General features: G+C 44.5%; 1 protein-coding gene across 3 annotated transcripts; it reads right to left on the reverse strand.

The window, feature by feature from the left end:
* Positions 1-16,942: 16,942 nt before the first annotated feature.
* GEMIN8 (gem nuclear organelle associated protein 8) lies at positions 16,943-219,874 on the reverse strand. Of its 3 annotated transcripts, none has more exons than XM_069204728.1 (5): positions 219,671-219,874; positions 193,439-193,483; positions 132,077-132,113; positions 104,892-105,351; positions 16,943-18,248 (listed from the first exon to the last, which is right to left on the reverse strand). In XM_069204728.1, exons 3-5 carry the CDS (start codon positions 132,077-132,079, stop codon positions 17,992-17,994), a joined length of 720 nt encoding a protein of 239 aa, XP_069060829.1. In that variant the 5' UTR covers positions 132,080-132,113; positions 193,439-193,483; positions 219,671-219,874; the 3' UTR covers positions 16,943-17,991. The 3 variants fall into 3 exon arrangements, with proteins under 3 accessions (XP_069060829.1, XP_069060828.1, XP_069060830.1); XM_069204727.1 differs by having other exon boundaries at positions 219,703-219,865; XM_069204729.1 differs by lacking the exon at positions 219,671-219,874 and adding an exon at positions 218,627-218,680.
* Positions 219,875-288,358: the final 68,484 nt, after the last annotated feature.

Consider the following 288,358-nt stretch of genomic DNA (forward strand, 5'->3'; position numbering starts at 1 on the left):
GTTTGGTTAGAAAATCTCTTTCTCGCAGTTGAACCGGAGTCATCAACTTGAAGCCCCAGGAAGATGAAGCAGAGGGATAGGCCCTACGGTGATGCAATTTTGACTTTTATGCTTTGCTTTGAAGTTATGCTATATTATAATCACATGTATTTGCTGTGTGTATTGCAACTGAGAAGTACTTTGATATATTTTGCTTTCATTGCTGCGACTACTTTTGAACGTGTGCTTCCAATCTACTAATTTCGTCTCTCAGGAACCTCGTGGTGAAATAATAATAACAATAAATGTCTTCTTTAAACTCAGAAGTGCATTCCAGAGAGGTTCTGTAAGCTCGGTCATAAGATAAAAGAAGGAAAGCAGAACAACTGAGTGCCTTGAGGTTTGGATGTCTGATTTGATCTTTGTTTTGTGTCAACAGGTCTGGTCTGGTTGGGAGTTTGGAGTGTGGCACTACTGACAGATCTAATAATGTTGTGTACCACAGTTGACGTGCCCATGTTGGTGCTATGAGTATCATGTTGAGTGAAGTTTGATGCAACTTGTTGACTAGAAACCGAAGGAGTGGGAGAGGGGGGGAAAGCGTATGCAAATATCCCTGACCAATTGATCCATAAAGCATTGCCCTTGGATAGGGGATGTGGGTGTCTGGATGCAAAGTTTTGGTATTTTGTGTTTTCGCTTGTTGTGAGCAGGTCTATGCTTGGTGTTCCCCACTTTTGAAAGTATTTTTGAAATACTTGAAGATGAATCTCCCATTTGTGAGTTTGTTGGTGATTTCTGCGGAGGATATCTGCCAATTGATTGTCTATCCCTGGAATGCATTGTGCTAATAGATGAATTTGGTTGTGGATTGCCCATTTCCATATTTTCTAGGCTAGAAAGGAGAGTTGGGATGAATGTGTCCCTTCGTTTGTTGAGATAATACATGGTTGTCATGTTGTCTGTTTTGATAAGGACATTCTTCTGTGTGAGAAGACATTGAAAAGCTTTGAGAGCTAGAAAAACAGCTAATAACTCCAAGTGGTTTATGTGTAGCTGTTTGTGTTTGACATCCCATTGCCCTTGAATGTTGTGATTGTTTGGGTGAGCTCCCCAACCAATCATTGATGCATCTGTTGTGATTATGGTCTGAGGCACAGGGTCTTGAAATGGCCGCCCTTTTTTTAGATTTGTGGAATTCTACTACTAAAGGGACATGTACGTTTGGCGGTCTGTCAACACTAGATCTTGAAGTTGACCGTGTGCCTGTGACCATTGTTGTGCAAGGCACTGTTGTAAGGGCTGCATGTTTAATCTTGCGTGTGGCTCGATTGCAGTGCACGATACCATCATTCCTAAAATTTCCATGACAAATCTGACAGTGTATTGTTGATTTGTTTGTATTTGTGTGAATATATTTTGGAAGGCTTGTTTCCTTTGTATGTTTGGATATGCTAGAGCTTGCTGAGTGTCTAATATTGCGCGCAAATATTGTTGTAATTGTGCTGGCTGGAGGTGTGATTTTTGGTCGTTTATTGAGAACCCTAGTGTGTGCAAGGTTTGTATTGCATAATTCGTATGATTTTGGCATTGCGTATGACTGTTTGATTTTATTAGCCAATCGTCTAGATATGGAAAGACATGTATATGTTGTCTTCTTAGGTAGGCTTCTACTACTGCTAAGCACTTTGTGAATACCCTTGGAGCTGTTGTTATTCCAAAGGGCAACACCTTGAACTGGTAGTGTTTTCCCTGAATGATAAACCTGAGATATTTTGTGTGAGCAGAATGGATTGGTATATGAAAATACGCATTTTTGAGGTCTAAGGCTGTCATAAAATCTTGTTTTTGTAGTAGTAGGATGACGTCCTGTAAAGTTACCATGTGAAAATGTTCTGGCAGGATGTAAAGATTGAGGGCCCTGAGGTCTAATATTGGCATGAGGGTGACATCTTTTTGGGGAATTAGAAAATATAGTGAGTAAACTCCTGTCCCTATTTGAGACTGTGGCACCAGTTCTATTGCTTGTTTGAGTAGTAGAGATTGGACCTCTTCTTGCAACAGAATGGTGTGTTCTGTGGATAGTTTGTGTGACCTTGGTGGCATATTTGGAGGAGTGTGTATTAATTCTAGGCAATAGCCATTGCGGAAAATTGATAGCACCCAATTGTCTGTGGTAATATTTTGCCAATTTGTGTGGAACTGTTGTAGTCTTCCCCCCACAGGAGAGGTGTGGAGTGGACGGGAATGAGAGAAGTCACTGTTTTGGGTGCCGTGGAGGCTGCTTAGAGGCCTGAAATTTTCCTCTATTTCTGGGGTACTGTCCTCTATATGTGCCCCTAAAACCACCCCGTTGGTATTGCAGTTGGTAGGTTGGCTTTGCCTGTAAGGTGGACGCCTCAGTGGGCTGTGGTCTGAATCCACCTCAAAACTGAGGTTTTCAAAAGGACCCCCAGTATGGTGCAGAGTAGAGTGCACCCATTGCTTTTGCTGTGTCAGAGTCCTTTCTCAATTTTTCTATGGCTGTGTCTACTTCTGCCCCAAAAAGATGTTTTTTTTTATCGAACAGCATATTTAATACAGCCTGCTGAATTTCTGGCTTGAATCCGAAGATCTGAGTCATGCATGCCTTCATATAGTGATCGCAGTATTGACAGTTCTAGTAGCGGTATCTGCTGCTTCTAGGGCAGATCGTATTTGATTGTTAGTAATGGCTTGCCCTTCCTCAAATACTTGTTGGGCCCTTTTCTGGCGTTCTTTGGGTTGATGCTGGATTATGTCTTGCATCTTGTCCCAATGGGCTCTGTCATAGCAAGCTAATAGTGCTTGCGAGTCGCCTATTCTCCACTGATTTGCTGCCTGGGACGCAACTCTTTTCCCTGCAGCATCGAATTTCCTGCTCTCTTTATCAGGAGGGGGTGCATCTCCTGATGACTGACTATTTGCTGTCTTCCTGGCAGCGCTAACTACCACAGAATCAGGCGGTACCTGATGGGTGATATAATCAGGGTCAAAGGGTGCAGGTTTATATTTTTTCCCTATCCTGGGTGTTATGACGTGTGCTTTAACAGGTTCACTAAATATCCTATCTGCATGTTTTACCATGCCTGGGAGCATCGGGAGGCATTGATATCTGGAATGTGTTGAGGATAGAATGTTAAATAAGAAATCCTCTTCTAGGGGCTCTGAATGCATGGTGACACCATGATATGCTGTAGCCCTAGCTATAACCAGGTTATAGACAGTACTATCCTCAGGTGGTGATGGTTTAGAGGGATAGCTGTCTGGAACGTTACTTGGAATGGGATCTGGGTCATAAAGATCCCACGGATCGACATTGTCTTCTTGTGAATCATAAGAGTAAGTGGGAGACTGCACTGGTGTTGGGCTAGTAGGAGAGGTAGGTAGGTGGGGAGGATGAGGAGGAATAGATTGAGGAGGTGGTGGTTTCTCCTTGTGCTTTGGCACTTTTGCTGGAGGCTGCATAGTGTCCAATTCCTCCTGAAAAGCTAGCTTCCTTTTGGTTTTTAAAGGAGGTGCTGTCTGAATTCTCCCTGTTTCCTTATGGATGTGGATCCTGGATTGCCTTTCATCCATAACTTCTAGTATTGGCTGAACCTCTAGCTCCTCTTCAGACGTTTTGTGGCTTTCTTCAAGTTTCTTTGAAAGTCCATGTTCCTCTGTGTACGTTGGCCTTTTCGGCTCCGAAGCATGCTTTTTCGGGATCGAAAAATCTGGTTTTCCAATTTTATACTCCGAAAAAGGGAGTCTAATGGAGTCGGAAACTGAGCTTTTTGTTGTCTCCGAAGTTTTTGGAGGAGTGGCCTTTTTCGGGGCTGAACTGGTAAGTTGGTCACCACCAGTCTTTTTTCAGGCCGAACCATGGCCTTCTGGCAGTGGCGTACTCAAGGCCTTGTGCTTTTTCTTTTGTGAGGGTACAGGGGCAGACGTACTCACATGTTGACCTGCTGTGACCAGTCTGTCTTCCTCGGATTCTTGCTCGGAATCTCGAACTGAGACTGCGGATTGCATCAGTTCTTGTTCTTCTACGTCGAGATGTTCACACCACTTCTCTACGCCATTTTGAGTCTTCTTGCTCTTCTGTCTCAAAGAATCTTTTTCGATCGGAAGGATCGACGGGCCTCCCAGTTTTCTTCCCGATGATCTGGGGAAAGGCAGACGTTGCAAACCAGATGCTGGTCTGTGTACGGGTACTTCGTGTGGCACCGAGGACAGAAACAGAATGGAGTCCGATCCATGAGGCTTCCATGCGGTCGGCCCAAATAGGCCTGGGTTAGGCGCGCACGCCCCGAAGGGCGAACAAAGTTGAGTTCCCGACGGTACTGCTGTGTCGATGGAAGAATGTTAACCCGATCAATACAATACCAAGGAAGAGTTTTACAGAGTTTTCCCAATCGAAATCTCAGAGCGAGAGGAAACACGTCCGAACCAGACGGCAAAAAGAAAACAATCTAACAATGGAGTCGATGCCCATGCACAATGGAACCGAAGAGGAGGAGTCACTTGATCCCATGACTCGAAAACACTTCTTTGAAGAAAAACAACTTGTAACACTCTGAGCCCAACACTAGATGGCAAGATAATGCACAGCCTGTATATCTGCAGCTGCACATGCCATTGTTTGTGTGTGTGTGTGTGTGTGTATGTGTATATGTATGTGTATATGTATGTATGTATGTATATATATATATATATATATATATATATATATATATATATATATATATATAGCTGTATCCAGGATATGCCATCCGTTAGTTAACGTCTTTGATTTGGGATTCCTCTTCTCTTACCAGACGGTCCTGGCTGGTGAAGGACCCTCGAGCAATAGAAGAGACAAGCAACTGACTTGTGGTCAGTTAAGTGATTTTATGATATTTTTTTTTTTTGTCCTAGAAGTAGGGAATGGATGAACAGGTCTGTGTCAGTTAGGGGGCTAAGTTGTAGTGAACTATAACTCCAGTCCCGTATTTTCCTCTTGTCTTTCATTGTTTGTCTAATTTATAGTGCTCCCTTGCCCTTCAGCCCCACCATCCCTGCCCTTTCATGCTGTTTTTAACCAGCACCAGCCCCAAGCACGTACCTGGCTAAGCCACACCCCTCTTAGGACGTGGCTGGAGCTCTCACAGTGGGTCCTGGATTCAGGGTCTTCCCCTGGGAGATCCGGTACCTCAGGGAAGTCCCTCCTCCTCCTCTGCTCTCCTTTTTCCTTGGGTCTCTTTTCCTCTAGCAGGTCGTCTTTGGTGGTTCTGCCCTCTTCGTCTTCTTTAGGTCATCCGTCTTCCTCCCACTCTCTGCTCTCAGTGTCTCCTTCCAAGGCCTCTCCATCCTCACGTAGTGTCCACCCTCTCTCCAGTCAGCCCGGGTTATGAGAGTATTCCGGATGAAGCCCAGCTCTCCCAAGTGCCCCTGCGGTACTCTGTACTTGGCCCGGGGAATTCAATGGGAGGGGCACTCTCTGTGTCCTCCCTTTCTCAGTTAGTAATTGGTAATATGAACAAGGTAAAATTCTTTTTCTATTAAAGCAGGTGAAACTAGTGAGTTTATCAGTGTGACATACTCAGACAATAGTGTGTGTATATCACGTTAGGACTTCAGTCACCATGTTATGAAGCAGTTTTTGCCATTGTTCTGTGGAGAATTTCCACAACCCATAGTTTTGAAGGTAGTAATTATAATGTTATATGGGCTAATGTCTCAGACACTTTGTGCAAGATGCAGGCACAGGGAGGATAGAAACTCACTTTAAGGTGTGCTGAATACTCTAAGCACAATCAGATCCTCGCTCTCCTTCTTTGTGCCGCAAGGACATACACCTACACTGAGCTCAGAGACTCACAGCTGTACAAATCAGGGACCAGTTCATGCTTCAAGAGGGGTCGAGCTCTTCCTTATGTCATAACTGTAGATTGTGGTGAGGGAAGATCTACAGAATGAGCATAGACAGAGGGCAGCAATTAAAAAGATATGCACGAGAAGAATAAGAATGCTGAAACAATCCTTCCCCAAGACTGCGCTCTGCCACACCACTGCTCAAGATGCGCCCCTCTATAGCCAAAATGGCCAATGAAAAGCTGAACTTAATCTAGGAGAGTGACAGTGAGGGCTGGAAACAGATGCGGTCACCTACATGGCAATACTCTTTGTCGATGAAGTAACAAAAAAAGACACAGGTGAGAAGAAGAGTTGTTTATTCCTGTCTCCAAAGCACTCCTCAGAATCGGAGAGTGAAGGCTTCAGCATTCTAAACTGTCAATATAGAATAAGCCAAGGATAAGTAAGAGGGGAAAAGGGATATACCATTTAAAAGTATGTGTATAGGTGTGTATTGGGGTGGGGGGAAGGTTGTGTGTGTGTATATATATATATATACACATATATATACACATATAAATATACACACATACATACATATATATATATATATATATATATATTGGATTGTTGTGTTGGAAATTGAATTACTGGTTGAGGAGGGTGAAACTCTACTCAAAAAGCAACCACAATCTTTGTCAGGGTGAAAGACAAGCAAACCCCAAATTAACCTGAGCTTAGTCCGCTGGTCGCTTGACACAAAAGCACTCATGCTTAACTTAGAGGCAATGTGTAAAATATGTATGCAGCACTCAAAACAGTAATAAAGTTAAAACACAATACAAGAAAAATGCCATACCAATTTAGAAAAATAGAGTATAATTTCATAAAACTAATTGACACCCAAATTTCAAAATCCCATCAGTAGAAGCGGATATATGCAAATTTATAAATTTCAGTTTGGAAAAGTGCCTGAAAACACAAAGCTCCACTCACAGCTTTCTAGTCGTGCGAGACTGGGTGCAAGTCACAACTTCAGTCCTATTTCCATGGAGCACGGGAAGGCTACAGGAACCAGGTGAGTCCTGCTAAAAGAGTTATCTTCAAAAATCCAGTGTGATGACTTCTGTTTGTGGTGGAAAGAGCTGCGAGGAGCAGGGATGGCATCGCAGATGGTTGTCGAGGTAGTGCAAAGAGCACGCCAGGTGTTACAGATGGTTGCAGACAGTTGTTGCTGGAGCTTTGGTTTTGGGGTCCCCGTGGGCTGTGGATGCTGTAGCACGAAGTGCAGATCTTACACTGCCAGGTGTCAAGGGTGGTCACTGTGGCACAAAGAGTCAGATTCACTGGAGCTTCGTATTGGCGAGCAGCAGGATCCTGGCGTGAACAGGCTCATTTGTGGATGCAAAGAACCCACAACTGCAGGATTTCTCTTTCTTTAAAGAAAGAGCTCAACTGAGGCTACACAAAGGCTCCAGGACTTGAGGGGCAGCTCTTGGGGTCAGTAACACACTCCAGCAGAGTCCAGCTAGCCTCAGGCAGGTGGTCAGCTCGGCAGTACATATGGATCTTGTTATCTCCCGGTAGCTCAGAACAGGATGTCAGACAGCTGACCATTGGAGTCACTTCAACTTAGGACGAAGGGTGCAGATCCAGTCTTCCTTCTCAGCAAACAAGGCAGCAGATTAACAGGGCAGTACAGTAGCAGTCTTTCTGCCAGTAAAACAGTACACCAGTCCTTCTTCTGTAGTATCCACAGGCCTAGAGTTGTACTCAAGAGTTGGGTCTGAGGATCCACTATTTATACCTGGTGGACACTTTGAGGTTTTCTTTAGGAGACGTTTCTAAAGAATTCCCTTTAGAGTTCTTGAAGTGTGCTTCCGCCCCTATCCTGGCTTCAAGCAGGCAGCATGAACAATATGGTATGCAGAGCACAGCACAGCTGCAGTAGGGCTGTGCCCAGCTCCTCTCCCCACCCTAGCAGTTGTTGCCCCCCAGGGCACACCTAATCCTCTATTGTGGGGCTGTCTGGGAGGAATAAACCAAGTCCAACTGCCAAAAACACCCAGTCATGTGCCCAAGGAACATGCTGCAAGCACCAAATAGGGTACGCAAATGCCAACTTCCTAAAAGTGGCATTTTCAAATTGTAACTCAAAAAGCAACCTTACCATTAAAGAAAATTTTACATTAGAGTTCCATAGGCACCAAAGTTGTCATTCCTATCTGCTCCCAATTGAAAGCTACTACTTATTAAGTGTCATAAGGGAACCTGATGCTATCCTATTGGAGAGGTAGGCTTCACAGTAGTGTTAAACAGTTTTAAGGGTTTTTCACTACCAGGACATGTAAAACTTAGAAGTACATGCCCAACATTTCAAATACACTGCACCGTGCAATCTGGGCTGTGTAGGGCCTACCCTAGGGGCCACCTGTATGTATTACAAAGCAACGTTTGAGCCTAGCAAGAGATTTATCTTGCCAGATCAAAATGGCATCTTAAAACCGCGTACACAGACATGTTTAAAAGGCTACCTAACTGGGTGGCATAAGTAGTGCTGCAGGCCCATTAGTAGCATTTAAACTGCAGGTAGTGGGTACATATGGCACACCACTTTACTAGCTATGTATACGAATTAAATGTGCCTATCGGGTGTAAGGCCAATTTCACAATGTTAAAGGAGAGAGCACAAGCAGTGGTTAGCAGTGTTAAAGAGTGCAGGGTTCAGAAAATGGGATGGTGAAGGCAAAATGTTTTGGGATGATCCTGCAGACAGAGCCAAGTCACTCACTCACTCACTCACTCACACACACACACACACACACACACACACACACACACACACCCTCCCCCCCAAAAAAAGGTTACAGGGACATTATAGTTAGGTTCTGAATATACACATACAAAACCATAGAAATTCACCTGATTTCATTATCTAAAGTAATTAGATATGTGATCAATAATTTTACTGCAGATGTTATAGTGACTTTATCAATGATGTTATCAAAGATGTCCTGAGTGCTGTAATTTGTAGGGTAATTAGCAGTGCATGGAGAGATCATGGGTTATAGTTACCTCAAGGCACAAGTTATAGTTACTTTACATATCTAACTGTAACAGATGAATTTTTATGTTTATGTGTAAATTCAGAACCTAACTATAACGTCCGTGTAACATTTGTTTTTTGCAGTGAATTTCTATGTTTTTTAAACTATTTCCTAATTATAACATCCCTGTAACATTTTTTTTTTTAATATAAATTCATTTTCATCACTATATGTTCATCCAACCACCGCTGCACGCGGCCTTTGGCCATGCGCAGCAGTGGTTGGCCTGAAGCCTGGCCCGAGCCCATGTCCCTATAATCACCCAACCTTGCACCGTGCACGGCCTTCGTCCGTGCACAGCAGGGGTTGCCCACAAGACCTGGTTTGCAAGCCAGTCCCTGCGGCCAACCCCCCCTAACCATTCTACTCTGCACATGGCAGTTTGGCTGTACACGGCATGAGTTGGATGCTGCCTATTTCTGTGGGTGTGAGAATAGGTATAAGAGGCTGTATATGGGGATGAGAGTCGCTGTGAGAGTCTGTCTGGGTGTGAGAGTGCATGCATCAGTGTCTTACTGGCTGCGCTAGTGTCTGCGCTGGTCTGTGATTTGGTGCATGAGGATGTCAGTAAGTCTATGAGTGTGGGTGTGAGGGTCTGAGTGGGTGCATGAGGGTCTGTGAGTGGATCCATAAAGGTCTGAATTGGTCTGTGAGTAGGAAAAAGTTTAAAAGAAAGAGAGAGAAAGAGGGAGCTAGAGAGTTTTTTAGGCTTTGATAGATTATATACTTTGAATGAGATATTTCTCCACAAATTGAAAAGAAAAATGTATTTGTAATTTAAAAACAGTGAGATAACCTTTCAATATGAGCCTTAAATATTTCCAGTTGAAGAAATGACCAGGGATAGAGATACACCTGGACCTTTTTAAATATATATATATATATATTCACCCTTCATGGGCTATCTGGCACCATGGGGGGGAGTCTCAAGGCATTCCGTGGTCCCTGAACATTTTTGAAATGTATTTTATTATATGCAGTTTACAGCCTGTCTGGGACCACGGGGAGCCTTATGCCTCCCATGAGGTCCCACTGCTCCAGCAAACAGGCAGCTGCTTTCATCAGTGGCTCCTCGAGGGGATGGGGGGGGCCACGTGGCCTCCCCTCCAACGTGCACAGCCTTAGGGAGGTGGTGCTCCCCTGGGCTAAGGGGGTTGGAAACTGACCCCCTTTCTAATTTTTTCAGGTTGCCACAGGGAGGTGGTGGGCCCCGGGGGCACTTCATGGCCCCCCGCACACAATCAGATGAATGCCCCAGGGAGGTGGTGGCCCCTAGGGCTGTGGGGGAGGCTGTTGGGCCTCCCCACACAATCACAGCATTTTGTCCAGGGAGGTGGTGGTCCCCAGGGCACGAGGGCTACAGGCCCCCCCTATACATCACAGAAATCGCCCGCGGAAGGTAGTGGTCCCTGGGGGTGTGGGGTGAAGGCCCCCCCCACATTCAAAATTATGAATGCCCCAGGACCTGGTCCACCTGGGGGCTTATTAAAAAACAAGCACAGAAGCCTGCGCTTCTTTTTGAAAAAATCTTTTTGCTGCGAATATCGAGACTCTGCAGCAAAACAAATAAAAATAAATACTTTTTTGCTCTGGTGCTGGGGTCCCTCTGGGACCCCACCACCAGAGCTAAGAGGTCAGGGTGACTGACCTGGCCCCTTTTCTTATTTTTTTTGTTGCATTTTGTCTGGTACTTAGCTGAAGCAGAGTCCCAAGATGGCTGCCAATACTTCCTGGTTTCAAGTGTTGGAAGCCAATCAGAAGCTCATCTTTTTTTGTGAATACTTTGCGGCAAGAGACATACAAATTTGGATTTAACTATTTTTTTTCAAAAACTACTGAACAGATTTATACCAAGTAAGAGAAAGCACAATCTGTGTACTGAAAGCTAGCTATTGCCAAATTTGGTGTATTTCATTCCAGTAGTTGGGCAGTAGACGTGTCTAAAGGTCCTATGGTAATTAACATGGGAAACTCAACTTTTTTCACCCTCCTTTTTCTCTGTCCCCGTTAGACAGAGCACCGCCACTAGGTTTTATTTATATATTTATATATTTTATATATATATATATATATATATATATATATATATATATATATATATATAAAACCATACCTCAAGGAATTCAAAGTTACATTAATTATAACCAGATTTAATTCATTAAATGGCCAGTGCCTTTTGGAGCGATTTTCTGATGCTTCATCAGGGTCACTTCTCGTACACCTTTAAATTCATACAAATGAGGTAAGAAAAAGTAAATTCACCTTAATTATTCTATTAACTTTTCAAATATTTTATAAAATAAATATATGTACAATATTGCGCCTTTCCTCATTTCTTTACTCAATACCTTTTCTAGTGATATTCAGCACTATTAATGACCAAACGTCCTCTTATGCCCTTATCATTCTTTTTGTATGGGTCCAGTGACTGGGGTGTATTCAGTTCCATGTTAACAAAGCAAGAGGGTGCTCTGCATAATTGATCTAGGTTGTTTTAATAAAGTGGGCTAATGTCAATGCAGTAGATTCACTTAGATCCCCCCGATGCATATCGAAGTCACCTAGATGCTGTTTTTGTGGCAGAAATAATTCCAGCAGCTAAGTTCATTAGCTGTTAAATGAATAATGCACTTTCACCTTCAGGGAGGTGGAATCATGGGGTTCTTATCTGCCGTTATTACTCTGATGGACAGAGACTGGAAGATGTGGAACGGATGCATTTTCCGAGATTCGCATTGAATGGATTATCTTTATTAAAGCAACGCCCACCTAGCTTTATGATTCTGACGTTTTATAGAGCCCATTGGTAAGAGGGGTGCCAGAACCGGCTGAGAGGAGTCAGTAAGGCAGGTTTCTGCCAGAAACACTAGGTTAAGATTTTCAGCAGTAGTCAGATCAGTGATTTCTAGGCGACTTTTGGCTGCAGATTTCAATTATGAAGGGAGCATTCGAAGGAGGAATGTACCTTTTTTTTTTTTTTTTTTTTTTTTTAATCATAGCGACTGTGTCAATCAGTATTTGTATAATGTTGCAAGTCTTGATTTAGAACGGTTATGATGAGAATTCTTAGTTACCCGCAATTGATGCAATCGCTGGGATAGATAGGTGACAAGATTCAGAGCTGTACGATACGATATGTTTAAGTAGTTTATGTCCTGGGTAAAGTATGCAAGGATCTAATCAGGCGAGGTTCTATGTTATTTCATGGGACTGACTTAAGCTGAATTCTAACAAGGAAGAGACAGGCGAAATAGTGAATATGGGATTTGAACATTCATTTCACGGGATTTATATATATCTGTTGGTGTGAGGGCGAAGGTATCAATTTTACCCACAAGAAATGTTATGTCCTGGTCTGTGTGGGGTGAGGTTCATTTATAGTCATTATAGACAGTGCAGCATATATAGACAATGCTATTTGGAGTTCTTTCGCTCTCAGATTTTGAAATTGGAGTAAGAGATAAAATGTTAATATGGAATTGTATTGTTTTGCTCACTGGGAGATTCTTTTTGAGCTGCGAGGTTATAAGTCTTGGAACAGTGGTCATTAGGCTGAAGACGTAATAGGAGTACTCCATAAATTGTGTTTGAGGTCTGCAAGTCATCACGTGCTAGTTTGACCTGAGATAGGAGAACTTAACCACTAGTCCACAAGTCCCAGCTGCCTTTGAGATTCTGGTGATGACTGTCACAAGTACATTTCAGTATTTGGTGAAAATACAAGAGATCCTCAATCATTTGTAGGTGCTGTTTTGCCCCGACAGATTCCATTCTTCTTTTGTTTTGTGGCAATTGACCTATCAATAGGACAAAGCATCATTTTAAGATAATTACGTTTAATAACGCCATTCAACACTGTTGAACACTTCATTCATTTGCTACACCTTAAACCAATGGGACGTTCAAGGGTACCAAGTGCCTGGATCCAATGTCAGCTTTCTGGTCATTCCACAGTAGTATCCAGCCCACCCTACGTTTGAGCACTTGAAGTATGTTTTTTTTGGAGTCTTCCATCATTCTTTATTGTCACTCATTTTTTTAAACTCCTTTGTAGCTCTGCTCCTTTGCTGAGAGCTTTCAAAGAAATACGCAGATCAATGAGACACAGGTCGTCCTCATGCTTGGGTGGGAGAAAAAGAAGGCCAGGAGGCACTGAGCATGCTTCTCAGGACTTGCTTTTGGAAGTTCATAATTGCACAGGTTGAAATTGGCTAAAAATCAAAGCAGACAAAACTGAGATCTCATTGGTTGGAGGAAATAAGTAACTTTGCCCTGCTTCCTCTAGCCTCTGAAATGGACACGTGACCTTTCCCAGTAACTTGTGATTTGAGTTTCCTCTCACTGATTTCACAGATCAAGCAGCCACTTATTAGTTTTTTAGTTAGCCATCTATTAAAAGTCAAATCTACTGATGATGGCCTTAAAAAGGCTATCAGCAAAGCATTCAACGCTACTGCCTGGAAAACAAATACAGTTGGCATGCAGCAAAAACCCTTCCCTGGTATCAAAAGGGTGAAAAATGGAGTACCTGCCAGCGGTAGCACTCTTTTTGCCAATGCCTTCTTCAATCACCATGTTATTGGTGAAGTAGTAAGATTGGTTATTCCTTTTCTGTAGTGATCCCTCATCTTTATACTGAACCTACAAATTTGAAAACCTTCGTCTTCCCTTGGTGAAAGCAGGCCTCTTGTTTTCTGGTCTCACAGTTCCAATAAACGTATGGGTGAATGTATGCTTCTTTAAGAGAAATAATACATTACAACACTATGGAATGTCGTTTCATTCTCATTCCAATCTGGCAAGAATAGGCCATTAGCATGGATTAAGGGGAACAGCATGTACAAATATGGTAATTATTGATGAGGAATGCTCAAATCTTGGTTACAGTGCATCAAAGCAAAGTTGGGATCCCATCATCAGCTATAATCAATATCACTTTCAGTGTGGATTAGGTCAAATACCGAAATTTTGGTTTGGGACTTACTGGTGCGATATTAACATTATTTGAAGTTTCTCTATATGTAATGTTATGGAGACGTTTAATACCTAGGTTGGGCAACCCGGTCTTAGCTTAGTTCACAGCTTGTGCCTTTGTTTACTTTTATACACATTTTTATTCATATTTCAGTGAGCCTGCTTTTCGCATTTGTTTTTACATATTTTATCAGCTGCGTCTTTTAGGATGGCAAAGTTCACGATGCACATTTAATCAGACTCGTACCACATGTAATCTGTACTCCTTGACCAAGGCTGGTGCATACAGTACATGATATACTAACTTGTGTTGCCAGCTTCTATCTCTGAAACACAGCATTACATCTGAACTGTTGTCCACACAATGTATGGGTCATTATATAAACAACACTTAGGCCCAGGAAGGGTAGAATGCATTCTGGTCATGATCAACTGGGACGCATACTATACGACAGACACCTTTGCTGACATTCACTTATGAGATTCCTGAGAGGATTACCATACACAAAAGGTGGATCCCTTCTATTCGATTCAGGTATAGGAGTAGGGCTAACCCCTTAGGTCGGACCAAGCAGAGGGTTACAACTTTTATGCTGTCAGGTTCAGACACAGGGTTTGGTGAGAACTTCTACACTATCTATATGTATACACAGTATGTTGGGATTGTTCATGAGCTTCACTTTAACTGTAATGTTGGTTTCCTTGCTTTGTTTCATCTGCCTAATTATCGCAGTATGTGCTTTTTATACCCGGAAGTGATTGCTTCAATAAGCGCATTGAAATCCACTTTGCATTTTGTGTCTTGCCTTAGCATGTGTGAGTAACTGAGTGAAAGGGGTACGATCTGTTGACACGACTTCCCTGAGGAGTCAGTGTGTCATGTCGAGGTTGTCGTTATCACCTTTTACCCAGACAGGTTTGGCAGTGTGGTTGAGGCACTGTGAGCTAGCCAGGTGTATGGCCGATAGCTTCCAAATGGTGCGGTTGCACTCAGTCTCCCACGCTCTATGGTGCTGCTGGCCTGGACATGCAGTCCTATCATCAAAGTAGGAACTGCATAACAGTAAAAGCTATTCAACATTTAAGTAACAGACATACATAGATGTTTTTCACAAGTAGAAGAAAGTGTTTTAGATAAAAAAGAACACACATACTCCGTTAGGGACAACAGGGCAAGCAGGGACTCATGGGCCTCAACCTTGGGGTGTAGTGAATCCTAGTTTGTTTTAATAGGAAACAGAAGTTAGCTTAGCCTTTGGCTTGCAGACTTCTGCCCCCGTCACCTAGTGACTTTTACCCTATTTAGCTTGCTCTGTTTTAGCGCATTTAATTAACTCTTAAGATGGCTGCCTTGTTTTTAGTTAGGCCCATGTTGTAGTTTTGCTTTATCAGTGCCACCGCACTAAGGGGTCAATATCAAGCGCCAAAGATAAACAAGCCTTAGGTGTTCATATTACTTTCCCTCTTCATGCCTTTGAGGGAATTGCTTATATAAATTACCGTCCCAAGCATGTCTTGTTATCTATTGTTTGGGAACAGACCTACGTCAGGGGTCGAAGCAGATCTGTATAAATACTCCTCACTAAAACAGATAGCCAGAGGGATTCCGACCAGATGCCATCGCTGCTATCGATGCCGCACGTCGCCTTGACACTGGCACAGTCTTCGTGTCCCTACGGAGTCTGAGCTAGAGACCTCATTCCAAGATAACAAGGGTTGGGAGCGGGGGGGGGAGGGTTCTTCTCATGGACATGGCATTGGCATATTAGGTTTAACACACCTAGATCTCGTTTAGGTTAGAGATTAGGTACATGACATTAGGGTATTAGGACATATTTCATATCATTGCAAGATGGTGTGGGGTCTTTGAATGAATGACTCTTGTGATTACCATTCTGTTTCTTGCACTGTTCATTATCCTAATCATTGCAGCCCATGCAACTTATCGCAGATTTCTGTTTTGTTAAATAAAACCTATTGAAACCTTACTGCACTTTCTTCATTGCCTATATTTGATTGAGACATGTTGTTCATGTTAGAAAGGGGTAATCTCTGTTTAACCATGACACTCCCTGAGATGTCACACTCTTGAGTCAATGCGCAAAGGCTGCCACAAATCACCTTTTGCTGTTTGGGTTTTTGGCGAAGTGCTGCTTGTGAGCTGGGAGGGTTGGGACAACAGTTGTGACTTGTTGTAGGACTGGCATAGTCACCTACAAACATAAGTACGTTCATCCTTGAACCAGCAGTCTTGCCTACAGCAAGAGTTAAACTACGACAGGGGGCTGGGGTCATTTGCATTTGATTGCCCAAGACCCGTCCTGCAACAGCTCTGCAAACTTGGTCAATTACAACCCCTTCAGCATTTGACACTCAGTGGTATAAATAGCAAGGAGTCACATTCAGACTAATAAGGGCACACATGGTGCACCCATTCAGGTCCAGGACAAGGCCCCAACTCATGTCAGGGTACAGGCCTAGGCCCTCACCCACGCACTGGATCAGCGTGAAGCTGGGGACAAAATCAAAAGACAGGATACAAGATACTAACAATATGGTACTCACAGCAGGGGACCACAACTATACACCATCCACCAGACATTAGTGTCCCAATATACATACACACGCACATTTTAGAAATCAAGAGTTCTCTTTAGGATTCTGCATTTGTAATGGAAAGGTCAAGTCTCCAAGGGGCATGCTATCAGTGTTGAAAATAATCCCAAGGCTATTTGCTTTCTTAAATATACATGCGTGCAAACTACCGCTCGATTAAAGCCATATACCCTAGAGCAATGGCCTCCATGGCATGAGAATCAGCTCTGCTGGTCTGAGGATTGGATGGAGTCAAGCTGTTAGAGAAGAGCCAGCAGTAGGGGTCAAGACATGCACAAAATGGAAAAGCGAGAGGAAAACTCAAACATATGAACTATGGTGGGAAAGGGGAAATACGTGCCGCTAAATAACACAAGGTTGTTACCCTGGGGAACTAAAGAAAAGTTCATTTAGCTAAGATATCAAACAAGATACACTGACAAAACTCACTCTGAAAAGCTAACAGGCTAGAAGCGTTTTATTATCAGAGTTAAAAAAAATAAAAAACAGTAACGCTGTCATTTTAAGTGACTGCAGGAATAGCTCAGGCAGACCTACTTGCCATTATTGGAACGCGTCCACAAAACATACAAACAGCAAAACAGATTTCCTTATCGCTGTGACCCACATTCGGCCAGTTAATGCAAAACAAATGTAAAGCTTAAAAAAATATCAAGAGACAGATGTACAAGATACTGAGCTTCCCGTGCTGTACACCAACACTGCGAGAAAAAAAACACAATATTTCACTCAACAGGTGTCTGGTGACGACTCCAAAAGGACACAATCGGTGGAAACGCAATAATAGCATAGCACAGGTATTTCTTTGATTTCAGTTAATAGTTTGCTTTCTCAGATGTGTGGTTTAATAAACTGTTTTCACCTTTCAATGTAGCATAATGGGTGTTGTTGTGACCTGATGATCGACTAAAGGCGAGTTGTGCTTATTATGGTTGAAGACATTCTGCAGGCAGCGAAGTGATCGTAGAAAAGCGCCGGTACAAAAAACAAGAAAAGCTACAATCTCTTAGCCATACCTTTCCTGCTTCATTTGCTAATGAAGAAAAGAATAGTTTGACAATCGCATAAACTGTCGTAGGGAATTTAAAATCAATACTAATGAAAAAATCAATAATATTCCTGCTGGAATATTGTGTACAAAAATGGAGAGGGCGTCCATGCTGAAAAGTGCAAACATCCGACACAGCTGTTGCAACAAATGGTTCATTTTTTGGTAAATAAATACAAACTCAAATTCTTCACGTAAATTAAACAAGAAAAGCCACACCAGTTCAATTCAGTGTATCCGGAAAAAGTTGCATTCAACTCGGACTAAAACAAATGTTATCCCCCTCCACAAAAACCCTGAAAGCGAGCCTAATGTCTCTCGAGTAAACAGTAATGGAAAGCATGCAGCACAGTTAACGTTTCTTTAATGTATAACAGTCCGGGATGTTCCCACAGCTTGCTCAAGTACACAGGGATACGCTCAGAAGATGGATTACAGTTTCAGGGGAATAACAGGCCAGTATTTGGGCTTCTTTTTATCACAGTTCCTGTCAAAATTGAGCTGCATTGCAGTTTCCATGCCTTGAATTTTTGCAGCATCCTCGCCGTAGAGCTTCTTCATTTCGGCCACTCTCCGCTCCCCGGGCCTCTCTGTTGGGGGCTGCACCGACCGCTTTGTGTTAAAGTGAAGATCGTGGTCGGCTGCTACGTACATCTCGTGGTTCTCATCGTCGATCTGCTGCTGTTTACCTGAACATCAAGCAAACGACACACTGTGAGAAAAGGCGGGAAATCCCCACAGGTACAAAAACACCAAAACTCAACAGAAATGAATGCATAATCAGAAGAAAAAAAAATGAAACAACGCAACTTTTAATTGGAGATTCACGATTTAATGCAAGGACACCTCTGAAAGTAATTAACAGTATACAAAACAGTACACTAGGAAACTTGGAGCCAAAGTATGCGGATTAAAGGTACAGAGAACTGTTGTCACGTTTCTAAAATGGAAGCTGACAATATGTCGAGATTGACAAAGCTGTGTTACCACCTCTTAATAAACCTTGCAGTCTCAGCGCTCCTTCATTTCGTTTTCAATATATATATGATTTAAATATGGAACTGCTAATACCAGGTGTACAGGGAGTGCAGAATTATTAGGCAAATGAGTATTTTGACCACATCATCCTCTTTATGCATGTTGTCTTACTCCAAGCTGTATAGGCTCGAAAGCCTACTACCAATTAAGCATATTAGGTGATGTGCATCTCTGTAATGAGAAGGGGTGTGGTCTAATGACATCAACACCCTATATCAGGTGTGCATAATTATTAGGCAACTTCCTTTCCTTTGGCAAAATGGGTCAAAAGAAGGACTTGACAGGCTCAGAAAAGTCAAAAATAGTGAGATATCTTGCAGAGGGATGCAGCACTCTTAAAATTGCAAAGCTTCTGAAGCGTGATCATCGAACAATCAAGCGTTTCATTCAAAATAGTCAACAGGGTCGCAAGAAGCGTGTGGAAAAACCAAGGCGCAAAATAACTGCCCATGAACTGAGAAAAGTCAAGCGTGCAGCTGCCACGATGCCACTTGCCACCAGTTTGGCCATATTTCAGAGCTGCAACATCACTGGAGTGCCCAAAAGCACAAGGTGTGCAATACTCAGAGACATGGCCAAGGTAAAAAAGGCTGAAAGACGACCACCACTGAACAAGACACACAAGCTGAAACGTCAAGACTGGGCCAAGAAATATCTCAAGACTGATTTTTCTAAGGTTTTATGGACTGATGAAATGAGAGTGAGTCTTGATGGGCCAGATGGATGGGCCCGTGGCTGGATTGGTAAAGGGCAGAGAGCTCCAGTCCGACTCAGACGCCAGCAAGGTAGAGGTGGAGTACTGGTTTGGGCTGGTATCATCAAAGATGAGCTTGTGGGGCCTTTTCGGGTTGAGGATGGAGTCAAGCTCAACTCCCAGTCCTACTGCCAGTTCCTGGAAGACACCTTCTTCAAGCAGTGGTACAGGAAGAAGTCTGCATCCTTCAAGAAAAACATGATTTTCATGCAGGACAATGCTCCATCACACGCGTCCAAGTACTCCACAGCGTGGCTGGCAAGAAAGGGTATATAAGAAGGAAATCTAATGACATGGCCTCCTTGTTCACCTGATCTGAACCCCATTGAGAACCTGTGGTCCATCATCAAATGTGAGATTTACAAGGAGGGAAAACAGTACACCTCTCTGAACAGTGTCTGGGAGGCTGTGGTTGCTGCTGCACGCAATGTTGATGGTGAACAGATCAAAACACTGACAGAATCCATGGATGGCAGGCTTTTGAGTGTCCTTGCAAAGAAAGGTGGCTATATTGGTCACTGATTTGTTTTTGTTTTGTTTTTGAATGTCAGAAATGTATATTTGTGAATGTTGAGATGTTATATTGGTTTCACTGGTAATAATAAATAATTGAAATGGGTATATATTTTTTTTTGTTAAGTTGCCTAATAATTATGCACAGTAATAGTCACCTGCACACACAGATATCCCCCTAACATAGCTAAAACTAAAAACAAACTAAAAACTACTTCCAAAAATATTCAGCTTTGATATTAATGAGTTATTTGGGTTCTTTGAGAACATGGTTGTTGTTCAATAATAAAATTAATCCTCAAAAATACAACTTGCCTAATAATTCTGCACTCCCTGTAGAGCCTTGTTTCTCAATTCACTAATACACAGAGTGCAGCAACCAGGTCTACTTATGACGGTTTTTTATGCCTGAAAACCTGTCCCTGATCGAGCAATGGATGTAACCAGCTTTCCCCTAATGCAACTATCAAAAACAAAATTCTTAGTACTTTACACCGAAGACACCCCCTACTTACACGTACATCTCTAAATATATCAAGCAATGCCCTGGTGATGTCCCTTTATGCTGAATTCCTGGACTTACTTCTCGTTGGTCACATGAGGGTACAGAAAGATGCAGCCATACAAAATAAGTCTGCTCTGTGGCATCATCTACTCTGCTTCCACCTAGAAGACCATTGCCCAGTAGTGAAACCCTCCCCCCGTACTTACATTCCCTAGTTAGAGCAAAGCTACTATGGCTGTTCTTCTAAAGTCTATGATCTAAATAAGATCTATGATCCTACAAAACAATCATTACTAAAATAGCTGTTTCAGAGTTCCTAATGGTGTAATTTTACAGTACACTAGCCAAAAACCTAACTAGGGAACAGAAACATACACATGAAGACGGACTATCTGCAAGGCTTCCTGATTACACACCATTTATTACTGACATTCCAACATAATTATTTTTCTGTTAAGAAACAGGACTTAAACATGATTTGGTTTTGCATAAAAAGAACTCAAAGGATGTGGTGAACTGTCATTCGCTGTACCTTATACTGTAAATTGTTGGTAACAATTTCAGTGAAGGAAAATTGGTACTGCCAACAAAGTATAATTTTGTTTTATCCATTATTTTGACGTAAATAACAAAGGACATTCTAGTGCCAAGGTTTGCAGTACTTGATCCAATATACAGTCCACCTAAAGTCCCCGATTGATAAAAGTACTTAAAATATTCTGTCATACAGTTTGTAGACATAAGATTCTGTCTCGGTCAGCATTGTCACTACAATACTGAAGCAGTTCCTATTTTTGGGATTCAATTTTTAGATATTTTATTTCCTTTTAAACACAAAGCAAACATGGTGCTTCATTATTCTCGCAGTTACAATCTCTACAATGTAGATTTGCCAAAAACGCAAATAAACCGGGAAATACCACAAGGAAGTTAAATCCATCAATGTGTTCGTGACAGCTGAGAATTCATTCCAAGGCCCCTTTTACAGTCCATTCACATTCCTCAATTAGTTTGGAGTTTTAACTGGTACACACATGCTTCACACTCCTTCAATTTCAAGTAAAGAATAGTTTATTTTCGTTAAAAAAAAACCTGTAAAATGTATTGGAAATACAAGTATTTTGTTATAAACAAATAAGTATAACAATTAGGTTTACATCATGCATTGATACTATGACACTAGAAAGTATGCTATGCAAACATTTATCTACATCTTTAAGAAACCAGTTTTTTAGCTGGAACAAAAGTTAACTTGCTCAAATCGCTGCACCGAGTGTCCCTCAGATACAGCCCACATCTCTAAACACTGAAATAACTAGAGAGAAATAAAAGATGTTCAACAGTTTCACATTGGTCCTAACAGAATACATACCACGCTGTATCTTCTGTCGATCTATCGATTCAAACGGGGCAATCGATTCACATGACACAAGGTGTATGCTCTTTAATTATGGAAGTATTGGGACCTGCAGAAAGCAGGAGTACAAGCTATTTTGGTTCATAAATGCTGTCTTCCTCTGTGGAGCATTGATATTTGTTTAAAGAATTTGTTTTAAGTGGGCAAGGGTAGAAGGAGGGTTCTCAAAGATACTACATTGTGTCATAGCCCATCCCAATGCCAAATAAAGCCCAGAGAAAACACACTGGTTGAACTGGCAGTTTTTATGTAAAAAAGAAGCCACATTTATTAAAGTAAAGTAAATGAAGTAAAGTAATTGAGCGCTGGCAGAGGGCAGTCCAAGTTCTAGCCAAACAGCTTCAACAGGAATGGATGTTCTCAAGTCTCACTTAAGTCCACCCATGTGCCTTTTCCAAGCGTACAAATCAAACCACCACGAGGTAGGCATGGAACAGTCTACAGAAATGGTAAAGGCTGTGCTTGTCGCCTTTCCATTGTATTGCTAAATTTAACCAGACCTCCCTTGTTTGTTTCGCACATTCCTTTTCAGGGTCGAGCACGGAAGCGCTCTTGCCTGTTGTAATCTCTCAGTGGGCTTTTACCCATTCCCACTCTTGCTAATCATTCCTTGTTGTGCTGGTTTTAAATGCTTTATTTTTACTGGTGCATTTTGTGAAATGTCCCTCCTTTGTGTGCTGAGTTCAGTGCTCTCCCTGGGGATTTCACCAAGTGAACATTTTTGTTGGCCATCACACTACGTCACACTTCCTCCTGTTACAGTGTGTGATGGCCCCTCCTCTGGTTTGGTTTGCCTTTCATCCCAGCCATGACCCTTTCTAGACATTCCCAGAGGGAGCCAATAACTCAGCCAGGCTCTAGCAGGGCCTAGGATTTTACTGTCAGACAGAGGCAGCAGTTTGCCAAGACACTCCATTCGGCCTTTGCATCAATAGTTTTAAAAGAGCACTGACCCAGCAGATATAAAGCTGAAGGCATTATCTCGCTCCGGTCAGTTCTAGCAAAGAATTTAAGGTGGGGCTTGCATATGTCAACTGTTTTACTTTTCGTTTTAAATTTATGTGGGAAGAAAAGTACAGTTAGGAATTTACAATGCTAATAGCTCTAACTCGAGCAAACGCCAGACCCATCGCATTGCAAATGCTTGCTTGAATTTGGGAGAGATTTCCACGACAATCTTTCACCAATGCTGGCATTAAATAATCACTATTTGAAACTTAGTTTCTACATAATACTACGCAAAATCACAATGACACTTCTCAAAGTTCATAATTTTGCTTTTTACACAGTTTACAAAGAGAATTAGTACTGCAATAATCTGCTAACTTTCTCAACAGGCGCTACAAGCCAAGTGGGGTTTGACTGAAAAATACATAGCAAAATCCCAGAAGAGAGCTGGAATGTAAATAGAACCGCTCTCCGAAAATGTTTCATTGAACCCCCAGTATGGCATGGAAAAAGTCAACAACACAACACTTAAATAATAGGGGGCCCACGAGCAAGCATGTTATACACCACAAAAAGTATTTTCCTTTATTGTAACGTAATTCCCAGGGTTGTATTTCGTGTGTGTTTTAGTCATCAGTTTATTACCGTGGACTATGGTTTATGGAAAACATTTTGATTAATGGTGAAAATATAAATTTCTGCAGCCCAATTGTGAGGGCCAAGAGAAGTTCCTAACCAGACATTTTACTAGAAGGACAAAGCACTGCTAGTCCGATGTAGTCAAAAGAAGACAACTTCCCACCTTTTGAAAGACTGGAACCAATGAGGACCATTTTTAATATTTCGGATCACTAGCCAGGACCTAGCTGCTCTAAAAACTCTAATTACTGAAATGTATCATTCAAAGAAACACAATAAGGCAATCAATACCCAATCACCGGGTCACATTGCTTTAGATGACTTGAGAGATTTTAATATATGCAGAAAGACCAAAAGAGGCCCCAAATGGCTGTCAACTGAGAACGTTGAGAAAGCACCCTCACATGGGTCGGACTGGCCAGGTCTGACAGGTTAGTATGTGAGCCGTTTTTGGCTATTTGTGGACCTGTTTTATGGTCTGCTGCGGCCGGATTTCATTATTGAGTTCCTTGACATTTCCACAAGCATCACAAAATAAAATGAGAGGACGGAGTGTTGAAACTTTTCAAACTCTAACCCCCTAGTCACAGATCTGGGTTTAATTCATTGTTACTTTGCTTGCCATGTCACCCAAGTTTGGACCCAGCCATATGCAAATCAGTCTTGACCCTGCTCCAGGAGCATTGCCTGCAGCAAATCCATCAGACCAACAGATGTAAATCTAGTTATAAAGAAGATTTCGTCAAGCAGTAATATAATCATTTAAGAAAGGTACACTTGTCAACAATGTTAAACATAATCAAGTACTATAGAGTCTTTACTAGGGGGTCTAGTTACCTTGCTCGGTATGTCTTACTTAACAGAACCATGTAAATATATTTTTTAACAGCGTACAGTAGTGTAATTTCAATGTTTTATACCAGTCCCTTAAACGTGCACGTCTGTATTCTCTCACAACAACCAAAGAGTCAAGCTCTTTTGATGACAACGATATTGGTATTTGGGATTCAAAAACTATTTTTAGTTGTGACTCAACATGACAACAAAGACTTGAATACAATCCAATCCTCACCCGCTTCTCTATCCCATACAGGTACAGGAAAAATGCTTCTGCCAAAACGCAACAATAATTTCTTAGTCTAGTCCAACTTTCGCTCTTGATTTATCTTTGTGCAGAGTCTCTTGAGTTGACCATCTCCTCCTTCTCGTATTTCTGTTGGACGAGTGAGCTGAAGTGCCCTCAAAATTCTTGGGAAGCGAGCAATCTAAAATCTCTTGCAAAAAAAACCCAACAGCTCTTCATTTTATAAATATTTTTTTCCCAGTACCTAGGATCTTAAGAAAGATCTTCTGATTCCCAAAATATCCAATAACCTATGGCATTAGTCTAACGAACATCAGTACCAGTATACAAATCTATAATTTGGGACTGTTTAGATAGCAAAAAGAGACCACTTACAGTAAAGAGAAGTGAGGAAGTGGTGAGACAGAGCATCCATCAGAAAAAGCATTACAGAAGGGAAGTAACTAGTTCTTCTGATGGATACTTCTAACCACAGAATCTTCACTTTTAGAATAGATACCAAAGCAGCACCTTCAAAGGTGGAGGGGCTGTGGAGTGGATTGAGACCCACAAATCTTGCATGACCGAAAGAGCGAAATGTCCTTCCAGCTGGACCTGACATCAAGGTAGCTGTGCTTCATGCTTGTGTGCACTCATTCTCAAGTTGCAGCCTGGCACAAGTAAAAAACAGAAACTCTAGTGTGCCAACATAGTGGTAGCAACCTTAGCCTAGATAGAATGGGCTCTCAGACCTATTGGAGGCTGCTCTATGGCCAATGTGTAGTAGATTTTAAGGCAGAGTGCTATCCATTTCAAGAGTCCTCTTTTGCATAGCCTTTCCTTACTTTGCTTTGGAGAACCCCATAAAAGCTAAATGTTCACCTGATGGTCCTTGTAAACACTTAAAGCTCTTTGGGGTCCAACCAATGGAGTCTTTTTTTCTCTTTTGAGGCATGAGGTGGGGTAAAGAATGCGGAGAGTGATGGATTGCATAACGTGGAAAGTAGTCATGACCTTTGGCAAGAAGGACGCCCAGGTCCTCAGTACCAGTTGGCCCAGAAAAGAGGTGGTGTATGTCGACTGACACTCACATAATGAGCTGAAGTGATCGCAATGAAGAAGACAGTTATTAAGATCAGAAGCTGGAACAAGCAGCTGTGTATCAGTTTGAAGTCAGTGCACATGAGAAATGTCAAGACCAACTTAAGGTCAAATAGTGGCATCACAAAAGGTTTCGGAGGGAACATGTGTGTTATACCATTAAGAAACCGCAAAAGGTGACATAAAAAGGACGGTTCGTCCAGCAATCGCAAAAATGCCGAACAGGCTGACGAATAACCTTAAATAGTATCCACTTTAATGCCTCTCTGGGCCAAAGACAAAATAAACAATAAAACATCCAACATTTTGGGTTGTCAAGGGTCTGTTTTATGGACTTCACACTAGGACACAAACTTACCACAGAGCCAGGCGTAAACTGACTTTGCAGACTGTCAGAAAGGATGAAGTTCACAACTCAGGTAGTAGATCGAACCCAGTAAATGTCGTTGCTCATTCTCCACACGTGAGGGGGCAGGGCGTAGAACCCTGCCTTGCTGCTGTAACAGATCCTTCCGGCGCCCATACGCTCTGGGTACCACACTCTTCTGCCCAGTAGAACGACTTGGGCTGGGTTGTTTCTGATTATCTTCAGAACTCAGGTCAGTAGGAGCAATGGCAGTAAGACATACAGGAGTCCTGTGTTCCACTTCAACCGAGAGGCATCTCCTGCCACGAGTTTTTGAGTGAACCCCCAACGCGTAAGTCTTTTGACACTACACGTTCAACGGTGGTGAAAGGATCTAGCCAGGGTTCCCTCACCGCCAGAAGATGACCTGTGCCACCTCAGGATGCAGCCGTCATTAATGATCCGCTGCCAGCTGACCTAATTAGCCATTGTGTTCCAGGATACTGCCAGGTGGGTCATGATCAAGAATATAATCTGACGATGCAGTCAGCTCCAGAGGCACAAGGTCTCTTGGCACAGGATCCCACTTCGCCCTGCCTGTTGAAGTACCACAGGTCTGTGGTGTTGTCCGTACGAACCTGTACCAGCCTTGTCTTGATGTAAGGCAGGAAGATTTTCAGCACCAGACGAATAGCTTGCAAGTCCAACAGATTGATATGGAGCCAAGCTTCTGCCGGAGACCAGAGTCGTCTGATCTCTACATCCCAGAAATGCCCTCTCAACCCATCAGGGATGCACCCCTCACCAGAGGCAGCTCTTGCTGGTCAAGGGGGCGGAGCCTGCGGCTGGTCCATTTGCAGTCAAACATCTACCACTGAAGACCACTTGCATTACACTAAAACATGGAGGGAATCTGACAGGTTGCCTTGGTGCTGGGCCCACTGGGACTTCACATTCTACTGCAAAACCTGCATGTACACCCTGGCTAGTCAAAAAGCAGGATGCGTGAGGCTAACAGACCATGAAGCTTCAGAGCTGCTGTCACGAGAGCTAGGACAGAGGCTGAAATATCAAGATCTTAGCCAGAACGTCCTGGACTCACTCCAGCAAAGGGCAAGACTAACTGCCCAATGTCCAAGACAGCTACTGTAAAAGAAAGTATTAGGACTCCGGTGGGACTTAGGTTTGTGGAGTGTGAATCGAAACAATGTCAGGCGGTTCACCGATGCTTGGAGGTGGTCTACGACAGTGTGGTGAGCCCACCTTCAAAGGCCAGTCGTCTAGGTAGGGTAAAAGCGGTATTTTGACCTCTAAAGATGGGTGGTGACTACAGCCACCACTTTCCTGAGCACTGAAGATGCACTGCGGAGGCTGAAGGGAAGCACAGCAAATTATTAATGCTCCTGTCCTACCTTGAAGCTCTGGTAATGACTATGGGACTGCAATATGGGTATAAGAACATATGGGTCCTGCAGGTCTAAGGTCACAATCCAGGATATGAAGCATGCCCTCTTTAAAGATCTTGACCTGTTGCAGCGTTGCTGAAAGCCTGGGAAATTTGGGGCGCATTGGGATTAACTGCCAAATCGGCTCCTCAATTACAGATCAGGAACGAGATTGACCAGCATCTTTATGCCCTCTGGATTTCCTTTGTGATGGAGAGTGGAGGCATGGGGTCAAATCCGGCTGGTCGTCTTATACTTCTGGTGGGACTTCGACTTACATGAGGATTTTGAAAGCAATGACTACTTCTTGCAGGAGTGGCCTCGTGAGTGGGGGCAGGACTTGCACAAGCCCCTTGAGGTCTTCCTGGGTTGTCTGACATACAGCTTCGCTTATGGTCCCGGATTGCGTTTGGGTGCATAAGGGCATACTCATTGCACAGCTTGGAGTCGTGCCCCAAACCAAAGACACACCTTGTGCAGGTCCATGATCAATGTCTGTTTTCTGTAATCATGGCATGGTCTGAAGCCTGTAGTTTGAGGAGGGATCATTTTTCACTTGCACACTGAATTTAATTTTGGGGGTCGTCATAAACGAAAGTGGGAACTAAGCTCTGGATTCAGATTCGAACATACAGAAAGAAAGGAACAGATGTTGGCATGCAGGTGTGGGGCTTATATGTGGTTCCGCTTGGTCACTTCTAGGGGGAACAAAGCAAAGTAGAGCCACCTAGAGGTGTGTGGGACTTTCCTTATTCAGCCTGGCATATGGGAGCATTCTAAAGGTGAGGAGTCTGCAGTTAAAAGCCTTCATCATCTAAGGTGGCTACTCTAATATATGCTTAAACATCTTTTTGGTCAGATGGCTGAGCATAATATAGTGGTTGGTAAAAATTGGTCGAACCTCACCACCTTCTCCACTTATTTTGTCACCATAACACCCTCTTCGTCCCTAACAGCGCGGATGTATAATTAGTCGGTTTTAGCTGTCAGTCTGGTAGCCAAAAGCCTCCCTGCTTTATTTGCCCCACATAGAATCTTTGATCAGTTATAGCCAGGGAGTATTTTGCTCTGGAGTTGACCTCATACGCTCAGGACTTTGCCCACATGCTTTGTGATGTATTGTGGTTTTCTGCCTTTCCTGGTTCTTTTTAAAGTTTAGCCCCATCTTTCCTTATCTTCAGGTGCAGACATTCAGCTGGTGACCTGATGGAATAATCTGCACATCTGAAGCATCAGCATCAAAATGTCTTACTAATGGGTGACTGTGAAGCCTACAGATTGAAAGTTCTCTTGTTTCCTGGCTGCTTCCATAACCCTCTCCTTGTGCTGAAAGTGATAAAAACAAGATACAATAGCCAGGGCACAACTGTCTGTTTGCCCCAGGGTGGCCATTCTGTCAAGCTGTATGTGCTCTGAATTTTCTAACCCCAGTATATTCTTGAACATGCATTAATACATAAGTTTCCGTATCAGAGTCCTCTCCATCCTATGGTACACCTGGGTTGCAGACATTATTGAGCCCTGAGTGGGTTTCTATTTCTTCAAACATTTCTATGAGGATTATGTTTTGTTCCTTCAAACTGACAACCTTTTGACTCAGGTACTCTTGCTATGCTGAGCCATTTTTGGTAGATACTTCGAGGTTTGATATTCTTTCCCCTTTTTCATGGACATCTTTTTGTAACTATTAGAGTTCTTTACTCCAACCAACTCTTAATGCAGTAATGACTTTTTTTTTAGGCCTTGGCACAATGGCTACATTAAGTCTTACATAACTGTGAACTGACCCCCCCCATTGTTTAGCTGTCATCTGCTCCATGAGGGGCATCCCAAGAAGCAAGATTTAATCATCCACAACGCTAGTCCTGTGCTCACTGTGCCACTGAATTCAAGCTAGCCCGGCCGATGAGGGGTGATACCCCAAAACCAGTCCCAAGATGCTTGTTTCCGGTCCAGAGAGGACCTGGCCTGGCAGTTTGGGCTGGACTGTTCCCATGGGGAGCAGGGTCAAGACTATACTGAATATGGCTGGATACAAACTAGGGTGACATTGTGACCAAAACAATGATGGATTAAATCCTGATCTGTGACTGAGGGGTGAAGACTGGTTCAGCATTCCGTCCATCATCTGTTCTTTTTGAGTGAAGTAATGGCCACCAAGAACGCAACTTTCCAAGAGAGAAATTAGAGCAGGCATTTCTGGTTCAAATGGTGGGCCTATCAGTCAGGTAAGTACAATGCTGAGATTTCATGCAGGTGTAGGAAGAGCTCTAGGTGGAATTACTCTTTTAAAGCCTTCCATAAAAGCCTTAATTACTGGTATTTTGAACAAGAACAAATGATGCCTATTTTGTAGCTAGACAGCCACTGCAGCTAAATGTAAGCATATTGAAATGTAAGCTAGGTCAGAGGTCTGCAAATGGAGAAAATAGCAGAAAGTGTTTTGAACAGTTGTATCACGTGGAGCAATGCATTTTACTGTGGCAGTAGAAAACAAACCTTTTACACGTAGCTGCGTAACACGCTCTAGTTGTGGGCCTACTAGCTTCTTTGAGAATGGTCATACATTTGAGCGAGAGATTTAGGTAACCAAATTCTATGACCTCAGGAGCTAAACTGCAGGTTTGAGTTCCTTTGGTGCTTGATTTCTCCTTGGTTCTGAGAAGGTCCAGATTGAGGTGGAAGCTTCTTGTGGGGAACTACAGAGAGCTTGAGTAGTGTGGTGAACCATGTGCCCATGTGGGAGCTACTAGAATGAGGGTGAGAGATGCTTGCCTGAGCTTCCGAACCAGAAACAGAAGAAGAGGGACAGGTGGAAAAGCATAGCCAAATATCCCTGACAAGTTCATCCAGAGAGCTCTGCTTTTGGATAGTGAATACGGGAAACTGGAGTCGAAGTTTGGGCATTTTGCGTTGTCTGTGGTTCCAAACCTGTCTATCTGTGGGAGCCCCCACTTGTGAAAGTATGGGAAGACAACTTAGGGATGGAGTTTCCACTCGTGGACTTGTTGCAACATCCTGCTGAGGAGGTCGGTAAAGTTGTTGTTCATCCCTAGGAGGTGTTCGGCCAATTCGTGGATGTTGTGATGTACTGCTCAATGCCAAATCATTTAAGATAGTTGTGATAACTACAGAGAATGTATCCCCTCTGTTTCTGTAGATAAAACACAGCTATAGTGTTGTCTGTCCGGATCAAGACAACCTTACCTAATAGGCGAGTTAGACTCGATGAATAGCTTGAAGATCACTGTAGTTTATGTAGAGACCCTAGTGTTTGAGATCCTGTAGGTGAGCACCCCATCCTGTGAGGGAGGCATCAACTGTGATAATGATCTGGGGAACAGGGTCGAGGAATGGCCGCACTTTTGATAGTTTGTGTCTTCCATCACTGCAGACAGGGATGAGTGCAGCTGTCTACCAACACTATATCTTGTAACTGACCATGTGACTGAGACCAATGGCGCATAAGACATTCTTGCAGTGGGCACATATTTAGTCTTGCATGTGGTACTATTGCAATGCAAGATGCTATCATGCCTAAGAGGAGTATAACTGCTTTGACTGTTATATGTTGGTTAGGGTGAAACTGTTGTAGTAGCGCTTGGATGTTCTGAATCCTGGCTGCATTTGGGTAGTCTGAACCCTTTTATGTGTTGAGAATAGCCCCTAGACACAGCTGCATCTGTGAAGGTTGAAGGCTTGACTTTTATATGTTGATGGTTAACCATAGTTGATGGAGAAGATATAGAGTGATCTGAGTGTGTTGTTGACACAACTGCAATGTACTGGCTTTGATGAACCAGTCAACCCGATATGGGAAGACATGGATGCTCTATCTGTGTAGAAGTGCTGCGACCACCTCTAGGCATTTGGTGAACATACAAGGCACAGTAGTGACTCCGAATAGGATCACTATGAGCTGGTAATGCCTTCCCGCTATAACAAACCTGAGGTATTTGGGTGACCTGAATGGATTGTAATGTGAAAGTAAACATCCTTTAAGTCTAGTGCTGACAAAGTCGCCCTGTTGTAGCAGTGGGATCACATCTTGAAGAGTTACCATGAGGAAATGCTCTGATAGGATGTAACAATTTAACGGCCTGAGGTCTAAAATAGGCCGTCGTGATCCATCTTTTTTGGGGATTAGAAAGTATAGGGAGTATACTCCTCAGTCTTGCTTTTGAAGAGGGACAGGCTCTATGGCTCCTTTGTGCAAGAGAGCCTGCACTTCTTGTTTGAGCAGGTTTTGATGTTCTATGGAGTTTGTGTTTGTGAGGTGGGATTTTGGGAGGTGTGCTGATGAGACAATAACCATGTTGGATAATGTCTAACACCCACTGATCTGTCGTTATGGTTTTCCAGGCATGGAAGAAGTGTTGTAGTCATCCCACAACAGGTGTTAAATAGTCGGGGGGGAGGGGGGGTTGTACATGAGAAAAGTCACTTTTTTGCAGGTGGAGGGTGCAGCACAATTGGAGGCGACCTTTCCCCAACCCTTATAATTGGTTCCTCTACATGTGCCTCTGTAATATCCTGTTGAAGTGGAGATCTGGTGTTGTTGCAGGTAGTAGGAGGTAGGGGCATCTGACGGTGTAGTTTTGGTGCCTGTTTGTATGTCGGATGCCAAAAGGAACCACGAGGAGTAGGGGTTTGAAGTTCCCCCACGGATTTAGCTGCCTCTGTGTCTTTGTTCCTCTTTTCCATTGTTTGGTCCACCTGGGGACCAAACAGATGTTACTCGTCGAATGGGGCATTTATGAGCATCTGTTGCACCTCTGTGTTAAAGTCAGATATGCATAGCCAAGCTTGTCTATGCAGCAGTACGTTAATATTGATGCCCCTGGCTGCTGTATCCGCTGAGTCAAGGGCACACCTAATTGAATGATTTGATATTAATTTGCCCTCTTGCACAGTTTCATGACCCCCTTTTTCTGTACTCTTCAGGGAGATATTGGAGGAGTTCCTCCATTTCAGCCCAATGGGCCTTGTTGTATCTTGCCAATAAACCTTGGGTGTTAGCAATTCTCCAATGGTTGGCGGCTTATGCTGCCACTCTTTCCTGAAGCGTCAATGAGCTTGGACTCTATCAGGGGAAGGAGCATCCACCGTAGTCTGGGAATTGGGCCTCTTATGGGCATTAGATACCTACAGTGAGCCTGGGGGGATATGGCTCTTGATGTAAGCTGGGTCTGAGGGTGCAGCTTAATACTTCTCATTCACTCACTGTAATGATGTGTGCCAGCACTGGGTCTTTAAACATCTAAACCGAATGGCGGAGCATCCCCTTCAACATAGGCAGGTATTGACATACTCGGGTGGTGGTGGAGAGTGTTTCTAAGAGAAAATCATCTTTGATGAGATCTTTTTGTAAGGGGACCTGATGATATGCTGCTACCCTAACAATCAGTTCTTGAAAAGATGTTGCATCACCAGGGGCTGATGGCTTAGCTGGGTAGAGGTCTGGGTCAGTATCCCGTGGGGGATCAATATCATAACTGCCCAAGGATCTGTTGGCTGTTGATCTGTGTCATCTATTTACCAATCCCCAGTGTAAGACTGTAGGGCGCCCTGTGGTGTACTGTCACCTATATCATCTATGTGAGTCATGTGGTGAAGGGGCTGATGGTGGAGAGGGGGTGAAGGAAGTGTTGGAGGAGGTGGTTGAAGTGGTGGAGAAGCAGGCAGAGGAGGCTTCAGAGGACTGGCTGTAATGTCCTTGTTCTTCCTCTTAGGAGGCACAGGTAAGTCAACAGCCTCTTCGAAAGACAGTTGGCGCTTTGATGCTGTGGGCACCCGCTGCACTGCTTTTGCTAAAGTCCAACCAGTAGGAGGCTGTATATGCATTTTTTCTGTTTGGGATCGAGTCTGCCCCGTGTGGTTTGGAGTATTGGTTCTGGAGCCGATGTCTATGCTGGCACGGAGGGTTTTGGTGCCAAATTAGTTGTTGGTTTTCGCGCTTAGGTGCCTGGACCTGAAGTAGTCAAGGCTGGGGTGATCAGAGCCAATGAGGTAACTGGTCGGCTCAGAGCCGAGGCTGGTCGGCTCGGTGCAGAAGAGAGGTTTCGGCTTCGCTTCTGGTGCTGAGCCTGACCACCAAGATGGTCGGTGTACCTGCCATGGCCTGTTGGCAGTGGTGGTCCGTGAGCCGCAGTTTCAGTCGGAACCGAATATCTCTTGGTTGGTTGGACAGGGGCTTGGGTACTCAATTAATGCTGTCCCGAAGGAAGGTCGTGCATCTGTAGGTCAATCTCGAAATTGGAGTCGGAGCTAGAGTCCTGGATGGAAAGGGTCTCTTCCTCCACTGCCGAGGCCTCGTGCAGTTCTCCCTCTTCCCCCTCAACATTTTGTTGGCCGAAGATGTTGGGTGTCTTCTTGAAATCTTTACGCTGCATTTCTCTGCTATGTACTCAACGGTCCCGCAAAGTTTTCTCCAATCAAAAGGATCGACTGGCCTCACAGTATTCTTTGTTATGTTCAAGAGACATGCACAGGTTGCAAACCTAGTGTAGGTCAGTATGCGGGTTTTTCGCATGGTAGCTGGGACAGCGGTAAAATGGAGTCTGTTCTATTAGCTGCGCATCGTTGATTAAACTGATGAGGTGAGAAAAGGCCAAAACAGGCGACACCCAAAGGCTACGAATGAAACATGTCAAATCGACAGGTGATTGTTTTCTTCTTTTTACGAAGCACGACGATGGAACGCGATCGAAAGCAATACAGACGGGTGCAGAGGTCTACAACAAACCAAAGAGGGCCTGAAATGGTCTCAAACCTGAGTGCTGAAGAATACGTCCGAACCCAATGTTGGAAAGACAACAATCTAACAATGGAGTGGATGCCCATGCACATTATCACCAGTGGAGGAGCCACTTTGTCTCAAGACTCAAAAGACTACTTTAAAGAAAAACAACTTGCACACATGCGGGCCCAACACAAGATGGCAGGAGTATGTACTGCATGTGTATTTACAGCCACACATGCCTCAAACAAACAGATCATGCATGAGGATGAAAAACAGACAGAGTGATATATTGCTTGCTTCGTCTTTTAGATACGAAACTACATCTTGAAAGGCTCCAACTTTACTATTAAAATTTCAGTTTTTGCACATTTCTGTTTGAGAATTGTGGGGAATGATGCATAGTTTGTGTATTTATTCGATGTATACTTGTTTCTGTATTTTTGTATATTGTTTTGAAGGTCAAAACAAAAATTGCTTAAGCAGGGCTAAATGACTTCCAGCAGTGATTCTTAGGGTGTTCACGGAAGTCCAAAGGTTAAGAACCACTGCTCTATGGAAATGTGGTGCAGGTTACTGTTGGATATGGGGTTTCTAGTTGGCAGTGGTTTGCACCCTGTGCAAGTAGTGATCCTCACTTCAGTCAGGGAAAGGGAGCCACACAGCAAAGACAACCCCTGCTCACCCCCTTGGTAGCTTGGCATGAGCAGTCAGGCTTATCTCAGAGGCAATGTGTAAAGTATTTGTAGGTACACACACACACACACACACACACACACACACACAGTACCACAGTGAAAACACCACAAAAGTACTCCACACTAGTTTAGAAAAATAGCCAATATTTACCTGAGTAAAACAAGACCAAGAATGACAAACATCCAAAATACAAAAGTAAGGATACAAATTTTCAACAATTAACTGTAGTATAGACCTTAGAAATACAATAGCTCCAGCTGGGGCTATCACAGCATCTTGATGGAGATGCTTCCAACAGTCCAACGCCACTCACCAGGGAGTGCAGGCGGGTCACAAAGTCACATGGACCCCAGGTACAATACCTTGGAAAACAATGAGAGAACAAAGACGTTGCACGCAGTCGGGGAGGTGAAGCATTGCTAGAGCCGGTGCAGTTTGATTCCTTACTGCTACTGGAGAGGTGAGGCGTGGGTTCCTTACGGTTGCAGGGTAAGTGATGCGGCATCAGTTTAGAGGCATCGGTTCATTACAACAAGGCAGGGTCGATGAATCAGCAGGTCAAGATGCGAGGTGATGACTTTGCGGTGTCGTGATCACACCACTGGGCCACAGGTGCTGCGGCAGAGTCAGCCCACAGATGTTGGTGATATGGCACTCTGGACTCATAATGTAGCAGGACTTCAGAGATGCTGCTGCAGTGTTGGGCCTGTGTTGTAGGTCACAGACATTGCACTCAGCAGGGACCACAGCTCCAGTCCAGGCAGCGATGCAGAATCAGACAGTGGGGAGGGAACAGGAACTTGATGTGGCATCACTTGGCAAGTCAGGACTCTCAGCAAGAGAGCCCAGGTGCTGGCAAGTGAAGTCTTTGGTGTCCCTGAGACGTCTTAACAAGAGGCAAGCTCAGTACAAGCCCCTGGAGAACCTTTGGAAGCAGGATGTAGAAAGCAAAGTTCAGTCCTTTCGCTCCCAGGACGGAAGCAGCAGGTCAGCACAACAAAGCAATAGGCAGACTGGCAGTCCCTCTTACAGCATCCAGCTCTTCTTCCTGGCAGAACTTCCTGAGTCCAGAAAGATACTAACTATGTGGTGTCAGAGGTCCAGTCCTTATACCCATTTCGATCTTCAAAGTAGGCAAATTTCAAAGTGGAGTCTTTGTCTGAGGCCAGGGTCTTGGCACTACAGACTCCAGGGGGTTGGAGACTGCTCTGTGTAAGGACAGGCACAGCCAAATTCAGGTGCAAGTGTCCGCTCCTCCTACTCTAACTCAGGAAGACCCATCAGTCTGGTGAAGGGTCATCAGGATAAGCCAGGCACACCTCAGCTTTGTGTGACTATTTAGCCCAACGGTCATCCTGACCCAGATGTGTATTCAACAGACAGGCAGAGGCACAAATGGTTAATCAAGAAAATGTCCACTTTCTAAAAGTGGCATTTTTAAATCTACAACTCAAATACCAAATTCACCAAAAGATATATTTTTAAATTGTGAGTTCAGAGACCCCAAACTCCAAATTTTTATTGGCTCCCAACGGGAAATTACACTTAAATTATATTTTAAGGCAATCTCCATGTTACCCAATGGGAGAGATATGCCTTGCAGTAGTGAAAAACGAATCTAGCAGAATTTCAGGACATGTAAAATACACCAGTGCATGCCCTACCTTTTAAATACACTGCACCCTGACCATGGGGCTGCCTTGGGTCTACTTTAGGGGTGAGTTACATGTTGAAATGGCAGTTTAAAACTGCTCACATATACACTGCAGTGGCAGGTCTGAGACATGTTTACAGGGCTACCCCCATATGGGTGGTACAATGAGTGCTGAAGGCCCACTAGTAGCATTTGATTTACAGGCCCTGGACCCACATAGTGCGCTTTTCTAGGGACTTACTAGTAAGTAAAATATGCCAATCTTGGAGGAACCAGTCATCAATACAATTTACACATTAGTAAGTCAAATATGCCAATCTTGGAGGAACCAATCATCAATACAATTTACACAAGGAGCACTTGCACTTTAGCACTGGTCAGCAGTGGTAAAGTGCACAGAGTCCTAAAATCAACAAAAATAAACGGAAAAATTAGAAGGAAGACAACAAAACGTTTAGGGATAACCCTGCAGAAAGGGACAGGTCCAACAGGTACATCCTTCAAGCCTGCCGGGAAAGACTCCAGATGCAACAAATTGCATGAAGAGAATCTTGCCACCAGCACTGGTGAATAACAGGGCCTCAGGTTCATCAAGAGAAGAACAAAACATAACATCCAGATGGCTATTTTTCAATATTAATAATGCCTATTTCAAACTTCAGTGCAGTGTGCCTGATGTACATTCATTGGGAGAGGGGCAAAACCTATCCGGCAGCTGTTCTACCCTTGCTTACCATGACACAGATGGGACTGAGGTATCCCCACAGGCTCTTAGAAATGCCAGCCTCCTACTTTTCTGCTTGTTGCTGCTTTTAACCTTTGCAGTGTGCTTCACAGGTGCCTCTGTGTCATTCAGGCTTCAATAAGGCAGCGATATGAAGTGTGGCTAGCAGTGATAGGACTGCACTTAATGAAAGGCCTTGCCTGAAATACCTGTAGTGGAATACCTAGGGTGTCAAACTGAAACAGATATTGCAGGTCAAACATGCAACACATATAGTTGGCAACAGAAGATGCAAATGTGAACCTACAGCGATTTTGTAAATCAGAGCAGATTATTTAGAAGTACCACACTTAATTAAGGCTGAGAAGGATTTCTGTGCTGGAGGCAAAGCAATAAATACTATTGGTGCACTTTTGTTCCAGTTCGGAGGAAGGAGCATAAAGCTAGCTATAGACAGCCAGGAAGAGATCTACAGTGCACAGTTTGGTATGTATGAGTTTCTGAGCCTCAGACGTTTCTTCCATCTGGCAAGGAGGCATGCAGGTAAAACTGCAACCCTATGTAGGTATGTATGCGGTATTTCCTTAGTGGAAACCTAGCCAGAAGGCAGCAGAGGTACTGTACAGTGTCCAAAACAATCATAAAGTCAAGGAGCGATAGGAGACATAACTGGTTTGTGGATGATTTACATATTGTGAAGTAGTGTTCTTTAAATAGGTGAGCCTTTGACTCTTTCCTAAACTGAAGCAGCAAAGGGGCGATCCTGATGGATAACTGGATGCTGTTCCAAGTTCCAGGTGTATAGAAGGAAAAGGATTTTCTTTCTTAGTCTGCAGTTCTGGCTCTGGTTGTGTCAAGAACCATCAGAGACAGTGAGCATTCCCTTAAGAAAAGTAGGGGTGCTGGTCGTAATGGCTTTGTTAATGATGCATCCATTTTTTAAGATGTTTAGAGCAGGCAAGAGGGGCCAAGAGAGTTCGATAAGGATTGGGGAGATGTGAACATATTTCCCCAATGTTAGTGAACTAGAAGCCCTTCTTTAAAGATTTTTGTGTTGAAATTTTGAGAATGCATTTTATGAATGGGGATTTCATAAGTGTAGACAATGTCACCCCACACATCTTTCTAAAATCTCAGGCCTTGAACAAGACCATATCACAACAGAGCTCCACTAACTGCTTTCTATTAAAGCCCAGAAAACATGCCATGCTGCCCCTTCAAAGTAAACCTTATAACAATATTAGTATAAGTACTAATAGTAATTAGTCCTCTCAGTTTCACTGCATTTAATTTTTTTTCCAACCAGTCAAGGTTTCTTTCACTAATTCACTGTACTGCAATCATTCACAATAGTTACAGTTTTGAGACTAGTTTGTCCTGCCATTTCCACATGACATCAGCATAGAACGGCTGAATCACTATTCATTTACTGGGATAGTGCTTAGATCTTGAGGCAATATTATATTTAATAAAACGGTGCTGATTTTTCAAAATTGTAATTCTTTTACTCACATCATGAAGAATTTGCAGTTTTAATTATGTTGCATGAGAAGATTCCTTACACACATCTTTAAATTTTGGGGCAAGACAGATTCTCTTGATGACTTTCTCATGGTACTAGGGATGCTGTCAGATTTCTTACTGATTTTGTTGCTCATTTTCACAAGAATAATTCTTGATTTTGCTCACTATCCTGTATTCCCCTATTGCTGAGAGCCTTCCTCTGCAATGAATTCTTGCATATGCACTTCAAGATTGCTGTATTGTATTATTTTTCGAATTTTATAGTAAACATTTCTAAATGTTACATTCTGCCCTAGACCTCAATTGACAGTATTTTATATGCCTTGTTGTACCTTGTCTCGAGAGACATTGCCTCCTGAAATTTAGGCTTAACCATCCACCATCGAACCATCCACCCAAGGGCCCGCTGTTGTCATTTTGGGTGTAAGATCTCAGGGGTTCCCTGTGCCCAGAATACTATGGTATGGCCTGGCATTGTATAGTGTGGTGTGGTATGGTATGGCATGGCATGGCCAGTCATTATATAGCATGATATAGTATAGTAAGGCATGTCGTTGTATAGTATGGTATGGCCTGTCATTGCATAGTACTGTTTGGCCCAGTATGGTCCATATAAAATGGTAATCCTTTTAGGAATGTACATATTAAACTATGGGAGAAAGTGCAATGGGAGCAGCCAAACAAGCAAAAAAGGGCTTTACAATATTTATTGTGATATGTTTATGCTGGAATTTTCTATCCAGCCAATAATTGTGCATAAACCAGTGTAAAACGCACCTTTTTTTGCATAAAGCATTTTAACTATAAAATAACATCCTAAATCATGAAATACATATCGAAATCATGTCAAGACGTAAATGTTTTTTTAATTAATTTATTAAAAGTGTCACCAACTGAGGCTGTTGGTGGTTTAGCAAAGAGTAGAAGGGTAGATGGTGAAAAATGAAACAGAACCAACACAAACACAGGAAACGCGTGGTAAGAGCAACAGCGCAAAGGAAAACCAGGAGAAAGACAACTTAAAAATGTAAACAGTCATAGGAAATGCAGCAAGTAGAAGGAAAAAAATACTTCAATCCCAGAGCAAACAGCAGAAGGACACTAATCAAAAAGTATAATTCCGTACTTGGTTAATGCTCAGGGAAGAGAGAAACAAATAAAGAGAAAGTGAAACCGTCACGTGCTAATTAATTAGGAGCCAGCAAGTAAGAATGGCAATGAAGCCAAGGAACGGTAAGCAATGGGCAGGGTCCGAGCCCACTTTTAGTCAACAAAATGTCTTGTAAGCGACAGCACATATGCTGTTCCAGGCGAGACCTCAAAAGAGGTAATTTTTCTGCATAATAATAAAGCTAAATTAAATAGAGGACTTAAGACCATTACTATGTTGCTAGGTGCTCAGATTATTCAGGAGAAAATTGTGGTAACAGATGCTGTGCACAAGATTATCTGTATTTACCATTTTTTATTTTATTTTAAACCAAAGCTATTCGCTCTCGGCATAGTCATGGAAACATGAAAAGACGATGCATGATCATTTAGGTTTAAGAGGCGCTTGAAAACTGTCATTGGCATCATGGCCCTGAGGGCAACATGTTTTTTATTTAATCTTGGGAATACATTAAATAGATAATTCTTTAGAGAATGATGATTGCAAGGACATTGTGTGTAAGAGGAACCTGGAGCGACGCAAACCCCAAGGGAGGAGTGGCTGACTTTTGAACTTGCCTTACAGGATATAGGCTTGCCCCGTCAGCCGCTGAGACACCCCAGACCATGTGGATTAAGCAACACTAGTAGTATGTTGCTCGTTGATTAGAGAGAAAACGAGGAGGGATTTAGGCATCTCTCAGTCTCCCAGACTGGCCTGACAGGCATCTATCCACATGGCCTAATTAAGATGGGAAAATGCTAAATCCTAACGGAAGGGGTCAGGGCAGGTCCTAAAAGAGAGATCACAAAGGAGGTGAGGATGGTGTGGAGCATGGAAGGGAAATACCAGTTGCTTCCAAAACAAAAGAAGGGGAGGCATAACATGAGAAAATCTGTAATACCAAGTCTAATGTCAGCAGGAAACAGAGCGAGGCAGGGAAAAGGGTAGAAACAGTGGAACTTTGTCAGCACTGTTGGAGTAGCGGTCATAAACGTCTCTTTGATGTAACTTACTTTTCTTTTTTCAAGAGGATATGTCCTTTGTAGTATTTTCTAAACAACAAACTATCAGTTAAGAACCATGTGAACAAAAATAAAATAACCAGTGCCAAGCGCCAGCTTAGTGTGCTCAGGAAAAAACATTTTTCACACCTCAATATGACTTTTACATTGTTCGCTTGGTTCCCTCATTCAGCACTGGTGACATCTAAAGCTGAATTCAAGCATTCACCCACATTAATAGTAAACTGCCCACATCCTCCCAACTCAAGGTCGCTGCAATGAGCCACTCCCTTCCAGTCCACCTGGAATTTCGTGAGTATTACTATATCTCCAAGGATGCTAAATCCCAGAAAACGGGCTTGCAACAAACCTTTCCATCGCTGGTTGCTTCGATAAGCAAGCATCCATCTGTGGGCCCACACCTCAAGATACACAATCCCATTACCAAATAAAGCACTCCACTTATCACAGCAGGCCTGATCTGGGCTCAATAAATACCCTGTATAACAGAATTAGAATTCATGTGGTGTATCATTAGAATAGGGGGACTGTGGAGTGTGTCTATGCTCCTCTGAATCAAGCCTAACCCCAAAGCTGAATATGCTTTGTTCTTTAGCTGTGGGAATTGTCAAGTTGTTTCCAAATTACTGAACACAGTTTATCCCTTGATGAGAAGAAAGCCTGAATCCGGACAGGGAAACGATTTCTTGGCAGAAAAGACTCTGGAATGCAGCCGCAGCCCGTCCTTTCGGGCTGAGGGGCCACCCCGCCCCACCTTTTGACCCTCATGAAGAGTGTCTGTCAGGCTGAGCAAAGATCAGCCTGACAGACACTCTTCATTTTCAGGTCAGGCAGCCATGAGCTACACATGCACTATTTGTGCAGGCTCCCGGCTGCCTGCGCTGATCTTTGCTGGGCTGATAAAACCAGCCCCTTGGGCCTTCATGACGAGGGGGAACGTCACTGATTGCTTCGGACCTGGGAACTTCAGTTTTTAGCCCTGAAGCACCCAGGGCCAAATGTCAATCAGTGACATCTCGTCACAGAGTGGGGTGGAGCCAGCAGTCTCACTGACCCCATCCTACTCTGTGATGAGGTGGGACTGCTGCCTTCCCTCATTGGCTGACCTTAGGTTAGCCTGCGAGGGAAGGCTGCAGTCCCAACAATCCTGGGATTCGAGGCAGAGCTGAAGGTAAGTGTGTGTTTTTTTTTTTTTTTTTAAATGAATGTTTGGTGCGTTTGTGCATGTATGTTTGAATATTTGATAATAAGTGTTGTGAATGGATATGTGTGTGCACACATGTATGAATGAACGAGTGTGAGTGTGCATGTATGCCCCGCCTGCCCCCTCCCTCCTAAAATTACGGGCCGCCACTGCTAGAACGTTTCCTGCTGCCACAAAATAGTTTAAAGAATATGAACTGCTACAATAATGTGATAAATATTCAGAAGCCGTTTAATTTAGATGGAAGACTTTCTTGTTGGCTTGGGTAGGTGGGGTTCTGTATTTGATAGCCCTATAGGATTATTTGAAATCTATTATATGGGGTATTTATTGAGCCCAGACCTGAAAGCAGACCTTAGTTGGTGGCATAATCTAATGCAGAAAAGGCAGACGCTACACTATAGCACTGCTGAAGAAAAAATGACGTTGTTACAAAGAGTTTTATAGGAACAAATGGAGGTGTTCTTTTGTTAACCTATTGTTTCGCATTTTATTTCTTAACTATAAGGAAGCTCCAGGATGGACCTTACAAGACTTTATCATCCCACCTATCTCCAGCCAAGGTTTGTCATGGACCACCTTCTCATTCACCTGTCAGAGACTTATTAGAGCGGCTTCCCCAACCAAACCTTCAGTTTCTCACCCTCTTGCCATCTGAAAAGGATACAGAGAGTGGAACACAGGCCTTGTGAACTTTGTTGTCTTCCATGCATCTTACCCTTTTGGCATCACCTCCCCGGATGTCTGGATAGGGTTCCCAGGCCCGGGGGGTGGGAGGGACTATCACCGTAATTCCTTCCCTTTAACAGCTATTCCAACACTTATCCTTGACTAATCCTTCACTCCTTCAATTATTCTAAAATACTATTTGTTGTGCCTCGTCCCTTAACCTCTCGCTCTTTCAGTTGAACTGACACACTAATCATATTTGTCCACTAGCATTACTGTACATTGCCTAACAACACTGCATTATACTACAACCAAATCCTGGGCGTGCTAGACACCTACAATATTACTGCCACGGGCTGCTTTGACTTACCTTCATTGTGTACTTAACCATGCTAAGTGAAGTTAGAGCATGACAGGGAGTTGCTCCTATGTCATCTCTTGCCTGACCTTCGGTCTAAGGCATCTGCCCAAGATGACTGCCCCAGGATGTGACTTAGAAATCCTTCTGCTTTTATTGCACAGTAGACTCAAGAAGTCAATCGTCATGGCTTCCTGTAACCAGAGCATGCTGTGGACTGCTCCTTTTCCGCGGTTAGACTGACCACATAGAATACTTACACAGTCTGCAAGCCCTTGGACTGTTCCTTCTTTCACTTGTTTGTTGAACCTATAGAGAATTCCCCCCCCCCCCCCCCCCCCTATGCAACCAGTGCATGGCCTTGGTCTTCTCTATTTTAGCTCTTGGATGAACACTAGAGACCATTTACCCTGGCAGTCTGTACTGACGGCATGTCATGGTTTGATGCTCTGTGGCTCCTGGGTATACTCTACAGTTCATATACCTGGCTTTCAGTTATATGGGAGTGCCGGTGGGCTAGTTCTTGTTAACCCATGCTGGACACCACATACTATTTATTGGGGCTCCCTGTAGTCAGTGTATAGTGGTTGAACATTATAGTGTAGTCAATCTCGTTGCCGGTTATGCAGGCATGACCTTAGGCTATTCCTCTGTCACTCCCGGATGGACCCTACTTACAGTCTGACTGCTCCTCCATCGCTACACCTGAACCCCAGTTAGTAATATCTAATGCCTTCTGGACATAGCAAATTTTCCATGGCAAAGGTCTTGGTATTAGTGTAAAAGCTGTTCATTATCTAACAGTCTCCGAAATTGTTACTTCCTTCTTTGTCTAGTTTGTTTAGTCTTTGATTGCAAAGGTGCTTACCAGATACTGAGACTATGACTGCGTGTAATCAGCAAATGCCGGACATTTACCTGCAATGGGTTCTGGGCAGATCATGAGGAACATCCACTATAGCTGCATTTATCTTGGGTGTATCTATTGATTACGCACTTGATTTAGTTCTTTATTTGCTTATCATGGCTAGCTATATCCATTGCATGCCACTGGGCAATCTTCTGTCTCACATGGTTTGATTGTAACCAGTGCATGCCCTTGAGTCCCTTGCCTCTCGCTCCTTTGAGGACCCTTACAGAGCTGTATGCTGGCTGCCTAAACTTTGTACACTTCTCGAGCTGCTTTTCCAATGCTCATGGGCAGTCTCCCAAAAGCATTTACCGTGGCTGTGTTTCATGTGTGCCTCCCCGGGGGTTATGTCCCCTTTGGAGTTTGTCTACTCTGGTGGGCTGTATATAGTCCACACAATCATGTTGCTCTCATCTTACTCCGGGGAATCATATACATAGTCTTTTTTCCACGACAGACTCTATCCACTGCATGCCTTAGATCGCTCCCATTGCAACTAGGTGGATTCGGTAGCGAACAGCACTATAACGCAGAACAATACTATATTAATGTAAACACACCACAACGCTTCTCATGTAGGCCTATCTGCAATTCAACAGTCTTCCTGCCAGGTACTTCACCGCGGAGCAATGGGCTACCTCCAGGTACTCCACCCTGGAGCAATGGGCTACCTCCAGGTACTCCACCCTGGAGCAATGGGCTACCTCCAGGTACTCCACCCCGGAGCAATGGGCTACCTCCAGGTCCTCCACCCCGGAGCAATGGCTACCTCCAGGTCCTCCACCCCAGAGCAGGTCCTCCACCCCAGAGCAATGGCTACCTCCAGGTCCTCCACCCCAGAGCAATGGCTACCTCCAGGTACTCCACCCAGGTACTCCACCCCAGAGCAATGGCTACCTCCAGGTCCTCCACCCCAGAGCAATGGCTACCTCCAGGTCCTCCACCCCAGAGCAATGGCTACTTCCAGGTCCTCCACCCCAGAGCAATGGCTACTTCCAGGTCCTCCACCCCGGAGCAGCGGCTACCTCCAGGTACTCCGCACCGGAGCAACGGCTACCTCCAGGTACTCCGCACCGGAGCAACGGCTACCTCCAGGTACTCCGCACCGGAGCAACGGCTACCTCCAGGTACTCCGCACCGGAGCAACGGCTACCTCCAGGTACTCCGCACCGGAGCAACGGCTACCTCCAGGTACTCCGCACCGGAGCAACGGCTACCTCCAGGTACTCCGCACCGGAGCAACGGCTACCTCCAGGTACTCCGCACCGGAGCAACGGCTACCTCCAGGTACTCCGCACCGGAGCAACGGCTACCTCCAGGTACTCCACCCCGGAGCAATGGCTACCGCCAGGTACTCCACCCCGGAGCAATGGCTACCTATCCTTTAATGTAGTTCAGTGCTTCATCTGGGTTATTAAGTTGTATACAAATGCAATTACAATGCAGCACCAAAAACAACAAGAACACAAACAGCTTAACAATGTTAACACAAACACACACGCACTAGGACGGCGAGTTATACATTCCACTCAGGCGATTTCTACAAGCTGGATGTGCAGATTTATGTCGCCTAAAACACAAAACATCTGCAGCTCTGAAGCACAGTTGAGAACTTTTCCAGCTGGTTTGTGGCACATCTGCACTTAGTTCTTAAGTAATGTGCTGAAGAGCAAATTGTGTCTCATCGGGCTTGCGAGACCGATTGTACCAGATTCTTGGAAAACACATTTTTTTTTTTAATGTGTTCCAGTGTAGTCTGGCATTTATAGTTTGGCACAAATCTCTCTTCAGGGGAGACAGTAAAGCTTTTTCCCTCAAGTACAGTTTGTTGAAAAACATTTGCTCGTGATTTTCTCTACACAGAGAGCATTACTGAATATGCAGTCTTCGTACACATTCTTCCACATCAGAGAGGGCGTGAAAGGAAGCAGTGTGAAATGGGCCTTAAAGCAGCCGCGCAAAAGCCTTGAGAAGGATATGTACGGTATGGAATTCCATACGGTTTTAAAATAGTCTACCCACAGCCGCTTTCATGAAATGTTTTTGTTCCACTGGTTTAAACAACATTTTTACAAACTGTCAGAGCAGCAACAAAATACAGAAGCACTAAATGATTGGAAATTATATATCAAGCTCCTGTCAAGATGGCTCAGCGAGTTATCATTCGCAGATTACATCTGCAGTGATCTAAAGGTTAGAGGCTTGAATTTCGGCAAAGTAGACTGAGATGACCATCCTTCGATGTCCATAGTTAGTGATTCAGTGAACTGCGTAACAACATCTATTAGTTACAGACCTGAGAAAGAGCAGAAGTGTGATGTAAACTGCCTAATACTGCACAAAAATCATAATTGGCACTATTCATTTCCTCAAGTTAATTGATCAATTTAACGGGATGTATGAAGCTGCGATACGGAACCTGAATGGTTTCTAACACATTTCAACCCCTTCAATGTATTTATTAACATAAGGAAGGGCACAGCTACCTCAAGCCACAATTGCCCATTAAAGAGACTAAGAACAATTGTCATCTTCAACAATTCCTTCGTGCAAAATAAAGTAAAATAAAAAGCCAAAGCATGATAAGAGATAGGATTCTTCGGAAACAAATAACCCGATCTGGGAGGTGATGGGGTAGATTTATATTATGTACTTTAGGCATCCACTTGAGACTTAATATCGCCTCTTTCTACAAAACCAATTTCTTCATCTTCATCAAAAAACGGGTATAGAAAGTGGCAACATCTTTGATGCAATGTCAGCACCAACCCCGGCGTTCCGAAAGGAGACAATGGAGCCGAGTCAAAAGATGTCCTTTGAAGTGGATATTCTAAATAATTATTTACCTAAACTCCACGTCACTATTAAGTTTCACACGTTTACCGAGTCCAAGTGGCAGCTTCAAATGTTTCTCCTAAAATCAATAAGTCTAGGGTTCAGCACCGCCATTAAAAGCCTGGCGAGGCACAATAGAGAAACTGGCCTGAGCACACTCACGCTAGTTACAACAGACCACCTACACTTTAGGGAGAATCCAGATCACTATCGGATTACACCACCTATAACGTTGGGCGGGGGCAGCCGCCATTACTTTAGGGACCACTGACCTACTTATGTTCGAAGGGAAGTGGAACAGGTTATGTGGCAGGTCTACCTGACCGGAAAGGACCGTTCCAATTAGAATAGGAGATGAGGCCTTCCTGAAAACACATGTACAATTATACTGGCGAGTACTACGACGCCATCGTTTCAGTGTTATTAGTGTGCTATCCAACTGTTACTGCAACCTCTGGCTCGAAGATGTACCTTCATATGGGTTTATTGGGTTTACAATGTCTATATTAGGCTATGATTATGCTCATTATTCTACGATGAGATGTATGCAGAATGCCGTTTGTCTAAAATGGCAATAAAGAGCTTAAAAAATGTTAAGGAGTAAGCAGATATTTTCTTCCTTCTGAACTGGACACATTTTTTGAAAAACGTATGAAAAATATACAAACGCTGCAAAGTACTTAACTGAGTCTTTCTCATAGTAAACTGGGCTTCTGTGAACATTTTACATACAAGTATATTTTGCGTTGTCACTAGTGAGTACATACCTTGCATAGATTTCACCAGTGCTTCATTTGTTTAAAAAAAAAAAATACAAAAAAAAAAAAAAAAAAAAACGTGCCGGTGCCCAAAGGTCTCCTCTTAAAAACGCGGCTGCTGCAATTAAATGTGCGAACACGGAATACTGAGGGAGCATAATCCTAAAACCATCTCGGGCCTCTTTAATCTATTTAAAGCCACTCCCTGCCCCTTCAGCTCACTCTTGCCGCTTTCTGCGTTCTCCCATTGCGAAGCTTTTTCGTTTTTCTCTTCCCCCGTTTTACCCATGTGTGTCTTTTGCTCGCAGTAAATACTTGAGGCAGAAAAATAAGCCCCGGCCCTCAAAAATAACTGCCGGTGCTCCGCACCGGAAACAACGCGCACTGATCAAGCACTGGATTTCACTCATGTACAAGATGCTTGTGTGAGTTGTAGATGCTACAGTTTGAGTACTCACGAGAAAAGGATAAGCAAGGGAGGCAGTCGAACACAAAATGCCGATAAGCTACCAACACAAGTTTCAGAGTAGTCAAAAGAAAAAGCTAAGCAAGGAAGGCACATCAAAGCTTATGAGTTACTCCTCACAAGAGAAAACTGAGCGTTCAAGCACAGGAAACGCGGGAAATTCCATGAAATATGGGTACTCCAATGATCTCAGAACATAGCAACAGTATTACCAAGTAATTAAAACCTCCTTAACCCCTAACTGTGGCTTGCATTATGATATAGTGCAATACACCAACAGGCATCGCGTCACTGACTATTCCACAAAGAAAAACAATACACTTGATAACCCATTTAGCAATTTACTGACATCTGTCATTTAGGGTCAGACTCTTCTTTTGCACAGAGGGAGGGTTTCAACAATCTGATTCACAAAATCAAGCTTTCGGGAATTATGCTTTCATGCAGTCCATTTTCAGATGCGCTAAAGCCACAACTTCGGTGGGTGGCCGGATGGATGGATGGACAACTTTTAGCTTGGGGTACGAATGTCTGCAAACCACGGGGATGGTGGTGTCATGTCACTAAACTAATCGTAGTCACGCTCATCATATTTCCGTTGGCCCCAGGCAGTGCAGGCATACAAACTTCCCCTTGGGTGTCGAGACAATGGATAGATGTCCTGTGAACCTCTTAAAATTCACCTGGAAAAGATCCACATTAGGCATTGAGAAACTTGCCATGGACATAAGATATATTTTCCTGGGTTCCCCTAACTCTTTCGCCAAAATGAACAGAGATACAGGACACATGGACAAGGATTACTAGAAACACTAAATAGAAGCCACACTAAAATAGCACATGAGGAAATGTAGAGATAGCAAATATCAATTATAGTGGCAATACCAAATATGGAGCACATATATATTATGAAGAGATAATAGGATATTCCACAGAACCCATCCAAGTCTCTAATAATCATAACTAGCATCTCTAACGTTCTGGCACAATGAGCGCAGGAATACATTGATTTGGGAAAGCCGGCTGCACTGTGCACCAAGGCTAAGCCACTTCTGTGACAGCCCAGCTTGTTTTCAACCAATGCCACTGGAGAAATATGCCCCAAGGATACCGACATGTGCACCGCCCTGTCTCACAGAGCTGAAGATGGGCTATTTGTATAGATTTCAGAATAACCATGGGGTGTATCATGATTTGTGACACAGTATGGAAAAATCTCATTGGCATTCTGAATCCTGTATGTGAATATATGTGAATAATATTTGGACAAGAAAATACTCGACTTGAGCTTACACCTAAAACCCATATCAATGTTTGAACGTGAAGCAGACTACATAATATGATATATAAGTAATACATTGTTATAGGATTATTGGCACAATGCAATAAAAGCATTCAGCATTTGCAGTGAGGGCGTAGGTCATAGGTGAAACATCACTGTGGTCCTGCAAATTGCAGATACCTCCCACTGACTTGCAAGTCTGTGGCTATTCACAACCCCTTCTAGTTTGTTTTTCAGCATGAATATGTGAATATGTAAAACTACTGCTTCGAGTAACATCGTTCTTCAATATGTTTTTATGTTACATAAAACAATGACCTGAATATATGTTAATATGATCACTGTACACTGGATGCGCAGAGGGGTGTGATGAAAATATAAGGCCTAGTAAAGAAGTGTGCTCATTTTAATAAGATTAATTTACATTTTGCCACTGACTAAATATGTGCTTGATTGTGTCATGAGGCTCATGTAACAGACCAAAGCAGGGAATGTTTATCCTAAAGTTTCTATAATAAACATGGAAGCTAAAATGTGGAAGCTAAAATGTGGACAGATGCCCCTGCAAGTTCCGTTTTGGAGAACTGAGGGAGAAAAATTAACAGTTAGCTTCTATGATTGATACACACACACAAAACAAGAGTTTTGTTCAGTGCCACGTACTGCAAAGCAGGAGCAGAGGATCACTCCCTGTGCCTTACAGCCCCATACATAGGAAAGGCAAGATACAGAAGATCCCAATATTTGGGGAGCTGTTATATACACGGATTGGCTGTAAAAGGTTGCAAAATTTTCAATATCTTGCCTCATAGCACAATAAGGTAAGTGGGAACGTTTACATAACTTTACACACTTCTACAAATAATCTCAGACAACTGCAGTGCTAGAAAGCTAGTTACATTAATGAAATCAACTAGGGGAGTGTCATGACATATGATTGGGCACTATCTATCTTTTTCCCTAATATGTATATTACTTGCTGACCTGTTTAAAGTGTATACAATCATTCCCATTCACACAATGTGTAGAATAATAGTGTGTATTATAAATCAGAGTATAAAAAACCAATACCTGTGCGTGAATACGCCTTTTGGAGTTCATGGTTAGGCTATAATGTTCTACCTGCATATAAGAGATTCTCTGAAAGGTTATATCGGACTCTCAACACTTGCTTATATGACCAGAAGGGTGAGAAATACACGCCACTTTTCGTCATCTTCGAGAGGGTTGCAATTTCCTTTAGGGACTTCTACCAGATCTATAATAGAAAAATAGCCACTAGGAAGTAGGTCATAGGTAATGGGCGCTCACAGTAAGTCCATGCAGTCAAGTTCACAAATTCATTATGTCATGGTGCTCCTGACAGGAGGATCTTCCTGGCTCCTCCAATGTTTCAAAGGAAACTGACAGTAATAACAAACAGCTGTCAGGGCACTCACGAAAGTAAATTTCGGAGTATGGTGATGTAATAGATCCTCTGTATGGAAGGCAATCACGCCAAGCTCTGGTTCAGGATAAATTTATTTCTTGAAGCAGTTCAATCATAATAGAGAAATGTCCTTGAAAATCATATACAATTAGCCACCACTTCTACCAGATCTATGCCAATAATTTGGGGTAACACAACATAAGCACAGGCGGAACAACCCCATATTGATTAGGTGTGTAGTGGAAGGGGTTTCCCCAGCTCCACATCACTTCCATAGGCTAAACTAGTAACATCACCTGAGCCCTGGACAGCTACTAGTGACTTGGCATTGTCCTAGTATGTTATTTTATTTCTTATTTGTATGGTGAAATGTTGGAAAACAACCTGATCCAAAGTATTTCTCCACTCACTCAGAAACTCCCCTTCCCCCGGACACCTCCACCCCACCAAGTCCTTCCTAAAGCACTCAGGAATTCTATTACTATCCAATGAGCAGCCACAAGAAAACTGCAAAAAAAAAAACGCTTTTACGTAAGGCTGAAGAGCAATATGGCTATTATGAACTCAGTGCATTATCATGCAGGATCCTAGGATCTACATGGGGTGGAGTGGGGTGGGGATATTCATACCAAATTACATTTCCAAAATGAAGGAAGAGAAAAAATGCCCAAGAAAAACAAACAAAACACCACTTCCCCTCACTGGAGTAGCTTCACGTTTAGCACACAGACTTCTGTGACACTCTCGGACTTCAATTCTTTTGACTCTATTGAATTCCACTGTTTTTTCCATCTCTGAGGTTTAGACATGCACTCCCATGTTCATTTAGGATATAATCCATTCTCTCTGTAAAGTGTTAACTGTTTGAAAAAACCTCCTTTCAGCCTATTGGAACACATGCCCAATATTTGTGTAATCAAATATCAGCAGTTTATTGTGAATATCTAACACTAGCCACAGGTCTCTGGGCACATTTCGTCAAGCTCTTAAATGGCTGAACAACTGATGGCTGATTGCTTTCCACACCATGATCTATTAAAAAACACTCCACGGGACCATGTACACATGTACTGGCAAGACTGCCTTGGAATTTCCACCCAGAGAAATACTTGTGCCAGGAGAACTGGGAATTCCATGGGGATTAGAAGTTGTGACCCCCCACAATAGGGCTTAACGGTGGTGATCATCGTTTGCACACTGGGTCGTCCATGTGTTCACCCATTTTTGGTCTTTTCTCCTGCATACATTGCAGTAGGTTTTACCTGCACCATATGGAAATTAAGTTTAAATAAACTAGTTACTTACCATCGGGAAAGCTTTTTCCGGTAGAGACTCCAATTGCAGCTTCCTCACCTTGTGAATTCCCCCAGGCGCCAGACTGGATCTGAAAAAGTCTGTAGCCATTCCCTCACGTTTCGATAGGTGGTGTTGTGCAGTTCAGTGTTGAATCGGTTCTGCCCAAATGTGCTGTCAGGGTCCCAATATATGCATCATCCCCACCTGCTGATGACGGTTCCTTCCTTTCCACATCAACCAATACGGATCTGGACCTTCTTGAATCCTGTCACTTCTCACAAAGTTTTTTTCCCTCAAAATATCACTACAGTGTTTAAACTGTATCATGACCGTATCTGGCAGATGTTGATTACAGACACCTATATCATCTATCTGTGATGCGTTGGCTCCAAACACAACTCTGCGTTGTGTCCATGTTGTGCCAAGTTGAACAAGAAGGCCATCTGTGACCGTGAGGCGAAACATGCAGTTGAAAGTCACGGCTGGTCGAAGGTGCAGCACTCCAGGTCAAAGTTGAAGAGGCACTCCTGCTCCAAAGGCTACTCATGTGACCTATTATGATCGAGGTTCAGGGGATCAGGTGAGTCAAGTAAGTCCCACAAAATAGGAACCTGTAGGCGATGGACTCGTTCTCCCACTGTGGGACCGATTATGATGCTAGTCCTGTTCAAGTCCTTTGCCAAAATCCTAAATGAACAGCGACACCATTCTTGGGAGCTGTATTAGGATTCCAGAAAATATTTGGTACACAGTATTATGGGCTAATGCATCAAAACCAGTGATATTTCAAGATTCATGTTTATGTTTGCCTTAGTGCTCAAAACGACCAAATGAGTCAGTTATAGCAGTGTCAGTGCGATGTCAACTGCAGATATTTAAGTAGAATAGTCTATCTCCAAATCTGGATTCTTCAAATATTTGCACATCTGGAATTTTTAGCTGTGGTTTAGAGGTGGAGACGTGAATATATGATCTAATCCACTTTATGGATGTAGAGGAAGCAAACCCCCTTCTAGTAGACGTTTATTAATTTAAAGATGGGAGCAGCCAAAATAAAGCTATCAGATGGTCTGCAAAGCAGGAGAGAAATATTACTATTGGAAATGGGTGGGAAGTATTAGTACATAGAATGGATAGTTTAACATCACTAGCTTGAAAATGAAACATGTTCAGACACTGTACCTTCAAACAAGTTTTATATTTGGGGGGGGGATACACAGATTTCTTCTATTGCCATTGGGCGGGACAACTGGTGAAATAAATGTCAAAATGTCTGCAGGTTGCCTATTCCTGGGATCAGGATTTTGGTAAATGCATATCTGGAAGGCGGTCAATAGCATTCTTCTTCAAATATTATTTTTTAAAGTATGGGGCTCGGTACACCAGGAGAACTATGCAGTTTGGAGTCTGTTGCTATGGTTTGTGTAACACTTGATTTTGTTGCTATGGTTTGTGTAACATTTGATTAATAAGATTCTCACACTTTTTGGCACTTGTGGTCTGTGAGTGGAAACCAAACCCCAATAATTTACTGAACCCCAATATTTTATACACCCTGATGTTTAGCTCAGGTATTTCGGCTCCATAATTTCTTGTTGATCTAGTGGGAAGAGACAACTACCCCCAACATTAAGCCCAATAATTAGCAGAGTAGATTTCTAATAGAAACTGGGACCACTCAAAATAAAATTAAGTTTAAAGGATGTATTACATAATTGTTGCTATAAACAAAGCAGAAAAATGAATAGCTTGTCATGAAGGCTCGAAATCAGAACATTTTAATAAAAACCCTTTTTAAGCAGTTATATCTCTTTAGATTCTAAGAGTGAGTACTTGACAGCATGCTAAGGGATAAGGAGAATGTCTCAAAATATTCAGCCAATCTCGGGAGAAAAATGAGAAGCCGTCCCTGAACTTTCAAAACCAGGGATTTTTATACACATTTTATGCATAAACGATTAGCAAAACTACAGATTCATCATGACATGATCATAGTTAGGTCACACTGAAAAATCAAATGCAGCTTTGTAATAATTAAAACTTGTAGCCCTAACTCATTACTTAAGGTAAAAAAAATATATATTTGATTCCTCAGCAACTGCACTCTGGAGATGTACAATACAGCATCAGGGATGTGGAATTCCTATCGCCCGAGACATTTTGTTTGGGGTCAAGGGCAACAAGTTTTCATGTTTACTTTGTCCTTGGGACAAGTAGGCCCAACCCTCTGCAGCACAAACCCTTTGGCTGCCAGTTTACAGAGAGTGGAACTCTCTGCAGTTGAGGTAATGTGTTTCCAAAAGATAATGCTGTTCAAACTTGTATTTATGGTTCATTATTTGAAAGCCTTCATTATTAGGGTGAGTGCTTTAAATAAATGTTTTAAGGTCACACTTCACTACTGACGTTGGTTCCAGTACAAAACAAAAAAAAACGTGTACACACATGTTTGAAAAGTTTAGGCTATGAGGCGAAGTATAATGCTCCCAGAATACTCTCTGATTAGATGCAAATGTTTGCAGAAGCTTGTAAGCAAGAGAGAAGAGTCTTTGCTTTTAAAATAAAATGTTCAGAAAAAATGCAAGTAGGGAAACAATTTCGCTACCATGACATTTTAGGTGCTATTTCTTTGAAGTGTCATTTAGTAAAATGTGTTGATGCATGCTAGTATTTCCCAAAAATATTTCTAATGGAAAATCAGTGTAACCATTTTCAACACCATTATTGGAAGCATGAAAATAAACAAACACTGAAAAAAGTCAACTGATCCAACATATTTTTATAAGTCTTTTAGTTTCATCAATGCGTGTCTTGTTTTGACATGGCTTTTTTAACACTTTATTGTTGTGGGAGCTACCAGGCCCTCAACATTGTAACAAACACTGGCAAACCCCCCCCCCCCAAATGTTTTGGAACTCTAAAAGCACACGTTGCCACCAGTGGCATAACAAAGGCCCCGCAGCTGCCCTCCAGGGGACCCCTTCAGCACAGCACCTGCCCAGAGTGAGTCTGAAGAGGGGGCTCCTCCATGTTCTTTGCAAAGGGGCACCCTCTAGTTTCGTTACATCACTGATTGCCGCTGTAGTTCCTGACACTGAACAAAACTACTTTGTGTGCCAATATGCTTCTTGTGGAAGAGCAGAATGCGATCACTCACAGTAAAGCCAGCCGATAGAGAGAGAAATAGAAGTTTAATAAAAACAAAATGTCTTTGTTAACACCAGACCTAATTAGGGACCAAGACCCACATGTAGGTAGCTTTTTGCATGTCGCAAACAGCAAATTTCCCTGTTTGCGACGTGCAAAAAGCACATCGCGATGCACAAACCCAGTTTTGCGATTCGGTAACCTGGTTACTGAATCGCAAAACGGGTTTGCGACTCGTAATTAGGAAGGGGTGTTCCCTTCCTAATTGCGACTCGCATTGCAATGTAGGATTGTTTTGTGACCGCGGGCGCAAACCAATCGCAGTTTGCACCCATTTCAAATGGGTGCTAACCCATTTGCAAAAGGGAAGGGGTCCCCGTTGTGAATGTCACTGTAAACATTTTTTCAGAGCAGGCAGTGGTCCACAGCACCACTGCCTGCTCTTAAAAAATGAAACAAAAACATTTCATTTTTTGTTTTTGTAATGCATCTCGTTTTCCTTTAAGGAAAACGGGCTGCATTACAAAAAAAAACAAAAAACTGCTTTATTGAAAAGCAGTCACAGACATGGTGGTCTGCTGTTTTCAGCAGGCCACCATCCCTGTGAGGGCCGCCATTCGCAAGGGGGTCGCAAATTGCCACCCACCTCATGATTATTCATGAGGTGGGCATTTGCGACCCCCTTGCGAATCGCAGATGGTGTCAGGGACACCATCCTACATTCGGATTTGCGACTCGCAAATTCCAAGTCGCAAATCTGAACCTACCTACATGTGGCCCCAAATTCTTAAAGAAAGTCACAAAAGTGCACCCATGGTATATGTCTTTGAATTAGTGGCTTTCAAGAGACGTATACCAGGAAATCGCACCCCAATAAAATATTTGTGAACTGTATTTTAGCATGGGTAAATACGCATGTGTAGATTTGCTCATGTGAAAATCTATTGAGCATTTGCAAGCTCATTTTCCCTCCAGCCACTTTCTTCCCAACCCTGGAAGAAGTTCTAATTCTGCCATTGTCAGGAGTAAATTTCCAACCTTTCTTATTATGGGAAAATATTAGAGAGAAGCTGGTGAAAATCTTTAAAACATGAAGGTTAGTAGGTTTGCAGACTCAAAGGCATTCCAGCCCTGGAACTATTGCTTACTGCTTCCTCCAGCCCCAGTATGCAGATCTGCAGAAAGGTGGCAAAATAAGGAAATTGCTACAGTAGGGATTGAAACTGCAAATATTCAAGCCCTACTATGGTAGTAGCCCTGGCATAAACACTATATGGCACCAGAGGGACAAGTAGATCTTTTTAAAGGACAAGTAGATTTGAGAAGCAACCTGTCCCCTAGACAAGTAGATATTTTAATAAATTCCACACCCCTGAGCATCAAACATTACTCAAACAAAAGGTCATAGAATTATTTTCTTCTGCATGCCTACATCAGAACTTCCTGGGGAAATGCTTCAAAATGGTACATCGAGTGCACAGTTGAAGGTTTCATTCACAATATACATGTTCTAGAACAATTACCATCTACGTCATAGCACCATGTGCTCTGCAGAAACTATGTGGTGAGAAGACTCACCATGGGTCTCTGATTTGGGGTGGGGGGAATGCAATGAGCAGGTGCAAAATAAGAACACCAGAAACTTAATCCATTATTTTAAAATGGAGTCTTAAACGACAATGTGGCCTAACTATATTGCATTATGAATCAGATTTCTATCCTAATCATTAGCTCACACAGTTGTGACTATATGCATCATTAAAATCACCAATTCACACAAATAGTTAGTCACCCAAATTTGTACAGAAAAAAACCTTTAACATGTTCACAGATGATTATGAATAGGAAGCTGCAATTTATGAGAGTAAATACAGGGGGGAATGAGAAAGCCTGTTGGATACAGTTATGTGGTGGACAGAAAGGAGCAGTGGAGTAGACTGGGTTGTAGTAGGTGGAGGAGCGATACTGAAGATTGGTGGGAAGAAAGTGGCTGGTACCAGATTTGAGCTGATGTGGATTCCTGTATATAGACGCAATACTTAGAAGTATATTTGGTTTGCAACTTTCTCAATGAAAACAACAACAGTATGATGAACCCATACTCTGGACAACCCAAGTATTCCCATTTTGTCTTAAGTATACCCACTCTTAAAATGAAACACTACGCCTTCACATAAACCAGTGCAGATTTAGGTCAAGTGGCTACCAACAGGAAGTAACTTCTAGCTTCTTGGGACAGAACACTATTCTTTAAAAAGGCTGTGTTGTATACTACTGGAAAATGTAAAGAAATTGTACTCTTATCAAAAAGACATGAAAAAGAGCAGTGACTCAGCCATTATCACAGGCATGTAAGAGAAACAGTTTCTTTGCCGATTGATGAGTATGTGTGTGGATGTGCGGACAGATGAGAGGGCGAATAAGAGTATGAGTGAATACTCAAATGAACTGATGTCACGACCACGTTAATCTGCAAGGTATCTTCAGGAGTTTCTCTTTAGTCCAAAAGTGCAAAGTCATTACCAAATGGACACTCTACAGCTTCTCTTAACGTACTTCTGAAATGTAATGCTCGACACGCTGTTATATTAAATCAGAAGTGAAATATGTTCTGAATAATTTAAACTCAATTGTGCTCTTTGATTAAAAGTGAATAAATAGATTTAAATCAATAGTTTAACTTTGATGAGGAATTTTAGAGCAGCTCCCCACAAAACGATCTACCAAAAAGGATTGTATTTCATAATTGCAGGTGTTTAACTCCCACCATATAAAGTTGTACATTTCTACTCCCAGAGATTCAAATATGGCTGCCACCGGATTCTTTATGCACCAATCTAGCTCATATCTATACAGCAGCATACACAGATACATGCATGGGCAAGGAAGGCTGACTTAATGCCCCTTTAAGTGTATATTGATGTGTGAGCGGTGGCTCTAGCAAAAAGTACATGAGACTAAAAACAAAGACTTGTGAAAAGCTACAAGGTCTTGTGGTACCATGGCGTTTCTAACTTGCAAGCTCCTACCTAACTTCTGGCTCTAGAACAGCACCACGAGTGGCAATCTTAAATGACAACAGCTTCCTTTATATAAGCATTCAGTCAAATACCCTGATGAACCACAATAATAAACTTTAGGCAGGATTTTAAATAGAGAGAATCCAAAGGACAGCTGAAATTAGAGGCTGTGATTCTTGGTATTATGCTTGGAAAAGATTGAAACACCACATTTAATTTTCGCCGTTAAAAATGTGTTGGAGTTTTCAGCAATCTTTTGCTCTTACTCCCCTGCGGTTTGGTGGATGGGTCCCAACAATCATATTTTACAAAGAAGACAGGAAAACCCAAATGAAGCCTAGCACAGCAGGAACGTGAGCAGTATCCAAAGTGCAGCAGGTCAAGAAAAAGAATAACAGTTATGAACAGAGCTCGTCTAGGTTTCATAGGTACAGCCCGAAGGAGACGGCCTCTGGCAGGAAAGCCAAAATAACATTCTTTTTCGTGTAGAATTGGCGCACAGTTAACAGACAGTCAGACCTTGGCTCTTAGACTTTTGCTATTTATTTCAATTCATGGTCCAAAATCTGGTGGAGAAATGAACACCGTTGAACCTAAAGAATGAGAAACATCATAGCTACCCAACAATAAACATTAACTAAGATTTCTAAAGGTATCTGTATTTTGTAATATATTTGGCCTGACGTTGCAACGTGCCCGGTCATTTGGTTTTTTGTGCATGTCAACATTCATGGCGCGCTCTCATTCCAGGTGTGGGGTGTGATTGTTGAAATAAATGCAGCCTTGCACAGGTAGAACATTTTAAAAACCCCTGGGAACAGCATTCAGACTGAACTCACAGGCAACAAAATGGTTATAACCATTCGGATTGCAAAATATTTGTGCTAAACCATGTAGATAGGAATAATGAAACAGATGTATAATGGGAGACTGAAAGTGACATCTGTTCTAAAACGGAAACCCCAAAAATCGTTCAGATTTTTGTCCTTTATGTCACAAAAACATTTGGGAATTTGCCACAGATGCAATTTTTTCTACTGCCGTAAATTAATCAAATAAAGCTCCTAGCCTGTTTAGCTAGAATGCGTTCTTTAGCTGCACTATATTTTGAAATAGGATCTTTGAACTTTCTGAAATAGCTTTAGCAAATCGTTTTTTGAATATGAGCAGTAAAGAAGCTATGGAGAAAGGTAGCTGAAGGCCCTATGCTTCTCAAGTGCTTTAACCAGCGTAGGACACCATTATTAATACCGTCAACAAAGTTTCAAAGGGAAGGTTCTTGAATTTTAACGACCCGTGCCCTGGATCATTTGATCATCGATCCAAAGGAAAGTAGGAATAGGCATACATTTATCATTACAACAGGAAGTGTGAGAGTAACATTACCATTTCTTTCAGCTTATCACAAAGGGCTCAAAGTTTTCTTTCAGAGGTTGGGGTGATTTACGTCTGGTAATAAAGGAGTAATCTAACAGTACTTACAGAAAAACACTATAAATCAGGTCTATTATATCACCTCTCTATCCAATCTGCCAGCAATACCAAAGCTAGGTGAGTGGAAATGCAAAGTATAATTTACCTATGGAACAAAACAGCATCAGTCCCTCTGTAACAAATAACAGCAAAGGTATCACACGAATATAAACTAGATAAGCTAGATTTCCATGTCACAGATGTACAATATATCAGTGAAAAATGTTGTTATTTGTTACAGAGATGGATAACCCACTGTTTGCCATCCCACTGCCCATCTGCACAGAAAGTGACATCATTGGATTTCCTATCATCCATCTAGAGAGGAACTGAAATCACTGTTTTCCCCTAAAAACCGTCTTCAAAAAGAAGCAGACAAGAAAGAGCACTTTATTTCCCATTGCCCATCTGCACAGGAAGTGACATCACAGGATTTCCCATCATACATCTGTACTGGAACTGACATCACTGAATTTCCCATCATACATCAGCAAACAAAGTTACATCACTGGTTTCCTGCCCACGCACTCTGCGCTCCACTCTCTTCTTAGGACCTATATAATGACAGCTGCAGCACGGACGCACCTATGGTGCCTCAAAGGCAGGCCCATCTGTGCCTGGACTGTGTTCAACCCCAGGGACCCGGGTTCAACCCAACCCATTATACCCTCCTGTGCTCCTCCATGATCTTAACCCCAACACGGCTCGTCCAACTGCTACTACACAACACAGAAGGAGCGCTCACATGCATCTCCTAAAAAGTTCTAATGCACACCTTATACAGACCACTCCCGCACCAATAGCATGCCACTCGCACAAACTCAGACAAACCAACCACTGGCTCACACTCTCAAAAACAATACCACACCACAAGCATTCTCCTCAACGCCTACTCGCTCACCAAACACACCAAGGAGATATGGGAACTACTGCACGGCCATGCTCGGACCAGCTCTTTCTCACAGAATTATAGCTAAACCCTGGGCCTGCACCAGACACTTGTAAAGCCATTCCCACCATCTACAAGTTAGTTAGGCAAGACCGTCAGCAGAAGTCTTGAGGTGGAGTCGCTTCATATTCAAAGACATCAGAGCCAGCACTTTCATTCTCATTGGAGACCTTAACTTTCACCTAGAAGATCACACCAACCCAAACTCTACAGCCCTTCTAGAAAACCTCGGCCTCTTCCAGCACTTTTCCAACTCCAACCACACTGCCAGACACCTACTGGACTTGATTTTCTCCTCAAACAGCAACATCACAATCAACAAGCCAGCAACTATGACCTAGAAAGACCACATCCTCATTAGTTTTAGCATACCCATCATGCACAAGTAAATGTTTTTACCACCTGCATGACCAAAATCGCTAAGTGGGTGAAAGTCAACTCTATCAAGCTCAACACCGACAAGGCAGAAGTAGTGATTTTCAGCAAGAACACCTCACAATGGGACTCAAATTGTTGGCCATCCCAACTCTGACCCACACCCAGAACCCATGCCAGGAATCTCAGGATAATCATCAACAGTAAACTGGACATGTCTGCACAAGTCAACACCAGCACTGCGTCCTGCTTCCACACCCTGAAGATGCTGAGGAAGATCTTCAAAAGGGTCCCAAGCAAGACTAGAAAAACTGTTACTAACTTGCTGGTGACTATCACATGAGATTACAGGAATATCTGTTATGCCAGAATCGCCAAGCAACTCACTAGAAGGCTGCAATCCTTCTATAACTGGGCAGCCAGACTCCCCATTAATCCACACAGTACTCACATGACACCACCCATCAAGGGAACTAAAATTGGTTACTAATACACGAGCGCTCTCAATTTAACTACTCACTCACACATTCAAGGCACTACACAACTCAGGCCCCACCTACCTGAACAGTAGTATCTCCTTCCACCACCCAGACCCCCCCTCTCCTCAGGGCGCCTAATCGTATGCATGGTGGGGGAGCGAGTTATAGTTACCTTAGGCTACGAGTTATACTTGAAGTAACTCTTTAACTATAACTGCTGAATTTCTATGGTTCTGTGCGAGTAAATTCAGAACCCATATATAACGTCTCTGTAACCTTTGTTTTTTTTAAATAAATTTCCAAGGTTTTTTAAATTAGATTTCCTAACTAGAACATCCCTGTAACCTTTGTTTGTTTTCCACTGAATTCCTATGCTTTTTTAAAAAGTAAAGTAATTTTCATTACTATATGTTAATCCAACCACCGTCGTGCATGGCCTTTGGACGTGTGCCGAGGGGTTTGGCCGCAAGGCCTGTGGCCAGTCCCTGTAGCCAACCCCCTCCAACCCCCTGACTCCACGCTGCGCACAGCCTTTGGCCATGCACAGTATGAGTTGGCCACAGGGCCTGTCTCTCTGGGTGTGAGAATAGGTGTCTCTGGGTGTAAGAGTGGCTGCAAAAGTGTCTGAGTGTGAGAGTGGGTTTATGTGGTTGCAAGAATGGGTGTGGGAGTGTGATTGCGCTCCAATTGATGAAGGACGCATTCACCTTCACAAAGGATTCAGATCATTTTTCAATATGGAATCACGAAGGTAACACACTTGATTTGCGTTCACCGAACCCAGGCACTAGGATCATTTGTCCTTTTCAGAAGTGGAGCTTCAACTGGGGCACCTGCTATGTTTATATTTGTACGTGCTTCCTGTTGATGTTCAATTTATGTGAAATGAACATCATGGCCAGAACAGAAGCTCACATGCTCCTTTATCCAACAAGAGCCAACAGTTTGCACAAAATGTCTACCCAACTGAAGCACTTTCTACTAGTTAGTAAATGTGGGTAATTGGGTAAATGTGCAGTGTAGGGGATGGGGCTGTGTGCCCCCCCAGCCAATTTAGGTCCCAGGGATCCTATTCCCCGGGTCCCACTACAGTTCAGGGGGAGGGGGTGTGACCCTCTTCCTAGACCGATCTTAGCTCCAGGGACCCCATCCCCTGGGGTCAGCCATTCAATAAATGGGAGAGAGGGGCCAGACGGCCCCTTCCCCCAGCCAATTACGGCCTCGGCAGCCCCATTCCCTGGGGCCTAGACTTAAATTTTTGGGGATCGGGGTATGCGGGGGCTGGCCTCTACCCAGGGACCCTATCTCCCTGGGCCTGGATATCTGTCCTAGGTTTCCTGCAGGGCACCCAGTGTGCAATGGGACTGTGGGGGAGCCTTAAGGCCCCCCACAATCCCGCCGGCTCCCTGCCACCTGCAGGAGCCAGCATTGCTGTTGCAGACAGGGAGCTGCTAAACATACAGTTCCTGTCTGTAAGAGCAATTGTTTCCTCTGTTTTCCTACCTGCATGTCTGCAGGCAGGGAAACAGAGAAAACCTCCGCTTGCAGCAAGCGAGAGCTGTTTAACAGCTCTTGCTTGCTGGGACAGGAGTGTTTGCTCTGACTTGGCGGGAGCTGTCAAAACTCCCGCCAAATCAGAGCAATCAGCAATGCTTCAGGGCTGGGTCCCCCCAGGACATAGCAAGACCTGGCCCTGGGGTGGCGGTGGTCCCCAGGGTCATCTGTGGCTCCACAAGGGGGGGGGGGGAAGGGGGTGTCAGCGTGGCACCCTCCAATGTTGTATTTGCCCTGGGCAGGTGGTGGTCCTCACGGCCCTGCATAGGACCCCCTTCATTCTTTAATTTCATCTCCGTGGAGGTGACAGACCCTGGGGCTGCGAAGGGGGGCGCCACGCTCCTCCTCTTAGTTATTAAAATAGCTCTGGGGAGATGGTGGTCCCTGGGTCTGCAGGGGGTATCCTGGTGGCTTAGCCCCCTCCCCCCAATTCGATTGAAAAGAAGCTCTGGGTAGGTGGGAGTCCCCGGAGCATAAATAAGCGCAGGAGGGGGGGCCCCATGCACCCCCCATCTTTATTTATAACATGCTCCCGGGACCTGGCCCACTCTGGGGCTTTCTTAAAACAAAAACACTGTTCTTGGCTTTTTTTGATTTTTTAATTTTAAATTTTTTACTGCGGATTCATGACCCCATCGAGAATTTGGGCAATTTTTTTTTATGTACTTTTTGCCCTGGGGAGTGGGTCCCTCTGGAACCTAGCACAAGGGATGAGGGGTCAGGGTGTCCCTCCCATGGCCCCTTTTCATATTTTTAAATCTTTTTTCCGGGACTCGGCTTCAAGATGGGAATTAACATGGGGAAAACATGTTTTGGGACCACTCCCCGTCCCCTTTTTCTCTGCCCCTGCTTGATATCACTCTGAAACTTTCCAGAGAGCAGCTGACGTGAGCGTTGAATTATTTTTGAAAATTTTATGAAGATTCATCAACCGACGCCAGAGATGAAGGCACATACAATAGCGATTTTTCTATACAGTGCTTTATTTGTAAACAAAAACGTGCTGGAGCCCAAAGGCCTCCTCTTAAACATGCGGCTGCTGCAATTAAATGTGGGAACACAGAATACTGAACCAGCGTAATCCTTAAGACATCTTGGGCATCTTCAATCCATGTAAAGCCACTCCCTGCTCCTTCAGCTCATTCTAGCAGCTTCCTGATTTCTCCCATTGTGACGATTTTGTGTTTTTCCCTTCCTCTGACTTTCCCATATGTGTCTTTCCCTCACAGTAAATGCTTGAGGCAGAGGAATAAGCTCTGGCCCGCAAAAACAAGTGCCGGTGCTCAGCACCGGAAACAAAAAGCACAAATTAAGCACTGTTCCTATAGAAACTAGGTCCTAACTATAACTACCTAGTGGTGACGGAGATATATAGATATATATATATATATATATATATATATATATATACACACACACACATTATTATATAGATTATATTATATGCTTTTCACTGGAACTTTTTATATCATTTTGAAGCATTTTCACTCTGTGTACTATAACCAGCTTGAAAATGGTTGCTTATTAAAACCCAATTGAGGGATGGATTAATGATTGTAGCCCTGTCTACCCCTAAAATAGAGGTGTAGGTAAAATAGTAGTAAAACGTGAAACCAGCAGACAATTTTCAACAGCGGAACGGATTTGGCTCTTTTTAATTTTTTCAAATTTGCTCCGTTGGGTGGGAATTTTGCAAAACTATGGACACTATTTGTCCTTTTCCCCCCCAACAACGTAAACCGAGAACCAGCGTGGACAGCAACATTTCAGGCAATACAAGCTGAGTTTGATGTTTTGTCGCAAATATGAAAAACTGAGAAACAGTGGCTGCATGTTTTCCCTTCCCCCTTTTTTTTGTAAAATATCACCAAGATATACGTGCAGTCCACATTTCCAACTTAACATTAAATCTTAATTTATTAATTTGCCATTTTCCAAAGAACACAATTTTTTTTTTAAAAGAAACGAGCTATGAATGTTTCTACCCGTCTACTGGTGCCTCGCTAGAGCAGCTAATATAAGTAGCCAACAAGCTCTCGAATGCATGCAGAGAAACTATACATGTTTGAAGTGTGGGTTGCCAAGCTGTGCAGCTCTCTCGCCCACTGGTGCAATTTCCCCGTCAATCACGTTAATTTACAAGCTGAAAAGCATCCATCAAGAAGCTAATTAAAGAAAAGAACTTGACCAGGGAAAACCAAAAAAACAGGTACAATTGTTCGCCCCAGATCAACACTAAAATTACTATAAAATAAATCAGCATCATAAACAATAAAATACTCACTCGCAGGAACGAAGAAACGTAAAGCTGCTTTAGCATCAATGCAAATTTCTTCACAGTTTGACTAGCAAATGGATAACTGAGGAGCAGGTTTATTCATTACAACCCAAGGAGGAAGTAGATGTGTGAAATCTGTAAAACCTCGTCTTCAAGAATCTCTTCCTTGCAGCTGATCAAGGTATCATCTAAGCCCTCTGTCCCACTTAAGAGGAGAAACTATGAAAACCAGGACGGTAAATCAAACATATTAACTCTGGCCACAAAGGGAATACAGCTATTTAGAGGATGTATCAGAATTTAAATATTTAAGCGGGAATGTTGTATGTGAAGAAAGAAGCAGAGGGTGGAAGCAACACTAGCCAGCCTTGGTGTTCGGCAAACCTAGATATTTGTTAGCACTGGCAGCAGGCTCCTAAGAAATCTGAGGGCCCCAGCACCTGAGTTTTTACAAATTAAGCTCTAAAACAAATTTGTCAGTAACTTTGAAGCATTCAGACATACAGAATTTACAGGTGACGAAGAGCAATAAAAGTTTGTCTTGACCGTCCAAGTCCAGCCTAAGGGAATTTGGCGGTTGTTGCCTTGTGTATCTGTGATTCATGGGATGAATGGACATACTTTAGCATGTTGAGTGGGTATGTGGCAGAATGTTGAATATGGGTGCATGTAATGGTGCTGGAAGAATGTTCCATCAACAGGACCTATGAGGCTATGGCTGTAACCTAAGAGCATAACATGAAATAAAGATCTTACCTCCTACCTGAATGGCTACAGACTTGCTTGAAGATACTGCCCTTAAGCTATAACAGTGCCCCAATCTTACATTCTTCAATCACAGGCGAAAGAACCCATAATCAGGCAAAATTCCCTCTAGAGGTTCAGTGACATTTGGTTAAAAATACACACATTTGGAAAGCTCATTTACTTGGGGAACTAGAAATGATGATTTCAAAAATCTGGTGTCCCAAGACAGAATTGGAATCAATGGTCAGACTCTGCAGCTCGAGATAGAGCAGTAGCCCAGTGTCTATCGCAATTGAGTGCTACATTCATTGGGCTAGAGGAAAGGAAGTGTCCCAGTGGTGTACCACATGCTCTTTCGCTTCTTTTTAAAACCTTGAGTGGATTTTCTGTGCATTTGGCATTTTGAGTTTATCATTTAAGGCAACTCATTCTGCTGCACCATTATTTTGTTAAACACTATATTACTGATAAGAAGATACCAATAAAATGACTGCTTACACACCCTGAAGATGCTGAAGAAGATCTTCAAAGGGCTCTTAAGTAACACCATAAAAACCATCACTTACACCCTCCTGACCAGTAAGCTGGACTATGCTGGAATCACCAGTCAACTTACCAGAATACTGCACACCATCCAAACCTCAGCAGCCAGACTCATCCTAAACCTCCCACACAGAATTCACACCACACTGAGCTCCACTGGCTCCCGATACACAAATGTACTCATTTCAAACTCCTCACACAAACATTTAAGGCACTAGTAGAAGAGTCACATCCCCTTCCACCAACCACCCAGACACCTCCCACAGGGATCCTAGTCACACACATTCCATGGATACACAGAACCAAATCAGGATGGGTGTTCTCTTATATCCTAAAGCACGTAATGATGAAATGGCCTTCCTCTCCACACCAGAGCCGCCTCCTCTTTTTCAAAAGAAGCCGATGACTTGTCTTTTCAATTAACCAACCTACCCAAAACACATAACATAACAAAACAGCGTTCTTAAAAAGGAAAAACATGCACATTAACACATTCAGCAGATACTATCCAAAATGTTATTCACAATCTGTAAACACATGCAATATTGCACCCGGCAGAAAACACACCTATGTGTATTCACTGTTTAGCTACTTTTAAAACCTATATTCTGGGGCTTAGTTTCAGGTGTTTTCTAAGGTCACACCATGTGGTCGGTGGAATTTAATAATTACTGCCCTTCAAAAAACACTGTTCTGTCCTCAAGTGCCCCTACAGCAATACATGTTCTATCACAATTTGCTAAAATAAATTTACTGCCTAATGGCTAGATCTGTGGGTGTGAGTTTGTCTGTCATTTATGTTTTCTGCTGTTTAAGGTGCTTGCTGGTGTAATCTGACGAGATTGTTTCTCCCTGAAGAACAAGTACTGAGAGACTGATGCTGCTAAAACGTGCCCCACCAGATTTGGAGCCCCCATTTCTATACCTACATCTTGATAATTCCCATTAAAATCAACACTTCATGTACCAGAGGCGTGAAAGGGATGGCTTCACGCACGACTCACTACCCCGATTGTAAGCGTGATTCGATGAAGAAGGCTCAGCTGATTCTTTACCCACAGATATCCTGAGCATGTTTCCCATTACTAGGAGTCCAAGGCACAATTCTAAATTCTACATCTCAAATAAAATCTAACAAGACCTCATCTATAACTCCCGATCTCAAAGATCCCTTCCTCTGCAGAAGTACTGGCTCGTGTATATTCCACAAACAGATTAGACGGTCCAGGGATGTTGTGGCAAAATCTACTGAATTAACTGTAAACGCGTACCCTATTTTGTAACATGAAACTTCAAGAATATGCTAATGTCTGCTGACAAGTTATGAACAACTCAACTCTCCTGGGCAGAATGCCAGGATTTTGAACATGCTCCTATAAACTTATTTTCCATTAGGAATCAGCCCCCTCCCCCCCCCCCCCCCGGGAATAAAGCCGTATTTCAGCTCATTTTTGCTCCCAATGTAGATGAGTCAAAAGCAGCAGAACGCCATGTTTGCCCTGATTTTGTGAATTTGCAAATGGTTTTCTTTCGCAAGAACGCCTCAGCACCATGCAGAGCAGTAAGGGCACTTCCCTGGCTACGCAGTTTCTTTCTTCTGACAATCCCTATTGAGGCGAAAGAGCTTATGTAGCGAGAGACGCTTCACGAGCTGGAAGTTTACCAACAAAGAATACAATTTTGTTCCATCGTAACCAAAGCAACCTAGCCCGGCCAGTGAATAATTCCCCATTAAGAAACGGTACACGTCGTATTTGGATGAGCTTGCACGATTTTCAGAAAAAGCTATCAAGTTTTCTCTGTGCAGCATAATTTTTTTAAAACTTCAGGAAATGATAACAACGGGAAATCATGGCAAAATTTTCCACCGTTTGGAGTAACCGGGATATATTTTTAAACGTCAATGTAAGTACCAGCAGTAATTCTCTCCGGCTGTGTTTAAATTAGCTCAGAGGCTTCTGTGTCACTGAATTGCCTCATTTTAGTTTCTCAGTTTTGAAACTAGCTAACTGTACAGTTGCCTAAGTAAAAGCAGATTACACATTATATATTACAGGGTTTTGATCCAGAGTGAGCTCAGGTATGGAAGCCTGCACGACGGAGACATTTAAAAGCTTCAAAAACATACCCAACCAGGCATTCAGCTGCCCGCACTCCGATCAAAAACACAAGCAAATGAGCATTCTTAAGGCGTTCCTTGAAGTCTAAAGATCTCATTTAAAAAGACAAATGTTTGTGTCAGGAATCTGACCGGTGCACAAGGTAGGCGCACAGAACACAAACGCACACACCAAGTCCCTGCCGCGCCATACCTCACAGAAACATGAGGCGCCAGTGCTGGCTTCCTCGGGATGCTGCACTATTTGTTATTGGAAGACCCTGCGGGAAATGAGAAGGAAGGCTGTTGCTAAGACAACTGATGAACATAAATATCATAGGATCTGTCCTTATTTCTGATTTGCACGCCTTTAGGGCATAATCGGGAGCACAAGTAGCAACTGAAAGAGCCTCCATTTAAGCCTTGAGGCGCACCCTCCACCCCGGATTGTCAAGTGTTTTTATGGATGTAGCTGGTTACATAGGCTACACAATAACAGATGCATTAGCAAAGCCAAGGGATTTGAACACACAAAAGGTGATAGTAGGATGCTTGCAATAAGTCGAATCACTGGCTTTTTTTGTGTTTGCTTGAATTTCGCCATGGAGGCAGCCAAGAACTACACCTTCCAGGATCCCATGCTGCTGTGAACCGTGAAGGTATTGAGGTGGAGGAGTTCGGCACCCCATCATGTGCTCTGTTCTCTTGCAGCATGGGACCCCTTGGGTGTTTGCTGGACGACTTTTGCCTGGGAGGGAGCCAATAGCTACACCTCTCAGATCCCCTGCTGCTGTGGACCATGAAGGTGATGGTGAGGATGAGGCGGAGGAGGAGTTAGGCGCCACATAGTGTTACAGTATGTTCTTTGGTTCTTGATGTAGCGCAATGACTCATCCCCAAAGGGACATCTCGGCGCGGTGAAGAGGCAGCTGATTAAAACAACCAGGTTTTGAGATGTTTTTAAAGCCAGAGAAACAGGGGTATGCACGGATGATCAGATGGAGCTTGTTCCAGTGGCATGGGGAAGGTAAGAGAAAGCCCGGCCACCAAATTTTGATGTTCAAATACTCCAAGGCCATAAAAGAAGTTGATTTTCAGATCTTAGATTTCCATCTGGATGGTATAGAGTGAGACTGTCCTGTAGATATTTTAGGCCTAAGCCTGACAAAGATTTGTAGGTCAGGCAGACCAATTTAAACAATGCCCTATTTCTAATGATGAGCCAATGAAGGACTCTGTGGAAGCTGAGGGTGCCCGTGGAGGCTAGTTGGTAACCAGGAGGGCAGCTGTGTTTTAAAACAGCTGCATTTTGAATGAAAGGGATTAATTTGAAGCGAGGATTAGATTGTTGCTGTAATCTAGGTGACTTATGATTAATGCCTGGGTGAGTGTCTTCCAGGAGCTCAAGGGAAGCCAGTGAAAGACTCTCCGAAGAAGACTCAATATGCCGAAGCAAGTCCGCAGGTGGAGGTAATGTGGTCTTTCATAGATAGCTTGTCATCTAAAAGTATACCCAGGTTCCTGGCTGTTTTGCTCGGCAAAGGGGCAGAGACTAGCTCAGCTGGCCACAGTCATCCCTCCAGAAGAGCTAGGCTCTGCCAAACAGAAGGATCTCTGTTTTGTTCCATTTAATTGGAGACAGTTGAGGGACAGCCAGATGGTGATTTTTCTCTAATGCAGGTGATGAACTGCTGTTTGACGTTCTCAATGTCCGGCCCAAACGACATGACTAGTTGAGTGTTGTCTGCATTAGAAAGTATTTCAAACCTGCAGGACTTAACTAACTGTGCAAGAGGGGCTACATAAATGTTGAAAAGCGTAGGGCTCAAGGAGGAACCCTGAGGGACCCCCCTTGTCTAAGGGGACTGTTTTGGAATGGTGAGTGCCCATGAAAACTCTTTGGACCCTATCTTTGAGGAAATCTTTGAAATGGTCGAGGGCAGTGCCCCGGCTATCTATCTGCTAGAGACAAAGTATCAAGATGGAATGAGAGATGGTATCAAACACCTTTGACAGCTCAAACAGGACCAGACTGGTAGGATCCTGGGCATCCAGGGATTCAATTTCTTTATAGATTACACCAATAGCACACTCACTGAATCAGTCAGTGGTGGAGTGAGAGGGGCAGTTATTTATCAGCCTAGGGTGTCTTGCTCTCCCACAGCGCATGAAGTACATAGAATGTACTCAGACTGTCCCTGGGCCAAGAACGGGTCTGTCTGTGTCCAGTAGTGGGTAGGCTGGGCCACCCACCCTTTTGTCTTCGGTTTCTCACTTGGCAACGTCTTCCTCTATGGGGTAGTAGAAGACTACAGGTAACTCTAGGCTGATTAATAACTGCTCCTCTCACCCTGCCAATGACTGATTTTGCGTGCATGTGTGCTGTTGGCCTAATCTATAAAGAAATGTAATTTGCAGAGAGACTGCAATAGGCGGAGGGCCTCTCAAATGTTTCCCTTTCTCCTTCTTCATCCTCTGCAAGCCTCTCCTAACATGTTTCTGTCTGGCACAGCCCCTGACTCATTGCCACTTCCTGAATGTGATGAGGTTAATGCCTGCCATTTTGCCACCCCTGCTGCCAAATGCAAGACAAAATGTTGGCACAATCTCTTTATAATTGATTCTTGTTTTAAGATAGTTGAAGACAGGCTGCCTGGTACTGAACGTACCTTAGAGACACTGGTAAGCGATTACTTTAATTTCTTAATCAGTTCCTACTAATGTTGTTGCACCAACTTCTTCTCATGCCAGCAGTACTTCTAGTGTCCCAGGTACTTAACACCGGTGCTTCTTTGGCCTGTGCTTCTGCGGCGGTTACTGGCAATTGTTCTACCTCACTCAATATCCAGCCCATTGAATCTTCTCATCGTAGCAGGCAACAGACTGCCTTCAACTTTGTTAATTCTATTAGCCACATCACAGGTCTGTTCAACAGACCTATTTCCCCACCTTTAACTCTGCAGCTCCCTCATGAAGCCTGTCCTTTTGTCATATTTCTGATCAAGGTTATTGTTCCCCCCCCCCAATCCCCCACTCCAATACCACAGAGACCACCTCTCAATTTAAGAATAAGGTGCCACACTAGTTGGCCACTAAAATCAATTCAAACTTTACTGTCTATGATAGGGTTTTGCTTGTAGGGCAAATTCTCTAGGTCAGCTTTTCACCTAAAAGCTTTCAAGGCGATTGTTTGGTTAACCTTAAATATCCTTCAGATGTAAGAGATATTCTCCTTAAATTTAGCTTTTGTGATACTCTTAAAGATTCAGTTAAGGTTTTTCACTGGACCTTGTTTTAATAAACCATCCTCTACACTGCACTGCATAATTCTTGGACTATATGTAAAAATGTTTCTGAGCCTATCACTTTTTCACATTGAACTTACTCACAACTGCGTTGAGGCTCTTGATTGCTTAGATTCCAATGACTGACTTTCTAGCACATGCACTAACATCTGCTCTGTTTACAGTATGGATTCCTGTGTTGTCCCAATCACGTAAAAGGTCCTCACACATGGTATTCTTTCTTGTTCTTATTCTTCTGTTAGGTTCGCTGGTTTGGTGTGTCTAATTAGCTAGAATATAGATGGAATAGGTTCTTAGTTTGGTCAGTCGGTTGTCCTATGTGAAAGACTTTGATTTTATTATGCTTCAAGAAACATGGGCTGTATTGGATGTTTTATGTGCGGGCTTTGTCTGTTATCCCCTGCCCTCTTCTTCTGCATCAATGTCTGGGTGTACTAAGGGGGACTTTCAACCTGCTACAGGGTATGTCTTAAATGCTCTGCTAGTGTTCTTAGCACTAGTCATTCAGGCATTCCACAAATTCCAGTTTCTTAGAAAATGGTTTTCAGTTCTATAATATGAAACTTTTTTTTTTAATGTTTTTTTTTTTTTATATGGTGGAAAACGTGCCTCAGTGGTCAGATATATCAATGCTAAGATTGTCTCTAACTCGACTCTTCCTAATCCTTTCTCACTGCATTACTAAAAGATTCTGTATTCTCACCTACTGATTTATGCCAAACGTTATTGAACGGCCCTAAAATTGCATGTAAGCATGTTAATATACAATGGTTGTTTTCTGATCTTGTAAGTATTCTAGCTTATACAGGTGAAGGCTGTTCTTCTATTGTCGATTATATTGTCTGGATCTGGGGTTTTGACTAATGTTGTTACTCACTTATTATCCAGTACAGATGAGCTGTTATAGTGGCCATAATCTCCTTCTCATTTCCATTTGTCTGCCTGGCCGCGAGGTTTGTTATCCCATCTCTGATACCTTGTGTATGCGATAAGGATGGTTGGTTGAGAATCAACAAGCGTTTTGTCGATCCTACTTACTTTTTAACAATTTTGTTGGGTTCTACTTTTGTCTTGTTGATGTTTGTTTTTTGCCTTGTTTATGTCGATTTCTGTTATAAATTATTTCAAGTACCTTTCCGTCTACGACTCACTTTAAGTTTATGGCAACATTGTTTGCTCTGGTTTTCAATTTTCCACTCTGACCGTCATCATTAATTAGCACTTGAGATCCTGGACCAGATGGTGTTCCCATGGACCTGTTTAAATCTAATACAGACCTCTTCCCCCCTTTTGACCAACATCTTGAACTCAGAGATCACTGTATTCCTGGAACAATTCAGTTAGCGCCGCTGTATTAAAAAAAGGTAATCGAAGCAATCAAGAAAGCTACATGCCCATCTTGTTAATTGATTCCGTTGTTAAAGTTGCTGGGAGGGTAATTTTGAAAAAAAAAATAGCTTGGTCCTCTGAAAACATTCTTTCTGGCATCCAATATGGCTTTAGAGAGGGCCTTGGGACTAAAGAGCAGAATCTCAATCTGCATTTAATCAACAGCAAGTACACTGTTTTAAAACTGGCTTCTATCCAGTTAGCTTTTATGAATTTGAGCAGTGCTTTCAACCATATTAACGGATCAAAGTTCTGGCAGATTGTATGCTCTATGGATCTCGCCACATCACTTTTTAACTTTCTTTACAGTCAACATACCAACTCATCTGCTACTGCTGGATTTGGAGATTGTGGCGAATGCTCCAAATCTTTTAGATTCAACAAGTAAGTTTGGAAGGGTTTTACTTTGTCCACAATAATATTTATTTTGTTTATCCATAAGCGTAATCTTTATTTAATCTCCAAGGAACAAGATATGTCGCACATTGGTCTATTCTGCTGCTTCTTTTTGTAGATGATGCTGTTTTACTTTCACATGCTGCTATGGTATAAAAAAGCTTGTACATGCTTTTGTCGTCTTTATGGATGTGTTAGATATGGATACAAATCTTTCTTAAACCCATGTGATGATTTTGGGCTAAAAACAACTAAGACCAGGCCTATGTGCCTGAAACAAAATCTTTGAGAGAGTTTATCACTTCTCTTATAGTGGGGTTATGTTTGATTCAACTAATACCTGGTCTCCTTGCCATATCCTTCGATGCATGAAATGTGCCCAACCTCTGTGAGCTGCTTTTATTGTTGCCTCTAAACTGGGTTGAAAAACTCTTGATCAGATGTTAGTGGTTTATAAAATGAAGTGTGTTCCCATTTTGTGCTATGTGTTTGATATTTGGGGCTACTCTAAATAATAAAAGGAGAAAATTGCTTAACATATTGTATTGGATTCATTTGATTTCAATATTCTTAAATGTTTGCTATATTGCAACATTTCCCGACTTGACTTGTTTGTGCTTTTGTGCATTATTTATATATCTATCTATCTATCTATCTATCTATATATATATATATATATATATATATATATATATTTTTTTTTTAAATTAATGGGAGCCACACTGCTGTACAACATAGCTACAAAACACTGCCAAAGAAAATAGTTCTCGTAGTTGAGACCTAGTGGCTTTGCTAGTGCTTGCTTCTTTAGCATTTATTTTTCAATGTCTTTATCAGTTCATGCTCCTCATTACTAGGCTGCCCACTGATCGAGTTCAGATGTAAAATGGTCTCTCATGCATTGCAATGTAAGTCTAAGGATAAACCCAAACAGCCATTTGAAACAGAGTGAGACTTAAAAAACTCCTGTGGGCTGATACAATATGACTGACAATGTCTCAAGTCAATAGCTTAATGGTTTGCAGAAAAAAGGAAAATGTATAAAGGAAGCTGACCCACAGCCCCTTAAAGTGTGTCTGAATACAAGATGTTCACCAACAGTGGCACAAGCACAATAAATGTCAAACCTAAAAAACGAGCACTGGCAAAGACAATAGGTCTGTTGATGGAAGATAAAACAGACTTTCTTTTTTCTTGTCCCCCAAAAAATAAAGTCTGTTTTATCTTCCATCAACATCCCTGAGCAGTGGAACATTTAAGAATTGCCTCCCTTTTCCTGGAAAATCACAGTATGTTGAAATACCTAGGTGGCACTTGTAGGAAAGTGCCCCTTTTGACATGATCACTCCCCCTTTTTCTCCACTGGTACTGAGGTTTTTTACCCGAAGGTGCACTGGATTCCTGCTAACCAGTCCCCAGTGCCAGTCCTCTTTCCCTAAAACAAATTAAAAGGTCTAATTGTGTACAACTGGCACACACTTTAGTAACTCTGTAAGTCCCTAATAAAAGGTACCCATGGTACCTTGGACCTGGATACCAAAGAGGGTCCCTAATGGCTTAAGCAGGTATTGTGCCACCCTAAAGGATGCCCCATATAAATTGCACACAGCCTGCCATTGCAGACTGCATGACAAGGCGCAAACCATGAATGAAAACACACCATGGCACACTCGTGCGCATGCCCAAAAATCACTGCATCTAATATATGAAAATCCCCCCACAGCAGGCCTTAGATTCCTAAAGCAAGGTGCATTATATTTGATGCGAGGACACATATGCATGCGCAGATATGTCCCTGTCATGTCTAGTTCGATCACTAGAAGTTACAAGTGAACAGGGAAGCCACCTTATGATATGTACTGGGCTTGGTCATTATGAGTTACCCAGCTACATAATGGCTTCAATGAAAACTATGGTGTTTGGTACCTAACACCTCATCTTAATAAATCCATACTGATGCCAGTTTGGATTTATTATGACATGCACACAAAGGGAACTTTAGAGGTGTCCCCTGAAACCTACCAGACTCTTAGTGTGCTGGCTGACTGGTATCGACCAGGCTGCCACCACAGATAGGTTTCTGGATCCCTGGAGATGGGAGCCCAGAAACAACACCTGCTCCGGAGGAAGGTGTTACACAATCCTCCAGCAGGATGGCTAGTGAATCTGCATACCAAGGACAGGGTCTTCAAAGTTCCTGCTGCCTTTGAGAAGCAACTTCTACTTCCACCAGACCTAGGAAATGCAACCCCCTGAGGCCCATTTGATGCCAGAAAAGGAAGGGCATTAGCTATGCAAAGAGGAGAGTTGCACTACCAGGCTAGACACACCTCTGAGGTGGGTAACCTGATGTGCTCCACAAAAGAAGGATTCCACCATATTGTTTTGGGTGGAATTAGGAATTCTTGGACAGGCTTATGCCCACTCACCACAGGAAGTGGTCATATAGGGTGTATAGTCACCCCAGAGGTAAGTAGCCCATTGGGTACTACCCTCCACTCCCCTGAACGCCCCTATATTGAGTATTTAGATGGCTCCCGACACCAGAAACGTAGATTTGTCTTTCTGAAGAAGAAGAAGAAGAAGAAGGACCAACAAGAGCTTATCAGCGTGAGAACTATGGACCAGCCTGGACGTTCGGCACCAAACCCTCCCTACCTGCTGCTGTCTGACAATCACCCGGACCCAACTCGTTCTGCAACTGCGCATATGCCAAATGCTTCGGAGGCCTGACAGCCCTTCACCAACCCGCCAGCATTTCCCTTGGAGTGGAGGGGCCACTTCCTTGCGTCCATCGACCACGAAGTCCAGTCCACCGATCTGCTGACAACCAGGCTCACCGATGCAGCAATCACAGAGGAGGAAGTCCCAGTGCTCCAGGAGGAAAGACCCGTCTCCCCATCAAGTATGGGGGAGCCAAACCCACCAGGGGTTGACCTTCACCAATACCCGTGGTACCAGAGAAGTTGCAAGCAACAACGCTTGTTTGTGTCTGGACCAGACCCCACCACCGCTAAAGATGACCTGCACACTGAAGGACAACAGAATGGACGAGGTGGCCCTGCAGTCTCATTTCTTCTCTCTCTGAAGGTCTAACCAAGAACCGTGATCACCTTCAACGCACAGGACCATCCCACCAAAGCACTCCTCACCCAAGTGCCCCAGACCGGGTCCATGACTTGACTGTGTCCCCTTTCCCACAGGGCCCTCACAAACTGAGCCTCCCATTGGAAGCTCTGGAACTTATCCCCAAGCCCCCTCTGCAGTCTGTTTCTAGATGGTCCCCCTCTTCGCCAACCGTGCAGTACACAGGGCTCCCGATATGTCCATCAGATCTGCACCCGAACACCCCAGGTCAGGTAAACCTAAACTGACCCCCTAGCACTCCAAAACCTAAAGGGGACCCCCAAGATACTATTACAAATATCTGTATGCATTACAGGTTCTTTCTCCATTGAAAAGCATTACCATGTAAAAGAGCATTTGTGGGATGATTTACCTCACTGTGCAAAGTAATATTTCAAACAGTGTTTACCTAATTCTGAAGATTTTTGGTGTCGAAAATAATATAAAAAGGGTTATTTTTTCTAAAATTGGTCTCAGGTTTCTTCTTCTATCTGACTCTGTGTGTTCAACAAATGCTTTGCACTACCCTTTGATAAGCCTAAACTGCTCGGCCAAGCTACCACAAATGAGAGCATTTGGGGTTATTTCTTTAGCCTGTGTCAGCCAATAAGGGTTGCATGTACTATCTGCATAGTGTACCCCTACATTTGGTACACTTCATAGATACCGATCTTCCTACAGCACCTGACACAGAAAGATATGATGTATTAAGTTACTAAGATATCAAAATCTTATGAGATGTTATTACAGCTCAGGTAAACTGGCCTCTACACACTGACCAAGATGGAATTGCCGAAATTGCACTTGGCATTTCTCCCCAAAATATCTGATTTTAATTAGATTCACTGAAATTTTAGAGCATGAGTGATGGTTAGGCCATGGTGTCAAAGTACAATTCTATCAGGGCTTGCATAAACTAGGTTAACCAATGTGAGAATTGTAGCCTGCTTAAATTTCAACAGGTTATTTAAAGTGCTTAAGGGGTGTCAGTACTCCAGACCCTAACCTACAGCAAATTTATTTCTACAGCTGAAATGTATTGAAGAACTTTTGCTCCCAATTTTCCAAAAGCATTGGGGTTGACTGTGAAAATCTGCATAATTTCTGAATACCTTCAGTAGGGTGGGTAGATAGACAGAGAGCCAGGATTTAGATCATAATATGATGCCCACAGAACATAGCTCAAATAATTAAGATGGTGGCACTTTGTATCTGGACGTGGACAGACCATTTTTACAGAAGTGGAATCCCATAGAGTCAAAAGTTATCCATAAAAAAATATAACCTTAATTAACTTTAACAAAAAAAAATAATCTTGGAAAAAATAAGAGGCAGATACTGGGCAGTGTTTCCAGTACAGTGCCATTCACAAATAAGAGACAAAAAATGTAAGTACCTTAAATAGTTAGGCAATCAGTTTTCCATTTTGCCAACTTTCTATGAAGACCATTAGCAGAAATATTGGACATCTGGGTGTGGGGGAAGGCATTCCTAACTAACTCATTTTCGCACTGGAAATAGTTTAGTAGATTTATCCTTGGAAGTCATATCGAACCAACACTGTACTTGAAGACTAACGTGAAAATTCTATATTTCATCTCAAGATATATTTGGCATGAAGAAATTGTGATTCTTTACATTGCTTAGTCCTCAGAGGTCAGACCTAACGTAGCCTACCCTTCTACGGAATGGCATATTTCATCTTAAAGCTCGAAAAACGGAGCCTCTGTTATGCTGCACCTACAGATGCGCCTAAACCCACCTGAAAGTCATTCACTATATTGTGCCCAATCAGATGCATTTGGAGTCTCACTGCTAGAGCCTTCCTAAATAGATTATTTTCCTTATTTAACAGAGAGACTGAACGATAATTTGATTGCTGTGTTAGGTCTCTTTTTGTGGATTAGAACAATGGTGCCAGGTTACCACAATGGGAGAGTGACACCCCATTCGTAACTGAAGTGCCACTCACTCAAATCACAGTATTGAGTGCAAAAATATCTTTTGGAAATGATCTGGGGCCTTTCAATTTTTAAATTACTTTCCCAACTTCATCAAGTGTTACATGAGAAAGAGCATAGGTCCACTATCCAGCAAGAAAGGAAACGGAAAGCAGATTTATTTATACACATGGCAAGGGGGAAGGGGGCAAAGCATTCGCATACAGTTTTGAAAAGTGGATGCACCAGGCATTGTTAATAAAAAGGCATTCTAGAATCCTAAACTTCAACTATGGCCCTTCTATAGCAGCTGCCAAAAGAAGCACCAATCGTTGTATCAACAGACCTTGGTGGATTCACACTCAGGACTCAAGATACGTACCTTTTTATACTACCATCATTACTTTTTAATTCTTTCTTAGAAGAACCCCTCAAGGTTGGATATTGCCAATAGCCAGCCTTTTCTATATGGAACTTCTTGTCAACCCACCTTTATTTACCTATGAAATGAAACAGAAGGAATTGTTTCCAAAAAGCAGAGTATTTTAGCAAGAGGGGTCTTAACACAACAGTCTCTGGATAGAGCTTCTATTTTATCCCAGTCGGTGACATTTAACAAAAACAAACCCTATTGGGATAAAATAAGTATATCAAAAAGTCTTGTGGAGTAACCATTATTCCTTACGAGGCCATTTTGCTCTCAGCTGACTTAAAAATGTGGAACCACTTTTATCGCTATAGGCCACTTATGTGAGGAATAGGAACCCTTAATCAGCCAAACAGTCTCCATTAAATTAACTGAAGGGTAGAATCTAGTATTATTATTATTATTTTTTTACAAGGTGCGTTTATTTCTGTATTGCTGACCTCGCTCGAAGGTTAATTTTCCAACTCTTACAGAAAGGCTTGCATACTGACTGACGGTAAAACAAATTGAGATTTAGACTGACCCAAAAATCGAAATTCTGTTACTATGAACAAGTCTGGGTAATACTTAACTTTTGCTTTAGCAATTAATGCAGGGCGAGTCATTTTCTATGTATTATCACTCTTAGTAATGTCTACTGTATTTCTATACTTATCCACTACCAGCAAGGATTCAGTCTCCTCCATAAAAGTAACATTTTGTTGAGCATATTCTCTTGAAGAGCAAGGGGAGTAATTAAGACCACTCTTGGGCAATGATGGTTGGATGCTTTTATGAAACTGCCTACATAGGGTCTGAATAACAATCTTGGGCCAGGTTAGCCACTGAGAAATGCAGTCTGATTTATTTTTGCTGGTGGTCTGCCACAGCATTATATCTATCCTGTTGACTGCTGCTGGGAAGAGATTCCCATAAGAGTACTCTTGACCACCATTGGGATATTGCCTAGGCCCACTGTCGGTGCAGATCTGATCTGAAGCTCTGCCTATCTAGAGGAGTGCAACATTGCTGCAGCTCGCTTTCTTTAGAGACCTACTGGAATTTGCGGCTTGACATAGTGAGCAGCCCTATCTTCTAAGCTGCACAGTGCTATCACAGCCATGCACCTACAACTACTGCTGCTCAATCTAATTGCCTCTACTATATGCCCTGTGTAGGAGGCTGGACTGGCTTGTAGTGAGTACCAAGGGGTACTTGCACCTTGCACCAGGCCCAGTTATCCCTTATTAGTGTATAGGGTGTCTAGCAGCATAGGCTAATAGATAATGGTAGCTTAGCAGAGCAGCTTAGGCTGAACTAGGAGACGAGTGAAGCTCCTACAGTACCACTTAGTGTCATATGCACAATATCATAAGAAAACACAATACACAGTTATACTAAAAATAAAGGTACTTTATTTTTATGACAATATGCCAAAGTATCTCAGAGTGTACCCTCAGTGAGAGGATAGGAAATATACACAAGATATATGTACACAATACCAAAAATATGCAGTATAGTCTTAGAAAACAGTGCAAACAATGTATAGTTACAATAGGATGCAGTGGACACATAGGGATAGGGGCAACACGAACCATATACTCCAAAAGTGGAATGCGAACCACGAATGGACCGCAAACCTATGTGACCTTGTAGAGGGTCGCTGGGACTATTAGAAAATAGTGAGGGTTAGAAAAATAGCCCACCCCAAGACCCTGAAAAGTGAGTGCAAAGTGCACTAAAGTTCCCCAAAGGACATAGAAGTCGTACAAGGGGAATTCTGCAGGAAAGACACAAACCAGCAATGCAACAACAATGGATTTCCAGTCGAGGGTACCTGTGGAACAAGGGGACCAAGTCCAAAAGTCACAAGCAAGTCGGAGATGGGCAGATGCCCAGGAAATGCCAGCTGTGGGTGCAAAGAAGCTTCTACTGGACAGAAGAAGCTGAGGTTTCTGCAGGAACGACAAGGGCTAGAGACTTCCCCTTTGGAGGACGGATCCCTCACGCCGTGGAGAGTCGTGCAGAAGTGTTTTCCCGCCAAAAGACCGCCAACAAGCCTTGCTAGCTGCAAATCGTGCGGTAAGCGTTTTTGGATGCTGCTGGGGCCCGGGAGGGACCAGGATGTCGCAAATTGCGTCAGAAGAGAGAGGGGACGTCGAGCAAGACAAGGAGCCCTCTCAGCAGCAGGTAGCACCCGGAGAAGTGCCAGAAACAGGCACTACCAGGATGCGTGAAACGGTGCTCACCCAAAGTTGCACAAAGGAGTCCCACGTCGCCGGAGACCAACTTAGAAAGTCGTGCAATGCAGGTTAGAGTGCCGTGGACCCAGGCTTGGCTGTGCACAAAGGATTTCCGCCGTAAGTGCACAGGGGCCGGAGTAGCTGCAAATGTCGCAGTTCCCAGAAATGCAGTCTGGCGTGGGGAGGCAAGGACTTACCTCTACCAAACTTGGACTGAAGAGTCACTGGACTGTGGGGGTCACTTGGACACAGTTGCTGGATTCGAGGGACCTCGCGCGTCGTGCTGAGAGGAGACCCAAGGGACCGGTGATGCAGCTTTTTGGTGCCTGCGGTTGCAGGGGGAAGATTCCGTCGACCCACGGGAGATTTCTTCGGAGCTTCTAGTGCAGAGAGGAGGCAGACTACCCCCACTGCATGCACCACCAGGAAAACAGTCGAGAAGGCAGCAGGATCAGCGTTAGAGTTGCAGTAGTCGTCTTTGCTACTATGTTGCAGTTTTGCAGGCTTCCAGCGCGGTCAGCAGTCGATTCCTTGGCAGAAGGTGAAGAGAGAGATGCAGAGGAACTCGGATGAGCTCTTGCATTCGTTATCTAAAGTTTCCCCAGAGACAGAGACCCTAAATAGCCAGAAAAGAGGGTTTGGCTACCTAGGAGAGAGGATAGGCTAGCAACACCTGAAGGAGCCTATCAGAAGGAGTCTCTGACGTCACCTGGTGGCACTGGCCACTCAGAGCAGTCCAGTGTGCCAGCAGCACCTCTGTTTCCAAGATGGAAGAGGTCTGGAGCACACTGGAGGAGCTCTGGACACCTCCCAGGGGAGGTGCAGGTCAGGGGAGTGGTCACTCCCCTTTCCTTTGTCCAGTTTCGCGCCAGAGCAGGGGCTAAGGGGTCCCTGAACCGGTGTAGACTGGCTTATGCAGAATTGGGCACATCTGTGCCCAAGAAAGCATTTCCAGAGGCTGGGGGAGGCTACTCCTCCCCTGCCTTCACACCATTTTCCAAAGGGAGAGGGTGTAACACCCTCTCTCAGAGGAAGTCCTTTGTTCTGCCATCCTGGGCCAGGCCTGGCTGGACCCCAGGAGGGCAGATGCCTGTCTGAGGGGTTGGCAGCAGCAGCAGCTGCAGTGAAACCCCAGGAAGGGCAGTTTGGCAGTACCAGGGTCTGTGCTACAGACCACTGGGATCATGGGATTGTGCCAACTATGCCAGGATGGCATAGAGGGGGCAATTCCATGATCATAGACATGTTACATGGCCATATTCGGAGTTACCATTGTGAAGCTACATATAGGTAGTGACCTATATGTAGTGCACGCGTGTAATGGTGTCCCCGCACTCACAAAGTCCGGGGAATTGGCCCTGAACAATGTGGGGGCACCTTGGCTAGTGCCAGGGTGCCCTCACACTAAGTAACTTTGCACCTAACCTTTACCAGGTAAAGGTTAGACATATAGGTGACTTATAAGTTACTTAAGTGCAGTGTAAAATGGCTGTGAAATAACGTGGACGTTATTTCACTCAGGCTGCAGTGGCAGGCCTGTGTAAGAATTGTCAGAGCTCCCTATGGGTGGCAAAAGAAATGCTGCAGCCCATAGGGATCTCCTGGAACCCCAATACCCTGGGTACCTCAGTACCATATACTAGGGAATTATAAGGGTGTTCCAGTAAGCCAATGTAAATTGGTAAAATTGGTCACTAGCCTGTCAGTGACAATTTGAAAGAAATGAGAGAGCATAACCACTGAGGTTCTGATTAGCAGAGCCTCAATGAGACAGTTAGTCACTACACAGGTAACACATTCAGGCACACTTATGAGCACTGGGGCCCTGGATGACAGGGTCCCAGTGACACATACAACTAAAACAACATATATACAGTGAAAAATGGGGGTAACATGCCAGGCAAGATGGTACTTTCCTACACCCTGCTCCAGCACCACTGAGCTAACTATGTAGTAGGGCCTCCATCACAATGACTCCTCAGCTTAAGGAGCAGTAAGCATCCAACATAAAGGACCAGTCCTTGCCAAAACCATCCTCTGGGGACCATTTGTGAAGCTTTTAACCTTATGGCCCGAGAGATCGAGATGTTACCAACACTCGATAAGCTAGTGACCAATAGAGAACTATTGAACATTTGGCTGAAATCAGCAAGAAAGTCTGTTCTTTGTACTTTGACATCAATTCTTCTACAGCTGAGCAGTCCAGCAAAATTGGAAACGTGGATGATACAGTGTTTGCCCTGGAGATCTCCTTCACATAACAAGACCATGAACCAATTAACTGTGGAACAAGATGTAGGAGCTAGATAAATGACCGGACCAGTTAGCATTAAAATAAAAGGACATCAAGAAACGCTGGAAAAGAGAAAATGTGCATATTCAGGAGACCTGACCCTAATAAATGACGTTGAGCTTAAAGAATGTGACATTTCCATCTTTGATGATCTGCTTCAAAAGCCACACATTCCTTATGTTCAACTAGACCAGACTCCTGGGATGCATACCATGTTCCAAAAAACAAAGGGCGGAGCCCAGATATTCTTTCCAGAGTCTTCTGTATTAAAATAGAGGAGATCCTGAAATGCACCCGACAGAAGCATGAAGTAAGCTTAAGGAAGAGAGCATTTCCATTTTTCAGAACGTACTAAACACCTTAACGTGAGGGGCATCATGCCACACCTCTGAAAAAAGAATGGACCCCCTACCTTCATGACTTCCCAACCACAAGATTAAAGTCTGTCAGCATACAAAGCAAAGAGAGGCCACAAAATGAACTAAAAATAGCGGATCACAGGTCGGGGCCAGTGATGATGGGTAACTGAGCAATGCCCAGCCCAGAAGGAAAAGTTGAGGAGACAGCAGAAAAGACGCAAAACATACAGAGAATACATGCCCAAAATAGATAAGGACTGAGCATAAATGTTCCACTACTACAGAGGCTACTAACTCCAGCAGTCCTTCATTTTATTCATTCCTTGGCTACGAACTTTCGAGTCAGTCTCCATGAACGCAGCCTTTCATTTTATTGATCTGGCTCTTTGATTCGCATGCATTCTCTGCGTGGGCCTATTTTAGACTAGATCTACAATCCTCTGCCTATATTTTGTCCCACACTTTGCAGAGATTGTGTTCACAATGCATTACGATTCAGTAACAGGCAAGTTCATGAAGATCTGTCGACAACTGTCAAGCACCTTCATGAACACTGAGGAAGAAAGCGCCAAGTTTAGAACTTTTCGATGGCTGGCCATCTTGTTGAGATCTTTAACAATACAGTAGCAAGCTGATGCCCAGGCTGAAACAGGGCTGTCGCATCCTCCATATGCTCCAACTGCTCCTAGGTCCAGAGGGAATCCCGTAAAACAAACAAAAACACCAATAACAATCATTTCTTCATCTCCGATGCTCAAATGCTGGTAACATTTGTAGCCAGATGTGGAGACTGTGCCTTCTTCAAAGCACCACCTGTTGTCCTCTATCCAACTCCATGAGCTACTTAAATTAATCAAGACAAGCTACTGTTATGGGAAACTGTGATTGCTATGGAAAGAAATATCACCCAAATCAATGGCTCAGGCAGAAAGATAATCATATTTGGCAATCAGTATTCACCTTTAAGAGCAAAGGGCTCTACAAATGTTCAAATGAAAGCTATTGGGATGATGGTACTGGGTGATGGTATGTGGGTCAAAAAAGATGTAGATGGGGGTGCAACAGTTTACTGCTGCAGCCTAGTGGAAAATATACCTAGCATGGGCGGCAGGAAAAGAGTTGGGGTAGTTCGATCAAGAGAGATTGATGAGCTGGTTGGAAAGAAACAAATAGAGAAATACTAGCTAGAGGAGGTAATATCCCATTTCCTTTCATACAATACAAAAATCCTGTTATAGACAGAGATAACACTCATATTACATGTTTCTATGTGAGCATCTCTAGGTGCTGTAGATGGAATCCGCTTCCCCACCCACATTCAAGTATTAGAGAGACAGAATACCGCCAAACTGTGAAAACATTTGTTACAGGATCTCTGTTCCCTGATGGTTGGAGGGAGGAAGGAACAGTACTTTGTACTCCAGGCAGGAATGTGCTAGCTCATGAATGCATCTGAGCAGCAAGCACATGCTTTCAACAGTGATCTGTTCATCCATCCTTTGCCCATTTGGCTTCCAGTGTATAGTCTGCTTTACAAAAGCGCTAGCACCAACCTCACACTAACATTTTGGGCACTGATAAACTCCTGGATTAGAGATTTGTACATTTTTGAGTATAACAAGTTTACATACTCCATATGAGGGAGGGTAGTCACACAGCTACCCACACAGAGGAGGACTTAAAAGTAGGAGATGACATTCTCCTGAACTGTGAAGATGAAATCAGACTTTTTAATGACAGACTTGGGTTTCCATAGTTAGCTGTGCATCTATGTACACTACAAGATGATAGAAACAGACAATGCTGACAGCAGCTCTGTAATGTTAGGAGTGCCCTACTAAGTCAAATAGGATAATATCTGTCTATTACTGGTCATGCTGGAGCCAAGTGACTGACATCCCGGATTTTATGTATTTGAGACAACTAGTTAAATAGTATAATTGGTTAATGGTGCCATTTTAGGATACCATAATCTGGGTATCGCCCATACAGAAATGGTTTATTAGATCCCTGTTTTGTTTTCGTGTTAGAAAAGGCTGTTTGTAAAACAATTAAGAAGAATCAGCAAGAGCAGCTGTTGCATGGTTTCTATGATGATAATGAGACCATGTGTTTAGGGCAGCACCACAGAGTGTGGGAGACTGAGTCAGTCCCACACCATTTAGAAGCTGTTGGCCTAACGTCTAGCTAGCCATAAGGAAGGGTAGTTGAGGTCCGGCTTTTGTAGATGCAATTGGTAGCAAATGATGCCCCGGACAGTAGACTTTGAAGTTCCAAGTGCTTCGGGTTGCAATAGTGTAGAAACCTTTTCCACTACGTGGCATAAAAGGCCCACATAGTAAGTCTGCGGACTTCCCGCAGGATAATCATACACTCCTGTGGGAGGTGAAGATAGCTAAACTCAAAGACCTTAAGTGCCAGAAGGCTAGGTTTAGCTGTCTGGGGTCCGAGTGCAAGGATGCAAGGCCCAAGTGAGAGCTACGAGGATGAGTGTGAGGGATGTTTGCTGGATCTTCCATTACCACGTATGGAAGGAGTGGAGAGGAGGAAACGTACAGGCAAATATCCATGATAAGTTCATCCCCAGAGATTTACCCATGATCTATTGGTGTGGGTCATCTTGAGGTAAAACGTAGGCAATTGGCAATGTGGGGTTGGGGAACACGTCTATCTGGTCTTGTTGATGTTCCTTGCAGAGCAGGTCTGCAAAGTTGTTGTCTACTTCTGAGAAATCCTCTGACAGGAGGTCAATGTGGTGGCTGATGGGCCAGAGCCAGATCTGCTGCACTAGTGCTGACTGTAAGGAAAAGTGCGTGCCATTTTGCTTCTTAAGGTTATACATAGTGCTAATGTTCTGATGACCACTACTTTGCCCTGAATGACCTGAAATAAAGCTTTGAGATCTAGGCACGTGGCCAGCAGTTTGAGGTAACTGATGTGTCACCCTGCTTTTGAGGGTGCCACACCCTCTGTAATGTCATGTCATCTAGATGTGCCCCACCCCTTGCCTGCGAGAGAGACATCCCTGGTAATGGTCACCAGCAGGACCAGGTCTGAGAAAGGCCTGCCATGCTACAGACTGTTGCTGTTCCACCACTACAGAGAGCAATGTGGGCTAACATTTAGCAACACTAGATCTTCCAGTGATCCTCCGCTTGTGACCATTGCGCTAATAGGATCTCCTGCAATGGACGTATGTGGAGCTCGTCATGGGGCATTATGGCAAATTATAAGGCCATCATCCATATAAGGTGCATTACAGTCCTGACCGTATGTTGACGACTGGGCTGAAAAAGAGGCAACAGCTGCTGAAATACCAATACCATCTGTTAGCACCCCTAGCCTATAACTGCATTTATGACAGATCGGGCTGGATTATAGGGGTTAAACCTGGGACGTGGTGGCACTTACGGTGAATCCCAGGGTGTGGACCAGGGAAACTGCAGCTTCAGTTGCTGCCTGTCTGTGCCCTTAATCAGCAAATGATCGAGGTAGTGGAATATATGGGTGCCTCCCCTTCTTAGGTGAGCGGCTTCCATCACCAGGTGCTCTGTGAACACCAATGGGGTAGTGGTAACCCCGTAAGACAGTAGTTTGAACTGGTAATGTTGTTCATTTACCACTAAAGCAAAGGCAGAGTAGAGTGGATGGGTAAAAGAAAGCAGGCATCCTTGAGGGATAACTCCATGATGTAGTTGCCTTATTGGAGCAGAAGGAGGACATCCTGCAGGGCTGTTGTGTGAAAATATTCCAAAAGGATGCATTTGAAGAAGGGTCTGGGGTCTAGGATTGGCCTAAAGGACCCATCCATCTTGGAAATAATGAAGTAAAGAGAGTAGACGCTCATGTCCTGCTAGCCAAAACTGTAGAGGTTCATATGATGAACTTAGATATTTTGACTTAGAACAAAAACAGCCTGACCTCTACTTTGGCACAGAAGTGGGCGAGCCACTGGAGGCTTGAGAGGGATGTCAGTCTCTGGCTTAGCCCAATATCCCCTTGAAGCCTCCAGCCAAAAGTGAGCGGAGGTGTTGATTCTGCCTCCTCTGAAGCCCTACGAGCACCATCACACCATTCTCCAAGACCATGGCTGCACCAAAGTAGAGGCTGGCCAGCGCCACTGGCTATTTACATTCCAACAATCAAAATGAAAAAAGCCTGTGAAACTGGCCACCATTCCTTTGCTGCACTCAGGGGCTTGGAGAATGATGTGATGGTAAGGAGATGGGTGGAGGAGACACAAACGAAAGACTGTTTGCAAGAGGGCTGTTAACTGGCTTGGTAGGAAGGAGGAGGGACGTGAAAGAAAGATACAGAAAGAGCGTTAGTAGGGCAATATGGAGTGAGAGCAAAAAAAGCTAAGAGTTTGTGTAAGGGACAAATTGGAGAGATGAAGAAGGGAGAAAGTGATAGAGCAAAGAGAAAGTACAGTCAGAAACAAACAGAAGAGAGTGAGAGGAAAAAGAAAGAAACAGTGAGCGAGGGGATACAAAGGGAGATCACAAGAGACAGAAAGGAGAGAATACGTAGCAGACAAAAAGATGGAGGGAGAATGATAGAACGCAAGAGATATTCCACATAATGTGTTTTGCCGACTCGGATCTTGTTTTGGCTCTTAGATGAAAGCCTGACCCCTTGTTTGGTTTCGTCACGGATCTCCTCATCAATTCTATGGCTTGCCTGCCTATACTTATAAACTGAAAAACCTCCCTGGAAATTAATATACAAGTCCTTATAATGCTGCAGTTTTTATGATTTATTGTTTAAACAGTACGGTGAACCTTATGATGAGAGAGTTCAAGGAGGTGGTCTCTCACTCCAGCCATTCAAGAGAGAACAAGCTGATAACTTAAAAAAACATAAGGCTGAAATGAAAATAACGTTCAGTCATAAACTCCATATAAGAGTCTAAAAGTGTTCTTTCCGCCCTTCCTTCAATTAGGGGATAATATGAACCTTGGCTTTTTAGTAAGTCTTTTTCAGAGTTGGGATTAAATAAAGACGTTGTCCCAGTTTTTCCCGAACATTCCCAGAGTGACCTCACTTTCATTGCAGGGATCCTTTATATCTGAACTATTTTGCATGCATTGTCTTTATAGGGGCTATCCAAGGTTGAGGAAAAAACTCAGATTATGCTGATCTCTTCCAATTTTATTACTCAGCAGCCTAAACAATAACATTAACACCCAAAGGCTACATATCCCATGAGACTTTGCTGTTAAAGTCAACACAATGACCATAGAGTAAGTCCCATATATTCAACATCAAGAAAAAACACTTCCTCTTTCTACACTGCTCAACAGCCAGATAAGTGCTTTTCCTTAATGTCTCATTTATGGTCCTCACGGTGTGGTGTAATTACTGCCTGTCTTATTGATATGCACTTAGGGGTATTGGTGATGACATCACTGTGGCTCGGTTTTACTGTTCACCGACTTGCGGCGTGCCCTAGTTTCCACATTCTTGAGGTTTTACCGTGCTCCGTAGCAAGACGTGCCATGGGCGGCTGAGCTCACTAGGTGCATGTTTTATCCCCGCTATACTTCATCCAGCGGGTCTCACTCCCTGTAGCAAGAAGTGTGGCAGGCCCGCAAGGTGGCATTCCGATAGCCCTTTATCCCTCACTCCACTACGAGTCTCGCTTGCTGTAGCGAGATGTGCAGTCGGGCCCGCTAGAGGGCGTGCATGTACTGATGACGGAGGACACGCCCCTCCCTCCTTATTCCTCAGCATGCTCCTCGGAGGCTCGGTCTTCCCCTTCCATATTACATTCCGTTGAGCATGTATGTAGTGTGCAGTTGTGTTTTTCCTTGCTGTTTTTTCTATCAATCAGCGGCCTTCTCCAGATGTGCATACCGCAGAGCGTTTTTTCCTGTTCAGCCCTGCTGTAATTAGAAGGGGGAGTTCACAATTCTTTGACACATCAATAGTCAACAAGCATTGGCTCCATTAAATTATTGCCTGTGCAGGTATTGGTGTGATTTCTTTTCAGGATTCCTAGTGATACCTACAGACCAGCTGCCAAGGTAAGGGCGACCTCCGCCCATCCCCTTCAAAAGGCTTTTGCAAGGCTTTCTTCAATGGAATCTTGACACTCTAAATGCACAAGAGGATTCCCAGCCCAGGTATTACTCCACTGAGGATTGTGGCTCCCACCAGGGAACAGATGACAATGCCGGGGAGGATTAAGACAACTTGATAGGGAGTCAGATGACGAACCAGGCCAGAGCAGACCATGGCAACCCGGAAGGTGGTGTCAAGGAACCAAGGCTGGAGGATAAATGCGAACAAGACTCCTAGGGGGTACCTGCTATGCTGAATGGAAGATATTTACCATCCGCGATCAGCAGACTGGGTTCCCATCTCTAAGGTGGCACGGTATGTTGCAAGCCACATTAGAAAACCCATGGACCAGTAGATATGGGGACGTCTGACTGTGGAGTGCCCTAGACTCTCCTTGGCCAATGAGGTGGCATGTACCCCCAATATTGACCCCAAGATAGTAATGTTTAATATTAAATTTGTAAGGGACCCAAAGAAAGGTACTGATTTATCCTGGTGAGCTTGCCAATATAAGGTACTTGATGTCCTGGGCACCCTTACCAAGATTCTTGATATGGCAGACAATGCCAAATATTCCAGCTACATGAATGCCCAACTATTTTATCAGGCTAGGCCTAACGGGCCCTGTGTTTCCTAGGCAACGCTAATTGTGCCTTACCCACGGAACAGTGACGCTCTCTCTTAATCAAAATTTAACATAGGCTGGGTGTGCTGGCCACCCCAGCAGCCCTTCAGCGAGGAACTATATCGCTCTGTTAATACATTCTCGTCCCTTAACAAGCAAAGCATGCTATCAGAAAGGTGTTAAACCAACCGGTTTTTGTAGGGGCCAGAACAGGGGGTGCTCCTTGGGCAACACCGACACTTCCAACCCGCATTAACTCCTAATTTGATCATCCATCCAACGGTAGGACCATAAGAGGCATGGAAGGTTTTACCCCTTCTGTGAAAGCGGTAGAGGCTGGGGAGGTAAAGGTGCCTTCTGAGAAGCTAGCAACATGCAAGGTGGCTCCACTGGTAAGCAATATCCCTTCTTCCCTACACAGCGATCCTGTCCCAGAACTTCGGTGTTCTCCCAGGAACGGAAGCGGGTAGTTGACAGAAAGGTGTCGGTGCTCCTAAAGAAAGGAGTGATTACCCTTTTTGTTCTTCATCCCTGGGGGTCCTGAGGAATATCTTCCTAGTGGAGAAGAGGACAAGGGATACCAACCAGTAATAAATTTGAAAAACTTCAACCGATGGGTGGTGTATCGCCATTTCAAAATGGAGGGTATTCACCTCCTCAGGGATATTCTGTTACCCAACGATAGTCAGATACCCAATGATTGGTTGGTGAGGGTCGATCTGAAGGACACCTACCTTACCATTATGATCTTTTCACCCCACAGGCAGTTTCTGCAATTAGAATGGGATGGCCAGGTTTTCGAATTCATGTGCCTTCCATTTTGTCTTGCACCTTGGTTCTACATCAAGGTGCTATGGCCCATTATGAAATGGCTATGTGCAAGAGGAGTCAGACTAATAGTGTACCTGGATGACATACTCACAGCATTAAGACGATCCACTCCATTCACCCAACTCCAGATTACACAATCCCCTCTTCAAGATCTGGGGTTCATTGTGAACGTTCAGAAATCAGAATTTGTCCCTTCTTGGGTTTATAGATCACAAAGTCCATCAGTCGCTCCGACTACCCCAGAAGATGTTCCTCATATGTCGAGAACTACGCAAAATACTAGAGAAGGAGGAGTTCTCCCTCTGTCATCTGGCCAGGATTGCAGGACTACTTTCGTCATCCTTCCAGGTGATTTTTCTAGGGCCACTGTTCTACCCTGTCCTTCAACATCAAGGAACCACACCTCAGGAAGAGTCTGAAATATGCACAGGAAATCTCCCTCTCTCCAGAGGCTCGGTCGAAACTACGTTGGAAGCTCGACCACATGCACTCATGGAATGGCAGGCCATCTTTGGATCAGCCAGTCAACCATGTTTGCACCCACGGTGTGAAGATATTACCACGGGAGGACAATGATCGGAGCATGAGGAGGGTCTTCACATCAACTTCACAGTGCGGAGTTTAGCAGCCCACAAAGTGTCCAGTTTCAGTCTCTTAACGATGGGCAGCATAGCAGCAGTGAGGTATATAAACCACTTGGTGAGTACCAAGTCCAAGGTTCTGGCTGATGTAATCAGAGATTTCTGGTATCATTGCCTGGAGAACAAATTGTAGGGGACACGGAGCACCTACCTGGGAAATGGAATCAGACTGCGGACTGGGAATCCAGATACCTGAAGGACTAAAGAGCTTGTAAACTAGATCCCACTTTAATTCTTAGGATCATGCATTGGTGGGGCCCCTGCTAAATCGACCTTTTTGTGTCCAGGCTCAACCATCAACTACCACCATCTTCATTTGGCACCCAGTTCTGCTGGCAGAAGCAACAGATGCCTTAACTCAAGATTGGAGTCAGTTTCAGGGGTATGCTTTCCCTCCCTTCTCGATGATCGCCAGACTTGCAGCGCTAGTAAGATGTCAGAAGGCGGAGGTGATCCTCATGAATCCACTTTGATAATCGCAAGTATGGTATCCAGTTCTTCTGGAACTTTCCATGGGTTTTCCAATCCCACTTGCTCAGACTCATGTGTTGACCGAACCTCATGGCAACTTGCATCAGGTAGTTGAAGATAGAACTTTCCTGCTGATGGTCTGGAAGATTAGAGGGCATGTTGGGAAGTTCCACATCTTTCGACGGAGGATGCCTCTCTTATCAGAAGAGTATAGACCGACTGTAAGGTCAAGAGATATGGCCCAGCCTGGTGTAGATGGGCATGCTGGTTTTGCGACGGGAGCTTGATCCCCTGGGGGCAGATGTAGCACATATCAATTTCTTGTCTAAGTTGGCTGGCATATCACAGAATTAACATGCTTGTAGATCAGCGATCTCAGCTGGACATGCGCCTCTGTTTTGACATTTTAGTGGGAGAACATCCTCTGGTCTGTCGACTTCTGAGGGATATTCGCTTGTCCTTTCCTCCTGAACCAAAGTACTCCTCCCTATGGGATGTCAATGTAGTGCTTCAAACACTTCAGTCATGGCAGGATAACCAGTTTGCATCCAGTAAGGAACTAGCAGGTAAGTTGATGATGCTGGTATGCCGTATTTCTTGTGTGAGTGTCTGATGTTTGTGCACTAATATTACAGATAGTTATGTGTACCCCGGACAGGGAACCCTTCAACATCTCTACCCACACTAAGTCCCATACCAGGGCAGATAATTACAGTGGTTTTCCTTTTCATCCCAAATAGTGTATTGCTCGCTGCCTGAGAGCGTATGAAGCCATGACTGAAGAGTATCGTCCTCCGGGGAAACTTTCAAACCAATTTCCACAACTACTATATGCTGTTGAGTGAGATGGGTTCTACAAGAATTTGGTGTGGATACATTTGCGGCTCACTCTACAAGGGAAGCTATGACTTTGAAGGTCTTCTCCCTTTGGGGCTGTTTGGAAGACATTCTCAGAGCAATGGATTAGTCCTCAGACTCTACGTTGAAGACCCTTTTACTTTAAGCCAATTACAGGTATGGCTTCACTGGTTGTTAACCAACTTTAAACCAGCATAATTTGAGGGCCCCATCCTGCCATAGAATATGAAATTTCCAACCTACTGTGAAGGAAAGTTTCAATTCTATTAAGGACATGGAGGCGAGAATTATTCCTCCCATATGATTTATATGATTACACTCTCTTTATCCTATGAAGCTTATGACATTCTGGAAAAGTATAATTGTGTCTAATACTGTGATTCCACTGGCTAATAATGGTTTGCAGTGTTTTCGTATACTGTATCGTTGACACCGCAGGACACTTTAAGTGAGGTTTACTGGACTGGAGAACCTGCACTCCAGGTCTTGTTTTTTCCTTAGGATCGGATCAGAAGCAAGTGTTCTGAAAGGAATGCCTGGGTCAAGATGTTTCACATAAAGAAAAAGGAAGTGGTTTTCCTTGATGTTGACGATATGGGAATTACTCTATGGTTATTGTGTTGAATTTTACTGATATGACTCATGGAATATGTCGTTTTTGGGTATTAATGTTATTGTTAAGGCTGTGATCAAATTGGAAGAGCTAAGCATAATCCTTGGCCTCCACGTCCTTAATAGAACTGAAATTTTCCTTCATGATAGCTAGGAAATTTTATATTCTCTTTGTCAATCCTTAATCTCGTAATCACCAATAACACGTATTCTAATATGTTTGTGTGATTTATTAGGTCAGCTAGAGTTCTGAGATCTACTGCAACATCAATTAGTTGATGGTCCCTGTAATAACTGTGCCCTAAACTTGCCTAAGTGTTAAATGAAGACTTGAGGACGGCTGTGTTAGACAAGGGCCTGTAAGCCCCACTTTCATTAGTGATAAAAAAATATATAGAAAAAATGCATGAAGATGCAGCTCACGTGGGCTTGAAACTAAGGATAAGTGCCAATTTAATGTAAGCCAGCGAAGCAAAAATGAAAATAAATATTATTATGAATTTGTCAAGCCTAGCAGGCAAAAAAGGATCGAACTGTCACCAAGATGCAGAATAAATGTATATACTCAGTTTTCTGAAAATCCTGGAGATTCCTGCCTGATTTAAGAACCCAGAGCTCTACATACTAAAAGGACTTGAAAAATAATTAAATGTAGATATCGCAAACCTTGCAACAAAAATACGGAAGGTTGCCCAAAAAAGGGAAGAATCACAAGGTAGGTATGTAGCTGTAAAAGTGGCGTCCCCACTTCAGCAGCTACAGGAGGGGCACTATGGCCCGGCAGGCTGCTTAACATCAAAAGACTAAATAGTGTTTTGTGGAGACTTGTATCTGCAGAAGAGGCTCCTCATGTGAACTAGAAGGTGTGTGTTGAGGGCTGTCAAAGTAGTTAAGCAAAGGGACGGTGGTAGTGAAATAAAGTAAGAAAGAATAGAAAGAGGCAAGTAGAGCAAAGCAAAAAATTGAAATGAAAGAAATTAGGTAGGGGGGATAAGAAACAAGCATTTGCAATGCAACAGGTCTCGCGTTTGCTTGAGCCAGAGCAATTAGCATTGTAAACTCCTAGCTGGACTTTTCTTGCCACATACATTGAAAATGAAAATAAAACAGTTTCACATAACTAAAATGACTTTTCTTGCCATATAAACTGAAAAGTAAAAGTTTCACATAATCGAGCTGATGGCCACAATCAGTGCAAAGCAGACACACAAAGGGAAATAAAAGTGCACTCGTAGTGAAAGCTATCGGCAAAAGTGCAATTAACTATGTAACTCGACTTCTGCTCAGCGAGATCGCGCTTCGAAAAAAAGAGAAAAAGTAGTCCCGAAACCGGACGGAAAACGTGGAGCCTTGTATGTTTTCAGAACTTGATTGCTGCGCTCGAGGAGGGCTAAACACCGGAAAAGGCATGACTCATGCATGCCTTTCACTAATGAAAGTAAGCAGATTTTAAAAGACAAGCTCACAAACCAATGAAAGAAACTGAGAGATTACAACACTGGACGGAGCGCGCTCGCCCCTAAACAGGAGGTAAAGAGAAAAGATGAAGAGAAAAGAAGGGGCTATAAACAGTAAGGAAGAAAAGAATTAAAGCTAAAAAGTAAGAACCAAAATCAAAAAAAAAGAAAAAAAGAAGTAAAGAAAAGGAAATGTAAGAAAACAAAGATGGAAGAAAGAAAAGACTGGGTTTGGGGAAGGGTCAGTCTTAAAAGCAGGCAATACGTTTTGGGGATTATTTCATGGGCGCCACTTTAGAAATTCACTTTGGGCATGAACAGTTTTAAAAAACTGCAGTAAAATGGGCCAGTTTATGTTCAAACGTTTTTTTAGGAGGAAAATGCAACATCACCAGCCCCCCTATAATTCCCTCCAGAGCACATCTAAACGCAATCGTAATCTATCGCTTGGCTCACTGGATGCCTTAGATGTAAGGTTCGAAATTTAGGTGTTTTAATTGTCAACTCTCTTGCAGCAACAAGGGGGTGGGGGCGCTAAAGAGAGAATGGGATTCTATATGATTTAGTAGAGGAGCGGGGTGTCACTGACGAGGCAGAAATGCCAATATAACGCAATATTGCGTTTTTACAACCATCACAATATCCTGCCCTGCCTGCCGACCCGTAAATACACCCCACAGAATAAATCCCCACGGCGTAGAATGTTCTAGTTGGCAAGCCATTTAGGATTTGAAGTTACTTTAACTGAGCACAGGAAAATACATATGAGCAGCTTGAAACATACTACAGCAGCCACGCTCCAGTTGGGAAACTTCTGCCCAGTCGAAATTAAGTGGTTATATTGTTATGGATGTGAGGACAAATGCCGGAGCTGTTTTCGTGATTTTTGCTATTACTCTTTCAAGTTTAAGATGTCTAAATATCTGGCGCACCCTCGTGGTCAATATATGTAGTAACAGAATGAAACTTCAAGTGTAGTAAAGTGGCATGGTTAGGAGCGTTAAAGTATAGAAGTGTTAGTTGAGGCTAAGTAAAATTATTTTTCAACAGACGCCTGAAGCCGTGCCTACCAATGTATTAATGAGAATTTCTCATTGGTGGCAGCATTTCACTACTTGCTCTTTTTGTAGTGCATCTTTCCCAGGAGTCACATCGACGCTTTTCCTTATCTGAGACAAAAACGGCGTCATAATGTCTGGGGGTCGAAAAGGTTAGAGGGAAGACTGAAAAGACAGTGTTATTACGCAACCATTTAGGCTGTGTGACTACAGGGTCTAAGGTGGGAGAGCCGTGGTAACCTTTAATCAAAACAACCATACGGGTCTAGGGTGACCTCCTGGCAAGAAGACAAATTCGTGACAGTAAAAGTTCAGGACACAAGGTCATTTTTAAGGACACATTTGAGGACACCGCACAATTATAAAATCGATGACAGAAGTCCAAGCCAATATAGGTTTATGTTCTTTAGTTTGTATTACACCTTGGAGTGTTGAGCAAACATTCACAGATAGCTGGACAGATTTAAAGACAAAAAAAAAAAACTAGTAAACATATACACTTCAAGCAGAATCTGACAGCCGACATACGAGGCTGCTTTCACGATTCTACCCCAGTACCATGAATGTTCGTACCAGAGGCAGAGCTTTGTTACTGAACATAGACTTAGAGTTCAAAGAACGGAGCAGTAGCAGAGAGTGAAAAAAGAGGGAAATGGTGGTGAAAAAGGAACGATGGCAATATACAAAGAAGGAGAGACAGAAGGTAAGAACAGTGAGAATGAACAGTGAGAAGAGGAAAGCAGATAGAGAGAGATGTTGAGGATGACAGAGAGAAGGTTGAAATGGGAAAAAAAGGCAGAGGGCGCATAAAAAAGGTGAGGTAGAAGGAACCAAGACTAATGGCTACGTAGAGGACAGGAGGGAAGAGGCAGAGAAAAGAGAACTGAGAGAGAAGAGGTTGAAAAGGAAGTGAAGTGATGTGTGGGTTCACTTTGTAACTTTAATGTCAGACCTTTCAATTCAAATTCAAATGCACCATATCTTTGAATATTTGGTGCAGCGGTGCTCTTTCCCTTTCATGCAGCGCAGCAACTTCACTTACTCCGCTGTTGCATGAAATGTTAGTAAATATACCCTTCAATCATTTGGCTCAAGTGTCCAGACTTAGATTTTGTCTTGGAACTTGTACAGTGCTCTGCTACCTTTAGGACAGGATTGCGCTAGTGAAATGACATACATAAATACAGGCAGAAAATCAGTGCTTGTTTAAAAAAAAAAGGCACTGTTTCAAAGAATGAGGGAGAAATCCATCCAAGTTTCCAGCCCACAGCATTTGTCCAGCAGGTTACATTGCGGCAATAGAAGATTCTGGGATTAGAACATTGGGGTCATGTTATGAAGGCATTTCTACTTGTGCTTTCGTTCTCCGTTAACTGGAAGTTTTGAAATAAAATCTTCAAGGAAACCCTGGTTATAATAACATTGAATCCCTCCGTTCAGAGGCTATGACATCCTACCAGTTGTCCACAATTGGCTGCTAAAGTGCTTTTACCTCTGGGCCTAGGGCACCTCACAGGCTGGAGGAATGATAGATACGCCCCTTACAGGGCCGGCTTTAGTGCTGGTGCCGGATGGTGTGTGAATATTTGGTTTGCCCCGATCTAAATAAAAAACCTCCTTCTGAAACGATTCAATTAGTACCACCCTCCAATGGTGCCCCTCATCTCTACATAGACTCACTTTCATGTAGTTAATTTATTTGATAGAGCTCCTCATTCGAAGTGAACATAGACTTAGAGTTCACAGAAGGTAGCACTAGTGGAGAGTGTGGAAAAAGAGGGAAATGATGGTGAGAAAGAGGGTCAGAATCCATTATATCACACACATTATGTAGACAAAATAGCTTGTATAAGTTTGTAAGCAAATGCATAGGAAATGTTACTTGAGACCAGGGCCACTGGGATTATGTAAATTTGAGGCTGTTGCGATTTTTGTATTATTGTAGATGAGCTGTATTTGCCACATAATCCATCATCTGCCGCATATTCTGTAGAGTTAACCCAAACAGTTCAAAAGTAACTAATAAGGAAGCAACACGTTTTGCTGCAGTGGAAGACACTTTACAAAGCTGTACTGGTCACTTTTTTGTTACCTATTGCTATATTTGAGTGTTAAACTGGTACTAATGGGGTGCAACCAATCCCCAGAGCGTGTTAACAAGTTTATAAATTGCAAAATAATTCAGTAATTGTTAGACATGGGCCCTCTTGGCTTCCAGCTTTCTCACCCTTAGCTCATAAGCTAAGTAAACTAAGTATGCATCTTTTTCACCTCTAAGGCCAACCTTCTCTGCTCCATCTTCATCCTAAGCTTCTCTAGCTCAAGTTGGTGCACCCTCTCTGCCTGTCTGTCATGCAACTCTTCAGGAGTCAGACCCTCAGAGGACACACTGCTACCCGCCCCGGAGACCCTGCCCCCAGGCATTACAGGTATCTCTACTACACCCTCATGGCTGTTTTGCACCTCCTCACCCTCAATCTCCTTCTCTGTGTGCCCTCCCCCTCAACCTTCTTGGCTGTCACCCATGCCCTCAGTACCTTTTGCAGCTCCTATGTCCTGGTGGAGCTCTTAATGGGACAGGCATGATTTTTCCAGAACTGTTCCAGTTGAGCAACTGTGTAACTTTCCAGTTTCCCCAACTCAAAAACAGCTGCAGCTGGTGCATCTCCAGATTGAGACATGATGGCAAGTCAAAAAGTGCAAAGTTCCAAGGCAGAAAAAAAGAGTTCCCAATGAAAAGTATAAGAATCAATAAAAAAATCACCAAAAATATGGAAGCCGCAAAAAGTCAAAAAAAGAGAAAAAGCAAAAACAAGTAGTATGTGGTCACGTAATGGTCTCCACTGAAAACTGTAGTGTTCACTTAATCACTGTATCTCAAGTACAAATACAAGTCCAATCCTCACCGCTGATCACCATTGTTAGAAACGGGGTCTTTGGTTGGCAGTCAGGTTACCCCCTGTCCAAGCAAGGACCCTCACTCTAGTCAGGGCAAAGAAGAAACACACCTGGTTAGCCCCCACTCACCCCCTTGGTAGCTTAGCATGAGTAGGCAGGCTTATCTCAGAAGCAATGTGTAAAGTATTTGTACAAACACACACAATAATACAGTGAAAACACTACAAAATGGACACCACACAAGTGTAGAAAAATATGTAATATTTATCTAAATCAAACAAGACCAAAATGACAAACATCCAACAGTCAAGATATGAATTTTCAGAATAATAAGAGCCTTACTCCATAGAAAGGAAATGTTGATTTTACACAAAGTACCTGATTTGCGTAAAAAATAAAGCAGCACGGCCGAGCGTGCATTGGGAAAGTCGGCGATGCGTTGATTTCTTACTCACAAGTGAAGCCGTGTGTCGTTTCTTCTCCAGTCGGGTCGGCGATGTGTTGTTTTCCTCCCTCGCAAGACAACGATGTGTCTATTTCCAGACTGGGCTCCTCGGATCCACGCAGGTTTACGATGCCTGTGATGCCCTATGGACAGCGCGTGAGAAATCAGGTTGCACGGTGTAAGAAAACCGCGCTGCATGGGGTTTGCATCGGTATCAGCAGCCGCAAGCGGGTGTTACGTCATTTTTCTAGCAGGGGTGCGTCAATCTCCCAGCCGTGATGCAGGTAAAGCATTGATTTTTGTTGCAAAGCAGGTGGCGTGTCGTTTTTCAGCCACGTTGCAGGTGGTGCGTCGCAAATTTGTTATGTCCATGGATTGCAGTACTTGTTCTGCCAACTTCACCTCTCAAGGCTCCAGGGACTAGATAGGACACCACTCAGCAGGGCAGGAGTCTCCGCAGAGATTCCAGGTGTTGGCAGAGGAAGTCTTTGATGGCCCTGAGACTTCAAAACAGGGTGGAAACTCAGTTCAAACCCTTGGAGATTCTTCTCAAGCAGGAATGCACAACAAAGTCCAGTATTTGTCCCCTTTCACAGGCAGAAGCAGCAACTGCAGGATAGCCCAACAGAGCACAATCACAGGCAGGAGAAGCACTTCTCCTCAGCTCTTCTCCTTGGCAGAGGGTCCTCTTGTTCCCTGAAATAATCTGAAACTGTGAAGTGTGGTGTCCACTACCTATACCCCTTTCTACCTTTGAAGTTGGCAAACTTTAAAGGAAAGTCTCTGTTGTTCACAAGATCCTGCCATGCCCAGATCAGGCTCCAGACTCGCACCAATGGGTTGAAGACTGCATTGTGTGAGGGCAGGCACAGCCCATTCAGGTGTAAGTGACCACTCCTCCCCCCTCCACTCTAGCTCAGATGGCCCATCAAGATATGCAGCCTACACCCTTTGTGTCACTGTCTAGAGGGAATTCACAACAGCCAAACTGTAGACCCAAATAGGGAATCCACAAACAGGCCGAGTCACAGAATGGTTTAAGCAAGAAAATGCTTACTTTCTGATGTTTTCAAACGAACAATCTAAAAACGAACTTCACTAAAAATGTATTTTTAAATTGTGAGTTCAGAGACATCAAACTCCATATTTCTATCTGGTCTCAAAGGGAATCTGCACTTTAACAATCTTTAAAGGCAGCTCTCCCATGCTAACTTATGAGAGAGATAGGCCTTGCAGCAGTGAAAACTTAATTTGGCAGTATTTCCCTGTTAGGACATGTAAAACATATCAGTACATGTCCCACCTTTAACATACACTGCACCCTGCCTGTAGAGCTACCTAGGGCCTACCTTAGATGCCTTAGGTGCCTTACATGTAGAAAAAGGGAAGATTCGGGCCTGGCAAGTGAGTACACTTGCCAGGCTGAATTGGCAGGTCAAGACTGCACACACAGACATGTAATGGCAGGTCTGAGACAGGGCTACTCATGTGGGTGGCACAACCAATGCTGCAGGCCCACTAGCAGCATTTGATTTACAGGCCCTGGGCACCTCTAGTGCACTTTACAAGGGACTTACTAGTAAATCAAATATGACAATCATGGATAAACCAATCAACAATACAATATACAGGGAGCATATGCACTTTGGCAATAGTTAGCAGTGGTAAAGTGCCCAGAGTCCTAAAGTTAACAGAAACAGGTCAGAAAAAATAGGCGGAAGGAGGCAAAAAGATTGGGGATGACCCTGCATGAAGGGCCAGGTCCAACAGTAATACTATCACAAAATGGGCCACATTACGCCACATACTTTGCCTTTTCTTGACACATAATTTACTCAACCCTGCTGCATAATTTGGCTCTCCTCTGAAGCATAATTCCAGTGTCCCTGCTTGAGCAAAGAGGACCACAAAGTGTAGGAGTCACATGTCATAAATACTGGTAGGCTTTATATGTTAGGAATACTTAGTCTGGAGAATTACATACTCAAGATTTAAAATATTAACATAGTGACTGGAGTTGTTTTTACTAATAAGTAAATATTATCTAAAGGATTCCCATTTAGCAATCTTACAACAATGAAAGATTAAAATAAAACAGTAAAGGAGGTAAACCCATGCCTTGCATTTCCCATGATGCTATTTGATTTTGGTCCATAGCTCACTGTGCTATATTAGGATTGTATCCTATGAACTGCGATTTACAAAAGTGTCCCTGTGACAAAAAACAATAACCCACTTAGCTGTCTACATAAAAAACAATTCTTTGATCTGCAGGTCACACATTGTGCTATGCTGTAGGCTCACTATACCTCTGTGCTACTTTATGGTGAGTCAAAACACAGACAAGACAAAACTCAGATCACTCAGACAGATACACTAATGACCAAAGTTAAAACTGACGTTTTTATTATGGCCTATGAAATGCTAGCAAATAATCTGAAGTCTGTGCTTTAATTATGTATTAGTGTCAAAATGCAACTACCCCTTCTCCACCTCCCCAGAGTTTGGCCTTGGCGAGGTGACATCAGCACCCTGAATAAAGGCAGAATGCCATGTCCTAGGCTGGGGCAGGAGGAGGCCCAGCAAATGCTGTAACTGCACAGCCAGGCTCATTATCACTCTGTGTGTGATAATGGGACAACCAGAATGAAAATGGGCTGATAGAAGCCTGTGCCAGCTCGGTAGGGACTGCTGCATGCCACTGAGTTCACAGCAGAAGTCGGAGCCGCCCCCTGCAGTGAATGCTAAAGAACTCTTGAGCTTTTTGTAGGGGGACAGCTCAGCTCCCTGCAATGTCCAGAATTATGGACCAAACGGGGTCAGTGGAAGTAATCATCATGGACAACGGACCCGAATCCCAAATTACAGACGGTCCGTGAAATGTACGGACGGGTGGTCACCCTATACGGGTCTCCTGAGAAAACATCCATAAGTATCTCCACAGAGTCAATTTTTCAAAAGAACATCAGAAGCCCATACAACAGCCTTGTAGACATAAACCACTGACACGTTCCAGATAAGTTCCGAGTACCTTTGCCCTGAAAAATTGTCCCTTAACTCCTGGATTAAAGTAAGCATCCTGCCAACACCAATAAACATATTTCACAGTCTACCATCACAGTTTTTCAAAATAGCGTTGAAAAATAAACGGAAAAGTTTTTTGAGGCTCTTGACCTTTGTTTACGTGCCCTGCAATCTGTTCCACATTTCAATATCAAATTTGAGATGGATCTCATCTCAATATTATATCTGAGGCCATCTGACGAGAAAGGGGGTGGGGGATTATTGCTCCATTTATTTTCAAGTCAGGAATTACATGAGGAACTAGTCATGGTTTATTCTTAGAACTTCATGATCGTCTTTGAAAGCACTAGGACAGTCAAGCGGCAAACATTTGCATTTATTGTAGGGTCTGGGCAAGCTTATCAGGAAAAAACTTCACAATTTTAAGGAACATTATTCAAAATAATCTTAAGTAAACACTTGATGTGAAAGCAGATTTTGTTACTTGGTTGTCTTGAGGGTTGAACTGAATCTATGATGACTCCGACGTTTCTTGCTTCTGTTGAAGTTGTCGGTGGAGCTCCCAGTTCTTCTGGCCATATTGCCAGAAGATCGAAATGTTTTCACTCATGGAATGCCAGAATCACAGTTTATGCATTGAATTTAAAGCTGTTTGCAATTAGACAGTGTTTATTGGCTATGAGGCAGTCACTAGCATTTGAAGCATTTCACGTTTTAGGGTAATTTGGTTATTATCAGCACAGTCACAGCATATAAGGAAATTAATTGATGGGCTCCAGGAGTTGACTACTGAACATATTACTTGGGGAGATGATTCAGCCTTAATGTACTCTTTGCTTGATGTTGTATTTTTTTTTTTATTGTGTTGAAAGGAAGTACTCAGGTAATGCTTGATCTGTCCTTAAGTTAGGAAGCGATCCAGTCAAGGATGTTTCCTTCAATGTCAATTTCCTTTAGCCTGTGTAGAAGCACTTTGTATTGTGCAGTTTTGAAGGGTGTTGAGGAGTAGAAGTGAATCCACCAAGTTTCTATCTATGGCAAGCTATGTTAATAATAGGATATTACTGAAGGTTTGTGTGTGGTATGGGTCTGATGGTGTGTCCGCAGGCCCACTTGCCTTCACAGTGACATGGCAATCAAATGTAGAGATCTGCTCCATTCTTAACCCCCAAAGAGACATATTTGTTAGGAATGACTGGAAGATATTCTATAAGGGCAATGTGCACCAAAGAGACTCAATATTTGGGCCAGATGAGTAACTACTCAGTCAATTCCACAGGAAAATAGATGTCTTTAAGATTTCAGTAGATGCAAGTTTACCATAAGTCACAGTAAATAGGAAAGTAAGACGTTCTTCCAGCTCTCAAAGATGCTGTGATCATGCAGAAGATCATCCCATGTCTACAAAGTACAGTATATAGTCCATCTCTAAATGGAAGATCCAAGGACTGATCTCCTGACCTTTCTTGGTAAGATACCTTCTCTTAAGAATGTATGTTCAACAGTGAAGCCACCCTATCACCAATGAAAAGTGTGCACTCAATATATATAGCATTAGCAACAACACTATCTCACCACATTGTTGCAAATTTATCAGCACTTTCAAAGAAAAACACTTTACATTGCATGAACTGCCCAAATGAAGATTCACCAGAGAAGGAAGGCACTGTGCACTGCAACAAATGTTAAAAGTAAAAACCTAAATCAATAATTACACTCTGCATAAATGTTTACTTACGTAGCTCCTCTCTGTGTCGCTCAGTCTGTGCAAAGAACTGTCGAAGCTCCTCTGTAATCTCCATGTTGCTGACATCACACTCAATTACTTCCTCTTCGGAGTTTGAATCCTCACGGTCTTCTGACTCAGAATCCCTTCCCACAGGCTTCTGCTCTTTCAAACTATGGTGGGCTACCACATGCTGCTGTGGCCAGGGAAGAAGCCCACGTCTATTCTGCAGATTGTGAAGTGAAGAATACTTGCTAAAATTTGCCGCCTCCGCTCCTTCCCAATCAGCATAACGGTAAGAAGGAATATTTTCAGGAGGGAATCCTGGAGGACAGTATAGCGATGCCATGGCAGTTTTGTAAGCATTCTTGTGCCTGTACAGCCAGTACATGGCTTGATTGTAATGCTTCCAATATCTTGCATACATTTTCCCAGCATACCATGGCTCAACATCATCATGCTGTGAATCTGCCTAAAATAGAGAAAAAGAGCAAAAACTGAAAGCAGACCAAATGCTTTGAAAATGAAGACTACTTTAGTAATGTGCAACTTGGTAACAAGATGAGAAAGGGAAAAAGGTCTCTTGTAGGAATGGTGAATTTGCAGTTGCTTGCAAGTAAAACTTCACAGAAGCATAAGCCCTCCTTGAAGGCAACATCTCCTATTTCCACCAAACAGTACTGAGCTGTCAGGTTAAAGTAAACAAGAACACCCCTAAATTCGAGGTTCTGCATTGTACTAATGCAACTAAAGCTGAATATTACACATCTCTCCCAATTAATTTATGCCTGCAAATTTAACCTGTACATAAAAACAGTAGTGATAAGAGATACAACAGGAAAAATGATTATGATCGTAAAGTGAAATCTCAGCGGGTACTAACATCAATATGTACGTTTCGTGGGTGTTGCTCTCCCCCCAGGTTCTCTCCTCTGAGATCTAGTTGAAGCATTCTCTTTATACTATAGGATTACCAGCTCCACATTTCACACATCAATCATCTCTCCTCTCTATCCTTCTCTTTCCTTCTTGCCAGGATTTGCTCTCAACAATCTTCCATGATTCTATGACGAGCCCTCATACTATGTGGCTGAACGTTTATTACTACAACCACAACCCACGGATTGGAACACAGTGATGAAAGTTTCTGAACACTTCTACGGTTTTCAGCTTTCACCATTTCCCCCACTGTCACTTCCACTTCCACTTGTTTGGCAACCCTATTTTCTCACAATATTTCTGCTTCCTTTTCGCCATTAAGCTTTACTGTCCACATCATACTAACATGCACTTAATTTAGTTTTTGGTTGCCAAGATCTTACTGATTCAAAAATGGTTGAAAAATGTAACAGGATGTTCAGTAGTCTTGCAAGCTCATAACATCTCTTCCACTACTTCCTCAGAGGTGATTGGCTCTGGACAGATATAAGCTGCTCTTTTTCATTGTACTCATTCTCTTGAATTGTATAACGTTGTCCAATCATGTCCAATAGTCATCTCTATTTCAAATTCACACTTCTCATGGTAAAAATTCCTTAGGAGACCAAATATCATTTTATATCTTACCTGTCACAAAGATGACATACCAATTACAGAATAAGGCATAGATGAAGAAAATGAGTTTGTCTTCTCAACTAGGAAACTGGTCATTCAGTGACATGGTGAATTGTCCCTTCTTGTGGGAATTTAAACCATCTGGCGTATGTGTAACACAGCCAGAGCTGGGTTAGGTCTTGCATTTCAAAAGAGCTGGGTTAGGCCATGCATTTCAATTCACCAGCACATTGTTATGTTCCTCAATCATTATTTACTTTCAAGTTTCCATGAAAATCTCACTCTCCAAGTGATTTAAAAATAGCTATCAAAAGTTATTGTGAAACCTTTTTTTTAATTATTAATCACTCTAGGTCAAAGAATGTATTAAAGGCATTTCCTCACAGCACAGATGATCAAACAGGTTCAGCCTCACCCATGAAGAAATTCACAAGAGGTGAAACAAATAAAATGGCTTCTTCAGGTTTTACAAACCCCTACGTCAATCAAGGAGCCTTCCTATATGTCTTAATTCCCCCGAAGAACTAAACACAAGAAGTACCTCAGTTGTGGGAAAAGAGAAATATCATTCAAGGTTATCCTCTTCAGTCCAAAAGCTGAAAACGTTGTTCATCTTGCTGATTTGATGATTTTTTTTTTTTTTTAACGTTAAATTCCAGCATCACTGATTATCAATTTTATATTATGATTTTCAATGAAGTAGCCAGCAGTTTGTATCAGAGATCTACAACAAAGAAGTCTGGGCACATAATTGTTGGTATACATTTGAATCCAAAAATGATTTCCTAAGACAAGCATCCTAAAAATCCTAAAATGCTATTTTTTTAAATATAAAGCTTTAGTGTAGCTAGTTACATAAAAACGGTGTTCTCATAAATATTACTGATAAAAAAATAGTTTGGAGTAAAGGGCAAAGGAAAACAAAATTTCAGTGCATATTCTGCATTGCTTTTTCTCGACAAGAGGACTTAAAGAAAGTGTGCCTTAAAAAAATCTTTTGACTTTTCAATGGGAAGAAAATGTTTAAAAGGGGGTGGGGGTAAATATGTTTTACCAATCATCTTTTAGGACTTTAAATATCATAAATCTAGAATATCCCGAAATCCAAAAGTCATTAATTTCACTCTTTCTCTAAGAGAATATTATATTAAACTTTTTGCCACTAGTGACAAGAGCAGAACGTACTGCAGATTGTGGACTGCCCCTCTTCAAAGCTCGTTCAACAACACATATGTTTGAGAGCACCATATTGATGTACATTAAGATGGCGCTAACCAAATCCACGGTTTCCAGGTAACTACCAGAGACCTTAAAAACGTACGGTTCTATCTTTACCTGCCTTTTTTAAAAACATATTTAGTATTGCAGATCAACAGTTCCCTAATCAGAAAAAATGTTGGAATTGAACTTTAAGTGCCAACCTCTTTTGGGTCATAAAGGGATACAGAAACAATATTAAAAACACCCAAAATATAAGAGGGCACTTTTGTTTTTACACTACACTACCAGATCCAATTGACATGAGTGATGAGGAGACCTCTATGGAGGAGGAGCAAGTGACTTACCTCCCTGTGGAGGAAAACTTTTGTAGGATCATGGATGCCTCCTTATGGCCGACCTCTTTGTCCATCAACTGGGCAAGTGCGTGCAGACATTCAAATCCTTGGACAAAGCCCAGATGTTGGTCAAGCGTATCTTCAGCCCTCTGGGTTTTCCCCGGGGCTGGCCGAGGCAGGGGTGGCTCAGTCGGCCGATCGCATTCCCATCCCCCAGCAGGAGCAGGGCTTCCTGGAGAGGCCAATATCAGGATGCCTCCAAGTTCGGAACCTTCTACCTGACCAAGCCTTATCCCAGACACAGGGATCAAGCGGAGGCCACAGAGGTGGCAGCAGCTTCAATTCATCCCAAGGTGAGTGTCCAATTATTCTTCCACCACAGGGTGGGGGCAGAATACTGTAGCAGGCTGGCCCTCCTTGTAGTGACCAAACCCAGGCACACAGTGCAAGGGGGCCAGACAAGCACACGTTGGTTTACAGGGGTAAAAACTAGATCACCTAATGCTCTAATTTTTAAGGTAGCTTGGTTGAGCAGTTAGGCCAATCTTGGGGAAGTGCAAAGCATTTGTTGTATTCACAGCATCACTCATGCAACTCACACACTCAAAGGAATAACTTGAGACCAATTTACTGAAAATACTTCAGATTTTTATGAAATTTTTAAGGCCAAGATCATCAAAATTGGTTCAGTACTTTTTGAGATATGAATTTTTGAAGTTTATAAAAAAATTGTCTTGTTGTGAGTAATTACGCACCATGGAACTCAATGCAGGATAACCTTTAAAAATACATATAAAATCACCCATTAGGTTTATAAAGTTCTTCTTTTGCAGGTTGGTCAAGCTCATCGGTGGGCACACTGTGCCAGATGGAGAAATTTGGGTGGCTCCCCATTCCGGCGGGAGCAGCAGGAAAAGGTCTCTGGAGCTGGCACAGGGCCACTGCGGGAGGCAACTTGGAAAAGCACTGCACAGGTAAGTTTAAAGGTGAACCCTAGGGGTCCCGTTAGAGTGTCAAGGTCACAAGGGGTGGGGAACCCTTAGGGCACACCTGGCTCATTGGTGCATGGCACAGGGCGGCTGGATGCAGTGCAAATCGGTGAGCCAGGAGTTGTATGCAAGGATGCCCTCAGAAACAGGAGGTAGGTCGGTTCAAGGGTTGTTTGCAGGACAACGAGGGCACTCTGGTGGGAGGACCGGGTTGTTTCTGAGGTCCCTCGACTGGGGCTTCCTCCTGGTCCTATCACAGTCCCAGGTGGACTGTTTTTCTTGGTGTCCGAAGTCAGGTGACCAATACCCAGGGTATTAGAATGATTCAGCCGCTAGGAGGCGCAGTACTGCCAAACTTGGAACACTGGCGGGGTTTGTCCTCGCGGTTGAAGTTTGGTCCGGCTCTGGCATCCGGTTCCAGAGTTAGCATCTGGTCAGTGAAGTGGACCTCACTGAATTGTTGCGTTTGTGTGGATTTAGAGTGGAACCTCCACTCTGGAGGGAGTTCTCTGATGATTTGCGAAGCCTGGAGGTTCTCTCGGGTTCATTAGAGTTTTTCCAGTTGTCTAGCAGCTCCTCAGCAGTGACTGTTGGCTCCTGGGTACAGCAGGCAGGATTTTGCGCCTTTTCTTTGTGCAGCAGGTCCACAGTTCTGGTGCCTTTGGATCTTCTTGTTGCTGGTCTTTTTCTGTCTGTCAAATCTGATTTCTTGGTCTACGAATGCCCACTAAATACTGTATTTAGTGGGCATTTTAGGGGGAACCTAGTAGTTACCAATGGGTCATCTACCTTAAGGTGGCTACTCTCACTAAGACACCACTTCCTGTGGGCAGAGGTCACTTCCCTACACCTGATAGGCTTTTTTCTGTCCATCCAAGATGGAGGAAATTGAAATGGAGTCACCTCTCAGGCAACACCTTAGGGGTTTGCATGCCACATAAGGCCACTCCTCCTGTCCGTTGTTTGAATTTCGCACTGCTGCTCCCACAAAAAGTGGGGGTTTGCAATGGGGCAGCCATCTCCTGCTAGCAGCAGGCCTGGGGGTTGAGTTTCAAAGGCTGTCAGCCCTTTGAAGCTCACTGCCAGGGCAGTGCACATTCCTGAGGGACGGGGTGTCAGCACCCCCACCCAGGAAGGGCTTTGTTCTGCAACCCAAAGAGAAAGATCTCTCACTTAAAGGTTGTAGATTGGTGTCTGGTGGTGGCAGGCTGGATAGGACCAGTCAGCAACCATGTCAGAGTAGTTAGCTTTTGCATGGGGCACCTCTAAGGTGTCCCCGGGTACATTTGGTAACAAATCCAATACTGGTACCAGTTTGAATTTATCATCCTGAGTTGTTTGATACCAAACAACCCAGGGTTCAGCGTGGCCACCATGTAGCTGTGAAACTTGTATTGACCAGTGTCCAGCACATGTATTAAAACGGCTGCTCTGTTCACTCACTATGTTCCAGGTTTGGCAGAGACACAGTGAGGTCATATTGATCATGCAGCTATGCCCTCACATACAGTACTGTGCACCTTGCCTTAGGGCTAAAAGGCCTGCCAGAGGGGTATGCAGTGTATTGTAGACAGGGCACACAGGCAGTGTGTCCTGTTGGGTTTGTATTTTAGGCTTGCATCAGGACACTCAGCCTGCAAAGGCAGTGCTAAGTACACCTGAATGCAGGGCCAGAGAGGGTGGCACAATCAGTGCAGCTGCCCTCAGGGGCCAACCCTTAGTACCTCTTGCCCTGGGTACCTAGGTACCATTTACACAAGACTTATGGGGCAGCTAAAGGTGTCTCCAATTGTGCCAATGCATGACAACAGTTTAGGGAAAGAGCTCCGGCCCAGGAACCTTGTTAGGCCCTGGGCACTAACAACTTCTAGGCTACATCACATACCGGGCACAAATTGGGGGCTAACATGTCAGGGGGCTAAAATGTAAAAAAGAGGCCTTTTCTCAAAATTACAGATGTTCCTATCCATTTGGGAATACCTCACCTCCGACATATGGGTGCTCCAAATGGTTCTAGTCTTCGGCATTTAATTTTTTGACTCTTCAGTCCAGCGGAAGCGTCCCCCACCTTTGCTTTTTTCTCCTGCAAAAATGGTGGATTCCGAGGACTTGGACCAGTTGCACAAGGGTGAGATCGTGGAGACCTGGCTGCATCTGGCAGCTTTTCTCAGCAGTGACTTCCTAGTGGACAAGCGAGATGGTGGCCAACAGCCTATAAACAACCTGAGGGACTTCAACGAGTGATTAGTCTACCGCCACTTCAAGATGGAGGGGATCCATCTTGGTTGGGACCTCCTTCCACCCAGCGACTGGATGATGAGTCTTGAGTTGAAGGACGCTTACTTAACTGTCCCTGTCTTCACCATTCCCCTTCGCTGCTTTCTCCAATTCCAGTGGAGGAGGCGGATGTTTGAATTCACAACTCTCCCTTTCGGTCTCTCTTCTGCACCCTGGTGCTTCACCAAGGTAATGAGACAGGTGGTGAAGGTCCTCAGGGCACGAGGTGTGCGCATCACGGTCTACCTGGATGATATCCTACTCATGGGTCAGTGTCCCCGTCTCCTGCTGTCTCGCCTTCAAATGACAGTTGCCCTCTTGGAGTCGCTAGGCTTCATCATCAAAGCTCAAAAATCTGTCCTCACCCCTACACAATCCCTGGTGTTCCTTGGGATTGTAGTGGACTTGGTTTAGGCCACTCTCAGTCTGCCTTCTCAGAAGGTCAACAAGATCAGGCACCAACTGTGTAGGATAGCTGCTAGATCTTCCAACTCTCTCTGACAGGTAGCCAGGTGGGTAGGCCTGCTGTCTTCCTCTATCCAGGCCATATTCCTGGGTCTTCTCCACTATCGGGACCTCCAATTCCTCAAAGAGAGGCACCTCTGGAGGGGGACTCACATACTTACAGGCCTTCCCCCTCTCGTAGGATGCATGGGAGGAAATACAATGGTGGTTGACGCACATAGAGGCCTGGAACAGACGTGCGATATTCGGCTCCGTTCCAGACCTTATTATAGAATCTGATGTCTATGGCTCAGGCTGGGGGGGCCACTTGTGATCCCTTTTCCATTGGAGGACGGTGGTCCTCTCAAGAAAATGCCAGGCACATCAACTATCTCAAGCTCCTTGGGATTTCATTTGCGGTCAAATGCTGGACCAAATTGCATGTAAAGTGTTGCGTCCTGAAGATGGACAATGCAGTGGCAGTGCATTACATAAACCATTTGAGAGGCACCCGTTCCAGAGCACTGATGGACCTGGCAAGGTCATTCTGGGACTACTGTCTGGTGAACCAGATTTCTTAACGGCAGAGCACCATACGGGCTATTCCATCAGGTGGCTGTCTGGCATTTCAGACACTTGAAGGATGGAAGTCTTTGGCAGCTCCACCGTGCCTCTCCAACAAGATTTAGAACCTGTGGGGTCTGTTCTGTGGATCTCTTTGCCTTCTTGCTCACCACCAGATTTACCAGGTACTTCAACTGGAGAATGGATTCAGGGGCGGCCGCCACAGACGCAATTCTCTAGGACTGGCTGGTGGAACCATACACCATGATAACCCGGCTCTCGGGCACAATTGAGAAGCCAGTTTGGAGGAGGCAAGTATGGTATCTCAATCTTCTACAATGTTCTTGGGATTTTCCAATCCTTCTACCCCATTTTTGGGATCTCTTCAGGGACACCGACGGGAATCTACATCTTCTAGTGGTGCAAGGCTCTCTGTGGCATATGGTGTGGAGGGTTTGTGGGAACGATGGAAAGTCCCAGGCATTTTGACGCAGGTTGCTTCTCTCCTATCCAAAGCAATGGAGAGTAACACTACCAAGCGTTACCAATCCACATGGACTTGATGGTTGGGCTGGTGTCGTAGCAGACACCAGGATCTGATGGGGCCAAGGATGTTCATATCCTGAATTTCCTGGTTTCCCTGGCTTTGGAGGCCCTGGCCTACAGGACAATAAATACCTTCAGGTCCGCTATTTCATCCGGGCATGCACCAGTGGGGGAAATCACACAGTGGGTGAGCATCCTTTGGTGAGAAAGCTTATGCGGGCCATTCTGTTATCGCTTCCACCACAGCCCTGGTGCGCGGCCCTATGGGACGTTAACAAGGTTTTGAATCTCTTCTTGTTGTGGCAGGCCAATAAGTTCCTTCCTCGTAAGTAGCTGTCAGCCAAATTGGCTACCCTGCTGTGCCTGGTGTCATGCCGCCGGATCTCAGATATACGGCCCCGGACATTATAGGTACAGTATTCACTCCGGGACGGGGTGACTTTTCACATATCTAGAAGAACGAAATGCAATTCCTGTGTTTTTTTTTTTTTTAATCATTCCTTTCCGGATTCCCCGAAGTTGTGTGTTGCACGCTGTATCAAGAGCTATGGTATTGTATTTTATTGTAATAGTATTTGTTATAGCGCTTACCACCCCTGATGAGGCGTCAAACCGCTTTTCGGTGAGTAGCACGCTACTCTGGAACCCAACAAGAATTAGGGATGGATTAGTATCGGGAAATAGGAGTACAGTTTTAGTATTATCATGAGTTCATTTGAGCCGCGGATATGAGAGTTTGTTCGTTAGATTGACTGGAGTAATGGAGGGGTGGAGGAGGAAAGAAATCCAGAAGGGTTCATTGGGAAGTATATCCCTCATTTACTCAACCCAAAGGCTTGGAATGAGTAAAGGGGGATGGAGGAGGGAAGAGTCTGTGGAAGGGTTAGGGAGATCATAGTAGCAGGGTGAGATAAATGAGGGAGAATTTAGTAGGGTTGTGTGGGAGGTCATGGTAGTAGAGTGAGGTTTGGTGAGTTAGATGTGGAAGCAGAGGGAAAAGCTTAGGCAGAGTTAATTAGGAGATAAAAGTAGTAGAAAGGATTTGGGATGAGTCAGAGTGGGAAAGGAGGATAGTTTGATGACATGACATATGATGATGGGTAGATAAGTGTGATAAGATGAGTGCAGGGATTCACAGATATCTAGTATAACAACCCACCCAGGAGCCCTGCAATGACCCTTGAACATGCCAAGCACAGAAACAAACATATATATATATATATATATATACACACACATACATACATACACAAATACACACACACATATGTACATACAATACATAATTAGAACCATGGGTAAATATACTTAGTCAAACAGGTTTAAACAGTGTGTGTGTATTTTATTGTTATGACAGTAGCGATACATATTTTCTAAAGAACTATACATAACTAGAAATAGACACATAATCAGAAAAAATATTTATCAACATAGGCAAATGCAGTCCATAGTAGTTTGAATATGTTGGAGGTAATGAATTCCATAGTTTGGCTGCTTTAACGGAGAAGGATGTGTACAACTTATAGTCTTTTTCTTGTATGGTGGTGTTCTAAGGCAGGGTGTCAGTCTTGAGCGGAGGTTTCTTTGTTGGATGGATTTGGTTATTTTGTTTCTGATAAAAAGTGGTCCTGTTCCATGTATAGCTTTGTGGGTGATACAAAGCAGCTTGAAAGTGCATCTTCTTCCAACGGGTAACCAGTGTAGTGCTCTCAAGGCAGGGGAGATGTGGGCTTGCGGCTTTACATGTAATAGTAGCCTGGCTGCGGAATTCTGGATACATTGTAGTTTTTCATAATAGATAGAGATGATCCATGGTAGAGGCCACTGGCATAATCCAGTTTGGATAGTACAAGCGAGATAGTAGCTTGCACCTTGTGTGGAAATCCAAGGTGGGGGAAGATGCGTCGTAAAGACTTCAAGGTGATGAAGCTTGTTCGTGCTAATTTGTCCACTTGGGCATTCATAGTTAACTTGGAAACCATGGCGATTCCAAGGTTTTTAACTTCCTTGGATATTTGAGGAGGTGGTCCGAGATCACCAGGCCAGACGCACAGAGGTTCATAACTTTTCCAGTCACCACATATGAGTATTTCTGTTTTGGAGGTATTTAGTTTGAGATGGCTCCAGGTCATCCACTAATCAACGGCTCTGAGGCAACTGAAGATTTGTGAGTTTTCAATGTTTTTGGGACATTCTAATTTAAGTAGTATTTGTGTGTCATCTGCATAGTTGTAGCATGTGAGATGAAAATCATTGATCATTTCTGGTAAAGATATCATGTAGATGTTGAAAAGCAAAGGTGAGATGATTGATCCTTGGGGGACCCCTGCTTTTGAGAGGTAGGGTTCGGATGAGAAGAGGGGCGAGTGGACGATATTAGATCTTTTTTGAAGATAGGAAGTAATCCAGTCGAGAGCAATCCCTTGTATGCCGGCATCATGGAGTCTTTGAATTAGGGTGTCATAGTCAACCGTATCAAAGGCAGCCGAGAGGTCCAAGAGAAGTAGTGCAGCAACTCCATTGCGGTCGACTGTGTTTTTAACATCATCCCAGATTGCTATGAGTGCCGATTCAGTGCTTCTTCCTGGGCGGAATCCAGTTTGGAAGTCTGAAAGTATAGAATTGTCTTCAATGAATTGTGACATCTGGGCGAATGCTGCTCTTTCTATCAATTTGCCCAGGAAAGGTCCATTTGTGATTGGTCTGTAGTTGTTGGGGTCTTGCGGGTCTAGGTTTGTTTTCTTTAATAACGGTCGTATGTATGCCATTTTCAGGTCTACAGGAAAATTTCCTGTAGTTAAAGAGTTGTTGATGATTCTTCTTACATGTGTGGCAGCAGAAGTAAATAGAAGCATGTTCTTGAAGATTTGTGGTGGGCAAGGGTCAGAGGGGCAACCGGAAGGTCTGCTTGCTTTGACCAAATCCATAAATTCACCTTGGGATATTTGTTGGAAGGACTGTAGAGGTTGGGTTGGTTTATTCTTAGAGGGTATTTTAGGAAAGGGGTGGTGCTGATGGTTTTCTTCTGTTTTAAATAGGAGTCCAATGTGTCTGCCTTGGTTGTGTAGTGAGTTGCCAATTTGTTTGTGAAATCTTGAGTAGTGGGATGACTTCCTTCCATGCATGTAGGTTTTCGAAATTCATTGAGAATTTTATAAAATTCCTTGGCTGTAGATTGAGCATTTTGAATTCTGTCTTAGTACCTTTTTTTTAGCTTTTTTGATTGATGTTTGTCTAGCTGCAGTTTGTCTTGACTGTTTGTTTTGAGCCAGGTCCGCTGCAACTTTCTGATTTGTTGCTTTATCTTTTTAAGTTCTGTGTTTCCCCAAGGTGTTGGATTTCCTTTGTTGTGTTTAGTTTTTCTGAGTGGTATTAGGATATCAAAAGCTTCCTGTAGCCACTCGTAAAGTTTTGGCACAGAATTAATTGTATCTAGATCTGTGTTGGCTGTTAGTTGTGTTTATAAGTCATCCAAATTGAGTTTGCTCCATGGTCGATAGGTGCATGTATGTAAGAAGTTGTGGGGTGTGTTGATTTGTGGAGTTGTATGTCGGAAAGTTATCAAATGGTGGTCTGACCAACTGATTGGCGTGATGTCATGAATAGTAACTAGTTCAGGCTTAGCAAAAATGACATCCTGGATGTGTCCAGCAATGTGTGTGGGATTGTGTACAATCTGATGTAGGTTCAATGCGACTAGGCCAGTGGTGATAGCTTTTGGATGGGGGAAATTGGGTTTGTCAAACCAGATGTTTAGATCCCCAAGAATGCATAGGTTGGAGTATAGTATAATAAGGGTTGAGACTGCATCTAGAAAAGCATCTGGGAATGTGGAGTTGTTAGGTGGAGGTCTGTAAAGGAAGAGAAAGTTACAGGAGGAAGTTGGAGTAGGGTGGAATCTGGTAAGGAGGGCTTCACAACCTTGTATGGAGATGTCTGTTTTACTGAGGTTCATTGCCTGTTTGATTATAATAGCTAGTCCACCTCCTCTCTTGCCTATACGGTTTTGTGTGATGGTTTGATAGCCCGGAGGAACGGCTTCGTGCAATACTGGGGTCATGTAATCTCCCAACCATGATTCAGTTATGAATATTAAGTCAGGTTGTGTTTCTGTGAGCAGGTCGTAGATGTGGTGCTTGTTTTTTTAGAGTGATCGAGCATTTATGAGCTGGCAGTTTAGAAAAGGTGTGTTAGTGGTAGTGTTGTTTTGTTTAGGAGAAGGGTGAGTAGTATAATATGAGCTTGAAGCAGGAGTATTGCTAGTTGTGATAACTGTTTGAGGCTCACAATAGTCTTGCTTTTCAATATAGTGTTCCTCTTCCTGCAGGTTAAGGAGGCATTCTGTTGGATCTGTGTGTGTGGGTGGTGGACTTGGTGGCTGAGAGAGCCATGAAGAGTGTACTGTTTTTTGTAGGGTAGTCTTATTATGTAATAGACAAGGGGATGCGAGGTTGCTAAGAGTGGCATGTTTTTTATTTTGTTTGCGTTTGTTTAGTGTGGATGGAGTATGGTTTAGGGATGGTTGGAGGAGCATGTGGATCATGATGAAAGGCTCTAAATTGTTCAATGGAGGAGAAGCGAGTGAATGAAAGTTGCTGGGTTGGGGTGCTTGTGGTAGGTGTTTGTGAAGAGTGAGAAGGTAGGGGTGAAGATAGGATGGAATTTGTATTCTTTGTGTAGTCCTGAGGGTGGGAGTGGGTATGGCGATAAGTGTAATGTAAGTTTATGTTGCTTTGATGTGCTGATGTGTGTGGTCTGTATTGTTTTTGTGGAATAGTGAGAGGGGATATTGGTGTAGTTGTTTTTGGTGAGGGATTTGTATGTAAGTTAGTGCTGTTGAGTGGAATTTGAGTGTTAGATGGGGTGTTGATGTGTTTTGGAGATGAATGTACGAGGCATATAAGAGGTGATGGATGTGTGTTAGGGGAGTTAGTGTTAGTTGTGATGACTAGAAGAGGTAATATGTGTGGTGGAGTGAAATGTGGGGATTGTATGCTTGTGTGTAATTGGTGAAGAGAGGGGAAGAGTGTTTGTAGATGGTGTGTTTGAAGGCTGGGTTTGGGCATTGTTATGATGACAGGTGGTCTGTGTGGAGCAAACAGCGGATAGTGTTGTTGGTTAGTATGAGTAGAGTGTGTATCTGGAAGGCTGAGACTGAGATAAATGTATACTGTAGTTTTGTCTTGTGTGGGTGATGACAGGTTGCATTAGTGGGAGTGGATAGAGTAGTGTTTGCTGTGAGAATGAAGGTGTTTGACTTGTAGTTGTGGAGGATATGTGTATATGTGTTGTATAAAGGTATTGTGTTGGGTGATGGGACATTACAATCTGTCTGTGGTCAGTTTGTGATGCATGAGTTGGATGTCTTTGCAGAATATGTGTTTGCATGTTGAGGGATGTGTAGGGGCTGAAACCATTCCTGGTCAATTGAGAATTGGGCAGCATTTCTGTCCCTAGGCCCTAGTCCCAAAGAGGCCCAAACAGGCAACTGCCCTTGTCCTCTCCGCCCGGGCTGAGATGCCCTGAGTACTAGGCTTAAATAGCCCTACTGACCAATAAGAAGCTGGTCCCAACCCTAGCCAATCCAATTTCTAGCCCTGATTCAAACAACTAATGGGAGACCCAGCCCTAATCACCAATCGTAGCCCTATTCCTGACCACCAATCACAGTCCAAGCCCTAAAAACCAGCAACCAATCAGAATCCCAGCCCTAGCCACCAATCACAGCCCTAGTACAAATAGCCAATCAGAATTCCAGCCCTATCCACCCATCACAGCCCTAGAACTAACAGCCAATCAGAATCTCAGCCCTATCCACCAATCACAGCCCTAGAACCAACAGCCAATCAGAATCTCAGCCCTATCCACCAATCACAGCCCTAGAACCAACAGCCAATCAGAATCTCAGCCCTAGAACCAACAGCCAATCAGAATCTCAGCCCTATCCAACAATCACAGCCCTAGAACCAACAGGCAATCAGAATCTCAGCTCTATCCACCAATCACAACCCTAGAACCAACAGCCAATCAGAATCTCAGCCCTAGAACCAACAGCCAATCAGATTCTCAGCACTAGAACCAACAGCTAATCAGATTCTCAGCCCTATCCACCAATCATAACCCCAGCCCTGGAGCCAGCAACCAATGGAAAAACCATCCCCCAACAACCTATCACAACAACATATGCAACAACCAATAGGAACTTATATAAGGAGCAAGTTAACTGAAGTCCAGTCCCTGTGGGCAGGGAGGAGGCAGCAGCTGCTATATTCAGAATCTCCTTGGATACAGACAGGCTGAATCCACACTTCCAAGCTAGCAGAGTCTACTTTCCAGGTAAGGGAGAGATTGTTTAAAAAACAAACACTGGAATACTGCTGGACGCGCACTCTGAAATCGGGCTTTTTTGAAGGCAAAAAAACAACGGGGCAGACAGTTTCTAAACACAATTTAAATCACAGAAACGGATTAAAACAGTCTCCTAAAAACACACTCTGCAAGATGTATGTAGCCTTTTTACTTAGAAGGAAAAGGGGGGGGGGTGTTTATGTGCCACAAACTAGCAAGGCAATTCACAGTGTCACAGCAAAAAAAAACAACAACAAAAAACACCACTTTAAAAGAGGCCAGGCTGCCTGAAATACAGAGAGTCCACAGTAAAACAGACATAGGTAGCTGAAATAAACACTTTTGAACAAATACTATTTACCCAGAAAAGTCTGGGGGCTCCTTACCTAGGTCTTTTTGCAATCCTTGAACACTGGGCTGTATTAGGACACGGGGAAGATGCTGAGGCTCACTAAATGGAGGTGGCTGTCTTGGGCTTCCCTCCACAAACTTAAGGGGCCAGAGCGGGTGTGGGGAGGGCTCAGGTGCAACAGGGACTCAGAGAGCTAATCAGCTAAGTCCAGTCCCTGTGGGCGGGGAAGAGGCAGCTGCTGCTCTATTCAGAATCTCCTTGGATACAGACAGGCTGAATCCACACTTCCAAGCTAGCAGAGTCTACTTTCCAGGTAAGGGAGAGATTGTTTAAGAAACAAACACTGGAATACTGCTGGACACGCACTCTGAAATCAGGCTTTTTTAAAGGCAAAAAAACAGGGGGGGGGGCAGACAGTTTCTAAACATAATTTAAATCACAGAAACAGATTAAAACAGTCTCCTAAAAACACACTCTGCAAGATGTATGTAGCCTTTTTACATAGAAGGAATAAAGCCATGACTGCTGAGGTTCGCCCCCACGGAGAGAACCAACTGCTGATCATTCTCAGGAAACCCTTCCGGGCGGTGTCCTCTCCAACCATCGTGAGATGGGTGATGCAGGAGGCAGGCATCTATATGAAACTTTTTGGGACCCACTCAGTCAGACAGGCTAAAGGATTCTCACTCAGGGCACAACAAGAGAACATTCTTAATGCAGCAGATTGGTCCTCGGACTCCACATTTAAGAGGTTTTATTTCAAACCTATCCCCCCACATGGCTTCTCTGGTGGTGCGGAATCTTTAAAATAGCGTAATCCTTGAGAGAAGGTAGCCTCTTTCTAGCATTGTTACCCCCACTTTTAGCCTATTTGTGAGTATATGTCAGTGTGTTTTTACTGTCTCACTGGGATCCTGCTAGCCAGGACCCCAGTGCTCATAGTGAAAACCCTATTTGTCAGTGTGTTTTATCTGTCTCGCTGGGACTCTACTAGCCAGGACCCCAGTGCTCAGTTTGTGGCCTGAATGTGTATACCTGTGTAGTGCCTAACTGTGTCACTGAGGCTCTGCTAACCAGAACCTCAGTGCTTATGCTCTCTCTGCCTTTAAATTTGTCACTCTAGGCCGGTGACCACTTTTACCAATTTCAATTGGCACACAGGAACACCCTTGTACTTCCCTAGTATATGGTACCTAGGTACCCAGGGTATTGGGGTTCCAGGAGATCCCTATGGGCTGCAACATTTCTTTTGCCACCCATAGGGAACTCAGACAAACCTTTACACAGGACTGCCACTTCAGCCTGAGTGAAATAACGCACACGTTATTTCACAGCCATTTGCACTGGACTTAAGTAACTTATAAGTCACCTATATAGCTAACCTTCACTTGCTGAAGGTCAGGTGCAAAGTTACTAAGTGTGAGGGCACCCTTGCACTAGCAAAGGTGCCCCCACATATTTCAGGGCCATTTCCCTGGACTTTGTGAGTGCGGGGACACCATTACACGTGTGCACTACATATAGGTCAATACCTATATGTAGTTTCACAACGGTAACTCCGAATATGGCCATGCAACATGTCTAAGATCATGGAATTGTCCCCCCCATGCCAAATCTGGTATTGGGGTGCCAATTCCATGCATCCCCGGGGTACCACTATGGACCCGGGTACTGCCAAACCAGCTATTCGGGGTTTTCTCTGCAGCTACCGCTGCTGCCAACCACAGACAGGGTTCTGCCCTCCTGGGGTCTCGGCAGCCCAGTCCCAGGAAGGCAGAACAAAGAATTTCGTCTGAGAGAGGGTGTTACACCCTCTCCCTTTGGAAATAGGTGTTAAAGGTTGGGGAGGGGTAGCCTCTCCCAGCCTCCGGAAATGCTTTGAAGGGCACAGATGGTGCCCTCCTTGCATAAGCCAATCTGCACCGGTTTAGGGAACCCCCAGTCCCTGCTCTGGCGCGAAACTGGACAAAGGAAAGGGGAGTGACCACTCCCCTGTCCATCACCACCCCAGGGGTGGTGCCCAGAGCTCCTCCAGTGTGTCTCAAACAGTGTCTCAGAACTCTGCCACCTTGGATCCAGAGGTGTGAGGGCACTCTGGAGGCCTCTGAGTGGCCAGTGCCAGCAGGTGATGTCAGAGGCCCTTCCTGATAGGTGCTTACCTGACTAGGTGGCCATTCCTCCTTTGAGGGCTATTTAGGGTCTCTCCTGTGGGCTTTTCCTCAGATAACGACTTGCAAGAATTCACCAGAGTTCCTCTGCATCTCTCTCTTCAACTTCTGCCAAGGATCGACCGCGGACTACTCCAGGACGCCTGCAAAACTGCAACAAAGTAGCAAGAAGACGACCAGCGACATTGTAGCGCCTTATCCTGACGGCTTTCTTGAATGTTTTCTGGTGGTGCATGCTCTGGGGGCTGCCTGCATTCACCCTGCACTGGAAGCCACAAAGAAATCTCCTGTGGGTCGAAGGAATCTTCCCCCTGCTTCAGCAAGCACCACACCTCAGCTTCACTGGCACTCTGGGACCCCTCTCATCCTGATGAGCGTGGCCCTTGGAACACAGGTGGTGGACCAGAGTGACCCAGACTGTCCAGTGGTCCAACTGTCCAAATGTGGAGATGTAAGTCCTTGCCTCCCCTCTCCAGACAGTAATCCTGTGCACCGCGTGAACTGCAGCTACAACGGCTTCTGTAGCACATTTCCAAAAATTCCTGCATGCACAGCCAAGCCTAAGTCCCCAGCACTCTGTCTTGCGATGCTCTGCTCCCCAAGTCGATCTCCGGCTTCGTGGGACCCTCTTTTGCACTTTTGAGACAACCGCCACATTCAGACTTCTTGAACCCATGTTCAAGGACTTCTGCGGGTGCTACCTTCCTGTGCGTGGGCTCTCTACGTTGCGGAGGGCCCCCTCTATCTCCTCTCCCAAGTGGCGACATCCTGGTCCTTCCGGGGCCCAGGCAGCACCCTTTTTCTCTAACTGCGACTCTTGCAGCTAGCAAGGCTTGCTTGCAGTATTTTGCCAAGGATACAACCCTGCATCCTCCAGCACTCAGTGGGACATCTTCTGCACGAAGGAGAAGTTCCTAGCACCTTTCATTGTTGCAGAATCTTCAGCTTCTTCCATCCGGAGGCAGCCTTTTGCACCTTCATCCAGGGTTTAGTGGGCTCCTGCCCCCTCTGGACACTTTCGCGACTCTTGGACTTGGTCCCCTTCCTTTGCAGGTCCTCGGGTCCAAGAATCTGCCTTCAGTGCTTTCCAGTCTGTTGTGGCCTTTGCAAAATCCTGTATCACAACTCTAGTGTGTTTCTGGGGAAATAGTATTTTACTCCTACTTTCCAGGGTCTTGGGGTGGGGTATCTTGGACATCCCTAGTGTTTTCTTACACTCCCAGCGACCCTCTACACACTACACTAGCCTAGGGGTCCATTCGTGGTTTGCATTCCACTTTCTTAGTATACAGTTTGTGGTGCCCCTAGGCCTATTGCATCCTATTGTATTCTACAGTGTTTGCACTACTTTCTGACTGTCTTACTTACCTGATTTTGGTTTGTGTGTATGTTTTGTGTATTTTACTTACCTCCTAAGGGAGTATATTCTCTGAGATATTTTTGGCACATTGCCACTAAAATAAAGCACCTTTATTTTTAGTAACTCGGAGTATTGTCTTTCTTATGATATAGTAGCTATATGATATATGTGGTATAGTAGGAGCTTTGCATGTCTCCTAGTTCAGCCTAAGCTGGTCTGCCATAGCTATCTCTATCAGCCTAAGCTGCTAGAACACTACTACTCTACTAATAAGGGATAACTGGACCTGGCACAAGGTGTAAGTACCATTGGTACCCACTATAAACCAGGCCAGCCTCCTACAATCCTCACTTCCAGGCTTGGCATAGAGTGAAAGATTTCTTAGCTATTGTAATGGAAAGTTAAAATTCTACTAAGGACATAGAGGAGAGGATTAACCCGCCCAGGAATGACACGCTCATTTCTCCTCCCTCAGCTAATCATAGTAAAGGTGAGCATTCTTCTCCATTCTATGTAAGCATTACTGGTATTATTGTTTTGAACCGCTTTTGTTGTTACTACAAGTGGAAGTTATGGTTTTGATATTGTGGTTAGTAAGTCATGATTTACAGAATCATAGGTCCTGTCGTTGGGTGTTTTTTTTTTTTTTTTTTTTTGCAGGATCTGAGGAGTCCAAACAAGACTGAAAAAGAATTCGGCTGATCTCAGTCATAGGAAGAAAGATGAGAGGCTGACAGCAAGGATGGACTTTATGGACTTATCAGACTCTTCATTGGTGAAGACGTTGTTAGAATTTTGGTTGTTTTTTTTCCCCCGAGTGCTAATGGGAAATTTAGTTTTATATATATATATCTCTGGTTAGCTGCTGTTCAATAAACCGAAGAGAGAAAAGTGTAATCCTCGCGCCTCCGTGTCCTTTATTGAATTTAAACTTTCAACTACAATAGCTTGACATTTTTAATTCCTTTGTACTCAGTGTACTGCACCAGAGTTGCTGAGCGAGTCCCTTTCTTCCCGGTGGCATGTTACATATTATGCTGTTTCTGAATAAGCAGTTTTACCAACCCACCCAGAAGCTGACGAGAGACAAACCCTGAGGACCCTCTGGGAAAGGAGGGAGGACTAAAACTGATGAATGCAGTGAAGAATGAACAGTAACTGTAGAGTGCCGCCTTCACAGGTACTGACTTTCTGGCCATGGTCTTGGTATTCTCAAACAAATGTTTACACAAAGCTTATTTCATGCCGACCAGTATGGTTTACGGAGGTCTTTTGAATGCTATGAGTTTTTGCTGGTCTATGGGTGTGCAGCGGAGTACAGCCATGTTCATTCTTGATGTAGTCTTAAAACAGGCAAAATAATAGGTCTAGCTTTAATGAGCAAGCAAAAATATTTTATATTTGCACATAAAAGACATACCTATTCTTTTTGGGCAATGGGGGATGGGTAGGGGAAATGTGATGATAGTATAAATGGTGTGAAGAATGGTGGTATGGGGTCTGGTGGCTCAGTAGACCAATGCATCCACTGCAGAGATCTGTGTTTAACCTCACAGTCACAGGTTCAAATCCCCGTGGGTCCATTCACATTTGATCCCTCAGATGTTGATAAAAAGAGTACCACTGTGTTTGGTACCAATAAACACCTGTTACTCATCACCAAGGTACCGTTCTAGCTGATCTGGCCCTTTACAAATACACATAGTATGTTATGTTTTGCAATAGTGGTAGTTCTAAGAATGGTGCTTGTGGTAGTAATGATGGTTATTATAATTGGAATTGCAGGGCAGTGGTGGTAAAGTCTATGGTAGTGGCACTACGATGGAGATGAACGAGTTACTTACCTTCGGTAACGACTTTTCTGGTGGATACATTAGCTACCTGTGGATTCCTCACCTAATGAATACTCCCATTGCGCCAGCATTCGACGGAAATCTTCTTCCTAGTCTCTGCACGTCGACGAGGACGTCACTCTAGCCCACGCGACGCCGTCTGACGTCATACAGGCAATAAGAGGTCCTCGCCGACGTGCCGACGTCAGTACCAACATTTTTTACGTGCATGAGAACAGCAACCCAATGCAATGAAAGAGCAAGGCAACATCCCATAACATTGTAAAATGCACAACATTGCAATAAAATGGCTGTAAATTTAATATAACTCTCTCTTTTTTTTTTTTTTAAACCAACAAATATATGCAAATCATGCATATACACAAAAATATATACATATATATAAACATATAAATATATACAAGTATCCATATATACAACATCTATTGCACCCTTGAAGACCAAGAGGAGCGCACTCAAGGATTACTTGGTAAGACCAGAAAGGCAACGGGGAGGCGGGTGGGACCGTGAGGAATCCACAGGTAGCTAATGTATCCACCAGAAAAGTCGTTACCGAAGGTAAGTAACTCGTTCTTCTGATGGATACAACTACCTGTGGATTCCTCACCTAATGAATAGAGTCCCAAAGCAGTACCACTCCCGGTGGTGGGTGCCGAAATGGTCAAACCAAGAAATCCTGCAGCACTGACCGTGCAAAATGGCCGTCCCTTCTGACCTCAGAGTCCAAACAGTAATGTTTCGCAAAAGTGTGAAGGGACGACCAAGTTGCGGCCTTGCAGATGTCGACCACAGGAACACCCCTGGCCAAGGCCGTAGTGGCCGACTTAGCTCTGGTGGAATGAGCTCTAATGCCATCAGGAGGATCCTTCTTTGCCAAAGAGTAACAGATTTTAATGCAAAGAACAACCCACCTGGAGAGTGTTCTCTTGTGGACTGCCTTTCCTCTCCTCTTGCCCACGTATCCGATGAACAGCTGATCCTCCAGTCTGAAGTCCTTCGTTCTATCTATGTAGAAGCTTAACGCCCTCTTTGGGTCCAATCGATGCAGTCTCTCTTCCTCCTTTGAAGGTTGAGGCGGAGGATAGAACGCGGACAAAGTAATTGTCTGGGCCAAATGGAAGGGTGAAACAACCTTCGGGAGGAAAGCAGCCTTGGTCCTCAACACCACCTTATCCCCATAAAAAGTTGTATAAGGGGGTTTTACCGATAAGGCTTGCAACTCACTCACTCTCCTTGCAGATGTTATAGCCACCAGGAAGACTGTTTTAATAACCAAATACCTTAAGGGGCAAGAATGCATCGGCTCAAAAGGGGACCCCATAAGGAAAGTGAGGACCAAGGACAAATCCCATTGAGGCATAACGAATGGTTTTGGAGGATATTTATTTAGAAGACCTTTCAAGAATCTGAGAACAATAGGGGATTTAAACAACGATGGTTGATCTGGAAGACAAATGAAGGCTGACAGGGCAGACAAATAACCTTTAATGGTAGCCACTGCACAACCTTTCTGCGCTAGAGACAGAGCAAAAGACAAAACATCTGACAGATGAGCATGTAAGAGATCAATCTGTCTCTCCCCACACCACATAACAAATTTAGACCACCTATTAGCGTAGATAGATTTAGTGGAGTGTCGCCTGGCCGCTAATATAACATCCACTACATCAGGCGGGAGAGAGAAGGAACTCAGGTTGCCCCGTTCAATCTCCAGGCATGTAGGTGTAGACTCTGGAGGTTGGGTGTAAAACCTGCCCCTGCGACTGCGAGAGGAGGTCTGCCCTGAGAGGGAGACGGAGCGGAGGGCACAGTGAGAGTTGGAGAAGGTCGGAGTACCACACCCTCCTTGGCCAATCCGGAGCTATTAAGATGACTTGGGCCCGGTCTTGGCGAATCTTCCTCAACACTCGAGGAATCAAGGGTATGGGGGGGAAACGCGTAAAGCAACTGGTCGCCCCATGTTATCTGAAACGCGTCCCCCAATGCTCCCTGCACCGGATACTGGAGGCTGCAGAATAACGGACAATGCGTGTTCTCCCGAGTGGCAAACAGATCTATCCGAGAAAACCCCCACATCTGGAAGATTAAACGGACTTGATCTGGATGGAGACGCCACTCGTGGTGGGCCGAGAATTGGCGACTGAGACTGTCCGCACGTACATTCAAGACCCCGGCCAAATGATTTGCTACCAAGCAAATCTGATGGTCCTTTGCCCAGGACCATAGTCGAAGAGCTTCTCTGCAGAGAAGGTACGATCCTACTCCTCCCTGTTTGTTTATGTACCACATCGTGGTAGTATTGTCTGTCAGGACCTGTACCGACTGACCACGAAGGGAAGGGAGGAAGGCCTTGAGAGATTGATATGAAACATCTGTTCCTCTGGAGACCAAAGTCCTTTGATCTCCAGATCCCCCAGATGAGCTCCCCACCCTAGAGTGGAAGCATCCGTTATGACCGTGGCCACTGGTGGTGACTGCGCGAACGGCTTTCCTTGCGAAAGATTGTTGCTCGCAATCCACCACTTCAAGTCCACAGCAGCATCTCTGGAGATCTTGACCACACCTTCTAGATCTCCCTTGTGTTGAGACCACTGCCTTCGGAGGCACCACTGAAGAGCCCTCATGTGCCAGCGAGCATGCGTGACCAACAGTATGCAGGAGGCAAACAGACCGAGCAGACAAAGGACCTTGAGGACTGGAACTACCGCTCCATTTCGAAACATTGGAACCAATTCCTGAATATCTTGAACCCGCTGAGGCGGAGGAAAGGCTCGATTCAATGTTGTATCCAGTACTGCCCCTATGAACAGGCGGCGCTGAGAGGGCTCCAGGTGAGATTTGGGCACGTTCACCGAAAAGCCCAGGTCGAACAACAACTGGGTTGTTGACTGCAGATGATACGACACAAGCTCCGGGGACTTGGCTTTGATCAACCAGTCGTCCATGTAAGGGAATACTGCTATCCCCTTCCTTCTGCGCTCTGCCGCAACCACCGACATCACCTTCGTGAAGACTCGAGGTGCCGAAGTAAGACCAAACGGGAGGACCGCAAACTGATAGTGCTGCGACCCTACCACAAACCGGAGATACTTCCTGTGCGACTTGAGTATCGGGATATGAAAATAAGCATCCTGCAAGTCGACAGACACCATCCAATCTTCTTTGTTCAACGCCAAAAGCACCTGTGCTAGGGTCAGCATCTTGAACTTTTCCTGATTGAGGAACCAATTCAAGACCCTCAGATCCAGGATCGGTGTCAACCGACCATCTTTCTTGGGAATCAGGAAGTATCTTGAGTAACAACCTCGACCCCTTTCCTGCTCTGGAACCAACTCCACCGCGCCCTTTGAAAGGAGGACTTGAACCTCCTGTTCTAGCAACAAGAGGTGTTCTTCTGAACAATAAGATGGGTGGGGCGGGAGGGGGGGCGGAAACTCCCGAAAGGGAAGGGTGTAGCCTTTCTCCACAATACTGATAACCCAAGTGTCCGTTGTAATAGTCTCCCACTTGTGGAGCAAATGCCGTAATCTTCCCCCTACAGGAGAGGAGTGAGTGGGAAATGGTGGAAGCCTAAGGCTGCTTTCCCTGCTGCACCCCTCCAGAGGACGAGGAAGAGGCAGAGTGCTGCTGAGAGGCTCCTCTGGTGCGGGCCCTACCCCTCCCTCTAAATGATCTATAGGGGTGAGAAGAGGCGGGTTGCTGGAATTTCCCCCGAAAGGAAGAGGAGGAAGAGCCACGTCCAAATCCACGAAACCTCCTGAAAAATCTGGAGGAGGTAGAAGAAGAGGCTTGTAGTCCTAATGATTTGGCTGTGGCCCTGCTTTCTTTGAACCTCTCCAGGGCCGAATCCGCCTTGGCCCCAAACAGTTTGTCCCCATCAAACGGGAGGTCCAACAGGGTCGACTGCACGTCCGCAGAGAACCCTGAGTTGCGAAGCCAAGCCTGTCTCCTCGCAACCACAGCCGTGCCCATCGCCCTAGCCACTGAGTCAGTCGTATCCAACCCAGATTGGATAACCTGGGTTGCAGCAGCCTGGGCATCGGAGACGATATTCAAAAGCCCTTGGGGAAGCTCCGTATGGGAAGATGTTATTTCGTCCATAAGAGCATAGATGTACCTCCCCAAGATACATGACGCGTTGGTGGACTTCAACGCCATGCTGCAGGATGAGAATATTTTCTTGGACTGAGAGTCCAACTTCTTGGAGTCTCTATCCCCCGGCACCGTCGGAAAAGATCCAGGAGCAGATCTAGAAGAACAGGAGGCCTGGACCACCAAGCTCTCTGGCGTAGGGTGTCTGGACAAAAAGCCAGGGTCAGATGGTGCAGCCAGATACCTCCTGGCCACAGCCCTATGAACAGCCGAGGAAGATACCGGCTTCTTCCACACCTCCAACACCGGATCAAGCAAAGCCTCATTGAATGGTAAAAGAGGCTCCGCTGCAGTAGAGGCCGGATGCAGGATCTCAGTCAACAAATTCTGCTTCGCCTCCGCTACCGGCAAAGGCAATTCAAGAAAGTTAGCTGCCTTTCTTACCACAGCGTGAAAAGTGTCTGCCTCCTCAGTATACTCCCCTGGAGATGATAAGTCCCACTCAGGGGAAGTATCCAGCCCACTAGCTGTATCCAGTCCATGAAGACCCTCGCCAGAATCCTCTATCTCTCCTTCCTCCAATACCCGTTGGTATTCCTGCTCTTCTAAGAGACGGAGAGCACGCCTCCTAGAATGTAGCCTCTCTTCAATACGCGGCGTCGACATAGCATCCGCCGAATTCGAGGAACGACGCCGATCGCCGGATCCATCCGACGCCATGTCCGGCGCCACAGGCAGCTTCGACGCCGAGGTAGGAACTGGACACAGAGAGGCGCGTCTCGGAGTCTCCGATGGTCCTGTCGGAGTCAGTGGACAAAACTCCGAAGTCGACTGGATGGAAACCTCCGGGCCGAAACCTCTGGGGCCACCGGAGCGGACACCGGAGTCGACACCGGCGCCGAGCCCACATTCCCTAAGGGGAGAAAGGGCATGAAGGGTGCTGGTCGTAGCGGCGCCGGAGCACCCAAGGTGAAAGCCAACGGCCCCGAAGGACCAGTTGGAGCACCTCCTGGAGCCATCTGCTGAAAGATGGTATACATCGCATTCAAAAATGCGGTATTATCAGCTCCAGGGGCAGGAAAAGCCGGATACTGGGGTGCCTGGACCGAAGGCGACCCCGACGCCAGCCTCGACGTCTGTGACGCCGGAGAGAACACCTGAGGCTGCGGCACTTCAATCACTGAAGATGCCTACCCAGGCGAAGTCGGCGAAGCCGGAGAAGGCAACGGCGTCGATGGATGTGGAGTGACTGTGGGACTGACCTCCCAAGTCTTACGACGCCGAGCCGAAGGCGACCTCGATCGAGACCTCTGGTTGGAATGGCGCCGTGAATCCCTACGGCGCTGGGAATCTCGATGGCGCCGATGAGTCTTCGGCGAGGAGGACTTTCTATGATGCTTCTTCTCGTTCCTCTTTGACTTTGCCATGAAGAGTTTAGCCTCTCGCTCTTTTAGGGCCTTGGGATTCATGTGTTGGCATGAATCACATGTTGCGGCGTCGTGGTCGGAGCTTAAGCACCATAAACAGTCATAGTGCGGGTCCGTAACGGACATCTTGCTCCCACACTCCCGACAGGGCTTAAAACCAGACTTCCTCTGAGACATATTAACTCTCAGATAAAATCACGCAGCAGAAAAACACACTGTAACTTCGAAAGCAACAGTAGCTCCCTCGAAGATAACCGTTTCGAATGCACGGAAAAAAGGGAACTGACGTCGGCGAGGACCTCTTATTGCATGTATGACGTCAGACGGCGTCGCGTGGGCTAGAGTGACGTCCTCGTCAACGTGCAGAGACTAGGAAGAAGATTTCCGTCGAATGCTGGCGCCATGGGAGTATTCATTAGGTGAGGAATCCACAGGTAGTTGTATCCATCAGAAAATTGGGGGTAGAAATTACAGTGTATTAGAGGCAGTGCTTAATTTGTGCTTGATGTTTCCGGTGTGGAGCACCCGCACTTATTTTTTAGGGATGGCACTTATTTTTGAGGGCCGGCACTTATTTTCCTGCCTCAAGCATTTACTGCTAGCAAAAGACACATATGGGAAAGACTGAGGAAGAGAAAAACGAAAAAGCATCACAATGGGAGAAAGCAGAAAGCTGCAAGAGTGAGCTGAAGGGGCAGAGAGTGGCTTTAAATGGATTGAACAGACCCCGAGGTGGCTTCTGGATTACGCTGCCACAGTATTCTGTGTTCGCACATCTAATTGCAGCAGCCCCGTGTTTAAGAGAAGGGCTTTGGGCACAAGCGCGTTTTTATTTACAAACTAAGCAATGATTAGAGGTGGTAATGGAGGCTGCCTTAGACATGTCCTGGCAAAATAAAATACATAAAAAGCCTACTGCGGTTAAAAAAAAACGAAAAAAAAAAAACACAATAATTAGGTCTGGGTTTAATGTGCTAATACATGCAGCATAAACACATTAAATCTAGGAAAGAAACGAAAGGCATACTGTATTGAAGGCTTACTAGTTGTGTAGTAGCCCCTCATGTAGTTCACTGCAAACACTGATGTGGAGGCAGAAAGAAACACCTCAATAGCATTAGGTGAGAGAAGAATACTTCTTTGGGCTGAGCCAAGACATGCTTGACAGTCACAAGTCAATGACTGAGCGGTAGTTCAAGGAAAGCAAATGGCTCTCAAGTGACAGACTAAAAGCCCATCCAATTTATATGGTAAGCAAAATGTCTGCATGGCAGTTGAATTGTCATGCCCCAGGACTGCTTTCTGTATACAATGTATGCATGAGGTAATGACTAAGTATGTGATAATTAAATGCATTTTTCAGAAGTAAAGTAATCCTCCGAACACTGTAATGCAAGCACTTCACAGGAGGTGGAATCATACAGCAAACAGCCAATAGTATTTTAATGAGAGATTTAACGCTCCTCTGACTAGAGCCAAATCCCACTGCGTATATTTTAAAGAATTGGTGACAATACGTATTACTGACAGCTGGATTTCTGAGACAGACCTAAAAACGATACTGAGGAATTGCAGTAAATACATATACATGTTTGTTTTTAAAATGCTGTTTAACTGCAGCTTTTCAAGACACAATTTACATAAAAGAGGTATAGGTATATACTTACCATAGTTGACTGTCCCCTTTAGTTTAACCCCATGAAACTAGAAAAAAATATAATAAAGTTAAAAACATACTTTGGCAACAGCAGAATTAGTCGTTCTCACCTTCGTGCTAAGCTTTTGACTTAACCTATGGGTTACATCTTATTATTTCTATTTGAATCATCCAATCCCATCACTCAAACTCCTTTCTATAATGCGCTCTTCTGAAATCCTAATTTGCGACAGCCAACAGAATAGGAGCTCTTGTTCGAACGGCCAATAAAGAGGAGTCATCCTTGTTTCTCTTACACTTTTCTGCGAACACGTTCACATTGTTTCATTATTAGAAGCACCTCGGAGAAATGTTTTAAAAAAAACTGTTTCAATGCTTGCCACAGAAATTAAATGCGCTTTTCGTTTGTCATTTTACACAGTCAACTGTTCAATTTCCCATTGTTTCGCTCGAATTCAAATACGATCTGATGTATGCTATATAGAGCGGCCGACCCTCATTACAGTCTCACATGACTTTCTGTCGTGCTGCCTGGTCGCTTTTGGATTCTTTTTCATTTGTTTCCGTTCAATCAATCATTTGTGCGAGTTGATTGTGTTTTTACGCTGATAGTGTTAACTGAAGGGAAGTGGGCCAATTCAACCTGAAAGGACAAGTCAAGAGCCTATCCTTGTGATCAGGGCTCAGAGTTGCCTTGCATCACTGTTACCAACGGTAGGGAACTATATCTCTCAGCAAGTGGGCGTGCGGCCCTTGACCATTGTGGAAAGTCTTTTCAATCGGGAGTGACAGGCACAAGGAAGCTGGTTACCCTAAAGCCCATTTATCTGCTTGTTGTTCTTGCATCTCACTTGTGACTTCTGGCTGAGAGAACGTCAGGCTACTGAAAGTCCCAAAGTAAGTTCCATCGAGTCTTCAACAAGCTTCTATCCTTGTGGAAGTCAGATTCAAACACTTGGGAGTAAAGGCTTGATGTACTTCTATAAAAGGACCCTCAATCTTCAAGGGAGCAAGAGGGGTGGGTTCTGAACCCAATTTAACAATTAATGTGCTACTGTTTGGAACGGAGAACTCCACCAGGTCTCTCAAGGTACACACCACTACTCCTATTACTAGTTTAGTATACAAAATATGATCCGAGTCAGTAGTAATTTAGTGAAGGGTGGAAATTGGGGTTCGCCTTCTGTTGTCTTGCCAGACTCCTGCTTCCCTGTGCTTGGCTGAGAGTAAGCAATACATTCTATCCTTAGTAAGTATGACTTTTTGGCACCTTTCCTGAACTGTTGGTTATCATCCTGCCTTTTTGTTCCCCTTGACCTTGGTGATTGACTCCATCCCACCACCTTCAGGAAACAGGAGTGGGTGTGCATTTTGCATGTTTCATGCTCTGTCCATCTGGATATTGGTCAGGTATCTCTGTCCTAAACTATTTCAGATAACCTGGATACCGGGTTAGAGGTAGGGGTAAGGGTTATTTTCTACTGGCTCACGTTAATGTCAGATTCAGAAACGCCCACTATATAACTTACTTTCAAAATTAGTGGATAAAAAGGTTAAGATCCTGGTAGTCCTGGAAACATGTTTACCGGACTACCAGGATCTTAACCTTTTGGCGGTATGTATTGAGACTCTGCCTCCAGAGAACCCCTCACTGTATGGGAGAATAGAATATGGTCCCAGGGGAAGGAGTATACGAGACAGTGGAAAATGAAATATGTGTATATAAACTCTCAGGCTAAATTTGCCCCTTCAGGTTCTGGCCTATATTGTCCTTTTTTTTTATCTGTTTATTATAAACAATAATGTTTTATTTATGTCAAGTGAGTAAATACGCCGAGTGAATATTGTTTTGAATCAGTCCTTTACTCTCAAGATAAATGTATTAACAGGGTGGACACAGAGCGGCAACTGCCAGTTAATTCCAAAGCCCCGCATTCCAACCCCCAACCTTCTACATTCCAACTTTACATTCTTTTCCTGCTCGAGCACTATACAACACATCTTTCCTTTTTCAACAATGACATAGAATTAACATATGACTTACAATTTCTCACTATATACCAAACATAATGAATAAACATACATTAATTGTATTAATACAGAGAGAACTTTGTACATAGTGTCTATTAAATATACTTCAAGCTTACTCTGCATATTCTTGTAACCATGCTGGTTTTTTTTTTTCTTAAGGACTTCCCGCTACACAAGTCTTTACTGGGTCCTGATTCATTTGTCTTGTACCTATCTAGAGCGGATTCGGTTTCGTTTGTATTGTCCTTATCTAGAGTTGCACTCACTCTATTTTGTATAGCTAAACTTTCTTTATTCCACCACTTACCATCATCCAATTTGACAAAACATCACATACCACTTTTTTGGGACGAGAAAATGTAGAACTTCCCTTGACTATTATTCCTTGTAATCTGACATGCACCCAATAACCTTATCCTTACATTCATGTATCTTCCTTCCTTAGCTGCCACATACCCACTTTGAGCATCTTCTCGTTTTTTCATGACACTTATTTTCTTCTCCTCTGACACTTCTAAGTCATTCATCCAAGGACGAACTAATTTGTTTTCCGCCACCCTCCTCTTGAGTAACACAAAAGGAGACGCTCCCGTAACAACACTAGGAGTGGTGCCTAAAGCCCAAATCAATTCTCCCAACTCCATTTTCCAGTCCAACCCATTTACCAGTAATAGTTGCACATTTTCTTTTACCACACGGTTCTACCTTTCCACCAATCCATTGCTCCTAGGATGATATATATAGAAGTGGTAACATGCTTCACACCCCATATGCTCATTAACTTTTTAAATTCCTTAGACGTGAATTGCACCCCATTGTCAGTGACTATTTGAAATGGAACACTTTCCCTCATGAACAAATCCCACAAAAATATTATTAATTCCTTAGTTTCAGCCATTATAACAAATTTTACCCCTGGCCAGCGAGAATAATAATCCATTAACACATTGCCAAACCTAAGACTATTGTTAAGCATATTCATTGGACCACTAATGTCCATGCCTAATTTATGCCATGGTTTATCTGGTACGGATACTGCCTAAACAGGACTGGGCACCGTTACTTGGGACTGGTCACTCAACGCACAAAACACACTCTGACCCTATGTTCAACGTCTCTGTCCATGCCCGGCCACCAAAAAGTCTCCCTAATCCTTCTTTTCATACCGCTCATTCCTAAATGGCCTTCATGAGCTAAACTCATCACTTTACCACGCATAGCTTGTGGCACAATTAATAAATTTGCACGTCTCAAAATATCCCCAACAATGCCTAATTCCTGAAAAATGTCCTTGTAGACCTTCACCTCATCATCCACCTTAGTCTTAGCCAATCCACAATTCAACCACCCACTCAATTCTTGCAGAACCTTGTCTTTTATCACGCCCTCTTTCCATTCTTCTTACAGCACACACTCCTTCTCATCTATCATAGTACAAGCTACAACAGAGAACTCATCATCCACTCCCTCTGTATCTGACTTGATCGTGAGACGAGACAAACAGTCTGCAAAAATGTTTCTAGCTCCCGGAATATTTTCTATCCTATATTGATATTCTTGCAACTTATAATGACACGTCGCCAATTGAAGTGAGTAAATATGCCGAGTGAATATTGTTTTGAATCAATCCTTTACTCTCAAGATAAACGTATGAACAGGGTGGACACAGAGCGGCAACTGCCAGTTCATTCCAAAGCCCCGCATTCCAACCCCCAACCTTCTACATTACAACTTTACATTCTTTTCCTGCTCGAGCACTACACAACATTATGCCTTTAGCAAAAACACACCTCACGTCATGACTACAATTATTTAAAGTATGTGCATCTACTTAAGCTGAATGTATGATAATGTTTTCAATAATACACTCATCTCACATACAAAAAAAGTTTTTTAAAAACTCAAGTGTGCACCTTCTGCACCATCAGTCAAGTATATCATTTATGTAGGTGGGCTGCATATACTTTAATCAGTGGTAATTATGTGGTAATGAGAGGTTTGTTCATTAAATGTAAGGTGCGAGTGTTCAACAACTCCTTTCGCTCGTGCCATCAATGAGCAGTTCCCTCCTAGTGATCCACAGGAAATACAAATGCACTTAGTATTTCTTCCCACAAATTTGCTATTGGGCATTTATGTATGGTGCTCTCCTCCTCGCAAATCAAAGCCCTTTGATTTAGCCCAATTCCTAATATCCTTTACCCTCTTAGCATATGGTGGGCCATCTTGTACATTCCAAAATATTGCAATAGCTGCCTTACTGAGCACAAATGCTAAACAACCATAACAAGCATTTTGAAGGAGTGTTTAATTATTTGTTCTGGAGTGTACAATGAAGGTGCTTTTTTTTTTTAGCATCTTCACACCATGTGATAGGTCAGCATCAAGCAAGGAGCATTGTGGACATGTCAGGGAGTCTGCACCCAATGTTATGTTTATTTTTTGTGGAGTCATGCACGTCTGTTGTAAGTAATTAAATTAGGTATAGTTATACTGCCACTGCCAGAAATCTTTCGGAGCATATGCCGGCACGTAGCCCATTTTTTGGCTTACTATTCTGCACCTAATTTTATTCCCTGGAAGCCCTTGCTCTATGAAAGTTGATCACAGGCAAAAGGGTTTCACAGAAACATGATCCCAAGTTTCACCCCTTTCCTACTTTGAGAAGGAACTCTAATGGATCATGAGAGAGTGGTTCTTATTTTTGGTTCCCTATGTTTGCTTTATGGTTTGTGTTCCGACATCCTACTTTATTAGGTTGCTGGGAGGCTATCCATTATTTTCTGTCAATATAGATAATGTTTTATTTCTTCAGTTTCATACCAGTCTTCCATTGTCAGAAGCCTACCAACACTCAAGAGCCCCACCAATGGCAGCGCTGGGGCAAATACCCAGATGTGCTAATTGTTTTTTTTATTTTACACACACCTTCCTCTTTCTTGTACGCTCGTGGCATCACCAAAAGTCACCTGAACGGTCATTTCTATATATACAGCCCCGCGAATCATTACCTGTTGAGTTTGTAATGTGGTACTTCGGGTCATTGTGTTCGGGGACTGGGATGACTAATAGAGAATCAATAACATCTTTTACGTCTTCTAGGTTCTGGAATCCAAACAATCGGTGGAAGTGCCTACTCAAGATAAGGGTCACACTCTGGATTGGATCCGGTCATCAGAATATCTTCCTCCAAAGAATATTGCAAGTTAATTCTTCAGAGAGTAAGATAATGTGCTAATACTATGCTCAATACAATTTAGAGGTGAACCCTTCTAATCAGACAGAGTGTAAAATATCCTGAGGAGGGACACAAGGAATGGAGCCTCTGGTGCTTAGATTATTTAAAAGATTGAACGCTTTTGTCTAGGGAAGTAAGCACAGCATAAATAGAATTTACAACTACAATTTGAACCTCCTTTACTGCTAACTGTGGTTGAAGGATCTGTGATCAACTGTCCCATCTAAAAGTATGAACTGCCTTTGCAAAAGATACAGCTCTCAAAGTGGGCATCAGCAGACTTTAAAAACTAAGGCTTTGCTAAGGTTAGTCTAAAAAAGTAATGGCAAAAAAACCTAAGCGTGATGCGGAAGAGGTAGTAATTGACTCATTACGTAGTATTTATTGGCTGGGTCTCAAAACAAGACACATCAACATTATAGCTCCTGAGTGGCTAATGCTGGTTATTGCAATAAAAATCTATTCAAAATTATTAAGAAGTCACTACTTTCACATCCATCAACGAGTTCAGAAACTACATGGGCCGTGCCGACCAGCTGATTTATTTATATTACTAATAAAATATATACTGTAATATATATAGTATATTCTTTGTTTTTTGGGGTTTTCAGCGTCTTGTCGTGAAGGCTGGTCAGGAGAAAGGACAGGTGCCCAAGATGTACAGTTCACCTACCTTCCTCATTTCAGCAATCTCTGTGGAGGAGGTACAGGGTATCATTAAGACTATGAATGTTACTTTATGTTGCTCCTATTTTGCACTTTGCTCCTAGTCACTGCTAAATGAATCTGCACTAACCTACTCCAAATTAACACAAGTATTATCAATCTGATCTAAGAACACAGTGTGTTAGCTCTGCTAAAGGTTGTGGCTCTAATCCTTAAGAAGCCCTTACTGAACCGTTTGAAGTTTTATTTTTACCTATTGCCAAAGACACACTTTTTGATTGAAATACAGGAGAAGGTGGTCACTCCACAGCCGTTTAGCCATTTTCATAGTTATTTTTTTGTGGCGACTACAATCTGTTTCATGCCCTTAGAAAGGTAAATATTTATGCACAATGGACATTTGTGAGTGGCTCCTGTACGTTCCAGGCTGTGAATGGCTTAACTTTTGATGCTGCTTGGTCTTTCAGCTCCTTATGATGCCTCTGAATATCAAATTCTACTTAATCAGTTGCACAATCTGCCAGAGTTTCACCCACCACCCTTTGTTAGTTTGAGGCATTTGTCATGATTTCAGGTAATGGTAGATGGAATATTGCCACTGGTGACGGAGTTGGTGTGTGGAGTCCCACAGAGCTTTTCACTTTTTCATATGCTATTTAACATATACATGAAGCCAATAAACAAGCTGTTGGTGGCACACATGACAGGTTTCCTATCTACAACACTACAACCAAGCTGGTTTTGCCTTTGACAGATAATTCTGAAGTGAATGCCAAGTACCTTTCCAAACTGATGTCAGCTGGTCAGGCCTGCATGTAAGATGCAGATCCTAAACTGCAAACAAAAAAAATCTTCTGTTATGTTTATTGGATATAAGATTATGGTTTGTAAGTAGAGAATGTTCCATAAATGACAGACAACAGGTTGCATACCCCATAAATGGCCAATTTAGGAGGGTTTGGATTTAACTAACTCAAACTAACAAGGCCTATACAGCAAGTATCTATACTTTATCACTTTTTTCCACACGTGGACATATAAGAATTATGATTATAATAGTGGTGAAAATGAGCCACAGATGGCATGGGGCTTCTCCATTACTTATTAGCAGGTTTCTGCAGATGATACATGTTCCTGGTCATCATATACTTCCTGAATACCCGCAGATACAAACTATTACATCCGCAACCCTTACTAGGATCACCTACCCACTTGCTTCAGGGATGGATTGAATTTTGTACCACTTAAAACATGTTTAAATTGCCTCTGAATACCCCCAAGCGAAATGCCTATATGGTAGTTTAAGTGGACCAACACGGCTGGCAAGGAAGAATATTCTCAGATACTTCTGACAACTCAGAACTGAGCAGGTCCACATAATGAGGGGGCAGATCACAAACTATAATAAATGCTAATCAATGAGGTGTTTTAAAAATTCAAAATGTCTGTCCAAAGGATGATAAAGTGATCCAAACAGTACAGCTATGTATAAAAATAACATGTCCTACTGTGCATTGACAATTCAATTTAATTACTAACATCTACACACCGCACAACAGATTTACAACAAACCAAAAAAAGGACCTACTCCATAAAATTCTGTCTTCTTGCCAAGGCAGGAGTAAATCTGTTTAGTAGTTTAGACATTACCGAAAGCAAAACTAAACATGGTAATTTCCTTTGCATAGCCCCAAAGTATTTTTCCTGGATAACTTCTGACCCCTTGCACTAACTGCACCACATTTTGAGTATAGCACCTAAAATAGATGGGCTAGGCAACTGACCATAGATTCAAACAGCTCAAAATTGTTAGCAAAACAAACTAGCAATGGCAAGCCAATGGTTCTCATCCATGAAGCCTATTTGCTTTGGCAATGCTTTATGAGATTTGGTTGAATCTTGTGTTTTGATGAATAAATAGCCTTTTGTTGGAATTCAGATGTGATGCTGGGATGGTAAATACTGCCTACTAGAACTGAAAGATGAAGTTGACATTATCTTGTCAGATAATCTAAGAAGAACCAACTACATAGGATCAGAGAAAGAATTAACCCCAAGAACACAAGACTATGTGTTCCAATAGATAAAAGTTTAACAATTAGCATAGTCAATTAAATAAGCTACAAATAACAAAAGGGGGTGAGCCTTCTACAAGCTTCGAAACCATGAAGGGTGATTAAATAATTACAAGTGTAGTAGAGAAGGCAAAAATAATAGTCAGAATGCATGGTAAATCAATATAAGCAAATAGCACAATGCTCAATCACATGCAGCAAAGAGAATGACATGAAGCCAAATTAATATTCTAAGTCACGGCCATCCAGACTGATTAAACACCTTGTATAACAAAATTCACAATGAAAATGATTGCCAACATAAAATGATTGTGTAATTACAGAAATTCAGAATACGAAATGTAATACAGCATCTAATACATTCCAATTCTATCTGCTGGATGAATATTAAACCACCATTACTCACCTAATGTCATCAAATGTGTTTGTACAAATTGAGTTACTTTCAAAACAATGACTGTCTTATGAAAGGATAGACCTACAGTACCACAGGCAAGAAAGGACATTAAGGTTGCCTTTAATCAGAGAGGTAAAGGAATGTGCAGACAAGCGGTGATCGCTAATTTTAAATCATCTGCACTATATTTAACGCAAGATTAATACAATTCTTACGCCTTGCATCTAAAAAAGTGAAAGTACAAAATAAGAGGAATTTAAAAGAGGCAGTCGACAGTCTTTCTGTAGCACGAATTGTGTTTAAAAAAAATATATATATATATATGTATATATATATATATGTATATATATATATATATATATATATATATATATATATATATATATATATATATATATATATATATATATATATATATATATATATATATATATTTACTTGTATTCCTTTTTAACCCGTTCTGTGCCTTAGAAGAGGTGACCTCGTCCAAGGCTACAGTTCCCGAGGTGACCTCGTCCAAGGCACGGGAACTTGGGGGAACGCTAGCGCCCCCCCCTGTGCACCCCACCCACCTCCCCAAGGCGGGGATGAAAGGGGAAGCCCTTCCCCTTTCACCCCCGATCCCCCTCACCCCCGTGACGTTAGCGCGCGAGCTGATTAGTCACAGGGTCTCCCCCATCGCGCTGGAAGCTCTGCTTGGAAGCTTTGTTTGTTCTTTTTAGAGATGGGGAGCGACCCATTAGGCAAGGGTCGCTCCCCTGGGGGGGGGGGGGGGGGGGGTCAGAAACCTCGAGGGCACCAGGGATCATTTTTTTTTCTATTTTTCTGTTTTTTTTTTTTTTTAGGTGGGGAGCGACCCCTTAGGCAAGGGTCGCTCCCCTAGGGGGCAAATTATATTTAGGCCATTTCTGCCCCCCTTGGGGACAGATTGGCCTATTTTGATGAGGCCAATCTGCCCCCAAGGGGGGCAGAAACCACTAGACACAAGGGAGTTTTTTTTGTTTTCGTGAATTTCACGCAAGGGGAGCGACCCCTTAGGCAAGGGTCGCTCCCCTGGGGGGGGAGGGGTTATTATTTTAGGCCATTTCTGCCCCCAGGGCAATTTTTTTTTTTTGTTGTTTTTTTTTTTTAGAGATGGGGAGCGACCCATTAGGCAAGGGTCGCTCCCCTGGGGGGGCAAATTGTATTTAGAGCATTTCTAGGTCAATCTGCCCCCAAGGGGGCAGAAACCACTAGGCACCGGGGATTTTTTTTTTGGCGCCAATGTCACGCAGGGGGAGCGACCCCGTAGGCCAGGGTCACTCCCGGAGGGGGGTAAATTTATTTTAGGCCACAAAATGTGAGGAAAATGTGTTTTTTTAGCCACATTTTGAGGTTTGCAAAGGATTCTGGGTAACAGAACCTGGTCAGAGCCCCACAAGTCACCCCATCATGGATTCCCCTGGGTTTCTAGTTTTCAAAAACGTGCTGGTTTTTGCTAGGTTTCCCCAGGTGCCGGCTGAGCTACAGGCCAAAATCCACAGGTAGGCCCTGTTTTCTATGAAAAAATGTGATGTGTCCACGTTGTGTTTTGGGCCATTTCCTTTTGTGGGCGCTAGTCCTACCCACACAAGTGAGGTATCATTTTTATCGGGAGACTTGGGGGAACGCTGGGTGGAAGGAAATTTGTGGCTCCTCTCAGATTCCAGAACTTTCCGTCACAGAAATGTGAGGAACATGTGTTTTTTTAGCCAAATTTTTAGGTTTGCAAAGGATTCTGGGTAACAGAACCTGGTCAGAGCCCCACAAGTCACACCATCTTGGATTCCCCTAGGTCTCTAGTGTTCAAAAATGCACAGGTTTGGTAGGTTTCCCTAGGTGCCGGCTGAGCTAGAGGCCAAAATCTACAGGTAGGCACTTTGCAAAAAACACCTCTGTTTTCTTTAAAAAAAATGGGATGTGTCCACATTGCGTTTTAGGGCGTTTCCTGTCGCGGGCGCTAGGCCTACCCACACAAGTGAGGTATCATTTTTATCTGGAGACTTGGGGGAACATAGAATAGCAAAACAAGTGTTATTGCCCCTTGTCTTTCTCTACATTTTCTCCTTCCAAATATAGGAGAGTGTGTAAAAAAGACATCTATTTGAGAAATGCCTTGTAATTCACATGCTAGTATGGTCACCCCGGAATTCAGAGATGTGCAAATAACCACTGCTCCTCAACACCTTATCTTGTGCCCCTTTTGGAAAAACAAAGGTTTTCTTGATAGCTATTTTATACTCTTTATATTTCAGCAAATGAATTGCTGTATACCCGGTATAGAATGAAAACGCACTGCAAGGTGCAGCTCATTTATTGGCTCTGGGTACCTAGGGTTCTTAATGAACCTACAAGCCCTATATATCCCCGCAACCAGAGGAGTCCAGCAGACGTAACGGTATATTGCTTTCGAAAATCTGACATTGCAGGAAAAAGTTACAGAGTAAAACGTAGAGAACTTTTATGTTTTTTTCACCTCAATTTCAATCTTTTTCTTTTTTAGTTGTTATTGTCTGTAGGAAACACTTGTAGGTTCTACACAAATGACCCCTTGCTGAATTCAGAATTTGTCTACTTTTCAGAAATGTTTAGGTTTCTGGGATCCAGCATTGGTTTCATGCCTATTTCTGTCACTGACTGGAAGGAGGCTGAAAGCACACAAAAGTGTAAAAATGGGGTATGTCCCAGTAAAATGCCAAATTTGTGTTGAAAAATTGGGTTTTCTGATTCAAGTCTGCCTGTTCCTGAAAGCTGGGAAGCTGGTGAGTTTAGCACCGCAAACCCTTTGTTGATGCCATTTTCAGGGGAAAAACCACAAGCCTTCTTCTGCAGCCACTTTTTCCCATTTTTTTGAAAAAAACGAAATTTTCACTGTATTTTGGCTAATTTCTTGGCCTCCTTCAGGGGAACCCACAAAGTCTGGGTACCTCTAGAATCCCTAGGAGGTTGGAAAAAAAGGACGCAAATTTGGCTTGGTTAGCTTATGTGGACAAAAAGTTATGAGGGCCTAAGTGGGAACTGCCCCAAATAGGCAAAAAAAGGCCTGGCACAAGAGGGGGAAAAGGCCTGGCAGCGAAGGAGTTAAAACTATCGAAACTGAACTATACACACGTTTTTCAGCTTAAACATTGGAGTGTTTTAAAATTCTGATTTTGTTGCTATTGGCTTTTAGGTTACTTTATGGGTTTAAACTGAAAATGATGTAAACTGAATTTTGTTTAATTGAATTCTTTGTTTGGTCAGATGGTGTAATGGTTTTGATTAATTATGCACCTTAATAAAATTGAATTGAATTGACTTGAATGTAGGAAAATATTTTTCTGTGGTTTCTTGGAGAACAGCATATCAACATAGAGCATTATACAGATGCACATTGTGTTATGTGTGATGAGAGAAGTGAAAACACATCGTGGAAGTGTTAGGATTCAAGGTGGCGTTTTGAACTAGCTCGGGCCTAGTTTTGTCGAGCACAAAAGAATGCAATTTTTTGCAAAGTACAGCGTTTTCGTTTTAGTACAAAAATGACCATAATGTTGGGCACATAACTTTAATAAATCGCTAATCATTTCTATTACTGGTCTCAAGAAATCTTTTACCAAAAGCATTACAAAGCCACGGGTAGACATCAGCAACGAGATCTGAGATCTAAGATCTAAAGATTGACATACAAGACATCAACATGAGGTGGACCCAGTAGGATGATTCTAGTCTAAGTGTAAGCATATTCTGAGTAACTAGTCGCCAACACTGCTGCGAAGCAAGAATCTCAAATTAAAGACTCTCACTGAGCCGTGTGACGATTTGGGGGACAGATCCTGAGGTGCTAACATCTGCCTCTGAAATCTGAATGAGGCACCGTGGAATGTTATTTTCACGGCTGCTAGCCTTAACTCCTCGGAGGGTGGGCTGCGCCTCTCAAAGGCCAAGGACAGGACTAAAGATATTCTGGCTAAAAAGTCAAGCCAAGGGTCTGGCTTGGATCTTTGAAACAGTGCACGAGCCAAGCTCTGAAAATATTTGCTATGCGAAACATACAACAAACTACATGTAAAACATTAATAAAGTCTATGGAAAATTAGGAACACATATTTCTTTAACATACGGAAGCTTTGACATTAATAGGGCCCATTACAGCACTGCACTGAGAAGTAAACTCAAATATTTCAAAGTGCCTTCATATACTATATGAAAAAAATGTTTTGGTGAAATAAAATATTTGCCTAAAATCACACAATTTAAGTGGGGGAGCCGTGATCTACCCAGGCTTTCTTGTTTTACTTTGTACAAATCTTTCCTTAAGGTAAGTCTCTGTTTTTTTACCTCTTAGTGCACTTTTTAAAATATAGCACAAACTCTACCAAAAGTTATTGGAGTGTTCTACGTGAGCACTAATTACAGTACACAAGGACACATTCAATGTTTATAGACAAGGGAAAATTAAGTGATTTACCCAGGGTCACAGAATGTTGACCCGATGCTGAGATTCAAACCGGTTTCCCAAGACAGCAGCTATCACCGTAACATCTTGGGTAGAGGTAGGCAGAAGCTACATTAAACATAAAAGCTTGACCTGGGCTTGAGGTTCCAATGGGACCTCAAGCTGAGCAAGTCTTCAGGCATGAGCCTGCTTCAAACTTTCAGTTCAGTAGCTCCTCCATTTTGAACCTCCAGAAGAGACACGGAGCAGGCACCAGGCTGATCACCAAATGGAGCAGTCTGCTATAGTGCTTAAAACAGGGGACATCTTCTCGACGGTAGGACAAGAAGCGCTGATAAGGGTACAACAAATGATTGCTCATAACTAACTCTTGCTGGGGGAGCGCATGGAGCGTGGGGGGGAAGTAATAAAAAAGAATATAGACTTACCTGCCGCCTCAGTGTTCCTCTGCTCCTGCCGCCTCAGTGCATCTGTACTTGCTCTCCTCCCCACCCAATGCAGATGCTCCTCTCATGCCGTTATCCAGAATGAGAGAAGGACTGGGACTGGTCTGAGCGGGTTGAAATGCCACTCAGTTTGGGACTGGTAGCCTGCTCTGGTTCTCCACTCGGCTCCCTCTTTTGACGCAGAGCTTGGTCCCGCCATACACCTGACACAGACTGGCAGAGTAAGCAAAAAATAAAATGATAATAAAATACATTTATTATCATTTTAATGCTTTATGCTGCCTTTCAGCAGTGGGGTGACGCTCCTCCCCCATAGCGGAGTGGCTGTCACTTCTAAAGAAATCACAGACTGGCCGGCCGGGGTGCATACTAATGCATAGCACAGAGCTGTGCCTTCTGTAATCAGGAGGATAAGAGAGGGGATGAGGGGCATGCATGGTAAACGAAGTACCAAGCCATGTGCCTACATGAGGCCTGAGCCAGGGCAGGGATAGGGAGAGTAGAAACGAGGATCCAAGTCGCATGTGAAGTGAAGAGAGGGCGGAGGTGGGGAGTAAAGAAAGCCAAAGTAATGGACAGACTAAGAAAATGAACATACAGAGGAAAGAAATGAGAGCGTCATTTTCATGAATCAAAATAATGTTGAAAAAAAAGATGGGAGTAGAGAAGAGCTTGAAAACACATCAGTACAGAGGCTGTGACGTTACAGCCCAAGTTGGCAACTTTAGGGGAAAAAAAGTGGCTGAAGACTTCAAAAGGAAGAGTTACTTGGGCATAGACAGCTGTGAATGGAGCAGTTTTCACGAGCCTGAAATCTGGCAGTGAGCCCATTGGAGGTGTCTCTTCTGAGGCCCCAGAGCTAAATCCTGCAGCACAAACCTGGCGCAGGGCCCCTGGAGGAACCGGTACGACACTCAGGGAGCCCAAACATCCCCACGGTGTGGCTGTGTTTCGCATCAATTCCTCCAGGCCGCCACAGTGACCCAAAATAGCTGCAGTGCCTGGGCTCCGAGCAAGGCCACAGCAGTGGGCCAATTTAAGTGGTGACTAGCAAATCGGTGGCCAAGGAGGGCCGGAATTGACCACCGGGCAGCCCTCATAGGGACAGGGGATGCAATACACTCCTGTAGCCTGGGGTAGTGGGTGTGCCGGAAGTGGCATTTGTAGAGGCTGGGCAAGGCAGCGAGAGGTGCTGGTGATGACCTCAGGACCAGCTGGGGGCGGGGTCCTATAACTATAAGCGGTGGCCACCACATTCTGAAGAGGTGCAGAAGGATTTGGAGCACCTCAGGTGACCTGCCCATTAAAAGCAGAGGTTGTTGCTGTACCTTGGGCAGACGGCCAAGGGCCCACACCGGTTGTGACACCTTGAGAGAAAGTACATCAGTGAAGTGGAGCAGCACAGAACAAGACCTGTGAGCCTTGCAGTTGGTGCAATCAGGGACGCTCATGTCTGCAGGAGGGGGCTTTACTACTGTCCACGTAGTGCAAGGCCTGCTTTGCTCGTCTGGCCTGGCCTGTGGGTGCTAGGTTGGCTCCCAGGGGTTGGGCCCCGTGGGCAGGGGGTCTTGGGCGATGGGTGGGAGGGAGGCCTCCCTCAGTAAGGCGGCTAAGGTTGAAGAGGTGGAGCATTTAGCTGAATGCTGTGGACCGTCTTGGACTGGGGAAATCGCAGAAAATGGGGAAGGATCTACCCAGAGGTCTGGAATGGGATCGCACTCTGTAGATTGAGATGTGAGCTTAGCGGCCCACACAGTGGCAATCCTGGAGGCGATCGGGGATACCAAAGCCGCACGGGAAAACAAAGTTGAGGCAGTGGCCCTGGACTTAGGACTCTTGCGGAGTTTACAGAGAGGGTGGGTGAAACGGAAACCACGTAGGCACACCTGAAACCTGCACTTTTCAAGATGAGCAATAAGGTACGTGAGATGAAGAAAACAACAACCCACCTTCAGGATCGAGGGAAAGATGCGGAGGCCTGGTTTTGGTGCAACAACGCAAGGCTGGTGGGGCTTCTGGGGAGCGCAGAGGGCCCAATCAAGGAACTATTTCTGGACAAATGGCTCCTCCCCACAGCTCCCGGGGCAAGGCCACTAATATATACAGGGTTGAGAGAGTTCACACGGTTCTGAGTGGGCTGCCGGAGGCGCCACCCCAACCAGCGTTCGCAAGACTGTTCAACTTTTGAGATAGTGCCAACATTTTGCAGGTGGCATGTTTCAATGGCCCGGGGAGGAGGGGTGGGGTGGGGGGGTTAATGATTCTGTGAGAATGTATATATCCAGTCTACACCAAAGTGGTACACCGGCAGAGATAAACCTTTTTTGGGGTGAAAGGCAACCTGAGAACAGTAAACCTCAAGTAAGCTCTATTCTGCCCAGCCAAGTTAAGAATCATTGACCATGACAGTTCCCATTGCTTTGTGACAGCTGCGGAAGTGGCAGAGACGGAAGCATAAACTGAAGCCTTACCAGCGTTCATCTGCAACCCTGTTGAGGAACCAGGCGGAGATGGAGACGGCCAAAGTGGTGGCAGAAATCCAGCAGCTGCAATCCCTGACCACAAGCGCCAAATGTGCCACATTGCTGAAAGACTCATAGAAATCATGAAGCAATTACATGGAGTCCGCAGGTGACTTGAAGAGGTGGCGCTCCCAGTGGTCACTCCAGTGACACCCAATATGTTAGGTTAATGGTTCAAGGGCAGAGGAGGGTTCCAGTGCTGCAATGACCTAGGACAGGCCCGGCGCCATAGCTGGTGAACAACTAGTACTGTTCACTCGGCAGAGTCACACCCACCTTTTGGCTGTATACTTGTAGCGGTGTGAATTGTTTGATGCACAGTATTTGAACTGATCCGACATAATTTAGGATTTCATTCATTTGTGGCAACAGACTCCTGAAGCATTGGGGTCATAGGTAGTTTTCAGCCTGCATCTCTGGAGAAAGGAGAGAAGGGCCTCAGGAGGGGTCACAATTTGTCAAGATACAATCTAAGGAAGGTCTGGCTGCCTGATCAGCTTTTGACATACCGAAACATGGCGGGATGCAAACGGTCTCAGGCACCCTCAGGGTTAACTCTAAAAAAAAAAAAATACTCTCCTGGAATGTCAATGGCCTAACTAGTAAGCAAAAAGTGGCATTCTGTGGAAGTACCTCTCTGGACAAGATCCAGAAACTGTCCTACTGCAGGAGATTCATCTGGTGAGCTATATGGTGGCCATCTCCAAGGTCATTGACTAAATTAAACGTTGGTTGTTGCTTCTTAAGGATTGGCCTTATGAAGATGGTAATACTCCCGAAATGAATATACCTCTTTGTGGACATACCTCTTCTGTTCACCAAGTCATTTTTTCGCACAGTGCTAACTCTGCTTATCAAATTGGCCTGGACATGTAAACAGCCCCCTAATCAGATGGGATACCTTTCGAACAGGGTGGTTTTGAGGCTCCTAATACGGAGTCTTACCATCTATGCACACAGGTACATTTTGCATATTACTGGCACCCCGATCCCTGTATATGCTACATTTGGAGGTGACAAAAGATGGTTCATCACACATCTCGTTACAATAGTTGGTTTGCACATCCACAGCCCACCCTGCACATTTAGGAGACCATTAGGGCCTTGAATGGAATTCTGAGAATGGTGTGCATGGACATACTATACTCCCCCCCCCGGTGCCCATTAGCTTTCACCCGCTGATGCCTGTTACTCACAAACTTAAGGGGATTTCCCAATTAAAGTCTCATGGAATCCAGCATTGTGATGACCTAAGCAAAGACAGCTCCTGTGTCTTATTAATAGATTTCAAGGGGGACATCCTCTAGACCCCTCTAGATGTATTTTTTTGTATTTTCTCCTACGGGGCTTAAATATGTTGTTTCCCCAGCCTTTTCTGTCAATCCCCGTTCCTTTTAGATACTGAGAAAATTATTTTTAGCCACCAATCCTGAGCATTTACTTTCTTATCTATACCACACAGATCAGGAAGAGACTCCAGTGATGGCGCAGGTGAAAATGTCAAGAATCAAAATACATTCTTGACACACCACAAACGATTAGAAAGTCAAATGAAGTCATCAAAATGGCGATCATACTATTGATAATCCATATTGAAAATTAAACTGTTAATGAAATGATTAGAGGTTATCATTTGGTCCGTTGTTTTACTGCTGCATTCACCTATTGTCACGATTATCATGTCATGATTACCTGCACTTATTGCCCTATTCAACATTTTAGCGCGCTGGACCCATAATTATGTTCTTAACAGTTTACTTTTCAATATGCATATTAATAGCATGATCACCATTTTGCTGACTTAATTTGACATTCTAATTGTTTGTGGCTAGTCAACAATGTATTTCCATTATTGAAATTTTGACTATTCATCTCTATTGGCCATGAGGAAGCAACATGTGTAGCGAAACACGCGTTGGCCTGAGATTATTCAATAAAGCTTCAAATTAAGGACTAGACCAGTTGTATAGGAAGCATTTATGTCTTCAAAAGAGAATGATTTGCCTTCAAGAGAGAAGACTGACGTTATATAAGAAGTCCCCAAAAAAGCCTTCTGCCTGTCTCAGGAGTATACATCTGTTTCAGTTTCATTGGTGTGATGTAGAGTACCATATGTTTATACTGTATTGTACACTTTTATACAGGGCTGATATATCTGGACAGTTTCTGCCACAGTTGGGGCAAAACACATGAGTTTAATAAAGGGAGCCAACTTGGCAAATGGCCATTGAACATTATGCCCTCTATCCACCAGCTCTGAGCAGTTGCTGACCGAGTCTGGAGTTTTAGGTTATGTGTATGTAGTGAACAACTTTTCCTACTGTGTCAGCGGCCTAGTCACAGTCTATCACTCTGATACACTGCCGAATGCCTCAAATGTAAATACATCTTTTGAACGGGTTCTCCAAGCTTAAATTTATCTTTACACTGGGCAAACAATTTTATGAATCCACTTCGAAAAAGGTCCCGGGCCATTTTGTATCCTTTTTCCTGCCATCTCCTTGCTCCCTCTCCAGTATTCCCCGGGTCAAAATCCTGGTTGTGTCAAAGTGGTGCGTAGGGGGATAGGAAAGAGGTGAGACTCTGCCTCCTTGTTGCCAAGTCCCATATTTCAATTTTGGACTGCATTATTTCCGGGAAGTAGAATACAGGGGGCTCTAGAGGTCCTGGACAGCCATAGTAATACCCATGTGACCAGGCCCCTCACTGCTGCATCCAGGCATAACCAATGTCCTAACATTTCAAGTCCTGTAGACGCAAACCCCTGATCTTCTATCTGTCTTCAAGCACCCTTTGGAAAATGTGTGCTTGCTTCCCTCCCCCATATAAAACTATCTATAGCTGATTGCAGAGTTTTCATATCAATCTTAGAGAAGAACAATAGCAGAGCTTGAAAGACATAATAATTTTGGAGGAAAATTCATTTTCACTGTGGCCAACCTGTCTAGCCACAATATATACAGGTTCTGCACAAGTCAGTGTTGATGGCGATGAACAGTCTGGGGTACGCAGCATTGTAAAGAATGGGATGTTTCCAGGCAACAAAATCCCAAATATTGAATCTTTTCCTTGGGCAAGCAGAACAGGGTATGCAAAATGGTATAGCCCACATCTGTTTGCAGGAGTTCCACATTCAATAGCTATGATTTCTCCAAGTTAACCTTAAACCCCGACACTTTGCCAAACTGCACTATCATTTCAAAGGTCAGCAGAATAGAAGTCATTGACTCTAATACTGTCAAAAGGATATCATTAGCAAAAGATGACTTTTATGATGATTATCCCCAAATGGCATGCCTTGGGTATCTGGATGTTGCCTCATGATTGTAGCATCACTATATAATCACTAATACAAAAAGTAAAGGGGGCAGACTTGACCAGTGCCACAGCACAGAGGTATGGTCTTTTCACCCCATTGACTAACGTATCAGACACTAGATGATTTTAATTTGTCTCTATCCAAATTATCATATGTGGGCCTAGTACAGCACCTATACGCACTCGAAGAAACAACCAGCTCACTCTGCCCAATGCTTTTTCAGCATCTACAGACAGAATGGCCATGGAGATTTTTCGACAGTTGGCTTTTTTCTATAAGGTGTTGCACTCACATATTATCATCTGCAACTTGGCTATAGGTCCTAATTGGTCTAGGTGAATTAAAAGGGAAAGTGAAGCATCAGTCTATTTAGCAGCATCTTAATTGATATTTTTGCAAATTAATTTGAAAGCATCTGCCTCACATCTACTTGCTGGTTATCTGCTTTATATGTTGGGGTCATGTTGGCCTCAATCATAGTGATTACTATTTCTCACATTTTGAGAAAAGAGTTGAATACCTCCATAAGGTACAGAATTAGTTCCCTGCAAAAGTATTTATAGAAGCTGTTAATTAGCCCATCCGGGCTGAGGCCTTTATTCAGGCAGAGGTCAGAGATCGGCTTTCGGAACTTCTCAGGTGGGATCAATTCTTCTAACGCGTCACGATTAGCTGTGGTCAGAATGGGAAGATTGATCACCTTAACAAAAGGTATCTACCTTGGTCAGATGCACTTTTTCTTTCAAATAAAAAGTGTTGAACAACAGCTCATAAATACCCTTCTCTTACACTCTTCCACAGTGAAGGAAGTGTCCCCTCCTCCTTCCAGTGTCTGGACAAATTTAGCCTTCCCTAATCTACTGGCCAGGAGTGCATACATTTTATCTGCCTTCTTGTAAAATTGTTATTTCAGGCATAACAGAGTCTTCTTCGATTTCTCCATAGCCAGGAGGTTAATCTGACCCTTCAATATTGTCATTTTCTGCAGGGATCCGAATGATCCAACTAGTCAGTGCCTGTTTGCTGCTAAAAGGAGTTCTGCTCCCAAAGCTTCCCAACACAGACTATAGGATTTTCTTTGAGCAGATCTTTCCGATATACACTGTCCCCTTATAATATCTCTGAAGGCATCCCAAAGAACACCTGGAGCACTATCCCATAATCATTTTCCTCAAAGTATTGGTTGGTAGTGTCTCGTAGGAATTGGGTGATAAGTCTATCTTTAAGTAGTGCTTTATCCAATTTCCAGCTTCTTCTTCCCCTAGATGGTTCCTTTTTCTTTCCATTCTACACTAGCATGGCATAGTCCGTAACTGCTATTGTGCCACATATGATCGAACCAGTGGTTTTCACTATCCACGGTGTGCCTCAGGCCAAAATTTATACTAGAATAAGTTCTACGGACATTAGAGAAACATGCAAACTCAGCAGAGTCAGGATTTTGTTTTCTCTCCATATATCAAGAGACTTGACTCCCCACAACAATTAAGCTAATAAACCATGATCTTGGTCAGCAATTCAAGCACAAAAGCTTCCTGGCTGGACTCTAGGGGATATATATACTTTTAAATTGTTGAGACTATGATAAAGACATCTCCCCTCCAGATAAATGGACCAGCCCTCCCGCAAATCCTTTATTACTTTAACTTCCTCAAAATGTAGATCCTTATGTAGGCATATCAAGACTCCTCCCTTTTTTTCGTTTCTGTAGAGGTGATATATTGATTGGGTTAGTGGTTATTTTTCATGAAACCAAAATCTGTTGATCTTAGAAGGGTTTGCTGGAGACACACACCATCAGGCAATGCCTTCTTAATTTCTCTCCAAATGTTCTGCTCCTTAGCTGGCAAGTGTGAGAAACCTGGGCTGATTGCAGAAGCCCCCTAACTTTTTGACCCCATTTTTCACTTGTTGCTGGTGTTTTCCAGAGTCTGAGGGTGCCCTGGGCACTGCTCAACAGTCCCGGGGGCGTGTGCTCTGATTAAAAGGAGTAAGCTAATTAGGCTAATTATAATTGGCTATGCCAAACTACCTATAAGTCCCTAGTATATCCTAGGGCATATAGGGTTAAGGACCCCAGCACAGGTAGTACGCCCATATGCGCACTGCTGAGGTGTCCAGTGACATTTTAAAGGCAGACCTGCCTTGCTGGTTGCTTTTAAATTAAAGTTACCTCCAAATTCGACTTTGGAATTAAAAGTACTACCAAAGTCTTAAACTATCTTATTTTTACATACATGTCACCTCCAAGGTGTGCCCTAGGTGCCTCCAACTTATTAAAGATGTTTTGTAATCCCTGGTGAGCCAAAAAGAAAAAAAAAAAAAAGTTTTTCCCTCATTTTAGTGAATGGGCTCCTTTGGCTAAGATGGGGAACCTATTTTAATTAATAAAGTCTCAAAAGGAGCTAGATCTCTCAAGTTTGGTATCAAACCTAATGTTATAATATAATAACAACAACAGTTTGTCATTGTTGAATTTAATATAACTAGTTCAGGGAAAGAGTTTTAGAACTCTACCTGAAAGTTGCCAACTTTAACTCTATTATGCCCTTCTCCGATTGGCCACCTTCTGACAGCCTGGCCAGGCTGACTTGATGGGGTGTAAAGTGTCCTGGGTTGAAGACAAAGGAAGTGCCTGGTGGAGAAGATCTGCCTCAGCAGATGGTGAAACAGGATATGGGGAGAGCAGCCAAACTGGTCTTCAATGGAGGGAAGGACATTTGGAGCAGCTCAGGACCTCCCACATTTCCTGCAAAACCAGACAGCCAGGTGCCCCCCTGTTAAGGGAACTTAGCCACACTAGTGGGTGGACTCAGCAAGATCTAACCTCCAAAATGCAAATTCTGCCGTTTTGGATTTTTTAAGAATGTGGCTCCCCGGGTCTGATTTTTGCCACACTTCCTAGAAAGTGGTCATCCACGAGGGTGGTGGTCTGACTGTGACTGGACAGTTACCCCCCCCCCCCAAACACCTGCTTTCCACCCCAGGAACAAGGATATACATGGCAGAGCTGCACCCACACCTCAGATCCCTACCAGGAACAATACAAGAAGACCGAATGCCCTGCTGGACCCCTGACCTGCACTTGGACACTGTAGTCTGAAGGACTGCAACAGCTGCACACTTGGGCCTCACCGCTAAAAGGACTTTGCCTGCCTTCAGAAACTGACCAGCTGACCAGGTGCTAGTGGTCATTTTTTGGATTTCAACCAGGTGCATTCAGGAATTTAGAGTCCTAACCCTCAAGGAGCAGCTCAGAGCTTCTGGAACCTTAGGGTGAGTTGTGGACACCTAAAGGACCTTCTGGAAGAAGATCCAAAAGTTTGGAGAACCTTTGGAAAAAAGCTTCATAAAGGGACCGACCTGATGTCGTGAGTCAACCTGGCTTACCTCAACCATGACCCGGCCTGACTTGCAGGTTCGTACTGCTGAAAAGTTCCAGAGCCCCAGACCTCCAGGATTTCACCGGGGGCTCCTGGAAAGGCAATCCGAAGAAGGAGACTCAAAATTGGCTTGCTGTGGAGGGTCGTCTGATGTCAGAGAGAAAAAGCTCCAAAAAAGTGGCAAAGTCTGACGTAAAAAGGTGACCGGGACTTCCCACACAGTATATCAGAGGAGGCCTCCAGAGATGTCGGATCCAATTACAACTTCGGCCCGCATGAAGATTTCTGTACTGAAAAAATCATCTAAGTCCGAAGGTAGAATCCTTTACTGAGGTCTCCTGCGACACATATCCGAAGAGGGCTCCAAGGAAGGAGGATCAGACTGGTGACTTTGCTCCCCTGAAGAAAAGCTTCAAGAAAAATACTAAGTCTGAAGGTAAACTTTTGACGGAGGCCTCCCACTTGCTGAAGTTGAGCAGGGCTCCATGGCGGTCAGCCTCAAATTTTGACTTTGCCCCAGTCTAGTGCGACCAGATTGGTGCTTTTAATTTCCATGCCCTAAAAAACATTCATTCCTTAAAAATTCATATCTTGGGTTCTCCTTACCCGATTTTTATCATTTTGGTGTCATTTTAAAGATAAAAATATAATATATTTTATGAATTGGTGTTGGATTTTTATTGTGTTTTGCTTATTTACTGTTTTGTGATTTTTAAATGCTTTACACACTTGTCTCCAAAGTTAAGCCTAACTGCCTGTTGCCAAGCTACCAAGGGTTGAGCTGGGATTCATTTATTGAGACCTATATGGACCTAGTCAGAGTTTGACTATTGCTAAGGGTAGGTACTTACCTGCCCTTACCAGTAATCCACTTTCGAACAGGAAGTTTAATTCTTATACCTCCCAGGATAAAACTTTCACCTTGATGAAGTTATTGTAAGATTCATTTTTTACAGTCCAGTGAGCCTTCGCTTTCGACACTGAATGTGATCATTAGGCCTTAACCATATCAAGAGACATGGTATCCATATCCATCATACCTTTCCCCACCCTTTCCTCACTTACTCCCAAACTCTCATTCATCTCAAATCCTCAACAGAAAGTTATCATAAAAGCAGGGATGGATCCTTCCCCTTGTAGCAGTGAGTAGTGTGGAGGTCTGCTACTCCCGTGTCCCCCTGCTTTCCCCACCTCACTCAACTGCCCATAAGTCATCAAAGCGCTCACACCTCTTGGATCATAAAGAAATGTGAATGAATATTAATAAGCAACGCATAAGAGGTACCAAAAACTCAGGATTATTAATCTTACAATCATAAACAGTGCTCAGTAGCTGTCAAGTTAGCCATAAATGTTGCATGTCAGTCATAGGTGATCTTAAAGCCAAGTGCATGAGGAGCAAGTCCATAACTCTACTTCCCTTCACTGGTGGGTTACTCTCCTTGGTTCTTTTGCCTTTTTCCATTTCTTTGGATTATTCCAGTTTTTGTTCTTCCCATTCTGGCGAAATCAGAGGACTCTTTGTAGCTGGACCAATTTCCTGGGCGTCTTCCAGGTTGCGGATCATGTGTTTTTGAGTTCAGTACTCTGGGGCGAGGCCCCTGGTGCATCTCTGGGAACCACCACTTTATGTGTTTGCTTCATAGGAACTTCAAAGGACTGGTCTTCTTTTAAGATGATGCGAAATATATATTTCACAGTTTTGAATTACATTCAATTGTTCCTCCTTATAATGCATAATATGGATGTTTTATTGTCTCTGCAGGAGCGATCCTCCAGATCCATACATTGTCCCATAAGCCCTGATCTCTTCTTCCATCTTGGCTTGCACATGTGATTTCTCCAGCTCTTGGCTCATTGCAACTATATTGTCTTCATTTGTGGCTACATGGGCTTCAATGTTCTAGATCTCTTTTGTCATGGACACCATATTTGCATTCTGAGCTTGCCTTTGGGTAATAACCATGTTGGAGAACTTATTGTGTAACTTTCCCAGGCAGTTCTTCAAGCCTTCTTTAGCTAGGCAAGAGATGGATCTCGCTCTTTTCGGAAGCCAGTGCCACACCTTGTGTCTACTTTTGCCTCCTCTCAGTTATCTCTGTTAGAGCCCTTGTTTGTGCTGTATAAACACTGGGCTCCTTCTGAGTGTCAAGTTTAGTGATCCATTAAAGCAGGAGCTTCGGGTAGTATGTCCCAAAGAGCACAAATTCACTTACAGGTTCTCACACATCTAAATACTGTGACTCCTTTAACAGTCAGAGCCGTTTTTAAAATATCTTCTTACTTAGCGCCAATATCTTGTGATTTTTTTTTTAGCTTTTGTTTATATCTTGGTTTGGCATACTATTGATTACCACACAATCTGGCTGGTTATTGAGAGGCCCTCACAGTGCCCTGGGGCCCTAGGAAAGATTCAGTTTTTATGCAGAATCTCAATAGGTGTCAAAGTTCTTCCTTGCATTCAGTGTGCTAGGCTATACAAGGCAAGTCCAGCCGGGCCTCCTTATCAGGTGTGCAGTCTCCTGGCAGGCCACAAACATCCTTACATTTGAAAGGGATGGCATACAGTTCAGGTAATGGAGATCCAACCTAGAAGCTCACCAAGGAGACACTGTTTGCATCCGCCTGAAGCTCAAGCCCTTAGAATCGGTATTTACACTTTTCTGAGCCAGTACCAGCACTTCCTAGGAGGGCTGTCACTCTTGAAATAGGCCGTGTGAATACGTCTCTGAAGGTATGCTCCACTTTTATTTGGACTGTACTCCCACTTTCAAAAGATTTTGTGGGTAGTAACATGGCAGGTTGGATGGCAGAAAAGCGCTTGTGGGATGCCAGTAATAGGTGCATTAGATGCAGCAAAGCAAGCCTATGCAAAGTTTGTACATTTGGCAACAAATTTTAAACCACAATAGAGGTAAAATGCCAACTGCGTGAGCAATGCAAAAAAACTACTCACAATATATTTTGGCATTCAAATGGATACACACCGATTAACACAATTTACAAAATTAGGAAAACATTAGATAACGCAACTGGAAGTCAGAAAAAATAATACGCAGACAACTCTACTTATTACGAAACAGTTATCTTTAATAATTATGATACCGTTTACATAGACTTTAAAAGGACAGCCTTTTTTCCTACGTTTAGCATTTGCCCTCTACATAAAATTACATCAAGAATACCTAGTAACTTTCAGCGGTACTTGCGCTTTTGTTTACATTTTCATGACACAGATAAGGGAATGTCAGTGATTATACGTCATGGAGCAGTGAATAGGAGGGTATGGTCACAAAGCTCGCCTTTATTGGTGAATTTCCGCGATTTATAACAATTGCAGTTTTTTCTTAGGTCAATATTATCAGAGCTGGTGATAGTGACTGTCATAGCAGAGATAGGAAATTGACTTTGGTTTCACCAGTTATTTCGACAGACTCATTACCAGCCCAGTTTTGGGATGCCATTTCAAATTTTACACTGAAAAGTCAAGGGGGCAAAAAGTTGTCAGAGGTGATCATGAAGTGGCAACCCCAACGTATATGAACTTTTGCTCTCCACTATAGCCGATCAATATTATGCCAAACTTGGCACACTAGGCCGTTCTGTGGTTTGGTGTATGTCTTTTCAGAATTCTGGCATATATTTATTTGTCAAAAAGGGTACACGTTTAAAGGATTACTTTTGGCACCTATAATTAAAAATTAAAAATTAATCAAACCTTATTTGCCCAAGTAGCATTTTCCCAGGTCAACTATTTGTGAGGGTAGAACAATCTAAAGCATCTATTGACCTTTGCGAGCTCCTTGCATCAAATTCATTTGGAGACATGACAAATGATGATGCCCTGCACCTTCTTTTAGTCTGCTGTCACCGCCAGATTTTATAAGGATGAGCCCAAAAAACTGAGGGACTTGCATGGTGAGACTGCTATCCTGTAGTTTTCTCAAAAGACTATCAGTTGCATATGAAGCGCTCTGTCCAATGCAGAATGAATTTGAATGTTGTTGCTGACAATCATTTTTCATAGTAGCTCGACCATGGATTCCAAGACTGCATCCTGGAAGACACTTCCGCAGTTAATGACAATTTAAAGGTCAGCTTTTTGTACCTTCTCATGCCTATGTGAACAGAGAATGTACTTAAATATGTTGAAATCCGTATATGTGAAGCTGTAGTTGATAGTATCAGGTAGTCAGTTCAAGGTACAAAAACATTTGGTTTCCATTCACAAGAGTGATGTCATTGATGGCAATGTGATAAAACATTCTCATTTTATAGGTTCATTCAGGAGCCTTGTGGTCACAGAGATTCTCGCATCTTCAGTTTACTTTACCTTCTTGAGTAACTACTGGGAAGATCCAGGGTTTCACGATCTTGACCTTCTCCATCATTACCTCTGCTTAGATTTTCACCATTTCTTTTTTTACTTTGGCACAAAAAAGAGTTGCCATTTGACTGCACTCTCATAATAGTGTAACGGCACACCTGCTGCTAGCAAGGCAGCCCATGTCAGTGATTAAGAATCTGAAACCTCCAAAATATCATCTACCTTATTCATGCAAAACCTCAGTGAAGTGAATGAGGTGTACCCCGAGCCACGCTGCAGTTTAGGAGTGAACTTGTTACTACTTCCTTCTCAAATATTGTGTCCCATAATCTCCTCTTCTTAATAACATTTACAATTTCAAAGTGTATATCAGCAGGATGGGCAGCATACACCTCTATGTTGATGTGATTCTCAGCCATAGGGCCAGGTCTACACTAATGTACAGTCCCCAAAGTTAGTGAAAGAAGTTTCGACTTCACCTCTTGGAGCTAATCTTGCATTTGTACAGGGGAAGATTTTGAATCACCTTCCTTGTGTTCGTCATCAAGCTACCTTAGGATGAATCTGCAAAGCAATATATACCTAAAAACCCACATATTTTGCGCACGTATCTCCTTTTCACATCAGCCACGTTGCAGGTGCTGTACAGCTGACCGAGCTATTGATTGAACACGTCAATTGATAACTGCAGGGTCCTTAAGGCCGTTGTGTTCATAAGCACTCACAGGCCCACATTTTTCTGCAGATTAAAGTGGATAGTCAAGTCTGCCTTCACTTCATCACAGATTCCATTACTGCCATTTGTCTACATCATCACAAACCGCTTTTGGACCCAGTCACCAACTCAGTGCAGAGGCGGGCACTGTTTTGCATCCCATTCAGTTTCTCGCATCGCCAACAATAACTGGAACAAACTTGAATTAGGATGTTTTTATGCTGAAGCCAACTACAGCAAAAAAAAAAAAAAAAAAAAGACAGGACAAACTTAACCGCCTCTGTGAGAGGAGGCCTCTGTAAGGTTACGGCTGTCATACTTGGACGTAGCAGTTTATGGCATGGGCCTCTTCTGTCTCCCTTCAACGCCAGATAAGACACACTTCTCTTCTGCTGACCAGGACCAGACAGACTTGACTGTCCAGAATCCATCTCAGACATTATACTGCTGGAAGGAATTGGGCCCTCACAAAGCCAGTGCTACAAAAGGTGTTTGTGCTTCCTGCAGCGCTGGACTCTTCTGGTCACTGGATCTACCAGTCTCAACTGCCCATAATCCAGCCCAAGACTTACTGGGCAGCGCCTTACAAAGCTGGTACTACAAATGGTGCTATTGCTTCCCGCATGTGGGGACTTTTCTGCTGACCAGAATCTGCCAGACTCGACTGCCCAGAATCCACCTCGGGCCTTAGTCTGTTGGAAGGAGGTGGGGCCTCAAAAAGCTGGCACTTTTGCTTCTCATGTCCCAGGCAAAGACCGGGCCAGTGAGAGACCTGTGAAGCTGGTTTTAATTTTTTCACTTTTCTCTTTTTGCTGAGGTTGAAGGTTCCCAAATTCCATCCACACAGAGTGCCACATCTAAAAGGAAATCTGCATCCATCTCTGGTAGGAACGTCTGGCAGCTATTTTATTGTTAATTTTCTCACAAATGCAATGGGTGCATTAGATCAAGAAATTGAGAATGTTGAAGAGCGCTTCCCTACTGTTAAAAACACAGTACGCCAGAAATCAGATGGCACAGTAAACCCTAAAATTAATAGCAACTCTGCATTAACAATGCCAAACAGTAGACTTTTAAATTCCGCAAGAGGGAATAATCCTTACGTCTATGACTTTTCGCTATGGCCGGTAAATGGTGCAGATGCTAACCTGAGTACTGACTGTTCGCCACAACCAGCCAAGACAAAAGAGGACACAACACGTGTTCTATGTGGGGAAGGGAAACGCACGGCGAAACATGTAGTCTCTGATGCCCATGTTGATTTTACTTCCGGTGATAAGGATGTAGGGACGGATGGTGTACTTAAGCCAATTGCAAGCTAGAGGTTTTTGAGGGTTGTATTTCAGCCTTTATAACCTGTGTTCGTAGTCATCCAGATACAATTGAAGATCATAGATCTGATCCGAAAGTTAATACCATTTTTGAAAGCAATATACGGTTACGTCTGCAGACTCCTCTGGTTGTGGGGATATATAGGGCTTGTAGGTTCAACAAGAAACCTAGGTACCCAGAGCCAATAAAGGAGCTGCACCTTACAATGGGTTTTCATTGTATACCAGGTATACAGCAATTCATTTGGTGAAATATAAAGAATGAAAAATAGGTATCAAGGAACCTTTGTATTTCTAAAATGGGCACAGAATAAGGTGTTGAGAAGCAGTGGTTATTTGCACATCTCTGAATTTCTGGGTCACAATACTAGCATGTGATTTACAGGGAAACCTAACAAACCTGTGAATTAAAAAAAAAAAAACTAAATACCTAGGGGAATTCAGGATGGGGTGACTTGTGGATCTCTCACCAGGTTCTGTTAACCAGAATCCTTTGCAAACCTCAAAAGTTGGCAAAAAACCCTAAAAAAAACCCAAACAGTGATAGAACGTTGTGGAATCTGAGAGGAGCCTCAAATTTCCTTCCACCCAGCATTCCCCCAAGTCTCCCGCTGCTCTAGGCCTACCCATACTTGTGTGGGTAGGCCTAGAGCCAGCAACAGAAAACACCCCAAAAGACAACATGACACATCACATTTTTACATTGCCAACTGACGTGTTCTTTGGAAAGAGCCTATCTGTGGATTTTGGTCTCTAGCTCAGCCGGCACCTAGGAAAACCTAGCAAACCTGGGCATTTAAAAAAAAAAGAAAAATAGACACCGAGGGGTACCTAGGATGGGGTAACTTGTGGCTCTCTCATCAGGATGCTGGACAGCTAAAAATTTCTGAAAAGTAGACAAAATTCAGAATTCAGCAAGGGTCATTTGTGTAGATCCTTCTAGGTTTTCGTACAGAAAGTAACAGCTAAAATAAAAAAATATTGAAATTGAGGGGGAAAGAAATAGCCATTTCTGTCCACGTTTTCTTCTATAACAATTTCCAGCTATGGCAGATTTTTTAAAGCAATATACTGTTACGTCTGCCGGACTCCTCTGGTTGTGGGGATATATAGGGCTTGTAGGTTCATCAAGAAACCTAGGTACCCAGAGCCAATAAAGGAGCTGCACCTTGCAATGGGTTTTCATTGTATACCAGGTATACAGCAATTCATTTGGTGAAATCTAAAGAATGAAAAATAGGTATCAAGGAAACCTTTGTATTTCCAAAATGGGCACAAGATAAGGTGTTGAGAAGCAGTGGTTATTTGCACATCTCTGAATTCTGGGGTCCAAATACTAGCATGTGAATTACAGGGAAACCTACCAAACCTGTGAATTTTTTTAAAACTAGACACCTAGGGGAATCCAGGATGGGGGGGGGGGGGGACTTGTGGAGCTCTCACCAGATTCTGTTACCCAGAATCCTTTGCAAACCTCAAAAGTTGGCAAAAAACAAAAACAAAAACAAAAACACAGTGACAGAAAGTTCTAGAATCGGAGAGGAGCCTCAAATTTCCTCCCACCCAGCATTCCCCCAAGTCTCCCGATAAAAATGGCACCTCACTTGTGTGGGTAGGCCTAGAGCCAGCAACAGAAAACACCCCAAAATACAACATGGACATTTTTACATTGCCAACTGACATGTTTTTTGGAAAGAGCCTATCTGTGGATTTTGGTCTCTAGCTCAGCAGACACCTAGGAACAACCTAGCAAACGGGGACATTTAAAAAAAAAAAAAAAAACTAGACACCTTGGGGTACCTATGATGGGGTAACTTGTGGCGCTCTCATCAGGTTCTGTTACCCAGAATCCTTAGCAAACCTCAAAATTTGGCAAAAACAACAGAACACTTTTTCCTCACAATTCTGGGCTGCAAAGTTCTGGAATCCGAGAGGAGCGACAAACTTCCTTCTACCCAATGTTCCACTAGGTCTCCCGATAAAAATAGTACCTCACTTGGGTGGGTAGGCCTAGTGCCTGCGACAGGACATGCCCCAAAACACTATGTGGACACATCAAAATTATCAAATACAAAACTACCTCTTTTTGGTCCTGGGCTCAGCAGCCATCTAGGGAAACCTACCAAACCCAAACATTTCTGAAAACTAAACACCTGAGGGAGTCCAGGGAGGTGTGACTTACGTTGTGGATCCCCCAGTGTTTTCTTACTCAGACAAAAAACAAAAACATTTTTCCCATATTTGTGTGTGGGATCACTGCATCGGCACAACTTTGCTACCACCCAACGTTCCCCTCAGTCTCCCGGTAAAATTGATACCTCACTTGTGGAGGTGGGACATGTGCCTGTGACAGGGAAGAACCAAAAACATATCGAAAATGAGGGAAAACCAAAGCGGGTCCAAAGGGCAGCTTGAAAAAAAACGTTTTTAGGCTGACAAGTGGAGCAGAATTTTTATCAGTATAGATGAGACAATGCTTGGTGGTAGGGATTTTGTGGATTCCTGCAGATTCCGAAAGGTTCCATCACAAAAATGTGGGGAAATAGTGTGATTTCAAGCAAAGTTGGAGGTTCGCAGGGTAATTGTGGGTAAGAAAATGGTGCGGGCGCATGTGAAGCACACCACCCTGGACTCACTCAGATGGTTAGTTTTCAGATGTGTCTAGGTGTTGTGGATTTTTCTACATGGCCGCGTTCCAAAGTCCAAAAAGTGCAGCCCTCACCATTCCAAGTGGGGCGATTTTGAGAGTTAAACAAGCTCTCATGGCCCAAATGTAAAACCAAAACCTAAAATAATCAAATGTCCTCTTGCTTGCCATGGGATAAGATGTTTTAGTGTGCGGGAGGAGAGCTGAAAGACTGTTACCCCCTTCAGTTGGGGTGGGGGTATAACCATGCCCATACTACTTGGTAGCCACCACCCCACAATTTTTTTTTTTTTAAAGTCCTTGGCATCTAGTAGGCTTTCTGCCTCAGGGGGCTGGGGGGGTGGGTCAGGGGTAACTGCCCCATCTATCCACCAGTGGGCAGAACAACTTTGTCCCCATTTACTTGGGGTGGGGGAATGGCCATACCACCACACACTTTTTTTGAAAAAAAAAAAACTTCCCTGATCTCTGGTGGGCTTCCTTCCCCCCCTTGGGTGCAGATGGGCCTTCCAAAAATAGGCCTAAAGTAGGGCAGAAAGGGCCAACAGTAATGTGCCCCCATGAGTAGCGACCGTGGCCAAGGGGCTGCCCCCCAAACAAAACACACACACAATCCCTGGTGCCTAAGTGGTTTCTCTCCCCCGGGGGCAGATTGGCCTAATTAAAATAGGCTAATTTGCCCCCAAAGGTGGCAGAAATGGGCTAAAATTATTTTGCTTTCCTGGGAAGCGACCCTTGCCCAAGGGATCGCCCCCCCTTGCGTGAAACTGCCCTAAAAAAAAAAACCCTGGTGTCTAGTGGTTTCTGCCCCCCAGGCCTAAGAAAAATAAGTCGATCTGCCCCCAAGGTGGGCAGGAATGGCCTAAAAACAATTTTCCCCCAGTGGAGAGACCATTGCCTAAGGGATAGCTCCTCTCGTGTAAACAATAAAAAAAAAATAAAGAAGATCCCTAATGCCTAGAGGTTTCTGCCCCCCCTAATTAAAATAGGCCAAAAAGGCCTTAAAAAAAATGCCCCTCCCCTGCCCTCCCCCGGGGAGTGATCCTTGCTCAAGGGGCTGCTCTGCTCATGTCAATTTACAAAAAACAAACAAACATAAAATCCCTGGTGTCTAGTGTGCATTTCTGTAGCCCGATCGCTTTATGATCGGGCTGCAGAAATGCTCAAAGAGATAATAGGAAGGGAAAGGCCTTTCGTTTCATGTCTTTGTCTGCCCCCACTCCCTGATCGGAAGAGAAATGCAAAGCATTTCTCTTCCAATCCGGGCTGGAAGCTCAGCTTGGAAGACAACCTCTGATGAGATCAGTGCGCAATCATGCGCTTCCGTCATCAGATGTCACTGGAGGTGGTGGGGGGGAATGAAAGAGGAAGCAATTCTCCTTCCAACCCTGCCCTGGGGGGGTGCGTGGGAGACTCACGGGGGGTGGGCTAGCGCTCCCTCCATGAGCCGGGTGCAGGACATAACGATTACGTACTGGGCACCCGAGCGGTGCTGCCCAGGGCGTAACCGTTACGTCCAAGACAACCAAGGGGTAAACAGCCCTCACCTTCGGCTTGGGCCTTACACACTGTAGAAGGCCTTCTTTAATGGCTGGTACAGCCCACTACGGTGGACTGTAAGGCTATATTAAAAACTTTGACATTATCCTCTGTCAGGAAACGTGGCCTATTAACCTTCAGCACATAAATGAGTTTGTCTTATATTGTTCCCCCACAGTACCTAAGTATTCAGTTACAGACAAGATTGGATTACTTACCCTTGTTTCCACTCTTTTTCCAGGGACTGTTACTAGGTCACATTTGAGCTCTACAAACTCAATTACTGTGGTTTGATCACAGCCTCACAAAATGTCTCCTAATAACTTTGATCAGAAGAACACCTTCATCATACATCCCCTCAGAAAGTAGTGGGGTTTTAAATAGGCAGTGCAGCCCAATGTATCTTTTGTGGATGGAGGATTTAAATGAGACATTGTAGTTTATCTAGTTCCTACTCTTATAGATTGTGGACCCGAATAGGGAGGCTTTAAAACAGGTCTGTCATACACTGTATGGAGAAGTGCTTAGTTTGCTTCTTATCAATTACCAACTGCACTTTGCCTTTGATTTCCTTAGTAGCACCCCGGTGTTAAAACCCACTTATCAGTAAGTATAACAGTAGTTTACCTGATTTTATTTGATTTTTGTGTCACATATCCGGGGGTCTTTCCTTCAACCTCACTGTTTTAGAAAATGCACATGTGAACATAACATTCTGTTGATTTCTTACTGAGGCACATAGGTTGCCCTAAAGCACCCAATTATCAACCTACATGTGTGTGACAAACAACAAGTGGATCCTAATGAGGTGGGATAGAGTTGGCATGGAAGAAGAACTAAGAACCATGATCCTGAAGGATAAGACTGAGTTCTCAACATGCCTAGTCAAGAACGTTAGTTCAGAAGCTGTTACTGTTATACCGCATTATGGGATCAATTAGGGAATCACAAATGGTTCCTCAGCAGCCCCATAGAGTAAAATGAGCAAGATGATTTGATAAGCCCTGCTCAAAGACCCACAGAAACTTGATCTTAAAGAAGTTTCCAAGAAGACTGAATATGTGAGATACTGCAGGTCAGAATACAAAAGGGCAGTTATGAAGAGGAAGAAAGCAATAAGAGAGGAGGCCTAGGAATCCCTCCTAGCAGCTAGTTCTAGTAAAAGCAACCAAGCTTTTTCGCATGTAGTTAATTTCCCATATTTTAATGATTCTTCAGCCTCTGGGGCTTGATGTTGTAATTTCTCCGGATAACTGGATAGCCCATTTTTCAAGGGTCTACTCTGCCTCTGTGCAGACTGTTGAGTATCCAGTCAACACAGAGAGCAGGGCGGAACTACCTGATGGTCTCTGTATTGACTTTCAAGCTGCAATGGCTGCTATCAGCAAATATTTCAGAGGAACGGCAGTGGCACCTGATGGGGTCCCAGTTGATCAATTCAGGATAATTTTACTCTATGGGGCCCTCTTCTAACTCATTTTCTGAAGGCTGTTGCCAGCTCCGCTCCACCACCTTCATGGTCAAAAAGGCAATAAAAGCAATCCGAAGTGCTGTCTCCCAATATCATTGATCAATGATTCAACAGCCAAGATAATGTGCACGATCCGTTTGGATCGTCTTGAAGTGTCAGCTCATGACAATCACACCTTCCCTTTGTTTGCAATGTAGTTTTAGATAGGGCTTTGGGACAATTAAGCAGTGCCGGAATTTATACCTCCTAGTCGGCAAATACACAGCGGCTAAAGGGGTAGGAGGGGGTGGGGTCTTTTTGGCATTCATGGACCAGAGTTCAGTGCTTGATACAATTATGAATAACTTTGGCATTGATGTACCACACATTGGCACATAGTACATGCTCTGCAGTTGACAGGGTGCTCATAGCTTGGACCCTGCTAGCGCAAAAGAAACTCCTGGACACATTTTCCTTTCTTATGATGGATCTAAATTTAACAATTAACCAGGCAAAGATAGATATTGTGGTTTATGGCCTGAAAAAGTAAAAATTCTGGACTTATTTAGTTAACAATTCAAAGGTCAGTCAAAAGTCCACCTTCTCTTGGGTACATATATGACAAGGTCTATAGTTGGGCCTCCTTGGGATGCACTAAGGCGGCTGACTTTGCAAGCAGTTTAGCAGCACTTGTTACCTTTGGCATAAAACTGGGCAGTAAACCGCAGAAAGAGCTGCTAGTGGTATAGAAGTCAAAATGCCTCTCAATTGCCAACAATGGTGCAGGGCACTCGGTCACTGAAGACTATACAGTCATCCAGAAGGTAGAGAACGGATTTCTAATGCTGATGGTACCTTAGAGAACCTCTACTTACTTGTGTCATAATGTAATGGGCTTTTATGCTTTTCCTGCAAAGTCACATTAGGAGCACACTTCTTTCCTATGTGCGGCACCCTCGGGGATCAGGTCGAGACTTTGAAAAGATCTGTGATATACAGGACAAATACCACGGTAGTCCCTGATGTTCAGTTTATGTCTGTATGTTTATGGTTTTACCTTAAAACCAAATAAAGGTTCTTTTTTAAAAGAGAAAAAAAGAGAGCCACTATGGTTTATTAGTGGAGCGGCGGGGAGGCTCATTTTACAAGACTATTGCAGACTGGGGTGCAATTGTGAAATGTCTACCCAAGCCTCCATTTAATTTGCTAACTCCATCCTGCCTGGCATTTGTGAACTTTTTAAAGGAACAGCTTTTACAGCTTCATTTAGGACATAAAATACAAAAATTGAAATTGAGGAATTGAGACAGAAGAGATTGGTTGAAAGGAGACTGTCTTCCAAATTAAAACTCACAACAAATACGGACAACTTGGGCTGTTGGTACCTCATTAAAGACTCATATTTTCTTTTGAGTATTAAAAATAGCAGATATGGTGGTAATTGTATGCTATGTCAAAATATATTCTGTCCACTATGTTTCAGTGAGGTGAATACACCCCCTCTGACATTCAATATTTCTGTGCATAAGCCCCTGGGTTTAAAGATTAATGGAGTAGTTAGACATCCTGGATATACAGAACACTCCCAGAACATGGACAACGTCTGAAGAACAGTGAAATGTTTATTTTGTGAGAGACAGAGTATGTAACTGGCTACATCACTATATGGCTCGTGTTTAAGTCATGTGTGCTTGTTTTGCTGGCTGACCCTGCCATCATTATGCAGCACAGCTTGGAGTGCAGGATGTCTGTATTGCTAACAAAATGAAATGGTGAACAACTTACTGTCGCCTATGGTGCTGCAGAGAAGTCAGTTGCATAAAAACAGTGTTGTGATGGCAAACCAATGCTACCTTAGCCATATTAGCGTGACACACAGAATTACCTAACCTACTGACAACTTTTACCTGTCTGTTGTCAAAGGACTTCTTGTGGACCATACCAAACCTGCAGTGGGCTTAGAGGCACTGCTTTCCATTGGTTGGGTTACATATCACTCATTTGCTTGATTGTTATTTGATGGCTTTTCTTCCTCTTACTATGTTTGCCCCTACCCAGGAGCACAATTTCTTTACCATCTGTATGACTGAATAACTGCTAATCATCCAGTGCTCATATTCAGTGAAACACTCTATTCAACAGCATGAGCCCAATACAAAAAGGTAAATTTAAATGGGTAGATCTACTCATATACTTAGGTGCAGACTTTCATGTCTCTACCTCCTCAATTAAGGAGGTGGAGTCTCCTACAAAATACATTTACACGAGTAAAGTTACTACAAGTACATTTTACCTATTGGTGGAGATTTCTGCCATTGGGGTGGAGATCTCCCTATGGGAAAGTATTAGGAAATCACCATTATTTATTAATATGCAAGTCAGAACTACCAAAGGAAGAATGTTTTTGTTTTGCTAATAATTTAAGTGCCGTATGACAAATCTTCACCAAGCTTTACAGAAAATAAGTTTGTCCATCTCAGCTCCTTCCTGGAACATTTCAGTGATCTGTCAAGTTGTGGCAGAGAAAGTGGGGTGGGGGGGGGGGGGGGGGGGGGAGCAAAGCCCCCTTTTGCCCCATGCATCTTCATTGGGGAAACATAATAGAACGATCCAGCCAACACAGCTGAACACAATTTCACTAAATTTGGCAGAAACATAGATCTTTACCCGGAAATGTGCTTTTTGTCACTTGATGCAAATCTGTTCAGCAGTTTCTGAGAAATTAAGGTTCAAAATGTATAGGTGTTTTGACAGTTGACCGAATCTAAAAATTGGAATGATCTTATTGGTCACAAGTGTTTTTGCCTCATTGGCCCACTTGCTCCCACGGGATTCCCTGTCCAGCAGGAGCGCGCAATCTGATTGTAGCGCCCTCCATTACAGGGCACGCGCCCCCCCCCAAAGTTATAAAAATTTAAAATAAAAAAATATGGCTGTAGGGGCTCCCTGGCTCTCACTGTGTGTGTATATATATATATATATATATATATATATATATATATATATATATATATATATATATATATATATATATATATATATATATATATATATATATATATATACACACACACACACACACACACACACACATATATACACACACATACACACGTTTTTTATCATTTAATATGATGAATATTCACCTGCCACTACTCACATCTCCAATTTGCAGTACAGGAAATACTCAAATTAAATGCATATTAAAAAAAGAAAATCCAATATTAATTTATAAATCTAAGGGCCTGATTACGACCTTGGCGGATGGGATACTCCATCACAAATGTAAAGGATATCCCACTCACCGTTTTGGAGGCTCTATTAGATTTAATGGAACTTGTAATACAGCGGGCGGCATATATACCAAGTTAGTGACGGAGTATCCCATCTGCTAAGGTCGTAATTAGGCCCTTTGTTTTTAAACACCTTTAAAACATTCCCACCCTCACTAACGTTTTCACTTGCTTTATTTGTATTAAAAGTTATGCATTTAAAATAAGTTAACAAGTTTAATTTACTCTTTAAAAAATGTTTTAAATGTAAAAAATAATAAAACTGATATCAGTTCCTTTTTTATTTAGCGAAAACGCTTACAAAATATAAAATCTAAACATAGAGTTAATTAATTAATTTAACATTAGTGCTATTTTCTAAGAGAGTGTGTAGCAGGAGGTCTGGCATCTGCAATACTGGACCAACTCTAAAGCTGGACCAAAGTACATTTGTAATTGTATTTATATAGCGCTTACTACCCCTGACGAGGCGACAAAACACTTTTCTGTGAGTACCGCACTACTCCGGAACCAGGATTAGAGGTGGATTAGTATAGGGAAATAGGAGTATGGTATTAGTATTATTATTATAGGGGGGTACATGTTAATTTGAGCAGAGTGCACGTGAGTTTGTTAGTTGATTGGATTTGAATAGGATAATGGAGGGATAGAGGAGTGAAGAATCCAGAAATGTTAATTGGGAGATCATAGTAGTAAGATAAGGTTTGGGATGAGTAAAGGAGAGATGAACGATATAAGAGTCTGTAGAAAGGTAATAGGGAGATCATAGTAGTTAAATGGGGTTTGGGTGAGTCAAAGGAGAGATAAAAGAAAGAGAATTTAGTAGAGTTGTTTTGGAGTTAATAGTTGTAAACTGAGGTTTGGGGTGAGCCAGGAGGGGTAGAGAAGGGAAGAGTCTGGGAAGGGTTACTTTGGATATCATAGTAGTAGAATGGGTTTGGAAGGAGTCCGAGTGGACACAGAGGATGGACTGATAGAGGTATTTGGTGATAGTCAGACAGAGCAAAGCTTTCAAGAGAGTAAAATGTTTATTTCTTTTCTCTTGTACAGTAGGATTAGTGTAGTAAATATATAGATACATGATTACATAAGCAAGGGAATAAATGTGTAAGGAACATAATATATTGAGATTTAAAGCTGTATCATATAAATACAGGCCTTCAAGAGTTAGAGTAGTTGAAGTTAAATTGTGTACTTTATAACAGTATTTAATCTTTCAACAGTGAAATGCTTGCAGATAAATAGTTAAGATAATATTTACCTATTGTGATACATAAAATAAAAACAGACTCATAAGCATCTAATCAAGCAACTTATATAGAAACTATGAAGATGTCCAGTGTAGAATACACACACACACACATATATGTATATACATACATATAGAAACCCACATATCCATTATTATTGTATATATAAAAATGTATATATATATACACACACACACACACCAATGTTCCCTCTAATTTTTTTCCACTGTGTGCGGCAGTGTGCGGTCTCTGTGCGCTGCAGCCAAGGATACGTGCGCCAAGAAATTGACCATTCACGGGCCGCGCAGCGCATAACTAGCCAAGATCTTTGGCATTAGCCTCTCCATACCACTAAAGCAAAAAAGGGATATCATTGCTCCATGCAATAGGGCATCAAGGCAGTTTTGTGACCTGGTTGCACACCCCAAGGACATGACCTGTTAAGTGCCGCCTACACCCCAGTTAGAGAAAACAGAAATCAGGAGGTTGAACCATTATGAAACTTTAATGTATACTCTCAGAGTGCTGCAGAGGACCCTGCACATCAAATACAGCCAGTTGTACAATTGGTTAACATTTACCGTTTGATGAACACACTGCTGATGAATGCCATGATGCCCCTGCCATGACCATTTTCATAAGGTCCAGCTTATTGGCAGTGTAGAACTCTTTTACAGCTGTAGTGATAGCCTCCGCATTGCATGCACTCAGAGTTACAAATCCCCCAAACACTGTTGTGTGCTCTTTTGATGTTACAGATCGGAACTTGAAGTAGAGGCCTCAAGTTATCTGCTCAGCCACTCGCTATGACTAATTGGATTTATAAGGGTGAGCCATTTTTAGGCCTACTGGCTCGTTCTGGCAAGCGGACAAAAAAAAGTGTTCTGTCCATTCAGACGGTAAATGAGCAATGAAGGTGCCTTTACGTCTTGTTGTTGTCTTGTCACATTTGCTGTGCATGATGCAGGGAGCGACGTTGCAAGAACATTGCAAAGTGTGCGCTTGCCAAAGGGGCCTGCGCGACGGGGGAAGGAAAGGTGCGAGCCGCGCCTTACAGGGAACATTGCCCGCGGCCTTTAAACGCTGTTTTCATTGACTTCAATCCAGATTCAAATATGAGCATTTTCTGCAATAGGAGAGCACGACTTACGCTCTAAAAGGCTTATTTGAGCTGAGAAAGTGATAATGCATATAAACAACTATGAAGTACGACAATGATGGAAAAGTTGATGATAACACATTTTCTACTGTTCTGAAGCATTTCCTAGCTCATTAACCATTAATTTTCAACATAAATATCACTATCTCGCTTGTATGCTAAAGTACGCCAAATGATGTTTAAAACACTCCCCGCGGCCTTTAAACGCTGTTTTCATTGACTTCAATCCAGATTCAAATATGAGCATTTTCTGCAATAGGAGAGCACGCCTATCGCTCTAAAAGGCTTATTTGAGCTGAGAAAGTGATAATGCATATAAACAACTATGAAGTACGACAATGATGGAAAAGTTGATAACAGCACATTTTCCACTGTTCTGAAGCATTTCCTAGCTCATTTTAATCATTCATTTTCAACATAAATATCACTTGCTCGCTTGTATGCTAAAGTACGGCAAATGATGTTTAAAACACTCCCCGCGGCCTTTAAACGCTGTTTTCATTGACTTCAATCCAGATTCAAATATGAGCATTTTCTGCAATAGGAGAGCACGCCTATCGCTCTAAAAGGCTTATTTGAGCTGAGAAAGTGATAATGCATATAAACAACTATGAAGTACGACAATGATGGAAAAGTTGATAACAGCACATTTTCCACTGTTCTGAAGCATTTCCTAGCTCATTTTAACCATTCATTTTCAACATAAATATCACTTGCTCGCTTGTATGCTAAAGTACGGCAAATGATGTTTAAAACATACCCCGCGGCCTTTAAACGCTGTTTTCAGTGACTTCAATCCAGATTCAAATATGAGCATTATCTGCCTTAGGGGAGCACGTATATCGCTCTAAAAGACTTATTTAGGCTTAGAAAGTGATAACGCATATAAACTACCACAAAGTACAGAAATGGTGGAACAACGTGCGCACTTGCCAAAGGGGCCTGCGTGATGGGGGAAGGAAAGGTGCGCGCGCACCTTACAGGGAACATTGACACACACACACACACACACACACACACACACACACACACACACACACACACCACACACACACACACACACACACACACCTACAAATACATACATTTATTTGAAGTAAAAATATACATTTGTTAAACAGACCTGAAGAGTATGTATATATTTCAAGATAAAATTGTTATTATAGGAATTTGTACAAAGAAATACACACATCTAGATATATACACCTAATCAAATAATAACATGTTTACGTGCACTGGGATGTGTAGTGCATTGCTGTTTGAGTATGGTGGTTATGTAGGAAAGAGCCAACTCTTGAGCAGTCTTCTGAAAATAAGACAGTTTCCCATGGATCTTATATTTGGGGGTAACAACTTGAAACCACCTGACACTTGGCTACCCAAACCACTTATGGGTTCGCATAAGTGCGGTCATTGTAACATCTGTTGCTACTTTAAGGATAAGCTGGTTAGTTTCAAATACAACACCAAGACTTTATACAAAATTTGCAATTTCATCAATTGTAATATTAGATTTGTTGTATATTGTTTAGTATGCACTTGCAATCACATCTACATTGGCAGTACCATCAGATTGCTAACAGAAAGAATCCAGGAACATATTAGAGCCATTCATACCAATAATAGCAACTACCCTTTTGCTGTGCACTACAACACTAATCATTGCCAATGAGAAATCTTGGTAATCATGCACATGGGATAGATGTAGCTACCTCCCCACCCCGAGGGCGCAAGAGAACTCTGGCTCTTAAGACGGCTGGAGAGCTCTTGCATCATCAAACTTAGGGCGGTTGAGGAGGGGCTCAGTGTGGAAAAGGACCTACATGTTTTTTGTAACCATAAGATTTATCATTGGTCTCGAGTTTGGGCACATGTGTCCATGATAGCCAAACTCCATTTTGCACAATGTATCCTGGTCTTCAAATGCGTAGTAATTTTCTCATGTGGCATTCCATCTAAAATGATAGTAACAACTTATACATTTCTAGTCTCTTTCCAATGCTATAAATGTTTATCTAAATAGATGTTCATGTACTATCTCTATGTGCTGTTGCCTATGGGCCCTTAATGTAGTTTCCCATACATTCTCTTGTGTTCAACGTGTTATTCAGCCTGTACCAACTGGATCAATTTAATTCTTAGGAATGAATTGTCACACAAAATAACCGGTGCTCTTACTGTTACAATTGTGTCTGGCCTAACATTGTACAAATTTGTATATTGTTAATGTGAACAACTCGCCTATACTGCCAAACTTTTTAAGTCCATTACAAAATGGTGCACGCTTTCTTCTACTACTTCTTCATGCTTCTCATTTAGTCCGGCCTTTGTTTCTTTCACGACTGCAAGCCTATAAATGGCCTCGCCTTCACATCGCCTTACAGCTATGATGTGAACCCGACGCCTAAGAGCACGGGCAAAAAAAAAAAAATGGTGTGAGCATGCTGCGTTTCCTCTCCTTTTTTCATTACAAACTTACAGGCCTCTTGTCTCATCCACTTTGAGGTTATTTTTAGCAACCTATCTAATGCTCGCCGTGGACATACTGGACAGTCTGTTTTAGTAATTTTTGACTCCGCATTAACTGCACTGTTTTGTTCTGCTCGATTCACGGGCTCACCAAATAGCAATACAATCGGAACTAACTATTTCTTTTCCAATACAGGTTTCACTCATTGCACAATAGGTGCACCTCATGTTTCTCCTTTTTACTTCATGCCGCGTTTCAATACACTTGGCATTGTCATTAACATTTCCCCACACTGCTGCTTATCACTGCTTTTACCCAGATAGGGGCAGCACACAGCACTACCTTTAATAAATTCAATAGATTCTTTTTTTTACTAAATATTGGTTTTCTTACACATGGAGTAATGGACTCTTGACTCGGTTTTCCTGTACCGTATGCTATTGCTTACCTCCCCTAACTATATCAATGCTTTATAATGGGATTACAGCACTGTTTGAATCTAGCCATATAATATGATAGCCAGTACTCATTATTCTTTTTCTTTTTCATTTTTCATTTTCCACATTTTAGGCTTACCATGGTCATTCTCCGAATTGTATACCTTGAGATTTTGATATTAGCGCTTTCTACATGAGGACTCTATCTGCCTTGGATGGCTTAAATATTGATCCATACATTAACTGCGGTAACGCATCTTGTCCTTACTAATGGACATACTATGATCACATATCCACATTAGGTATGTTTTTCCTTACTCTTTCTGGTTTGTCTTGCTCTGGATCACTTGCTCACTTTCAAAAGGATAGTTGGTCACATAAGGGTTCTTCTCTAACCACTCGTAATACAGCTATTTTATCGTATAATACTTCGCAAGACTCTTCTCACTTTTCTGTTTCTTCTAATGGGTTCACACTTTACTATAGACTCTGTTTGTCACGGCTCAACCTTTTAAAAAAATAAAAAAGAAACACTGTCAACCATCCATTCCAGGTGTTTTGGTCACTTACAGTGGCCTGTCCATGCTCTTAAACCTATCATCTATATAATGATCCCTGATTATCATCAGAACTGATTTTTCTTATCATTGCTTCTCTTTGCTCATCTAATCTACAGCCTTGAGAAAGTCAATGTGATGAAACACGTGTCGGCTGTAAGCTGTATATTGGACCTATTTCACCTTGATAACAATAAAACTTCATCATCATCAACTACGTGGCTTTGGACTTTCAGTTGCTTCCTACTTGGACGAACTATGCTGAACTACTTATGGTGTGCCCTGGTCTATATTGACATTCATTATTGCCGACTATTTTAGTCAACATCTTCAACTCCTTTGGTGGTTGGGTGTTACACCAGGCTAGCACCCTAATATACAGGATTTTGTTTCCAGTACTTTGTCCACAGACTTTATTGGATGTGTGAGCTTATGGCATTGGCCACCTGTTTTCTGTATTGATTGCAATGATATATGTTGAAAAGAAAATGGGAAGACAGTTTTAACGCTGCAAAAGAAATGGCAAGAGGATATCAAGTAAGAACAAAGTCCCCGTATACAAGAAAATGTATTTGAGATGTGAACTGAAAAGTTTAAATAGGCGGTCAGGCATCAAAACCAATTGAAGCATCTTCACAGCTAGGAGTGAGACTGTGATTGTCCCATACTTTGACTTAGGAAAATACAGTGGGCAACAGGACTGGATGGGACTTCTTTTTTTTTTTTTTTTACATAGCACATATTATCCATTTTTCTCTTTCACCCAGTCGATCATAATACTTAACAACAGAACCTAAATTCAGAATCTTTTCTCACAGGAGTATTAAAAAAAACTGCTTGTTTTTATAACTTTATAAAGAAAGCACATGAAAATTAAGAAGTAGTGATTCGTCTGCCTTAGCAAAATTTCACCAGAGGCTGAAGATGCCTATATAGTTATCTTTATGACTAAAAGTTCAAAAACCAAACTCCATTTAATTTTGCATTACTTAACTACAAAATGTCTACAGACTGATCAGTAAAAAAAAAAAATTCATCAGTGGTTACAGCTAAAAAGTCAAAACTTAAAATCCATTCTCTTCATCCAATCCCAGCCTGCTTCAATTATCTACTAACAATCGGAGCCATAGGTTTTCTGCATACTAAAGCAATTTACTAGTTCTGTAAGTCACTGTTGTGAAAAAAGAGAAACTTTTTAGGAAATAGGCAAGGTTAACTTTAATAAGCTAATCAGTTTCTTTCGACAGCACAAGCCATAGAATATGGTATTGTCTGAACCGATTGTCACCGATACTGCACAACTCCATCGTTTCAACTTGGGTGTCCTGAAACAGGACAGGTTTACAGCAATACCTTTCAAAACCTTTTCTCTGCACATGAAAATAAAATCCAACTGTAGTTAAACACACACTATTTTTTTTTTGCTGATGTCATACCTAGAGGAACATGTCTATACTGCTCCTGTTAATGGGGGATTAAGTGGTGGTTAACAATATTCCATTTTAGGAGAATATGCATTTTTCACTGCATGAGACTGCAATACTTACAACGGATGCACACAATGGTAATTAATAATATTTAAGTACCAGTATGTTTGTATTTTGAAGCTGGATTTTTTCCTACGTAAGCTTACCTCAGGTTGGGTCCGTGTTATTTTAATACATAGTTATCTGGATGGCAAACTGATTCTGAGATAATTTATGAAATAATGCTTTACCTACATCTGCTTAACAACTGACATTTATGCCACACAGGATACAGCTAAAACAGCATAAAAATATTGTTGTGATCTATGGGGTATTTTCCTATGAATTCAATTATGCATTAGGATTGGAGGGGTTTATCACCCGGCTCTGCCCCGATCCACGTATAAATATACAAGCGATTAAGTGGTGGTTGTGTATTGGGTAGATGGCTGTTGTTTTTTCTTTAATTTTTGCCCCATATGGCAATTATAGTTAACAACATGTACCAATCTACTCTCCGGGCTTGCATAGAGTTACTGAGGCAGGAAACATACATCATCCTGCGTTCTTCCAAATCCCTGTCATGTCTCTTCCTTCTGTTTTCCACTCGAACCAGTGGCTTAGAGCTGTGAAAGCAACTGATATAAAATGAGGGATTAAAGCATGGGCAACCGTCTTATGGTACGATTAGGTGTTGCAGACACAGTGACTGCACCAAACAAGAATCTTTCTTAAGTTCACTGGACAGTTTCAGTTGGCTACTGACATTTGTGCTCCATTCATCCACCGTAGCAAGGAATTTGCACACAGGACTTGTGGCTCACAATCAACTGTGGCTAAACGGCAATACGTCGGGCGTTGTTGACATTTCAGAAGGAGCGTGGGCGGCCTACTTGACCACCCATTTTTTGGATAGCGAGCAGGATGGGGAATCGTTGGATGAGGGGGCCCATAGATCTTTCGTAGTCTCATTTAAAATGTGTCCCCCATTTACAGGGTCTCCAATCTCCCCGCGGGGAGTGAGGAAGTCTTTCCAATTATGCCTCCCCCACATCATCTCTAGGACTAAGCAATTTGGAGCCCCCGGTCCCAATGGTCTTCCACAGGCATTATTCAAGCAGGATCCCCTACTCTGGGCCAACCATTTTGCACATTTGTTTGAGCATTGCCTTTTAACTTCAACCATACCGGAGTCCTGGTGTGGTGCCATCCTTCATCCTCTATATAAAAATGGCTCAAGATCAGATCCTGACAATTTTAGAATGATAGCCCTGCTGGACAACGAGGCTAAGTTCTATGCCAGCCTTTTGTTGCAGGATCTCCGTGCTTGGGCTGAATCGAAGTCACTAATTCCTATACTCCAAACGGGGTTCTCTGCTGGTTTAGGCACTTCAACTAAGTTATGAGCACTCTCTATCTTGATTGATAGGGCGATCTCCTCAGGCCTGATGCTGAATTGCTGCTTTGTGGACTTCAAGGCAGCATTCAATCGGATCCCCCGGAGTGCCCTATGGGCCAAATTACAAAGCTGGGGCATTCCTCCAGTTCTTTTGGGTGCCATTATAGAACTCAATACTAACACCTGGGTCTGTATTAAGCTTGGTGACGGGCGCTCCTTATCTAGGAAAATTCCCAACACTTGTGGTTGTGTATTGGCTCCTCTTCTTTTTAATCTGGTCATTGCAGATATGTCAACACCTCTTGACGCCATCAACTCTCAATCCCCCCAAGATTGGTGGCTTCAGGCTTAGTCACCTACTTTATGCCGACAACCTTGTTTCGTTTAGTTGCACTAAGATCTGCCTTCAACGGTTGCTCAACCAACTTGCGACGTATACTTCTGCCAATCAGTTAGAAGTTAACTTGTCTAAAACAAAAGTGGTCCCCTTTGGGAGAAAAAAAAACATTCGGGCTTTAGCTGGTACTATAAATACTGTAAATTGTTTCCAACCAGTCCTACAAATATCTAGGGGTACATTTTGACTACAGGGGCAGTTTTGTTAAACATAAGAAGGAAATGGAACTTAAAGCTGTGGCCTTTTCCAAATTAGCTAAGGTTTTAAAGGGGCCGACCATTCTTCCTTTAATGGATGTTATGAGAGCAAAAATCACTCCCTCGTTGGCCTATGGTCAAGAAATTCTGTTGGGAAAAGGCTCTTGCCTATTAAATAGGTTGGTTAATAAAATCTACAAGAGAGTCTTTCATGTTCCACACCTGGCCTCACCCGGGCAGGTATGGCTGGAATTTGGGCTTCTGGATTTGGTGGCAGTTGACGCTGGTGCTTTTTTGAAGTTGTGTTATAAAATGCGTCAGGCCTCGGACGGCCACTTGGAGGCAGTCCTGTGGCAAGTAATTAGCGAGCCAAAATCGAACTGCACTTATTCCCAATTTTTGGTTGAATGCAAACGGCGATTGGTTGCTGGCGATCTTTGGAAAAATAATCCCCCCAATTCCTTGTTTAAATCAGAGATTAAAAGGCTTATCCAACTGTATTCTTATCATTCAGATTGCTCTCTTGTCCATCGGAAGCATGCCTGAGGAGTAATTGGTTCCTTTAAGCCAGGTATGCCCTCCGTTTTTTTTTCTTGTACATACGAGTTTTGGTTGAAAAAGGCCTTTCTTGCCCTAAGGATGGGTGATTGGGTTTTTTTAAAACACCGGCCCAAATGGCAGCTACCCCCCGGGGACAGCGTGATATGTAGAGGCTGTAGTAATGCGGACAAAACCATTGACCATGTGGTTTGTCTGTGCCCAGCTCTACTAAAGGAGCTTAGACTCTTGCTCCGGAGCAAATGGATCGAATTGGGAGTCCGCTCCTGTCAACAAGCTATTATCCAGTCTCTGAACCCTATTATCCAGTCTCTGAACCCTGGCAATCCAATGCTAAATGTGTTACTGACCAAATTTATTAAAATTGCACAATCTAAATTTGATGGCACTGTGAGCAACGAACACGTCTAGTTGGAATCTTTCCACGCTCTAGTCATTTTGCTCACTATTGGTTAGGATGAGGAGCTCTAACGGTATAAGCTGATGCTTAGCGCAATTACTAATTCATGCACCATGCACCTTAAGGCTGTGCCTATGTATATTGCCTTGTGTTTTATGTGGGGTTTTGGGTTGGGTGATTTGTATTTTATTTATTATTGGGATAAACGTTTTTAACATGTCACATGCGCAACTTATGATGTGCTTTTAGTTTGAATTCAGTCCTTCAGGGTATTTATTTTGATTGTCATTGATTGTTTTTTTTTTTTTTCTCTTTTTCCTTGTTCATTTGTATTGGATTTTATTATCTGTACAATAAATTACTACTACTAAAAAGTCAGAAAGTGTTAGTGGGAAATCCTCATCACTTATTGACAAAGTGAAATTGCTCATGGCTACCCCCACCCAATATGGGAAAAGTGCCTGTTATTTAAAATAAAAATCTTGTTGGTATGGCAAAATCATCATAGTATCTAAAAAAAAAAAAAAACATATTTTAAGTTTAGTGTTGAAGAAAGTTGCACCATTTAATCCTCCAAGATAAACACAATGAGGCCAATTATAAACTTTGTTGTCACAGCTCCATTTGTGGGCCTGTTTTGACACTATCAGGGCTGTAGTAACTATGTAAGGGCATTTTGTTTATTTCAATGATATTACTATTTTTTGGGTGTATGTTTTGTATTACCATGGCTGTCCCAAACTCCTCTTTAATTTTCCTTTAAGATCACCCATTTTTGAGAAATCATTCCCACTGCCCAAGGTGCTTCACACATTTACTACAAAATAGCATACTTGCATGTGCAGAGATCTTCGCCAACAAGGTGCAGATCTCTGCACAGAGAGGAAAGCAGAGGCGTAGATCTCCAGCTGTAGATTTGCGAATTGCATTTTTTAGTAATTCTGTACTACAATATACAATTTGTGAATCTAGCTCCTAGTATTTCTCTCTCTCTCTCTCATTATCTCTTGTGTGCTACTTCCATTCTCAAATACGCAAACTCCAATTGATGCTTGTTGCTCTCTCCTGCTCCCACCAGCAACTCATTCATTGCTTCCCCCACCAAGTTTCTTTGGCAATTAGTTTTTGTATTCTTCCCAAACTCCATTGCTGTCCGACGCACTCCCTGTTACCCTTCCGTATTGAAATCTGTTATATTATCATTCTTTTAGTCAAAATGGATAGTTCTTCATTTTATTAATTATAATATATTCTTCGGATGTCCTCCCTTCTCATTGTTGTTGATGATACATTCCCACAGTTGGTAATGCTGCCTGCCTTAGAATGTTAGGATGAGAATTCTATTCTGTCAAGTCAGCATATGGAGTTGAAATAAGTGGAGAAAGGAGACATGCAATAAAGACCGAATCTCCTGTACCCTGATTCTGGTCTTATTTACAACACTGGCAATGGGTTGGTTTCTGTAAGGGGGCAGATATAATCCCCCTCCTCCCTGTGTCCTTCACACTTCAAGCAAGATCTACCTGAAGACCCAGTCTGTGTCTTTACAACAGTTTGTTCCCTCATCCGCTCTTCTGTAACTCCCCACTCTTCACATTGCAGTCCACAAACAAATTTATAGTTTTCTGAGCCCTCAGTTTTTGAAACGTGTTGGCATGTAGTTTAACATCTTTTTTAATGTGGCGCATACTATCTTAGGTCAGTGAATTAAAAAAATAATAATAATAAAGGAGGCCACGTTGTGCTGTATGTACGCATACCAGTGGCGACACCACGCTGGACTGTCGTTTCGTCATGACACCCACGAGCACTTCATCTTGCTTTTTCCATTTACAGGTACAGATAAAGATACTTTATTTACCAGCTTTCCATTTTTACATTTCAGCTATCTGAGAATTATATGTTAAGGTTTATAAGCAATAAGCATTATGTAAGGTGTACAATTTTAACAGTAATGTGTGTGGTGCAACAGAGATTCTATGTCAGGACTGGAGGCGAGGATTATGCTCACTTGCTTTCTTTAGTTACTTGTAGCAGATTTCAACATAACCAAGAAAAACGACCTTTCCCATCAACCCATGGGAAAGAACTACACAAAACAACCAATAAGAGTCCAGAATGCAATCAAATAGTCGAGTGTTCCCCACACGTCTTCCTCCTTCTTTCCTGCTTGCCGGCAGATAAGTACCCTTCTTTCACTCTTCTTATTGCATGTCAACTAGCAATTTCTTTGTCTAATCCAATAGTGTTTCCGACTTGTCTTCTGCCATGGGGCACACCTCAGAGCCCCTATCGCAGTGACAATCAGTCTTGGGACTTGTGACTGAGGTGGGGCTGGCCGCCGCTAGGGGGCATTTGGGTGCATGTAAGTGCTCTAGTCAATGCATGCCATTGACAGAGGTAACTGACAGAGCTGCCATGGAGGCCCTGACCGTCTTTCCCTGAGCCGCCTGGAAGCCTGACACCCGTCCTCACGGGTCTGTATTCTAAACACCGGAGTATTTCAATTGCCGAACAGCAGACATCCGCCAAGCGTATCGGCATTACTGCAACGTGCAGTGCGCATTTTTTCTTTGGCTGTTCGAGGGGCCTGGCCCAGATGAGTATTTTTTCATCCATAGCGAACCCTTTTGCACTCTGCGCTTTCTAATTCAGACTGCCTCGTCCAATGCCAAAAAGAGCCTTTGTGCTGCACTATTTAATGCTTAGCTTGGCTCACTAGGCCTGCTCTACCAATAAACCAGGTCTCCTGTGCTTTGAGGTCCTCTCCTACATTTATTGCACGCTGCTTTCTGTTTTTATGACTTCTGGGTCTCTGACCCCCTGTTAGCCATGGCGGAGCATTCTGAGGAGGAATCTTTGCAGGTTCTCCCCATTGATGATGAATTTTGCAAGGCTGTAGACGCTCCATTCACCAGGCGGTTGCCCGAGCCATAGAGCTTCTGCAGCGCTGCGTCCTGGCACTAGCTTCGGTATGCCCTTTTCCCCAAAATCTTGCAGATGAGACCTGCAATGCCCAAAAGTGTGTGCAGAAGTGCAAAAGTGACTCAGGCATTAACCTTGAGGCCTTTGACCTCCTAAAGAAGGTTTTCATATCTCATGCTGCCCCAGAGGAGGCTCCCCGGTCTCATGATCTTCATGACGAACATGGAGGGGACTCCCCTGATGAAGTGGGTCCCTCCCGTACCTGGTGCCTGTCACCGAGCCCGGGGGATCGGCGCTCGACACAGGATGTCCCCAACATGCTAGAACCTGAGGACCTTCTCCACCCGCATTCTGCAGAGTGGACCCCTACAGACAAGGTGGCCAAGTACGTGGCCAGCTGGCTCAGGAAGTCAATTGACAAAGAGGTCCGTGCCTGCCTTAAGGTGGAATACACCCACCCCTCCCTCAAAGGCAAGGAGGCCCTCACCCCAGAGCTGGATTCACGTATGGCCACTTTCCTCCAGAAATACATTTGCGATCCCAAGAAAGGGATCGATAGTTTTCCTGGCATGAACGCCAGGACCTACTAGACATTAGCAGTCCCTTTATCAAGATCTTAGTTCTGGTGGAAGAAGCCAAGACCTCTGGTACCCCTATTTCACCTGAGATCTTTCCAGGATGGGCCCAGCAGGTGGTTATATTCTTAGAAAACGCCAACTGTGCTGTGTCAGCAGAGAGTTGCTGCTCTTTCTTATTGAGAGTGGACCCCAAGTTGGGAGACCTGGCAACCACTGAGGTGGGACTGGCAGCACAAGGAGGGCTTTTCAGCAAGCCATTCATTAAAGGAGCTGGGCAAGTTTGTGGCCATGTTCACCTCCCTCAACAAGGCACAGACTTCAATAAAGAAGATTTTTCACCCCAAGGTTTTCATCGGGGCTGGTCTTGGTAGGGGGCGCTCGGCTTGCCTCTTCTACATCCAGGCCCCTTCTAAGAGCTCCAAGAAGCCTCAAGATCAGACCCGACAAGGAGAGTTCTTCACCTCCTGCCTCCTCCGCTTGTCCAAGGGACACTTCCAAGCCCAAACAGTTGAAAATTTGCCCTTCAAGACACCTACCTGACAATTCTGATCTTCCCTCCACACCTCAGATTCCTCCAATTCAGTGGCGGGACCAGGTAATCATGAAGGAAAGTTTCAATTCTATTAAGGAGGCGAGGATTATTCCCATCTTAGGTCCTGAGGATCTTTTTCCTTTTTTCTCTCTTCCTCTCCCTACCCAAACGTTTTGGTTATAAGGGTGAGAACATCGTAAGGTCTAAGTATTTTAATCATTGGTGATGTTTTTTCTTTATCAATGATGTTGGTTGTTGTTTGGCCTTTTTGGTGCTGATACTGAGTTTAGTTTTGCTGTTATTCGAATAACCTCATGCTGTGGTTTATTCTTATGGAGTCTGTTTTCATTCTCTCTCTCTCTCTTTACCTTGGGAGTTGTTTACTGGGGCGCTGTGATTTTATCTCACGGTTGCTATTTAGTCCTTTCAGGCTCACAGGCCCAAAGGAGACTGATGCGAAAGAAGGGGATAGATTTCTGTCGCACTCAAGAAAAAGGATTGTGTGTGGAGAACACTCGCCTATTTGATTGCATTCTGGACTTTTATTGGTTGTTTTGTGTAGTTCTTTCTCATAGGTTGATGGGAAAGATAGTTTTTCTTGGTTATGTTGCAAGTAAATAAAGGAATTGAGCATAATCCTCACCTCTGTGTCCTTAACAGAATTGAAACTTTCCCTCATGATTACTAGGACATTTTTCATTTCACTTCTATATCACTGTCATAAGAACTGTGTGAAAGAAAAAAGAAATGCACACTCTTGAAGCAAATGTTACACTGTAAATATGTGGTAGGAAAACGTGATGGAAGCACACCAATGGAACGGGGTCAATGAAAGAAAAGATTGCAGTCACAGAAAAGGGAGACAGTGGTTAGAAAATAGTTAGAAAATAATTACCTTTTGGAGGAATAAACTCCTTTCTTAGCCATTAGCTTAAGCAATCGTTTAAGAGGGCAATGCACTAGTGCTCCAGTGATCAAGACAAAAGTACCATTCGTAAGTTTTTAACATGGGAGCCATCCAAAATGTTACCAGTTTTTCGTTATCTTGTAGTTGAAAACTCAATCAGGTTCTATTCTTTAAATTAGCTAACAGATGCCAAATGTTCACTTTAACACAGAAGTTAGCTTTCTGCCAGAGCAAGAGGTACTGCAATAGTAACTGCCTTGATGTGTGTCTGTAGGAGGGTCCAACGTCCATCCGTAACCAAGATCCCTCTCATTTTCAGGTCTGGCTTGACAGCGCAGCTGTTGAAACACATATAGTGATCAACCTAAAAAAGAGGTTTCAGGAATAGTACAGTGAAGCTCTGGCACCACTCACTTGTCCATAACTAGGACTACATATTTTGAATGAGCAGAAGTAATGTGCTTCCACAGAAAAAACGTGCTTCCAGCAACACACAGCTGTGAGTATTTTGTTTACTTATCCAGATGTCTGAGCCAGCAGCAGTATGAGTGCCTGAGCTTGAACTTTCAGGGGCACATACAGGACACAGTAATGATGCTAAAGTGTCTTAGATATCTGGAGAGATTGGTTTCCTCTGGAAGCAGCACAGATTCACTCCCATTCAGTCATTAGTTATAGACTACAGAGTGCAGTGTTATGTTTGATAGTAGTATGGAATGCCAAGAAGCACACTAATCTACATCGAATTTTAGGTCCGGCTTGACAGTACAACTATCACTTGACCTTACGTGAGCAACAAAAACATGAGCTTTCAGGGGACCACTGAGAGAGGGGCTTAGACTCCAGACATATGTTGGTTCCCCTTAATATACAGGATATGCTTAGGTCAAATGTATTTGCTCGTACTAAAAGGAATACTTGTAATTCACATTTTGGCTTGTGGCAAAAGTGTCTTTATTATAACATATCATAATGAACAGACCAGGCCTCCAGCCATGATCAATGGCTTGCCACCATAACCAACTCAGTCCAGCTGCATTGAGTATAACCTTTGCCACAAGCCCATCTCTAACAGGAAAAACAAAAATATATGGCCCACAATGCAGCGAGCTAGTGAAGGAAAATGTCAGAATTTCTGGCGTCATATGGTGTATGTGGTAACCTAGGAGGTGTTCTAAGTCTAAGAAATTCAGCTACATTTAATTTAGTACAGATAAGGTATTATTCATGGCTCCATGTAGAGCAGGATTGTTACAAGTCATCACAGACTCGTTCCTTTATTCAGTTACTCTCCTCAATATCGTAGTCTCTTGTTGGTCAAGAATTTCTGTAATGTCTGTAGTCCTGTTACTTGCCTAACGGTTAATCAGATGTTAATCTAGTTCAGATTTAATATTAAAATACCAATTTATGGTACACTAGCTCTGTAGTTTGAACCTATACTCTCAAGAATAGTTCATAATCAGAAGGCCTCAGCTTTAATTCCCGATAAGGCCTACTACACCTGTGATCTGCCTCAGTTGAAGTGAATACGCACAATCGATAATAAGATGCTTCCTAACAGAGCAGTTATTTAGCAATAAAATGCATTTTGGGAATTGTATTTTTGATGTTCTTAATTTAAATAATTGGGATACGAAATTACAACAATTTTTCAGATTAGAAATTGATGTTTGCAGGTTCAACATTTAAAAAAAACTAAACGTGTTTCTGTGTGTGTGTGTCTTCAGTAAAGAAAAAAAAAAAAAAAAAAAAAAAAAAAAGGTAACCAGAACGTTAGTACAAAACCATAGAAATTCACCTGTTATAGTTGGAGTTATCTTAAGTAACTACAACTTGTGCCCTAAGGTAACTATAACTTGAGCCCCCTGCCATGCACAGTTTTATTGCTAATTGTTTTTACTTCAAATAATAGACTGACATTATTAATGTTATCAAAGATGTCATGAGTGCTGTAATTTGTGAGGTAATTAGCAGTCTATGGTAAGTGTGCCAGTTATAGGTACCTTAGGGCACAGGTTATAGTTACTTGAGACAACTAACTATAACAGGTGAATTTCTATGGTTCTATATGTTAAAATACATTATCTATCTATCTATCTATCTATCTATCTATATATATATATATATATATATATATATATAGCGGACTGGGAAATGGCATACATGTGGCATGCTTAGCAAGCAACCCCATGTCCTTAATAAACCAAACATTTAGTCTGTCGTGGCTTTTTAGCCACTATTATTTTGGAATTTATGTTACCCTAACACCACTTACTAAGCACTACAGTGTGCAATGCGGGTAATACCAGAAATTTCACTTAGCCCGTGGACATAACTGCTTTCTTCTAGTTGAAAGAGTTACACAAAACGTGGAGGAAATTAGCCTTTTCTGTGTGATCACCCAGTTATTTTCACCATTTGCTGAACCCTACATTTTTGTTGTGTTAGAACTCTATGCATCTCAAACTAGCTAACCATTGGTAAAGAGCCTGTCCTTCACTCTGAAAAGTGGTTGAACTGGCATATTCCTAACTGGTATATTACCTTGCCTTAAAGTCCTTAGCATTCGGTACAAAATGTACTGAGGGCCTGTAAATTAAATGTCATTTGTGGACTGCAGCACATATTATGCCATCCACTACAGTGGCCATGCAAAAACTGGGTCAGGCCTACCACTATAGTCTGACTGTAGCAGTGTAAAAAGTGCAATTCAGTCTGTCAAAAATAAACTCCTGACTGGTTAAGAAGTCCCTTTAAAATATTAATATTACCCGTGTGAAGGCCTTCTAGTCCACAAGGCAGGGTACATGGCACTTAAAAGTAGGACAAGTAGAAACTTATTATTAACATGTCCTTACACCAACTAGCCCCATAATCTATTTTTCACTGTGGCAGGCTTACCTGTCCTACGTAGCAAAACAGAGTATATATTAAAATCCTAATACTGTATTTCAGGAATGGAACTAGCTAGAAAAATAATTACACAACTATAAACTCCAATTCGATGGGGATGCTGGTTTTTAATAAATATTAAGGAAAAGTAACTTGTATAAATTTACCTTTTCCCAGTCTGAAGTTCCAGAAGGTCAAATTTACATTTGCTTTCCTACCTTTGCCAGAGATTAGCATTTGAATAGGTGTGAAAAAGGTGTGAAATGCATCCCAGGATCAATCAGGTTGATCTGAATGAGCAGAGAAGACTCCTCTAAACGTCTTAGAGTGTACAGGGTAGGGGCTAGAAGCACATTTTTTATGTTACCATGTCAAAGCCTACTTGACAGGTCTGAAAGGTTTACCTCCAACACTTTGGGGTGTACTTAAAAGGCAGAGAACAGGCTGGCAAGATAATTTTTACCCCATTGGTTAGGACGTACCCAGGAGTCCTTCCATCTACTGGCTGGGGCAAGGCATACATGCGCCATTTCCAGGCACCCACTTCAAAACCCTCCTGAGCCTGAGGAAGAATTGAAGAGAACTGGACCTGCTGCCTGTGACTTGAAAGGAGCGATAGAAGACTGGACCTCCACTCTATTCAACTCAGAACGACCAAATTACTCCACAGGCCCGTTAGCTGGCTTCCTGTCCAAGCTACAGAGATACAAGCTACAAGAGGCCTTTTCTGCAATTGAACCTGAACTTTACTTCGATACAGACTTCTGCCTGACATCTTGAGAGTCTCATGTCTCCTCTGGGGTCCTTTGGGGCTTCAGAACTGCACATCTGTGGTGGATTGGTACTAAAAGGACTAAGGGCCATATGTCCGAACACATTTTCCCATTGATGCAGAATGGGAAAAACCCTTTGCTACATCTGGCCCTTAGTGAGAAAGATATATTTGACAAGGTCAAACCTGGTTGGTTTATCTGACATGCTCCCTTTTTCGTTCATCCTAAAATGATGCCTACGTCCTGTCCTAAAGCGACTACTGACTATCATTGACACTTTGTGCTTCTTCTCACTATTCCAACCTAAAAAACATAATATCTCTGCTTACACTTATTCGATTTCCCATTTTGGTGTTGTGTTGTTTATTAAATGTTACTCTATTTTTAGATCTTGCCTGCATGGCAGATGTGCTGCAATTGCAAGGGGTTTACAATAAATGGCTTGGAACCGAACCATTGCTTACCATTCGCCGATTCAATTGTTACTCTGCTATGTTGCCTCCTAATTGGCCAGCGCACACTAGGTGTCACTTCCTTTGCTTTTTACGGAGAATGGATGAAGAACAGATAGTTTCGATTTAATTAGTGTCCATCTGCTTATAGTACTTCGATTCGGGTAGTCTTTCTTTCACTGCTGCCAACTGCCTCCACCTGATTTATCCCCAACCGGTATAATATAAGCTGCTCCCTTCCCCACTAGCCCCTTCGGGTCTAAAACACATTTATTTGTAAACAAACCAGTTCGCGCAGAAGTGTTGCACATATTAACAAGCTCCTGCATCAGATCCAAGGTGTCAGATGTTTACCAATTAACTTGATGAGAATCCATGTAATCTATTTTTTTGTATTATAACTACATTTGTGTAGCACTTACTAGCCAAGACCAGACTTTAAAATGCTATAATGCCATTTCAGTGGCAACTTTCCATACCAAACAATGCCACACCCGTCCACACAAGGAACTCCACACCACACAATGCCACTCCATGTCACACAATGCCACTCCACTCTCTACACCACTCCACTGTGTGCCACTCTTCTTCACATTGTACGTTGAGCAGTGCTGCCCTACACCCCCTGCACTCTACACTACTGTACACCTTTAAGGCATGCTGAACAGCAGCACACTACTGTACAAGATGAGAAAAAGACATTCGCAATGTTTAGGTGAGACCCATTAGCTTTGTCAATGCTTCTTTCAATTCAATTTGGTATTTTTATTGTTTTGCATCCTTCCTTTATTATTGTTTTGGTACTGCATCAATGTATTACACATTGTCCTAAGTTAAGCCTATGTGCTCTGTGCCATTGCTATTAAGGGGCTGAGCTCAGTTTTATTTAGTGAGTAACCCTGACATGGGTGGTGATTTTTCCTTGAGGTCGGTAGCCACCCAACCAAAATAATAATCCAGTTTCTTACAAAATGCACTAAAACGTCACACATATGCTCACCAAAAATATGGAAACATCACATTTAGCAAACAAAAAACCTATCAGCTATGTGAAAAGTAACAGTTTTAATAATGTTAATTAAAAGTGTACTATATTGCGCTGCACTGAAATATTTACTAGCGTTAAGAAATACATTGAGTTTTAACGTTTATTTTTTTATTTGCACCTAGTGTTTGTTACACGATTTACAACAAGCCCACATCACACTCTTCAACCTCAAAAAGAGCCTACTTCTTCAACCACATCAATGCACTTAACATGACAAAGTATGTCACAAAACTAACACTCCAGAGGCCACATCCTCAACCCATACCCCTAGACTGGACCGGTTACTTTGCCAACCCTACCTCCATGCTTAGCATCCTATCAGCCATACAAGACAAGTATAAAGGGAAAGACAAACCCTTCAAAGACTTCACTGTGGACAACCTAACACTTTAGCTCATCTCTCACCCTATCAACTCCTTGTTGGACACCAACACTTTTCTAAACAATGTCAACAGTTTTTGGAAAGCTACGTGAACATCCACACCCTAATTACAACAGGCAAGTGCAAGTGATAGCCTTCAGCACCGTGGTATTCTAAAGAATTTGTTGACAATAAACTATCCATCCACAGAAAGGAAAGAAAATGGAAAAAACAGAGCTCCTCAGAACCTCTTCGAGGGTGTGGATTTGTTTTAAAATAATCTAATTGTCCATGGGACAAAATGCAACAAAACATTCATTTCCTGTAAGACAATCAACTTGTCCCACCTAGTCCCAAATCAATTATGTGGGCTGACACGGACACATTATTAAAACTGGCTAGTGGTTTCAATGAGTTGCAAAAATGTTAAAGTAAAACTGCATTTAATTGCTCAGAAAAGCGATAGCATCCTTAATTACTGAAACACGCTAATAAATTATCTTGAATAACTGTCTTTAGGTACGGTAGTTTGAATATACTGGATGAAAAATAAAGCTGAAGCATATTTTACATCCATGCAAGTAGAAAATATCAACTACAGAAACATTATGTTGCCAAAATTCTGGGAACCAAAATATACAGTCTGGAATTAAAAATAGTAAACCTCTACTTACCAATTACCTTCTCAATATTTCAATCCTTAATAGTTTGTATATATATAATATTCTGGTAGCCAGATATTGTGACTCAATATCAGTGTTGCACTAACAAAGAAATGGATCAGAAATTCTGTGCATAGCGGATGTGCTGCCTGTCACACAACACCTGGCCTGTTTCCATCCTAGTTGGTTATTTGCCTTTTGTTTTGACTTACTGACCTACTCACTGCAAATACACACAACCCTATGACACACACTTCTGGGACAAACAAACACACCCACTGCACATTCAAACTACCCAATTGCACATACACATAACTACATTACAGATGTGCACATTCCTGCATCAACTGATAGATCACTTACTGCACAGCCACACAACCCCATGCAGGCACAGACCCCTAGAGCCCCCACCCCGTGCAGATATAAACACACCCATTACAGAAAGATCCATGCACTTCCTTTTGACAGGGACAGCCCCTCACTCCTCCTCCAGGGTAAACAGAGACAAACTCTTATACAAGCACATAACCTCAGTGTAGACACATGCCCACTGCAGATGTACTTGCCCTGCACAGACATACATATATATATATATCTTGCAGAGGCACCAGTAGACGGACAACACATCCCCTATAGATTGCCACACAGAATCAATCCAAGGACAGAGATACTTCCTCCACATACACATGCTTGCACATTCTGCAGAGACTCACATGCCCTTCAGACACACACTATGCATACTTTGAGCAGCAATTACCTACATAAGGTCTACCCCTCAAGCAAACCAACTTCTTAAGCACTTCCAGAACAGTAGAGTTTTCTGCCTGGAACAGGGGATGGCCTGATGCAGTTGCACAAATTACTGTTACAAGGGTGAGCAGCTCTGCCAGAAGGTGGATGAAGCTATAAGAAAGGGAGGACTGGGCAGTCACAGTCCCTCCCTGCAAGTAGTGGACTGACTAACTAGTTAATGCAGGATGGACCAAGCTGCACCAACCCTTTTGGGGCCAGTACAAACTAGCTGGAAGCTGGCCCCTTGCTAAAGAGGGATGGGGGGGGAGGTGCAGGGAGTTGCTGTACTCTATGTTCACATTCCACATGTTTAGCATCTCTAAAAATAAAACAAATTTGCTTCTAAACATGGGTTGAGCAATAACTATTCTCAGATTCAGCTCCCCTCCCATATACCATGTAAGCAAACAGCCTCATCAGACACCACTGCACAGTCCCTGTAGAAAGTGTGCAGTGTTGCAGGGAACATCTCTTCTGCCTGTTCTCACTGTTTTATAGCAGAGTAGTCAGAGATGGCTCTCTTTTTTGTTTTTTGTCTATTGGCAAACAAAAAAAAAAACAAATCACAAAGCTTACTGACAAGCTGGTGATTTTTGGCAGCATGGTGTCAGAGACTGCCCAATCGCCAGGAGAATGAAATCTCAGTACGCCACTCTTCTCCCCTGCAGGACGAGTACCATCCCTTTAAGGGAAACTTACATTCCGATAGAGGAGGAGCGGCTAAAGGATAACCTCCGGGTACTGACCCTGGTGTCAGGAGGAAAAGCGGGACCAGATTTCGAGACGGCGTCTTCACAGTGGCAACCAGAGGTGGAGACAGAAGAGAACAGTGAGGAGCGACCAGAAGAAGAACAGATGCTCTGACATCTTTGGGGGTTGACTGGAGTTGAAGACAGTGGACCCGCCCCCTTTGCTGTGACCCAGAGCAGGAGACAAAAAGTAAGCAACTCAAATTAGATCAGGAATGACTCAGGAAGCTGTTTGCATTGAGCTGCATCTTCCCGCCACACTTCAGGAGGACCGTGGCTAGGTGTGGGGACTGGGAAAGACAGTTGCGGCTATCCGACCACCGAGTAGTTTTAACAAAGGGAAATGACGGGGTGGGTGGGGGAGGGGGGCTCTGTCTTGCATGTCGGGGTAGGGGCTGAGTATTGGGGCAACATATACGTTTCTTTATATTCTTCTTTTTCCTCCCATACCTAAAAGAGAAAGAAACTTTTCTTTTCCCCTATTCTACCCCTTTGAATTTCAGTGCGCATTCATGGTGTTTACAGTGATGGTATCAAACTAAGAAGGAAAATCAAATACTCTTTAATACTTACTGTGCTTATTTCGAGGGAACGGCGGTCGGACCTCCTCCTTATTATCTAGAAGAGAGAAGAAAAAGAACAAGCATTAATCTTCATCTGATGTTTATGTTGAAATACCTGAGAAGAATAAATGTGAAAAGTGCAATCCGTAATTAGAGTGCAACTAATTCATAATAAGTGCTGCCAAAACATCACACATGGGCAAAGTCATTTATGCATTAGGCAACCCCTAACAGGAAACGTTTGCATAATATGCACCTAAATTGTGCCTAACTGGAGCAAAGATAGTACCCACAAAGAAATCCACAGAATTTCCAAAAACGCTAGAAGAAGCCAATCATTTTCTATTCTAAGGAGGGACATTCTACAAATGTATAAAAAATACAAGCATATGTGGCAGAAGAGGAAGGGTTTCAAGAAAGTATTTTATTATGCGGGAGAGATGTCCAGCATAGGTCCATGAGGGCAGGTCAGAACCCATGGCCAGACTTCCAGAATTACCACTGACTATCCAAATGAGTTCCAATGAGATAAATCGAATATCTTTTTATTTTGTGTGATAACCCTGAGAATCTAGTATGGTTTTGGTCCCTCTTAGGCCCCCACTGGACACCCCTAGTCTCTCTGGCTGTTAAAGGCTCCCTGTTCTTTTACATGTAATGTTCTAAAACTTGCAAGCCCACCAAGCACAGAATAGATGGCGTTATTCAACATAACTGATGTTTTTGAGCTTGGTTGCTTTACATTTTGAAAGGACTGCATTTTTAACTCTAATAACCTAATTCCTTTATTTCCACATCGTTTCTCAGATGGTTTGGCTTGGGTATATATGATCACAGAGTTGCAAAAAAATGCCAGACAAAGTTTTTCAGAACCCTTGTTTTGTAAATCCTGTTTTTCACAGAAAGAGTGACAAATGGAGTGCACCGCTGGCACCTTACACCAGTTTAAACAGTTGCAGGACCACAGCAGAGCAGAATAAATCACAGTTTTAAAGTGACCGGTCAAAACACTTTCACAGTATAGTTCAACTTTGTTGGCCCGACTCAGTATTATAGGTTTTAATCGGTTTCCTGCAGGTTTATGACCCCTCCACTCATATATACACATTATCAGCTCTCTAAAGGAACCACAATGTGTTTCTAAAAATAGTTTTTTTGTGTACTGATTGTCTCCCTCTCATTTCGTAAACAAACTTGAGCTCCTGTCAGACACTGAGCAATGGAATGCATTGTAAATAAATATTGTCCAACCCAAGGACAGAAAGGGCCTGAGGGGATTAATGAAGGGATCTCTGACTTGCACTTTTTCCCCTGCCAAACCTTTGAGTGTTTCAGCTTTTCCCCTGTTTACTTTGATTTATTGTCTAGTTGTCTGTGGGACAAAACAGACATTAAATCTTCTTGCCCCTGACATAAATCTACATGTTTCGGGTGTCAGGCGATATGAATTACCCAGACTGGGCATCTTGATACCAAGTCCCTCCACTCAACATGAACACAGCTCATAACATCAGACCAACGAAAGCACTATACAAGCATCCTTACTGAAACTACCAAATGAAGCACTGCATCAATCCCCTACCGGATCCACCAATTCTTCACTCCATAGAAAAGAGCAATGCCTTCAAACTCTTATTCAATGAAAAAATACAGGTGATGCAACAGCACATCAAAGACACCAAGCCTGCTTCAATTCTTACAACACCCCTTTCCACAGAAGTGCGCATTTCAGTCTTCAAAGCCCCAGCTCTCACCAACATACTCACCCCCATCAAAGCCACTTCTTATGAAGATGATGAGGTCTTACCACCTTCCTTCCTCCATTAAAGATCTCTCTGGAGATGCTGTCTTACCCTACTTTACTACTGTCAATGCCTCCCACACTCAAGGCATCCCCCCAGAAGCTCTCAAGTCAGGCCAGATCCTCCCACTCCTAAAGAAACTTACACTACACCTAGATGACCTCTCCAACTACCAGCTATCGTTCACCTACCATTCATCTGCAAGATCATTGAAAACAAAGTCTATGTTTAATTCCAACACCACATCAATGCTAATCATATCCAGCAAGACTACTCCTCTAGTTTCAGATCACACTGCAGAATAGAAATAGCTACCTTACACAACGTAGACCACACCCTTTTGATACAGTTGGCCATCCCAACTTCGTACACAGCCTGCAGTCTTGAATGGGATTCATCTGCAATGCCCTTCACTGGTTCTCCTCCTACCTATCCAACCGAAACCAGTTTGTTCACATGGGCACTTCCAGGTCACAAAAACTCTTATCACCTGTGGAGACCCCCAGGGCTCCATGCTGTCTCCTGCCATCGTCAACTTTTACATGGTGCTGTACTAAGAGATAATGGCATCAAGATTCACCAATATGCCAATGACACACAGCTATACTTGAAAGTCTCCTCTGCTTCAGACATCCAACACCTCAAACGATGCCTACATATCACCCAGACTTGGATGCCCAGCGCCTCTCCGAAGCTCAATCCAACCTAGAAAGAATTCCTGTTATTTGCCAAGTACTATAAACACGATATAGTACAAACTTGAGTCAATGTCATGAATAGTGATGCCTTTGAACCACAACTTCCACTTGGATTCAACCTGAACATCTACTTCAGTCTGAAGTAACAAATTGCAAAAAAACGAAGACTGCCTAATACCATCTCTCTCTTCTAAACAAAGTCAAAATGCATCTTCCAGAGAGCAACTTCAGAACTGCCCTCATAAAAGCAATAAAGGGGGGCTCCTAGCAGGATTAAATAATAACATTCGAAAGGAGGACAACATATTATTTGTGGTCTCGGCGGTGCAAAAGCATTCTAAAGAGTTTTATCACAAATTATTACAATAAACTGTGTACAATTTGTAAAGAAGTATTGCTGCACTTACAATCAAGGAACTGGCAACCGTGAATTGTTTATCAAAATTTACTTTTGCACATATAATTTACATGATTCTCAAACAGCCATTAATGGATACATATACCAAAACATTTCTAAGAAATTCTAACCATTGTTAGAACATCATATTTATAATTAAAAACAAAGATAAGGAAAACCATTTGTACTGCAATAACGGGCAATACACCCTTAATGGTGATGGTTAAATGGTAACCGTCTCCAGGTAATAACACCCAATGGCAATAGACCTACTGGCGCAATCCACAACTGAATGAAGGCAAACTGTATTACTGATGTAGCTCAATATTTTATATTCATTATTTGCTCTTCCTGTTAGGTGGTATTCCTGGCAGGTGCGAGTTGATGCGTATCGGCCTTGTGTTTTATGGCCTCTTCCGGACTTTGCGGAACAGATGTCACCCATACATTTTGTCTGATTAAGTTGAAAATGTGTCAGATTTCAAGACAGTAGCATGCTTTCCTTACATATGCTGAATACTAAATGTGAGCAATATGGTTGCTGGCAATTTTGAAAAATTGCTCGCACCATCTGTGTGGTTTTAGTACAGGAGATCTGGCTACCAATTGGGACTTCAGTGTCCACAATGGCACGTCATCTTTGGGAATTAAATGTATTTCTCTTAGATTCAACAGCTTAAGTGTCCACAGTAGGATTTAGGCGGATTGGGATGTGAATGTGATCCGCCATCTGGTGTGTGAAAGGTACTACGCCACTTGATGCCGTACCCACAGACAATGGCATCAGGATTCACCAATATGCCGATGACACATAGCTCTACATGAAAGTCTCCTTTGCTTCAGCCATCCAACCCATAAAACTCTGCTAACATATGACTCAGACGTCGAAAGCTCACTCCAACCAAGACAGTATTCCTGTTATTTGCCAAGAGCAATAAACATGATTAGTACAAACATGACTCAATGTCAAACTGTGATGCCTTTGAACCCCAAGCTCCACTGAGTGCCAAGTCACTTGGATTCACCTTGAACATCTACTTCAGTCTGAAGCAACATATTGCCAAAAAACTAAGACCGCCTGGTACCCTCTCTCTCTTCTAAAAAAAAAAATATCAAAATGTATCTTCTAGAAAAAACTTCAGAACTGCTGTTCAAGCCCATTGTACTCTATCATCTGGATGGTGGTATTTCCCTACTCAACTACCTCCCAGTGACCACACTGGCACAGCTTTGGGCATCCTACATGTAGCAGCACACTTTACTAAGGTCCTGAAGTGATATGATCAGATCACACAATCACCTTACTGGATCACACCATCTTCAAAACCACCTCCATAATTTACAAAGCCATTATATATCAATCATCTCGGCACACCAGCAGTCAGGCCATAATCAGACTGCAAACCAAGAAGTGTGTAAAAAAAAAAAACTACAGCAGGTGTTTTCCATTCATGCACCCAGGGTCTGGAACAACATTCCAGTATCCACCAGGTCCACCCTAACACTGCACTAATTTAAGAAAGAGTTGAAGACATACCACTTTAAACAACACTACATCACAAAGCATTACCTAGCCTCACCCTAGCTCCACCTCTCCTTACTCTGACTTTACGCATGTTTTTGACCTTGTACAGCACTTTTTGTTAGGTTTATATTATAGAAATACTATATACATACAAAATACATACAGGCAGTATCTTTTGAAGGCTTGTCTTGGCTTACGCTATTAATGATGAGCCAAATATCAGGTACAGGTGTCAATTATCTTACATCATCTTTGACAGTCTTGGCTGCTGACACAAAGAATCCACGTGTGCAACGCTCATTATACTAAAGAGGCTACAAATCCCCTGCTCCACCCACCTCCTGTGCTGTAGCAAGGGCTGCTGCAGCTTCCATGACACAGAGGGAGGATCTCTATCTGATGTGTGTGTCCTAGACTTTGGAACTTCCCAGGTCATTGAAAGGCCTTTTTAAAGTAGAGGAGGTATTGTTTTCTTAATTGCTTCTTGTGCCCCCTGTAGTATCACGCTCTCTTCAGCCCACTTGCAAGGTGCCAATTAAAGACTTGGTGGGGACAGATAAATGGACGAATGGCTTCATTAGCATTCCTCTCTCAATTGGCAAATACACTGCAGATCCCTCCATGTCCATCCACTCTTCTCATTCCAGATAACTGTTGTCTTTTGCAAAGTATACTGTGGGTGCTGTAGGCCCCGTTACACTGTAAAGTGCATTTCACATTTTCCGTCTCTAACTCTCACTCCTTTTCACCTCTAATGTATGCATAAGAGAAGCAAAACCACAGGGCACGAGCACAATTCTGATCATCAGATGCAATATTTATGCAAGCTTTGGGCGTTAAACTGGTACTAACGGCCATATAGTGTTAGAATTTGTAAAAATGGTAATATAATGAAATAATACTATCATAATTCACATAATTCCAGAGGCCCTGACCATGGGCAATAACTACATGTAAATATAATTTCAGACACCTTAAATGAAAAATAAATGCAAGATAAACTAATGTGTGGGTAAAGCATTGTTCTGAGAGAAAAGCTTAATTGGTTAATATGGAGATGGAAAAGCCAACAAATTAACAGGGTGAGCTCAGTCAGAGAAGAGCCATAGGTCTGGCTTGGCTCATACAGCCTGTGCAGAGCCCTGAAAATGTTGACCATGAAACTCATACACCAGACATCACTTAAAATATGATAAAGTCTCTTTAAAATAAAAATAAAAGTGTATGTCTTTAACATGCGGATGTTCTGACATTAATACATCACATTATAGCACTGCACTGAGAAGAATTTATTAAAAGTGATCGTTTTTAAACATGAACTTAGAATCATTCCTGTCCTGACAGTTGCCATGTCAATCATTTAAGCATCCCACATTCTTATAAATGGAGCAACATTATAATCTATTAAATGAAACACAATAGATTTTGTACAGCTCGTACTTTGAACTAATGTATATGAAGGTGTTTTCATATGCAATACTGAAGAAAAGGAAGATGGGTAAAATAAAACATTTGCCTAAGGTCACAGAATTTGGTTAAGCGGGGAAGCCATGATTAACCGAGGGTTTATGGTCTCACTTTGTATAAATCAAACACTAAATTTGTATTTATTTGTCTCTCCTTTTTAACTCTAATGTTAATGTTTTCTTTTATCTTTTTTGCATGAGGTTAGAGTGAGGGTGGCAGGCAGAAGCAACATGAAAGCTCAGCTTATTATAGGCTTGAGGTTCCAATGGGACCCCGGTCTGAGCCAGGGTTCAGGCTTAAGCCTGTTTGAGCTTTCAGTGGCTCACGCACCTCTAGGTTAATATGATAACTTAAGATAGCTGCTTGATCTGAGGCAAATATTGTACTTTACAGTTGCCTTTTTCTTTCTTCTTACATATGAGTGCACCTTCAAAAAATGAGTTCAGCACTTTTGCTATAAAAAAAAATCTCTTTTGTTTGATTAAATACACTAAATGTTTGTTCCATGTATAATAAATCTAGCCCATATATAGGGTACACATGATCCATGCAAGACTTGCCTCATAGTTTACTAATAACTTTTCCATCAGCGCAGAAGTGTTTCTCAGTTTTTGTTTAAACACTCACTGGAGTGGTAGCGCACTGTCATTTGCAGACAGTAAATTTCCAAAAAATGTCCAAAAACCTTCCCACTAGCTTGCAGCTTTACTAATAACACTATATAGTGTATTAACAATAATCTGTGACAATTGGGTTTCAGAAAACATTTATTATTTGCACATCACCAAGTAAAAAGTGTTCTGCCTTTTTTTTTTATCCTATTAAAATATTTTTTTCAGCACACAGAAGAACAAAAAAAAAAATGGTCCTTCACAACTACTGTGAGAAGGTAGCCTCTTTCTAGCCTTGTTACCCCCACTTTTGGCCTGTTTGTGAGTGTATGTCAGGGTGTTTGTCACTGTTTTCACTGTCTCACTGGGATCCTGATAGCCAGGCCTCAGTGCTCATAGGGAAAACACTATGTTTTCAGTATGGTTGTTATGTGTCACTGGGATCCTGCTGGTCAGGACCCCAGTGCTCATAGGTTTGTGGCCTATATGTATGTGTCACTGGGACCCTGTCACACAGGGCCCCAGTGCTCATAGGTGTGCATGTATATGTTCCCTGTGCGGTGCCTAACTGTCTCACTGAGGCTCTGCTAACCAGAACCTCAGTGGTTATGCTCTCTCATTACTTTCAAATTGTCACTAACAGGCTAGTGACCAATTTTACCAATTTACATTGGCGTACTGGAACACCCTTATAATTCCCTAGTATATGGTACTGAGGTACCCAGGGTATTGGGGTTCCAGGAGATCCCTATGGGCTGCAGCATTTCTTTTGCCACCCATAGGGAGCTCTGACAATTCTTACACAGGCCTGCCACTGCAGCCTGAGTGAAATAACGTCCACGTTATTTCACAGCCATTTTACACTGCACTTAAGTAACTTATAAGTCACCTATATGTCTAACCTTTACCTGGTAAAGGTTAGGTGCAAAGTTACTTAGTGTGAGGGCACCCTGGCACTAGCCAAGGTGCCCCCACATTGTTCAGAGCCAATTCACTGAACTTTGTGAGTGCGGGGACACCATTACACGCGTGCACTACATATAGGTCCCTACCTATATGTAGCTTCACCATGGTAACTCCGAATATGGCCATGTAACATGTCTATGATCATGGAATTGCCCCCTCTATGCCATCCTGGCATTGTTGGTACAATTCCATGATCCCAGTGGTCTGTAGCACAGACCCTGGTACTGCCAGACTGCCCTTCCTGGGGTTTCTCTGCAGCTGCTGCTGCTGCCAACCCCTCAGACAGGCAGCTGCCCTCCTGGGGTCCAGCCAGGCCTGGCCCAGGATGGCAGAACAAAGAACTTCCTCTGAGAGAGGGTGTGACACCCTCTCCCTTTGGAAAATGGTGTGAAGGCAGGGGAGGAGTAGCCTCCCCCAGCCTCTGGAAATGCTTTGTTGGGCACAGATGTGCCCAATTCTGCATAAGCCAGTCTACACCGGTTCAGGGACCCCTTAGCCCCTGCTCTGGCGCGAAACTGGACAAAGGAAAGGGGAGTGACCACTCCCCTGACCTGCACCTCCCCTGGGAGGTGTCCAGAGCTCCTCCAGTGTGCTCCAGACCTCTGCCATCTTGGAAACAGAGGTGCTGCTGGCACACTGGACTGCTCTGAGTGGCCAGTGCCACCAGGTGACGTCAGAGACTCCTGCTGATAGGCTCCTTCAGGTGTTAGTAGCCTTTCCTCTCTCCTAGGTAGCCAAACCCTCTTTTCTGGCTATTTAGGGCTCTGTCTCTGGGGAAACTTTAGATAACGAATGCATGAGCTCAGCCGAGTTCCTCTGCATCTCTCTCTTCACCTTCTGATAAGGAATCGACCGCTGACCGCGCTGGAAGCCTGCAAACCTGCAACATAGTAGCAAAGACGACTACTGCAACCCTGTAACGCTGATCCTGCCGCCTTCTCGACTGTTTTCCTGCTTGTGCATGCTGTGGGGGTAGTCTGCCTCCTCTCTGCCCCAGAAGCTCCGAAGAAATCTCCCGTGGGTCGACGGAATCTTCCCCCTGCAACCGCAGGCACCAAAAAGCTGCATTACCGGTCCCTTGGGTCTCCTGTCAGCACGACGAGCGAGGTCCCTCGAATCCAGCGACACCGTCCAAGTGACTCCCACAGTCCAGTGACTCTTCAGCCCAAGTTTGGTGGAGGTAAGTCCTTGCCTCACCTCGCTGGGCTGCAATGCTGGGAACCGCGACTTTGCAAGCTACTCCGGCCCCTGTGCACTTCCGGCGGAAATCCTTCGTGCACAGCCAAGCCTGGGTCCACGGCACTCTAACCTGCATTGCACGACTTTCTAAGTTGGTCTCCGGCGACGTGGGACTCCTTTGTGCAACTTCGGCGAGCACCGTTTCACGCATCCTCGTAGTGCCTGTTTCTGGCACTTCTCCGGGTGCTACCTGCTTCAGTGAGGGCTCTTTGTCTTGCTCGACGTCCCCTCTCTCTGCAGGTCCAATTTGCGACCTCCTGGTCCCTCCTGGGCCCCAGCAGCGTCCAAAAACGCCAAACGCACGATTTGCGTGTAGCAAGGCTTGTTGGCGTCCATCCGGCGGGAAAACACTTCTGCACGACTCTCCAAGGCGTGGGGGATCCATCCTCCAAAGGGGAAGTCTCTAGCCCTTGTCGTTCCTGCAGTATTCACAGTTCTTCAGCCTAGTAAGAGCTTCTTTGCACCAACCGCTGGCATTTCTTGGGCATCTGCCCATCTCCGAGTTGCTTGTGACTTTTGGACTTGGTCCCCTTGTTCCACAGGTACCCTCAGTCAGGAATCCATCGTTGTTGCATTGCTGATTTGTGTTTTCCTTGCATTTTCCCTCTAACACGACTATTTTGTCCTTAGGGGAACTTTAGTGCACTTTGCACTCACTTTTCAGGGTCTTGGGGAGGGTTATTTTTCTAACTCTCACTATTTTCTAATAGTCCCAGCGACCCTCTACAAGGTCACATAGGTTTGGGGTCCATTCGTGGTTCGCATTCCACTTCTGGAGTATATGGTTTGTGTTGCCCCTATCCCTATGTTTCCCCATTGCATCCTATTGTAACTATACATTGTTTGCACTGTTTTCTAAGACTATACTGCATATTTTTGCTATTGTGTATATATATCTTGTGTATATTTCCTATCCTCTCACTGAGGGTACACTCTAAGATACTTTGGCATATTGTCATAAAAATAAAGTACCTTTATTTTTAGTATAACTGTGTATTGTGTTTTCTTATGATATTGTGCATATGACACTAAGTGGTACTGTAGTAGCTTCACACGTCTCCTAGTTCAGCCTGAGCTGCTTTGCTAAGCTACCATTATCTATCAGCCTAAGCTGCTAGACACCCTATACACTAATAAGGGATAACTGGGCCTGGTGCAAGGTGCAAGTACCCCTTGGTACTCACTACAAGCCAGTCCAGCCTCCTACAACTACTGAAATATATTTTGAAATGTTTGTAAAGTTGACTTAGTTATATAAATGTTGGGTGTTAGGAAAAACGGGAAACCAACAGCCTTTCATTTCACATAGGTCAGGCAGTTCACCTTACAAAATCCTGGAACTCTGCAGTCACAAGGAAAAGTGTTTGCAAATGCAAGAAGACAAACTGACTTTTGACCTCACACTCTAAACACAAAGCAAATGTGACACAAATAAGATTTAACCCCTCGGGTGCTGAGGACGTAACCGTTACATCCTGCTATGGGCGCTCCCCCCGATGGCCAAGCACCCCCCCCCTCCCCTGGGAGGGGATGGAAGGATAATCGCTTACCCTTTCACCCCCACCCAGACCCCCCGTGGCGTCTGATGGTGTTAGCGCACGATTGCGCGCTGACCTCATCAAAGGCTGCCCCCTGTATTTCTCCTCAGATCACGTGGAGGGGCGAGAGAGGCATCAAACGAAAGGCCTTTCTTTCCTGTCATGCATCTCTCTGCAATCAGCAGCAGAAATGCCCAGTAGACACCAGGGAGTCTTTTTTTATGCTTGTGTATAAGGGGAGTGGCCCCGGTTCGGGGGCAAGTTATTTTTAGGCCTTTTCTGCCCCCAATCCCCTGGGGGAAGAAACCGCTAAACACCAGGGATCATTTTTTTTTTTGTTTCTTTTATACGTGGGGAGCGATCCCCTTAGGCAAGGGTCACCACCCTGGGGGCAAAATTAATTTTAGACCATTTCTGCCCCATTTGGGGGCAGATCGGCCTATTTTTAATAGGCCATTCTGACACCCCCCCCCCCCCCCACTAGACATCAGGGATTTTTTGTTTTTAGTTCAGTCTCACGCGAGCGAGTGACCCCTTAGGCAATGGTCCTATTTATGTTAGGCCGATCCGTCCTGTGGGGCAAAAACCACTTAGGCACCAGGGACTGGGGTGTGTGGGGGGGGGGGGGGGGGGGGGAGGGCATCCATTGGGCAAGGGTCACTCCCCATGGGGGCACATTACTGTTGACCATAGCTGCCCCCCCCCCCCACCCCCCATGGGAGCAGATTGGCATATTTCTGGAAGGCCAAACAGGGAAGATTAAAAAAATACAAATAAAAAAAGCCATACCCTCACCCCAAATAAGTGGGGCCAACGTTGTTCTGCCCACCGGCAGATGGGGCAATTACCCCTCATTCACTCCCAGGGTGGAAGAAAACCTACTAGATGCCAGGGAATTTAAAAAAAAAAAAAAAACACAAAGTACACCAGTATGGGCATGGTTATGCCCCCATCCCAAATGAAGGGGGTAACAGTCTTTCAGCTCTCCCGCCGTACACTAAAACATCTTATCCCACAGCAAGCAAGAGGGCATTTGTTTATTTTGGGTTTTGGTTTTACATTTGGGTCATGAGAGCTTGTCTAACTCTCAAAATCTTCCCACCTGGAATGGTGAGGGCTGCACTTTTTGGACTTTGGGACGCTGCCAGGTAGAAAATCCACAAAACCTAGACATATCTGAAAACTAAACATCTGGGTGAGTCCAGGGTGGTGTGCTTCACATGCACCTGCACCATTTTCTTACCCACAATGCCCTGCAAACCTCCAACTTTGCTGGAAATCACACATTTTCCCCACATTTTAGTGATGGAACCTTCCAGAATCTGCAGGAATCTGCGAAATTCCTACCACTCAGCATTGTCTCATCTATACCGGGAAAAATTCTGCCCCACTTGTCAGCCTAAAAATGTTTTTTTTCCAAACTGCCCTTTTGGACCTGCTTTGGTTCCCCCTCAATTTCAACATGTTTTTGGCTCTTCCCTGTCGCAGGCGCTTGGCCCACCTACACAAGTGAGGTATCATTTTTACCGGGAGGATGAGGGGAACATTGGGTGGTAGGAAATGTGTCCCAGTGCGGTGATCCCACAAAGAAATGTGGGGAAAATATGATTTTTATTTGCTAATTTTAGGTTTGCTGAGGATTCTGGTAAGAAAATACTGGGGGATCCACCAAGTCACACCTCCCTGGACTCCCTCTGGTGTCTAGTTTTCAGAAATGTTTGGGTTTGGTAGGTTTCCCTATATGGCTGCTGAGCCCAGGACAAAAAAATGCCGGTGCCCCCCGCAAAAACAGGTAGTTTTGTATTTGATAATTTTGATGTGTCCACATAGTCTTTTGGGGCATTTCCTTTCGTGGGCACGAGGCCTACCCACACAAGTGAGATACCATTTTTATCGGGATACTTGGGGAAATGCTGGGTAGAAGGAAACTTGTGGCTCCTCTCAGATTGCAGAACTTTCTGTCACCGAAATGTGAGGAAAAAGTGTTTTTTTGGGCCAAATTTTGAGGTTTGCGAAGGATTCTGGGTAACAGAACCTGGTGAGAACCCCACAAGTCACCCCCTCCTGGATTCCCCTAGGTGTCTAGTTTTCAAAAATGCACAGGTTTGGTAGGTTTCCCTAGGTGCCCGCTGAGCTAAAGGCCAAAATCCACAGCTAGGCACTTTGCAAAACACGTCATTTTCAATGTAAAAATGTGATGTGTCCATGCTGCGTTTCCTGCTGCGGGCATTAGGCCTACCCATGGAAGTGAGGTACCATTTTTATCGGGAGACTTGGGGGAACACAGAAGAACAATTGTTATTGCCGCTTTTCCTGCTCTACATTTTTGCCGCCAAAATTTAAGACAGTGTGCAAAAAAAGATGTCTATTTGAGAAGTGCACTGTACTTCACATGCTAGTATGGGGACCCCGAAATTCAGGTATGTGCGAATAACCACTACTTCTCAACATCTTATCTTCTGCCCGTTTTGGAAATACAAAGGTTTTCTTGATACCTATATTTCACTCTTTATATTTCAGCAAATGAATTGCTGTATACCCGGTACAGAACGAAAACCAATTGCAAGGTGCAGCTCATTTATTGGCTCTGGGCACCTACGGTTCTTGATGAACCCACAAGCCCTATATATCCCCGCAACCGGAAGAGTCCAGGAGACATGACAGTATATTGCTTTTAAAAATCTGACATCGCAGGAAAAAGTTACAGAGTAAACCATGTAGAGAAATTGTTGGTTTTTTTCACCTCAATTTCAATATTTATTTTTATTTTAGTGGTTATTTTCTGCAGGAAAACCTTGTAGGATCTACAGAAATGACCCCTTGGTGAATTCAGAATTTTGTCTGCTTTTCAGAAATGTTTAGTTTTCCGGGATCCAGAATTGGTTTCACACTCATTTCTGTAACTAACTGAAAGGAGGCTAAAAGCACAAAAAATAGTAAAAATGGGGTATGTCCCAGTAAAATGCCACAATTGTGTTGAAAAATATGGTTTTCTAATTCAAGTCTGCCTGTCCCTGAATGCTGGGAACATGGTGATTTTAGCACCACAAACCCTTTGTTGATGCCGTTTTCAGGGGAAAAAAGCCACAAGCCGCCTTCTGCGGCCCTTTTTTCCCCATTGTTTTGAGAGAAAAAAAATTTTTTTTTTGCTTTATTTTGGCTAATTCCTTAGTCTCCTTCAGGGGAGCCCACAAACTCTGGGTACCTCCAGAATCCCTAGGATGTTGGGAAAAAAGGGTGCAAATTTGGCTTGGGTAGCTTATGTGGACGAAAGTTATGAGGGCCTAAGCGCAAACTGCCCCAATTAGCCAAAAAAAGGCCTGGCACCTGAGGGGGAAAAGGCCTGGCAGCGGAAGGGGTTAAAGGCAGCTTAATTGCTAATTTAGTTTCTGATTGAACAGAATACCTGTTCTTTGTCCACTTGCCAGAAGGGGCGAGTAGGATCTAAAAATGGTCAGACCTCATAAAATAAAACATGCAATAGGGAGTGGTCGAGCAGATTTTTCGAGCCCTGTGAAAGCAATGCAAATATGTAGGATAATTTAAACATATATTACAGGATGCACACAGTAGAAAATAAATTGCCAGAAAATGTGCAGAAAGACTCAAGGGGAAATTTACAAACTTTTTTCACCAGGTTTCCAGCACAAAAAAAGCACTACAAACCCGGGACAAAGTGTTGTGCTTGAATTTACTTTTCAATACACATCCTAATCTGTGTTGGAATATTATCTAACATAACGTGAAGTAGACCCAAGCACTACTTTGAGGCAAGAACAGGCCTAAAAAAAAAATCATAAAAATGTTACTAGACCTGTAGGTCGAGTAGCTTGAATGACAAACTCGACCTAACTGTAATGTACTTAACCCGAAATGGGTGTCAAATTGCGTGATTATTGGCAAACATTGTATTTTACAGTCGCCTTTTTCTTCATTCTCACGAGTGCACCTTCAAATAAGTGAGTTCAGCATTTGTGCTGTAAAAACAATCCTCATTTGTTTGATTAAATACACTAAACGTTTGCTCTATGTATTATAAATCTAGCCCACATATAGGGTACACATGATCCATGCAGGACTTGCCTCTTAGTTTACTAAATCGCTTTGTCATCAGGGCAGGAGTGTTTCTCGGTTTATGTTTAAACACTAATTTCTCATAAATATATTACTATAGCATGATGTGGTAGCACACGGTCATATATAGGCAGCAAATTTCCAAGAAATGTACAAAAACCTTCCTACTAACTTGCAGCTTTACTGATAAAACTATAGAGTGTATTAACAATAGTCTGTGAAAACATTTCTGAAAACATTTATCATTTGCACATCACCAAGTAAAGTGTTCTGACATTTTTTTCATCCAATTAAAATATATTTTTCATCACACAGAAGTACAAAAAATGGTCTTTCACACCTACTGAAAAATATTTTGAAATGTTTGTAAAGTTGAATTAGTTATATAAATGCCATGTGTTAGGAAAGACTTGATAACAAAAGCCTTTCATTTCACATAGGTCAGAGAGTTCACCTTACAAAATCCTGGAACTCTGTAATCACAAGGAAATGTATTTGCACTGCAAGAAGACAAACTGACTTTGACCTCTGTCTCTGAACACAAAGCAAATGTGACAAGAATAAGATTTAATAGCATCTTAATTACTAATTCAGTTTCTGAGTGAACAGAACACCTGTTCTTTGTCCACTGGCCAGAAGGGTCTAGTGGAATTCAGAAATAGCTCGACCTCATAAAATAAAACGCGCCATAGTGAGTGGTCGAGTACATTTTCTGAACGCTGAAGGGTATGTTCCATGGGTTCTACATGGGCATTCTCATACAACCATTCATGGTTTTCTATAAAAAGCCTTATTTAATAGACAAAAAAGAAGAAAAAAAAAGTAGTTAAGACTTTGTGCCAAAATGTTTGATGAAAGTTTTCTTTTCTCGAAACTTTTGAAACTTTATGCATCTGCAGCACTTTATAGTGCACATAAGTGGTAAAAATATTAAACTATGTTAAAGCATAGGGCCAGATGTATCAAAAAAGACTTTTGTGAATCGGTAATAGCGATTTCTTAAAATTCGCTATTTCTGATTCGCAAAATGCTATGTATCATATTTGCGATTCGGTAAATTGCGCTACAACCCCCATTCGCACCTATGGGCCTGTAGGCCCATATTTGCGATTTTTTTGCCTTTCCCAAATAGCGAATTCCTACCTGGAAATCGCAATTTTGAAAATGCAAAACCCCAGGGTGCTTGCTGGGGGCCAAGTTTTACTTGGTGGTAATTGCGAATCCTTAATGCCAAATTTGCATTAAGGAATTGCTTGATACATGTGGTTTAGAAATCGCAAATAAGGATTCCTTATTTGTGATTTCTTATTTAGAGCATAGCAGTTTGCGATTCTCTAAACGGGGTCGCAAAATCGCTATTTTAGCAATTCCTTAAATTTGCATTGTGAATGCCTTTCATAAACACTGAAAGCATTTTGCATTCGCAAATGGGCATTCGTACCGTTTGCGTATGCAAAAAGGCTTGATACATCTGGCTCATAGTGGTATAGATGGGGACCTTTACACTACAAAAACCTATGCTTGACATCACACATATGCACACCATGCACTAAAGTGCATGGCTGTGTGCATTGTTGGAAAACAACCAAATATGCACCGGCACAGAGAAAAACAAATCCAGCATCATACCTTAGGAGATATGTTGATGGGCTACTCTCTCCAATTGTGTAGGAAAGCAACTTTGGTTCCTGTGCTGCGCTGTATCAAAAGTTAAAAATTTTCCCTGCAATATTTCAATGCTTACTGTGCTTTCAAAACTATTTTTTAGAACAACACATTCGTACTGTACCTAGTGCAACCCTTTCCATGACTGGTAACAACCTTGGAGTGCCTTTCAAAAAGGATGCCCCTCTGACACCTGGAAGTTTCAAATGATTCTATGATATAAGGCCTGTAGTGGTTCCAAAGACCTTACATTTGCTCATTAACCAAACATCACTGACACTCATCTTGTTCTGCATATTTCACTACACTGAATTTCTGTAAGCAGCTCAAGATGGTGCCACACTTATTGTTTCAAGCATCTCACTACGTTCTCATACAAAAGGCATATTTCATGTAATGTTTCACTACATTTTCAGCTATTCAGTTCGTGAGTAATCTACATTAATGGCATTTATCGGCACTAATACTTTCCACAAATTAGACCGCAAAAGATTGAAGTTTTTTTTTATGTGTTTTATATTTTGTGGTGTCTGAGCGTACAGTGCCTAAAACTTTACTTTGCAAAGACAGGAGAGCAAGCAATACACTTGGTAGTATCCCCACCCCCCCACAATGCTGAAGAGAATAACGTCAGAGCTATCTGTTGAAAATACGAGAGAACATGATCACACAGTTTTTCAAAAAGAAGTCTGACAATAAAAAACATTTTTCCTAGTGTAGTAAAAATAGATGTGTTTGACCACTGACTTTGTGTTGCACCACTGTGCATATGTTCAGTGTTCACCAGTTGCAGATTATATTTTGTATTCAGTTTAGCTGCCTATTGGCTTTATCATGGCGTTAGACATTGCAGTTGAGACATTGCTGTTAAGCTGTGTTTTTTCACATGGTAAACTAAGCTTGTTTCTTCGTATTTTCTATTACCAAACAAGATAGCATAAAAAAGTACATATTTTTTGTTTTCGTAAGGCAGGGAAAGGCGCGGCATTGGAAGGAGAGCCTTGAAATGCTGGCCAGTTTTCAACGTTTTTCTTCCAACTCTGTCAGTAGCCAGCATATTTTGAATATTTCCATCTGAGAGGGGAGAGCCTTTCAGAAGGCTCTTTCCATGGTTGCTTAAGCTATAAAAGAGGTGGCCCTGCACAGTAGCGAGGGAATTTCCATGACCTCGGTCAGGATTAGACGTCGAATGCCTGACACACACACTTGTCCTGGGAGGGTGGCTATCTCTTTCTCGCAGTTGAATGTGGTCATCTTCTTGCTGGCATGAGAAATATAAAGAGCTTGGCAGGCCCTACGGTGATGAATTTTTACTTTATCCTTTGCTTTGCAATTATGCTATAATATAATCACATATATTTTCTGTGTACATTGCAGTTGAGAATCATTTTGATATATTTTCCTTTCATTTCTGTGACTGTTTTTAAACGTGTGCTTTCGACCTACTAATCTCCTTCATTTTTTACGAACCTCGTGATGAAGTAATAATAAATGTCTTCTTTGAACTAAGAAGTGCATTCCAGAATTCCAGATATTTCTTTTTTTGTCAGCTCGGTCATTAGTGAAAGCAAAACACCTAGAACCACATTGCCTACAGCACTGCAGAGATCGTGGGGTAGGTTCTGATGGAAATGCCCTGCCACTGTCCTAACAGACAAAAGCCACTGTTGGGAGCCATGTGAAAATTGTAATGCAGTGCTTATTACAACATTTTTTTTTATTAAAAAAAAGAAAACATGGGATTAGAAATATTATAGTTCTTTGACTAAAACATACACAAATTACCACATTTAGTGGCGTACTGCTGTCTAACGCAGGTAAATTGCCAACTGGAGGTCTGGTCAAGGGTTTTTTCAATAGCATTGTTTCTAAGCACTTTCATTCTTTGATCAGCTGATTGTTAAGCCTCTTCTAAAGGCCTGGGGTAGTAGGTGGCTACTCAATTGACACAGTAAGAAATTGTGTTTTTGATTGTTGCTTGAGAAAGATTTGCAACCCACTCAATCACAATCCCGGTCATGGTGAACCACAAACGTCACAAAATTAACCTCTGCTCAGCCCTCTGATAGCTTGGCACAAAACAACTAGGCCTAACTTAGAGGCACTGTGTTAAGTATTTAGGCAGCATACAAACAGTAATAAAGTGAATAAAACTACACAAGAAAAAAACTCACATAAATTTAGAAAGATTAGTAGACTTTAATTAATAAAATTAGACCTTGTCGCTTGACTGCCATACTTCCGGAGGCCTACCTTGTTGCTTGAAACAGTTCAAGCAACAAGGCAGGCCTCCCGAAGGGGGGCAGTCCTTTGCAGAACAAGGCAGGCCTCAAGCTGCTTGATGTCTGACTTCTTCTTTAAAGGACTGCCCTCCTTCTTGAGGCCTGTCTTCTTGTTGCTTGACTGCCATGCTTCTCGAGGCCTAACCAGTTGCTTGAAAGAGGTCAAGCATCAAGACAGGCCTCAAGAAACAAGGCAGTCCTATACAGAACAAGGCAGGCCTCAAGCAACAGGTCTGTCCACTGGTGACAAAGGCAGACCTCAAGCAGCGGGGCAGACCTCTAAGAAAGAAGGCAGGCTTTAAGCAGTAGGGTAGTCCTCTGTAGGAAAGTAGCCTCTTTCTAGCCTAGTTATCCCTACTTTTGGCTTGTCAGTGTGTTTGACTGTGTCTACTGGGATCCTGCTAACCAGGACCCCAGTAGTTATGCTCTCTCCCTCAAATATAGTTGTTGGCTAATGTTATCTCTATATTTCATCCACAATTGGTGCCCCATTCTAAGTCCCTAGTATATGGTACCTAGGTACCCAGGGAATTAGGGTTCCAGGGATCCCTATGGGCTGAAGCATATATTTTGCTACCCATAGGGAGCCTGTGCAAAGGCTTCTGCTGGGCTGCCATTGCAGCCTGCGTGAAAAGGTGCAACTACCATTTCACTGCCATTTTTCACTAAACCAGGTCACTTATAAGTCACCCTTATGGTAGGCCTTCTAGCCCAGAGGGCTGGGTGCAAAGTACTTGTGTGTGAGGGCACCCCTGCACTAGTAGCGATGCCCCCACGAACTCCAGACCCATTTTTCCCAGACTTTGTGAGTGTGGGAATGCCATTTTGTGTGTGTACTGGACATAGGTCAGTACCTATGTCCAGCTACATATTAGTAACTCCGAACATAGGCATATTTAGTATCAACATGTTAGAATCATATCCCAAGGATTTTGTAAGCATTGGTTGTATAATAGAATGCCCCTTAAAGGACACCCAGTATTGCCATTGCAGCCTTCTGGGGGTTTCTAGGCACCCCAAGCTGCTGCCACCTCCCTGACAGGTTTCTGCCCTCCTGTTACTTGAGAAGCTCAAGCCCAGGAAAGCAGAACAAAGGATTTCCTTTGGGAGAGAGGTGTTAGACCCTCTCCCTTTGGAAGTAAGTGTTACAGGCTTGGGAGGGGTAGCATCCCCAAGCCACTGGAAATGCTTTGAAGGGCACATTTGGTGCACTCCTTGCATAAACCAGTCTACACTGGTTCAGGGACCCCCAGTCCCTGCTCTGGCGCGAAACTGGACAAAGGAAAGGGGAGTGACTACTCTCCTGTCCATCACCATCCCAAGGGTGGTGCTAGGAGCTCCTCCAGAGGGTCCGTGGGTTTTGCCATCTTCGATTCAAGGTTGGCAGGGAACTCTGGGAGCATCTGAGTGGCCAGTGCCAGCAGGTATGTCCGAGCCCCCTCCTGATAGGTGGTCACCCAGCTAGGTGACCAATCCTCCTTTCTGGTACATTTAGGGTATCTCCTTTAGGTGGTTCCTCAGATTTCGATTGCAGGACTCCAGCAGGAATCCTCTGCACCCTCCACTTCGACTCTGACTGAAGAAACTGCAGCTGGACTCTTCAGGACCCTACAAGCTGCAACAAAGAAACAAGATGCCTTCTGCAACAATGTATCCACAGCTCTTACCAGCAAATGCAACATTTCCCCAGTGTGCATCCTCTGAGGACAGCCAGTCTTCAGCCTGTATCAAAAGGAAGAAGCAATCTCCTTTAGAGAAAGGAGTCACTCCCCTGCTTCTGCAGGCACCAACTGCGATGACGACCGGCTGCATGGATCCCCCTCCTGTGGAGCTGTGTGTATCCTGCATCACAGGTGGTGGACTGAAGTGGTCCCGACAGTCTTCTCTTCCAACTGTCCAACTTTGGTGTAGGTAAGACCTCGTCTCCCCATGCAAGACAGTACCCCTGTGCACTACGTCCTTTGCAACTGCCAAGGCTTGCTGGCATCCTTCCTCCAAGATCTTGGCGCATCTTGAAGCTCCAGCCCCCAGCACTCTATCCTGCGACGCACAGCTCCCCGAGTCGTTCTCTGGCGGTGTGGAAGCCTTTCTCGTAGTGCTGCATGGGCCTCTTCTGCAACTTGAGTCCCCGTCCTGTGGGACTCTTGGTGCACTGCCTGGTATTTTGTGGGCTCTGTGTCGCTGAGGGCCCCCTCTGTGTCCCCCTACTGGGTAGAGTCGACCTAGTCCTTCCTGGTTCTCAACAGCAACATTTTCCGCTAACCACAAGCTTTGCAGACTCAGACGAAGCAAAGCCAACTCCAATCCTCCATCCGGCGTGAAACATCGTTTGCACCCTCCAGGAACCTGACTTCGTCTTCTTGGGTGCTGGACTTACACTTCTTCCTCACTGGTAGTTCTCTTCTTGCACCTTCATCCTAGTGGGTAGGGGTTCCTGCCCTTCCTGGACTCTTCTGTGCTTCTTGGACTTGGTCCCCTTTTTCCACAGGTCTTCTTGTCCTGGAATCCACTGTTGGTCTCTTGCAGTCTCTTCTGGGTTTTGCAAAATTCTTCTTTACTTCTGTGTGTTCTAGGAAACTTACTGTGACTTACTCCTATATTCCTAGTTGATGGGTTGGGTTGTGGTACTTACCTTTGGGCTCTTCTAGTACTCCTAGATCCCGTCTGCCCACTACACTTGCCTAGGTGGGGGACCGACTTTCGCATTCCACTTTCTTAGTATATGGTTTGTGCTTCCTAGGCCCATTTCTAACTATTGCGTGTTTCACTAATTGCACTGTTTTCTAACTGTTTTTATGCCTTTTTCTGTATACTTGTATATATAATTTGTGTATTACTTACCTCCTAAGGGAGTATAGTCTCTATGGTATTTTTAGAATTAGTGTCATCAAAATAAAGTACCTTTATTTTTTTAACTGGGTGTTTTCTTTCCTGTGTGTAAATACTGTGCGACTACACTGGTATTGAAAGAGCTTTGCATGTCTGCAAGAGCTGTGCATGTCTCCTAGATAAGCCTTGGCTTCTAATCCACAGCTACCTCTAGAGAGCCTTGCTTCTAGACACTGCCTACACTACACTAATAAGAGATATCTGGACCTGGTATAAGGTGTAAGTACCATAGATACCCACAACACACCAGGCCAGCCTCCTACATCCTCTGACATACAAGGCAGGCCTCAAGAAGCAGGTCAACCCTTTGAGATACAAGACAGGACTCACGAAGCAGGGCAGCCCTCTAAAGAACAAGCCATTCCTCAAACTGCTCGAGACCCTGACTTGTTCTTTAGAGGACTGCCCTGCTTTTTGAGGCCTGTCTTCTTGCTTGACCGCCATGCCTCTTGAGGCCTACCTTGTTGCCTGAAAGAGTTCAAGCAACAAGGCAGACCTCAAGAAGGAGGACAGTCCCCAAAACAACAAGGCAGGCATCAAGCTGCTTGAGGCCGGACGTGTCCTTTAAAAGAACTGCCCTGCTTCTTGAGGCCTGCCCTGTAGCTTAAGAGTTCAAGCAACAAGGCAGGCCTCAAGAAGTAGGGAGGTCGTACACAGAAAAAGGCAGGCCTCAAGCAGCAGGGCAGTCCTCTGAAATACAAAGCAGTCCTTCTATAGTCTTCCATAGGTCCAGGAGTGTACTGATCCAATATTCACATCTTGTGACAACCTTTGAAATGGGAGAAACTTTTAGACGTTACCCACACCTGCATCTGGAATTTCCTTCCTTCCCCCACCCAGGCTCCAAGGGGGGCTAGGCTGACAATCGACTGGTGTCAAGTTCTTTGTGCATGAGCTGACGCAATCCCTCTGAAATGTAATTAGGCCAGGGAACAGCTCTGCTCCTCCAACACCTAATCCTCCTTTGCCACACTGTTTGGAAAGAATACACAAAGGCCAACTACACAAAGTCATATGATCCAGGACACAGGTACCAAATTGTTAGCACAAGAAAATGCCAGCTTTCTGAAAGTGGCATGTTCAGAAATATGATGTAAAATTAAACTTTACCAGTAAAGAGGTTTAAAATACAATTCTTTAGACACCAAAATCGAACTTCCTACCTGTTCCCAATTGAAAGTCTCACATATTAAATGTAATAAGGTAACCCAATAAATAGTATGTTATGGAAGAGGCACGCCTTGCAGTAGTGAAAAATTAAGTTAAGAGTTTTTTACTACCAGGAGATGTAAAACGTAAAGGCACATGGGCAACATTTTAAATACACTGCAATCTGCCCTATGGGCCGTTTAGGGTCTGCCATGGGGGTGACATAACTATTAAAAATATAGGTTTAGGCCAGGTAAAAGGTTTATTTATTTATTTATTTTTTAAACTGCACTACGGGCTGCAGTGGTAGGTGTGTGGTGTTTCAAATGGATTTTTCACAGGATTCGTACAATAAGTGCTGCAGACCCACAAGTAGCATTTCATTTCCAGGCCCAAGTCCTATTAGCCAACACAAACCGCTTTGGAAAACAAGAGGGGAGAAGGTAAAATGTTTAGGGGTAACCCTGCATGGGGGGGGGCAAGTTCAACACATTGTTTTTGAGGGCGAGCGCAAAGCGCTCTGTCCCATGCTGTAATCTCTCTTTGGGCTTCTAACCACGCCCATGTCACGTCAGTCACTTTCACTGGTTTGTGGGCTTGCCTTTTAAAATCCGCTTGCTTTCATTTGTGAAAGGCATGCACACGTCATGCCTTTTCTGGTGTTTAGCCTACCTACACAGCACCGGTAAACTACTGAAACCATTTGAGGCTCGATGATTTCTGGACTACTTTATCTTTTTATTTTCCACGCAGCGCGATTGCGCTGGGGTTTACATAGCCCAATCGCACTGTGTTTTTCTTTCTTGTCTCTTTTGTCTTTACCCTTTGCCCTCATGGTGGCCATAGTGCTCACAGCGCCAGCTCGAGCAGCGGTATAGAAGTCCTGTTTTTTTGTTTAGGTATGTACCGTTTAATAGCTTGTTATAAAAAATATGTCGACATTAAACACCTTGGCAACAAAAAATGACATGCTTTTTTTTTAGCATATTTGAGAGACTTGTCTTTAGTATGTGCAAACAATGTACGTGTACCATTCTCCTCACACACACTGACAATAATTCCTTGTAGTTTGTGAGATTGTTTTCGTTCCTATCTATTTACTGTATTTGCATTGTTATTCTCAGGGCGTTTTCCCTGTCACAAGCGTTTTACTGAGGAAGGTCATCTGCTTTTAATGGACACTTGCCCATGTAAACCACATCCAACCCAAAAGGCTAGTGTACACCTTGAAATAGCACACTCTCTCTAAACCTCGCTTCTAGCCTACAGGCACTTTTATTTGTGTATGTTTATCATTTTGCCAACTTGCGGCCAGTTTCCATCATGAAGGTCAGGGCAGCAGCTCCTTGTGTCGGTGGTGTTGGCGTTCTGCCGTTTCTTACAGCTTTTGGAACAGATTGTTGATTGCTTGCAATGTGGGATCCTTGCATGGGAACAGCGCAACTCATCCTGCCTTCTGGAAAGGCGAATCAAACCTTCAGAATCATGGCTAAAATATGGCTAAGGATGGTTTTAATCTATTAAACAAATATAGTCCGGCTGCTGTGAAATGTACACAGCATTTTTTGATTAGCTCAATATTTACATTTAGACCAGCCTACCGTGAAAAGAGGCACCCTGCAGGATTAGGAAGCAGATAGCTGCGAAGGAGCTGATAGATTTTATTTATTTTACCTTGAAAGCCTTTTTTCAATGGCGCCTGTGTTTTTCATTTTTTGGCAATCTATCTTTTAATGGAAATTCATGATTTTTCAGCGTCTTGATTTTTAGCAGTTTCCTAATGTTCTCAAGATTAATGGAAAAATGTGCGCCTGTTTAAAACCGAGCGAAACTACCTTTTAGGTCACACAAGCAAACACAGACTTTCTGAGGATTCGAGATCGGGTGATTTGTGTTTAATGCCTTTCCAACACATTTCGGTTCACAGAGGGAAAGTAATGTGTACATTTGTACGAATTCAAAATTCATATATTTAATTTGCGTCTATAAATCTAAGTTACTCACACAGAATATTAAGACAGCTTTGTGTAAAGTTGCTTCCAAGAGTGGAAAGTGACGTTACAGTGCAAAAAATATATTTTTGGTGGACGTAGGAAAAAAAATGTTCACCCACAGTGGTTAATATTTTACATGTGGGAAAAAGTTAGCATGTGCAAAATCCGTGTTACTAAATGTTTACGTCACCTCCTGTAATGTACATTTACACATGTTCGAATTCTTATGTGTTTGAACACTCTTGATATGTTTGGGTGACCCTTTTTTTCCATTTCTCCTCTGCGGCTGTCTTGTTTTGGGAATTGTGTTAGCCAGCCAGCAACTCTGATGGCGGGGTGGTGAAAGTAGTATTCGATTGGAATTAAGGTGGCAGATTTAAATGAGGATGCTAAATTGCAAAATTTTCATTTTCCGCTACAGATAAACAAAGAAGGTAAATGGAAGTGCTTTAATCATATGCAGGGCCACTAGAATTATATGGCAGGAAAAGACCAATTTATGTGGCAAGAAAAGTCCAGTTATGAATTTACAACACCAATAGCTTAACTCAAGCAAATGCGAGACCCATTGCATTGCAAATGCTTGTTATTATTGGTGTCCCATTGCCTAAAATACTCTTAAATTCCAATTTAATAAGCCTAACTCTCCAGGAGTATAAACAGTGGTCAGTAAAAGTTTAGTGGAGGTTATAAATGGTTGATGACTTCCTTATAGCAAGAGACACATTAATCACACCAAATAAAAATCAATGAGCGCTTACAGCTTTATCTTTCAAGAAAACTGAAGGCTTATTGTAGAGAATGGCGGTATGTACTGAAACCTCAAGAACGAGCATACAGACACACACACACACAAGACATCACTGCTCAATACAAGAAAATTGACCATTTGGTACCCTCACCTCCGTTGACTATATTATCAGGTATGCCCAAGTACTCTTCAGGACCAGAACTTGGAGACATACTTTAAACAAATGCTTCCAACATAGCATTTCTTACATGGGTTGACAGGCCACAACAGGATATCTTAGTTATTCCAGTATCTTCTATGAGGGAGAGCAAAAGCTTCATTGGTATCCAACAACTAAAAAAGATGGTTGTCAATTATGTTCCAGAAAACACTGAATCAAGTCATATGCAACATACATAACGAGACAATGGAAATATTTTACATACAGAAGAGCAAAAGAAATTGTCCTCCACGCTAACGGCACAAAAAAATATTTGTTTTTTAAACAAATGTTCAGAATTTTAATATAACTACCTGCAGCAAAAAGAATGGTATCTGATTAGCCCAGTTGTATTTTGAGGTTTATGAATGTCGCTAAGAAGATTTTGTTTATTCCCCACTTTTTCACTCTTCCCCCCTTATATGCTTGGTGCATGAAGGTGCAAGCTTCACATTTGTTTCATTACTTTCTAGAATGTAACGAACAATAAATCACATGATTACAGATTATGACATGCCCTCCTTTCTTGCTATTCCACTTCAGAACTATACAACTGTATCCACTTATAGAAGCCTGCAGGCTGTCCTTGTCGCCCCAGAAATTTAGTGGCTCCTACAACACTGACGAAAACCTTTTAAAGATGGACATTTTCATCACATGCTTAGAGTTAAATCGAACTACAAGTCCCTAAATGTAACATATTTTGACCGCAAAGTCTGGAGGTTTATTTCCTCAGACGTGACACGGTCCAACGCGGCAGCAATACAAAAGGAAGCTAGGAGAAGTAAATACAATAGTCGGGGGCCGAGTTGTGAGGAGCATGAACAGATTATGAATAAAATAGAAAATCCCGTGGAGAAAATAAATAACGAACGAAGGAAATCAGGGACCACAGAACAGATGACAGCGTAGCAAAACCTTACCGCCAACACAGGGCGAAAGCGTGCGTGCCACCAAAATGTATCATCATGCACAAAACACAAGTTTAGCACCAACCTATGTTGGAGGTTCCACGACATAAGCCTCACCTCCTGCTTCCTGTGAACGTAATCAAACTGTCTCGCCTTTGCTTTTGAGTCGAGTGTAAGGTACCTTAACAATGTAGGCAGCTTAAGTCAACAGGAGGGCTCATTTAATGACCACTGACACGCTAGAACGGGCACAAAACTACACGACCGGGTAGCTACTCTCCACAAAATTATGTGATTGGTTCAAAAACGAAAAGAATCCGCCCACTAAGGAAGTGATTATTCTGAGCGCTCCGGAAATGACCGCTCCAGCCACTGTATGATCGCATGTAAGGATTTAATCAGAGGAATATCATTGCGTCCCTAGTAACAGCTTTCACGTGACACAGCGTATTCCCCTCTCACGTTATTTTAGCTGTTTTAGCTTTGTCTGCCTTAGTGAGTCGTAATGGGTATCTATTTAGTGATCCCCTCGGCTGCCGTGCACCAGACAGAGAGCCCATCACGCTTTTGGTGTTTTCGTTGGGCCACTAATTCCATAATCTGTTGCTGGATTTGTCCCGGAAGCAGGGAGAGGATGCGGCGTAACTGCTAAAGCTACTGCCTTTTATTCTAGAGAATCAGGTTCGAGTTTGGCTGTGTGGCTCTGAGCAAATCACTTCACCAGCTCCCCGTGCTTACAAAAAAACAAGCATTGGGAAAGACAGTAGGTCTCGGCAATCCGAGAGAGTTTGGCGTTGTCAGTGACAATGCCATTTAGCCATTTGTTATTGAGTGGAGTGGATGTATATGGTGTGTAATTATGTGGGTTGTAATGGAATCTTTTGGCGTGGAATTGTGTGGTGTTCAGTGGAGTTATGTGTAATGGAATTGTCTGGCATGATGTGTAATAAAATGATGTGGATAATAATTCTGTGGTATTGTGTGTACTTGAATTATGTGGAGTGCAATACAAAATTTTCTAGCTGTTGCGTCAAGAATTTTCAATTCTATTAAGGGCACCGAGGCGAGTATTATGCTACTCTTTTACTGAATATCTCACAGCAGCCAATTAATCCACTATAAAAAGAAAACTACGTTTCCCAAGGTCCTATGTAGTCCATTACACTGTCCAATCATATATAGCCCTCGCATATAAATGTCACCAGCCACAAAGTCCTTCCCTTTTCTTTGCTGCTCACAGCACGAGATAAGTGTCATTTTTTTCCATTATACTTGATTAATGATTGTTTATTCATTTGACTAGCTCTTGTGGAGTGGGTGCGGGACATGAACCTGACCTACCGATGTGCCCAAAGGAATTTCTGATTGAGTGCACTCTCTGATATTCTTTTTGGTGACGTGCGATCAGTGAATCGCTGTTGGGTCTCCGGACGCATTATTGCGTAATTAATCAACTTGCTGATTTGCTCTTCTCCCTCTGGGAGCCTGTGGGCATGGTGCGTATTTCCAGCGTGCTCTAAAGGTGGCCGGAGGTGGAAGATTCTGTCCTTTTTCTACTCCTGACGCACGCATGTGCTCTGGCGGCACCTTTTGTTCTGATCGTGCCTCAGAGCGCAGCGCGAGTTTCGAAGTAATACAAACTGTACCTGAACATCCGAGTGGACGCATAAACGTGGTAGGGCCTTGCCCTATGGTTTTACAGGTGCTCCCTCCACCTCTTATTGATCAGAGCAATTTTTGGAAGCACTTTGGTGATAAATATTATTTTACCTGCTGGGTGACCCACCCCGTTTAACTCCTCGTCTCCTCTCAGTAATAATGGTGTGCTATGCTGACGAAGAAGAGTATTACCAGGAAAATCCTGACAGGCATGAGGAATATGGAATGGAGCAAAGACCTTTGGAAGCCCTGGGCACTCATGTCCAGGACTCAGTAAACCAGGCTCTAATAAAAACCTTGAAGCCTTTTACCCGCCCATTAGTCCAATATGGCCAGTGTGAACTAAGAGGGAAACGCCCTATGGTGAATATGCCAAGAGATGATCTGGCACCAAATGTGGGCTTGGCCCAGACAGCCTCTGTGGGTCCATCATCATCGGCAGAGATTCTTGTGCAGATGGCTGCGTCAGTGCTCAAGGACTACGAATATGACCCTTTCTCTTCCTTGGAAAAAGTCTTTCCCTAGACTGTCTACAAATACTTTAGAGACTGCAGACTCGGAGTCTTCCTATTCCTCAGAATCGGAGAATGCAAACGACCCAAAAACCTTGGGTAAATGCAAACGCTAAACTAAAAACCTCCAAGAAGACAGTCAGACACAAAAGACCTTGTCTTTCGACCCTGAATCCATCATCCACCCAAGATCTACTGAATGGATTCCTTGCGCTGAGGTTGCTCATTACGTACAGGACAGAATCCATAAAGGTTTTCGACCGCGACGTACATAGCATTCTACGCTCAGAATGTCCACGCCCCTCACTTTTAGGGAAAGTCACAGACACCCCAGAGTTAGATCCAAATCTGGCAACTTTTATTAAAAGTTCACCAAAGACCCCAAAAAGGGTTTGGATAGAGCCTGGAAAGGATGCCAGGACAAGTTGTTGGACATATCTGGTCCCATTATAAAGATCCTCAAACCGGCGGGGCAAGCTAAAGAAACCAATACTCCCTTAGATCCGGACACTATATTGCAATGGCCTCAAAGAGCCATATGTCTGCTTGGCAACGCAAACTGTGCTATTTCTACGGAGAGGAGACGGTCCTTCCTCATGCGGATTGATCCTAAACTGGCAGAGCTAGCCCCCAATGAGGCAGGCACTTTGGTAAATGGAATGTTGTTCGGGGACAAGTTTGTTAAAGATTTGGGGAAATATGTGGCCACTTTTTCGGCCTTACACAAAGCCCAATCATCCATGAGGAAGATGTTTAGTGGAGGCTTTTTTGCCAGGGCCAGCCGATTCAGAGGTCGTTCGCCCGGCCGTGGATTCCATCAGGCCTCAGGAAGATTTGTACACAGAGGAAGAGGATCTACCTCTGGGGGATTCTATCCCTCCAGATCACGAAGAGGTTATGGCCGTGGCTACCAAGGCCATAACCAAGGCAGGTCTGCCACGTCAGACAACACCACATGGGAGAATTATTCCCTTTTCGAAAGTAATTCTGGGGGGGGCAGAATACGACATTGTTTAAGTTACTGGAAGAGTCTCTTTCCAGATCCTTGGATCTTGCAAACCTTTCAAGGGATCAGACCAGAGTTCTATGCAATTCCTCAGAAGTCCAATTTCCCTCAGATTCTTCATTTTTCCGGAGAAGAGAGCTCTTTCATAGATCTAGACGTTTCTCCTTTGCTTTGCAAGCACGCCAAAGTCAAGATGATTCCACACCCTCTTGGGTTTATCAGCCCCATTTTTCTGGTGCAAAAAATAAGCAGTGGTTCTCATCTAGTTCTCAATCTGAAAAAAATCAATTCTTCGATAGTATATCGTCACTTCTAGATGGAAGGTATCCATCTTTTAAGATACTTGCTTCAAGAAAAAGATTTTTTGTGCAACTAGACCTCAAGGATCCTTATCTAACCATCCTGATCTTCGGACCACATCACAGATTCCTCCAGTTTTTCTGGAGAGATCAATGTTACAAATTCACCATTCTCTCGTTTGGCCTGTCATCCGCCCCATAGTGTTTTACCAACCTCTTACGACCAGTGGTACAATCCCTCAGAAAGAGAGAGGCGTTTGTCTGATTATTTACCTGGACGAACATCCTACTCATGGCCCAATCAAAAGAGACTCTTGTGACGCATCTGTCATGAACTATCAGCCTTCTTCAAGACTTGGGATTCTTCATCAATCTGGAAAAGTCGATATTGACTCCCTCTCAGAATATAGAATTTTCAGGTTTTCAAATAGACGCTATCAAAGCACAATTTCTGTTGCCTCTTTCAAAGAGGACCTCTATCAAGAAAGAGTTGAGGAGAGCCCTTTCCGAATATATCACTGAGGATGTTAGCTTGCCTGGTAGGCCTTCTGGCCTCTTCCATTCAGGCGATCTTCCTGGGGCCTCTCCATTATCAAGCCCTTCAACGCTTGAAAATCCTACACCTTCGCAGGGGTCTATCCTATTCTGAACAGAGTCCGACGAGGCCAAAGCAGAGATCTCCTGGTGGTTAAATCATATGGGTGCTTGGAATGGCAGAGCAATATTTGCAGCCACTCCGGAGCTTGTGATAGAGTCAGATGCCACCCTTTGGGGTTGGGGCTCAGTGACAAGAGGGGAAAGATGGTCCACTCAGGAGAAATTACTCCATATCAATTGCCTGGAATTTTTGACAGGATGGTTTGAGATCTGATCACTATCCCCTCGGAATGCGAGTTGTTGCATTCTGCTGTGCTTGGACAATGTTTCGGCGGTCCAATACATAAGCCATCTTGGGGGGACAAGATCACAAGTGCTGGTAACGATAGCCAGAGAATTGTGGAGGTACTATCTCCAACATCAGATTTCTGTTGTAATGGAGTACATTCCGGGCAGGTCCAACCTGATTGCAGACTGGAACTCTTGTTTCTTGAGGGACGGCAGCAACTGGAAGCTCAACCCTCAGATATTCTCCAAAACTCAATCTCTTATGGGGTCCATGTTCCATCATTCTTTTCGCCTTACGTCTGAACACTCAACTTCCTCAGTTCTTCAGTTGGAGATCGGACCCTCTGGCAATAGGGTCGGGCGCTTTCCTTCAATCATGGGAGATGGGTCTGCTATATGCTTTTTCCCCATTCGCCATGATTCAGAGAGTACTTTCTCAGGTGAGGAGACAATCAGCAGAATTTTCCTTGTGACCCCACTTTGGAAAGCTCAGCATGGTTCCCAGTAGCAATGGAATTCTCATCTGCCCTTCTGATTCGGACCCCTGCATTTCGATCTCTGTTGCTGGACCCAGCAGGATTACCCCATCCGTTAATAGTGACGGGACAGTTGTCCCTCATGGCATGCTGACTTTCAGGAGCCGTTGGCAAGTGCTGGGAGTTTCAGACAAAGCTTTGTTCTTCCTGTCCCAATCCTGGGCTCCCTCTACTCACAAATGGTACAAATCTTTGTGGAAGACATGGACTGGTTGGTGTAGTGAACAGAGTATCGATCCCTGGGGGGCGAATGTTAGTATAATTGTGAATTTTCACTCAGATTTGCAGCCCAAGGTTTGGAATATAGAACAATCAATAATTTTAGGTTGGCTATATCAGCAGGACATCACCATATTGATGGTAAAACAGTTGGAGAACATCCATTAATTTGAGATGACTCCAGCCTCAGGCAGTTGGGTTTATCACCACTTTGAAGTTTCACCATGGGCTCTGCTCGGGTAGGGGAGCATGGTGATTAAAGGTGACTTACTGAGTCCTGTTTGAGGACAGTTATGCTGGGAACAGTGGGGAACGGAGAAGGAACATTTTTAGAGTCGAGCCTGCTTTGCATGCGCTTGCGCATGCGTATAGCAGGGAGACTCTTTTGTATTTAGAAAAGGGCTCCGAGCCCTGTCAACTTCACGTCCGTGCTTTTTATTGGTTCGTGGGCTTCCCTAATTAAATCGGCTTGCTTTCATTAGTCGAAGGCACGCATACGTCATGCCTTTTCCGGTGGCTAGCCCTCCTCGAGCGCAGCGACCAAGTACAGAAAACATGCAAGGCTCGCTGTTTTCCATCGGGCTCGTGGACTTTTTTTTAAACTAATTTACGAGCCCGATCTCGCTTGGCAGAAGTCGAGCGCTTTACCTACTTGATTTCACTTTTTCGGGTTACGTGCATAAATGCATTTTTGCCCGATAGGTGAAAAGTCGGGTTAGGAGTTTACAACGCGATCGGCTCTAACACGAGCAAACGCGAGACCCTATGCAATGTAAATGCTTGTCTCATTTATAGACAATTGCTCGGGGACCTTAACTTGCTTTCTTTCTTGGGATTATTTAAAAGATGCTGCTCTAGCCATCCCTAAAATAAACAAGCAACCATGAGGGGGTGAAAACAGGGGGAAGCAACAATAATAAAATAAAACCAGTGCTTACAAGCGGCTTACCCACTGCACAAGGCGGTACATGTTTGTTTATACAAACAGCTGCTCCCCAAACCCACGTCAACATTATGCTCTTCTTTCATATACCCTAATATCTAATTAAGTAAATTAGCTCTTGGCATACAATTTCACTTTACGGCACCGGTGTCCCTGAGATCCACCACAAATTACAAAGCTGCTACAGGGCAGAGCAGGGAGCAAGCTGCAGCAGGAGGAGTGTGATTGGAAAACCGGACAAGCAAGCTTGGGGGAAATTGATTTCAAACATGTAATCTTATTGAGTGCAGCAAGGAAAATGAAGGGAAAAAGCACAAAGAAAACAGAACACTTGGTTGCTCCAACAATACTAGCTATTAGTCGTGTATTGCTAATAAAATAAACGTTAACTCGCAAAGCTATGTGTTTGTACGTGATGTAATTGATAAGCATAATTTACCCTGCTGAATGCCGAGGCAGCTGCAGAACCTTATCAGCGGTGTCAAACTTCAGCAAAAAAATTAAGCTTGTCAGGGCCCCATGAATGCCAGGGGTGGAGAACAGGATATCAGAACCGGTGGAGGTGGCAGAGGTGGCAGTATAAGTGGTTCATGCAGCATGGGTAGTGCAAGGACGGCTCCAGCATGGGAAAAGGGTGGGTTGCCTGTAGCACAGCCAAGGGCCTTTAGAGAAGGGTCAGACAGATGGATTATGAATTTTATAGCCAAGTTTGTTAAACTAAAGAAACAATGTGTTGAAGTCAGCAATTCGGTATCCTCTGCTTGCAACATTCATTCCTCTCAGACAAATAGCCCCCTGCCCACAACAGAATCCGCTTGTTTAGTCTTGCCCACAATTGAGATTCCCAAGTCTAACAACCCGTCTCACAGCACTGATGTTTCTTTGGCAGCCACTGATGAATATTTAGAGAGATTTAACAGGTGCATCTCACAGCAACAGTTACAAAATTAATAACAAATGAAGCACTGGTTACACAGGAAACTGCAGAGAATGCACTTGCTCAAAAGCAAAGAAAAAAGTAGTTGCTAAAACAGATCATAAAATGGGAGTAGTGGAAGGATAGTGTAATTGGTCCATGCTCTCATGGAGGGACAAACACAGGAAGACGCATGTCAAATGCATGCCATGGGCAAATGGAGAGAAAAATATGAGAGCAACGTTGGAGCCAGCAAATGGAAAGCCTATGGGCCTGCGAAGTATATACAACATGTCTCTTCGAAACAGCGCATGCACTGTCTAACCGAGACCTAATGAACTGGTGCTTATATAAAGCTCTCATATACCTTTTGGTTGAATTAACAATATATAAACTGCAAACAAAAAAAAATAACAGCTATGCAACTGCTCTGTTGCAGAGATAGGCAACCATTTCAATCTGCCAGTCTGTAGTTGGTTCTTTTCCCAGAAAAAATTTACCGGCTATCTGTTCAGTTTTTATGAAATCATCTGCATCAGGGCTGCCAAGTTTCCAGGCTGCTTGTGTATGTGACATTTCTATGTTTGTAGTGGGCTGATTTGTGATATTTTTCTTTCTTAGGGTGACACTGTGTAACAGTCAGTGACCCAAGCAATTAGATTACATCCTCCAATAGCAGGATCTTCCCATCCTGAGGTAACCAGTGCCACATAGCAGAGAACTTGTCTCACTAGCAGCAAGAAGTATCCTAGTAACAAAAATTAACTTTATAGTGTGGACTCTGGGAGATGCACAGACGCTAACACTTCCCTAAACGTCTGCCACCATCACCCTCGTAGTGTTGTGTAACCATTTTAATTATAGCTCCATGCACATTAGTTTAATATACTAGGCCGCTGTGAACATTGACCTAGGTATATTGTATTCAGCTTCGCATTGTTATCTTTACAATAACCAGTTTTACGGTCTTGTTTTAATTTCTTCTATCAAACTGTTTTGCTTAGTTCAGCACTGTGTTCTCAAACAAGGCATTCTTTATCTCCCTGTGCTTCAGTCAACGGTACAGTCTGGTACATTGCCGGTAAACGTGGTAGAAGTTTAGTCTCCAACATTTGTAGAAAATAATCATCCTTACGTAGGGACATTTTCTTAGAACATCTGCTATGTTAATTATAAAAACACTTTCTAGTCCTATTACACGTCAAGAGGGAGATTCCAGCCAGGGAACCACAACTGTATGCTGAATGCTCCGCTGCAGATGCTAACGCAGATTACAGGCCTTTGCTCAGGTCTGAGGGTTGATGGCAGGATTAGAGTTTAACATGCTGTGCTCGAAATATGGTTTAGATAGGGAATAGTCAATTGATTCTAGTGGCACTATGATAGCATTATTCTTATGCTTCACTCTCATCGTCACAATTTTAATATTACTGTGTTGTGTCATTCTGGTTATTGCAGCTCACGCTTTGCTATCTAAAATGCAGTTGTTTTATTAAACCAATCTTTAAAAATGATACTGCTTTTATTGTCATTTATATATGAGACCGAACTGTGTATGAGAGAACCGGTTGTGACCTGAGTGACCACGACTTCCCTGAGAAGTACCGATATGTCATGCGCTCGGCTGCCCAATCGTCTCTGCCTCTTGGGAGAGATGAGGCACTGCTAGTTAGCCGGAACAAAGCCCAGATTTGGAGCGACAAGTGTCATCCACTGTGGGTCAGACTCAGTCCCCCACACTGTGGACGATCTTGCTGCTCAAAATCCAGTAGTCTCATTAGAATAATGAGAGCCTACCCGACATGGCGCCGCCAACGTTTGGTCAGGCTCTAATTTTCGGGTCCACTGGAGTATCTCAGTCTCATTTTATATAATGACACCTCAGTGCCGTATACGGAGACGTCCGTGGTACTGAGGATTTCCACCACAACTGTATAAGCAATCCTATTACAGCTGGTGGTTGTTCAAGCTTGAACTTTAAAAGGAAAACCCTATCTTGGCGTGCCTTCTCTGAACTCATAGTGCTTCTATCATGGCGAATCCCCAAAATGGACAAATGGCTGTTAACATGAGACAACCTCTTACAGCACACTTATTAGCAAATGTCCTAATGGCCCAGGGAGGTCCAGTCACGTTTGTGGTGGACGCCCACGCAGCTTATAGAACAGAGCTTTTTTACTCTTGGGTCACATTTCCAGCAGTTGATGGGAACTCAAATACATTTCACACATATACAGTTGCGAACGCGCCTGGACAATACAGAGCGTACGCATATTTAGAGATACCTCTATCTTATCAAGAACATAATAATTGGCTTGATGGCACCCTACCCCATACAATACTACTAGTTAGGTTAGGTCCACTAAGTAATGACAGTCCTACCTGGCCTTTATTGGCCACTTATACACCACATCCTGCGATTGGGAATTTAGCAGTAGCTGAGGTTCGTCGCTTATATATTAAGTTAATAGCAATATATAGACGATTAGTACAATTTGTGATGCAAACTTTAAATACAAACCCAGCGCATGCTGCTCCAGCACATCCACATGCAGTAACACCAGGTATAAATCTGGTGACTGTACACTCGATTATGGGTAACGTATCTGCCAAAGGAGAGGAAACTCCGTTTTGGCTAGCACAAAAAATAAAAACGCTGGAGGCAGAATTTCCCCATATGGGACCTCAGGATAAACATAGAATATTAACGATGTGCTTGCCCTTTCGGATGGTCCCTACAGTAGAAAACTGTAATACATGGGACACGGTATTTGCTGCGCTCTATACAACCGCACACGGTACACCGACACTTGCCAATTTACTGGAAGTGTTGAAACAAATTCAAGATGAATATGGGGCTGCCCTGACCCTAGATTTGGGGATGCAACTGATGGGCAACTTTGCCACAGTATCCTCAATCATTTTAAGTAACCTTAAAGGGGAAGCAGTTGCACTTGCAGTGCGCATGCGGCTCCGTGACGTTCCGCAACAAGATCAAGAACGAGAGCTGCCTAAAGTAATAGCGGAAACATATTCAAGTATCGGTCGAGATAGCCTAGGGGCCAGACCACAAAAACCTAAATTTCAGGGTAAAATAAATAAAGATAACTCCAAAGAACAACCTGAGGGTAATAAGAAACGCTGGGATAAGAAGCACCAAACACCTAAAAAAGAAAGGGGAGAATCTCCACGTACGGAGACCCCACAGAATAGGTATAATCTCAGAAATAGAGACAACATCAAAACGCCTGATAGATACCAATATACTGATACACGCCAATCTCGTTCCTTTCAGGACTCATCGGAAAAGAGAAATGAGAGAGGTGGGTGATCAGGGTGAAGAACAGAGTACGTGAAACCGAGACAGGAATCACAACGCTCTTTGGAGTTTCTGTTAAAAAGGAAGAGAAACCTGTCCAACAAAAACAACAATTTAAAAAGAAAAAGGTAGCAGCAGTCGCAGTCCGACATGCCACACAGGAACAGGGTGCTCTTGAAGAACAAGAACTGGACTCTAGCATTGCTAGACAGCGTGGCAGAGGTCACACTAGTTCGCCAGAATCTTCTAGAGCATCTGGAGGTTAAAGCAACTGATGACTTCATACAAGTAGAAACAGCGGACATGGGTGTCTCCAAGCCTGAAAGGGTGTACAAAGTAACACTGCAATTAGAAGGAGACATTGAACGCACAATACACGCAATCTTTTGGGATCGCATAGTCAAAGTATATGACATCTTGTTGGCTGAACAAGATTGGCCGCCTGACTTTGTCCGTACCTGCCCATATGGAGAAGATGTCATGAAGCCTTCTTTCTCGCCCCATGTTCCAGAGGAACTCGCTGAATCCTATTCTATTGAATGGGCTCTAGCACAGGCACTTGTGTTATACAGAAATCACGTAGGGTGGGATAGGGACTCCCCCTACCATGTCATCCCCATTAAAAGTGAACCTCAGCCACAACCGCAGTATCCCATAAAACATGAAGCAAGGGCACCAGTGAGAGAAATACTCACGCAATTAGAGTACCAGGGTGTGACTGAACCCTGTGTCTCGCCGATGAATAACCTTTTATTTCCTGTAGCTAAGCCGGACCATTCATACAGAATAGTCTTAGACTACAGACATTTAAACAGTCATACACGTACATATGCTATACAAAATTCACATAGAACTGCACTAATGAGCAACATAGTGCGGAAAAAATACAAAACAACTTTAGACATTTCAAATGGGTTCTTCTGACAGAATATAGCGCCTGAAAGCAGGGACTTAACAAGCTTTAGCGCACTAGGCTCTCAGAAAAATTCTGTTGTTTGCCTCAGGGGTATAAGAACAGCCCAGGACTCTTTGCAGCTCGTGTTTCTGCCATCTTACACAAAATTGACTCTGAAGCATGGTCATGTAGATGGTATATATCTCACGGATGATGAGTTACTACAACATTTAAGATGGGTAGCCCGCATTGTTGTAGGGTTTGCCGAACTTGGCTACAAATTTAACTTTAAAAAAACTAAAATTGCCTTCCTCAGTGTCCTGTTCTTGGGATATGAGCTGTCGAGTGAAGGGAAGAGCCTAGCGCCACAATTTTTTGAAAAATTTGCACAATTGCAACCACCGAATACGATTAAAAAACTCCAACCATTGTTGGGTTTCTTAAATTTTGGCAGAACCTGGAGGGCGTGGCTTGAGCGTCAAGATGGCGGCCGCACTATCGTAGTGCTCCAGACCCCTCCATCATCCGCTCATAATGCACCCATTGATAGCCCTCCCCCGAAGAAGAGGTGAGTTCTTGGAAGGCTATGCACGGCTCCTGGGGCGTTTGATTTGCGTCCCGGAGTCCGCGGATCCAAGAAAGAGCAAAGAACGGAAGGAGCGGCCCGTGATCAAAATGGCGGGCGCTCCTAATGTATTGGTGGCGGTCGGTGGAGGATGTCGGCAGAGGCAGTTGGTGGCCCACCCTGAACAAGCTGATGCTGCAAGCGGAACCGGGGACGTCCTGTCCGCGCTTCAGAGCCCGCTGAGGCCGGGAAAGGGAAAACTGCACGGAGCGTCCCGCTCCAGCCGAATGAAGCAGCAGGCGGTGGCTGCTTAAGTCCCGCGGACCTGAAGGGAGAAAGAAAGGTACTGGACCGGTGAGGAACGCGAGCGGCGCTGGGGCCAAAGCGGGGTTAGTGGCATAGACACAACAAAGAGCGCCCCGGCGGGCGGAAACAATTCAAAGAGACTGCGTGTGGGGGTCCCCTTCCTCCCCCCCTGCCCCCCCTGCCCCCCCTGAGACTGAGGGGCATTGGTGAGTGATCTTGGTTCTAGGTGAGGGCTTGCCCCTCTCCCTCGACACCCTCCGCCCGGGGTGTGGTCCGAGGGTCTAGTGGAAAAAGTGGAGGAGGCCGGGTTGGGGCGAGGATTCACCACCTGGGGGAAGAGCTCCTAGGTGGTGGATGGGGTGCCTTCCCCCCCTCTCCCCCCATGGCCCCATGGCCTGACGGACGCTGAAGGCCCCGGTGGGTGAAGTGTGTGGAGGACAGACGGTGATGCAGGCCCACTGGGATATCGATCCTGGAGTACGAAGAAGAGGGGAACCCCAGTGGCTAAGAGTGAGTGCTGGTCCTAGGCCCAGAGACGTCGGAACCGAGGCGGGCGATCTGCGCCTCATGGGAGGAGGTGGAGGAGGTGAAGACCAAGGGTACGCCAGCAGAGGTGGGGAACCCCCCCTCCTCCTGGGGCATTAGTGGACTTTGAGAGACTGTGTTTGGGGGTACACTGGCGAGGACTGGGCCCTGAGGCCCAAAGAAAGGCGGTACAAGAAGCGTTGCATGGAATTAACTCAAAGGCAGACTCCGGCGAGGCTGACGAGATGGGTAAAGACAGGCTGACCCGCCTGGCCGCAGCGCAGACGCGCATTGACCAATTTGCCACGGGCCCCAGTAGAACGCGGAAGGAGGACCGATCGGCAGAAGGTGGCGATGGGAAACAGGCCGGGAACGGTGATCTGGCGGCCATCCTTCAGGCGATCCAATCATCCCAAGAAGCAGTGGAGGCTAAGATAGGAGAGGTGAGGGTGGATGTGGCCCTAGTACGCCCGATCTCCGCAACGCCACAGCTATGATTACAGAAGCAGAGTCCAGAATCTCTAAAGCGGAAGATGACCTGGCCGCCCTCAAAACACAGGTGTCAGCGCTAACAGCCCACACAACAGAGCTATACCGCAGGGCCGAAGACGCCGAAAACAGATCCCGCCGCAACAACCTCAGAATTGTGGGGTTACCTGAAAACACAGCGGCCTCCTCCCTGGCCACATTCCTGGAAGAGTGGTTCTGATCCTGGATGCCCCGGGATCGTCTAACACCCTGGTTTGCGATTGAATGTGCCCATCGGGCCTTGCAGGCCAGACCCCCGCCAGGCTCCCCACCACAGCCGGTGATTCTCTGGCTTTTTAATTTCAGAGATAGGGATGCAATACTTCAAGCGGCACGCTCAAAAGGAGACTTGCACTGTGATGGAACCAAAGTTATGGTGTTCCCGGACTACACAAGAGACGTTCAAATGCAGCGCCGCTCATTCACAGAGGTAAAACAAAAGCTACGAGCGATGGACGTGCCCTACCGCCTCCTCTTCCCGGCTAAACTACGGGTGGTCCACAAAAACAAAAACAGGACCTATTTCTTTGAGTCCCCCGGACGGGCCTGGACGTGGCTGACTGAGGAGGTCCCGTTGGGCCCTGCCGGACGAGAGCAGCGGCAGACCTTCACTGCACAGCAGAAGGTCAGCCGAGCGCAACAACGAGGGGGGTCCCGCCGGAGAACTCATTTCTAGGAGGCGCAAGGAAGGAGGTGGCTCACCATTGGGCTCCCCCCAGGGATCCGCGGGGGGACGCCTTCGGAGTCGGTGGTGGCGGAGATGCAGGGAGGCACGGGCGGAGCTACACCCTGCAGCGGCGGACGACACCGACCTCTCCCGAAGCCTGGTGTTGTGACTCCCCTCCGGAGAGGGGCGGGCAGGCCCAGGAGGGCCAGTGGCCAAGATGGGGTCACAGAGCATACGATCACAATGTAACACTTTTTAATCCGCAGGAATGGAGGGGTCCACCACAGCACAGACACCAAGAGTTACCAGCTCGCTATGTTTGGAAGTGAGCTGTTGATATTGGGCGACAGATGCTTCTGGGGGGAAGTATGGGGAGGGGAGGGAGTTGGGGGTATGTTTGGTTCTATTCAGCCAGCAGGCTGCTATTAGTGTTACTTAAAGTTTTTGTTGGTTTGAGGTCCCACATACCGGCTGGAAACAGCAATGGGGGGAGGCCCAGGCAGGGAACACACACAGGACGAGATGATTTCTATCAATCCCGGGTTGCACAGGGAGAGCCGAGGGAAAGATTAATGAGGACTGCTCATAGGCAAACAAATGAAATAAATGGGGACGACTCATATCATATCTTGGAATGTCAACGGACTCCTTCGATAAAATTAAAAGGTCAGCAGTGCTTACTCATGTCCACAGACATAAACCCAATATGCTCCTGATGCAGGAGACACATCTCATTGGGAATCACTGCCCCTTTTTGGCCCGTAAAGGATTTGACAGGGTGTTCCACGCGGGGTTCATGAGAGGCTCGCGGGGGTGGCCATAGTGCTGCATCGCTCTCTACCAATGGTGGTGAGACAAGAATTGAGAGACACACAAGTGAGATATGTGGGGATATCGGGGATGATAGAGGGTCGGACACTGAACATTGTGAGCGTATATGCTCCCCAAATATGGTGCGCAAGACCCTGGGAGACCTGACACGAATACTGGCGGAACTACCCCCCGGGAACACGGTAATAGGGGGTGACTTTAATGCAGTCTCGAATCCAGGGCTGGACACAAGTGGGGGGGTCATCAGCCCATAGACAGGCCATGGCCACTAGCCTATCTGGATGGATGTCGGCAGGAGGGCTCTGTGACGCCTGGAGAGCTTGGCATCCACGGCGCAGGCAATTCATGCACATCTCTGCAGCACACAGTACACAATCCAGGATAGACCTGATATTCATGCCGGCCACCGAATGCTGTCACCTTTCCCACATCGAGATTCTACCATGTGGGATTTCGGATCACACGCCGGTCCAGCTCAGGGTGGGCCTCGCAGACCTGTTGATCCGCCCTATGTGGCGGCTCAACGCCTGGTATCTACAAGACGAGGAGTGCGTCGATAGCTTGAAGGAATCGCTACGCGAATACTTCAGTATTAACGAGGGCTCGGTGAGGTCGCCTGGGACCCTGTGGGCGGCGAGCAAGGTGATGCTAAGATGGGCAGCCAAATGTCTAATCCGTGCATGGGAGCGCTCCCGCGCCTCTCGAATCACCCAGCTGGAGGCCCGTGCCATCCACCTAGAAACAAGAACAGGAGGCACACTCAACCGAACGGATAACCTTACAACTCCTGCGGATTCAGGAGGAGATTCGTAATCTATCCTTAGAAGCGGCCAAACACATATGACGCGCTTCCACGGCCCGGGTTTATGGATGGGGGAATAAGACAGGGAAACTACTATATTGGTTGATTTCCCAACAACAGGCTTCCGGAATCGTCCCTGAAATTTACAATGAGAACGGGGAATGTCTATTTAAGCTCCAAGAGGTGGCCGAGACGTTCGCTGACTACTACAGGGTCTTGTATCGAGTGACTAACCTAGAAAGATCGGACGCCTCCGACCAATTACTGGCAGACATTCCACTCCCAGAATTGCCCATGGTGGAGGCCCGGACACTGGAGGAGCCGTTCGCTGAAGCTGAAATTGGCGAGGCCATCGCGGCGATGGGAGTTGGGAAGACTCCCGGCACAGATGGGTTCCCTCCAGAATATTATAAAAGGTTCAGAGAAGACCTGGTCCCGCACCCAATGAATCTCTATGCAGAAGTGGACCAAAAAGGCTCTTTTTCCAGAAGGGCTGGATGTTGCCACCGTTGTCGTACTGCCTAAGAACCAACCCCCCGCCTTCTACTGTGTGGACTACAGACCCATTTCTGATCAATAGTGAAGTAAAGATTTATGCTGCGATACTGGCCTCCCGTCTCAAGAGGGTGATGCCCCTGCTGATACACCCGGATCAGTGTGGATTCATGGCCGGACGTAGCACGCGTCACTGTATACTAAGGCTCCAGGTGGCCCTCGCAGGGAGACACAGACTATCCCAAAACTTAGCCCTCCTATTCATCGACTTCGAAAAGGCTTTTGACTCCGTTGACTGGGGGTTCCTTCTCGCGGTGCTCGACGCGCCGGTTTTGGAGCAAGGTTCTGTCGAATGGTCCGGGCCCTGTATATAAAGCCAACGGTGTGGGTTCAGGTTAATGGAGTCTTGTCTTTGGGCTTTCCGATTCATCGGGGAACTAGACGGGCTGCCCCCTCTCTCCTCTCCTTTTTGCTCTGGCCATTGAGCCCTTGGCAAGAATGATCAGGGCAGACCTGGTATATCGAGGCTGGATGTGGGGTCCCTCATATGAAGACCGAGTGGCCTTGTACGCGGATGATAGATCCTGTTATACATGGAAAATCCGGGAGTGACCGGCCCTCGAAGTTTCCGCCTTCTCTGACGTTTTTGAAGAGGCCTCCGGGCTCAAGATGAACCTGGCCAAATCGGTGCTGGTCCCTCTGGTGCGAGTGCGAGTCTGCTTTGACTGGCAAGAGGTGGTGCCTATGCGCAGACTAAGTTTTAAATACCTTGGGATATGGGTTGCGCATATCCCAAGGTATTTAAAACTTAGTCTGCGCATAGGCACCACCTCTTGCCAGTCAAAGCAGTCTCGCGCTCGCTCCAGAGGGACCAGCACCGATGGGATGGGAGAAGTGGGTGGGACCGCTTGAGGAGTCGGAGTGGGTGGAGGCACTGATGGCCCCCCGAGTGGCGGTGTCGGCAAGGATGAGGGCGATACAGTTCTACTTCCCACATAAAGCATACTAAAGCAGATAGGCTGCACAAGATGGATGTCCTAGGCTCTGCACAGTGCCCTCGGTGTGGAGGGTGCCAAGCGGACTTCTTTCATATGACGTGGTCCTGTCCAGTGATTTGAGTGTACTGGGAGGGAGTAAACCAAGAACTGAACAGGGCGTTGGGTACATCGCAAATTCTGACCCCAAAAATGGCTCTACTGGGCGTTACGGAGGACATGGAGGGGTCCAGAGCGAACAAGACTCTGGTCGGAGCAGCCACACTGGTGGCTAAAAGAGACATTGCAGCCGCTTGGAATACCGCCAGGGGCCCCTCCCTTCAGAAATTGAGAAGGGGTGGATTGGTGTGCAGCCCAAGAAAAAGTGGTGTACGATTCAAGGGGATGCCCCCGTAAATTTGAGAAGATTTGGGGGAAATGGACTGGACTACTAGGTTAATTCGGCTAAAAAATGTGTGTGCGTACCCCTTCCTTTCTCTCTGTATTATCAAGCTATACAAATTTGGGGATTCCTGCGTACCTCAGGTACAGAGGAGTCAGACTAGAAATGACCATCCAGCTGGTACCAAACAGGCCAGGACTTGTGTGTGTTGCTTGTGTACTTTACCTGTTGGTTTTCTCTTTAAAAGCAATAAAATGTGTTTATAAAAATAAATAAATTGGCAGAACCTACTATCCCGGTTATGCTACGCGCATAAAACCTTTATATGACTTAATACATCCCGATATTTCAAGTAAATTCTGGACAGTTGAACATACACGCACTCTTCGAGAGTTGCAGACAGACATGCTAGCAGTAAAACTTTTACACACAAGGGACAACAAAACACATTTGGTCATCAGGGTAATAGCTGGGGCCATCGGTTTCACCTATGTGACATTTAATGAAGGTGAGACAGTCCCAATAGCATACAAATCACATTTGTATTCAGCAGCTGAGCAACGCTTTGCTCCCACAGAGAAAATTCTCACTGCTGTGCAGTTGGCTGTTATTAAAGAAAGACCTCTTGCCCAAGGAAAATGCATTATTGTTGTTTCTCCAATTGCAGACCTAGAAGCTGTTACAAAAGCTAGCATTCCGAACGCAAAAGCACTACATCCACGTTGGATGCAATGGGCTGCGTCTTTGACAGCCACTGATGTAGACTACATTTTTGACCCAAAGTTACAAACTCAGGAATTTCTACAATATGAAGTAGAATATCCAGTTCCAGCAAATACCTTGCCCATCGATCAGTATCATAGAGTCAGGTACACCGATGGCTCTGCACAACCGGCAATTGGAACTAAACATCAATATTCTGCTGCTTGCGCAGTCGTAAGTGGCTATATGGAAGGGGATAAATTCTGTCCCCTGCATACCTTTACAGAGACCTTAGGGGATCATATAGCACAATTGTCTGAGCTAAAAGCTCTCCTGATGGCACTAGAATATACAGATCCGGCACAGCCTACACTGATTGTTTGTGATTCATATTATTGTGTCCAGTCCTTTAATGAATATTTGCATTATTGGTGCCAGAAGGGATTCAGAGATTCCAAAGGCAACATCATAAAACACAGACTTCTGTGGGGGAAGGTAGCAGATCTGAAAGAGACGCTACCAAAAGTCCATGTTGTGCATACACTTTGACACCAGCGCATTGGAATACACATTGCTGGAAATACTTTGGCTGATGAAGCCGCAAAGTCAGCAGTGGCAGTAGCCACTGTAGCTGCAGTGACTTGTTCGAGTTCCAAACCAGACACAGACATTTTGGCTGCCATAAAGGCTACAGCTGATGGTACGCCCCATCCTAAAGGATTCCCTAACAAATATCAGTACTACATGTGAAGTATGCTGAACGCTGAAGTTAAAATACCAGACGAAGGTGTACGTGATATCCCTAACAAAGATACAAGACCACAATTTATCAAAGCAGCGCATGAGGGGGCGGCATCTGCACATGCTGGTGTGGCGGCTACAATTTCAATCTTACAGGCCCGTTATTGGTGGCCCGGTCTCTACAAAGAGACTAAGCAGTATGTTCTCTGTTGTGACATCTGTCAACAAATTCAAGATTTCTATGGCCAAGACACCCCTCTTGATTTCAAGAAAACCGTTACAGTGAGTGTACTTGGACCACTGCGGGCCGCTAACACTTGATGGTGCATACAAATACATATTAGTCGCTGTTGATTCATGCTCCAGATTTGAATGGGTGTGGCCACAACGCTCGGCTGACGCTCGGACTGTCATTAAAGATTTGCGAGTCTTTATCGGTACATATGCAGTTGCGGCGCTCCATTCGGACCAGGGCCCTGCTTTCGCCTCAAGGTCATTTAGGGATACCATGGCTTCATTGGGGGTCCAACTGCAGTACTCGTCTTCATTTCATCCGAGAGAGATAGTGTTGTGGAGTGATTAAACCGCGATTTAAAGCAATCCTTAACAGTCAGAGTCTTAGGTACGGGTCATAGTTGGCTTAATCACCTGTATGGAGTTCAGAGAGCACTAAATACCCTGCCTAGAAGGTCCCTGGGGAGTCAAACTTCATATGAGTGCCTGTTCGGAACTCAAATGTTTGCTCCGGATCTTGATGGTCCTGGCGTGGAGGCGCCAGAAACACCTTTTGACATGAATGAACGTGTCACTGTTTTACAGGAATTACAACAGTTCCGTGAAGATAATTCTTCTAAAAGTGCTGCCTCCACAGGAATTAAGGATGTGCCTGTAACATCTACTGCCTGGATTCCCAGAGTTGGGGATCTTGTACGTGAAAAGGTCACAGTGAAAAAGGAATTTGGCCTTTCTTATCGAGCACCAGTCCCTGTACTGGGGATACACAGTACTAGAACTGTCATTCTACCGCCGTTGGCAGGTGCTAAAGAAAACCGTTTTGTTTCAATTGACAATGTCAAATTACACCATATAGCCGATCCTGCACAGCCGACCAAGAGGAACATCCAGTTGTTCCCGAATCCCTCTCACTACTGGAGAAGAAGTTACGCTATAAGTTGTTTATACCAACACTGATACCTCTCCGAGCTTGGGGCGGGTGGATGATGATCTTGCATTCATTACACTAACATCAAATAATTTAGAAACATTTGACCAAGTCAGCTCGACTACAAGCCAAGCAGATGGTGCTGTCTACAGTGTGCCACCACAGGAAACACCAACTCCACCATTGACAACGGTTACGCCATTTACACGAACTGCCTCTGGGTATTTTGCCGAGTTCAACGATGATTTCTCAGACTCGTTCATTTCTTTGACAGCTGATTTGTCAAGAGCACGTAAGCTAACAAAGTGGCTTAAAGAAACATACTTTATTTTTCCATGGAACTAGGTATGGCTTTCTTTGACTGTCCTAGCCTTTCTACTTTGGATTGGTTTTGTCATTACCTTTTTCTTATTAATACATGGTCATTTTCTTCCCAAGAGATCATTAGAATAATGAGAGCCTACGCGACAGCAGTAAACACATGTGGCGTGTGTTTCCTGAAAGGCCTCTGGATCCTGCATTGCTTTGGTGTCACTGATAATTGTGGTTTTCAAAAATTGGCGAGTACCTTGAAATGTATAACATTCTGCAGGAGCCATAGTGAATCTCCTGTTGCTCCAACTATAGCTAATCAATTTCCTATTGCTTTCTTTATACGCAGTAAATATATAAAAAGCAATGACAATTTAAACTAAGTGACCGTTTATTATGTCCGGCGTCTCTTTCCAGTTCTGGGTTTTCAATCCACATAACACTGCATTCTGGAACTTGTAGTATGAATTTTGTTATATCTTGGTGCGCGGGTGCTGGAGTTGTGTTCTGGGTTTGTCCTGTGATATCTGTGCTCTTGTAGAGTGTTGGGTTCAGAATTCCATGAGAGCAAGGTAGGACTCTGAGGGGAGGATGGGTAGATATCGCCCACAGCACTGGGTGATTGTGAAAAGCTTCCTGTAATTCTTCTGTCTTCTGATTAAAATCCACTGTGCAAATCTTCGGGCTGCACGTCTTTCATGCATCCAATACAGGTGACAAGGAGCTCTTGAACTCATTGCAGAACAATTCTTATCTACCGACTGCTGGAAGTACTGTATGGTGCGGTGCCCAGACAACATGTCTCTACTGGTAAGGCCAAGTCCAAGCTGGCAATTATAGGCAGCTGTTTGTTGTGGTGTTGTCTTCTATGATTGTGACTTTTCAGTGATGTTCAGGTGCACCACTTGCTAACTAGAATTAGAATGCCTGTATCACCTGCTTGAGTGCAGGTCTAGCTGCTATTTTGCCCTGCTTGCGTGGACCGATATTACTGTCAACCAGTTGTACGTTGGAGAGCACATCCAGAGGCCATCTTAAGTTGCCTATCATGTCTCAGTTAAGCATCCAATACAGGTGACAAGGAGCTCTTGAACTCATTGCAGAACAATTCTTACCTGCCGACTGCTGGAAGTACTGTATGGTGCGGTGCCCAGACAACGTGTCTCTACTGGTAAGGCCAAGTCCAAGCTGGCAATTACAGGCAGCTGTTTGTTGTGGTGTTGTCTTCTATGATTGTGACTTTTCAGTGCTGTTCAGGTGCACCACTTGCTAACTAGAATTAGATTGCCTGTTTCAAGTTTCACACAAGCTTTATTCGGCCTGCAGGCCATCAAAGCAATACAATACAAAGATAAATAATCATCATGAATAAAACAGTGCAAAATCTACCATAAACCAATCTAAGAAAAAAAGAATAAAAATCCCTGATTGCCCAAACTAAAAAACAGTTAAGATCACGTTAGTTAAAAGTTACATATACGCCATGCCGCTACTAAAAACTCGCTTACAGCATAAATTAACACATTTGAATTGTGACTTTTTAGGATCCTCAGAGCTAAGGCACATTTTCTTATCTTCAATTCCCGACAAATTTTGCGGATCCATTTAGACCTTGGGACTAAGTAAGCAGGACAAAAAAACATAAAGGGCCAGACATATGAAATATTTTTGCACTCGCAAACGGTGCGAATCGGTAAATTCGGCCGTTTGCGAGTGCAAAAACGTGATTTGCGATGCATGAAAGGCATTCGCAGACCAAAAAAAAGAAATCGCAAAATTTGCGATTTTTGCGGTGCGACCTTGTTTTGCGAGTCGCATTTTGCGATTCGGTATTTCCAGTAGGAAATTGCGAGGTGCAAAATGCGAATCGCAAAATCCAAATCGCAAATAGATGCATAAAAAAATCACAAATAGCGATTTTTCGCAGAATGGCATTTTGAACATGCAAAATACCAGTAAGTGAAAGCACGTGGTAACCAGGTGCAACCTATATAAAGAGGCCCAGAATGCCTCAGACTCTGTTCCACAATGGCTGCACTCTACGTCATGGCGAGGAGGATGAGGATCCTGGCAGGTTTGAGGAGAGGGAGGAGGAGACAGGAGCGCATTTTCAGAGTGCGCATTACACTTTTTGACCTGACAGAGGAGGAAATATTTGAGAGGTATAGGTTGAACTCAGCCATGATACTTGATCTGATAGCTGAGCTACAACCTCTACTGCAGCGCAGAACACTAAGGACACATAGTATCCCCACCCATGTGCAGGTATTATGCTCCTTACACCTACTCGCCTCAGGGAGCTATCAAGGGGTCATGGCAGCGGCTGGGGGAGTGTCACAGAGCACCCTCTCCAGATTTTTCAATGCATTTATCAACGCCATGCTAAGCAAACTCCAACAGTACATCAGATTCCCCCACACCCCACAGGAAATACAGCAGACAAAAATTGAGTTTTATCAAATAGCACAGTTCCCCCACGTTCTAGGTGCCATAGATGGCACACATGTGGCAATATGTCCACCATCAGTCACAGAGTATGTGTACCGCAACCGTAAACACCAACATTCCATGAATATACAGGTGATATGCAATGCCTCCTATATCATAACTGATCTTGTGGCCAGGTACCCAGGGAGCACACATGATTCATGCATCTTTCGTCACAGCGGCATTCACATAAGACTGCTAGCTGGGGAGTTTGGTGAAGGATATCTACTAGGTACTGTCACTCTTTACACTGGCGCATAGATAACAAACCCATGTCAGATGGCTGAGTTACTGATCACACCTTCTGTCCCTTCCAGGAGAAAGTACCTACGCAGTGCGCACCTACATGATGACGCCCTACCTCAATCCCACAACACCAGCAGAACGGAGATACAATGCAGCACACAGGGCAACCCGCAACATGGTGGAGCGCACATTTGGCCTCCTGAAGAGTCGCTTCCGTTGCCTCCACAAGAGTGGAGGGGCACTACAGTACAGTCCAGAAATCACATGTAGAATAGTGGCTACTTGTGCAATCTTGCACAATATAGCTACAACCAGGGGCATACCTATTGAAATCAGTGACACTGAATCAGATGAGGATGACGATCTCATACCACCTCTACAGCCAGCAGACAGGACCAGTGCAGCAGAGGGAAGGCAAAGGCGTGCTGACATCACACACAACCATTTCAGATGTGAGTATGAATGACAAAACTCCACAGACAACTGTACCTGTAGTGATAGAAATTTATTACCTTACGTCAGGTAATGAATGGTGAAAAATGAAGTAAACAGGTGATGGCAAAAACTAACATAAACAAATGAAATGAGTCCCGCACTATTACATCATAGTGGGAACACCAGTGTCAATGCGGCAAGAGTCACTTTCTCCTCCCACGCACACCACTCAGGTGCCCAGTTGACTTACTGGCACCCTGAATGTCACCCTCAGTGGCAGTGCTGCGCCTGGCACTGCGCCGTCTGGTGTCTGATGCAGGTACTGCCACACTACTAAGGCTCGAACTGTCCTCAGTGTCCCCCAAGGCTACCTCACTGGGAGTGGCAGATCTCTGTCCCATGACTAGTTCAATCACATAAGTGATTTGTACAAGGCCCTGGACCACATCCCTGCTGGTGTGTGCAGCCTCCACTTGGGCCGCCACAGCGCGACGGGCAATGAGTGCTGTGGAGTTTGCCATCCTGTTGGAGGACCTGCAGTAGTTTGCAAACATTGTCCTGAAGCGGTGTTCATGTCTGCGCCGGCTCACCCTTTCGTGGCGCAGCTCCTCACAGAGGTCACGCACTGCACTAGTAAGCTCCCTAGTGTCCTCAGAGGCCTGCACCTGTCCCTCACGCAGCTGGGTGATGTTGCTGTTCAGTGTGCCAAGTTGCCGATGCAGGCCCATCATATGTCTATTGTGGACTCTCAGGTTCCGGTCCAAACTCAATATTCTCCTGTTTTGCAGGGGCTGTTGCTGCAACATAGCAGCCTCAAGTCCCCCGAACAAGGATGGACCCTCACCTGCCTCATGCGGTTGCTGCTGGGACACTGTGGCACTCCTGCATTGTGCTGCATGACCCCTGTCCTCCGGTATCTGGCTGCGCCTGTCTGGTGCAGACGGTGTGCTTGGTCCCTCCTGCTGCACATCCGAGTCGCCACTGAGGTCAGGCAGTGGTAGTGGCCTGGGCCTGCGGCGCACAGTGGAGATGTTGAGGGACCCACTGGTGTTGGTGTCAGAGGGCTGCTGGATGTCCATCTCCCCTACACAAGGACTGTGTGTGGCTGCTGGGCCAGGCCCACCTGCAACAACAATATGCAGCATGTCAGTTCCGTATGTTACATTATCTGTCCGAAAATGGCAATAAAGGTACAGGTACTGCTCTACATGGTGTTGTGTGTGTTGTGTTACCTTGGGTGTCACTATGCTTCCTTACATTGTCATGCTACTGTCTGTTCTAGTTTGTGGACCCCAACTCCCATAATGCATTGTTGTGCTGCTTCTCAGATGTGGACTGGACTACTTCACACACTACTTCACATTACATGCTAATTGCTAAGGGGCTTCTATGCATGCACATATTGGGTTCACACAACAACATTGCACTTACCTTGGCTGGTACTCGGTTGAGCGGAGGTGTCGATATCTGTGACCCCTGTCACTGCTTCAGGGAGGAGTGTGGATTCCACCAGGTCCTCCAGTGGTGTGGCAGGTGGTTCGGTTGGTGGTCCGCCACCTGTGCCCCTGGCCTCTGCAAGTCTCCTTGCCACCCTCTCCTTTGCCCGGGACCGCAGGTCGTACCACCTTTTCTTAATCTCCTCAATGGAGCGCTGTGCCACTCCAATGGTGCAGATTTTACCATGGATGTCAAGCCATAGCCTTCTTTTCTCGCTCTCAGGAACCTGGAGTGATGATTTACCAAACAGGCGGTCATGGCTCCTCACAACCTCTTCTGTCAGTACCCCCAGCTCCTGTTCACTGAACTTGAGTTTGCGCTTCCTCTCCTGCTTCTCCTGTGATGTACCTTGGGGCTCCATTCTGGCTCAGGTGTTGCTGCTCCTTCAGAGTGCTGCTCTATGTGGCTGGGCTGCTCTCACTCAGGATGCTGGTTTGGGTGTGGCACCTGAAACTGCCTGGGATGACTCATTTCCTGCTGGTGATGTCATCAGGCTGCTCCAGGTGTGCATTCTCGAACTTTCTCGCATTTTGCGATTTTTTACCGAATCGCAAAAAAATTGCAAATTGCGAGAATGCAAATTGCGATTCGGTAAATGGGCCTTGCAAAGCACAAATAGCGATTTTTAAGAAATCGTTAATTCCGAATCGCAATTTTGTTACATAGCCAATTGCGACTAGGAAATAGCGATTTCTTAATAATCGCATTTTGCGATTCGCAGACCCCAGTTTTCATACATATGGCCCAAAATTTTCTACTGTTTCAGGGGAATTGCCACACAGGACAAGTATCAGAAGTAGTGTTGGATCCCCATCTGCTCATCAGGGCCATCAATGGTAGTGTTCCAAAGCAGAATCTGGCATACAGTCCTTTGACTAGTAGGTCAGGTATTATATCTAGGTATAGTTCAAACTCTGGGTACCATTTAAAATCAATAAAAAGATTAGTTAAATGACCATTAAGTTTGTGAGAAATATATTTGTTCCGTATATAAGACCAGTAGGCACCCTTCAATACTTTGACATGGGACTTCTCAAGTTGATGGGGGTTCTCCCATAAGTCTCTCAGTCCCAATGTACAAAACCAGCTGGATACGTGTCTAATCCATGGGATGGAGATAGAATTAGAACATTTTAGCAATTCTAGAAGTGAGGACTTATATACGACCAATTCGGGGACTATTCATAGCCTCACCCAATACAGCAGAGGTCGTAAAATAATTAGGTCAGCCATTTGTTTTAGCCCTAAATCTAGAAACAAGGGGATTAATGGTGTGCTAATGGGGCATGCACATAAAGCCCGTGCGAAGCTATTCTCAATTTTGGTATTCTACTACTATCAGACATGCCCCAAATCTCTGCACCGTAGGCAGCAGCACCCTGCGCCTTGGCCACATAAATCTTAATTGCTGTGGATACAGCTTTGGCCATCGTGCTCTTATAAAGGCGCAGTATGGATGCTGCCCGATGTTGCAAAAGCCCAGCACTCTTGCTAACCTTGCCTGTATCACCTGCTTGAGTGCAGGTCTAGCCGCTATTTTGCCCTGCTTGCGTGGACCGATATTACTGTCAACCAGTTGTACGTTGGATAGCACATCCAGAGGCCATCTTAAGTTGCCTATCATGTCTCAGTTAAGCCAGGTGATTTCTCCGTTGTTTTCCATCAGCAAGATTCACGACGTGCTACAAGAAAATGCTAGCAAAGCTGCCATCTTATTTTGCGTGTGGTGTCTCAATTGAGATCAGGCAATTTCTTCATGTTTTTTATAATAATATTCATGGAGTGCTACAGGGAAACGCTCGCCCGGCAGTTATCTAATGCTAACAACTGTTGTGTTCCAGTTGGAGTCAGGCAATTGCTACATTTATTTAGTAGGAAGAATATTTACGAAGTGCTACATTGAGATGCATATTTGGCTGCCAGTGTGCTTTTCATTGGTTACTTGAACACTCTTTGGGCTTGAAGGGTCGTGAAATGTTTGCTCATGTTCCTGTAATTGTACTGGAGGATGAAGAAGATGAACTGGATGAGTATGAGGAGGCAGTAAAGAGGTTAGAGAAGCATTATCCAAGCCTCCAGCTTTGGTTATAAGGAAACAAGATTTTTTTAAGAGAACAAACTGCAACTGAGTATATAGGTTTGTATGTGGCTTCATTGTGTATACTTGCAGCCAAATGTGAATTTGGAAACTTGACAGACTAGTTAATCAGAGACCAATTCATAACTAGGTGCCACAATAAAAACCACAAAAGATGCTGCTTACCTTCAAAAATCCACCTCTAGATGAAGCTATTCAAAATTCAAAAGAGTCTACCAAGGAACTTAACAAAATGGATGACACAGGTTTGCTGGTTAGAAGAAACAAATTCAAAGTCAACAAACCAGTAGATTAAAAGCTCTATGTACCTTCTTTCAAACAGTGCCCAGCAGTTGCTAAAGAGTGAAATAAGTGCAGAGTTACTAGTCATTTTTCAAGGGTGTGTTGAATGAATCCTAAGAGAGGTAATGTGAACCTAATGAATTGTGACCAGAAATGATGTAATGACATGAATAATTTATTGTTGTGTGTGAGTATACGAGAATGATGTACCAAGTCCAAAGATCCAGAAGAAGAAATTAAAATAAGTTATTTACTCATTTCTTTGTTAACAGATCAGGGCCCAAACTTACAATTATATCCAAAGATACTCGTCTCAACAAGAATATTAAATAAACATCGTTGCCGCTTGATGTCACTCCTGAGGGATAGTATGGCATAAAAATTGATCTGGTGGGAGTTTTTTAAATTAAGATATTTCCAAGGCCTAGAGGTGCAAGGGAAGAAAGAGATATTTTGGGTTGGCACCATCAGGGTTGTTTGGGAATTGTTCTCAAGCCAGGTCGCATACTACAGATTCTAATTGTTGCCGAAAGTCAAACTGATATGAAAGTTGATGATTTACATTCCCCATTGGAAAACATGATTTTGTTTTAGTGAAGATTTGGAAATGGTAATGGATTTTGACCATGTTATTGCATTAAATCAGTGGAGCATTCCTGTGAAGCATAAATTGAGGGGGTGCCATTGAGTGTGAGGCAAGGGCTGGTTGAATTGTTATAAATTATGTAAGGAGGGTGTGATTGAACCTGTGGAATCATCTTTGTGTTTGTCAATAATAGTTGTGACACACCAAAAAAAAAGAATACAGAGCTGAGGATGTGCATTGACCTTAGGAGCTTAAATCAAGGTGTGAGTCGATGGACGTCTGCCACCAAAAACTGACGAAATGATTCAGAAGTAAGAGAGGAGAATTCCAGGCAGCTGTTCCCAATAAGCCACTGTTGTAGTCGATATGCAACCATAATACCCTCAACTTTCCAGCTTGCTCATGCAGAATGCCGAATCCAACATTCTACAAGAGCTCAGGTGGCATCAGGCAACCCAGAACACATTCCCAGCAGCCGCACACCAAGATATAACACATCTTCCCTTTTTTCCAGCCAATCACAGCAAGAGTATAACAAAATGAACAATGAAAAAGAATGCAGCGGGAATAACAAAAACAAACAAACAGATAAAAATAAAAAGACAAAACAATATTAGAATACTGCATGAAAATAATAACATATAGACGTGCTCTGCAAGTTGAGGTGGTGGGCGTTTCTGAACCCACGACGCAGGGTAGCTGGGAGGGAGGAGTGAGTGTTCTTGTTCAAGCACTTAGACATAGGTATGTTTTTTGGGCCTAATTGGCAGGTAATTTGGGTGACAACAGCACTATTGGGTGAGAGCAGGACCCGTGTTAAGATGACAGAGGATACACCATGAGATAGACACGCCTGGCCCCATTGCCAACTAAATGTAGATGAATGGGCAGTACTGTGCACAAGTTCACCATATGGTCCTGGAATGTTAATGGTCTAGGTAGCAGGATCAAACAATCATTGGTCTCGCAGCATATAAATGTTCATTCATAGGATGTTGTTCTGCTCCAGGAGACACATCTTCAGGGGAATTACTATAAGGCACTTGGAAGATTTGGCTACATGCTCAGAGCACACACAGGGTACACCACTGACTCCAGGGGAGTGGGCATACTCATTGGGAAAACAGTGCCCCTCACCATACATCAGATTTGGTACAACCACAATGGATGATATGTGGCGCTATCGGGGACTTGGGAGGGAACCACACTCAACATATGCTCATTATACCTCCCCCCTCGACTGGGAGACCTAGTGCACGTCCTGCACCCAGGGATCCTTATCTTGGGGGGTTGATCTTAACTTGATCATGGACTCAGGGATGGACAGATCGGGGGCCACAGGGGAGTGGGGAGGCAGGGGGCTACTTTTCCAGTTGCCAAGTCAATGGCCTTAACTGACCTATGGAGGGAGGGCAGTCCACACACAAGACACTACTCATTCTTCTCTGCAACATATGGGAGCTTCTCCCAACTAGACTACATCTTCACACTGTGTGCTCATGCCTCTCGGTTCCGCGCCGCAGTCATTCATGCAAGAGGGATCTCGGACCACTCCTCAGTGGAGGTCCCACTGACAGGCCTGCTGCAAGACTTCACACTACCGGGCCACCTGGATGCCATGGAACTGCAGGATAGGGAGACCAGAGAAAGCCTTCGGGAGGGGGCATCTCTCTACTTTAAGGAAAACCGGGGCTCGTGTCATCTGCGGGAACGCTGTGGGATGCCATCAAGCTAGTGATGCGGTGACAGGCACCACAGACACTGACGCAGACACTGAAAATCGCGACGGGTGCTACTGCACCCGTTGCACCCCTTCCACTCCGCCGGCTCCATTCGGAGCCGGCATCCTCATGGAAGGGTGTTTCCCGCTGGGCTGGCGGGCGGCCTTCTGGCGGTCGCCCGCCAGCCCAGCGGGAAACCCAGAATAACCGCGGCGGTCTTTTGACCGCGCAGCAGTATTCTGCCGGCGGGACTTTGGCGGGCGGCCTCCGCCGCCCGCCAAAGTCAGAATGACCCCCTAAGTGTCTTATCCTGGGGAACAAAAAAAAAGAAAATAACAGCATATATACCTAAAAAGAAATACATTTGTGTTACAGATAATGAAGGACTATCACATGCATCATCTAGTACTAGAAATAATACTGTGTTCAAGAGAGAATAATATCTCTGAATCTTCCAGGAATTTTACAGATTCATTTTCCAGGTGAAACAATTTCATTTGTGTTATCCATTACAGACATAGGCTTTGCAAATTCAGGCTCTTTCACTTTTAATGATTGTGCACCATTCCACCATTGCCCATTCAGAAATTTCACCACACAACCATTTCTACCAACCTCCACCACCTGACAAGGCTGATCAAACCTCACTCTTCCTTTTGCAACTCTGGATTCAGGTAGTTTCACTTGCACCCAATCACCTTTCCCAAAACACACTGTCTTAGTTCCTTTAATCAAATCATACCTTTCTTTACTCTTTTTCTAACGTTTCCAAATCTTATCTTGGATCTCTCCAATGTCTTGACTAAATAAGCCACTGGACCATGCCAGCCTCAAAAGATCTTGCGTGCCTCTACCTCCCACCGGTCACAAATGGTGAAATTCCTATCACACTGTGAGGCTTTTTACGGTATAACTACAACATAGCATGAACAGCCTCGCCACATCAACACCATCAATTACAGCTCCTCTGACACATTCACTGACCATTCTGTTGGCTCTCAAAATTGTACCACTGCTCTAAGGATGATGGACACTGTACCTTTTGTGCCTAATACCCGCTCCTCATCAGTGAGAAACGTAATGAAATTTTTGATGTTCGGCTCATGAATTTAATTTCAAGCCATTTTAATAAATGATCAATTAAAACAATGGCAAAACGTTTCTCCTAGGGTAAAACATAAAAAGTCCTCAGAAAATCTATACTCACTGTTTCTCACACTCTTTGGAGACTCTCAGGAACAATCATGGGTGGGGGTAAAATATTTCAAACCTCTGTCATTGCCCAGACAAGTTGTACATTTACCAACCCAATTCTTCACTTTCCTGTCCCTTCCTGACCACCAAAAGATCTCTTTGAATCTTTTTTGTCATAGTCATGCCCAGGTGACTTTCATGACTTGTATTTAACAGCATGTCTCTGATTTTCCTTGGAGGAATCAAACTTATCTGTCCTGAACAGTAATCCAGCTTCTATCAACAGTTGACTGCACTTTACCATATGCTTGAAGTTCCACCGAAAGATTACCATCTCTTGGCCAACCTTATTTGACGTACTACACAACTTTATTCAACAATAAATCTTGATTGAGATCACAATTCTATTCCTCTTCACTGACACACTTGGAGTCATACCAAAACACATTTGTAATCAAACACTCCACATCTTGTTGATCATCAGTTTTCTCCTCATTGTCTTCCCCTGAGACTGGCAATCGAGAAAGCCAATCCGCCTTCTTATTTCTTCCACGTGGTATGTACTCAACAGAAAAATAATAATCAAGTAGTTTCACACTCAGTCTCACAAGTCTAGCTGTAGTTTAGTTAGAATGAACATTACTCACACTTAAAATGGGTATTATTGGTTTATGTTTGACCATAAAATGAATTGTGTACCTCAAATGTAGGTTTTAAAATGCTCTGCTGCCCAGACACATGCAAGCCTTTCACACTCAATGACAGACAAAATACTGTCTTTCTAGTGGTCTAAGAGTAGGAGAGGTGAACAAAGTGGTGCATTCATTACTCTCTCTGCCTTGGGACAACACAGCTCCAAGCCCAGAACCACTCGCATCAACAGTTACAGTCAAACATTCACCAGGTGCATACGGACTGACCAGGGGTGCATTTGGAAGTCCTTCCTTTATTTTTTTTAATGCAAGCCACTCCACACAATATTAGCATTCTTTTTTAACAAAGCAAGAAGTGACTCAGCTTTTGTGGCAACATTTTGTACAGATAGCATAATATTAGCACATCCCTAAAAAAGCCTGGAGCTGCTCCCTGTCCTTGGAACCAGCACTTCTTCGGTAGCTTTCAGCAAACTCTGCACGTGGACCAATGCCTTCACCAGAAACCGCATGGCCCAAATACTCAACCTCATCCACCCCAAAATTACACTTGTCTTTCCTACCAGCAAAAGTGCAATTATTCATATAACAGAATCGATGGCCAAGGAGGTAACAAAACCTCCCCAAGGAAGGACAAACATAATGCATAGACCAATGATGATAAAGGATTTTTGAAAGGCAAGCCCATGAACGCGTGATAGTGATGGGCATGCGGTGGGCGTGGTTAAAAGCCCACAGATAGATTACAACACGTCAGAGCGCTTGTGCGCTTGACCTAAAAATGCCGAAATCATGAAGAAATACTTTTAAAAAATGTGCCACATTCTGCAGCATAATTTGACTTTCTTGCCGCATAATTTACTCAACCATGCCGCATAACTTGGCCTGTTCCTGCTGCATAATTCCAGTGACCCTGCACATAACGGCAAGCTTTAATACCAATTCTACCTAAATGTTATTGAATAGATGACCCTTCTGAGCTGGTCCACATAGGGGCACACACCGGGGCTGCATGTTATACCCTATAGTGTTGAAATAGGGAATTGGTCCCTCCACAGCTAATATTAAAGTAATGGCAGCACACAGGCTTACACTTTGGAGGAAGCAAGCATAATGGCTCTATGTATGCGGACCCGTCATGTGTACAGTAAGTGACTTATCAGGGGCTGGTCCTAGGTTAATCAAAGAAACAAAAAACTGAGCGCTCTCCAAGTGAAGCTGACTCTCAAAGATAATTGATTCAGAAAATAAAAGGCAGCAGAAAACTGCTCATCAAACCAAGTCACAAAATGAGAGACAATGACAGTATGCAATATTTCTATATATTCAGTGAGAAAGAAGGGTTAAGGGGCGATGGGCAGGGAGGATAAAAATAAGTGAGTGAATGGAGAAGAGATATTAATCCATAAATAGTATTTCTGCAGCAGGACCCTCGATGGAGCACTTTGTCTGAGCTGAGCCTCCAGATAACAAAAAATGAATCCCCTGTACTTTATGACTTTTGATAAAGTAGCAGACTGGTCAGGAATGCACTTTAAAGTCATGGAATGCCAGGGAACCCAGGTGAATTTTCTTTAGGTGGGGTGTAGGATGGGTATAGTGTGGGATGCCGGAGTATGGGGTACACTTTATAGCTTTTGGATTGTCAAGAATGAAGATATATATGAGCATCTCACTGCTGCATCTTCAGAAGGATGGAAGTGAGAGCCAGCTCTGTATCTTCACGCACAAACACACACACAGACACACAAGAAACATACACACACAGGCTCACTCATACAAGAAACACACACACACCCAGACTCACACACACAAGGAACATACGCACACAACAGACATACACACACAGACTCACACACATAAACACACAACAGACACACACAGACTCACACACACAAGAAACGCACACACATACACACAACACAGCAGACAGACAGACACACACAAAGACGCATACACACAAGAAACACACACAAGAGAAGACACACACACCGATAGAGAAACACACAGACACACACAAAACACACAACACACACACAGACTCACACACACAAGAAATGCACATATACACACACAGACACACACAAAGACACAAAACATACACACACACACACACCGAGAGACATGCACACACTGAGACACACACACAAAAAGCAGACACACACAGACTCACACACACAAGAAACACACCCACGCACACATAGGCATACACAGAGACACCCATACATAAGGAACACACACACAACGAGAGACACACACATGCAGACACAGGTCCTGTTGTTAGGCGGTCCCGACCCCTGTGGGTCTTTTTGTCACACGTCCGCCTCGCAGCCCTTAAGGTCTAGATTCCTGGCATGTTGTACCATGGCGGATGTGTTTTGGATGCTCTTTCTCGGGCCAGTACAGACCTGTCGTGATGAAGAGCCCTCGTTAACATGGGATCACAGAGCGTCCAATGTTGGCACAAGACCCGTCTGCATTGCAGTTGTTTGAGCAGCCAGTGACTGTTTCTGGCTAAGCATTTAAGGGGATGAGTTAAAGAAAGTGGATTCCTAGAAGTCATAACTCACCTTTGGGGAACTCGCTGTCGCTGATGTGCTGCACGTGTGGCCCTGGTTCCACCTCTCCTATTCACTCTTCCTGCTCCCAGAGGCCTCTCCCCGTCGTTCAGCTGCTCCACCAACCCCCTGCTCAGTCGGGGGCTTCCTTCTGGGGAAACACAGCAGTTCACTGTATTCCCCATGACGATGGAGAAATGCTCAGGCCTCCCTCAAGGCCGGCATAGCGTTGCCCCCCGCGGGCTCCGCCACTCGTCAGCTTCACACATTTAACTCAGCACCACGATTAGAGTCTCTTTGCAGCACAGCACACATGCTTTCGCTGGAGCAAAAGGCAATAGCGGGCGGGTGTTGCGGATGCTTGGGATTACTTGAAAGAGACATAGGACTGAAAAGAAGGCTTTGTGGGCAACAAAAAAAAATACACATTTCCATGTCCTTTTTCTATGTTAATGCTGTGCACATTACAACATGAGCTATTAGAAAAATAGGAGTTGAGTATTTTGCTGTTTTACAGAACACTTGTGGAGCGCACAGCAGCACATGATGGTTCCAGGCAAGGCTTTGCAGGCAACAAAAAAAAAAATACACATTTCTGTGTCCTTTTTTTATGTTAACACTGTGCACAGAGCAACGTGCGCCATTAGAAAAATAGGACTTGAGTATTTTGCTGTTTTACAGAACACTCGTGGAGCACACAGCAGCACATGATGGTTCTAGGCAATGCAAGGCAGAGGCGCAACAGCCTCCACCCTCCCTTTCTCCACACCAACCACTGGTCCCAAACAGGATTGAACCGCTTTTAACAATGTGTGGAAACTTCAGAAAAACGAGGGTGAGCTGACCTTGGAAAAGCCCCCCTCTGCTGTTGGTTTTATGCAGAGGGATCTGGAGGGGAGGAGGGAATAAATATGCACACACAGTGTAAGACAAACAGGCAAATACAAAAAAAAAGTCCCCTACAGAAGAGATAAAAAGGACATAGCGTAGTTATACAGTAGTTGGTAATGCTCCCAAAGTGATAAAGGCAGGACAAAGAGGCAGAACTGACCACTAGCAAGCAAGGATTTTTAAAGGACACTGGAACCAACAAATGAAATAGCTGGAACGCACAGTATAAGTATATTTAAAAGTATGCAACATGTCGAACACTTACACTTGACCAAAAAAGGGGAATACAGGAGGCACAGCAAGCCATAGGCTGATAGTTCTATTAGAAGTGGAAGCAAAAGCATATGCCACAATCCGATTAAGTGCACAAGAGCAATGGGCAGAAAAGGAAATGCTAATACCTGTTCACCAGGCTGGGTTCAGACTGAAGTCTTCCACTGCAGATCATTTAGAGGCATATCAGATTTGGCACACCATGCCACTCACTTGCTACAACCACCAGCATATGCTTGCATTGTGGACTGTTCTGCAGCTTTTGATGGCATCGTTTGCCATATTCTAAGGAGGAAACTGACCAACTGGGGCATCTCATAAGGCACTATTGAAAGCAATCATGGCATTGTACACTGATGCATGGGTGCACATCAAATTAGAACACGGAGATAAAGTCTCTGAAAAGATCTATACTACTTGGAGCATTAAACTAGCTTGTTTCTTTGCCCCCATATTGTTCAACTTGTATATATAAAACCTAAGCAATGTGATAAATAATAGAGCAAACACATTTAGGTCAAGAATAAGTCAGTACAAAATCCGGATCCTACAATATGCTGATGATCTGGTTATTTTAGATCAAACAAAAATAGCCCTACAACGTGCCCTGGCAAAGTTCCAAATATACAATGAGTTCCATAAGGTGGTGGCAATCTCACCTTTGCACTTTGCAGCCTAAGTGCTGATTGCTGAGGCTCTCATAAGGGTATCAAAGGTACATCTGATTCCCACAATTTCTTATGGGCATCAAGCCTTCCGGGCAAATATAGACGCAACACTTGATAAATTGCAGTGTACCACATTTAGACGGATCTTATAATTACCTCATTACACTCGACGTGTCCACGCTTGGCTAGAATTTTGATTATTAAGATAAGATGTGGTATGCAAGTCATCAGTTATCAAATAGCATTACCAGGTAATGGAGGACAAATCGGTCTTGTTGAACAAATCGGTCTTGTTGAACATGGTCCTACAAGAGATCTTTAAAGACCAAGATAACACCTGGGCTGCATATTTAGAAGCTGCTGTACATGATTTGAACCTGGATGCTAAATTGCTGCAAAGCTTTGTTCTCTCTTTCTTGGCAGTAAAGTCTGAAATTCTGAAGAGACAATTAGTAACATTGTCAAGGAATGTGACCATTAGATCTCTAGAGAATTAAGTCCAATTTAACGTATTGCTTATGCAATCTTATCTCAAAGAATTATTATCTAGGATATGCTGGAATAATATTATACAGACATGATTCCAGACTTCACCCATTTAGGAATATAGGTCAAACTGGGGCAATAGCATTATACCCCCTCATAATGCAGATTTCGAATTGCAAAAATGAATCCTTCATTAATCTCCTCTGTTGCTGTACTGAATTCGGGACTCCACGTCACCTTTTATTCAGACCATTAGTTTTACAAAAGCGGCGTACATACATGTAAGGAAGCACTATCATTTTGTTTTAACTCTGGTGATACTAGGGTCCAAGCACAATGTTGGTAATCTATTTAACTCCTTCAGGGTAAGCAGAAAAACTGGGACCAGTTTAATCAGAAGAATTAAAGTTGAGTCTCAAGGCATTAAAGCAACCAGTAACAACCTGTTGCTGTTGCAATAACATCCTGTAAGTATGAATACAGCTTGAAAGAGCTCAGTAAACCCCCAAGAGGACAGGTTTTATTACTGACATGGGGACCCAGGTGGACATGTCGGATCCAGGAAAACTGAATGTGAAGCGCATAAGTTCATTTTACGGAAGGATTATATAGTTTTAAGTTAAGGTACTTATCGTTACATTTTTACAATGATTTTCATTAATCATGTATGAATAAAATTGTATTAATTAATTCATCTGAGTGTTCCCCCTTCTGTCCTTATCCTCAAGAATAAACAGAGGTTGGTATACATCTTGAGTCTAGGGATGCAAAGCTGTAGTCGATGCTGACATCACTGATGCCACTTGCTGGGGTGAATCTTGAACTGGATGGAGTTATTTCATGGTTACCTACTGACCCCTAAGAACCTTTTAAACTAAGATGTATTGCAAGTCACCGTCATGCCGCTTCGCTGTACCAAGTCAATTGTATCTTTCACTCTAGTTACCACCCAGGGCCTTTGTTTGAATAGCACCTTATGCTTGCTGCGAGTTGTTCTTTCATGCAGCAATGTAAACTTCCTAACTTGCAGGGTTTGATTTGTGCTCGCCTATGTCTGCTTATGTCAGCATCGACCTGATTCCTTCTGTCATATGTGACATCACTGTTGTGAGCATTTTGGGCCCTAGTTCGGTGGCATGGATTGGTGCCAATTGTGCATCGGCCAAACAACTTCATTGCTGGTGAACATTCTTTTTATTAGCCTTTGTAGAGTATTTGTGTACTCCCTAAGAAAAGTATAATCGGCACATTTGAGTTTATCATTCTCTATTTCTGATTTCCTCATCGGTTTATTGAGTATACACATAAACTTTTCTGCTTCAATGTTTTTTTTTTTTTTATAAAATTTGTATTGGTTTTATATAGCAGATACACAGTACAAGCGTTAATTGGAAATACTACAGGATCACATTTATCTGGTTAATATTTCGTTGAAACAACCAAACCCCCCGTTTACACACTTAACTAGCCATTTATTACATACAGTATTGTTTTTTCCTGCTGCGTTACTCAAAGTGTTGTGCTTATGCTGCATATCTGAGAGGCCCCAATTATAGTTGCTATGGGACACCTACTATTTATGATCGCACCCCTTGGGGGGCTTAAGGTGTTCACTCTTGCGTTCGGTAAAAGTAGGTGGTGGGTATACCTGATTTGCCCGGTATCTTTTCTAATGCTCCTGTGTCAATGTGCTCACACGAGTTAGCCCCTTATTGAGGGGTGTGGGGGTATGCGCCCCTTCAGCGGTTTTCTTGTCCTGGTGATATCCTGTAATGCTGTGTCTGGGTAGGATTCTGGTGAGTGCAGTTTAATTGATATGTAACCCCCTTCATGGAGGTTTGTCATCGTTTTTTGTTTCGAGCTTGGATACCAGTGTTTCCCAGGTGTCGCACCCCGTGTGTGTTTGACCATCTCGTGCCAATTTTTTAAGCACCTGATATTCTGTGCGGGCCCACCGCAATGTGAGGGTATGCCAGGATTTCTGGTCCGGGGCGTTGGGGGCTTTCCAGTGCATTGCTATCAACCTTTTATACATCACGTAGGTTAGGTCTACAAATTTGTGTAAGTGTCTGTGTTTTTTTGCCCTTGTCCTCACTCCCACTAAGCAAGATCTGGGGTCCGCTGCCAACTCTAGTCCCGTCCAGTCTGATAGCTCCTTCACCACCCTGTTCCATTCTATTTGCACCTGGGGGCATTCCCAGACCATATGATAAAAGTGGGCGGCTGGTTCCATGCATCTGGGGCATGTTGGTCCTGTGTCGGGGAACATACGTTTTAGCCTGGCCGGTGACAGATACGTTTGGTGTATAAAGTTGAACTGGGTGTAGCGGAATCTGGGGTTCCTTGATACCCCCCGGGCGTGGGACAATACTTTCGGCCAGTCTTCTTGGGGGATCGGGACAGGAAGAACGGTGTTCCACCTCTCCCTAGCTCTCTCTAAGTAGGGTTCTGGAGGTTTGCTAAGTATTTTGTATAGGCTAGAGTTTGCTTTAGTTTGAGCATCGTCCTGTAGTATGTGGTCCATTATGGGGGACGTCTCTGGTTCTAGGGCTCCTATTCCCCATGCTTTTTTAATTGCGTGGCATATAGCGTGATACGATAAGAATTGACCAGGGTTCACAGCAGTGAGGGCCTGGATGGCTTCAAGTGACATTAGTTTGCCATCTTCAAAACAGTCGCCCACCAGCCGTATTCCCGGCTCTGACCACACTAGGGATGAGTGCGGCGCAATCATCTGCTGCCCCAGGAGACACTCCAGCGGGACATACGGGGTGTATGGGACTGCTCCGTGTCCCTTCTGGACATACCTCCCCCAACATGCATGCGCCACAGCTAGCAATGGGTTGATAGATTCACTTTTTGGAGTATTTGTTTGACAGCCATGTTAACAATTGGGTTCCTTTTATCTGAGTCTGCATCCATACAGATTCAGCTGACGTCGGTCTGTGGAACCAGAGCTGCAGCCACTGTAGTTGTGCCGCTGCATTGTAAAGCTCGAAGTTGGGGGCTCCCAGTCCACCCGAGTCCACCGGTCGCTGCAGTGTGGATAGGGCCACCCACGCTCTGCCACCCCCCATATAAGCTGTAGCAGCGTTGTGTTCAGATTGCTAAAAAAGCTGCTTGGGAGGATAATTGGCAGAGCCGCGAAGTAATATAGTAGCCTGGGCAAAACCAGCATATTTGCGATCGCTACCCTGCCCGGTGGGGAAAGCGTTAGTTTGTTCCAGAAGCATAAAGAACCCTTCGTGGAGGCTAGTGCTCTCCCCAGGTTACCGTCTCTGAGGTCTTCTGTGCTGTGGTATATGTGAACCCCCAAGTATTTAAATGTTTCAAAGCACCATTTCAGGTGCCCGCGTGGTGCCTCCTCCTGCCTTCCTGGTGGCCATCTAGTTAATGGGAACACACATGATTTATCCCAGTTTACTGCTAGGCCAGATATCCTTCTGAACTCAGCTAGGAGTGTCATTATGGAGGGTAACGACTCCGTGCCTTTGCGAGTGTATATAAGATCATCATCTGCATATAGCAAGATTACATGGTATGCTCCGTTCCTGATTATTCCCCAATTGTCTGCCATGGAGCGCACTTTAGTTGCTAGTGGCTCCATTGCTATAGCAAACAGTAATGGGGAGAGGGGACAGCCCTGTCTCGTACCCCTTGATACAGGGAAACTGTCAGAGATCACTCCACCCGTTTTCACTCTGGCTCGTGGATTTGCGTATAGTGTGCGGACCCAACGCACATAATTAGGGCCTATTCCCATCTGCCGCATTGTAGTCAAGAGGAAATCCCACTCCAGTGTATCAAACGCCTTTTCAGTATCTAGTGACAGCACCATTTCGTCATATGCGTCAGGGGGGGTGTCCCCTATTACGCTCAGGAGCCTACGGATATTTAAGAAAGTGTTCCGCTTCGGAATGAAGCCGTTTTGGTCTTCAAGAATTAAGGTATGAATAATGGGAGCAAGTCTGTTGGCCAGTATTTTACCCAATATTTTACAGTCTAAATTCAAAAGTGAGAGTGGTCTATAAGATTTGACATCCGTGGGGTGGCGACCCGGTTTGGGGAGTACCACTATCATGGTCTCTGTCTGGGATGGGGGCAACAATTCAGTGGTCCAGGCCTCCTCGAACACCTTCAATAGTTGGGGTTTCAAGCGGGGCGAGAATGCGGAGTAATACTCTATTGTGAGGCCATCTATTCCCGGCGATTTATTCCTGGGCATCTGTGTTAAAGCTAGATCTATTTCCCCCGCTGTGAGAGGGGCTTCTAGTGTGTCCCTGTCTGCTTGGGATAATTGCGGTAAGAGGGAGCCCCCTAGGAAAGACTCAAATTGTGTGGCCGTGCACGAGGTGCACTTAGTGTATAAATTCTTGTAATAGTCTCTGAACGTTTCATTTATCTCTACCTGTGTGGTGACTGTGGTGTGAGTATCAACCCGGATGGCGCCAATAGGAGAGTGCTGTCTGTCCTCTCGCAGTAACCAGGCCAGCATTTTACCCGACCTATCGCCCTCCGTTTGCAATCGCGTTAAGTAATAGTTATAATCGTGGCACCGAAGTCTACTGTCTGCTTCGTTATATTTTATGCAAGCTACTTTTAGTGTTGTGTAAGGGGTTTCCCCCCGTGCGACTGCTGTTTACGCTGTTCTTAGTTCCTTTTCCATTTTAACAATTTCGGCATGTAGAGTGCACCTTACTCCCCAGCTTGTAGTGATACACTGCCCTCTGACCACCGCTTTATGGGCGTCCCATTCCACGGCACGCGAATTTGCAGTTAGATCATTTGTTTCCCAGTACTGTCGTAGTGTGGTGTTTAACGTGTCTGCAAATGAAGGGTCCTGAAGTGCATCTACTTGTAAGCGCCAGGTTGGGATCTCCTGTCGGCTCCTGCCCCACCCTAGTGATACTCTCAACGGCGAGTGGTCTGATAGTGTCTTCGCTAGGTATTCCGTTCTATTTACCAAAGCGGCTATGTCCTGGGTACCCCATATCATATCTATTCTGGTGTGTATTCTATGTGGGGCTGAATAAAATGAGTATTCCCTCTGAAGGGGATGTCTTATGCGCCATATATCGTAAAGCCTCAAGTCACCTGCCCAGTGTTGCAGTGGAGTTATGGTGTTCCTCCTCGCTATTGAGCTCGCTTGAGCTCTGGATCTATCCAAGGAGGCGTCTGGTATACTATTAAAATCCCCGCCCCAAACAGCCAGAGCTGATGGGTTTGCTAGCAATGCCGGTGTGAGGGTACCCAAGAATCCCGCTGTGCCGCCATTTGGGGCGTATATACCGACTACAGAGAGTTGTCTGCCATCTAGCTGGCCTTCCATTACCACGAATCTACCCCCTGGGTCTATTCTATGTGCTGTTTGGTGAAATGGGACTCCTCCTGCAATCCACATCAATACTCCCCGTGCAAACGCAGAGTATGTTGTGCCTAACAGTTGTCCTCCCCGTTTCGCACGTAGCTCCCGCAGATCTGGTTCCAATAAGTGTGTCTCTTGGAGGATAGCAATATGTGTTCCCAGTCGCCTGAGGCGTGCATAGATACGAGATCTTTTACTTATTGTGCCCATGCCCCTCACATTCCATGTCACTATGTCATACTGATTAATGTTGCGTTTAGTTTGTGATGCCATGGGAGAGTATGGGGTGGGCCTGTTCATATGCCTCAGTCTTGCTCACTGGTCTTCCAGTGTGCAGCCCCTCTGATAGTGCTATTAAATGTATTTGCCTGTCCCAGCAGTGATTGCATATTTGTAATGGAACTATAGTGTGTATTTTTACTAATTTACTACTACCCTCCCCCACAACTAATCCCCTCTCACTCCTATCTACTAATGTAAAACTACTTAACTCGTATATATGTAAAAAAAACCTGTATCCTTCTGGATATCCGTGGTGATATTATCATGACAGTCTAATGTGGCTCATTTGTGGGGCACCATCAGGCTGCAGACTACGTCTGCAAATGCTAGTGGACGCCCCCGGGCGCATACACCCACCGCCCCCCCCCATACCCCGTCAGCCCCCACATCGTGGCTCCGCCAGTCAAAAGTGAGGTTATGCAAAAGATACACATTTTTTTGAAGGATGCTCTTTCTCCAGGGACCCACATCGCTCCGGGCCCTCCGGGACGTCCAGCCATCTCTCCCCTGAGTAACGAAACAGAGATAGTGTTGTTAATCGTAGTCAGAGATCATCCGCTGCTCTTGGGGTGACCCTCGGACCTTTTGATTCATCCATTATAGTAGAGACAGAGCTGGTCGTATCCGAGTCCGAGTTAATCTCAGGTAACTCCCTGATTACTTCGAAGTTGTTTTGTGTTAGCAGGGGGTTTCTTTCAGCACTTCTGCTCTTTCTTCAGCTACCTGTTGAGCAGACGGTTGGACCCTAGTGCGCCTCCTGGAGCATTTCCTTGACGCCGAGGTCGTCCACTCCTCTCCTCCTTCCGCATCGTCGGACATGCGCGCGAGGCCTTTGGCTTGTAACCATGTCCAGACGTCTTCCAGGGAGTTAAATATGTGGGTACGATCTTCTGATATCACTCTCAGTTTGGCGGGAAACAGTAATGCGTATTTAATGTTGAGTTCACGCAGGCGTTGTTTGACCCTGACATATGAGTTACGTTTTCTTTGCACCTCTTGAGTGAAGTCTGGGTATGCGTTGATGATTGAATCCTCATAGTTGAATGGACCTTTGTTGCGGAACTGTTGTAGAATTGCATCTCGATCCCGGAAGTTTAAGAATCCTGCAATCAATGGTCTGGGTGGTTGTCCAGGGAGCGGAGGCCTGCCCGGAATTCTGTGCACCCTTTCCACAGTGAATAGCTTGGATGGGGCCCCGCATAGCACCTCTTTGATTAGCCATTGTTCTAGAGATATTTCCATGCTTTGTTGTTGCATATTTTCAGGAAACCCCAGGAAACGGATATTATTCCGGCGCGATCTGCTCTCAGCCTCTTCCGCCCGTTTCCATAACGCCTTCAATTCCGCGTCCATGTGTTGGATCTGTTTTTGGTTATCCTGGGCCGTGGGAGCCAGCTCGGCCAGCCCCTCCTCCACCGTTTTGACTCTTTCCGAAAGCTTGCGAGGATCCACACGGAGTAGGTTCAAGTCTTGCGATACCGCATCTATTCTATGTTCCAGGGAGGTTTTAGTGTCCATTATCGCCTGTAGTACCTTCTCCAGTTGCGCGGATTGTGACGCGAGTCTGCTCTCCAGTGTTTGCAGGGTCGGGTTTGTCTGTTGGTCGGTGGGTGCCGGGCCATGCGTGGTTCGGTCTTGATTCTTGGCTGATTTAAGCCTGCCCGCCATTGTATTCGTTCAGGGGGGGTCTTGTGGGTTGCAATGTAGCTCCTCTGGGTGTTGTGGCGGGTTTCCCTTTTTTTTTTTGCCCCTCTTCACTGACCCAGTTTGTGGTCCCCTGTTTTCCAGGTTTCGCGTTGGGGGGTGGGTTTTAGTCGGTCCTAGTTCACGTACTTGGTGTCCTTAGCCTTACCCCAGCTTGCTCACGGGGTATTGGAGGGAGCCCGCAAAGCAGACGAGCGATTCCAGCTGATTTATTCTCTGAATTACCACGTGTGTTCCGCCATTTTACCTAACTACTTGTCACCCAACGATGTCGCTGCCCCTCCAGGGGACAGAAGCTCCGGCAGGCGTGCTGTATCCAGTGGGGGTGGGAGTGCTTGGAGGCCCGTGTTAGGATAACTGTGGGCTTCAAAGGGGGGCGTCCGCTCTACCGGAGCCCAGGGGCCCCCAATGCAGGAGAAAAGTGTCCGGTCCGGTCTGGCTGGGGGCTGTCAATGCTGGCCTTTGTTCCTCCCGTGTCCAGATCCGCTCCCTGTGGACCCCCAGATCACGCACCTGTCTGGGTCGAGGCCAGCACCGGGGAGATGCTCCGCTGGCAGAGTACAAAAGCGGGGGAGGGGAGGAGGGGAGAGGGGAAGCGCGGGTTCGGCCACGCTATTTCTTCCGTGGTCAGTGGGCCACGACGGTCATTCCAAACCCCCTCTTACCGCCGTACACCTCGATGCGGTGCGATCCAGCAATCTGGAAGGGAGGGGGTCTCAGGTCATTCGCCCCTGCGCTATATTTCAGATAGGCAATTCTGCATGTCTCAGCACAGCGCCGCCCCGGTACTGTGGGGGCCGAGAGGCGTTTTGGTTCTGCCTGCCTTTGTTCCGCTCGGGGCTCTCAGGCACTCCTGCCAGCCGCTACCACTCCAGCGACCGCCCAGCGGGGCTCCAGTCGGGGAGCACCTCCCGATCCCGGTGCGTCACGTTTTTCAGTGTGCCTCGGGGGTAGGAAGCCCCGAGGCGAGTCTCCGGCCTGGCGGGTCAAGCACTCGCGTCGCGGAGCTCCGGGCGCCATCTGTATCTTCTCTAGCCCCAAAATGGTGGACGCCCCGTGTGCCAGCTCCCGGACTGAGGGGAGGGCATGGGCTGGAAGCTCCCACCTCGGCGGCGCCGGGCTCCGCCAAGTCGCGTCGGTTCACCGAAGGCCGTTCCCGCGCCCCCGTCACCCCGGGGGCACCCTGCAGGATGTTTACAGCGGGTCCGGGATGGAGTGCTCGCTCTAGCCGTCCATCCCGGTCGCCATCTTGGCTCCTCCCCTTCTGCTTCAATGTTAGCTTGGGGCCACCTTTGTTTTAGCTTACTGTGCTTAATTTTCACAGATCTTAAGTACTGGGCAAATATTTGGTCTTGAAAGGGTGGTCTATTTTCTGAACGAACATCCTTAGATGTTCCTGCTCACTTTTCAATATTTGGTATTAAATCACCTGCTGCAGTGGATTTGCTGAAGCCATCATCCTCCACCAGCATGTGCTGCTCATTAGATGAACATGCAAAGACTGAGCCTCATCCACAATGCGTGACAGCGTTTCAGAGATAATTGGCACTCTGGGATCGGGAGGTCACTAACTTGACAGGAAAGGCATCTGGCCGCAGTCTGCTACTTGAAAGTCAGTAGTGTGCTAGGTATAGCACCTTAGAGATCCTTAGAGATCACAAGTTGTTTTCCTCACAGCCGTTAGCTACTGACCGTTCATCTCTTATTTGGTGATGTGTTTGCATCCAACTTTGTGCTTCTACTGTTCTATACTGGAGTGCGGCCATCAGGGATTTCAACCCGTTACATGCCAGGGCTCATCAATTTGGGTGGCTGTGATTATGGGGGTCATTCTTACTTCGGCGGGCGGCGGTCGCCGCCCCCCAAGCGGGAACCGCCGAATGACCGCACCACGGTCAAAAGACCGCGGCGGCCATTCTGGCTTTCCCGCTGGGCCGGCGGGCGACCGCCGGAAGGCCGCCCGCCGGCCCAGCGGGAAACCCCCTTCTACGATGAAGCCGGCTCCGAATGGAGCCGGCGGAGTCAAAGGGGTGCGACGGGTGCAGTGGCACCCGTTGCGATTTTCAGTGTCTGCAAAGCAGACACTGAAAATCATTATGTGGCCCTGTTAGGGGGCCCCTGCACTGCCCATGCCTGTGGCATGGGCAGTGCAGGGGCCCCCAGGGGCCCCACGACACCCGTTCCCGCCATCCTGTTCCTGGCGGTTTTTCCCGCCAGGACCAGGATGGCGGGAAGGGGGTCGGAATCCCCATGGCGGTGCTGCGAGCAGCGCCACCATGGAGGATTCTTTGGGGCAGGGGAAAACCGGCGGGAAACCGCTGGTTTCCCTTTTCTGACCGCGGCTTTACCGCCGCGGTCAGAATGGCCCCAGAAGCACCGCCAGCCTGTTGGCGGTGCTTCTGCGGTCGTTGGCCCTGGCGGTCCATGACCGCCAGGGTCAGAAAGACCCCCTATGTCTTGGATTGTTAACTGTCGGCACCACCACTCATCTATCACCAGCTGGACATACACTTCTATCTTGTCAACTTGACTCATTTTGATTTTGGTAGCTTCTCTGAGGTGATGTGAAAGATAATTAGCTTGGTTTCTTTGTCTGAGCTGATATGCCACTCCAAACAAATACTCTTAGGAACTGGAATAACCACTTCTCAATACAAGGTGGTGGTTTTGACATATTACCCTTCAAAAATGTAATTAGTTACTGTTAGTAAGTGCAGGGTCACAAGTGACTGTCATATAGATACATATGGAAATGCTGATACTCCCACAATATAGCTATGGCGTCCTTCTCAATGTGAGAGTGCCTTGCTCTGTACGGTTACAGATTAAATGGCATACACCAAAAGGACCAATTGAGCAGGCTTTTATGGGGAAGTAGGATGACTCCTACTTTGGTTAGGCTGGGGTCTATAAACGGTTATGTAGGCTGAGAGGGGTCGTAGCACCACATTTTCGTCTCTGCGGACAGTCATGTGGTCTTTCGGAACACTTCTTACTGTTCAATATTCCACCCCTAGGTACATCTTCTTTAAGAAGTTCATGCATAGGCTCGGTCATGGTCATCCAGATCTGGATGAACCTTACATAGTATGTGTCTTATCCAGGTGACTGGTTGACACCTGTTTGGTATAAGTCAATAGGGACGCTCAATGAAGGACCACACACCAATTATGAATACAATTTAGCTTTACTAGAATTTCAGGTAAATGTAGGCATTTAGCACATTAACAATAGTGGAATAAGAATAGCAATGAAAAGCATCTATTTATATATAAGTACACTACAAAGAGCATCTATGCATATATATAAGCAAAGAGTTCATTGACAGATATAAATTTTGATTAACTGTATACCTACGAACCTGAACACTACGATGTTCAGGAAGCAAAATATAAACGAGTTGAATACTTCAGATAAGCTTTGATTTACTGCACACCAAAATGCATGTTTCAATTACTGCAGCAGGCTCACACTACGATGTTCAGGAAGCAAAATATAAACGAGCTGAATACTTCAGATAAGCTTTGATTTACTGCACACCAAAATGCATGTTTCAGTTACTGCAGCAGGCTCACACTACGATGTTTAGAAAGCAAAATATCAACGAGCTGAATACATCAGGTTATAAACACAGTGCAAGCATAAATAATCAATCATAATAATAGAGCAGAGAAACAAAGGCCTTTCATCCCTGTGTGGAACTTAACTTAGTCCACGAAATGCTGGGAAGCCCTCTACCGCCTGCTTCGACCTCTCTCCCCCTCAAGCATCACGGTCAGCAAAACAGGGAGGCAGCGCTGAGCCATGGCAGCTTTCACAACTCCATCTGCGAGCTTCAAGTCCCTCACCCACACTTCAGTGCTTAAATAACTCAAAGCTTGGATTCTATCTCTTTCTGGCATTTTCTAGCTATGTTATCAGCACTTGGCTGCTCTGCCCTTCCCCAGCCTTTGTTTTCATTCCATCTTCTCCCTGTACTCTCGTTCTCAAGGTTGAGACGGAGTCTTCTACACAAACAAGCTTGAAAATAATATCATGATCTTTTCCACTTTGTTCGGGGGGTTTCAGCAGGCATCACGCTCATCTATACTGCTCAAGCTAATTAACCCTTCGCGTCACAATGTCTTCCGCACTTTTCCCTATACTGATCAGTATGTGTCCATCTCTAGAAAGCTATGCATTTCTGTGACACTCTTGGGGGTGGCAGCCATCTTGACATCTCATACTTTCTTTGGGATAAAGTGCTGATACAGCCATGAAATAGTATCCAAAAAACTTGACTGTTTTTCCAAAGAATTCACATTTTCTCTTATGTAGGGTTATACCACCCTCTGTAGAGGATAACTCTGTTGAGGAGAGGGAGAGCTCTCAGGTGGCCATGTGTTTCTCCACTGTGGTAGCTTAGCGGAGTATGTTGTCACTCACATTCAACTCAACTGGGAGTCTATACAGGACTTCTTCGATACACAGTTAAATACCTCTGCTTTGCTACAAATTCCAAAGTTCAGGTGGAACATGCTTTCAAAATATGATTTTGTAACTGAATGCTTTATGGAGTTTTATTTGATGGTGTCTGGACTACAAGTCTATTTTTGAGGACCATCTTGGCACATGTACTTTACCTACTATTCAGTCTGCAGTTGGGCTGAAGTGGCATTCCCTCTTGATGGCATTATTAGGAAGCCTCCTATCAATGCAAATCCTTACTTCCCTTGGTTGTTTAAGTTTTTGGACAATTTCTGAGGGAGATACTCATAGGATAACACCTTCCACCTTTTCAATGATACCAGCAGCTCATAGTGTGTTGAGTTGCTCCACTTGCACTCTTGTATGGATAGGGATCCGCTGATGGTGTAGGGCAACTGGCTGTATGGTATTAACAATATGGAGTTTCCCACTTTTCAGGAATCATCCTTACAAGTGGTTCAATGTTTATTGCTCCCTGTAATTACCAGGTGCAATAAAGATTGCACCAGCCAATACAATTTACCAAGTAAATTCTGCTTGAATTTGACAAGGGGACAAGGCCCAGTATTTACTAGGACTTGTGGATTTCAATGCTTACTACACTGAAATCTGCACGTTATTCCCCAAAAAGTATAATTGTGAATAACTAGTTGTTAGAAATGGGGTAGCCAGTTGGCAGAGGTATACACCCTTGTCCAAGTAGGGACCACAATCCTAATCAGGGTAAGTCACACACAATTCAAATTATCCTGTGACCACTCTCTGGTAGCTTGGCACTGACCAGTCAAGCTTAACTTAGAAGACAATGTGTAAAGTATTCGTGCAACAAATCATACAGCAATACAGTGAAAACACCACAAAAACACACCACACATGTTTTGATAAATGGATAATATTTTTCGGAATAAAATAAGGAAAAAACGACAAAGATCCAATAATCAAAAGTTGAAATATCACTTTTAAAAGGTTTAAAAGGGGGGGAGCCAAGATGGCAACGAGATAGGAGTGCTGCTGTGGAGCTCCGCCATCGGGCACAGGCCAGAAGCAGGGGAACCACATGGAGAACTACCTGCCCCAGCAAAGCGCCCTCTGGGATCCCATGAGCAGGGATGCACCCTCCTGGGGGCCGGATAGGCGGAAGAAGTGCTGCGCGGCGGTCAGTGGCCCCAAAACAAAATGGCGGCAGCGTGATTCGTGGGTTAACGAAGTGGCTGGCCCGGCTGCGGTGGGCACAGGAGGCCCTGAACGACATAGCACGCGGGCCTGCCATACCCCCCCATTGGCACAAGGGGGGACAAAGACTGCCAACAGAGGGCCCTGATAGTGACTTGATCCTGGGACTGACGAGGGCCTGCACATTGGCGCAGAGGGAGAGGCTTGACACCCTCCATCTCAGAGACCACGGCCCAGGCCCAGTGGGATAACAGCGAGGCAACCGCTTGAGGAACGTAGAAGCAGTAAGAGCGTTGTGTGGTGGACTGGTGATAGGCGGGCCCAATACAAAATGGCAGCCGTGTGAGCCACTGGTGAGGACGAGCTCGGCCATGTCTAAGCTGGGCACAGGAGGGCCTGATCAGCATAGCACAGGGGCCTGTGGTGGTCCCCCCTCCCAATGGTACAAGGGGGGCAAGAAAGGCAGACAGAGGGTCCTGAAGGGGCCTTGAGTCTGGGACTGCCAAGGGCCTGTGTGTAGGCGCAGAGTGAGAAGCATGACACCCTCAATCATGGTGAATACGGTCCAGATCTGGTGTGATCAGACCGGACGCTTGTGAAGGGAAATGACATCAGGAGCAACACTGAGCAGCGGACCAGGGGCACCCCTTCCGAACTGGGCAGTTAGGATCTGTGGGGGCACCTCCCACCCCCCCACTCCCGGGGCAGGATATACAAAGAGGAGGGAGCGAATAACCTGAATGCGCCGCAGAGGGGTCTTGGATAATAGGCGCAAATCTGTGAGCTGATTGAGAGAGTAGGAAGCCCATGGTGGAGTACCTGGTAGGAGCCGCACAGGCCCGGATATAGCAGGAACACCCTTCACAGGAGAGATATGGCGGCACAAAGTCAAAGCAAATAAGAGGACAACCTGAGAGAGTTCTTAGCGAAAACCCCAATGAAGAAACAGGAACAGGGAGCGGCAACAGACGGCAGAGGTTCTAGCAGTGGCGAGCAGGTGGAGGAGGATACCACCCCGATAAAAAAATCACTCCTGGAGCACTTGTTTGGGGGGCCACGAGAAGACCTTGCTAGTTTTAGGCAGGATATTGCCAACACGGCCAAGGAACTTAGGAGGGAAGTTGCGGAGCTGGAACAGCGAGTGGACATGGTGGAACGCACCCATGACACCCAAGCGGAAGAATTGGACCACCACAGGCAAGAAATTCTCACCTTCTAAGATATCAACCATGAACTGCAATACAGACTAGAAGACTTAGAGAATAAGTCACTGTGCGCCGACATACGTATCAGGGGAGTACCTACATAGGCGACACCAGAGTCATTGTAGGACTTTGTGATACGCCTGCTCCGGCAGGTTGCACCAGCACTTAAAGATTAAGAGATATTACTGGACCACACACAGAGAACAGGTCACCCGTACCAGACCCCAGGACGGGCACAGGACATACTTACGTGCCTCCATTACTACAAACCGAAAGAACAAATCTTGGTAGTAGTCTGTAACTTAAACGCAATAGACTTTGAGGGCCACAAAATATATTTGTACCAAGACCTTTCATCATTAACACTGCAGCACCGATGGACCCTGTCACCTATCACAACCATACTCCAAGAGAAAGGAATTCGCTACAAGTGGGGTCACCACTTCAGGCTACAATTTGTCTGGCAAAATGAAATGTGCATAATCCGAACTCTGGAGGAGGTGGAATCTCTCCCTGACATGAATGTGGAGCGGGGCCACCCTTCTTCTGGTGACCCGGACTGGACCTCATGGGCAGACAGTGAAGGTCTTGGGCATACAACTCGACAGCGCAAAGGAAGAATCCATATACCATCCGAATAGGAGAGCAGGAGGGAGCGAGCGGACCTGCTGCGCAGCTTGCGGCATCAAGAGAGTGTCTCTGAGACAGAAGCAGACCATTAACGCCTGGCAGAACAGACATGCGTGGGGAGGGGCGGTAGATGCTGAGGAGGGCTCCCCCTGCTCCCCCTACCCCCTCGGACTCCACACAGGGGAATATCCCAAACAGGATTCCTAGACGGATATAAGCAAATAATAGCGACTGGAAACAGGAGAACAGATGAGAACGAGGGCGGAGCCCGCAACTTGGAAGACGGCGAGACAGAGAACAACCTGGTACAATAGGATGTATCCCCCCATTGGACGTGGTGTTGTTCCCAGGCAGGGAACTGGTTACATTTTTGTTTATCTGTTTGTCCTATTTGTTATTAAATTGACTGTTCCTGCCACACCTTACCTTTTGATGCCAGTACGAACACCGCTGATAATTAATTCATCTAGATGCAGGCTAGGCACCCGAGGGCATGCCTGTGCTATGTTACTGCGCATGCATGTCCATTTAATTAATCAGCCTCAATGTTAGAGGCCTTAATGCTCCAGTGAAGAGGCGAGCTTTACTGTTACTTCTCAGGAAATCTAAATGTGACTTATGTCTGATACAGGAAACGCACTTGCTGCGAGTGGACTGGAAACGGTTGAGATCCCACTGGTTCGATAGATAGTGCCACTCCTTAGGGCCGGGTAAGGGAAGGGGGGAGTGGCGGTTTTACTAGCTACACATTTCCCAGGGAAAGTGCTGGCTACCCTGGCGGAGATGAATGGAAGGCTTAACTCCTTGCATATAGATATACATGGGAATAAATTCGGTGGCCTGTATCTATGGCCCTAATGAACATCAGGAAGGGTTTCTTAGAGAGGCCATTGGGCAGGTGCTTTCTACAAAGGACACAGACATTCTTATTGGAGGAGACTTTAATGTGGTCCCCGATATCCTCATGAACAGATCAGCACAACGATATGGGCAGACGGGAGCATATTCCACTGGTTTTTGTCACTGGCTGCAGGAGGGGGGTTAACAGATGTGTGGTGTGCTTACAACCCAACACTTAGAGAGTACACATTTTTCTCAGCTGCACATCAGACATATGCAAGACAAGACCTCTTCTTGGCCACTGCCAGTCTCCTCCACACGATTACGCAGACAAAGATTGGAGTAGCAGCTCTTTCTGATCATCCCCCAATTACACTGCATTTCACAGCACAGGCCCTGAGGCAGGGGCTTAGGTTATGGCGACTTAACACTAAACTTCTCACCTATGCTGAGGTGTGCACAGAAATAAGGGACACGATTAGATACTATTTGGCCCTTAATGACACACCGGAGACCTCTGTGGTTGGGATATGGAAAGCCCTGAAAGCAGTGGTAAGGGACCAATTTATAGCCATTGCTGCACACTGTAATGACCTCTGGATGGGGAAGCTCCAGCAATTGGAAGCCAAGATAAAAGAATTGGAAGAGAGGCATAGGGGAACAGGCGCTATTGACTTAAGACGCCAGCTTGGGGGGGGCGTGTAAACAACTGAAGCCCTTAGATATGGACATAGCGGAGCATGCATTGCTGCGTACCAAGCAAATGTACTATGTGGGGGGAACAAAGCAGGACAACCTTTGGCCCATCAGCTATGTGCACAGGCAATGCAACATCTGGTGAACGTGATTCAGACCCAGAATAGCGTTGCTGCTAAAAATGATGGGTTGATTCTGCAGGAATTTGAGAAGTTTTATGCCTCCCTTTACATACGGGAAGGACTGTATGCTGAAGCAATCAAGAGTTATTTGGATTTGATGCCCTTGCCCCAAATACGACAGTCAACAGCCATGGCACTGGATAAAGATATCAGCCCTACTGAAGAAGATTTGCTAGCTATACAACGCCTCTCTGTGGGAAAGGTGCCAGGGTAGGATGGGTTTGGAGCAGAATATTATAAAATGTTTCGACACCTCAGGCAACCATACTGGCACAGCTTTTTAACAGTTTTGCAAATATGGGAACAAGAACCCCCCTCGATTCAATTGGGAACGATCACGGTTATTTGAAAGCCTGGACGGGACTCGGCTCTCTGCCCGCCTATCGGCGTATTCCGCTACTGAATGTGGATGCCAAACTTTTCACTAGTGTCCTGGCAAACAGGCTGGGCCCTTACATGCAAGGGTTGATAGATCCAGAGCAGACCGGGTTTACCCGGTAAAGAACCTGTGCCAACATCACTAAGAGGCTGTGTCACCTTTTAGACAAAGTGCAGCGAGCCCACATACCAATATTATTATTGTCTCTTGAAGTGGAGAAGGCCAGTGATCGGGTCCATTGGGACTTTCTGTTCGTAGGCCTACCCTGCTATGGTCTGGGCTCGAGATTTTACAAATGGGTGCAGTGTACATATATTTTCCCTCAGGCCAGAGTGAGTGTTAATGGCGGCCTATCTGCCCCCCTTCCTTGTCGCCAGAGGGACCAGGCAGGGATGCCCACTGTCACCCTTACTGCTTGCCCTCTATATGGAACCATTCGCAAAGGGCATACGTTTAAACCAGAATATTAGTGGCATCCTGATGGGAGGCCGAGACCACAAAATAGCACTATATGCAGATGACATCCTGCTCTATCTGTCACAACCAAATGTATCTCTCCTGGCAGTGCTGGAAGAACTGAGCGCCTTTGGAGGTGTGGCTGAGTTCAAGGCCAACATGTCTAAATGTTCTATTCTCAATTTAACAGTTCCAGAGACAGAGGTGAAAGCACTGAAGCCCGCCCTGCCCTTTACATGGGCCAAGCAAGCAGTGCAATATCCAGTCCTGCAGATTCGTGCCACCCCAGCCACTACAGCCAAAGCAACTACACCTCCCTGTTGAGTGAGGCAGAGGGAGCCCTGGCCAACTGAAAGAGCTATGGGCTCTCTTGGCTGGGCCGAGTGACGTCCATAAACATCACGCTTCTACTCAAAATGTTGTTCATTATGCAAACCTTGCCTCTATAACTCCTGTCTGGGGTGCTTGACACTATACAGAAGCTGATCTGGGAATTCATCTGGCCTGGGAAAAAAGTCAAGAATAGCTCAGGCACAGGCTTACCTCCCACAGTTGGAGGGAGGACTGGGAGTCCCTCATTTAGTTAGTTATTACCAGGCTGCCCAATTATGCTACCTACTGGAATGGTCCTGAGAGCGCACCGGTGCTTCATTGACCAGGCAGTGGTGGGACGACACAGTTGGACGATCCCATGACTCCCTCAGGTATATCGCCCTCCAGAAGTCTATTTCTCCCCCATCCTGTGAGCCATAGTGGATGTCTGGGATAGGGTACAGACACGTAAGGGCCTATCCTCTCCCATATCTCCATAAACGCCAATTATCGGCAATCCTGACTTCTGCCTAGCTCTTACTGGGCCTTCATTTAAGATCTGGCAGGACTCCAATTGTTAGAGAATTGGAGATCTTTTTGATGCCCAAGGCATTATGGAATTTAAGAAACTATGGTCCGCTTACGATCTCCAGTGAACAGTCCTTTGGCAATACCTAGCACTTCAACACTGGGTGTCCTCTCCAGGGATTAGACCACATGCGGGCAGGCCCCTCCTCCCCTTTGAGAAGTGGTTATTAATACGTACAAATGAAAAGAGTCTCATATCTGACATTTATAGATTTTTGATTACACTGCTGCTTTTACCTCAGACGCCCACGAGGCGCAGATGGGAAACCGAATGGGGGCATTCCTTTACAGACACGGAATGAAGGGATGTGCCACACCGTGCGTGAATGACAGCCCGCAGTATGAACACTAAATAATTTTTTTTTTAAATAGCGCACTACTGGTACTTCACGCCGGCACAGGTCGCCAGATGACGGAGGGGCACCATGGATCAGTGTTGGTGAAATTGTGGGCAGCTGGGTACGCTGACACATCTTTTGTGGCATTGCCCCCGAATAGCCTCCTTCTGGGACAACATTTTAAACATTATCGAAGAGGTCCATGACACCACCATACCACAATACCACGCTTTCATAGTTACATACTATTAGGGCTCCCAAACCTGCAGACATACCCCTTCAAAGCCCCGAAAGGCAGAGCCATCACATTAGTGATCAGAGCAGCTAAACAGCTTCTTTTAGCCCGCTGGGGTACCGAGGTGATCCCCACTCACACAGAATGGCTACACAAACTATGGGATATACTGGGAATGGAGAAAATGACAGCTGTGGCTACTGGGTCCCTACCCACTTTTGATAAAACATGGGGTCCCTGTGTTGCCTGTCTCTCCGATGAATTTAGGGAACTGATGTGGTCACATTATTTACGCGTCCTAGGTCTGACTAGTTCAGACACAAGCTTGACCGTAACAAGGCCCACTGCATAGAGACATAAAGAGTTTGCCCATAGGGGGTGGTGATGAGCCGATTATGCGGTAATAGCTAGCTATAGGTGCAGTTGTGTTTGTCCTGTTTTTCAGGTTTCTCTATTTTCTACTGTTCTATATTTTACCTCCACCGGCCAGTGGCTGTAGGTGGTGCGTTGTATATCACTATAAAACTTAATAAAATTATTTAATACCTGAAAGGTTTAAAAGAGTCTTAATCCTTAGAAATTACCAGTTGTATCTTTGTTACACACAGTAGCTGGTATGCCTCAAAAATATCACACACTGATACCGCAGAAGATGAGATGTGTGGAAAATTAGGGTATTGCGTCGGATTTTCCAACGCAGCACAGACAATGCATCGTTTCCACGTTGCAAGGGGTTTGCATCATTTTTCGGTGTGCAGTCTTAGTTTCTCACTGTGATGCAGGGATCTTTAGATGCCCAGGGACGATGCAGGGGAAATACTTGACGTGCTGCGTTGATCCGGTAGGCAATGTGTCTAATTTTCCATCGGAAGGCAGGTGCTGCATTGAATTTCTGGTCAGTAAGTTGGGGCTGTGTTGTTCCGGTTGGCTGTGTGGTGATTTCTCAGTCGCAATGAGGGCTTTGCGTCGATTCCGGCAGGCAGTGCGCCAATTTTTAACGCACAAGGAGTTTCCTGAAGAGATGAAGGAGGTCATTCTGACCTCGGCGGTAAAAGGCCCTTACCGCCGGTCAGAAGTCCGCCATTCTACTGCCGCGGCCGCGGTAAACCGCCACGGTCATTCTGACCACCAACTGTGAAACCGCCAAAAACCCGACATCCAAGGAAGGCCGCCTCATCAGCGGGCCGCGGAAAACTGGAGATGACCAAACCTCCACCGTCACGCCAACACGAACACGCCCATGCCATTCTGACCCACGAATCCACGCGGCGGTCTTTCAACCGCGGTATTCCATTGGCGGTACACACCGCCGCGCTCAAAATACACACACAGCTCCAAAACACAGCCACATTGGACAATTTGAAATACACACACCTGAGACACGTACAAACAACACTCCCACACATCCAATCAACTATAAAACACACACCCACATCACCCACAAACCCCCACTAGTTGGAAATCGGAGAGAAGGCGATAGAGATAGAGATAGAGAGAGCGAGCACAGCAATCGAAAACCCCAACACACACAGGAACCCAACTTCATCACCCACACCACATTTACGCACACATCACCACACATCACCACGCACATCACCACAAACACCACCCCACACCTCATCCACACCACCCCATGGCACCCCAAAGACACCCCAGGTTCTCGGACCAAGAACTCAGGGTCATGGTGGAGGAAATTATAAGGGTTGAGCCCCAGCTCTTCGGCACACAGGTGCAGCACACCACTATAGCAAGGAAGGCTGAGCTATGGCAAAGGATCGTAGACAGGGTCAACGCTGTGGGACAGCATCCCAGAAATCGGGAAGATATCCGAAAGCGATGGAACGACCTACGGGGGAAGGTGCGCTCGATGGTGTCGCGACACAACATCGCTGTGCAGAAGACTGGCGGCGGACCCCCACCCACTCCACCCCAATTCACAGCATGGGAGCAAGAGGTAGTAAACATCCTGCATCCTGATGGCCTCGCTGGAGTACACGGAGGAATGGACTCTGGTAAGTCGAATCTCAACTACTTCACCCCCCCCAACCACCAGCATGCCAACCCCCCCCACCCCCAATCTCAACCCCCAAGCACACAACCTCCCTGCCAATGTCTCACCAGCACAACCCACCCTAAACAACACCAACCCCTGAATGCCAACACAAACCATAGACAGCCACCACCAAAGCATGACCATTGCACATACCCATACACCCCCCCCCCCCCACCACCCTCACAACACCTCCCACAAGGGAATGCCAGCACTGGGGGACAAGGGCACTCAAAATGCACGCCATGGCACACACAGAAACAATAACCATACTCTTTTACCCCTGCAGGGCCCGAACGCCAACACACCGCCACGGAGGGTCCAGATTTGTCCATCCCACCCCCAGAACAGGCCCCCAGCGAGGACAGCAGCTCTGTCGACCTAGAACCTGATGACCAGCCCGGACCATCGGGGACCTCTGGACAGTCGGTTCCCCACACACAGACACAGGCCACAGCAGACCCAACCCCCTCTGGGAACACCAGCACAGCTCCCACCCAGCGGGCCCATGCCTCTGTCTCCAGGACGTGTCAAGCAGCGGTGTGTCCGCCACTACAGGGCACCCAGGCTGACCCAACACCCCAACAACAACAGGGACCTGGGGGCAGTGGTAGTGGGCACACCGTCCAGGGGACAGAGGCCCGGGGAAACAGGGCAACTGGGAGGGCTGCTGTGCGACAGGGGGGGGGAGGACAGGCCCAGGGAACCGACTCTCCAAGAGGCCCTCACCACCATCATGGGAGCATACCATCACTCCCAGGAGACGATGGCGACGGTACTGGCCAGGTTCACCGAGATCCAGGCACAGCAGGAGGAACGGTACATGGGGTTCAGCAATGAACTCAGGAACATCGCTACCGCTATGGGGACCATAGTCCAGGCCCTCAACCGGATAGAAACCACATTGCGGGACCATGTGGCACCACAAAGGGCCCCTGTCACTAGCCAGGAACAGCCTACCACCTCCGCCGGCGCTAGTGGTCAGGAGGCCCCCACAGAACGACGGGCCACCAGAACCCCACCTCCTGCTGAAGAACAACCACCCCGCAAGAGGAACCTGAGATCTCACAGGAAGACAGAGTAGGATGCCAAGACCCCCGCCAGCATAAGATACCCCCTGATGTCATCCCACTGTCCCACATTGTCACCCTGTCCAACCTTGAACTGCCCCTGTTCCATCCTTCCACAGGCATATGGAAAATGCACCTGTGAAACTGAGAACTGGACTCTGCCATGGACATAACTCCACCCTCACCCATCACCGTTTTAATATCATGTACCAATATCTAGCACTAAAAATAAATCACTAATTGCACTGAAATCATTCAGGAGTCAGCCTGTATTATTTACAAATGTATAACACATTACTGATCAATAATGTTCAGTTATTTTTGTGATGACAACATACCGATGTCAATAAGCATTAGTCCATGGGCTAACCAAGCAGAAGTCACGCAGTGGGTCATACAGCACTGAAAAGGGAAGGGAAAATCAAACATCAGTTTAAAAGAACTGGGGGGAAATACACAAAGTAAAGATGCAGGGGGCTTTCAGTAAATGTTAAATGGCGTGGGTGATTCTTACCTGTGTGCTACTGAAAATACTGTTGGATAACTCTGTCCCTGTTGTCTGTGTCGTCCTCTTCGTCTTCCTCCTCTTCACTCTCCGCAGGCTCCACAGCTGCTTCAACACCACCATCTGGACCATCCTCCTGCAGGAAAGGCACCTGACGTCGCAATGCCAGATTGTGAAGCATACAGCAGGCCACGATGATCTGGCACACCTTCTTTGGTGAGTACATCAGGGATCCCCCTGTCATATGCAGGCACCTAAACCTGGCCTTCAGGAGGCCAAAGGTTCTTTCTATGATCCTCCTAGCTCGCCCATGGGCCTCATTGTACCGTTCCTCTGCCCTGGTCCGGGGATTCCTCACTGGGGTCAATAGCCAAGGCAGGTTGGGGTAACCAGAGTCACCAATTAGCCACACACGTTGTCTCTGTAGCTGTTCCATCACATAAGGGATGCTGCTATTACGCATCACATACGCGTCATGCACTGACCCAGGGAACTTGGCATTCACATGGGAGATGTACTGGTCAGCCAAACAGACCACCTGGACGTTCATAGAATGGTAACTTTTCCTGTTTCTGTACACCTGCTCATCGTCTTTTGGGGGTACTAAAGCCACATGGGTCCCATCAATGGCACCAATTATGTTGGGGATATGTCCAAGGGCATAAAAATCACCCTTCACAGTGGCCAAATCAACCTCCTCAGGGAATACAATGTAGCTCCGCATGTGTTTCGTCAGGGCAGACAACACTCTAGACAAAATGTTTGAAAACATAGGCTGAGACATTCCAGATGACATGGCCACTGTTGTCTGGAATGAGCCACTTGCCAAAAAATGGAGGACTGACAGAACCTGCACTAGAGGGGGAAATCCTGTGGGTTGGCGGATGGGGGACATCAGGGCTGGCTCCAGCTGGGCACACAGTTCATGTATAGTGGCTCGGTCAAGTCGGTATCGTAGTATGATATGGCGTTCTTCCATTGTCGACAGGTCCACCAGCGTTCGGTACACGCGAGGATTCATCCTTCTCCTCGCAAGTCCCAGCGGACGGTGCCTAGGAAGGACAACATGGAGCACAGAGTCAAGCAAATCACAGGTACGTTCACCACAGCATGCCTAGCACACGATTATCTATGTATTGAAAGGCGTGTATGTGTGGCAATGCAAGGCCTAGGCCTGTGTGACGCAGTACAAATTATGCCACACCGAGGGCACCAGTGATTCGGAGGGCGAGGGAAGCACCACAACGGGGACCGGTGGTGACACCAGCGACACCGACACGTCCTCGGATGGGATCTCCCTAGCGGTGGCGGCAACATCCGGGCCCCCCGCCTCTACAGGTGCACCAGCCCCGCCCTCCCAGCAGCCCCTCAGCCTACGCTCCGTGCCCGCTCGCCCAAGAAGGCGGGCATCTCCTTCGCCCCAGGCACCTCAGGCCCTGCCCCTGTCACCCCTGCTGCCCTCAGTGAGGAGGTCATTGACCTCCTTCAGACCATCATTGTTGGGCAGACTACCCTTTTGAATGCCATCCAGGGGGTAGAAAGGGAGGTGCATCGGATCAATGCCTACCTGGAGGGCATTCATTCGGGTCAGGCTGCCCATCAACGATCGTTCAATGCTCTGGCCTCAGCACTGATGGCAGCCATTGTCCCTGTTTCCAGCCTCCCTCTTCTAACTGCCTCCAGCCTGTCTCTGTCTCCTGTTCCTCTGCCTATCCCATCCACACCATCAGACCAGCCTGCACACACGTCAACACCCAAGGTCAGCTCATCCAGACACAAGCACCACAGATCCCACAATCACTCACCCAAGCAACATCCAGATGCAGACATGCCAACAGTCACTACCACCTCTGTGTCCCCCTCCTCCTCGTCTCCCTCCTCCCTCCCTGTGACGTCTACACTCACACCTGCATACACACCACCATCAGCCAGTGCTTCCATCACCAGCACACCCTCCAGTACAGTCCGCACACGTGCAGTCACCACCCCCACTGCCATTTACACGTCCCCTGTGTCCTCTCCCACTGTGTCTGTCACCCCCTCTTCCAAGACACACAAACGCAGGCAGCCACCCACCCAACAGCCATCCACCTCACGACAGCCTACGTCACAATCACCTGCACCCAAAGACAGCACACCTGACTCTCCTACAACCACATCCTCTTCCTCCACTCCCATCACCACTACTCCCACCCTTTACCTTGGTCCTAAAAAAGTTTACCTCTCCAATCTTAACCTCTTTCCCTCCCCTGACCCACCCCCTCCATCTGCTAAGAGTCCCAAGAGCACCTCAGCCACCACCAGCCCAGCTTCGAGTGTCACTGTGGTGCATGGGTTATGGAGTCCACCCTTTGGCAGCAGTGACACTTCTATCAGCAGCAAGGGGACAGCCAGCCCCCCCCAGGCAAGAGGACCCGGAAACTCAAGGGCTGCCGTGAGAGGACTGACACGGCTGCCCCCAAGGACCAGAGTTCGGCCTCTTCACCTGCCACAACATCCAGGGGAGGCAAGAGCCAGAGAGCCTCTTCTAAGAGCGAAAGGGCAGCAGGGCGGAGAAGTCAGCCAGCAGGAGCGCGGAGCAGGAGGGCCCCACAAGCCCCATCCCGGCTGTAAGGAAGGACACCAAAGGGCCCAGGACTCCGTCACCGAAGGGTCCTGCGACTGCACGGTCGGAGGGCGACTGAGCAGGGAGTCCAGGCCAGGTCTGGCTCCCTTGAATTACTGGACAAGCACTGCTGAACAGGGCCCCGCCGCGCAGAAGAGCACCGCTGAACAGGGCCCCGCCGCGCAGAAGAGCACCGCTGAACCGGGCCCCGCCGCGCAGAAGAGCACCGCTGAACCGGGCCCCGCCGCGCAGAAGAGCACCGCTGAACCGGGCCCCGCCGCGCAGAAGAGCACCGCTGAACCGGGCCCCGCCGTGCAGAAGAGCACCGCTGAACCGGGCCCCGCCGTGCAGAAGAGCACCGCTGAACAGGGTCCCGCCGTGCAGAAGAGCACCGCTGAACCGGGCCCCGCCGTGCAGGAGAGCATCGCTGAACAGGGCCCCGCCGCGCAGAAGAGCACCGCTGAACCGGGCCCAGCCGCACAGAAGAGCACCGCTGAACCGGGCCCCGCCGTGCAGAAGAGCACCGCTGAACCGGGCCCCGCCGCGCAGAAGAGCACCGCTGAACCGGGCCCCGCCGCGCAGAAGTGTACCGCTGAACCGGGCCCCGCCGTGCAGAAGAGCACCGCTGAACCGGGCCCCGCCGTGCAGAAGAGCACCGCTGAACTGGGCCCCGCCGCCTCAAGCACCGCTCCGCTGGGCCCCGCCGTCTCAGGCACCGCTCCGCTGGGCCCTTCCTGTCAAGCACCGCTCCGCTGGGCCCTTCCTGTCAAGCACCGCTCCGCTGAGCCCCGCCGTCTCAAGCACCGCTCCGCTTGTCCCTTCCTGTCAAGCACCGCTCCGCTGGGCCCTTCCTGTCAAGCACCGCTCCGCTGGGCCCCGCTGTCTCAAGCACCGCTCCGCTGGGCCCTTCCTGTCAAGCACCGCTCCGCTGGGCCCGCCGTCTCAAGCACCGCTCCGCTGGGCCCTTCCTGTCAAGCACCGCTCCGCTGGGCCCTTCCTGTCAAGCACCGCTCCGCTGGGCCCCGCCATCTCAAGCACCGCTCCGCTGGGCCCTTCCTGTCAAGCACCGCTCCGCTGAGCCCTGCCGTCTCAAGCACCGCTCCGCTGGGCCCTTCCCGTCAAGCACCGCTCCGCTGGGCCCCGCCGTCTCAAGCACCGCTCCGCTGGGCCCCGCCGTCTCAAGCACCGCTCCGCTGGGCCCGCCGTCTCAAGCACCACTGGCACAATGACACGATCTGTCTCGAGCTACTGTTCACGGTTCACTGTGCCCACCATGCCTCCTCCTTGACCGGTGGAGACTGTTATCCACCTGATGGACTGTGGCTTTGCACTCCCCAGGATGGCACAGTGGGCAAGCCACCCACTGTAGAGACTTGAGAGACTGTGGCTTTGCACTCCCCAGGATGGTACAGTGGGCAAGCCACCCACTGTAGAGACTTGAGAGACTGTGGCTTCGCACTCCCCAGGATGGCACAGTGGGCATGGTGGCCCCTTTGTGGATCTGGCGTCGTGGACTCATGTGGCTGTGGTGCCCCCCCCCCCTTCCCTTCCCCCTGAGGTGCCTGTAGTTTTGTCATCAGATGCCCCTGCAGTGTTCTCTCCAAAGGACTCACGTCTCCTGTGTGGGCTTTGCCCTTGTGTTGATACACTTTGGCCCACGGACACTTGGAATTTCGTTAGATGTGCAGGACTAATTGCCTCGGTTTATCGTATGCACTAAATATTGAATTGATTTTTTAAAATTGTTATTGCTATTTGACCATGACTTATCAGTGGCATTTTATTTCCATAAATTTCGATTCACAATTTAATTTTGTCCTTGCTTTTTTCACGGTGGTTTGGGTGGTGTCACTGTGACTTGTTGCTCTGCATTGGTGTGTACATAGTTTGGGGGGGGGGTTGGGGTCGCATATGTGTGTGCGGTAACCTTTCGTCCTCCCCCCTCCCCTGTGTCGTAGGTGCAGTACTCACCGTTGTCGTCTGCGCCGGCGTTCGTACTCGTGGTAGATGAGCAGGTAGATGAGAGCAGGTAGGATGTTTAATTCTGGTTCCATGCTGTCCTCCTTCCTCGTGGAGTGCGTAGAGGTGCGCGTTTTCCCGTTCGTAGTCTGTTTCCACCGTGTTTTTATCGGCGGTGCTCCCGCCCCGGAAAAGGTGGCGGATTGTTGAGTTGTGATAGTGTGGGCGGTACATTGTCTGCCGCCTGTCTGTTGGCGGTGACCGCCGCGCTGTTTGTTTGTACCGCCGTGGCGGGCGGAGTGTTAATGTGGCGGGCTGTGTTGGCGGATCCCGCCAGGGTCAGAATTCCATTTTTTGGACCGCCGGCCTGTTGGCGGGTTGGCTGCCGCTTTATCACCGACCGCCAGGGTTAGAATCACCCCCGAAGTCTTTTAGACCCTAAGACTTCAGAAAACAGGAGGCAAGCTCAATTCAATGCCTTGGAGAGCACTTTTGAGGAAGGCAGAGTCCTTCTTAGTACAGTCAGAGGCCAGCAGGGCAACAGCAGGGCAGCAGTTCTTCTCAGCAAAGCAGTTCAGATGAGACCTTTGGGCAGCCAGGCAGTTCCTCTTGACAGGGTATAGTTGTAGATCCAGAAGTATCTGAGTTGATGGGGTCAGAAACCTAGTTTATAGACCCAAAATGCCTTTGAAGTGGGGGAGACTTCAAAGAGTGGTTTTGAAGTACACAGGTTCCCCTTTCTGTGACTGCCAGGGTCCCAGGAGGGGTTTTGGTAGTCCATTGTGTGAGGGCAGGCCACTAGCCTTTGAGATGTAAGTGTCAGGGCCTCCACCCATCCAGCCCAGGAAGACCCATTCAATATTCAGATGAGTGCAGGTGCGACTGAGTGTCCTGTGATTGTGGTTGTCTGGGTGAAATGCACAAGGGAGCTGTCAACCAGCCCAGCCCAGACGTTGATTGGAGACAGACTGTAAGGCACAGATAGTTTTTAAGTGCATAGAAATGCTCACTTTCTAAAAGTGGCATCTCTAAAATAATAATGTAAAATCCAACCTCACCAATGAGCAGGATTTTCTATCACCATTCGGGCTACACTAAATATGATCTGGTTACCCCTTTCATATCAGAATCTACCACTCACAAAGTATATGAGGGCAGTCCTAATGCTGCTCCGTGAAAGGAGCAGGCCTCACTGTAGAGGAAAAACAAATGTAGGAGCTTTTCACTACCAGAATATATAAAACACATATGTACATGTCCTGCCTTTTACCTACATATCACCCTGCCCTAGGGTTTACCTAGGGCCCACCTTAGGGGTGATAGAAAAAGGGGAGCTTAGGGCTTGGCAAGTATTTTTAAATGCCAAATCGAAGTGGAAGTGAAACTGCACACACAGGCCTTGCAATAACAGGCCTGAGACATGTTTAAGGGCTACTTATGTGGATGGCACAATCAGTGCTGCAAGTAGCATTTAATTTCCAGGCCCTGGGCACACACAGTGCACTCTACTAGGGACTTATAGGTAAATTAAATATGCCAATTGGGTATGAACCAATGTTACCATGTTTATGCACTTCAGCATTCGTTAGCAGAGTCCTAAAACCAGCAAAACAGTGTCAGAAAAGTGGAGAGAGGCAGGCAAACAGTTGGGGGATGACCACCCGAAGGCTGTCAGATCTAACATGTGTCACCCCCAGCTGAAAGTAGGGGGAGCTACCCAAACCCCTGGCAACTCTCATCACTAAGGCCCTCATCACAACATTGGTGGTAATTACCACTTACCGCCACTGCGATGGGTGCCAGCATGCCGCCGTCGTGGCTACCGGCAGTCTACGCGTATCATGACCACTGACGGTATTCCACCAGAATGCTGGCGGAACACTGCCGACGGTCATGGTGGTGGTAAGGCGGCGCTGCTGACAGCTCCACGCCAGCAAAGCACCGCCGACCGTATCATGACTAATGATACGGCATGGCGGTGTTTTGCTGCCAGACGCTGCTGCTGACAGCAGCGCCACAGACCGTCTCCAGCCAGAGGACCCCCTGCAAGCAGGTAAGTCGGGTTCTCCGACAGGAGAGGGGCTGGAGGGTATTGTGTGTATGTGGGGGCAGTGTATGTTTTGGAATGCGTGCATGCAGGTGAGTCGCATTGAATGCGTGCGTGCGTGAATGAGTGATTGTGAGTGTTGTGTGTTGTGAATGTATGTGTGCGACAAGGTATGTTGGTGTGTGTTGCGGAGTGTGGGTATGTATGTGTGCATGCGTGGGTGCTGTAGGCATGAGTGTGTGCATGTGTGTATATTAGTGCGCGTGTGGGTGTGTATATGTGTGGGGGTTGGGAGAGGGAGGGGAAGGTGGGGGAGAACCCTGGGGAGGGGGAGGGAGGTGGGTCAGACCACTATCAGTGCCAGGGAATCCCTTCCCTGGCACTGATAGCAGTAAGCCGGGTCGTAATCCCGAGGGTGGGATTGTGATGACCGAAGTCTCCAGCCCAGCGGCCGTTACCACCATGGTGGTCGGTGTGTTAAAGTGGCGGTCTTTGATGACGGTTACCACCAGGGACAAAATCCAATTTTTTTAACCACCGGCCTGTTGGTGGTATTAACGCCGCTTTAACACCGACCGCCAGGGTTATAATGAGGGCCTAAGACTGAAGAACCTGGATAGACCATCAGCAGTGGTGTGGTCAGTCCCCAGGTGATCCTCCACCGTAAAGTCCATCCCCTGTAGGGAAATGGACCACCTCAAGAGTTTAGAATTTTCACTCCTCATCTGCATGAGCGATTTGAGGGGCCTGTGGTCTGTCTAAATCCGGAAGTGATTCCCAAACAGGTATGGTCTCAGGTTCTTCAGTGCCCAGACCACAGCAAATGCTTCTCTTTGAATGACATTCCACCTCTTTTCCCGTGGTATTAACCTTCTGCTAATAAAGGCTACTGGTTGGTCTAGCCCTCCTCAATCAGCTGTGCTAGAGCCGCCCATTGCCATGCTCTGAAGTGTCTGTCTGCACAATGAACTCCTTGGAGTAGTCAGGGGCCCTAGGCACGGGTGCCATGCACATGAGCTCCTTTAGAGAGTCAAAGGCTTTCTGACAAGCCTCTGTCCAATTCACCAACTTAGGTTGCTTTTTGGAAGGTAGTTCTGTTAAGGGGGCCACTATAGTGCCATAACCCTTAACAAACCTATGGTAGTATCCAGTGAGGCCTAGAAAGGCTCTCACTTCTGTTTGGGTCCTAGGTGGTTGCGAGGCCGTGATTGTGTCTATCTTGGCACCTACTAGGTGTTCCAAGTACACCATGGGACCCTGCCCAATCTGGCACTTACTAGCCTTGATTGTCAGGCCTGCCTGTTGCAGGGCCTGGAACACCTTTTGGAGGTGGAGCAGGTGTTCCTCCCAGCTGGAACTGTAGATGGCAATGTCATCTAGTTTGGTGGTGCAGAACGCACCCTTATCAGCTAGGACCCCGTTAACCAACCGTTGGAAGGTAGCAGGGGCATTTTTCAAACCAAAGGGCATCACTCTAAACTGGTAATGTCCCTCAGGAGTGGAAAAAGCGGATCTCTCTTTGGCTCCCTTTTGATGTGAGATCAAAAGTACTGAGGAATTTGGCAGCACCTAGCCTGTGTATGAGCTCATCAGCTCAGGTACTATTGGATATGAATTACTCTAACCTTGTGACATAGGTAAATCACTAAATGATGACAGCAAAATAAAAAAGAATGGTAAAGTATTAGGCCACCAGTCCTGTATCTAAAGTGCAGTTTTTTTTAGGTGGATGTGCACTTGTGATCAGGAAAATGTCACTCACAGTGCAAGAGGGAAAAGGATGAAGTGGAGACAACCCCTGTGGCTCAATGGGACTGACCCATTGGCCTAGTAGAGACTCTCCCACGCTGTGTGCTTCGGTCGGAGGAAGTAAAACATGAATTCCAGTTGAACAGACAGGGGTTGGAAATGGCCCTCTCTACAGGGTCACCCCAAAACATTTTGCCTTTCTTCTCCTACTTTTTTCTGGGCCTTGGTCTTAGGACTCTGAGCACTGTATCACTGCTAACCAGTGCTAAAGTGATTGTTCTTTCTCCCTAAAACCATGATTTGATTGGCATATGCCTGATTGGCATATTTAATTTACATGTAAGTCCCTCGTAGAGTGGTATACCATATACCCACAGCCTGTAAATTAAATGCTACCAGTGGCCCTGCAGCACTTATTGTGTCACCCATTTGAGTAGCACCTTAAAACTTGACCCAGGCCTGCCACTGTAGCTTGAATGCAGTGTTCCACTGCCATGTCGACTTGGCATTTAAACCCCCTTGCCAAGCCTTAAACTCCCCTTTATTACATATGTCACCCATAAAGAAGGACCTAGGTAGCCAACAGGGCAGGGTGCTGTGTAATTAAATGACATGGCATGTACTTTTAAGATTTACATTTTATAGTAGTGAAAAACTCACAAGTTCATTTTCTCACTACTGTAAGGCTTACCTTTCCCATAGGATAAAATTGGGGAATTCTTATTAGCTTTAATTAGTTGTAATTCGTAAAGCAGAGGTGGTAGATATCTCATGTTTGGTGTCTCTGAACTTGTAATGATAAACCCTCTTTAATGGTAAAGTTGTATTTATAATTGCAAGCTTGAAAATGCAGTTTTTAGAAAGTTGGCATTTACCTGCCCTTAGCTCCATGTGCCTGCAGCCTGCCTTAGGTAACATGTCTGGGTGTAACTGACAGTTGAGACTTTGTGAATTCACCCCAGATAGTCACACAATAGAGGGATTAGAAGAGGCTGAATGGGCCATTAACTGACTTGATGGGGGGTGGTGCTAGGCACAGCCCCACTTACACATGAATTGGCTGGACTCTGCAACCACACTATGGCTTAACAGCCCTGTATTGTCAGCGCAGCCAGCTAGGAGCCAGGGGAGGTGGGACAGGGAAGGGGACCTGCTGTGCATTCTACCAGAGTGCTGCTGTTCCTGGAAGGACTGCTTTGCTGCCTGGAGCCTGCCTTGAACCTTCAGAGGCCAACCCTGCTATGGATCCCTGTATCTTCACTTGCAATTTAGACTTCAGAAGTGACTCCAAGGGTTAGTTTAGCTGTCCTCCTGTTCCCAGCCACAGGGACATAACAGGTTCCCACCGTCTTGAACCCGCACCTGGACCCATCCTGAGTGAGTCTTAAAGACTCATAGCAGGTCTCCATCCAGTCCTGGACCTTTGGACCCCTGGACCTTTGGTTGTGGTGCTAAAGGTGCCCAGGTGGCCATTTTGTAAAATTGAGGACTTGCTATTTGAACCTTATACTTTAGAAATTCATATCTCTGGTTCTATTAATTGGATTTTGATGGTTTTGGTGTCAAATAATATATTCGAATTTTCTCTGTTCTTCTGTTTATAATTGTGTTTTCACTGTATTGCTGTTTGTGAACTGCATAAATACTTAACATATTGCC

This window comes from Pleurodeles waltl, chromosome 8 (assembly GCF_031143425.1).
Source record: "Pleurodeles waltl isolate 20211129_DDA chromosome 8, aPleWal1.hap1.20221129, whole genome shotgun sequence".
NCBI classification, from domain to species: domain Eukaryota; kingdom Metazoa; phylum Chordata; class Amphibia; order Caudata; family Salamandridae; genus Pleurodeles; species Pleurodeles waltl.

Coding starts and splice junctions, on each gene's coding strand:
- GEMIN8 (XM_069204728.1), bottom strand. Junction 18,249..104,891: donor GCGACACAGAGAGGAGCTAC/GTAAGTAAACAT, acceptor CTTGATGTTCAG/GTAAACAGCAGCAGATCGAC.